The following is a 249,185-nucleotide window of genomic DNA, read 5'->3' on the forward strand; positions in this document are numbered from 1 at the left end:
GGAGCTTTGTCCTTTCTGAAGAAAGATAGAGGTGGGAAGATGATTAATTTTTTGGATCCTGCCAGGTGGCTGACTCCTTGACATTGCAGAAATGTAATAGGAGAATGAGCTTTTATAATGTGCATTTAGAACCTAACATGGGCTTATCACATACATAACTCTGGAAAGAATAGGTGTGTTGGTTAAATGCTGCCTGGGTAAATTTGTGAATTCCCTGCCCAGGCAAGATAGGCTCAGTCTGGTTTCTAGGAGCCTGACCTGGACATGGGGAGGGCAAGGCCACCAGGCGGTAGTGAGGCAGGGTATTGGAAGACATCTGAAAGACAGTGTCAAGGCACAAATTTGGAAGAAGGTACACACAGTCTAACCTAAGCATTGATCTGATGACCCTGGGCAGTAATTTGGAAACAAGGGAAAGAAAATGGAGATACTCCAACTGTGCAGGCCTTCCAACTTCAAGCTGGTACCAAACATTTAAATCAACTTCAGTGATGGGGAGAAGTGCTCAGAAATTAACATTTTAACACATAACAAATAATATTACTTATCATAGCTGGCATTTAAAAGCACTTTTCAAAGCTTTTTTTCTTTTCTTTTTTTTTTTTTCGGTAATGTTATTTAATCTTCAGAATAATGATATGAAGAAGATAGGGTGAATATTGCCATCTTATTTTTAAAGTGAAAGAAACTGGATATAGGAATGAGGTTTGAGTTGTTGATTGTGGTTTACTGGGACAATGATGACTAACTCCCAGCTCACCAGTATAATATTACTTATACTAAGATAAACATTGGGAAGTATTAATAAATAAAAGATTAGTTGTTAGTAAGGAGGCTTGAAAATAGTCTACATATCATAGTTCATATTTTAGGTAGGCAATGGTTGGGAATAAGAAGTAGAGAACAACTCCCAGTAGTTTAAGAAACGGACAAGGCAGACAACCAGACTCTTAAATACAGAGAACAGGAGCGCCTGGGTGGCTTCGTCAGTTAAGCGTCTGGCTTCAGCTCAGATCATGATCGCAGGGTCCTGGGATCGAGCCCTGCATCGGGCTCCCTGCTCCACGGGGAGCCTGCTTCTCCTGCTCCCTCTGCCTGCCGCTACCCTCTTCTTGTGCTCTCTCTGTGTCAAATAAATAAATAAAATCTTAAAAAAAAAAAAAAGAAGTATGGGTAAAGAGGTACACACACTATAAATATGAAAATATATCATATGCCATCAGTATTGTCCTATAATTAAAAACCAAAGACAGTGGAGTGTATATAGGCATTAGAATATTATATTCAAGAGCATTGTTTATTATAGTACAGGGTCTAATTTGGGGCAATTCAACAACAACAAAAAAATACTAATGGATTCAGGAATGATTCAGAGGAGAATTACAAAATTTATTTTGATTGGAAATTAAGACTTTTTAAATAATGATAAATGGAGGCATGAACTCAGCAGGTTAAAAATAATTTTTAAAAAGTAGATATAAAATGTAAAAGACACAGGGGGCCTGGGTGGCACAGTCACTTGAGCATCAGACTCTGGGTTTTGGCTCAGGTCGTGATCTCAGGGTCATGAGATCGAGCCCCACCACAGGCTCCGTGCTCACTGTGGAGTCTACTTGAAACTCTCTTCCTCTCCCTCTGAACTGCCCTCCTGCTCTCTCTCTCTCTCTCAAAATAAATAAAAAAAAAAAATTTTTTTTTTTTTAAATTAAAAGACCCAAAAAGGCAAACAGTGGAAAGTTAGTCTCTCTTTTGCCAGGACCTCTAGCCACCAGTTCCCCTTACTGAGGGGAATCACCATTATCAGTTCTGGTGTATCGGACTGGAAATGTGCTCTCTGTATATAAGCACATAGCTCCACATCTTGCTTTTTTCAGTATACTTTAGAAGTCATTCCATATGGGTACATCGGCTGTGCAGTATTCTAATGGATGGATGTAATGTAATTTTTTGGATCAGTTTCCAGCTGATGACATTTCGTATATTTCCAGCCTCTATTATTATCCTTGCATATACATGTCTTTATATACATAAGTTTATCTGTAGGATGAAATTCCTAGAAATGGAATTTCTGGATTAAAGGGAATATATAGGGGCGCCTGGGTGGCTCAGTCAGTTAAGTGTCTGCCTTGGCTCAGATCATGATCCCAGGGTCCTGGGATCGAGCCCCGAGTTGGGCTCCCTGCTCGGCGGGGAGTCTGTTTCTCCCTCTCCCTCTGCCTGCTCGTGCTGTCTCTCACTCACTCTCTCTCTCAAATAAATAAATAAAATCTTTAAAAAATACAGCTTTAAAAAAAATAAAGGGAATATATATTTTTAATTTTGAAAAAAATTGCCCAACTGCACTCTGTACAAATTTTACCAGCTTCCTACCAATCAACAATTTATAATAGCTCTGGTTTGCCCACACTTTATGATATGGTTAGGTCTAGAGTCTTTTACTTGCTGGGGAATTTTCTCAATTTTGTCTTCCAACCTCCTGCTGACATCTTTATACTGGCTGTTACATTTTTAATTTGTACGACCCTTTTCTCTGTTCTTTGATTGTAACTTTTTTATGGTATCCTAGTCTCTTTTTTTTAAATATTTTATTTATTTATTTGAGAGAGACAGAGATAGCAAGAGAGAGCACAAGGAAGAGGGAGAAGCAGGCTCCCAGCTGAGCAAGGAGCCCGACATGGGGCTCAATTCAGGACCCTGGGATCATGACCTGAGCCAAAGGCAGACGCTCAACCGACTGAGCCACCCGAGTGCCCCATGGTATCCTACTCTTATTTAACAAATGCAATATTGTATCTTACTATAGATATTGCTTCAACTTTTTAAAAGTTTCCCCTTGCTTCCACCTTTCCTGTTAAGAGACTTGCCTAAAATGTGTGGTGGTCCTTGAATGATTGTTCCTACTTAAAAGTCAGATACCTGGGGCGCCTGGGTGGCTCAGTTGTTAAGCGTCTACCTTCGGCTCAGGTCATGATCTCAGAGTCCTGGGATTGAGCCCCGCATCGGGCTCCCTGCTCCATGGGAAGCCTGCTTCTCTCTCTCCAACTCCCCCTGCTTATGTTCCCTCTCTCACTGTGTGTCTCTCTCTGTCAAATAAATAAATAAAATCTTTTAAAAATAAATAAGTAAATAAAAGTCAGATACCTCTCCTCAGTCTCTCTGGTTTAATTCTCTACCGAACAGAAGTCCATTCTCCCTCTGGGGTGGCACGGAGGAGTGGCAGCTTGAGGTGGGATAGGGACTGCCAACTGATCCTTATGCAGACTTTTCTCCAATTCCATTTTTAAAATTTTTTATTTATGTGAAAGAGAGCAGGCACACAAGCAGGGGGAGAGGCAGAAGGAGAGGGAGAAGCAGACTCCCCACTGAGCGGGGAGCCCACACAGGGCTCGATTCCAAAGACCCTGAGATCATGACCTGAGCCAAAGGCAGATGCTTAACTGACTGAGCCACCCAGGAGGCCTCCAATTCCATTATGAAAGGCATTTTTCATCCTCACTTTTCTCAGTCCCTGTTGTTGTCTCTAATTCCTCAACTTTCCAGAGTTCTGATGTGCAAATCAGCTGACTTCTTTCTGCCTTCCCCCTCAACAGTTAATTTCACCTTTCTCTGCTTAGTTAAATCTATTTATCCTTTTTTTTTTTCCCTATCTTCCAAAAATTTGTTATCCTCTCCTCTCCCATTCTTGTCATTCTTTATTGGCATTTTAGGGCAGTTTAGGGAGGTAGCAGATATAAACATATATATTCCATTCACCATGTTTAGAAGGTAGTCATTAAATATGTTTTTAATCTATCAGAAGCCCTGCCCCTCTTGCGGTTAATATTTCAAAATTAATAATGTTGACAGGAAAGAAAAATACTGAAACATAAGTAAGTAAACATAAGCAATATTTATGTTTAGATATAACTCAACCCAAAGCCCATCTGTTTTAAAGTGGTTTTATTTTAGTTTCAGGGTGTGTGCTGGTAATGTTTATATCAGTAAATTTAAAATAATTTTTTTTGAAAATTAACATATCAGGCTGTTTTTATTTTTGAAGTCATGTTTTCTAACTGGAGTCACAGTCTGAAAGTCAATCTGTAACTAATTTTGCCACCACTATACTTTCTCCAGTGAAATACTCTTGAATAATAACTACTGTGTTATAGATACGATGACTTTTTTTTTTTTTTTTAAAGATTTTATTTATTTATTTGAGAGAGAGAGAATGAGAGACAGAGAGCATGAGAGGGAGGAGGGTCAGAGGGAGAAGCAGATTCCCTGCCGAGCAGGGAGCCCGATGCGGGACTCGATCCCGGGACTCCAGGATCATGACCTGAGCCGAAGGCAGACGCTTAACCAACTGAGCCACCCAGGCGCCCTAGATATGATGACTTTTAAAGGCAGATATAATTGCCGGTATTCAACAGTGAGTTTCAAATTTGTGTATGCAGGATTAAGTCATAATGAAGAAAGTCTGTCTTGCTAAATGAAATCTCAATTAAATACAGTAAAAAGCACATAAGATGTATTGGTTGATCTAACTGAAGTACTTTAAAATGCTTATGTTACTAATTTCCAGGAGGAATAAGAATATTTCTTTCTGGAATGTGAAACCAGCGATAGAATTGCATCTCTCCAGGGAAATGGACTCAGTGGTTATGCAGTAAGCTTTTCCCATCTGTAATGTGACAACCAATTTTATTATTGCACTACTATGGTAGAAAATTATCTCCTGCAATATATTTTTTAATACACTTGGGTGGACAAAATGAGGAATTGGATCTAATGCCATTTTTTTCCATTTAACTTTTCCCATTATTCTAAAAGTGTTTAGGTCTTTGAAAGCAGTTTTACTCTGGGACTCTTGAACAAGCTTCTATAACCAAACTAAATTCCAGAGAAGACTATTCTTTTTTTTTTTTTCCTAAAGATTTTATTTATTTATTTGACACAGAGAGAGGGCACAAGCAGGGGGAGCAGCAGACAGAGGGAGAGGAAGAAGAAGGCTCCCTGCTGAGCAGAGAGCCCGAGATGGGGCTCAATCCCAGGACCCCAGGATCATGACCTGAGCCAAAGGCAGATGCTTAACTGACTGAGCCACCCAGGTGCTGCTCTTTTTTTTTTTTTTAAGAGAGAGAGAGCATTCAAGCAGGGGATGGGAGGGGCAGAGGGAGAGAGAGAATCTCAAGCCGACTCCACGCCCAGCCAGCAGCCCAAGGTGGGGCTCAGTCTCACCACCCTGAGATCATGACCTGAGCCGAAATCAAGAGTCAATTGCTTAACGGACTGAGCCACCCAGGTGCCTCTAGAAAACTATTCTTAAATTAAGAATAGTAATGTATGGGGGCTCAGTCCGTTAAGTGGGTGACTCTTGATTTCAGCTCAGGTCACCATCTCAGGGTGGTAAGATTAAGCCCCGAGTCGGGCTCCGTGCTCAGTGCAGACAGAGTCGGCTTGAGATTGTCTCTCTCCTTCTCCCTCTGCCCACCCCACTCAGCTAAAATAAATAAAGTCTTGGGGCGCCTGGGTGGCTCAGTCGTTAAGCGTCTGCCTTCGGCTCGGGTCATGATCCCAGGGTCCTGGGATCGAGCCCCGCATCGGGCTCCCTGCTCGGCGGGAAGCCTGCTTCTCCCTCTCCCACTCCCCCTGCTTGTGTTCCCTCTCTCGCTGTGTCTCTCTCTGTCAAATAAATAAAATCCTAAAAAAAAAAAAAAATAAATAAAATAAAATAAAATAAATAAAATCTTTAAAAAATTAAATATGTATGGGGTATCACATGTCAAATTGTTCATTGTTAGCATAAAGTATATTATATTTAACAAGTATTTTCTATGCTTCATTAATGGACGTGCTATTGTGCTGTCAATTGACAAGAATATATAAGAAGCACAGTTTTATGGGGAGACAGTACAGCCTGGAGACTGAGTCAGACTGCTTGGATTTAATTCCCAACTTTGTCATTGCCTAGCAGCATGACACTGGGCAAGCTGTTGAACTTCTCTAAGCCCCATTTTGAAAATTTAAAATATATACCTTTCAGGGTTGTTGTGAGACAGAATAAAATGACATAGGCTAAGCATTTAATGTGTTGTTTGTCTACTGTAAATGCTCAATAAACATGAATCCAGGGAGAGAGAGAGAGCAAGAGAGTGAGAATGAGAGAAGAGAAGGATTGCATTATGTTCTCCAGGAGCTTCAATCGATTGGAGAATATAAGAAATGCACATACTGGTAAAAGCATAAGTCAGGATATAATAAACTTTCAAAGTGAGAGAGTGATACCAATGATAATCTGAGTAGGGGTTTAGAGAAGGGAGATGTCAGTGTGAAATGGTTGTAAAAGAGGCATATCCTCATGGATGGGGCAGAGGCCAGTCTGAAGTCAGGCCCTAAAGAATTTTAGAATGGACAGATGAGAGGGCAGGGAAAAGGTGTGCTGGACTGGAATGATAGGAGTAGGTCCATAATTGGTGCTTAGGAGAAATACGTGTTTGTTTATTGAATGAATAAATCAAAGGATGGCCTGGCTAGTGTGTGGAGTGGTGATGAGTTGGATTAGTAGGGTAAACTGAGGTATGAAAGTCCCTGGATGTCACCTTGGTAAATCACAAGGAACAACTTGGGGATTTTTGAGTGGGATGGGGAAGATGTGTGACACAATGAAAATGGTGTAGGAATAGGTGTGTAAAAAAAGAAAAAAGGTGTGGAGAGTAGCTAAATCTAAGAGTTCAGGTACGAGTAATTTTTTTTTTTTTTTTTTTTTTAAGATTTTTTATTTATTTATTTCACAGAGAGAGACACAGCGAGAGAGGGAACACAAGCAGGGGGAGTGGGAGAGGGAGAAGCAGGCTTCCCGCCGAGCAGGGAGCCCGATGCGGGGCTCGATCCCAGGACCCCGGGACCATGACCCGAGCCGAAGGCAGACGCTTAACGACTGAGCCACCCAGGCGCCCCCAGGTACGAGTAATTTTTAAGTACATAATTTGGTCTGATATTTGCAAAAAAAAAAACCTGCAAAAAATTATAAGGAACAGAACTAAATGGATAAATAATAAAGGACAGAGAAGAAGAGTCAATGGTGATTCTAAAGCCTGGGAGAGAAAAGGAATGATAAAAGAGTGGTGTTGGCGGAAATGCTGATTAAGGAATTAAAATATTTCAAGTTAAAGAGAAAGCAACACCTTTGTTGTTGTTGTTGCTTTTATAAAGGTATACATACTTCTAATAAAAAACAGCAATAGCAAACCATGGAACTATATAAAGTAGAAAAATGAGAGTCCCCTTTTCTACCCCCCGTTCCATTCTCTTGGGGTAACCACTGTGCTGGTTTGTTTGCATAGCCTTCCAGGCTGATTTCTATGTATGTACCAACCAAGAAGAGGAAATGGAACACTAGTGTACCTAGGTCTCACCAACTTATTTGGGTTTTTTCCATATTGGTTCACAAAGAGCTATCTTTTCACTGTAAGCAAATATAATTGCATTTACCCACTCCCATATGGAGGGACATTTAGTATTGCAACTTTTGCTATTACAGACAATATTTAATGAGCAGTCCTTATATTTCTTTGAACATCGTCACAACATTTTTGTAGGACAAGTATCTATGTGTAAAATTGCTGGGTCAAAGGGTATGTACATATAATTCTTTCCTTGCTTTTGGCAAATTGTTCAGTGAAGAGATACGTTCATTTATACTCCCACCATCAGTGTATGAGAGATCCTATTGCCTACATCTTGGCTAAAACTGAATTTGCCTCCAGTCTTGGAGGCAAAACATATCCTGTTTTAATGTGTCTTTCTTTATCAGTAAGGACGGACTTATTTTCATAGGTTTTACTAGCCATTTTAATTTGTTCTTCTGTGGCTATTTTAGTTTTAAACATGTAGAGGTTGAACGGGTGATAGAATATCCTCATATAGATGTCATGGAGGCAATCAGACAGAAGTCTGGCAAGAATTCCCAGGGGAGCAGTGGTAGCTGAAACGGAAAGACTAAGTCCCTTGTATGATCATAGATAGGAGAGAATATAGGCCCATAGGACACTCAGAGTGAGAAAGGCGAATGAGGGAAAATGATTGAAACTCCGGAGTAGCAGGTTAGCAGCTATAGAAGGAAGTAGAATCAAGATTGTGCCATCCCACTAACTGGTTAAGGGATTTCAGGTAAATCTTGAATCTCTGAGATTCAATTTCCTCACTCATAAAATAAAAAGTTAGATGACTCTTCAATTATAAAATGCATTGTTTCTATAATTTGAACCCATGAAATGAGACAGTTTCAGGGAAGGCGTCATAAAGCCCGTGGGATTTGGCAGTAAGGTGGTCATTTAAAATAATTATAATGTTAGACTCTATGGGTTGCTTTTACTGCTGCTTTTTTGAAATTAAAAAAAAAGCTTTTTATTTGGAAATAATTTTAAATTTATAGACGTTTTCAGGGAACACCTAACCTTGACATCACCTATTGTTAATGCTTTGCTTGTTTTATTATGTTTTCTATTCTCTCTCTATATATATATATTTCTCAACCATGCATACCTCCTAGTCCTTTACTTCTAAATACCACAGCATTTAGAGACACAACCATAGTACAGTTACCCACTTCAGTGATCTTAACATTGATACTTTTATCTAATCAATCTACCATCTGTTTTCCAATTAACCCAATAATGTGCTTTACAGAATTATTTTCCCCTCCAGTAAAGGTTCCAGTCTAATATTTCATATTGCATTTAGTTGTCATGGTTCTTTAGCTGGAATATGTTCATAGTCTTTGTCTTTCGTAGCACCGACATCTTTGAAGAATACAGCCACCACCCCCCATTAAAAAACAAAACAAGATCTAGAATATTCTTCATTTGGAATCTGATATTTCTTTATCAGATTCCTCATTCAACTTCCTCATTTCCTCATTAGGTGCTGTGTCCTCTGGAATCACATCTCAAGGCAAACAATGTGCATCTGTCCCTCATTCATGATGTTAATTTCGATTACCTGGTCAAGATTTTGTCCAATTTCTCTAGCGTATAATTAGTGTTTTTCCTCCTTGCAAGTAATACGAAGTCTATAGGAAGAACTGTAAGATGATGCAAATATCCTGTTTCTCATCAAAATGTCTCCTTACATTTAACATCCATTGATGGTTTTTGTGTTACCCAATCTTTGCCACAATAGTTGCAAAATGGTGATTGTCCAACTCCAGCACTCCCTCCACACTTACCTGTTGGCATTCAATATTCCACTATAAACAAGAGTACCCTCCTCTTCTCCACTCATTTTATCCATTTATTACTGATATGGATTTATGAATTCCTGGGGCTTTTAATTCTAACCTTATTTTGAATGCAGGCTATATAAGGAAACTACTGTGACGAATATTATCAACAAAGATCCTCAGTATGGAGAACAATGCCTAAAATTTATAGAAAGAAAGTAGAATGCAATAATGATTCACTTATCTGGTAAACCCAAATATCCAAAATATTGAGGAAAACATGAAAGTAGGCAAATGGCCTTTCTATTAAGTAAATGTCCCCCACATATTGGAGTAGTTTTAGTATATTCTGAGGTTCTTTCCTCTTATTTTATACATACATTAAAAATATTCATTGTTTGGCTTCCTAGGCTAACGTGATAAGACAATGGGAGGTGTGTTAATATACGTATGCAGGCAGTGCTGTAGAACCATCAGGAAGGTCAATAATGAGCACCATCCAGATCAATTAGACTCAAAGGAATTCAGGAACATAGTAGGCCACGATTATTTATTGTAGGGTGAAGGATACCAAGTACTTCTAAGCTCCCACACACATCTCGGTATTATCGCTTTTGATTATAAAATACCTCTGGGTCATTAGGAATAGGTTAAACTATACTATGTTTTATTAGTTTAAGGCAGAGAAACTGGTGATATTTCAGGAAAAAAATCAATACACGTGGTTTAAATTCAATTGTTTCTAGTGCTTTAAGATAAAAACCTCTGTTATCTAGAATATCTAATTTTGTTCAATCCCTCACTGCCCCTTCTTTGTCCTGTCAGATAAATGAGGCATTACTGAAATCATCTTTAAAGTTAATATTGAATATTATTAGTTCATGCAAACATTTATTTATGTATTAGCTGGTCCCCAAGACTTGTTCCGGGGAAACATTAGTCATCATTAAGTAAATACTTCCCTGCTGACCCATTCCCTGCATAGAGTTGCCCATGTGAGAAACAGCTCAATCTTAAATTAGGCCTTATGCCTCTTGACAGTTGGTACTCATATTTGAATGGACTGTTGATTATCTTTGTTCTTGGTATCTGTGGCATGTCTCACTTGATTGGGAATGGTGGCAGGCTCTCCTCGTACCTTGGTGTCAGATTTCTGGAGAATGTGTGTCTACCTCTTCAAAGTCCTCCCATATATCCTTTCCCTCAGAGTGAATTTTGGGTCTGCTATTTTGCCTAGATTTTAAATCAGAACATTGCAAACGTAACTGATAAATTTTTTCAAAATGTCCGGCCAATATATATATATATTTGAAAAAAGATTAATGGTTAGAGAAATAATAGAGGTCTATGTGATTGCAGAAATTCTGTTGGTTGTAATAGAATTAGGTGTTATTGAAATAATAAGGTTTCTAACTATGCCAGTTTGATTTTGACAGCAGTAATGAGAGGAGTTGTTTGTTGATTTGGTTCTTGCTGTGGTCCGAAACTGCTTGTTCTGTATCTAAATGAGTTCTTTCGCTTACCCCTTGGAAATAATTTTAATGGATAGTAACAAAACTGTTACATAATGGTGATTCCTGTGAAACAATTTTAAGCATATTGAATTCTCATTGATTTCTATTTTATATAATGGCATTTCTCTTTTATACATTCGTACTTTTTGTTATACTAAGACTTTGCATATTTCTTGTCTCCTGGCAAAAGCAAATGGAATACATAAAGCAACTTACAGAATTTAACTGTGATAAAAGATGCTCTGGTAAAGAAAATTTGCTGGTGGTCCTGTTTAAGTATAAAAAGCCATTGTTCCATTTGCATATCAATAAATGGGAAGGGACACTGGCTTTCTAAAATAATTCCCAAGCTATGACAAAAAAAAAAAAGATGTTGAGAATAAACTTTTTTTCTGTATTTTTATTCGTAAATTCTTAATCTCACCAATTTCAGAAGTTTGAACTCAACACAACTCTAAAGGTTAATAAAACTATTATTTTGGAGGTTATCAACACGAGAAATAGATTTTGAGTAATTATTCCAAACTCAGAAATTCAGTAAGTATAAGAATTCAGAATATCCCTGGCCTACCTTCATGAGTCACATGCTTTTTTCTCTTCAAAATCCAAATGAAAACTTCACTGCTCTTACGGTAAACTGTGAAAATTATTGGTAGATGTAGGAACACAGCCTCGTTTGTTTTTATGAAACCCTAATTCAAGTTTAAAGTAATTGCAAGACATTAATACTAGAATTCCCTGTTGTTCCTCAGTTTTATTTCTAAATATTTATTTCTTAAAATGGGATATATATATGTGTGTGTATATGTAATTGTTGTATGTATTATTGTTGGCACACAGCCAACCACCTTTTCCTTAATCTCTTATTAACACTTAAAAAAGAATAAACATTTACCTAACTTGGTAACTAGCAGGGGTTTTCCTCCAAGTGCTAATTCTGTTTGCCTGTTGTTTCTTTGGGACTTGAAGCAATTAGCATCTATGGGAAAACTTCCTGTATACATAATACACTTCCCCCCTTTTAACCAATACTCTGTTTTCTTTTTTCTAAGTCTATTCTCATTTGAAAGTTGTTTTTTTTTTTCCTTCTTTTGGTTTCTCTACTTCTCCCAGTGATTTTTTTATGATTCCTTTCAAGACTTTCTTTGAAAGCAAAATGCAATAAAATTGAAAAACCATAAACTTTGTCTATCCCTGTTTTTGTTTGCCAACTCACCTTTGGGTGTGGAGAGGGGGAGGGAAGGCTTTAAAGAAATAACCCTGTTTGAGGGAAGGGGTTGAAGACATTCTAGCTTCCCTAAGAGTAAAGGGCTAGGATACCAGGCGATCAAAGAAGGAAATAATTAGCATTCTTCAATATACAAGATTAATCATTTCTGCTTAGTGGTTATTAAAGGGAGGAAAGAAACCAAATGGGAACAATTTTGGTCCTTTCATGTTTTATACCCAATGCTAGTACGCAGTATTCCTTCCACAGCCTGCTGCACGTTGCCTAAAGAAGAGCTGCAGATCATCAAATAATCATTTCCAAATGGTCTAATGACGGCGTATATAAAGGTGGCTCACTTAAAACCTTCCATTTATAGTCACTGCATCAAATGGTGCTAATTTTAAGTAGGCCACCCCATACAGTGCACCCTCCGAAACAACACTCTTCCACCATTTATACCGAATCTATTCCTTTTTCATTCACACAAAATATTTGATAATTCAGAATCTTGTTCATGCATTGACGTGAAAATACTTTTCACCTGGAACTCATCAATCTGAGACCCCGGGATGCCAAATTTCTGTCATTTGCTTATTAAGCCAAGGGCAGTCCCCTGCATAACACTTACAAAGGCCTACTTCTAACACTTCCCGAATCTTTATGAGAGTATTGATCACCATAATTTATGGTCCTATGGCAGTGGGGTGGCTCTTCACATTTGGAGCCCTCTCACTTGCCCGCCGCGACTAATTTTAACTAAAACCACCGCTGGCGCGGGCAGAATATTTCATCTGGGAGTCAAGTGTTTCCAGACTTTGTTCCCCGCCCTTAAAGATGACAGCGACAGACACCAGGGTGGATTTCACCGCGGTGGACCCCGTGCCGCGAGGAGGTGGCCGGCTGCCGCGGGTGCCCCACCTGTCGGCCCTCCAACCCTTCCCCGCCCCTCCGTTGGGCGGGCAGCGGCCCCTCCCTCCCGCGAGCGCGGGGCCGAGGGGCTGCGGCAAGCGGCGCGCGCCACGGACACCGGTCCCCCGCGGCAGTTGAGCTTGTGGGGCAGAAGAACGGCTGGCGCGGCGCGCGCGGCGAAGACCCCGCCGGTCGCGGCGCTGGGGGCACGCGCAAGCGCGCTCGCTTGGTGCGCGCGCTCACGCGGCTCCGCCCCGCCCTCCCTGCGCGCGCCCGCCAGGTCCGCTCTCCTCCCCCACCCCCCAGCGCGGACGGGGTGGATCCAGCTCACTCCCCTCCCCCGAGAGGCGGCGGCGGCGGCGGCGGCGGCGGCGGTGGCGGGCGCTGAATGAGAGACGCCGACTGCTCGGGTCGCCGGGCGCTAGCCTAGGCGGCGGCGGCAACGCTGACGAAGCCTGAAGCCGGCGTCGTCTTTCCATCCTTCGAGGCGACGGCCGCAGCTGCACAGGTCGGTGCTCTGGCCGTGGGCCCGGTGCCGAGCCTCGGCGGGCGGTGCGGGGGAGGGAAGGTGGGTGCGCTGCGCCCCTCGGGCGGCGCGGAGCCGCAGCGGCGGCGGCGCGGGGAATGGCGGCGGCTCCGGGGCTGCGGTGTGGAGCTCCTGGCCGCGGGCCCCGGGGCTGCTCGCCCTCGGCACGGAGAGGGAGCTGCGGGGCTCGGGCTGAGGGAGGAGGGCGCTGGGGGCCCGGGGCCGCGTCTCCCTCGGCGGCTCGCTCTCGGAGGCTGGAGGCGGCCGTGCGGTCCCCGCTCCCGGTCTGTGTGCCGAGGCCGGGGGCGCGGCGGCCCCCTGAGGCCGCCTCGCTCTCCCTCCTGGGTGGCGGAAGCCCCCGGCCTCGGCCCGTGCTGCCCTGGCGCCCGGCTGCGCCTCAGCCTCCCTTCAGGTGAGCGGGAGTCCGGACCGCGGCGCGGGGACCGCGGAGCCGGGCCACACCCCCTCCCCTGGCCCTGGCGCTGCGCCCCAGAAGCCGGCAGCAGAGCCGGCCGCCCGCGAACCCGCGCCCGCGGTCAGGGTGACCTGTTGCGGAGCGGCCCGCAGCTCGGGTCTCCCGCCAACCCGGGACAGGGAGAGGCTGGTCCTGAGCTGGCCTCGGGCCGGGCACGCGGCGGGGTGCGGGGCCGGGGGCGCGGCCCGAGGTCTGGTTGCTGTACGGCTAGGACCGGGCGTACTGAGAAAAAGAGAGATTCCGGACGGATCTGATCAAACACTTGCAAAGCCGGGATATCTGTCTGCAAATATCCGGAATTCCATTGCAGAATCGGATGAGGTAGGCTCATAAACACTGTGCTTTGGAGGTGATTTGGCAGAAACCCGAGCCAAGTGTGAGGAGCTAATATTTGGAAAATAGCCGTAAACCGGTGCGGAGCTAAATTATCCTCCCACCTGCCCCCCTCGGAGCTCTTTTCCTGTAGCTGTGTGTTGTGCAGACGCAGGCCAGTTTCAGTGTACGTGGGCGTGTTTGGGAAGAAGCTGCGAGCTGATAGGAGGTACCTTAGTACAAATGTTAATTTGTTTGAACTGGGAGGGGTAAGGGAGGAGGAAGAAAGGGCACTGATGTTAACTGTGGGGGAGGGGCAGTTGAAACGCCAAATTTCTGTTTAAGAGAGCGCTAAAGAGGAGTGTCTAATACCCGGTGTTTAAGACCGTAAAGTGGGGAACACAGGCAGCAATTAATTGTGTTTTATCTTTTATGTTCCCTGGATTCCCCCCCCCCCCCAACGCTGTAGTTGTTACAGAGAGCCCTGTTTTCGTACCGGTGTTTATGAATTGATTTTGTTGTATTTTTGTATTCATTGTCAGATCGACTCTTGTTTAAGTTTCTTTGAAGATGACCATCAGAATCTTGGGAAACTTTTCGACCCATGCACGTATATTATTGCACTCACAGATCATAGCTTGCTAGCCATAAAGCCTGTTCCACCCAGATAATTATGCTTGTGCAAGTTGGGTAGAATCATAAATATATTACTGTACTGTTACTGCTGAATATCTTACTGTAGACTTTAGAATTATGAAGGAACTTATCCAAACAGTATTATTTTAATAAAAATAACTTCTCTAATTCAAGCTTTGTGAGTATAAAGTTTATCATCTAGCTTAAAAATTTTGGAAAATAACTTGTCTTATTAGCTTAAAGATTAAATGTAAGGATGTTAGATGCCTTCTTGCATAAATAATTTCAGTGTAATTAATTTAGTCTAAACTTGACATTTTCCCCTTTTTTAAAATTCAGTATAAAAATTTTTAAATAGTAAGATCTACCTTTTTTTTCCATTTTATTTCACCTTTAGTTAAGGAGTTTGACTTTTCAAAATATTCTGTGTGGGACTCTGGAAATAACTGTTCACTTTGCCTAAATTATTCCATATTGCAACAGAACTTTAAAGATAGTGTTTGGTTTATCAAGATTGCAGCATGCTTTTCTGATATATGTGTATATTTTCATGTCAGAAAGAACACACCAAAATTTCTTGAGAAAAAATACAACTTAAAAACTGGCTTTGTGAATCATTTACTTTGTGTATTACACACCAGTAATAAGAGTTGTGTTTTCAAATACCTAGTATGTGTCTTTTTCAGTTTATTATGTCATTACAATTGAGACTGTGGTTGTTTGTACTGAGTGATGGATGTATAAGTGAAAATGTTCTGTTGCAACTTAAAACCCTTAAGCTTTAGTTCACTCACTCCCTCATTCGTTCATTCCACACATATTTATTGAGTATATATTTGATGCCACTTAGGTGCCTCGGTATTGGGGATACAACAGAAAAACACAGGTCTGTGCTCCGGTGGAGTTTAAAGACTAAGTGGGCAAATAGTCTGCTACTCGTCAGATAATGCTGTTTGTTCAATGTTAGTTTAAAAGTTTAAGAAGTAAAAATTCCTGTGATGAGTTTTGGTTAAGGATATTGTTTGTGTTTTTCCTTCTAAGTATAGTGGGAATTATTACTGAGTGAACAAAGGCATTAAGACAGTTGTTTAAAAAATATGCTGGTGTTTATATACATTGGGTATCTGGTTCCCAACTATAACCAAAAATAAACATTCTACCTGAAGTCAGATGATGCACAGTTTACATGCGGTTAAACAACTTTAGTCTTTTGGTTTGTATGGTTAAATACTTGCTAAAAATATTCTCTCTCTGCACTTACTTGTTTATAAGGGAGTCTAATTTTTTTTTTTAAGTCTAGATTTTTAAAGTATATGCCTTTTCTTGGGATGCCTGGGTGGCTTAGTCGGTTGAGCATCTGCCTTCAGCTCAGGTCATGATCCCAGGGTCCTGGGATGAAGTCCCGCCTTGAGCTTCCTGGGCAGAGAATCTGCTTCTCCGAGAACTCTGCCTGCCACTCCCCCTGCTTGTGCTCTCTCTGATAAATAAATAATAAAATCTTTTAAAAAAATCTTTTCTTTTTCTGGCTGTGTGTGTGTGAGTGGACCAGTGTCCCACTGTTCTTCCATAGAATCTGATAGGCATTATTGCTAAAATCAGAAACATTTGAAAGTGATAGTTTCCCTTTTTGTTTAAAATATGACTATTGGTGTAGTTCTTTGCAGATCACAAAGCTTTTTAATATGTATTACGGATATTGAAATATATGGGTACTTCTTATTGACAGGACTGCTAATTCTGTTTTGTTTTGTTTTTTAAGATTTATTTATCTTAAATAAATTTAAGGGGGGGAGGGGCAGAGGGAGAGGGAGGAGAGAGAATCCCAGGCAGACTTCCGCCAAGTGGAGCCCTCCTGGGGTTCAGTCCCAGGACCCGGCGATCATGACCCCAGCCAAAATCAAGAGTTGGATGCTTAACTGACTGAGCCACCCAGGCGCCCCCAGGACTGCCAACTTTATAGGCATTATTATCTCTATTTTAGATGTTGAAGCACAACGCTAGTGAGCAGTCAACCCAAAGCCGAGTTGTAGCTGTTACTATACTGCAGTGCTCCATCTTGGGAGTGTAGGGCTTGGTGGGGAAAGCATCAACATGTCGTGCTACAGTTAAGTGTACAGTAGTGACTGCTCTTTCCCAGAAATTTTTAAACTTTAAACCCTACTCTTAATTGAAATATAGTTAGTTTAATTTACTTTCTTTTTGTGAGTTAAACTTTAAAATCTATTTAATATCTAAAAGTATCACTGTTACAGGATTTCTTCTCTTGGTGCCCGCAGTTCTTGGTCATGCCACTTGGAAGAATGAAGAGGTAGACCAGAGGAAGGGTGGTGGGCAGCAGAGTTTATTGAGCGATACTACAAAGCTCCGGAAGAGGGAGGGGACCCAAGAGGGTTGCTGATTTGGCTTTTAGATCTAGGGGTTTTTTGTTTTTTGAGCGTGAGAGAGAGATCACGAACAGGGGGGAGGGGTAGAGGGAGAAGCAGACTCCGCTCAAGCAGGGAGCCCGATGCGGGATTCGACGGGGAACTCCATCCCCCTGGGATCATGACCTGAGCCAAAGGCAGATGCTTAACCTACTGAGCCACCCAGGCGCCCCTCGATTAGGGGCTTTTATGGGGTTGTTGGACTGTTTCAATCTAACCCTCCATGCGCTTGTCATCCAATCAGGTGTTTGTCATTACCTATCAGTGGGAGAGGGTGGTGGGCTCCTTATAAAATCCTTTTAAGGGTGGTTTCCTCTTGGGGGGGATTGTTCCTGCCTGCCTTTCTTCTGTCATTATTACTTTTTTTGCTATATAAAAAAGACACAGATAGTTTTGATGTACTTTTAATGGTATAAATGTTTTGAGAATAAGATGTATTAAAATCAGCCTTATTTTTTGAATATGAGGTTTTATTGTGTAACAACCATATTTGAAATAAAATTATCCCATCAGTCTTAATACTACATTTTTTTTACTTAATTTTCAGTGAAAAGATAATTCAAAAGAGGTTGAAACTCTACCTCAGCCTGAGTGAGGTTCCTCGGAGAGGAAAATGAATGTTTTGCATTACTCTGTAAATTGTTTCTTTAAATGCATCTTATTCCCAGTGGTTTAGCGTTCAACCTTAGTGAGAGAATGAAGATCGGATGTGATAAATTTTGGTAACTTGGAATTAATCTGGAATCTTTCTTGATTAATGTGTTGAGCTTCTGATTTGGGAAGACTTTTAACTACATAGTTAAAATATAAACATCTTCATATTCTATGGAAAGAAAAAAGTTTGAGTATAAATTTATGCAATAACTTTAATAAGTAATGGCTAGCTATGGATATAGGAAGAGTATAAGTAGCAGTGTTTCTGTGACTTAGGTTGAGGGTGCCTAGCTATTTATGTGCCACTACTGAGAACTTGTGGTACAGGCTCTTGAATGATACGTTGCTTTGGAGTATGAGAGGCTTAAAATGAAGCTCTCACCTTGAACTTAATTGATACCCTCCTGTAATCATACTTTCATGACTTTTTCTCAAAATACATTTTCATTTTTAGGTTGATTTCCTTTTTGCTGATTCTTGGAAAGAGCCCTTTTCTGAAAACCCTACCTAAATAGCATCCTTACCACACTCTACTCTTACCTTTATTTTTCTTCACAACATTAATTTAGCTGACATTATAGCATACATTAACTTGTTTATTATTTTCTTCCCTCTGGATATAAGCTTCATGAGGGCAAGAACTTAGTTTTCTTCACTGTTGTATTCCTAGCACCTAGAAAAGTACCTAGCACATAGTCAATAATACCTAGGTAATATTTGTGGGGTGAGTGAATTAATTGATCTTAAATGACACAAAAACCATGATTTTTGTTTTGTTTTAAAAAAAAACACATTAATTGTGTTAATTGTACAACTGTGCAGTTAAGAAAATTGTACTATAGGACTTATAATGAAAAACACCATCCCCTGCCTCATCTTGGTATAATTTTTCCTCTTATGTTCTGCTCTCAGAGCAACCATTTTTGATACTTTCAGCTGTTTTTTCTGGTGTTTACTCCCATATTTTGAAATACTATTTGTTTTCCAATTTTAGATATTATCTTCTGGCTTGCTACTGTGGAGGATGAGTCTGTGCTTTAGGATTCTTAGGCCACCTTGAACATTCTCTCCTTTTATCTCCCAGTAGATCATGCTTTTGGTTAAATCAGTATTCATTTTTCACATTATTATGACCTTGTAATATGTTCATCATTGAACTTTGCAGTGTACTATGATTATATTTCTTGTAGTTAAAATTTTTTCTTCTTTTTAAATTTTTGCTTAGGTTCCCATTTGTGTCTCTCTTGCTCACTCGCTCTCTTTTTTTTTTTTCTAGAAGCTGTCCCGGTATGTTTAAGCACATCAGATAATTGATTGTTCGGTTTTTTAAAAATTGGGAAAAACCCTAGGTGTTTCTGTGCTTTTGCTCAAATCTACACTGTGGCTCTCCACTTCTGCCACCCAGGTTTAGCCTGTGATTTGCCTTCAGGATTCTGAGAGTTCTCTTTGTCTTTTGCCTGTGTCAGAGCCTGTGGTCTCCGGATCCATGCCTTCCTCTTTCTCCATTTATACCTCTGTTTTGGTGAAATGCATCCCTCTGTAACTTTCAAGAGAGAGAATGTATGAGGAGGTGAAATTTTTGAGATGTTCGTATTACTGAAGATTGCTTCCATGCTAATACCGGGTTAATAATTTGGCTGGTCTGGATATAGCATTCTAAGGTAGAATAATGTTCCCTCAAGATTTAAGGGATTGCACTCTAATTTCTAGTTTCAAGCAGTTGTTCCAGAGTCTTTTGCCATTCAGTCTTCATCCTTTATAGGTGACCTCTCCCTATTAAGATCCTTTTTTTTGGGGGAGGGGGGATCATGAGTATATCTGATATGTCCCCGATGTTGTATGTGTCTTGTGTGGATCTTACTTTATTTCTTGTGCATGGAACTTAATGGGCCCTTGCAACCAGCTCTGCCCATATTAGATGAGAGGAGAGATGATCTACAGGGGTCAGCAAAGTTTTCTTCAAAGGGCTACATAGTAAGTATTTTAGGCTTTGTGGGCAAAACAGTCTCTGTTACTAATACTCAGCTTTACTTCTATAGCCTGAAAGCAGCCATAGATAGCATTGGCATGGTTTGCTGACTCCTGATCTGTGTGCACAGGTGGAAGGATTAGCCTTTGCTTTAATAGGAGTAGGGAGAGTTTATCTATAGAAACAGGAGAGAAGATGGAATACAGTTGACCCGTGAACCCTTGAACAACCCTTGAACAACACAGGGATTAGGGGCGCCAACTTCTGTGCCGTCAAAAATTCATATAAGACCTTTGACTTCTCCAAAACTTAACTTAATAGCCTACTGTTGACAGGAAGCCTTACTGATAAATATAAACAGCCAGTTAACACATATTTTGTATATTGCTTTGAATTATATATGCCTTCTTACAATAAAGTAAGCTACACAAAAGAAAATGTTACTAAGAAAATGATAAGGAAGAGAAAATACATTTACGGTACTGTACTGTGTTTATTGAAAAAAAATCCACATGTAAGTGGACCCGTGCAGTCAACCTTGTGTTGTTCAAAGGTAGCTGTATATAGACACAGACATGATGGTGGTGGTTTGGGCAAATTTTCACCTAAGGTTTTCTGTTTGCTTTAGTGTATGGGAAGCAAGGTCAGTGGTTGAGAATAAGGAAAAATAGGAGTGTGTATCAGGGGTTTGAGAAGAGGGAAAAATACATGATGTAGTCCTCTATCAAAGAGTGGAAAAGAGAACAGAACAGAATGGGGAAGTACAGTGTGATTGCCGGGCAGCAGCATGAAGGGCTCACTTGAATGTCATGTTCCTGACTTTTGATAGGAATACCTCTAAGATCTCATCATTAAGTATGATTATCTTACTATAGGTTTTTTTTTTTTAATTTAGACAGGGTTATTTTATTAATCTCATCAGAAATATTTTCATATGTAATATGTACATATATGTATATATATTTTAATGCATACAAACTTAGCCTGTATAATGCTTATATCTAGAGAAATGCCAAAAGAAAATACTATCATTTTTTCCCCAAGTGCAAATTTTGATTTAAGAATCATTCATTTATCGGAGCGCCTGGGTGGCTCAGTCGGTTAAGCCGCTGCCTTCGGCTCAGGTCATGATCCCGGGGTCCTGGGATCGAGCCCCGCATCGGGCTCCCTGCTCAGCAGGAAGCCTGCTTCTCCCTCTCCCTCTGCCTGCCTCTCTGCCTACTTGTTCTCTCTCTCTGTCAAATAAATGAATAAAAATCTTAAAAAAAAAAAAAAAAAAGAATCATTCATTTATCTATTCATTTAAAAAAAGTCTTGGGGGCTCCTGGGTGGCTCAGTGGGTTAAGCTGCTGCCTTCACCTCAGGTCCTGGGATCAAGCCTGCTCAGGGGGAATCTGCTTCTCCCTCTCTCTCTGCTGCTCCCCCCTGCTTGTGCTTTCTCTCACTCTCTCTCCCCCGCTCACTGTCAAATAAATAAATAAAATCTTAAAAAAAAAAAACGTCTTGGAGCAGGGCGCTTGGCTGGCACAGTTGGTTGAGCCTCCGACTCTTGGTTTCGGCTCAGGTCATGATCTCAGGGTCGTGGGGCTCCGTGCTTAGCAAGGAGTCTGCTTCAGATTCTCTCTCTCTCTCTCTCAAGTAAATAAATAAATCTTAGAAAATGCTCCACAATGGGGCACCTGGGTGGCTCAGTTGGTTAAGCGTCTGCCTTTCTCTGGGGTCATGACCCCAGGGTCCTGGGATCGAGCCTGCCTCAGGCTCCCTGCTCAGCGGGGAGTCCGCTTCTCCCTGTGTCTCTCCCCCTGCTCACACTCTGTCTCTCACTTTCTCTCAAATAAGTAAAATCTTTAAAAAAAAGAAAGAAGGAAAGAAAATGCTCCATGACTTTTTTTTTTTTAATGTGCAGGAATAATTCTTGGTGCTGGGGATACAGCCATAAACAAAAAGATAAAAAGTTTGCCTTCATATACATTTATATTTTAACCAACTAACATATAATGCAATTAAAATATACACACAAAAACAACAAGTAAGGAACATTTATAATGTGATGTTTTGTGAAAGAATTTCCCCATTCAGTTAATTAACACACCCATCACCTCACATTTACTTTTTTTTTTCTTTTTTTTTTTTTTTTTTGGTGAGAACATTTAAGTTCTACGTTCTTAGCAAATTTCAATTATACAGTACACTGTTATCAGTTGTCATTACCGTGTTATACATTAGATCCTCAGATCTTACTCATTTTATAATTTAAAGTTTGTACTGTTTACCAACCTCTCCTATTTCCTCTACCTTACTATAAATATTTGGTGGATAACTGTAAAAGATTAAGAAATGCCTTGTAGTCTTGGTTTTGCAAGAATTTTTTTCTTTTACTGTCATAAATAAGTATTGAATTTTATGAAGTGTTTTTTTTCTGTGTTGGTAGAGATGATCATGTATATTTTCTCCATTAATCTGCTAAAAGGATGTATTAGATGTATTACATTATTAGATTATCTCCTGTTTGCATTATTGGGTCCAGTCCTACTTAGCTATGTTGCATTTATCTCTCCACACACACACTGCTGAACTTGGTTTGCCATTGTCTTAGAGTTTTTTAAAATCCACATTTATCAGTAAATTTATCAGAGATTTCTATGTATGTATTTTGGCTTCAAAGTTATGCTGACTTCATAAAATGAGTTATGGAGCTTTCCTTTTCTATTCCCTGAAATAGTTTTGTAACAGAGATTATGTGCTTCTTGAAGGGGCTATAGATGTACTATGAAAGGTGAAAAATAAAGTTTCTAGAGAAAACATGGAAAAATACCTATGTGACCCTTTGGTAGGCAAAGATTTTTTTTTTACATGGGACATAGTAAGTGCTAACCAGATAAGACAGATAAATTGTTCTTCATTAAATAAGAACTTCTGTTCATCAAAGGATACTATTAAGAGAGCAAATAGGCAAGTTGACACCCTGGTAAAAGTGTCTGCATTACTTAGACCTGACAGAGGACTTGTATCTAGAGTATATAAAAAATATGTGTCAAAACAAAACAATAAAAATACCAGGAACCCATTTTTGAAACAAATGGGTTCCTGAGCAGAACACTGGAACAGGCATTTATAAAGTGAGTTGTTCAGATGGCTAAGGTGAAAAGGTACTCACACATAATTTTTAGAGAACTACAGATTAAAATATGTGATACCACTGTATACCCACCTGAATGGTGTTAATGGAAAAAGTCTGAAACTACTAGGTGTTGACAAGAATTTAGAGCATTTGGAACTCAGACTGTCTATCAGGTGGGTTTGAAAATTGGTAAAATCACTTTTGAAAATTCTTTAGTATCATCTGCGAATGTTATACACATGTATGCTCTGTGATCCAGCGATTTCACTTCTTGTTTTAGACTCACTAGAAATCAATATATATGCACATCAGAAGACTTTTTTTTTTTTTAAGAAAATATAGGGGTAGATTTTCATGACCTTTGGATAGGCAAAGCATTCCTAGATATGATACCAAAAGCAGGAGCAAAAAAAACAAAAATAAGGTAAATTGGAGTTCATCAAAATTTTAAACTTTTGCTTCAAAGGACACCATCAAGAAAGTAGAAAGACAACCCACAGAATGGGAGAAGATATCTACAAATCATATATCTGATAAAAGACTTGTATTCAGAATATACTCATTAATAAAAAGACAAATAACCTAATTTTAAAATAGAGGATCTGGGGGTACCTGGGTGGCACAGTCGGTTAAGCGTCCAACTCTTGGTGTCGGCTCAGGTCCTGATCTTGGTGTCCTGAGATCAAGCCCTGTGTTGGGCTCCACACTCGGCATGGAGTCTGTTTGAGATTCGTTCTCCCTCTCCTTCTACCCCTCCTGCTTGTGTGTGCGCGCTCTCTCTCTCTCTCTCTCAAATCTTAAAGATAGAGGATCTGAATTGACATTTTTTGAAAGAAGAAATGCAATAAGTACATGAAAAGATGCTTGATATTGTTAGCTATCAGGGAAATGAAACAAAAACCACAATGAGATACCACTTCACACCACTGGAATGACTAGAATCAAAAAGTTACATAATAAGAGGGGAGCCTGGGTGGCTCAGTCAGTTAAGCGTCTGCCTTTGGCTCAGGTCATATCCCAGGGTTCTGGGATCAAGCCCCACTTCGGGCTCTCTGCTTAGCGGGGAGTCTGCTTCTCCCTCCCCTGCCACTCCCCCTGCTTGTATTCGCTCTCTCTCTTTGACAAATAAATAAATAAAATCTTAAAAAAAAAAGTTAGATAATAACAAATATAGGCGAGGATGTTAACAAATTGGAACCTTCGTACACTGATAGGAATGTAAATTGATATAGCTACTTTGGATGACAGTATGACAGTTCTTCATATTATTTAACATAGAATTATCATATGACCAGCAATTTCTCTCCTAGGGATATACCCAAGAGAAGTGAAAACATGTCCCTGAAAAAAATGTACGTGAATGTTTAAAGCAGCATTATTCATTATAGGCAAGAAGTAGAAATAACCCAAATGTCTATAAACCAACAAATGAATAAACAGGATGTGATGTATCCATGCAGTGGATTAGTATTCAGTGGTTAAAAGGAGTAGGTACTGATACATGCTGCAACATCAGTGAACCTTGAAAATATTACGCTAGGTGAAAGCAGCAGTCAGAAAATGCCACATGTAATATGACTCCATTCATATGAAATGTCCAGAAGGGAGAAATCTGTAGAGACCGTAGATTAGTGGTTGCTTAGGGCTGGTGGGGAGGGCAGTGGTGGGAGCTAAAGGACACAGAGTCCTTTCTGAGGTGATGAAAATGTTCTAAAATTGAGTGGTGATGGTTGTACATACCATTAAATTTTACACTTTATTTTTTAAAGTTTTAATTCCAGTATTGTTAACATACAGTGTCATATTAGTTTTGGGTGTACAGTATAGTGATTCAGCAATTCTGTACATTAGTCCATGCTCATCATGATGACTGTACTCTTAATCTCCTGAATTACACACTTGAAATTGGTGAATTGTATGGTATGTGAGTTATATCTTAATAAAGCTGTTAAATAAGGCATGGCAAAAATAATCAGTGATGTGAGGACATGCCATCATATTTGAGAAAAGCAGGATGCAGAGGAATATATAAAGTATCTCATTTTTGGGGCGCCTGGGTGGCTCAGTCATTAAGCAGCTGCCTTCGGCTCAGGTCATGATCCCAGGATCCTGGGATCGAGCCCCGCATTGGGCTCCCTGCTCGGCGGGAAGCCTGCTTCTCCCTCTCCCACTCCGCCTGCTTGTGTTCCTGCTCTTGCTCTCTCTCTCTCTCTGTCAAATAAATACATAAAATCTTTTAAAAAAGTATCTCATTTTTTTTTTTAAAGATTTTATGTATTTATTTGACAGAGAGAGACACAGCGAGAGAGGAAACACAAGCAGGGGGAGTGGGAGAGGGAGAAGCAGGCTTCCTGCAGAGCAGGGAGCCCGATGTGGGACTCGATCCCAGAACCCTGGGATCATGACCTGAGCCGAAGGCAGACGCTTAACGACTGAGCCACCCAGGTGCCCCAAAAAGTATCTCATTTTTATAAAACAACAAAAACCTAGTGTATGTGTGCGCTTGTGTGTAAGTGATCTAGGTGATCTGGTAAGGGTGGAAAAATGTTGCACGCTAGATATAAAGGTTTCTTACTAGTTGGGTTAAGGTAAGGAGGAGAGGGAGAGAAAAAAGGGAAAAAAATAACTGAAAGGAAAAGGGATTGATTTAGAGAAAAAACAGCATATGTACATAATCTCAGGTATGTAAAACATAAATCTTAAAATGAAAATGGTAGTTCTATATGTGGTGAGATACCACATTTTTTTTTTCCATTTTTCTGGGTTGTCTGATCCTTTTGATTTTATTTATTTGAGAGAAAGATCACAAGCAGGTGGGGAGGGGTAGAGGGAGAAGCAAACTCCCTGCTGAGCAGGGAGCCCTATGCGGGACTTGATCCCAGGACCCTGGGATCATGACCTGAGCCGAAGGTAGATGCTTAACTGACTGATCCACCCAGGCTTCCTCCTTTTTATTTTATTAATAGAAATGTCTAAAACTAAATTAGGAGACAGTGCAAATAAAGTAAGTTAGGAAATCTGACAAAACATAGCAGCTTTTTTTCATAACTCCCAATGAGACACAGTCCAAATGTCCCTCCACAACGAAATGCACAAATAATATGTACTATGCTTTACATTGGAATACTACACATCAGTGAACAAGAAGGAACTACTGCTCTTCCTAGGAAGTATGGGTAAGTATTAAACAAAATATTGAGCAAAAGAAGGCAGACACAGAGTATATACTGTATGATTCTTTTATTTTGAAGTTCATGAAAAGGTCAAACTCACCTGTGTTGATAAAGTCTGGGTAGAGTTTAGGGATTGGGACTAGAGGAGCAAGACTTCAAGAGTACTAGAAAAGTCTTAAGTCCATATGTTCATATGATTGGTAGTTACATGGGTGGCTACATAGTAAAAATTTGTTGAACAGTATACCTTACATAAGTGTACATTTCAGTATTTTAAAACTCAATAAAAAAATAAAATCAAACCAGAAAAGATTTTTTTAATCTGGTGCTCATATAAGAAGCTTTTGTGTATTTGTCAATTACACTTCAATTAAAAATAAATAGAAAAAATTTAAAAATTAAAACAAGGGGAAAAAATTGTCTTTGTATACTTCCAGGAATACTTAATGGCTTTCAAAGACATTTTCTCTGTACCATTATATTTAATGGTTGGATACTATCACATTGTGTGGATGTATAATAGTTTATTTAGGCAATCTCTTGATGGACATATAGGTTGTTTCTAACTTTTATATGTTGCAAACAGTGACAGTTAATATCTTTTTTAAATAAGTCTTCCTGTATTTTTCTGATCATTTCCTTTATATGAATTCCTAAAAGAAGGGTTGCTTGTTTGGCAGTTAAGTATATTTGCATTCTTGCCCATGATATATAAGTGTTTCTGTATGCTATCACTGATTTGGTGATAAGATTTAAAAGCATATATATTAGCATATACATATATAAGCATATATATGTAATAAATGCTTCCTGTTTTAATTTGCAGTTTTAAACATTTTCAGTAGAATTTTTATTTTCATGTTTTTGGATATTTGTGCTACATTCTCCAGTTTCCTTTTCATATCTTCTACCCATTTTCTTATGTTCTTTTAAAAGCATAAGTCTTTTGATTTAAAGCCTTTTTTTTTTTTTTTTCCAATTTGACAGAAAGAGGGAGAGAGAGAGCACAAACAGGGAGCAGCAGAGAGAGAGGGAGAAGCAGGCTCTCCGCTGAGCAGGGAGCCTGATGTGGGGATCCATCCCTGGACCCTGGGATCATGACCTGAGCTGAAGGCAGACGCTTAGCAGACTGAGCCACCCAGGCGCCCTTGATTTAAAGTCATTTAATGAAATAAATCAGATACACGAAAAGAAGATAGACTAGTACAGTTAACCCCTAACTTAAGAAATGATACATAACCAGTACAGTGGAAACACCCTGTTAGTTAACATTAATAACCTGTAAGAGCTTTTTATGTGTTAAGAATATTAAGTCATTTGCTATAGATCTTTCCCCTATTTTATCTTTTGTCAATTCAGAGTATCTTATTGAATCTAAGATGGCTTCACTTGTAAGATACACTATTTTATTTAAACTAAGAGTAAATATATGCTATCAGTTAAACCATGATACCCTTGATTTTAAGAGACATCCTGATTTTAGAGATGTTAAAAGGTGAGAATATACTCATCTTAGAATTAATGAAATAATGTTTACTGTGTGTGTCTTACATTTTCATCAGTCAGTTGTATCAGTCTCCTGTGTTGTTTGTTTCCCGTTAGTCCTAGAAAGACTTTCCTATGCCAAGATTTTTTTTTTTAAATCGCGTATGTTTACTTGTAGTAGTTTTATGGATTAGATGTTTTTCATCTTTAATTCATCCAGTTTATTTTAATGTAAGAGCTTGTTCTTATCTTTTTATCCAATTAGATAGCCAACTGTCATAAAGTTGATGCCACTAATGATTTTTTGAACAAGGAATAATATACTTAAATGTGTTTGCTTGAGAAACATTAATATGCCTGTGGATTTGGGTTGGGTCTAGTCTAAAAATTATCATTTGCATTTTCTATTAAATGTGTATCTTACAGTTTAATTTTCATTGAAAGGAATGTGAATGTCAAAACTATGATTTCATGTTGCCTTAAAATTCTAATAATGAATCTGAGTGTTCTTGGAATCAGTCAAATAATTTTATAAGTTAGATTTAAAATAAATTTTTTGCAACATAGACAATGGCTTTAATTCTGTGCTTAAAATTTATATGAATCTAGGCAAGTTACTTAATTTCTTTACACGCAGCTTCCCTATTTATAAATGGGCCTAAGAGTATCTTCTCAGGATCATTGTAAGGATTAAATGAAAGAGCATAAGCAAAGTACTTAGCTGAGTTAGTTCTTCACTCTTCCTCTTTTTTTTTTTTTTTAAAGATTTTATTTATTTATTTGACAGAGACATAGCGAGAGCAGGAATACAAGCAGGGGGAGTGGGAGAGGGAGAAGCAGGCTTCCCGCAGAGCAGGGAGCCCAGTGTGGGACTTGACCCCAGGACCCTGGGATTATTACCTGAGCCGAAGGCAGATGCTTAACGACTGAGCCACCCAGGTGCCCCACTCTTCCTCTTTAAGGACCTTGAAGATGGGAGTGTAATCACAGCCTAGATTCTCTCGTATCTGGGGTTACTCTAGATCTCTAGGATTACTGAAGTAAATTATTTGTTAGACCTCTTCCAATCCTGATTTAGATTCCCAGGATTTGACTAGAACATTTCTCTCCTTCTAGAATTAACTTACATGACAAATCTGTATGTTTTCAGTTGCTGCTCTTAAGCTTCTCTTCTATGAATGTGCTGAAATCTTTATAGATTTTCATAGATTTTAGGATTTTATAGGTGGGGAATTAGTATGTAAGTTTGATCAACATAGCTTTTATTCTGTAAGTTGTCACTAGGATAACCTCTGCTACTGTTCAGTTTTGATTTGTGGATGCAGTTTTTGTAACTATGTGATTTAGATCCTGTCTCTTAAAAGCTGGGGAGACAAGGGAAGTCTACTAAAAGAAATGTTTTGAGGATATCTTACAGATAAGAAATTCCACTTTTGACTTGCTTCTTTTTATCGACAGTACTTTTGACTGTTTTATGTAAGCACAGTACTGTATTATCATAGATGTTTAAAATCTTAGGCCTTGCACTCATTTATATCTTCTTGGTGAAAGATGAAACCTTATATGTGAAATCACAGTAAATAGCATAAGACCAAAAAAAAGAAAATAGCCTAAGACCATATGTAGTTATGTGTCAGATTGAAGAGCCGTTGACAGGAGAGGAGGCTTAGTGAAGGGAGGGCCAGAGTGTTCTTTAATGAATGTGTTTCATCGGGCACCTGGGTAGCTCAGTTGGTTGGGCATCCAACTCTTGATTTCAGCTCAGGTCATGATCTCTCAGAGTTGTGGGATCAAGCCCTGCGTTGGGCTCTGTGCTGGATATGGAGCCTACTTCAGATTCTCTTCCTCTCCTCTTCCTCCTCTCTTTTTCTCTCTCTCTCCCTCTCTTAAAAAAAAAATTTTTTTTTCATTAAGGTATAAAGAGTATAAGGGTGACTGGGTGGCTCAGTCGGTTAAGCGACTGCCTTCAGCTCAGGTCATGATCCCAGGGTCCTGGGATCGAGCCCCGCATCAGGCTCCCTGCTCAGCGGGAAGCCTGCTTCTCCCTCTCCCACTCCCCCTGCTTATGTTCCCTCTCTTGCTGTCTCTCTGTCAAATAAATAAATAAAATCTTTAAAAAAAAAAAGTATGTAAGTATTAGGAAACCAGCATGACTAAAGATACAACAACAAGAATTAGTCTTTTTGGCATGGTTCGGATTGAAGGGTTTATTTGCATTGGGGTGGGAAATAGTTACATTTGATAAGGTGGGACAGTATTATAAGGTGGGATGAGAAAAGAATTAGGCATCTGTGCTGGGAGAAGCACAAAATTTCAAGTGAGAAATCATGAGGTCTGAAAGAGAGATAAGCCCAGAGCAAGAGATTGAATATTCTGATTTCTGGCTCTGTGGATACTCTTCTTCCATTATTCTAGTACTTCTTTGGTTCCTCCCCTTCTTGAGACCACATCCAGTTTTTTCCTAGGAAAGAGTACAGTAGGCTTTGGTGGCAGACGTTTGGTGGTAGAATTCTGGCTGTATTCTTTACTAACTTGTGATCTTGGGCAGGTTGTTTAACTTCTCATGTCTTAGTTCTCATCTATAACATGAGCATCATAAATAATAGCTTTCTTTATATGATATGAAGATTAAATGAGATGACACAGAACTTTTAGAACAATGCTAAGCATATAACAAATGTTCAATAAATAGCACATCTGTATGATGTCATATATACATGTATCACATACATGTCATATGTGTATATATATGTGTGTGTGTGTGTATATATATATATATATATATATATATATATATAAAAAATACTACTTGGGTAACTTGAATTTCTTATAGATTAAAGAATCTAAGAAGTTAATTTGCTTGCACATTCACTTAGAGTAGGACAACCCAGGGTGCAGGCTGGGTAAGAAATAGTATTTTAGGTAGTCTGTGGAGCATTAAAAAAAATACTGTCTTATGTAATTTGAATAATAGAACTTGGTATTTATTTATTAAGGACTTAATAGAGGCTTGGTGCTGTTCTAAGCATTTTACCTTTATTAACTCATTGGATCATCATGATAACCTGGTGAAGTGTACGTCCTGTTGTTTATTTTAAAGAGGTAGAAATAGAAGGCTAGCCATCTTGCCTGAAGTTATATACAATATGTAAGTGGCAGAGCTAGGATTTGAACATAGGTGGTATAGTTGTAGAGTTTTAATTTTTAAACACGTATTTCCTCTTCCTTCCTTCCTTTCTGAGATTTTATTTATTGGGCGTCTGGGTGGCTCAGTCAGTTAAGCATCTGCCTTCGGCTCAGGGCATGATCCTGGAGTCCCAGGATCGATTCCCACTTTGGGCTCCTTGCTCAGCGGGGAGTCTGCTTCTCCCTCTGACCCTCCCCCCTCTTGTGCTTTCTCTCTCTCTTACTCTTTCTCACTCAAATAAATAAAATCTTTCAAAAAATAAAGATTTCATTTATTTATTTGTCAGAGAGAAAGATCAAGAGAGAGTACAAGCAGGGGGAGTGGCAGGCAGAGGGAGAAGCAGGCTCTCTGCTGAGCAAGGAGCCCGATGTGGGACTTGCTGGGATCATGACCTGAGCCAAAGGCAGACGCTTAACTGACTGAGCCACCCAGGTGTCCCTCCTTTTCATTTCTTATTTACCTTTTTAAATGAAACCAAGGAGAAGGTCTCAGTTTCTTACCACTATTTCATTTATACTTTTCTAATGCTTCTCTCCTATTTTTTCAGGTACAGAGACTTAGGTGGGCAAGATACAGTACTAGGTAGTATACTGTTATAAGATTTTTATACTGCAGTTGAAGTGGTATACTATCACTTGAAGGTAGACCATGGTAAGTTAAAGGATGTATACTATAAATCCTAAAGCAATCCTATTTTTTAAAAAGTTATAGGTTAATACAACAAAGGAGATAAAATGGAATCAGAAAATATAGTTCCTTAACTCGAAAGAAGGCATTAAAAGGGGAAAAAGCACATGGAATAAATAGAAACAAATAACAAGATAATAGACTTAAACCTAACCATATCCATAATCACATCAAATATAAATGGTCTGGAAAATACCAGTTAAAAGGCAGAGATTGTCAGATTAGCTAAAAAAGCAAGACCTAACTATATATGCCTATAAGAAACACTTTAAAAGTGCAAATAGGTTAAAAGTAAAGACTGGAAAAAGATATACCATACTTACTATAGTCAAAAGAAAGAGTGGCTATATTAATATTAGACAAAGTAGACTTCATTCAGAGCAAAGAATATTTCCAAGGATAAAGGATATCATTATATAATGATAAAAAAGTTGGTTAATTTAGAGGACATAACAGTTCTAAACATTTTTTTGCTTCTAATAAGCGAATTTCAAAAATACATTAAAAATTGATATAACCCCAAAGAGAAATAGTCAAATTCTCAATTTTAGTTGGAGATTTTAGTACCCTTCTCTGAATATTGAAAATCACAAAGATATAGAGGACTTGAACAATAGTGTCAACCAATTTGACCTAATTAACGTTTATGGAATATTCCAGCTAACAACAGCCAAGTATTCTTCTCAGTTCTTCTTAAGTACATTTTCCGTGATGGACCATATTTTGGGCCATAAAACAAGTCTCAATAATTTAAAAGGATTGAGAACCTATGTTTTGTAATCACAGTGGAATTAAATTAGAAATTATTAGAAAACTGTGGAAAATTTACGAATACTTGTAAACTAAATAATATAATTCTAAATAACCTGTGTGTCAAAGAATAGATCAAAGGGAAATTAAAAAGTATTTTGTACTAAATGAAAACGCAACATACCAGAATTTATGAGCTGCCACTAAAGTAGTACCTAAGAGGGAATTTTCAGCACTGAATGCCTATGTTAGAAAAGAAAAAAGACTTCAAATTAATTACCCCCACTTCCACCTTAAGAAATTAGAAAACAAACAGATTAAACCAGAGTAATTGAAAAGAAATGGTGTAAAGATCAGTATGGGAAAATGTATAGAAAACAGAAGAACAATAGACAAAAATCAGTGAAACTAAAAACTGTTTCTTTGGGAAGTTCCATACAATGAATAAAGCTTTAACCAGACTGGCTAGTATCAGGAATGACAGAAGTGACAGCACTACAGATTCTAGACAATAAAAGGGAATATTATAAACAACATTATGCTTATAAATTTTACAACAGAGATGAAATCGACAAATTCTTTAAAAGACACATACTGCTAAACTTCACTCGAGGGAATAGATGGGGCACCTGGGTGGCTCAGTCACTTGAGAGGTTGAGCATCTTTGGCTCAAGTCATGATCTCAGGGTCCTGGGATTGAGCCCCGTGTTGGGCTCCCGGCTCAGTGCAGAGTCTGCTTCTCCTTCTCCCACTCTCCCTCTCTCTCTGCAGCTCCCCCTGCTTGTATTCTCTCACTTGCTCTTTTGCTCTCTCTCTCAAATAAATAAAATCTTAAAAAAAAAAAAATAGAAGGAATAGATAACCTGAGTGGTCTTGTCTCTATTCAAGAAATCAATTCTGCTAAAATATTCCCACCAAAAAAAACTAGGCCCAGATGGCTTCACAAGTGAATTCTAAATATTTAAGGAATAAACTATACCAGCTATAAACAAGCACTTTCAGAAGATTGCAAAGAAAGGAATACTTCTTCAGTTACTTTATGAGGCTAGCATTACCTTTATATTCAAACTAAAAGACATTAGGAGAAAAGAAACTACACAGAAATATCCCACATGAGCATACATGCACATATTCTAAACAAATTATAGCAAATCGAATGTAACCATTTTTAAAACAACAAAAAATCATGACCAAATAGGGTTTATTCCAGGAATGCAAGGTTAGTTTAGCATTTAAAAAGCAATCAATGTAATTCATTCTGTTAACCAACTAAAAAAAAGCTGTGTGGTTCAATAAATGCAGAAAGAAAAAAGCATTTGATAATCCTACCTCCATTCCAGATAGTAACTCTGAGCAAATTAGGATTAGAAAGGAACTTCTTCAACCCCATAAAGGACATCGCTGAAAAAACTGCAGATAATGTAATTTTAATAGTTGAAGACCAAATGCTTTCTCCTTAAGACCTAACACAAGGCAAGATTGTCTACTCTCACTACTTCTGTTCCACAGTGTACTGGAGGTTCCAGGCAGTGTAGTCAAGCAAGAAAAAAAAAAGCCTTCTAGAATGGAAATAAGGGAGTAAAAGTGTCGTTTTCTGCAGATGACAGGATTGTAGAAAATTGTTGGAATCCACAAACTAACAAGTGAGTTTAGTAAAGTTGCAGGATATGGGATCAATATATAAATATCAATTGCACTTCTTAAGCTAGAGCAAACAGTCAGAAATTGAAATTGAATAAAATCAGTACCGTTGGCAGTAGCAACACGTATGAAATACTGAAAACTACACAGCATTCAACACGTATGAAATACTGAAAACTACACAGCATTGCTGAACAAAATTGAAGAGCACTTAGATAACTGGGGAGGTAGTCCTTGTTCATGGGTTGAAAGACTCATTGTTGGTAAGATGACAGCTCTCCCCAAATTGATCTGTTGACTCAGTGCAATCCCATTCCAAAATCTTAGGCATTTTTGTAGAAATTGACAAGCCAATTATAAAATTCATATAGAAATGAAAAGGACCTAGAATAGCAGAAAAAACTGAAGAACAACAAAGTTGGAGAGTTAATACTACCCGATATCCCAATTCACTAAAGTAATCAAAACAGAATAGTACTGATGTAAAGACAGAGATCAGTGGGATAGAAGAATCCAGAAATAAGCCAGTGCATATATAGACAACTGAATTTTAACCAAGCACAAAGGCAATTCAGTGAAGAAAGGGTAGTCCATCTGACAGATGATGTTGGCACAATTGGATATCCATATACAAGCACATGGTCTTCAATCTGTATCTTGCCTGCAAAAATTAACTCAAAATGAATCATAAACCTGAATGTAAAAACCTAAAATTATAAAACTTTTAGACAAAAATGGGAGAAAATCTTTGTGATCTTGAGTTAGGCAAATATTTTTAAATGTAATACAAAAAGCACAATTCATAAAACAACACATTGATGAACTTTATCAAATTAAAAATGTGTGCTTTTCAAAAAATATTAAGAGAATGAAAAGACAAGCTGTAGAGTGGGAGAAAATATTTGCAAATCAAGTATCTAAAGATTTATATCTAGAATATGTAAAGAACTCTCAAATATTTATATATAACCTATATTAAACATATTAGTCATTAGAGAAGTGTAAGAATCACAATGAGCTACCAATACATACCTATTAGAATTACCAAAAAGGCTAATTACCAAGTGTTGGCAAGGGTGTGAAAGAACTCGAACCCTATACTTTGCTATTGGGACTGTAAATAGTACAACCACTTTAGGAAATAGTTTGATTGTTTCTTAAAATGTTAAATATAGACCTACCAACTGTTCTATACCTAGATACTTACTGAAAAGACTGGCATACTAATATTCACAGCAGCTTTATTTGTAATAACTGCTAAAATCCAGATGCTCATCAGTAGATGAATGGATAAACAAATTGTGATATATCCATTCTACTTAGCAATAAAAAGGCATGGGCTGTTGATACACACAAGAGCACAGATGAATCTCAAAATAATTACCCTGAATGAAACCAGGCACCTTGGGAGCAACTGGGTATGTTCACTATCTTGATTGTAGAGATTTTTTCCATGGGTGTTTACTGTATACTTTGAACGTGTGCAGTTTATTGCATGCCACCTATGTATAAGTAAAGCTGTTTTTAAATTAAAAAGTGATGTGATAAAGAGCCTAATACAGATATGAATTGATAGAAGGTTTACTAAAAACTGCTTATAGAACATGCGTCACTGCTGTATCTTTCACGTAATTATTTGTAATATACACAAAGCAGGAGAAGTCGACTGAAATCTTTTTCTTAGAAATCATCAAGAAATTTAACTCATTTGAAGTAGTGATTCTCACCTGGGGTGATTTGCCCCGCAGGGGACATTTTGCAGAATCAGGAGACATTTGATTGTCAAAACTGTTAATGGCATTTGGTGGATAGAGGCCACAGATGCTACCAAACAGCCTACAATGCACAGCACGGTCCCCTTCAGCAGAGAATTATCTGGTCTCAGATGTCAGTAGTGCTAGGATTGGGGCGCCTGGGTGGCTCAGTTGGTTATGCGTCTGCCTTCTGCTCAGGTCATGATCCCGGGGTCCTGGGATCGAGCCCCATGTCGTCAGGCTCCCTGCTCAGCAGGGAGTCTGCTTCTCCCTCTCCCTCTGTGAGCACTCTCCTCTCTCTTTCTCTCTCTCTTGCTCTCTTGCTCTCTCAAATAAATAAATCTTGAAAGAAATAGTGCTAGGGTTGAGAAACCCTGATTTAGAGTTTCTAAAGTCATTGTAGCCACTTATTATTTGAATCCTGTGTTATTACACATTCCTGTGTTGAACATATTACTGGCAAAACAAGTTGCTAAACAAAAGTCTTTGGAGAAAGTAGTGTCTTATACTTTTGGGAATGTGTGGATGATGTATTTATGAGACTCTCTTATTTTTGAAATATTATTTTTTAAGGATTTATTTATATGAGAGAGAGCGAGAGCACAAGCAGGAAGGGCAGAAGGAGAGGGAGAGAGAATCTCAAGCGGACTCTGCGCTGAGGGTGGAGCCCGATCCAGGGCTCTATCTCACAACCCAGGGCTCGATCTCACAACCCTGAGATCAGATCTGAGCCAAAACTAAGAGTCCTTTAACTGACTGCGCCACTCAGGTGCCCCCAAAGCTACCTGGAGTTAATCTATTTGGATATATTGCAGTATTTGTTTTCATATCATTTGAAAAAAATGTTAAAACATCACCACTACCATGCATATATAATTTCCCAACCAAGCCTATTAGATGCTATCAGTAGAGCCTAATTTTAATCAATGGACTTTGTTTTTCAAATGATTCGTGGCTATTTGAAATATAAAATTTAGATTTAAGAGTCATTAATTTAAAATGCCTATCTGGCCACCTTTTTGCTCATGTTCCACAAATGGACCAAGACCCTTGTTCTCAGATCAGACACTTTAGCAGTTTTACATCATGATATTTGGATCTTAGTATTTTCTTCTTTTTCCATCTTAAAAAAGAACCCAGGGGAGGGAGAAGGCAGATTTGAGTGGAAGAAAGAGGGCTAAGGACAAGGATTTGGATTAGGTTGAGAACTTGGCTCTTAATATAATATGTTGCTTGCGTGGAGTGTCATTTTTCCAATAGAGTCATTCTTGGATGTTTGTATATTCGATTTGTTCAGGAGTAACTTGCTGGTACTACATATGTGTCTGTGGCTGCCTCAGAAGACTGATGTGACGTGGTTGAATTTGGTCTGCATACAGCCTTCCTCTGCTTACCCCATCTGTTGTACTAAAGGAGTGCTTTCTGAAGTAGAATCTGTCCCAGGTTTTGTTCTAGGTCAGGGATCTGCAAACTTTATCTATAAAGGCCCAGATCATAAATACTTTAGGCTTTTTTTGCAGGCCATGCAGTCTCTGTTACATCTATTCAGGCCTGCCTTTGGGAGGGTGAAAGTAACCATAAACAATACGTAAATGAATGAGCGTGGCTGTGTTCTAATAACACAGTTTTAATTTACAGAAATAGGGCTCAATTTAGCTTGTGGTCCGTAGTTTGCCGGCCCCTGTTCTAGACCATGAGCATTTCTTCTTCGGGACATTTGGTGTTGTCCAGTTAGTTCCCAGTGGTAGCTGGTTGCAAATGGAAGAAAGTGGTGCCCTTTCACGTGAGCTGTTTTCATGCACTGAATGGCCTTTACAGATGATGGTGTGGAATGAGTGAATGACATGAGCTATAAAGGAGAAGTAGAATGATAAGGCATGCTTATATCTTTTCTCGCTCACACCCCATACGCAGATGTTCAACAAATTCTAGCAAGTTGACTTTTGAAAAGTCTGTGGAATTAGGTTTTAAAAATGTATTTATAATCTCCTGGCTGAAGTAGGGCAATAACCTCCTTATTGCTGTCTCTGCTTCTAAGGTTCTCTCTAATCCACCAGCCTCCACGCATGTTGCCAGTTTCTTTTCTAAAATAAAAGTGTTATGGCACACATCCCTGCCTGTAATTATACGGTGTAACTCCCAGTCACCCAGAATAGTGGTTCTTAACCACTTTTTATTCCTGAGTCCCTTTGAAAATCATTTGATAGCTGTGGATCCAGGAAAATTAATTTTTGTGAGTGTTCATTACATAATTTTCATACTTTGGGGAAGTTGTACAGTTCATGGCCCTGGGATTTAATTCATGGTCTCCTAGTTAAGAAATTCTGATTTAGAGAGTAAAGTGCATGTTTCTTCTCATGCTGTTGTACATGCTTCATGATCTGTCTTCAGTCTGTCTTTGCAACTATCCGTGTTCTCTCCTTCCCTCTCCCTCCCTTCTCCCCCCTCCTTGCTCTCTGTCTCTGTTTCTCTCTCTCTCTCTCACTCACACACACACGTGCGTGTGTTTTTTTCTGTAAAGAATTAACCAATATTGTCCTTTCATGCCAGTTTCTCCCATTCCTCTGTCTTTGCAAGTATTATTTTCTCTTGCCAGGAATGTCCTGACTACTTCCCCTCCATCTGCCCAGTTTCTACTTGTTAAGACTCATTTCAAATATCAGATTTTTAGTGAAGACTTTCCTGACATTTCCTCTTTGTCAGGCATAAATAAGTATGAAGGAATTGTAGCCAGGGATACTTGTAGGGAAGCCTTCCTTTTTTGGTGTTGGGATGGGGAGGAGAATGAGAGGAGGAAAACTTCTAGGGAAGATTTCTTTGCTCTTAAGAGATAACTCTCTTCTTAACCTCTCTGAGCCTCAGTTTCCTAAGTTGAATATATATTTATCTTGGGCTGTTAAATGAAGAGCAGTGTTCCAATATCTACAGCACCTCAGTATTTATACAGGAAATTCTCTTCTTCTGGTCAGTAGGTGGCCCAGGAACGTATGCAGGAGTAAACATTTTCAGAGACCCACTCGGTCAGTTCTGAATAAACTGTCCTAATGGAAAACTATATTGTAAATTTACTAAAACAAGATTTCTTTTTTTTTAAATATTTTATTTATTTATTTGACAGAGAGTGAGAGCAGGAACACAAGCAGGGGGAGTCGGGAGGGAGAAGCAGGCTTCCTGCTGAGCAAGGAGCCCGATGTGGGGCTTGATCCCAGGGTCCTGGGATCATGACCTGAGCCAAAGGCAGACGCTTAATGACTGAGCCACCTAGGTACCCCTAAAACAAGATTTCTTGAAATCCTTCTGAAGTTATTTTAAGGTGTTTGTGTAAGAAACAAGTCGCCATGCAAATATTTATGTTGTTATAGGCATTGCTACTTTTTAAAAGGCCAGTGGGATTTTTACTATTAGAGTACGTGATGCTTTTTTGGCTGGTGACTGATAGAATGGATCTCTGTCTTTCACACATTAACACTTCTGTTTTTTGCTATTCTGTGAATGACTTGACGAGTGTATGACATACGATGATTTGTAATTTTGCTGAGCACAGATGTGTTACTAGTCCATCACACTGTTGTCGAAAACCGACCTTTGTGCTTCAGAGCCAAAATATAATACGAAGGCAGAGTTTGGGATAAAGAGGAACCATAGCTTTATTGCTTTGCCGGGCAAAGGAGGTTGCAGCAGGCTAAGGCCTTCAAAACTGCAAGCCCACCTGGAGGAAGGGGCTGGGGGGGTTTATAGGGAAATACAGGATCTAGCCGGTTTTGACAGGAACTGTGTACATGCTGCCGGCCTAGTTGTTCATGTTTTCAGGGTAGTACTGGGTTCCGGGAAACAAAAGGCTAAGAAGGGAGGAGGGGAAGTTTTCCAAAGAGAGGAAAAAGATTACTTAGTTTAAAATTGAGCCTCCATGCTGAAGCATGACTGCAGCCATTTTGATTTTTGTTCACCTTTATGCTTTTAAATGGTTTCAAGCAAGTAGGCCCGTCTCTATGGCATTGGTTATGCTCTACTTTTTTGTTTGGTAACTTTTGTTGCCAGTACTGTTTATGCTGCCCAAGCCAACTCCTAGTGCTGGTGACCAAAGGGAAGCAAAAAGCAATAGGTCTAGGAAGAGGAATTTTGGATAGAGTAAAATGTAAGATTCTGTGGTGGCTTAAATTAATGGTGTAAATCAGTCTACTTTGCAATTTGTATGGCAGTGTAATAAGTATAAATTATTTCACTATTTTTAGATTCATTAAAAGGCTTGTAGGAGTAAAAAAAAATTAGTTATACTTAAATGTGTTATATGCCATAGTAGTAGTTTCAAATTTGGGGCTTTTTCAAGATGTTCTGGGACAAATTCCTCATAAACATCGAGGTTCTGTTGTACTTGAAGTCATCACATCGGTATCTGTTTGCTGAGACTTCTGAATTCAGTAGGAATGACTAATATGGTCTCTGTGTGTGTGCAATGTAAATCTTTCCTTCTGAATGAAACTTCTCAGATCATATAAATTAGTAGTCCATTTATAAGGACTCTGCCTTTTTATTGCCTACAGGATAAAGTCCAGGCTTTTCTTTTTGCTGTCACAAACATTGCCCTTTATACCTACTTCTCCAGACTCAGTTCCTGAAGGTTCTCATCTCTTTTACATTTTGCCCTTTTAATTATACTGTGCTTAACGATTGGCAGTTCCCTAAATGCCAGTGACAAAGGATTTCACCATTCCTAGCCTTTGTACATCCTATTTCCTGTGTTTTCTTGCTCACCTAATGAACTTCTTTTAGAAGTGAAGATGGAGAGAAATTAGATGTTTCGCCCTCTGCCACCCCCAGGTTTTCACAGTATTTAGACATTCAATTAGGGGTTGGTTAGGGGGCGGGTAATTTGCTATTGTAGAAAGTGCTGAGGATTAGCAAACAGAAGACTTGCATTTAAGACCTACCTCTGTGATTAACTGATTTTATGTGAGCTTGGCCAGGTCATAGAACCTCCCATGAGATTGTTGTCTTCTGTAAAATCAGGGAATTGGAATAAAACCATGAGTAAGCAGACTTGCTTTTTTCCCCACTCTTCCTTTTCTTTGTCTTTACTTTGATTTTTCTTCCCTCCCCTTCTTTCCTTCTTGCACATTTGAAGAATACAACAGTTTCTATCACTTGATAGTAAATTACCACAGCCATGATTTTTGAAGCGTGGGGGTAGGGCCTGCCCTGGGAGTAAAATAAGGGAAGACCTGAGGATTTGAAATGTACCCTAAGTTGGGATCTCCAAAGTACTTTCTGCCTCTTAAATAATATTCATCTGTATTATTCTTTGTATTAATAACACGAGACAAAAATATTTGTGGATATATGTAGCTTAATTTTAAAAGGCTGTTTATGAGACCATTTTGGCTCTGAAATCAAAAGTGACAACTAACGCCATCTGTTGGTGGGAAGAGTTGTACTTTTTATTGGATGTGTAGCTTAAGTTTCTATGAAATTTTGCCAATTACAGTAGGGTTCCCCCCACCTTCTATTTTGAAATAATTTCAAACTGTCAGTTATAAATGTAGGTAAAAGTCACAAAGTCACCAGTTTTTTTTTCACATTTTTCCCCATTTGCTTTATCATTTACTCATTTCTCTCATATACATATACATACTGTTTTCCCGAAATATTTGAAATTAGTTTGCATACCTCATACCCCTTTACTTCTAAATATTTCAGTTGTATTTCTTAAGAACAAAATTATTCTTTTATGTAACCACAGTTATCAAATTTGGGAAACTGGTACAGTACTTTATAGTTTAAATATTCCAATTTTGTGACTTGTTCGGATATTTTAGAGTATTTACTGCCTTCCAGTACAGGCTCTTTAGTTGTCATGTCTCTTGAGTTTCCTTTAGTTTTTAATGGTTCCTCATCCTTTCTTTGTGCTTCATGAAACACTGAGATTTTTAAAAGAATGAATTCATAGAATGTTCCTCAGTTTATTTTTGTCCATTTCCTCGAGATTAGATTCAGGTTATGCATCCCCGGCTCAACTACTCATAAGTGCTGGGCCTTCCCAGAATATCATGACAGAGCCACATGATGTCATTCTGTTCCTCCGTGGTGATGGTAATTCTGATCCACACACTCAAGGTGTTGTCCTGTTTCTTCACACAGTGTAGCTACTTATTTTCCTCTTGTAACTGATAAGCAATCTGTAGGAAGACACTGTTTTGTTTTTTACTCTTTTGTAATGAAAATAATGTCTCTGTAGAAATTTTAAAATATACAGATAAGCCAAAGTTAGGGAAAAATTGACTTGGAAACCTGGAGATAGCTACATTGTAGTGCCTATTGATGTAATCTCTGATCTACACTAAAATAATGACAACAACAGCCAGAAGGATTATACTTTAAATACTGTTTGGTAAATTGCTTTACTCATTTAGCAGTATGCTGTTAATATTTTCCCATGTGTCAGTGAGTTTTCTTTTGTGATATTTTAGTGACTGCATGGTGTTGCACTGTGTATAATCCTTTGCCTATGGATCATTCTGTGATGTTCAGCTTAGCCTTACATTTCAGGTAGAAGAATCTCTTAGGTGTCCAGGCTATTTAATTTCTCCTCTTTCTAGGCTCTTTCTTTTTTCTTACAGCTTAAGGGAAGCAGTGCTGTACTGTTAGCTCACGTGAAGTTTTCACTCCGACCATGGAGTCCTTGACTGACTGTGCTATCTGTTCCACAGTTTGATGCTACCGCACTCTCAGTTCCTCTCTGACCATTTCTGGGCCTGTAGTGGCAAACTTTTGCCAAATATGTAAAGCTCTTTCTGATTCAGTTGGATTGTTTTCATGCTTTAATTGTTAATATTGTATAGTATGTTGGGTTTTTTGTTTTATTTCAAATATGTGGTATTATGAGTTAAACGGACTTTTATGGGCTAGTCTTCTGAGCAGAGCATCTGGCAAAATGTACACACACCCACCCAAACCAAAAAGATACAAAACAGAAACATTTGGAGCACAGTTTAACTTCTTGCCTGCAACTTTCTTTCTGTTATCTGAATTCTAGTTTACCTATGTTTATATTTTGGGACAGGTTGGGTGGGAGATCTCAGAGCTCTTATGTATTAGAATCACTTGGCAAATCATCTTAAGTGAACTTCTCTGCTGGAGATAGAGCAGAACCTTTAAAGGCATTACTTAAGACTTCCCCTTTTAATGTTCAGTCATTTGAAAATCTCTCATCAAGTATTTAGTTTTGGGCCAGTTAGATACATGGAAATAGAAGCTTTCTGCGTAGATACGGGCCAGTTAGTAAATGGATCATTCCATTACTTCTGCACTTCAGTACAAATGCAACAGAATCACATCTGAAAGGCTTATGTGTAGAGTCTCTTTATTGACTTAAGGTAAAACCATTTTAATCCTAGTGTATTCTTCAAAGTAGCTTCATTATTTTTAAGCCTTTCTTTACATTTTTGGGAAATAATAGCTGCTATTATATAGATGGTGGGGTACATTTTACATGGGTCAGTTACTTTTCATTGCCCATTATTAATGTATGCACTCTACTTCAGGTAGAGTAGTAAAGTGGCATTGTGATAGGTGAAACAATTTTCTGCTATCCTTATCTTTTTCCTTTTAATTTAAGATCTAAGTTTAGTTTGTTTTGAAAATAATCTTTCTTCAGATTCTCATGCACATCTTGAGTATGTACCCAAAATATTTAGAAATAAAATATATGCCTGGAAAAAATATAAAGGTGTTCACTTATCAAATTTAAGTAATCTAGCACGTAGTCTTGCTGGGAAACAATTAATTTAGTTCTTTTGACATGAGACATCTAAATGTGTGGATTAATTTAGACATTATCAATTTTTTTTTCTTTTGCAATGTGGGTGCTGTGAAATTGCTAAACCTGTCATTGTGGTTGGCTTACAGTGATTGAAGTTTCTCCAGAATTTGTCTTTTTTTCTTAACAGTTTGGTGTGTTCTTCTTATCCATATGAATTACTGTCATTTAAAAAAATGCTTGCTACCCTTTGATTAAGAATGAATTGTAGCTTAGAATTTTTTTTACTACTTATTCTATAATACTGGGGATAGATGGAATAATTTCAAGTTGTGTGCTTTTGAATAAATTTATAAAATAATTTAGAACATTTACATTTAATCTACACTTACAAATTAGTCTCTTAAGAGACCCCTCATCGTTAAATTCAGTGGCCTAGTATTGGCAACATATTTGTGTATTTTTTTGTGCTGAGAGATATTATTAGTTAACGTGTTTACACATTTAGAACTTCTTTCTAAGAAATGAATATTTTTTAAGTAAAAATGTTTTTAATCATTTAGTAAATTTCTTTTCCAGTGTCCTTACGTCTTTTAAAATGCTTCATTTAGAGGAACAGTTTACTCTTTCTAATCCATTGATTTATATTGTAATTTTCACATGCTTCTGGAATTTACAAGTAGAAGAATGGCTCTTAAAGGTGTGCCTCCTCCTCTCCATTTTTTTCTTTTTTAAGCCACATCACTGATAGGTGGACTTGGAGCCTCTGCTTAAATATTAGCAAAGTTCCTTGCCCAAGGCCTTACAGCCGGCTGATAGTGCCTAGACCAGAATTTGAACCCAGGGCTTTCTGACTCCAAAGTCTTTGTTCTTTCCATTATACTGTACTATTTCTACATGCATGGAGTTTTTCCTATGATTTCTTTTAATTCTTAGAAAATCTCTCTGGGGTATATTTTGTCATCCCTTATTTATAAATGAAAAAAATAAAATTCAGAGATTAAATAACCCAGCATAATACACCTGGTTAAAGTCCAAGAATTAGTATTCCCTATCTCATGATTTTACCACTGACCTGCTTTCTTTGCTCCTTGGTCTGGAGTGGGGGGAGAGGAGTTATAGGGGGCGTTGTTCATGAATTGACATGAATTCCATTAATTTTTTGTTAATATCTAACTGAGATTGCCATTTCCACAGCACCAGGAATTCTGGTGCTGGTAAGATGGTAAGATGAAGGTGACTGATGTGAAGGGGATACCATGTGACCATGGGAGACTTTGTACAACAGAAGACTAGAAGAGGGTCCTGGAGAGCAGAGATTGGAGAAGCTTGGATAGGAAAGGGGCCTGCACACCCACTTTAGATACTTTGCTGTTTTTGGCAAAAGGTGAAAGAGTGTTGTTTACTACTCACCTTCCCCTAAGACCCAGTGGCATACCTCTGGCATATACAACCTTGAAATAAAGTGGTTTTAGTTTTCTAAGCTCAGTTCCCTACTTAGAAACCTTTCATGATTCCTAGTGTCTGTCCCTTCCAATCAAAATTCCCCCATTTGATAGTTGAGACCCTCCACAGTCTGGTCCTGTCACTTCTTCGAACCTTTCCAGAGTTCAGCACAAAGGTTCCGCTAAGCCAGCAGGCCAACACTCCACACTGTACCTCCTCTCTGGGCCATCTTCACTTTTAAATTTGTGCCCTTGTTTATGGTGTTCTTACTTCTCCTTTCTTCCGCCCCTTCAACTTTTCTTTCTTTATAAACTTAAACATCATTTCATCCTGTAGAAATCATGTGACTCTTGAAGCTGAATAGAAGTATAACAGATAGTAGTATTCTGATTATTTCATTTCCTGCTCTTTCCCCCCTCTAGCCATAATGAACTTGCTCAGAGTTAGGACCAACCTTTTAGTTTCCCTTATCTGTTTCCCTCCTTCCCTCATTTTGTTTCCCTCTTCCTTCTCCCCTCCACCTTTCCTTTCTCTCTTCCACACCCTCCTTCTCTGTCCTGTTTTTTTTTTCTATCAATTTATCAGTTCATCTCTCTTTTCTGTCTTGTTTTTCTCTCCATCTGTCCTCCCTTTTTTCCTCCTTCCAGCTGTCTGTCCCTACAGTGTAAGCTTGGGCAAATTACCTATCCTCTCATCTCTAAAAATGGGGTATAATGTTATTACTTCATAGGGTTGTTTCGATGATTGAGTGAATTTTTAATGAAAAGTACTCAGAGCAGGCCTGTGAGGTAATAAGCAGTCCTGGATGTTATGTTTTGTTTGTGATTATTGTACCGATTTGTGTATTCCAGTATAAAACAAATGATAGTATATGCTGTAAAAGGAGAAATACTTCTCCTTTATATGCATAAAAGTAGATAATCATTTTTAAAAGTAGCTATAGAAATTAGTTTTGAACTTTTAAATACTTTGTGATTTAAATACTCATGATTAAGATAATTATTTCTACTTTGAGACAAATTAGTTTTTCATGTATTACATTTTTAATTGCTTGCCATATGGACTAATTTTGTGGTAAATTCTTTGTCTAAAAGTGTCTTTGCCTACTCTTGAATGAGAATTTAGCTGGGTATGGAATTCTAGGTTGACAGTTATTTTCTTTTAGCACTTTGAAGATATTTTCTTTTCTTCTGTGTGCATTATTTTTGTTGAGAAGCTTTCCATATAATTTTGTTCCTATGTAAGTAAAGTGCCTTATTCCACTTGCTTTTAAAACAGATATTCTCCAATTTAAAGTGATGTATATAGACTATGACTTTTTAAATTTTTCCTGTTCAAGGCTTGTGATTCCTGAATATGAAGAGTTATGTCTTTCACATGTTCTGGGAACTTCCCAGCCTTTATCTCTTTAAATATTGCCTTTCATTATCTCTCTTCCTCTAGAACTTCTCTTAGACTGTGTTAGATCTTATTCTGTTTTCCATTTCTCTTGATCTCTACACATTGTATCAACAACTCTTTGTACAGAATTTTTGCATAATTTCCTTTCTCTCTTCTACTTCACAAATTCTCTTCAGTTGTGTTTAATCTGATGCTTAATTCTCCAGTGACTAAATTTTTCTTTTTTTAAAAAATACTTTTTTTTGGTTTTCTAACAATTGTTTGTCTTGCATTTTTTTTTTTTTTTTTAAGATTTTATTTATTTGCCAGAGAGAGAGGGAGAGAGAGAAAGAGCACAAGCAGGGGGAGTGGCAGGTAGAGGGAGAAGCAGGCTCTGCTGAGCAAGGAGCCTGATGCAGGGATTTGATCCCAGGACCCTGGGATCATGACCTGAGCCAAAGGCAGGTGCTTAACCAGCTGAGCCACTCAGGCGTCCCCATCTTGCATTCTTCATAACAGCTCATTATGTTTTCAGTTTTTTATTTTAATCTTTCCTGTTTTATAGCCTTTATCAGATAGGTGTTCATCTAAAGTTCTCAAAAGGTAATCCTAATAATTGTTGCATTTCCTGCTTTAGTTATAGTATGTTGTTATAGAGTTGGTAAATTTTTATTTTGAGCTTCCTAGTGGGGATTTATTTGTGGGAATCCCATGTTGCCTTTTTGTTCCCTCCATCTGCCTTGGGTTCCAGGAGTCTCTGGCTTGTGAACACATTTTTGTGGATTTCTTGTCTTAAGGGTCTTGAACCATGCTGATAGTATAAATTCACATTCTGTATCTGCTGGAGTATGTCTAGGATTACAGGTTTTCATTTTGTAGACAAATTTGTGGTCACTCTCCTTTAGCCTTAATGTTCAGGCCAAGACAGGTAAGTTTCCTTATCTTATACCAGTATGTATTCATTTTTTCTTTCTTTCCCTTTCTTTCTTTCCCTTTCTTTCTTTCTTTCTTTCTTTCTTTCTTTCCCTTCCTTCCTTTCCTTCCTTCCTCCTTTCTTTCCTCCCCTCCCCTCCCCTCCCCTCCCCTCCTACATTGATGGGGTAGACCATCAATCTGTCTGGCCTTATTCTAGGTAAGGGTGGGGTGGGGAGGAGAGTGTGTGTCTCAATTCTGTTTTCATCTCTTTGTTGCCTGTTCTAGCCAACTGGTATCAAAATTGAACCTACAATTCCTAAATTTTTTTTGTAAAAGATTTTATTTATTTATTTGAGAGAGAGCGAGAGCTCACAAGCAGGGGGGGAGGGGCAGAGGGAAAGGGAGAAGCAGACTCCCTGTGAACAGGGAGCCCCAAGGTGGGGCTCTGAGATCCTGACCTGAGCGGAAGATCCCAGGACCCTGAGACCAAGACCTGAGCCAAAGGCAGACACTTAACCCACTGAGCCACCCAGGCACCCAAGATTTTTATATTATTTATCAGCCGTATTGCTGGAAGCAGAAAAACTCATCATATTCTTTTAAATGTGTGTAGTATTGTATGTATTGATTATTTGATTGCCATTCACCCTATACTTTAATTGGGCATTTATATAATGTTGTCCTGTGTCATTCACTCTTTTAACAGATACTTACTAAGTAGGTAATTGAGATCAAGTATTGTGTTCATGTGCCTGAATGAAAAGATAAAAAATAATGGCTTTTTTGTCATGTTTTGTTTTAAATATGGGTCTTTAATATCAATGAACTCTTAACGCATTAGGGAGAAATACATAAATAAATCAGTGCAAAAAGTTGGCATTAGAATTTTGACAAAAGAGCAGTGGAAGCACAGAGGCGGGAGGCTGATGATCTCTCTCTCCAGGAGGCATTGGGGGACTCATATAACCCTGGGTGTACATCAGAACCTTTTTCTTTTTAATTTCTTTTGTAATAACTTGAACTTTGAAGGGTGGTAAATAGTAAAGATAATCTTGCTTACTGTTACACTAGAAATGGTTTTAAGAGGCAACCATGTTTTTAATAAACTTTTGCTAGAATAGCTCAATATCAGTTATGTCAAAAACAAAATCTTTTTTCTTTGTTACTCCAGAGCATTTTGATGGCTTTAATTATTGAAACAAAGTACTGGGGAATTGGGACTGAGTTCTAATTTTCTTAGATTAAAAAAAATAAAGAAGGCAGTGGAAGTTTAGCTGTCACAAATGCTGAAAGTGAGCTTGCCTTAATGCTATGATACACAGGCTGTTTTTTTTTTTTTTTTGGAGGGAGAGAGCAAGTGGGAAAGCATTAAGGGGGGGGGGGGGGGGCAGAGGGAGAGGGAGCAGCGGACTCCCCGCTGAGCAGGGAGCCTGATGCAGGGCTGGGGCCCAGGACTCCAGGATCATGACCTGAGCTGAAGGCAGCTGCTTAACCGACTGAGCCACCCAGGCGTCCCCAGGCTGTTTAAATCTTTGTGCCTTTCATGAGTGTCATGTAAAATATGTCTGTAATACTTCTTTAAAAATAAATATTAAAGGAGAGCAAGCTCTGTAATAAGTTTTAAATATTGAACTGCAATTACGATGTTTTAATTTTACCCTATTTTTTCTCATGAAAGTTACAAGAACATTATTAATAAGAAAGTGTAGTTTCTGTTGTTGAACCTGTCGCTTCTATTTTCATCTTTCTTATAGTTGTCCATTTGAATTTCTTAATGTGGTTGTATATAAGGGCATTAAAATGGTTCTCACTATTGTAACTAGTGCTTGATTGAATAGCTGTATCTATATAGTTTTTTCTCTTTCTCCAGAGTTTTCATAAGATGAATTTCTAGGACTGAGATTTTAAGCCAAAGTGTATGAGCATGTCAATTCTGTATTGTCTGAATGTTTCCAAAGAAATTGCTCTAATTAATTGCATTTCACTACCATTTACCTTGTGGTTGCTTAACTCTTTTAGAGTATGTTTTATAAAACTATTAAATTTCTTTAGCATAATATTCCTAATGATGATAGCTAACTTATTTTAGAAAAGAATATGTAACTGCTACTGTGAAATGAGATTGAGAAGTTGACACTTTAATCCTTTGTTCATTTGGTTAAAAAGTACTGGTTTCTGGTGTGACTCTCACTGAGAAGGTGAGGTGTTTAGGAGACTGAATATACCTGCAGTTTAATAATCTAGTTCAGTGACCTCAAGCAAGGAACTAAATCTACACGTTTCAGATTTCCTGTTTGGGGATTATATTGCTTGGAAAGAAGCAATATCCTTGTTTTTGGATTATAATTGCTTGGAAAGAAGTAATATGCTTGTTTGGGGTTTAAAACCAAAAGAGATTAACTATCTTTAGAAGTTTTAGAAGAGAATAAGTAGGAAATAATGAATTTAATTAAGAAAAGAGCTGTTGTGATATTGGTAATTGTGAATGATTGTGCCATTCATAACACTAGGAAAAGCGTGTATTTGTCTTGTTTAATTTGAACTTTCCTGTGTGTAAAGCACAGGAAGGTCCTGAAATACATACTAAAAAAATAAACCCATTTTTGTCTCTAAGGACTTAGTGTTTTTATGGTATCATATGAAGTTTTGTTGTTCTTCAGCAGTATTAAATACTATTGACATGTAGTACATTTATAAATAGTTTTGAATATGATTTTCTTTAAGGTATGCTTTGCTGTAATTGTGTTTTTTTTTTTTTACATGTAATGGATTTCAATATAATCTTAATATTTATGGAATATTTGGCATTTTAATTAAAACTAGGCAGAGAAAACTTTATTCTTTACTTAATAGTTTAAAATGTGTAATGTCTTACAGTTTAAAAATGTGTAATTCTTCTTTTTAAAAGATTTTATTTATTTATTTATTTATTTATTTATTTATTTATTTGAGAGAGAGAATGAGAGAGAGAGAGCATGAGAGGGGGGAGGGTCAGAGGGAGAAGCAGACTCCCTGCTGAGCAGGGAGCCCAATGTGGGACTTGATCCCGGGACTCTAGGATCATGACCTGAGCGGAAGGCGGTCGCTTAACCAACTGAGCCACCCACACGCCCCTAAAAATGTGTAATTCTTTTTCCTGGTCTGTGTTATCTCATTTTCAGTAAATAATAGTAAAAAAAAAAAAAACAAAAAAAAAAACAAACATGTTTTTGAAGAGTAGATTAAGAATACATTTCCTTTAACAATTTAATTAAAATCATTTTCTTAACACTAGGGGGCACTCTTGACCTATGGATTCATATCTAAATCAATCACTATGCATAGACTGGAATGAAATGAAATTATTTGAAAACATGTCATTGCTGAGTGTTGACTTCAGAGGGAATTTGGATTATCAAGCTCATTTTATATAGCAATGTAAATATAGGTTGATCCTTAATAGTGTCATAAGGATAATGAAGCTTATAAAATGAAATGCTGTAGATTAGAGGAAATTAAAGTATTTCAGTGCTCTGTTCACTTTTGCATTGATTTTCTAAATGGGTTCTAAATGGTTTTAAAAACCCATTATTTCTAATATCTTTCTCGTTAAAAAAAGAGTATATCACCATGTTTTGCTCTTAGCAGGTACTTAGAGTATATCTGAAGAAATGAAGATTAATTTAAGATGTGACTAAAGGTTGCTATCATTAGTAATAATTTTTAAGCATTTGAAAACCAGCAACATGTTTTGCTACATTCAGGAAACATTTTTGGCATTTTCATTCACTGTATTTGCAATTAGGATTTTCGAGACACCCACCAACATGTATTTTGCCAGATGTGTACTAAGGTTTTTGTCATCTTTAATTCAAAGACTCAATGGAATTTAAGCTTTGTGTGGATTAATTAAGTAGACAAAATCTGCATCATTGTAATTGCACCCTTACCATGTGTCAGCACTGTTTTATGGGCTTTGTATGTATTCATTTCTCCTCACCACAATTCTGTGAGGTAAGTACTTACTCTTACCTTTAAAATAGGTAAGGACACTGAGCCCAGAAAAGTTAACTGTTTGCTGGTTTCAAACTTAGGCAGTCTTGTTCTAGAGTCTGCTTCTAAATCAATGTCTGTATTGCTTCTCCAGAGAGAGGAAACTTAGCATCAAGAGAATTACTATTGCTATTTCAGACTCAGTTTTTAAAGCCGGTATAACTTACCATTTCTCTTATGCACAAGGCTTATTGAAATTAAAAGTTGGAAAGGGGCCCTGAGTCCCTTTGCTGCTGTCATTTTACAGAGAGGAAGAAATTCCATCCTAGAAGGGTGAAGTTACAACATAGCGCATACAACAAGTTATTTGTGGAGCGGGATGGAAAACATAAGTAAATATTCTTACTTACAGTATAGTGGAAAGAAATGTGTTGTTGTGGAAATAATATTTGACTAGAATTTCGGATGGCTTCAGTTTTATTCTTGGCTCTTCATTTACCGGCAGAGGCTCTGTTTCCTTGTGTTATGTGAGTATAAAAAATGTCCTCCTCAATTTAGTCTTATTGGCAGTTGTGAAGATCAGTGACATAATGATTGAAGATATTCAATAAACTTTAACCCTGTACAAATGAACATACTATGGTCTCTGTATGACATATTCCATAATATTTTATTTTCAATTATTTGTGGTATCTTTGTAAACCAGTTTATCAGCAATGGTAAACTTACTCAGTATTGTTGCTTTATAGATCTCTACAAGATTTCTTGAGTTATGCCATGTATTACTTTGCCACATGTTGTTTTACACTATTTACTTAAAACTAAAAAAATGTTTTTGAATTTTTCTTACAATAAGTGAAAAATTATACTTAACGCTTTACTGATGAACATAGCACTAACATGTTTTGAGCAGTAACATGTTTTGAGCCCATTTGGTGTTTCTGACTATTTGAAAAGAGCGTACAAGATCGTCCTCCAGCTGGATTTAGTCACTTAGCTGAAATAAAAAATACAGTTCAGTAGTTTTTTATTTCTTGGCATGGTGATAGGCATGGAATTGTTTTTTAAACTTTCCATAAGACATAGATTTAAAATTTTCTGTGTATTTTTTACAGGACTAATAATGTATTTGTGGCCTTGGACGTGAAGCCGTCAGTCTTCTGTTGCTGTTAACAGCGTCAAGGACTGATGTTGTGGGAAGCATGGACCTAATGAACGGGCAGGCAAGCAGTGTTAATATTGCTGCTCCTGCTTCCGAGGTAAGGTTAGCTGTAGAGTCTCTTAATCTGACATTCTAATTTTTCAAACATTATGGTTGGTCACAAATTTAAATCAGAACTTGAGAAGAAGAGCTACAAATCTTTTAGTTTAAAAAAAGCTTTTAATTGTGCCATTCACATGTTTATTCTACATCTTAGAAACAATCCTTATCCACTTAAGATACTTGACAAATAATGATTACTTAAGAGTTTTTCTTGAGTTTAGTTTTAAAGGGTACATAGAATGTCTTTCTAGGGTATTTTTATATTGCATGAACCTTGAGGACAGTAGTAGAAGTGAGAATAAAAGAATCTTTTATTTAGAATCACATAATTTTGACACCATCTAGATCCCTTGATTCCAGGCCTGTTGAAAGAGTCAAAAATCATTACGCTGAAATGTTGGAAGGGATGTGGCTTAGAGTGTAAAGATGGAGGTGAAGACCAAGCTAGGTGCCCATCTCTCCAAGTTGTGTGCTGTGCTCTTATTTGTGCTTCATGTTTTTTCTTTTTTGCTTTGTCTTTAAATCCAGGGTACTTGCCTGCTTTCCTTAATAACTTTACATCTAGCTCCTATATTTCTCCTTTATTTTTCTCTTACTATAGAGGATGAGAGTAATGTCTATGACCTTTTACCTCCTTGGCCTCAAAGTTCGTTAATAACTTCAACTCCAGCCAGTTACTTAGGCCTTGCTATCAATAAAAATAGTCTAAGTCTGTGGTTTTGATGATTCTTCTTATGCTGATGATTTCTGTATTTCTATCTCTAGCTTCCCTCATACATTTTTATTAAGCATTTCTGATGGACCAGACATTTTATGTATAATATGAACAAAATCAAGTTACTCATTATTATTCTGCTGTGCAACCTGTAAAGAAAATAGCACAACCCCTTTGACTTCTGTTAGTAGCATCACCATTTCCCATCGCTGTCTATCTCAGCACTGTTTCCCTCGCCATCTGAGCTTAATCTCTAGATTTCCCCTTTGTGCACCATAGTCATTTTTCTAATCTCAGCAGGGAGAGTGCACTAGCAGAACAGAAGTTACAGTCTTCTGTAATGTCATCATGGAAGCGACAGCCCATTCTCTTTGCCATGTTCTGTTGGTTAGAAACAGGTCACAATCCTGCCCACACCCAAGTGGAGGGAATCACACAGGTTGTGAGTGCCAGGAGAGGGCGACCGTCGGTCGGTAGACGTCTGAGAGCCTGTCCAGCAAACCTCATCGCTAGGATCCGGTCCTTTTCTCCTTATTTCTACCAGCACCATCAGAGTTTGGTCATTATTTCTTGTTTACATTATTGCAGCAGGCCTTTAGTTTGATCTTGTACTTCTATTCTCTGCTGGCTTTGGTCCGTTTGACTGTAATTCAATTTTAATATTCTTAAAATACAGCTCTTAAGCTTTATTGTATCCCCAAATTGTCCTGGTTCTCCATTGCCTACTAATGAAATACCAATGGCCCTAAACCTTTTATTCAAGACTTTCTCGTCAAAGTGACTTTACATTTTCTTTTTAATAGATTTAACTCCCACTAATTATTGACTTGAAATTGCATTCTAATGAAAGAGTACTGTATCTTGCTGATGTTTGTATAAACCGTTGTTTTCTCCTACTTCTGTTACAGTTTTGTCTGTATCAGTTTTTCCACATGGCATTTCTCTTCCCACTCCAGTGTACCCCTCCCTCTCTACACAAAAAAAGACATTTTTGGCTGTCTTTCAAACCTATTTCAAATGCTATACTTTCAGCAGAGTCTTTTCCTGATCCCCTAAACAGATAGCTTTTGTATTTTGAAACTATCATTTAAAAAAAACCCCACTTTTAGAATAATTTTTTCCATAAATTTATACATCGCTTATTTTTCTCCTTGAGACAACGATTATATTACATGTTTATATATATGTTTATATTATGTTTATGTTTACTTGGTATTTTTATAACCATATTTTTTGGATATGTTAAATGTATGTGTGTGTGTGCGTGTATGTATATATGTGTGTGTGTGTGTGTGTGTGTGTGTGTGTGTGTGTATGATATTTATAACTATATATCCTGAGACATTTGGTCTAGTATTACAGGAAACAGTGTATAATTACTTGTTAAATAAAATAGATCATTTTACTTGTGTAAAAAAATCTGTTGACTCTCCTAAGAAAGTGAATGAACTAACATCAGGCCTCAGAGTAGTGTAATTTAGTATTTGGTAAGTGGAAAAAGGCTATCTTTTAAATTGTTCTACACTGTGGCAAGAAAGTAAAATTAAAAATACATATTTTTCACCTTCTCTTAAAATACGGATCTATTAACATATCAAAATGCAAATGTCCCATAAATCTGATAAGCTTACAAATTGGACAAAATACTTGATCTGGGTGATTGACTTCCCTGTCTTAGTACCTTAATATTTAACCTGTACTAGAAGCTCCTGAGATCAGAAGAGCTGCAGTGAATTTTTTTTTTCAGATATTTAGAAGTGTCAGTGGGTTTTAGTCTCGAATAAAGAATTACTACTATTCCCTTAGTGGACATTATGCTTAAGTACTGTGTAGCTTATCAGTACCAACTTATTTATTGGTATTGGGGAAGCGGATAGAAGCATCTTGCTCATAATTCCTTAAGCCTCTCCTAATGACTTGTAAGAAGGAAAAAAGGAAAGTGATTACTTGTTTTGATAAGTAATAAAATTACCATTATGATTTGCTAATTTGCCTTGAATGAGTTAAAAACTTGGAGAAAGTTATATTTAAAATTAATATCTTTACTTGATAGAATGTATTTAGTTATTTGGTCAGTAACTGATGTCTGTTTGAATGTTTAACATCATGAATAAATTTCTAAATTAGTCTTGGGATATAAAATAATATCGTTGACATAAGCTAGTCATAATTACAGAGAATAACACATGAAATAAAATACTATGTATAAAATCTGATTACGGGACTTTGGTTTCTGCTCAGATATATAAAGAGGTTGGAATTCATCACTCCTGCCTTCATAACATGAAAAAAACTGAAAAACTGAAAATCAGTAACTCTTCTTAGCTCTATCAGAAAATTGATGTCACAGAGCAAACTGACAGTGATGACCCAAAAACTGGAGAGAGAGACAAGTAAAGAATTAGTTTACCACGAGCAGAAATCACTGAAGCCAGAAATGGGTAGCAAAACTTAAGCTATAGTTGAGAAATTGCTGGAGACTATGTGTGGACTCTTGGGAGCCCACTCTTAGGTTCCCCCAACCCCCACTTTTGTGTTTTACCTCTAGAAGCTCTACCAGGTTCTCACAGTGAAGATCAGAGAAAAATCTCTTCCTGCTTCTAGCAGGGGGAGGGGAAAATAACCATTCTGAAATGTGCCCAGTGCAGTCTGTTCTCCCCCTGACCTCAAGGGAGACTACTTTACCAGAGCCTAACCTACTTGGTGGACAAGAAGTACCCAACTCCAGCTTCCTTCAGCCTTTCTTTCTCACTTTCTAAGGTATTGGCAGTGCGGTACTGAGAAGTATTTGAGGTCACAGCCCAAGGGCACAGGCCACTAAAAGACCTGACTGTAGGACTTTCTCCCTGCATACTTTACCACCACATCAACAGGGCCTCTGTATAATAATGAAGGGGTATAGCTGAAAGAACAGCAAGGCACAGATTCTAAGAAGGAGTTTCTAAAGAAACCCAAAGAAGGACACTAGAGGAAATTGAAGACTCAAGACACCTCAAGTACAACAAACAGTAAACACAGCATGACTCTTATTTATTTAGAAGCATATCCTTACACTAAAGGCCTATTTACCTCAGTTCCTATTACCCAATACATTATGTCTGGTTTTCAGCAAATTACAAGGCCTGCTAAAAGGTAAGAAAAATACATAGTCTGGAGAGACAAAGCAGGTAATAGACAAAGCCAGAGTCAGATATGGCAAAGATTTTGGAATAATCAGACTCGTGATTAATAATGCTAAGGGCTATAATGGAAAGAATGGACAACTTGTAAGAACAGATGGGTGATGTAAGCAGGAATATTGAAATGCCAAGAATCAAAAGAAAATACTAGAAATCAAAAACATTGTGACAAAAATGAATGATCGGCTCACCAGTAGACTGGTGGGCAATAGTCAGCCGACAAAAGAATTCATGAGCTTGAAGATATGTCAATAGAAACATCCCAAACTGAAATGCAGAGAGAAAATAGAATGAAAAAAAAAAAAAAATGGAATAGCATATCCAAGGACTGGGACAATGATAGAAAGTGTAGCATACATGTAATGGAACTACCAGAAGGAGAAGAGAAAGGGGCAGAAGAAATATTTGAAATATAATAATGAAATTTCCCAAATTAATGACAGATCCTTTCCTTTGAAATGATTTTGATATTTAGCTGCAAAAGTGAAAGAAAACATAAAAATGAGGCATAATGACAAGTGCTCAAAACTGATACATCACAGCTGGTAGGCTGACATATACATTATACATTGGTAACTGAAACTTGGGTTAATTTTTTGTGCCATTAACCTTAATCTCCTGCCTCTATTTAATAGAGCATGATCTAAGTGTTCTTACAGTGATGATGCTCTGATTTTAGCCAACTGAGGCAGAATACATTTTTATCTTATGGTGCAGATACAGAAATAGAACAGAAATAAGATTTTCAGAGCCAAAAGCCACCTTTTGTTCTACATGCAGTAACAGCAAATTCGAACTTGAAATAGCGACCTTAAAGCAAAAAACCCTGAAGTTTGTAATATAATAGGAAGAATAGTATCAGTTGTACTATCACAGATGGACATCACTTAACAAATATTGGATTATTTAATGAAGTTCTGAATATTTTCTTACGGTTTAAGTTATGAAAACCGTTTGTCTTTTTCTTTAAAAACATTAGTTTATAAATTATAAATAACAGTATTCTTCTCCCTAACTTCCCTTTACCTCATTTGAGAATCATCAAACTTGTTAAAATCTTTAATTTCTATAAGAAATGGTAGAATGTCAGGATGAGGAAACTGAGACAAGAAAATGACTCAAGAACCTAGAAGCTAGGTTAGATTTTCACTTGCCTGACCCTTTATCTAGTGCTTCTTCAGCTAAGCAGCATCTTGTCCCCTATTTTTCTGCAGTGTTTGTTGACCCACTGTTTTCACTTTCCTCAATGTTTAATGCCAGTTGAGTTTCTAGGGCATCAACTGTGAGACAGTATTAAAATGGCTGCATTTTCGGGCGCCTGGGTGGCTCAGTTGGTTAAGCGACTGCCTTCGGCTCAGGTCATGATCCTGGAGTCCCTGGATCGAGTCCCGCATCGGGCTCCCTGCTCGGCGGGGAGCCTGCTTCTCCCTCTGACCCTCCCCCCTCTCATGTGCTCTCTCTCTCTCATTCTCTCTGTCTCAAATAAATAAATAAAATTTTTTTTAAAAAATAAAAATAAAAAAATAAAATGGCTGCATTTTCTATTTAACAGAAAAGTAGCAGTTCCGAATCATTAAGTGACAAAGGTTCTGAACTGAAGAAAAGCTTTGATGCTGTGGTCTTTGATGTTCTTAAGGTTACACCAGAAGAATATGCGGTAAGCTTCCCACCTCCCCTTTCTCCAGTTTCTGCACATAACTTACACGTTGGTGCTGTTGAGCCAAGGCGCAGCAGGAGGAGGTGGTTAAAAACAACTGGGTGTGGGAATTGATGGAGAGAGTAGCAGCACAGCAGTGACGCAAGCAGAGGGGTGAAATGGGGAGGGGAGGAAGAACTGGGGAGCGGTATAGAGCAGCTTCCTTCCTTACACCTTCAATTTGGCGAATAAGAAGTAGGTACTTACCACGTGAAAGGAATGTAACATCGTGTGTCAGCTCTACTCAAAACAAACAAAAAACACCACATTAGGGGGAAAAAAGTATGAGTACTTACCTTTATGGTAATTGCTTTTACCTCCTACCTATATCATCTCTCCAAGCCAACCAACTGTGCTTTATTAACCTATGTAAGAAATATTTTTACATTTTTGTAAATTAAAAAACAGAAAAAAGAAATTTGAGGGCATTATTGCTATATCATGAAAGATACCTAGAAAAACTTTTCTTTCTTAACTGACATAAATGTTCATTTAAGTTCTCTTTCTCCTTTAACGTGTTAACAGCATATTTGATTTCCTGTTGTTGAACCACTCTTGCATTCCCGAAATAAACGGTTCAGCTATAACATATTATTCTTTGGTATATTATTGGGTCTTGTTTTACAGCTATAGCCTTGAGTGAGACTGGGGTAGGTCCACAGCTATGTGCAGTCCCTACAAGACCAGTGCCCTCAACCCTGAGCTGTGGGGCCAATCCATGTGCAGTCCTTAGATATGAGTTACCACTAGTATAAGTGTCACTCTAAATGGGGAAGAAAACTTTTATATTAACATCAGATTTTATATTACTGTTTGGGGAAATAATCACCATAATACTGCTCCATGAACCAGTAGATCTAATTTTTGGTTTTGATTTTGATTTAATGTATGACTGTGTCCAAATTTTTAAAATAATTTTTGTTTTATTTTCTAACTTTACCTCATTTATCTCATAAAAAGGTACGAATCGGCATGAGATAATTTGAAATAATCATATTTAATAATGGTATAAGGGCAAATTTTCATTTTCTGTAATCCATTGTAAAATTGTTACTTTTTCTAGTAAAAATTTGAGTATTCAGTATATTTTAGTATGGAATATAATTTTAATTTGGAGTATATGTCATGTCATAGAATTCCCAAGGAGAAATTCTCATTTTTTACCTTTTATTTCAGGGTCAGATAACACTAATGGATGTTCCAGTATTTAAAGCCATTCAACCAGATGTGAGTAGTTTTAAGAACTTTCCTTTTAAATATACAGAGCGGTCATTAACAGTATGCCAAATTAAGTTTTAGAAATGTAAAATTCATATTAATGTTTAAATGTTTAAAGCTTTTGATGTGACTGTCCTCAGAAACTCATGTGGCAGTCATAGATAAAAATCACTGAGTCATAGGTAGGACTGTTTCAGTCATTTTGGTTGATTAGGCTTCATCACTCTTCTGAGGGGTGAACAGACTTAGGTTGAATGATTTACTCAAGGCTTTGAAGCTTTTTCGAAGGACACTGGGAATAAGAAACTGGGTTTCACAACTCCAGCAGTTTGTTCCCTTGTATCTTTATTTATGACTTTATAATATGACAGTGTGTTAACATTTTGGAGAGAAGAGGGAGGATCATGGAAGGCATTTTTTACTTATTATGCATCTACCTACTGGAAGCCATTTATTATGCTGTGTGTGTGTGAACCCAAGTGTGGTAGTGTCTATTTTACTGATGAGAAAACAGAATGACAGTTGTCTTTGCTGCACAGCTAAGTATGGGAATTGGGTTTCAGACTCTAAAAACTAATACTTTTTCCACTCTTATCAAGTAAGAATATAAGTATGATTTTGTACCCCAAAACTAAGTAAGTGATGGGGCGCCTGGATGGCCCAGTTGGTTAAGCATCCAACTCTTGGTTTCAGCTCAGGTCATGATCTCAGGGTCATGAGATCGAGCCCCACCTTGGGCTCCGCTTTCAGCGCAGAGTCTGCTTCAGATTCTCTCCCTCCCTCTCCCTCTTCCTCTGCCCCTCTGCCCAGTTGCACACATGAGTGCATGCACTCTCTAAAATAAAATCTTTAAAAAGAAATATTTCTATTGATAATACCAATATTCAGTGCCATAAGATAGATAATTTTTTTAGTTCTTTTGGGAACAAAATAATAGTATATTTGTTGTATGTACAAGTATGCAGTGGCCCTGAACACTGTAATTATTGTAAGGAGTTAGAGAAAACATCTGTGTCTTAGGTGATAAAGACAGTATTAGTCTTGTGACTTTCAAGTAATTTACTTAATGTCTTTTTTTTTTTTTTTCTAAGTTACTTAATGTCTTAATATCTCAAGTTTGTCACCTACAAAATGAAGGGGTGGGCCTAAATGATCTCTTGAGTCCCTTCATTTCCACAATTCTGTCTTTTCCTAACATTTACTCCGTACCATGAGGATTCTCTTGGTAGAACCATTAGATTAGGGATAGGAGAAATAATGTATTCTACACATAAAGCAGAAAAAGAAAATGGCATCGGGCTCCCTCTCCCTCTGCCCCTCCCCCCTGCTTGTCACACGCATATGCGTGTGCGCTCTCTCTCTCTCTCTCAAATAAATAAAATCTTTAAAAAAATGACAAAAACTGAAATTTTAATTTCCTCACATCCCTGAACAAAACAAAATTCTTTACAAAAATTATACTTTCTTTGCCCTGAAATTCAGCCATCTTATCCTTTGATATATTTTTTTCCTTTTGAATAAATGACAATGACCATATTGCTATTTCCTATGAGATTAGTGCTGTCCAATGGAAATACACTTAATGTAACTTTGCATTTCCTAGTAGCCACATTATGAAGTAAAAATGAAGCAGATGAAATTAATTTTAAAATCTTATTTAACCTACAACATCTGAAATATTACCACTTCAACTTTTAATCAGTATAAAATTATTGAAGTAGTCTATATTCTTTTTTTCTCTACTAAGACTTTGAAATTCAGTGTGTATCGTACAGTTATGACACATCTTTATTTGAAGTAGCCACATTATAAGTGCTCAATAGCCATGTGTGACTAGGAGCTCTGGACATTGAAGTTCTAGATAATGACATAGAATTCAAATCAATGTGGGAATTTTTTATTTTCCTGGGACATCTAACACTACTTTGTGAAATTTGGAAGCAAACCTTAAAATTCCTATGGCCCCACTCCCTTATCTAACTTAATACCAATCTCATTGATTTTTTTAAATATCCTAAGTATCTTATCTATCCCTTCTCTCTCTACTCCCAACACACCAATCCAAAATACCATTTTATCTCAACTGCGTGCCCTCTTACTGATCTACCTGTATCCACCGACCCTTCTAAACTTCTCTCTGTCCAACACCCATGGTAATGTTTTCAAACATCTAAATCTGCTCATATGATCCCTCTTCTTAAAACACTTCAGTGGCTTTCTGTTGCTCAGAGGATAAAGACAAACTATCCTAATGTGATCTACAGATCTCCTCATAGTTTCTCGTCTAGCTACACTGGACTTGTAGTCCCTGTCACCGCTGAGCCTGTGCACATTGTAATTAACTCCTATTCATCCTTCAGTTCTCAGATCAAGTTTGCTTTCTCAGGCAAGCTTTTCTTGTCTTCCTGCAGGTTCTCCTAGCATTCTCTGCTTCTTCACTGGACTTGTCAGTTGCAAGTTTACATTGATGTTTTGTGATTCAGCAAGTATTTGCGGAGTGTTTATTGAATGCCAGACACTGGTTTAGTTACTGGAGGTACAGCAGTGAACAGACTCAAATTCCTGCCCTGGTGGATCTTATATTTGAGTGAGATGAGCTAGGTAGTGTGTCATGAAAACCATAAAGCAGCCAGAAGAGAACAGAGAGTGAGGGCAGCGGGAGTTTCGATTGCAGATGGGTTGGCTTCAGGAAGCCTTCCCTGGGAAGGGGCCATCTGAGTGAAGACCTGAAGGAAGTGAGAGAACAAATCATGGGTATTTGGGGGAAGAGTGTTCCAGGCAGAGAACAGCTAGGGCAAAGGCCAGTGAGCTATAGTGAGGGAGGGAGGGAGGTAGAGTGAGGGCTAGATGTCATCTAGAGCCTTGCAGATCATGAGTCTGAAAAAGATGGTAGGTTCTTGGAGGGTTTCAAGGAGAGGAGTGGCAGTTTCTGACAGATTTTAAGTAGCTTTTTAAGTCACTTCTGACTGCTAACCTGGGGGTGGGGGTGGTACCAAGGACTGAACTAAGTGTGAGATACAGCGTGGCTTGGGTCAGGATGGGAGTGGAAGAGATGGTGAGTAGTTGTTAGACACTGCGTGCAACAGGAGTCTAGGATGATGCCAGAGATTTGGCCTGACCCCAGAAGCATGTAGTTGATACTCTCTGAGATGGAAAATTATTATTATTGTGTTCACAACTCCTGGGGCTGCCATTCGTTTAGAATATTATGTGCAATGCTGCCTTGTGGAGAAAGACCAGAGCAATAGATGTGGAGGAAAGAGCAGGAGTTTGGCTCTTTGGACATGTTTGGGTTTACATGTTCCTTAGAATGCCGAATTAGGTAATTCGTAACTGTATTATTTGTCCAGGCTTCAAATGTAGTTTGAGAGAGGTCACTCTAGAGGTATTTCACAAGTGTGGGTGAGGTTACCAAGAAAGTGAATATAGACAGGAGAAGGGTCCTAGTTAGTGTTTAGGTGGAACTAGCAAAAGAGATGAAAAAGCAACAGCGAGTGATTTAGGAGGAAAGTCAGGTTATTAGTATGGAATTTGATGAGCCAAGTGAAGGAAGTATTTTTAAGACGGAAGGAGTGATGAGGTGTAAAGTGTTGTTAATCATGTACTATTTGATTAATTGCTGCTTCCACTAGGTTTTAAACTACATGAGGGCAGAGACCAGTAATTTTGCTTCTTTTATTTTATCTGTCTGGCATGTAGTGGGGTTCAGTAGTTAGAATGAGAAAATGAATACAGTGTTCAGTAAGTATTTGTTCAGTGAGAGGATGTTTTCAAAAATTAAAGCAATAACTCTGCTGGAAGATGTGATATAGCACAAAAATGTTCTTGTTATGTGTTAGTGTCATATATTCATCAAGATTACATGAAATCTGGCAGTATAAACAGAATTTTGTCATCTGGCAGAAAAATGTTTTCTAATTTATTATGAAGTATTCAAGACCTACAACAAGGCATAAAGACTAATAAGATGAAAACCCCTGTGGACCTACCTAGTCAGTACTGTTGAAGCCACTGCGTTTTCTCCCATGTTTGCCCTCTTCCCTCCTCCCACCAAGGTGGCCACTATCCCATATTGATCTATGTCATTCCTGTGCATTGAGCTATATTTCTTTAAGTATATGTATCCCTTAGCAATATGTGCTATTGCAGGTTTTAAATTTTTTATGTAAATGGTACCCTGTTTTTTTAGTCGTCTTTAGTTTGCTTTTTATGTTCAGCATTGCTAACCAGCACCGATGATAATATGAGCACTCTAGTGCATTAATAACTGAGTTGTGAAGCATGAATATCTGAGTTTATTAAAGACCGCCAGTTTTCTGAAATGTTTGTGCAGGTATTGTTTATCATGTCAAAACTCTTGCTATTGACAAAAGATTAAGCCATGATGTCAGTCTAGTGTATTAGTTTTATTTATTAGCATAAATGGTGTTTCCCTAATTATGTAGTTATTAGCTTCACTAAAGAATGAATTCTTTTGTTAAATCAAAATTTAACCTCAGATATTATGAAAAGAGAGTGGTTATCCCTGAATCTAATAAATTTATCTTGATGTTTTTGCCCATTATGTCAACGTTCAAGTCTCTCTCTATAACTTTATGTAAAACTTTTTAAAAAGTGTATATATACTTTATGAAATTTTAAAAGCGCTTTAGTTCACGAAAAGTATTAATCAAAACTATTACCTGTATATATCCATATGTACCTTTATTTCAGGTGCTAATTCAAGTTTTCTAAAATGAAATCTATGAAATTTGAACTTTGAAGAATACAGATTCTGAATCCAGCCATGTGGTTTAGTGATTTAGTGTAGGTTGGTGATTACACCACCCAGGTCTCACTCAATTTTCTGTAACAGAGGCAATTTCTGAGTCACCTGGAACTTACTAAAATATATATCTCTCATTAATTCAGTTCCCTAAGTAGACCCTGTAATTCCTACCAGTTTGCGGAATTCTGTATTCCCAAGTCTTTTGTGTTAAGTAGAATTTAACCAAACTGGTTCTACCTAAACTTGTTCTTAACTTGTAGGAAGAAAGGGGCACCTTGCGAAGTGCAGCCGTTTTCTCAGGGTCAGGTCGCTTACCTACAATGTCTGTCACACAGTGCACCTCAGAGTTGCTCAGGGGGAAAAGGAAAAATTCCAAGCCTTTTATTTCACTGTAGAAACCATCTCCCTTATCCTGGAAGTGGCACAAAAATTTTTTATGGTATAGCGACTGTCAGTCATCAATAGAATACTGGCTAAATAAAGTCACTTCTTTAAGAGCAGATCTGAATCAAACAAATGCTAAGTCTGGTTTTTCTCCAACCCCGTCACACACTTTGAGGTTACCTCGGATTGAAAGAAGAAAAAAGAACAGATTTTGGTACTTCGTTTCTTAGGTTTTTTTTTGTTTTATGGTCAGAAGAATGGAAATCATGCTTACCAATGAAAAGAATTTAACGTTACAGGGAAGTTCATCAGTGATATAAAAAAGTATTTAGTAGGAATATAACTACATAGAAAAAAGGTTTGCTCCAGTTTTATTTTTAAAGGTTCCCTGTCTGTGTGATGTACACCACCTGTCCATTATTATTACCGTTCAGAACCCTAGGAGCCATTCTTTTCCCTTCTCTCTCCATCCTATTTCCCCTGTTCTCCAATTGATTTTACTTCCTGAATAACTTTTCTCTCCTTCCCCATGTCTGTCAACTCTGAACAACATTTATTAAGAGTACCGTGTTTTTATAAGGCTGCAGCTCACTAGCTCTAGAAATGTGAGCACTCCTTAAGTCTGTGCACGATTGTTCGGCCTGAGACAGGTCTCAGCACACCCAGTCGTCTCGGTACCGATGGATCCCTCTCCATCTGAACGCTTTGGCCTGACGTTCCCATAGCTGGTGCTACAGAAATCCTGAGAATCTTCACGTCCCCACTGACCCAAGCAGCAGGGCCAAATTGGGACGCTTCTGTGGATGGTGATCCCTCTCACACAAAACCTGGCTTTTCATTGTTCCTCCCTCCTTTCAGTAGGCAGGCATCTCTTAGTGATACAGTTGCCAAAATGGTCATGAGAGTGACCACAAAGAAGGAAAAGGGTTAGCAGTTTTATCATTTATATTCAACCACTGTTAATGTGTCCTTACAATTCTTATTTCCATGGACCTGCTTATCTCTTTTTTTTTCCCTTTGTTTAAACCAGTTTTGGGCACAAATTGCCATGTATTTTGCTGCCTCTTACTTTTTTCTTTTTTAATCAGTGTCTTAACATTCACAGCTCTGAATGGGTGCTCAAAAATTTTTAATTACTTAATTTCACTTATTTTAAAATTTATTTTAAAGCCCTTTGAATCCCAAGAGAATTTGTAGTGGCAAAACATAAAAGCAGGGAGCCAGAAGACTTGTAGTTTTTTCAGCTTTGCCATTTATAGATTGTGCCATTAATGGAATCTATTTCATATCTTGGCCTTTTTAAAAAATTACCGAATCTATGAAGTAAAGGATTTTGGACTACTGGGTCTTTAAAATACCTTCGAGGTCTTCCAGAAATGCCGGGAAGTAGGATTATTTTTATTAGTGACTTCAGAGTAAGAGCTGCAGTTAAGGGTAGTTCTCAATCAGTAATAAATAGAATTTTGATCAAAACTGCAGGAGTCTGAAGGAGGTGCTAGGGTTGAGTGGTGGTCACGAGGCAAGCTCTTATAGATTGGGGGGTATTATCCTCTCACTAGAACATAAATTCTACAGGGGCAGAAACCGTTGTCTGCTTTGTGCACTGATGTATCTCTAGTGCCTAGAATAATACCCGTTCAGTATTTGAGTTTGCTAAGTGGCCATTCCAAAGCTTTAGACTATATAGCCTACAGGCACGTCATCTCCCATCGTTTATCATGTTTGGAATCATTTCTGCAAAAGTCTGTTACTAGTCCAAGAATTTGACTGTATCTTAGCATTCTTTCTTTGGAAACAGGGGTTTTGGTTTTTTTCCCCACCCACAATTAAGAACATTTTCAGGTTTTTTCCCTAGTATGAATTATTTAATGCTTAGTGAGGGCAGATTAAGGATTCTGTACATTGATTAATTTCTAGTGTGAATTTTCTGGTACTTAGTTGAAGCTCAGCTCTTGTTAAGGTTTTTCCGTATTTCTTATACATACAGATTCTCTTGGTGTGATTTCTCTTTTGATCTTGAAGGTTTTTTCTTTTAGAAACCCCTTACACATTTATAGGGCTTCCCTCCAGTGTGAGTTCTTTCATATGGAGGAAGCAGTGACTGTGTTCTGAAGGTGTATTACATTCATGGGTTTTTTGGGTTTTGTCTATTATGAATTCTCTCATGTTCTATAAAGCTTATATTTCTTCTGATGACATTGCCATGTTTATTACATCAGTGGGGTCTCTCTTCAGAATGAGTGTTCTGTTACTCAACACAGGATGTGTTATGACAGAGTTTGCTTGCAATCAGATTTTCTTTCTAATCTCAATTCTCCAGTGCTTTTGAGAATTCTTAAAGGGTGAACTGTGCTTGAAATCTGTACTGTACTCATTACACTGGGTAACTTTTGCCTCTTACGAGGTTCTCAAGTGTTCCTAAGTGTCTGGCTCTGACTGAAGGCCCCTGACACGTATTACGTTCAAAGAAGAAAGTTTCACACCTTATTTTAAGTTTTAGTAGGTCAGGTCATTAAGTCATTTAGATTATATCAATAAGCAGACATTATATACAAAGGACAGATAAGGCCCTCCTGTGTAATTGGGACACACTAGAGATTGAGGAAGAATGCTGGTGAAATGAGGAAGAGCACATAATAGGTAATTCTGACTCTTACTAAAACATTTCTGAAAAACTTAAAAATGAGATATTTTTGACAATATGTTGAAGACCTTTCTGTAACATTTTTGTGTATGCAGAGACTAGAATCTTGGCAACTTCCAAAGTTCCAAAATCAGGAATACCATAATTCTATGTTTGTTTTAATGAAAATTATCATTTGCATTAGAATTAAAATGTAAACAATTCATGAATATGGTGAGAGGTTTGAAGAAAGCAAAGAAGACATGAAAGACTTGGAATTTTCTGTTAGAAGCAAGGTGCAAACTGTTTTTTATGTTATATTATTGCTGCTCATCACCATGAACTTCCTATGTAGCAAGGTTAGGCTTAGAATAAAACCAGAGAAGTAAAGAGGAACGTTGTTGGTTAGAGAGTAGGTGTCTCTCGGCAGAAGACAGCCCCTGCATCTATCTCTGCTCTCATTCTGGGGGCAGCTTCAATGTGTCGGGAGGAGGGTGCGGGGGAACAGGGGATGTGAGTACATTAGAAAAGAGAAGTGATATTTTTGATTTAACATAACACATTGAAGTTTTATAGTTTCAGAACTTCATTCTGTTGATTAAAAATACAGGAATCATAATGAGCACATCATCTGTGGCTGAGACTTCTTTCTAAATAGCCATATAGGCTGAATGCTAATGGACATACCATATCCCTTTAAAGCTTAGCATTTTTTGAGCATAAGAGTACCTTAGCAATAATTATCTTCTTCTGTGTGTCAACTATACTTCAATTAAAAAAAAAAATTGTCTTTTTGTGAGCACTACCCCTCCCCCCCCACCCCCCTGCAGTCTTTAGATTCCATCACTTTATCTTTTCTTCTCTCAGTCTCTGTCTACATGCTGGTCTATATTGGCCTTTTCTCTTCTTCTATCTTTAGGTATCCCTACAACATCACCCTTAGAGCAGTCCTTTTAAGAGTGTTGGAACCTACAAGATGAAATTTAGAGCAAGAATTTGACTTTACAGAACAAACCTACAAGAGACATAAGAGAAGCCGTGGCTCCTGTGAAATTCAGTAATTCTTTCATAGGGTAGGTGGTCATCAGTTGTGGTGTTTGCTCCCCACGTGCTTCCAAAATAAACTCAGTGGAAAATCGGGCTCGACAGTTTCATGGCTCAGAATGAGCCCATGAATATTCTTTCAGATATACTTTCAATGACCATTTAAAAATTGCCTTTATATCTGTGAATTGCTGTTAGATTTCTTTTTACTGCCTGATTTTAAAATTGTAAATCCATTTGAACAAGATTTAAGAGGTATCAAGGCTGTTGTAGTTTAGCCTTTGCTAAAATAGAGGCTTACTTACATAGTGTACTTAAATCCATCCTATTCTTAAATCAGACTCTTAAAAAAACACCCTTTGATCACGAAGCTTACTTTTTGGTGTTCATGGGAGATGTTTTAGTATAGAATAACCCTTGACTAGGCTGATATGCTGTCAAATGCAAGATACCACTGGTGGGGGGCACCTGGGTGGCTCAGTTGGTTAAGCAACTGCCTTGGGCTCTGGTCATGATCCCAGGGTCCTGGGATCGAGCCCCACATCGGGTTCCTTGCTTAGCGGGAAGTCTGCTTCTCCCTCTCTCTCTGCCTGCTGCTCCCCCTGCTTATCCTGTCTATCTCTCTGTCAAATAAATAAATAAAATCTTTAAAAAAAAAAAAAGGTACCATTGGTGGGAGAATTTATTTCTCAGATCGTTTATAGTGTTTCCTGGAGGAAGATCCTGGAGTCTGAGACAAAAAGAGACAGAGACAAGGGGAAAAGCAATTTTTTTTTTTTCCTCATGGAGAAGTTCAGTGGCTGTGGAGAGGTGGAGGTGGGGCAGGGCAAAATTCCTCTTAAGGCTAGCTAATATAAATGCATGTCAGAGTATAAGAAGAAACTAGTGCGTGAGTTCCTGGAGTCCCAATGCAATTTCAGCTCCATAATTCATTAAATGGATTTTTATTGTTGTTGTTTAACTTTTTATTTTGAGGTAATTACAGATTCACTGGAACTTGCAAAAAATAGTACAGGGATAATTATAGATTCATAGGAAGTTGCAAAAATATTGCGGAGAGGTCCCACTTACCCTTCACCCAGTTTCCCCTAGAAGCTACATCTACATAAGTATGGTACAGTAGCCAAACCAGGGAAGGACATTTGTACAACACGTATCTGTATAGTTGTGTAACATTTTTTTCTATGTGTAGTTTTGTCTAACCATCACCTCAGTCAAGATACAGAACTATTGCAATACCACAGAGATCTCTCCCCCTTGTGTTAGCCCTCTGTAGTCAACCAGTCCCACTCCTACCCACTCCCCACCATCCTTAACTCCTAGAACCACTAATCTGCTCTCCATCATTATAGTTTATTGTTGTATTAGATGGGCTAGTAATATGGCATGGTCTCAAAGGGGAAATGTTTTCTGAAGCAGAAGCTACTGTCTTAAGAGGTTTTAAAGAACCTGCTTGTGTCTTCACATTTTCCAGTTACAAATTTCTTTAAAATGGAGGGCTCCAGTGGAATTTTCATCCATTTGCTCCCAACTAATGTGACCATAGATTCATTCATCCCCACCTCCTTTCTGTCAGCTTCCAAGAGAGTTTTGTTAAAGGGACAAAGCATTTTTTCATTAAGTTAATGATGTTGAAATGTTCTAAGAATTGGATGAATTTTTTATTCAAATTTTTATCCATTTTTATCATTTTTTTATTTGAGGAGTCAGAAAAGCATTTGGAAGTTTTTAGTGTAAAAAAAATAAAGCCGTAATTCACTGATACTTTTTTCTGGGTTCTTCGTTTATCCTAATTTATAATAATGATGAAGATAGGTTCAAAGGAGTTGATATGTATAAAGCACTTAGACTAGTGCCTGGCACACAGTAATCTGTGTTAGTGTTAACTCTTACTTTTACTGCTACTGTTAAGACAACGGTTCTCAGGCTGAGAAGGCCTTTTTAAGCATAAAACCAGAAGATTAAATCACACAAAGAGGAAAGTAAAAGTATCGGCTACTTTGAACAAGAAAAACCAGGCCCCCATATGCACATAAAGAAGATTGGGAAGGTGTGTTTTCATAGATTTTCTCTCCGTGGTGGGTTTATAGTTGATTCATGGCCCCACCCTCCCTATTCTCTCCTTTTAACAAACATAATTACTCTTACAGTTGGGGAAATTAAAGCAATGATATATGGAAAGGGAATAAATACACCCAGATTCAGTAAGACTTTTAGGAAAGTGACACTCGGTAGTAGTAGTATAAATGACCCTGTATTTCAGGAGGGCAATTTGACAGGTATCAAAGCCTTGAAAAGGTTCATCCTCTTGACCTAGTGATTTTACTTCTAAGACTGTATTTTTAGGAGATGATCAGAAATGTCAGAAAAGGTGCAAGGATATTCATTAGAGTGTAGCCTTCTAACAGGAAAGTGAAATTCACTTTATGTGTAAAGTTCATTATTGAGTTTGAACTCCATCAAATGGCTACATTGAGTAGTTTGATAAGTATAATATCAGTTTGGCACAGACACTTTGATCATGGCATTAGTATAAATTTGGAAATAATATTAATTGGTTAAAAACGATTTCAATATTTATAGATTTAATCCTAGGAATTTGTCCTAAAATATGCCATCTTTATATAGTTATATTAATATATATTAATAGTATTTATATTTTTAGAACAAAAATATTTTCTAGCAGTTGGATGTTTTTAATATAGTTATGTCATTTTTACATTCATGTAATGTCTATCACTATTTTCTTTTTTCTTTTTTTTTTTTTTCCTATCACTATTTTCTGTCTATACAGGGAGGTAATGTGAAACGAACACGTAGGCTCAGTCACTGTGGCATTGCTTCTGTTGTTTTATACTTTCCTTCAGTAATTTCAAATCTGAAGGTTGTAATCTAGCTTTTGGTTTTAAAAAAGTTAGTAATTGATATCTTCAGAGCATTTAGTGCTTATCCACCGTGTTGAAGCAGTAATTGCTGTTTCCTCCCTCGGTATTCTCCATCTCAATTACTCAGGCCAGAAGAGGGAATCTGAGTACCTCTGGATACCTCATTCTTAGCTTACACTGTGTGGATCCAGTTTTTGACCAAGTCCTGCCTGCCTCCAAAATACCGTGAATCTACCACTTTTTTCGGTATTCACTGACATCACCCCAGTCAAGGGAACAGTACCTGTGTTTTTGGAGTATTGTATCATCATAATAACTGTTTCCTCCTTTTTCCCCTTAGTCTGTTTCTTTTTGTTTATATTTTTAAATTTTATGGAAGATAGGAATACATCCCATTAAAGAAGTCACGTATTTCTACCAGCCCTGCCCTTGAGCCCCACGCCCATCCAGTGTCTTAGCTATTCCTCTTTGGAGGAATTTAAGTCCAGTTTTCAAATAATGCATCTAAATGCCTATTGTTTATAATTTTAAAAATTTTAGATATGATTTATTGACTCTGTACTGTAGAAGATGATTTTACTCTTATATTCTCTTCCCCTGACATTTACACGATTCACTTCGCCTCTTTTTCGCATGTAGTTATGTCGTAATTTTAACATGAATAAGTAATCATGGCTCAACCATGCTTTACAATCGAGCCATGATTACTTACTTAAATTTTGTTTTCCTTGAGCTAATAACTTACTTAAAGTTTCTCTGTACTGGTCACTAATGTTTCTGCTAGTGGTAAATATAGTGAATGCCTTATCAGTGTGTGTGTTCAAACTCTTAGATATTGCTTCATCTTTGAGAGGCACCCCTCTTGGAATTTCTGTCCTCTTGCTAGTTAATATCTGAACTATTGTTCTTAAGCTCTTCTCACAGTTGTGTCCCAGGATGTCCCTTTACTGTTAATCTGGGTATTCATAGTATTTTCTTTCTATGTTGGTTACTCAGTTTCCTGGATCACATGTCTTCCTTTTTCTTAGTTTGCTAGTTTGTTTTGAGGAACCACATATTCTGCTGGCTCTCTGAGAATAGGTGCATAGAGGACAAATTCTCTGAGACTTTCATGTCTGAAAATCTCTGCAATATATTTTCATACTTAATTCATATATTTGTTGGACACAGAATTCTAGGATTTTGAAGACATTATTTCAGTTGTCTTTGACTTTCAGTGTGTTACTCTTGAGGTATCGATGCCTTTGATCCCTTTTTTCTGCCTGAGATCTGTTTTTGTTTTTGAATCTTACAGATTTTTTTTTTTTTTTTAAGATTTTATTTATTTGACAGAGAGAGTCACAGTGAGAGAGGGAACACAAGCAGGGGGAGTGGGAGAGGGAGAAGCAGGCTTCCCATGGAGCAGGGAGCCCGATGTAGGGCTCGATCCCAGGACCTTGGGATATCAGACCTGAGCCAAAGGCAGACGCTTAACGACTGAGCCACCCAGGCGCCCCTGAATCTTACAGGTTTATAATCTCTTAGTCTCTAATGCTCTAAACTTTCTGATGCTGGGCCTTGGTTTTGAGGGGTTTTTTTAATTTACTCCATTATAAAAGGCACGAGGCAGGTCTTTTCTTGTCCTTAAAGTTCTAAGGGCATTTAAAAAATTTTTTTTGGTAAGTTATTTTTCTCAGTACTCCCTTAAAATTCTTGTTATTATGCAGACATTAAGTCTAATGGACTCCAATTAACATAATATTTTGACTCCTATTTTGAGTTTATTTTTTAAAAGATTTTATCACCTTTATCTCACAACTCTTATGTTGGTTTTTTAAATCTCTCTTACTGTGTTTTCCTTTCCAAAAGCTCTGTTTTGTTCTCTAAACATATCCTCCTGTTTTTGCTTAATGGGAGCAATATCCTCATCTATCTGAGAGTAATAATTGTATGAGTTTTTCTTTTCTCAGTTGTTTGTTTGTTTGCTTCTTACCCTAACTCAATTTCCTCAGATAGATTCTGTCTCTTTCTGGTGGTGGTTATTGCATTACAGCAGGGTTCTTAACCTGTTTTGAACCTTGGACCCCTTTGGCACCTGAACAAAGCCTATGGAGCTGAGCCCCTTTAAAATCATAGGAAATCAATTCTGTTAAAATACACTTCTCAACATATTTTTGTAACTGTCACATAGCAATATATATGTGCTTCTTTATTAACACATTAAGATCCAGAGATGATGAGCTCATAATTTCAAACTAGTGATGAGTATAATGATGTTTTTGGGCTATCTGTACCAACTGTAATGTGATATGAAAATTTTTTATCAGTGACAAAGTCACATGTATTGCTAACTCTTCTGTAATCTGTACTCTACATTTATAATTAAAAGGAATGTCGTATCAGAGGTTAGTATAAAATAAAAATTTAAATTTTTGACATCCAAGTTTATTAAGCCCTTTGAATTCTATTGACAGACCTTGCGGGGTATCAAGAACTCTTTTATTAGAAGTTTCATCACATATCTGGGGTGGTTGGCTGTCAGCTCAAAGAGTGAGGTATTGGAAAGCTAATCGGAAGCTCTGAGTAACTGAATGGGGCTTGACAACTACTAGGCTTTACTATACATTGTAGAAAGCTCGACTTTCATTATCTGTGGGTCCTTCCTCTTGGGATTCAAATCTCTTCAAAAAAGAATCCACCAATCTCCTTGTAGAATGTAAGTCTAGTTATCTATATTCTCAGAGACAAGTAATTTTCCCTCTTATATTCTGCTAGTAGAATTTGTTTTTGTGATTTAACTAAATGGTTATAGTATTAGATATGTTCGTGTTAAGTAAAATGGCTCTAGGAAAGGACACAATTGTCTTTTATGTTTTAAAACCCTTACTATAACAAGAAGACTGGGCTATTTCATCAAATTTATTTTTACTCATTTTTTTCAGGAGCTTTCAAGTTGTGGATGGAATAAAAAAGAAAAATATAGTTCTGCACCAAATGCCGTTGCCTTCACAAGAAGATTTAATCATGTGAGTTGCTTATAAAATCTTGATAATTTAGTTTCTGAAATTCAGTTCCTTAATGTATTTTCATTAAGAAGTAGTTTAACTTTTCACATCAATGTTGGAATATTTTAAGCCACTATCTCTTCAAACGTTGTCTCTCTGCATGATCTCTATTTTTTTCCTTCTGTAATTTCTTTTGGAAATTTGTTGGGGCTTGATACTCTTTTCTACTTGTATGTTAACCTTTCATATTTTATATCTATTTCCTTATGCTCCATTCTGCATGGTTTCTTCAGATCTATATTTCAGTTCACTAATTCTCTTATAGATGGGTCACATCTGTTTCAAATCTGTGTGCTTTTACACTAGTGTCATTTTTAATATTTCTTAAATCATTTTCAACATTTTATTTTATAATTTCTGTGTTATTATCCGAAGACCTTGGAGTTCTAATTCTGTGTTATGTCTGCTGATCCTTACACAAAATGGTTTGTTTTCTTAAGCATTTTATAATTTTAGATTGAGAGCTCATATTCATTTAAGCTTTATGTGTGCTTTATCTGTGGGACTTCTGCTGCTGCCTGGATTGAGGGTATATCTCTTCTGAAATGCTTTTGTTTGCTTTTGCTGGTACCAAGGGCTATAATGACTTAGTTCAGTTTTTCATAAGTTTTGGTTAGGAACATCCATACTTTGCTATAGTGAAAATTTAAACTCGAAATCCACTTAAGGGCTCGTTACAAATTCTTATGAAAAACTTATTTTTCTCCATCTCCTGTATTTGTCTTCCCCTGCCAGTAAGTGAATTGTTTTAGCCTCCATTTTCACCAAGATTATAGCACTTTGACAATCCCTTAGATAGACATAGTGGTGGTAGAAGAGAGATGGGCGACTTGTATATATCTTGGGAGGAGTATTAAATCCTGAGCCCCTACATCACTGAGAGAAAATCCTCCATGGGCAGCTGCAGTGCCCTTTCTTTTAACCACTGCTTTGCCTTTGTTTCCTCCTCCTTTTTTTTTTTTTCCGCCTGCCTCTAGGGGAAATCCTTTCTTTCAAGTTAGCCACATGTTTTTTTAAAAAAGAGTTTGTTGTCTTTAACCCAACATTTCTAGGTTTTTATATAAACAGTTTCTCAGGTTATTTGGTTCACTGTATTCCCCAAAATGAAGTAGATGAAAGTTTTTTAAAAATAAGATTAAACCATTAAAATAGGGATATAGGGCAAGCATGTCTTTCGCTGAATTTTATATTCAAGTTATATAGTTATATATTCAAAATTTTTCTGAGTTGGTCAGAATTTTTCATCACAGTAAAATTTTTTTACCATACAAAAACATTGTTATAATATTCACAAATTTGACTTTAGATTTTAAGCATATTATTCTTAAATAAGCCAATAAGTTGTCAGAGTCAGATATGCCACATTGTACCAAAAGCTTTTATCCTTATTCCAGCATATTATTCTTAAATAAGCCAAAAAGTTGTCAGAGTCAAACATGCCACATTGTACCAAAAGCTTTTATCCTTATTCCAGATTACAATTGATCCTATAATCTTACTGAGTTACTCCATTACTCTATTGATTTCTGCTAGTAGGGTCATAGGAGATTTGAAATAGCAGATTATAAAAGAAGTTAGAGTCTATTACAAGAAACCTATCTGCACCATTATTATTTTTTTTTTAAGATTTTATTTATTTGAGAGAGCAGGTACGAGCGTTGGGCGGGGGGGGGACAGAGGGAGAGGGAGAAGCAGACCGCTCGCTGATCAGGGAGCCCTATGCGGGCTTGATGTGCGGCTCGATCCCAGGACCCTGGGACCATGACCTGAGCCAAAGGCAGATGATTGACTGACTGAACCACCCAGGCGCCCCTTGAAATGCTTTTATAAAGAGACATTTTCCCTCATCTGGTATTTGCTTGCCCAGAGGTTCATTTCCTATAAGCAAGGAAGGATGAATGTTTGATCCTTCTCTTTATTTAATAATTTTGAAGATAATGAATTGGTGTTCCTCTAATAGTGACCAAGTAGTTTTTTATTTTTTAATACCATTATGAACTCATAAATTTAGCTGCATATGATGTATTTCAACCCATTGTGGTTATTATCTTTATTGAGACGAATATTGTTCCATCTTTGGCCAGTGGAAGTCTATGCAAGTTGGCATTCATGTCCTTTGTCACAACCCTAGTAGTCTTGAATAGTTCCCTTGCCACCTGGTATACAAAGATGTTTCGGGTTCATTTGGTCCATTACCTGTCCCCCACCTGGAATCAACATTTCTTTAATAAGTCCTGGTTTCTTATGGGGGGAAGTGGACCTGAATGCTAGGAATGCTCATTGCTATCAGAATGACAATTTCTTTGCCTTGTTCAGCAGAGATAGCTAGGATATCTGTGTGTTATGCACATACACGTACAACTATTTAAAGATAAAGCATCTCATGAGTTCATATTGATACTTCTAATTCGAATTCAGGACCAGAGTTTTACTTCCAACTCTTCTGTATTACATCCATATGTTCTTTCTTCCACACCCAGAATTCTGGTTTTCAAGGGACATAGGACATGATACAATACCCTGTCATATACTCATTTGCTTTATCCTACATAACAAAAAACAGACTCAGAATAATAATACTAATACCAATAATGTTATAAACAGATGTTTTGCAGATGTTCTCTTTTTTATAATTGCACTATATATTGTCTGAGCATATCGGCATTATATAATGTACTCTCTTTCTAACCCTCATTAAAGTACCATCCTTATGTTGGTGTTTCTCTAGGCATTTTGGTTGCCTGAAGCTCGTTCTCTGTTACAGTACTCAGGAAGGGCTCATTAAAACAGTAATGCCTGAATTCTTGAATGCTGACAAATTTTCCTCTCCTCTGTATAAGATTTTCCTTCCTTGATATTATATTAATCCATTTTTTTTCCTGACAGTGTTGCTGTTGAAAAGTCTGATGATAATTACATTTTATTTTCCTTAAAAATTACTGTATCTTTTTGTCTCTATGGCCGACAGATTTTTTTTCCCAGTAATTTTATTGAAGTGTATCTTAGTGTCGGTCATTCTGGATCAGTATTCTCAGGTGTGGTTGGCTTTAGCTAGGACTGTCAACTGGGGAGCACCTACACTTAGCCTTTCCAGCATGGTGGTTGGACTTCTTACGTGGTAGTTCAGGAATCTCAGACAGAATGTTCCAGCAATCAAGGCAGGGGCTGCGTGCTCTTTTATGACCTTGTCCTGGAAGTTAGCATCAATTTCGTTCATCTTCTGTTTATCAAAGCAGTAACAAACCTGTCCAGATGACTTTCAATGAAAAGAATGACAAGAACTTTGGGGCCATGTTTTAAAATCTTGATGGTATTTGTCTTAAAATTTGTCTCACATTAAATTTAATAAAGTCAGCGATTATGCAGTTTAGATTGAGTTCATGGGTAATATTGGCTATGATTGTTGATCAAATATCTAAAGTATAGCTTTTGATATATTTTAGAAGTAAACTTTATCAGAATCAGGGATAATAATTGCCATTAGTAGCCCAGATATAGTAACAGATAGGAAGATGGTTTTGTAAAATATATACATTTTATATTTACATATATATCTTTGTAAAATATATACAAAATATGTACATTTTGGCATTTTATTGATGAAATGTTTCTCACTAAAACAGGGAGACGAAATGTGAGGCAGGGCGCTATTTTTTGCACTGTCATTTCTTAACTAATACACTGTTTTTAGATTTAGAAGTTTAAGCCAACTGATAGTGCTTTGATTTTCTTTTCATAGTAAATGAATTAAAAATATGTTACATTATATCATATGGTAAGCAAACTACTTTCATCAGAGTAGATAGAGCATTTTAGTAGTGTGATAGATCTAGTCTGCCTTCTGATGAATGATTTTTAATGTTTTGAAAGAAATTGTGAATATGGTTTATGAATTAGAGAATGCATTACATGATTTTTAAAATACAATCTTAGTTTAATTTTAGAATAACTTACATATTTCTTTATGATATTTCATTTTATTCATACCAAGAAACACTTGGGATTCTTCACACTTACAATTATGCTTAGTGTAAATAAATGGCAATGTGAGATTACACAGCCACAGGAAAAGCATGCTATAAGTAGCATATTTTATAATGTCTGCTCTTAAAGCATATCTAATCTGCCACGGTGTTTCAGAATACAGCAAAATCACACGTATTGGTATAGTGTTCTTGTTGTATCACTCTGGTTTTATTGCATTCTTCTGTTAGCTCTTTTCCTTCAAAACTTCTGTTTGCTTTTACAAATCAAAAATCAGGGCGCCTGGGTGGCTCAGTTGGTTGAGCGACTGCCTTTGGCTCAGGTCATGATCCTGGAGTCCCTGGATCGAGTCCCGCATCGGGCTCCCTGCTCGGCAGGGAGCCTGCTTCTCCCTATGACCCTCACCCCTCTCATGTGCTCTCTCTCTCTCTCATTCTCTCTGTCTCAAATAAATAAATAAAATCTTAAAAAAAAAAAAAAAAAAAAAAAACAAATCAAAAATCATAGTGATGTTTTTGTGTATGTACACACATACATATCTATATCTGTCTCTGTGCATATACATATCGTACATATATGAAGTTTATGCAACATCCAAAGATTGGGTATATATCCAATTGGGGGGTGTGCTGGGAAAGAGAAAGTATGGTTTATTAACCAGCTATAGGTAGTTCATCAAGTAGTTCCTGTCATTAATTGGATCCTAGTGAGTGAAGAATCTTGCCATTCAACTATTTATCGTTTTTATTTGCAGGTAAGCTTTTGGGTTGTTAGAGAAATTCTTCATGCTCAGACATTAAAAATCAGAGCAGAAGTTTTGAGCCACTATATTAAAACTGCTAAGGTAAGAAAACTTTTGTTTTTATTTTTTGAGAGTCCCAACCATTCAGCACTGTTTGTGAGTCAATGTTTGCCTGTGACACCTTATTTACTATTTATTGACCCTGGAAAATAAGGCCTATTGATTAGTATGTCAATTTTTTCAATTGGGTGCCTGTTTTCTTTGCCTTTTCTTTATTCCTCCTATCTTCCTCCCTTTTATATCTTTCCTCCCTCTCTCAGAGTAGCTGGATTATATTATTTATTTGACTGGATAAGTAGGCAGAGATCAGATTATGGTGAAGTATGACAGTTACAAAATATTGGACTCTTGTGCACGTAATTGGGAAAGCCTTACAGGATTAAGTAGAAAAATACATACCAGTTATTTGCTTTTGAAATATATCAGATTATGGTGAAGTATGACAGTTACAAAATATTGGACTCTTGTACACGTAATTGGGAAAGCCTTACAGGATTAAGTAGGAAAATACATATCAGTTATTTGCTTTTGAAATACATCACTGCCAACCATGTGGAGAATGAGAAGACTTTATTTGTAAGAGAATAATATAAAGAGGATATTAACAAAATATGTTAATTGAGTAGTTGTTGTATGGCACGGATAATAAATGCAGCAAGAGAAAAGGAACATGGATTTCAAGGATGGTCAGAATTTAGAGAGGAGGGGGTGAACAGGGCATTTCACAGGAGGATACCAATAATTTATTAAAACTCATAACTCCAAATTTACGTTAAGTTCACTAAAAGGTGGTATAATTGTAGCCACATTCTTCATTATTCTTGTAATAAATACATAACTTACCTCACATCCGAATGAAAGTGGATTAAAATAAGAATACCTTTTTTACAGTTTTAAATTACTGTAATTATTGTAAAATTGTGGTTGCTGTGAGTTGTAACATATTTTCCTTGAGCACCTGGGAACAATTGTATTCTAGCATTCTGTGGCACTAGGTGGCAGAGCTAGCTTTGTAAATATGATATTTTGTGGCAGTGTCATAAAACTTTTAAAACGTTCTCTGTGATATGTTCGATAAATACTGGGTTTTGCTAACAAATACATGTCTTTTCTCCATAAAGTCTGAATTTGTTTTATTTTTTCCTGGTATTTTTGTGCTTTGCACATTCCATTCAAAACCACCAAATTCTAGGGGCGCCTGGGTGGCTCAGTTGTTAAGCGTCTGCCTTTGGCTCAGGTCATGATCCCAGGGTCCTGGGATCGAGCCCCGCATCGGGCTCCCTGCTCAGCGGGAAGCCTGCTTCTCCCTCTCCTACTCCCCCTGCTTGTGTTCCCTCTCTCGCTGTGTCTCTCTGTCAAATAAATAAATAATCTTAAAAAAAGAAAAAAGAAACCAAATTCTGCCTTTCAGGCTTGCTGTTACCCTCCTCATCAAGTAATCATTTAATTCCAGTTCAGACTCTAAGTTATTTTTGACAGTGGTTGCTTTCGTCCCAAGCCCTAGGTTCATAACCTTTTTTGTTGTGTACCGTCTCTTAAATCCCTCTATTCTGCCTCTCTGCCTTCTGTATTCAGTCTGTATAAAACAGGCAGGTCTTTTTCTTCTTTTAGTAGATTGTATGAGTTAGGGTTCTCTAGAGTGAGAGGATAAATACACATATATATAAAATATATAAAGAAAAATTAAGGAATTGGGTCCAGTAGTTGGGGGAAGGGGCTGGCTAGTGTGAAATCGATTGTAGGGCAGGTGGACAATCTAGAAACTCAGGCTGGAATTGGAGGTGCAGTCTTGAGGCAGAATTTCTTCTCTCAGTTTTTTTTGTTGTTTTGTTTTTTTTTTTTTTTTAAAGATTTGTATTTATTTATTTGAGAGAGAGCATGAGAGGGGGGAGGGTCAGAGGGAGAAGCAGACTCCCCGCTGAGCAGGGAGCCCAGTGTGGGACTCGATCGCGGGACTCTGGGATCATGACCTGAGCTGAAGGCAGTCGCTTAACCAACTGAGCCACCCAGGTGCCCCCCTTCTCTCAGTTTTTGTCTCTTAAGCCATTTTAGCTGATTAGATGCAGCCTACCATATTATCAAGTGTAATCTCTTTTAATTAAAATCAACTGATTATAGATGTAAACCATATCTACAAAATGGCTCCACAGCAACACCTAGATTAATGTTTGATTAAATAACTGGGTACCATAGTCTAAATCAAGTTTGATACATAATACTGATCACAGAGACACACAAAAAATTTATAAAGTAGATTTAAGGTATCAAAAGGATGATAAAGTGGATATCCATGTACCCACTGCCCTCTTTGAATTCCCATAGGTCTCCTCATATGCGATCCCCTACCCTCCCACTACAAAAGGAACCATTGCCCAGAATTTTGTTTGCTTTTCTTATATAGTTTTATATATGTGTGTGTGTTTCTGAATCATATACTGTATGTTTTTCAATTTTGTTTAAATCATTTCCTAATTACTTTTATATTTTTAAAACTTGGGTTTTTTTTTACTCAGCACTGTTACTGAATGGTTTCGGGGTATATCTCTGTTTAGAGTGCTCTGTTGTTTGCATATACCACAAATTCTTCAATATACTCTAGCTTGGATAGTTTTGAAATTTTTGTTGTTATAAACACTACTGCTTTGTAGGAGTCTCTAGGTGCTCATGTGGGGGTTGAAGCACTAAAATATAGAGAGAACAGTTAAATTACCTTTAAAGAAATGACAATTAGATAACTTTCATTGAATGTGATGAGAATGAACTTTTTTTTCTGTGTTGGCCATTTAGGTTTTCTCTCCTGAAATGTCTGTTCAGGATCTTTGAACAATTTTCTATTATGGTGTTGGTCTTTTATTGATTTTTGTAAGAGTTTTTTATTTAACTCTAGATGCTAGTTCTCTTTTACATGTTTTCATATGCATCATTCTATTTTTGACTTGCCTTACCACTTTTCATGTTATGTTTTGATATAGTTATTCTTAACTTTAGTAGTCAAACTTATTGATCTTTAATTTTGTCTTATTTAAACATACCTAATTTAAGAAAGTTTTATAGCTTTGATTTTTGTACTTGAGTATTTAATCCATGTGGAATAAATTTTTATGTATGTATGGATTATGGATTACTATTCATATTTTTCATATGAATAATAATTCTGGCACCATTTTTTAATTGAGGTATAATTGACATACAGTATCCTGCTAGTTTCGGGTGTACATCATAGTGATTCAGTGTTTTTATACATTATGAAATTATCTCGATAAGTCTAGTTACCATACAAAATTATTATAATATTTTTTACGTCACATTTCCATGACTTACTTACTTTAGAACTGGAAGTTTGTACCTCTTAATTGCCTTTGCCTGTCTCATCCACTCCCCCAAACCCTTCCCTCTGATAACCAACAGTTTATTTTCTATAAATCTGTTTCTGTTTTGTTTGTTCATTTGTTTTGTTTTTTAGATTCCACATATACGTGAAATCATACCGTATTTGTCTTTCTCTGATTTATTTCACTTAGCATAATACCTTCTATGTCCAACAAGGTTATCACAAATGGCAAGATTTCATTCTTTTTTTATGGCTAAGACTGCATTGTATCATAGATACCACATCTTCTTTGTCTGTTTATCAGTGGGCACTGGGTTGCTTCCATTGTAAATAATGGCTATTGTAAATAATGCTGCAATGAACATAGGGGTGCATATATCTCTTTGAATTGGTGTTTTCATCTTCTTTGGATAAATACCCAAAATAGAATTGCTGGATCATATGGTAGTTCTATTTTTAAATTTTTGAAGAACCTCCACAGTGCTTTCCATAGTGACTGCATCAATTTATAGTCCCACCAGCAGTGTGTGAGCAGTGTTTTCCCCACATACTTGCCAATGCTTGTTATTTTGGGGTTTTTTTGGTGTGTTTTTTTTTTTTTTTGATAGTAGCCAATCTGACCAAATGAGAGGATCTCTCATTGTGGCCTTGATTTGCATTTCCCTAATGATTAGTGATGTTGAGGTCTGACACCATTTTTAAAAATCCTTTGTTAAAGTGATCTTTATTTTATTTAACCTGGAAGTCTCTTTATGTCACCTTGTTCTTATAAAATGCTATTCCAGTGGTGCCTGGGTGGCTCAGTCGGTTAAGCGTCTGCCTTCAGTTCAGGTCGTGATCTCAGGGTCCTGGGATCAAGCCCCACGTCAGGCTCCCTGCTCAGCAGGAAGCCTGCTTCTCCCTCTCCCCCTTGCTCCTGCTCTCTCTCTCAAAAAAAAGAAAATCTTTAGGAAAAAAAAAATGCTATTCCAGACTTAGAGTTTTGTGTGTTTGTTTTTTGTTTTTTACTCTGCTTGGGATTCCTTGAGCTTCCTGACCCTAGGAATTAATGTCTTCTCAGTAATCTAGGAAAATAATCAGCCATCATGTCTCAGATACTGTTTCTACCATTACTTTTTTTCGTCTTCTTCTGCAACTCCAGCTAGATAAATGTTGGCCTTTTTTCTCTATGTTTCATGTCTCTTAACCTTTGTTTCATATTTTTTAAAAACTCTTTTATGTTGCATTCTAGATAATATCTTCATATTTAATCTTCATTTTATTTGAGGCCAATAACTGATATTGTTCTCCATTTGTAAATTCTTGGTTCCTTATGTTTTTTCATTTTCCATTTTTTTAAATTGAGTCTGTTGAGTTCATATTTCTTGAAACTTTATGGGAATTCTTTGAGACCTGAGCTAAGGTGATATATTGGTCAGAGTTCTCCAGAGAAACAGAAACCCTCCTCTTTCCTTAGCTCTAATGTTCAAAACAGGCATTTTTGCCTTGGAGTCTCTTGGTGGTGGGCAAGGACCATTCTAAATGATTTTCAGATAGGACCATTAAGATGTAAGCATCTGGTATTATGAGGAAATCTGGGAAATTAGCAATAAATACATAAATAAATAAATATCAAGTAGATCTCTTGGCAAACTGATGGAGCCTAATGTTAGGTAGGAGTCTTGCAAGGAGACTGTAAAAAGCAAGGTCTAGTATTGGGAAGCGAGTGGCATGAGTGAAGAACAGAGAATCAGAGGATTTGGGTGGGAGGAAGAAGGGAATTAAGGACTGTGGAAAGCAAGTTTGAACCCTAACCCTGGAATTATGAGGGTACTGAGTAGAAAACCAGATCAGGATCCTGGGCACAGACCCTTTCTTAAAACTGGGATCATAAGGCAGGGGGTTGGTATTTCAGTATAAGGAAGGAGACTCCTTACTAGAAAATGGGGTGCATGATCATATTGGGTAAACTTGATACTGAGCCATAACTTTGGTTTTCTTAATATATTCCTGAACTAGAGGTAGATTTGTTCCCAGAGCTTGGGGTCAATGCCAGGTTAGAATGTGGAAGTTCTGTTGTGGGCTAAAATCAACTTATTGTAAACATAATGGGTACACTAAAGACGAATCTTGCTGATGAGGGTGAGAAGTACTAGAACACTACCAATTGCCTAGATTTTACTTGTTAATCGAAAGTTTTCTTATATTTATTCTCATTATTTTTTATCTCTCCTCCCCCTTTTTCTTAAATCTTCAGAAACTGTATGAGCTGAATAACCTTCATGCACTTATGGCAGTGGTTTCTGGCTTACAGAGTGCCCCAATCTTCAGGTTGACTAAAACATGGGCGGTAAGTCATCTTCCTAGTTAGTGAAAGGGTTAGACTTCCTGTTGGAAGTAAAGATGTATTTATTTCTTTTGTAGTTCTTAGTAAGGTTAATATTATAATAGATAAGGACCTTTAAATTAGTTTATACTCTATTTTTTTTTTGAAACCTGCTTTTTCCTCTCTCAAGTGTTACACTAGACTTGTCAGGTAATTTTGGGGTAAATTATAGCTTGGTACTTGGGTTTTGCCATTTAGGAAATCATTTTTGTAGAATCTGTGTAAGCATCTTTGACAACATAGCATTTCATGTTTACTGATGGGGAAGTGTAATTTTTATTTTTGCATTTAATGCAGTTTTTTTGCATTTAATCTTGTAAAGATTAAGCTTTTGCAAAGTTCAAGGAGAACATCTAAATTGCAACTTTCAGAATATTTACTTATTTAGATTTTCATTATCTTTTAGTCAGTAAACTTAGATTTTTTTCCCCTCAGGAATAATGAAAAATTGGGTAGTTGACATGGGATTATGCAGTGTTGCTGCACATTCTGATATATGTTAATTGTATTTGGTTCTATCACTTTGACAAGGTCAGTCAGGGTGTGAATTTTGACTTCTGCAAATCTATGTACTTCCATATTTGAGTGACGTGGTACTGGCCTCAAGCTTTCTAGGTATTTTTCATTTAGATTTTATATAAGTAAAATTTCATATCCGATTAAATCTGTTCTTATTTAATAGTATTCTTTGGTGTTAAGGAGGAATGATTTTAATACATTTTATACAAAGGATTACTATATTCTTGGGATCCTGTGATAAAGAGATGACTAACTTTTAAAAGCTTCTTTTTTTCCTGGCTAAAGTATAACTGTTTTTAATTAGCCTAGTATTGCTTTTACTTTTCATCGTATCTGAAGAGACAGATGTTTCTCATGAAAACCAGGGTGATTTTCTGTATTAGAAGAAAGACATTAATATGGAAGAGCTTATGATCCTCTTTATATTTTATTTGCATTTTAGAAGCACCTGGGTGAAGGGTTTCCTTACTTTAAAAAAATTCCTTTTAATAAGATGGCCTTTCTCTCTTTTCTTAGAATTTGAATTTCACTGGTGAATGGAAATGATTATAAATATACAGTAATGAATTCCATCTTTGAAGTTTTAGGGAAAAGAATTATACTCTGATTTATATTGTGGTTCAGAAATGAGATACATTTTCCTCAAGTTAATTTTTATTTTCTTTGAAGATATTTTTGTTGTCTCCCTCATGTATTTGCATGGAAAAGAATTTTTTATTTAGTAACAGTTTCATTATTAATCTGAATAATATCTTTAGTGTTTATTTATTTATTTTTTTTAAAGATTTTATTTATTTATTTGACAGAGAGACACAGCGAGAGCAGGAACACAAGCAGGGAGAGTGGGAGAGGGAGAAGCAGGCTTCCCGCTGAGCAGGGAGCCCGATGTGGGGCTCGATCCCAGGACCCTGGGATCATGACCTGAGCCGAAGGCAGACGCTTAACAACTGAGCCACCCAGGCGCCCCAAAATCTTTAGTGTTTATATTAAATTTAAAATAGTCTATACTGTGCCAGGCACTAACTGCTTGGCATACAGCAGTAAATGATACAAAGTCCCATTCTTATGCAGCTAACATTCTACTGGGAAAAGATAAGCTGTAAATAAATAAATGATATATCATAAATAGTGATGAATGCTCTGAAGAAAAATAAAGCAGATTAAAGGGGATAGAAGAGAAAACAGGGTAGTATTTTATATAGTACAATCAACCCTTAAACAACACAGAGATTAGGGATGCCAACCCCCCTGCACAGTCAAAAATCCACGTAAAACTTGACTCCCTCCAAACTTAACTACTAATAGCCAACTGCTGACTTGGAAGTCTTACCAATAACATAAAGTTGATTAACATGTATTTTGTATGTTATGTATATCATATACTATATTCTTACAATAAAGTAAGATAGAGAAAAGAAAATGTTATTAAGAAAGTCATAAGGAAGAGACTATGCATTTACAGTACTGTGCTATAAAAACTTCACGTGTAAGTGGACCTGCCTAGTTCAAACCCATATTATTAACTGTATATGGTAAGAGAATCTCTGTTAAGTGACAGTTGGGTAGAGAGCTGGAAGAACTGAGAGAAGCACTTGTGTGGAGATCTGGGAGAAGAGAATTTCAAGCAGAGGTGATAGCCAATACAAAGGCCCTGGTAACCTTCAAAGAATAGCAGGGTGGTCAGTATTGACAGAGTGGAATAAGCTATGGAGTAGTTGATGGTAGGAGATGAGTCCAGAGAGGTCACCTCAAATCAGATAAGGGAGATGCTATTTACTGATATTCTGGGGATACTATAGGGAAGGAGTGTGTTGGTGGTGGGGCAGGGAGGTTCTCTTTTACACATACCAAGTTTGAGTTGGCTGATAAATATCCATGTGCAACTGTAAGGTCAGAGTTAGGTGTACAAGTTTAAGGGAGGAGTTGGAGTAAGGGAGGAGTTGGAGCTAGAGATGTATTTTTTTTTTTTTATCATCAGCATAAATATAGTATTTAAAACATGAGATTGGATAGGATCACCTGAGTCGTAAGTACAGATGAAGAGCCCTGGAAGCCTCCAAGATTTAGAGATTGGAAAAATAAGGGATCAACAGAGGAAATATCACAGTGGGAGTTTTCCACAGTCAGGTAATGAAAATGTTTCAAGAAAGAGTGATCACCTGTGTCAGATGCTGCTAAGAAGTTGAATAAGGTGAGAACTTTGAGATGGCCATTGGATATGGCAGTTGGAGAGGATTGGCAACCTTGCCAAGAGTGGTTTCAGTATAGTGGTGGAGTGAAAACTGATTGGATTTGAGAGAATGTGGAGAAAAAAATGGGACAGCAAGTATAGAGAATGCATTTGAGGAATTTTGTCGTAAAGGGCGAGGTTGAGGTGCTGCAGAGAAATCTGGCAGCTAGAGGGGAATGTAAGACAAAAGATTTGTGGCATTTTGTTTTGTTTTTGGAAATGAGAGCCAGGACAGTATGTTTGTATGCTGGTGCAAAGACCTAATAGAAAGAAAAATGGTAGAGCAAGAAGTTACTCTAGCAATACCCTTGATCAGGCAGGAGGGAATTGATCCAGTACTATAGTGGAGCAGGAACAGTTTATCCATGTTAACAGTAGAGAAGGGGATGCATTTGGTTACAGATGCAGGTAAGTTGGTAGATGTGGTGTTGAGATTCTGTAGAAATTCTTCTGATGTTTGTTTCTTAAGACTTACATAAAGCAGAGTCATTATTTGAAAGTGATGGGGGAGAGGTGTTAGAGGTTTGAAGAAAGAAGAACAGATGAAAGTCATCTTAGAAGAGTGTGAGAATGAATTAACTAGGGAAACAGGGTAGGTTTGGTATGGTAGGCCTTATGATTGAGATTTTTGGTCATGAATTTAAGGTGAAACCAGTCATTGAAGTCATGTATTCTCTAACCAGGTGCAGGTGCTCAGCATAAGCCTGGAGTAATGATGAAAATTGTATTTAATCAGTGTTGGAATTTTTTAAGGCTTGTTTGTACCATAGAGGGGTCAAGGATAGCACAAGAGATAAAGTGGGTAAATGTACAAGTTGTTTTAGTGATAGGTAAGGAATTTAACCCAAGTAAGAGAGAGAGAAGGAAGAGTGAAAAAGTAGTGTTGGTAACTGGATTGGAAATTCTGGTGCAGTCAGTACTTACTGGATTCAGGATAACCAAGGGAGTAGTAGAGGCTGAGAGTGGTAAAAGGTAAGATCATTGAATGGAAGAGAAGTCAAGGAACTGAGATACCAGGGTAGTAAGAGTATCATCTATGTGAAGATAACAGTCACCAAGATAGGAAAATAATGTTGGTTTTTGGACTCTTTCTCCAACTACCAACACCTTTAAGATACAATGGGAAAAATGACTAGTAGCTCTGTTAATGACAGAAACATAAGTGATATAATCTAGTGCTCTCTTGTCCAGTATGGTAACCACTAGCCACATGTGGGTATTAAATTTAAATCATTCAAATTAAACTTAAAATTTAGTTCCTCACTCATACTAGCCATGTTGCCAGTACTCAGTAGTCATGTGTGGCTAGTGGACATTGTATTGGGCAGCACAGACATAGATCATTTTCATCACACAAAATTCAATCAGACAGCATTGATCTAGTGCTTGAACTTAGTAGAAGCTGGAGGATGGTAGAGAGGAAAGAATTGTGAAGAGCAAGGAGCCAGGATTGCACCCAACTCAAATCTAGGCTCATGTTACAAAAAAAGAAAGAGAAGGCTTAAAGGAAAGGTTAAGGATGGGGCTTATGCAGAGGATGGGCCATGAGACCCAGAAGGTACAGTTGGAAAGGTGTAAACGGTCTATGAATGGATATACAAAATGTATACACATAGAGTGGAATATTATTTAGCATTAAAAAGGAATGAAATTCTGACATGTTACACCATGGATGAATCTTGAAGACGTTATACTAGGTGAAATTAGCCAGACATAAAAGGACAGATACTGTATGTTTCTGTTTATATGAGGTACCAAGAGTAATCAAATTCATAGAGACAGAAAATAGAAGATGGTTGCTAGGGGCCAAAAGGAGGGGAGAATAGGAGTTATTGTACAGTGGGTGTGGAGTTTCAGTTTGGGAAAATGAAAAGAGTTCTATCCATGCATGGTTGGTGGTGATGGTTGTTTGAATAAAGTGTACACTTGAAAATGGTTAAATGGTGAATGTTATGTATATTTTACCACAATTAAAAAAAACAGGGTCTATTAAGGTGACTGAATATACAAACAATACACAAAATCAATTGTATTTGAAGCAATTTGAAAATATCACTTGACACCATTTACAATATCAATAAAAGAAATATAATAGCAAATAATAAATGGAATAATACAAGCAAGACCTTTTTTTTTTTCCCAAATAGTGGTCTCAGAATACTTTAATTTGCCTTTGGTTTAAACCCGACCAAGTATAGTCCATGAAACATTGCCCATCCCCAGAGTGAGTGGTCCAGAGTAGGACCATGACAGGTGATTTAACTGATTAGCTTCTTCCTTACAGGTGTTTTGTTTTTTTTTTCAAGGCTAAGGGCTGGGTTCTCTTTTTCTTTGCCGTGTATTTGTAATACCAACCCTTAAGTATATGCAAGACTTACATGCAGAGAACTATAAAACTTTACAGGAAGTCATTAAAGAAGAACTAAATAGATGGAACAATATCCCTTAGTCATGGATAGGAAAGTTTAAAGATGCCAGTTCTCCCCAAATGTATGTAGAGATGATATGCACCTTGAATCAAAGTCCCAGTCTGGGACAAGATTGCTTATAAAATTTACATGGAAATGTAAAGGGTCAGGATAGCCCAAGTTATTTCTGAAGAAGAAAATGGGGTTGGAGACTTGGACACTTGCCCTAACAGATATCAAGATGTATTGTATTATTTAGGTAATGTACAGTTAGTGCAGGTGTAGACATGTCCATGTAGACAATGGAACAGAATAAAGAACCCAAAACTAGATAATTGATTTTATAGAACTCTGATACATGACAGTGTGGCATTGTAAATCAGTGGAGAAATGACGGGCTGTTTATTAATTGGAGCTGGGAAATAAGTTATCAGTTTGGGGAAAAAATGAAGCCTCAGAAGTCATTGTTAGATGAATTAAAGACTTATGTGAAATGAAAAATTGGGAAGCTTTTATAAGAGAAAAATAGCTTAATATCTCTCTGGCTTGGTATGAATAGATTCCAACTTGGAATCTGTAAGGGTATTTCAGATAAGATAGAAAAACCTCAAACAATGAAAGAAAAGATGAAAAAATTTTACCACATTAAAGTAAGAATTTCTGTTCATCAAAAGATATTTTAAAGAAAATTGAAAAGAAACCCCAGAATGATGGGGGAAGATAATGTGAAGCAGTTGTAACTGATCAAGAATTTACATCTAGAATATACATATATATACACATATATACATACATATGTATTTTACAAAGAAAAAAGAAAAAATAAGAAAAATAGAAAAGTAGGCATTATGATAGTACTTCAGAGAAGAAGACATGTATAGGGAAGCAGTGAAAATGAGTGAACTACAGCCACACACAACATTATGGATGAAACTTCAGGGGCGCCTGGGTGGCTCAGTCATTAAGTGTCTGCCTTCGGCTCAGGTCATGATCACAGGGTCCTGGGATCGAGCCCTGCATCGGGCTCCCTGCTCGGCGGGAAGCCTGCTTCTCCCTCTCCCACTCCCCCTGCTTATGTTGCCTCTCTCGCTGTCTCTTTCTCTGTCAAATAAATAAATAAAATTAAAAAAAAAAAAGAAACTTCAGTGTCAGAACATTGAATGAATAAAGCCAAAGATTAAAAATAGTATGATAGGGGCACCTGGGTGGCTCAGTCGTTAAGTGTCTGCCTTCGGTTCAGGTCATGATCTCAGGGTCCTGGGATCGAGCCCCGCATCGGGCTCCCTGCTCAGTGGGGAGCCTGCTTCTCCCTCTCCCACTCCCCCTGCTTGTGTTCCCTCTCTCGCTGTCTCTCTCTGTCAAATAAATAAATAAAATCTTTAAAAAAATAAAAAAATAAAAATAGGATGATATTCTTTAGTCAAAAATGAAAATTTAAGAGAATGATAAACACAAAATTTGGGAGGGAGATTACTGGACACTTAAAGAGAGTCAAGGAGGGTGGGGTGCCTGGTGGCTCAGTTAGTTAAGCATTTGCCTTTGGCTCAGGTTGTGATCTCTGGGTCGTGGGATTGAGCCCCACATCCGGCTTCCCCCCCACCCCCGCTTGTGCTCTCTCTCTCTCAAAAAATAAAATCTTTAAAAAAAAAAAAAGTCAAGGGAATTGGATATGAAAGGAGCGCATATGTAGATGTATTATTGGTGTATGGTTCTTAGGTAGGAAAATTAATGCATGTGTATTTGTCACAAAATTTAAGAATAAATCAATTTAACAAGAAAGCCATATCAGGGACTAATGATAATTGAGTGTCATGAACAAAAGATTATAATTAATCTGCATCCAAGGTTCAAGATAAATAACTTATTTATGCAAATGAACACATTTATACATATTTATGAGGATACAAATCAAGGTGATGAGGGGTGATCTGGGAATCTTGTATTTCATATGGTGACTGACATGAACAGGGATTCATTCAAATTTTCCCAAAGTAGATTGTTATGGTAACATGGTGTAGAGATCTGGCCAGGAACATTTGGAGTTCCCACATTCATGCACCAGTGAACATGTGAAGAGCTTTGCCCCTGGTTGTCATGCTCTTAGCCAGAGGAAGAGTGTGGTGCCTAAAACATGGAGAGTTGGAACTTTGTGAACCACTTTGTTTTCCCCTTTTTTGGAGGGAAGAGTATAGTGAAGTAACATCATAGGGATAACGTTAGGAACATCAGAAAAAGATTTGAAAAGGAGAAAAAGAAAATCAGGACTTCTTAGATAATAGCTTTGGTACATGGGCTTTGGATGAGTTTCTGAGCTATCATTGGAAACACCTTATTTTAACATCTAATTAATTATTTTGTCTATACTCTTCCTGTAAATAGTCTTCCTGAAACAAGTCTCTGCTATCCCACACCAGACTGAATCCTTTTAATCTGGTTATTGATTATTGTGAAAATTCCAAAATGTAAGTTATTTTTATACATAGTATTTTTTTAAGATTTTATTTATTTGAGAAAGAGAAAGAGAGCACAAGAGAGAGGCACAAGCAGGGGGCAGGGGCTGAGGGAGAGGGAGAAGCAGACTCCCCACCGAGCTGGGAGCCCGACGCAGGGCTCGATCCCAGGACCCTGAGATCATGACCTGAGCCAAAGGCAGACGCTTAACCAACTGAGCCACCCAGGCGCCCCTTTTTATACATATTAGACCATGTAGTTCTTTACTACAGTTTTGTGTTTCAGATGTGGTAAAATCAGTTGTGTTTCTCCTGATATTGAACCAAAGTTTTTGAAGGATTAAGAAAAAAAGAACAGGTTTATTGTTACCCCTGCTATGTCACATCACTGTATTTTCCACATCCAAATACTCTGTTAGGTGGGAGAGAAAGGGATAGTTGGACTTACAGGTAGCAGCAGAGATTTGTACCTGATCTTGAAAATGCTAATAAGTATGTTGAAGCTGGGCCAAGCAAAAGATTATGCAACTGCTGTTTTAGACTTCTTAAAATCTTTTGTTTTAAAGAGGGAGGAATACTGATCAGACATTTTTCTGATAAAGATTATCTGAAAATAATCTGCATCTTGGAGCCCATGAAAAAATAAATTCCAACATGAATCCCAGTTGTACTCCTTGTAATACTATATATAAAGAGTAGTGGATTTGGCATCAGAATATTCCTTATCTCCAGAACCAAACTGAGACACTGAAAAACAGGGACCTGTGCCTTTGTGGGTGGATAACTGAGAGAGTATTAGTATGTTCTGCTTCTTGCTAATCCTGTGATCAACTTTGAATCTCTGTCTCCTCATCTCTAAATTAATCTTCAGATTTTCTGTTAACCTCATAGAATTAGATGAGCATATTATAGGTGGGTGTATTTTGTGTGTTAAAAAAATGACATTTTATGACATGAAGTGAAGTTTGTTACATCATAATGAAATAGTAACTATATGTTTAAAGAAAAAAATACGTTTTTCCAGAGTCTTTGAAATACTTAAAAACATATTTTCTGAATTTTTTAATTAATATTTTTAAATATCCTTTTTTAATTCAAGTATAATTAACATACAGTGTTATATTAGTTTCAGATGTACAATATAGTGATTCAACAATTCTTTACATTTCTCAGTGCTCATCAAGATAAGTGTTCTCTTAATTCCCTCTATTTCATCCATTCCCCCCCATCTCCCCTAGCAACCACCAGTTTGTTCTCTATATTTAAGAGTCTGGTTTTGTTTTTTTAGGATTTTTGTTTGTTTGTTTTGGTCTCTTTTTTTCTTTGTTCATTTGTTTCTTAAATTCCACACATGAGTGAAATCATATGATACTTGTCTTTCTTTTATTTGACTTATTTCACTTAGCATTATACACTCTAGGTCCATCCATGCTATTGCAGATGTCAAGATCTCATTCTTTTTTATGACTGAGTAATATGCCATTGTATAGCTATATATACCACATCTTCTTTACCCATTCATCTGTCAGGGTTGTTTCCATACTCAGCTACTGTAAATAATGCTGCAATAAACATGTTTAAGGAGTGCATATATCTTTTCAAATTAGTTTTTTCATTTTCGTTGGTTAAATGCCCAGTAGTGGAATTACTGGATCATATAGTAATTCGATTTTTAATTTTTTGAGGAACTTTCATACCATGTCACAGTGGCTGCACCAATTTCCATTCCCACCAACAGTGCATGAGGACTCCTTCTTCTCCACATCCTTGCCAACACAAAATACCAATAGCATTTTTACCAGAACTAGAACAAATAATCCTAAAATTTGTATGGAACCATAAAAGACCCCAAATAGTCAAAGCATTCTTGAAAAAAGAACAACAAAGCTGGAGGCATCACAATCCCAGATTTCAAGATATACTACAAAGCTGTAGTAATCAAAACATATGTTACTGGCACAAAAATAGGCACATAGATCAATGGAACAGAATAAGGTCCAGAAATAAACCTATGCTTGTATAGCCAATTAATCTAAGACAGAGGAGGCAAGAATATACAATGGGAAAAAGACACTCTCTTCAACAAATGTTGTTGGGAAAACTGGACAGCTGCATGTAAAAGAATGAAATTGTACCGCTTTCTTATACCATACACAAAAATAAACTCAAAATGGATTAAATGTGAGACCTGAAACCATAAAATTCCTAGAAGAAAATATAGGCAGTAATTTCTTTTGCATCAGCTGTAGGAACATTTTTCTAGATATGTCTCCTTGGCAAAGGAAACAAACACAAAATTAAGCTTTTTGGACTATACCAAAATAAAAGGTTTCTGTACAGCAAAGGAAACCATCAACAAAATAAAAAGCCTATTGAATGGAAGAATATATTTATAAATGATAGTTCTGAGAAGGGATTAATATCCAAAATATATAAAGAACTTATACAACTCAACAGCAAAAAAAAATCCAATTTAAAAATGGGCAGAGGACCTGACTAGACCTTTTTCCAAAGAAGACGTGCAGACAGCCAACATGAAAAGTTGCTCAACATCACTGATCACTGGGGAAATGCACATCAAAACCACAATGAGGTATCACACCTGTCAGAATGGCTGAAATCAATAACACAAGAAATAACACGTAGTTAATACCATTTTGGGTAATTGACCTTACTTTTCTTTTATTCCCCTTGATTGTCTTCATTTTCCTCAAAGGACAGTCACTGCAAATCTACCCCTTAATCTTCCTAAAACAATTTCTGTTGATTGTTCAACTGTATGTGATATAGCACTGATGAACAGGATCAAAGAAAAAATGTCTTGTTAAAAATCCAAAAATGTGAATCACAGTTTTATGGTTATTGTTAGGACTAGCCAAGAAAAATTGTTACTGAAACCACAAAATTCAGTATTTATCTCTTAATGATTATGCAAGAATGATCTTTATCTTTGAGGAGGCAGGGGACAGTGTATTAAAATATTTGGACGTTTGAGCTGGATATGAATATGTGATTATTTTAAGTTAGGAAAATGATCAACAAAAATTGTTCAACCATTTAAAATAGTGAAGATGAGGGCGCCTGGGTGGCTCAGTTGGTTAAGCGACTGCCTTCGGCTCAGGTCATGATCCTGGAGTCCCGGGATCGAGTCCCGCGTCGGGCTCCCTGCTCAGCGGGGAGTCTGCTTCTCCCTCTTTCTACTGCTCCCCCTGCTTGTGCTCTCTCTTTCTCTCTCTGACAAATTAATAAATCTTTTAAAAAATTTAAAAATAAAATAGTGAAGATGAGAAATAATGTATTATTATTTACTTCTTAGTTAATGATTTTATGTACAACAAAGGATATTATATTTTATAAAATGTGGATTTATTTATTTTTACAGACAGCACGAGTGGGAGGGGCAGAGGGATAGAAAGAGAAAATCTCAAGCAGACTCTGTGCTGAGCACAGAGCCCGATGCAGGGCTCGATCATGGTGCTGAGATCATGACCTGAGCTAAAACCAAGAGTTGGTCGCTTAACTGACTGTGCCACCCAGGCACCCCTGGGGTTATTATTTTAATAGACATGTCTGATTTTGTTTTATTTATACACTAGTGAAGTATAACTGAAGAAGGTATAACTTTGAAATTTAAATTTGTAGTAAATATAGCTTCAAGTCTTTGCTGTAATAAAATGGAATTTTGGAATAACTTAGACTTTTCTGTTTGTTTTTTAGTTACTAAGTCGAAAAGACAAAACTACCTTTGAAAAATTAGAATATGTAATGAGTAAAGAAGATAATTACAAAAGACTAAGAGACTATATAAGTAGCTTAAAGATGACGCCTTGCATTCCCTATTTAGGTGAGTAATGTCACTGTGTGTTCATTATGCCCAGTTGTTCTGTCTTGATTAATCAGTAATTTACATAAAATCCAAGATATTTTAAAAGTGTGTATATCCTTTAACGAAATTACTGCAAGACTGTTAAGTTTAAAAAATTGAGTAAAGAAATATGTTACCTTGTTACCTGGAATGTATTTTCATATTAAATTAGCCTTTTGCCCTTAAGGTTTTTCATAGGCTATCATTTTTTCTTAAAGATGGACAGTGGAAAAATAATACGTTTTAGCTCTTTTAGTAATGCTTTTAAAGAGTGAAATAGTGTGCAATGAAGTTAAATGCTGCAAAAACATTTAACATTAACTAAAGAAATTGATCGAAAGATTTATTGAATTTATTTTCAATATCATGAGTTCCTATTATTTTATATAGTTGGCAGATCTCTTAGGGTGAGTTATGAAAAGTAGTCTCAATGAATGTTGGTATTGTTTTCGTGGGTGGTGTAAGTTATTCAGCTGTGAAAATTTAGCTAAGTGCTGAGACAACCAAATGTGTACTTTATATATCATTTCACTAAGACTTTATCTCCTTATTATATATTTTACAGTGCTTATAAATTCTAAGAAGTGTTTAACCAAATACAGTATAAGTTTATTTTCAACAAAAAAGGAATAATGCTTTGTTAGGTGTTTGAATGAAGTCTCATATGGCCCATTTTAAAATGTGCATGTAAGTTTAAATACAGAAAGTACTCTATATGATATATGCCTAGCATATATTAAGATAAATTGATTTGATCCTGTGCAGAGAGTAATCAAATGATAGAGTTGTTTCTAATAACCCTTTTTGTCCTCTATCTCCATGGTCTTCATGTAATTACTCACACTGGATTTCACAGTAACTATTTTTGTATGTAATTGAGAAATCTGTTACTTGTTTAAATGTCTCAGTGTTGTCTTTGAGGTCTTTATGATACCAGTGACTAGAAGACAAAGTAGAGACAGAGGCAATTGAGAATACTTTCATTCAGCTGCATTAGAGCATCAGCCTTAGTTTTTCAGAGAAGAACTCACTAGAAGTAGAACATCATAGGATTCCAGTGAAAATAGGGAATGTTGTGCATTCTGGTTGAAGGCAGACTATCCCAAGCACAGCATGGATAATGGCCACTACAAAGCAGAATACTGTGTCGTTTCTTTGATAAACAGTATAGGGCCATAGTACACATGACTCTGATCAGAGAGGCTGTAAGCTAGATGTTAGGAGAAACTTTCTGCATGTGCTCAACTTTTCACCATGGCCTTGGCTGTGCCCATTCTTGAAAATGTCATTGGGGGTGAGGAAGAATAGAGGATTTTTAAAAAAATCATCAATATCTTCATACTCTGTAAGAACATAAACTTTTTATAACTTAAAGAACATTAGACTGAGAATCAGCAACCCTCAATTCCAGAATGGCTCTTCTGTATTAACTTTTCAAGTCATTGAATTGTTTTCTTTGAGCCTTGGTTCTCCTTACCTGGAAATAGCACACAAAGGACCAGAATCATGTTCTTCTTTAGGCTGGATGGAACCATGGTGATTTCTTCTATTCACTTATTTTATAATTTAGAAAATTAAGGTCCAGAAGGTGGAAGGCTTGACTTAATAGTCCTAAGACCAAGTTACTGACCGATCTGCATTCTGAAGTCTTTCCAGTTGTCTCTGTTAAATTCTCTTTCCAAAATTGACTGATTCTGTGATCGTATTTGTTTCTCACAGAAATGTTTTTCTCAAATTCCACAATTATGCATCTTTTAGAAAAGGAGATAAAGGTTCTTTTTTGTTGAAAATGAGCAAATGAATATAAATCTTGGTGCCATGATGTCTAGTTCAGGAGTCTGCTTTACATTTTTCCACAGCAGAGACTTCAGTACAGGATTTGAAGTTGTCTGTGCGTGTGCATACATATTTGCCCTGTCATGTATGTAGAGAAGAAACAGAGAGAAGGGGAGGAAACCACCAGCATGATTGGAATTTAGTGGAATCTGGAAAGGTTGTTGTCTATTAGAGAGTATACCTATTTTCTCCCAGCCTTGGTACCTGAAACAAACACAGTGATATTCCTGTTAGTTAAAGCAAATGAGGCAAATACTGAGGTGCAGAAGTTGATTTGGAGAAAATATTAGAACCATTATCTTTCCTGTATCTTCAGTTTGGTCTCCAATGGTTGACTACTTCTCTCTTCAGTTCACTTTCATTTTATATGTTCTCATGCCCCAGACTCTTCCTTCTCACTATTTACCTAAGCTAATAAAAAAGTACCCTATTCCTTTCTCCTTTTCTTGCTGTTTTCTTTTGCTCAGCATGTGGTTGTCTCCCTCTTCAGTCATAGAAATGTTCCCAATAAGGTCACCATTGATGTCCTAGTTGAAATGTTTGATAGGAGGGTGCCTGGGTGGCTCAGTCGTTAAGAATCTGCCTTCGGCTCAAGTCATGATCCCAGGGTCCTGGGATTGAGCCCCACATCGGGCTCCCTGCTCAGTGGGAAGCCTGCTTCTCCCTCTCCCACTCCCTCTCTTGTGTTCCCTCTCTCGCTGTGTCTCCCTCTGTCAAATAAAGAAAGAAAATCTTAAAAAAAAAAAAAAGTCTGGTAGGTATTTCTGAAACCTCATATTAATTTTGTGAGGTTTATGGTAGTTACTTGTTTCTTGAAATTTTCCAGGAGTAGCACCATTCTCTTGGTTTACCTTTACTTTCTGGCTTTTGTTTTATTGAGTCCTGTTTCTCTGCATTTTTTTTTTACATCTATTCTTCTGAAAGTCTCAGTGCACTGCTTTTACTTATGCTGTACTCTCTGGAGTGGTCTCATTCAGACTTCTTCCATAATTCACCCAGTTCAATCCCAGATCTAGCCTACCAGTTCCGGTACATCCAGCTGTCTAGCAATTCCCAGTGCCTAGTAACATTTTAGATATCAAATACCAATTGGATGAGATGTCTGTAGGTAACTCTAATTCAGCGTGTTTAGAAGTAACTTCGTCATCCTTCCTCCTTCCTCTAAACCTATCATAATCTCCTCACTTAGTCTTCCAGTGAGCATGGTGTAGCATTATCTATGCCATTCCACCACACTGAAAACCTAGGTTTTTTACTGGGATTATCCTCTAATTTTCATGTCGCCTAATGAAATGAGATTCGTGTTTCTGAGAGTTATCCAAGAATTAGAAACCGAAAGGGGAAAAAATGGCAAAGAACTGAAGTTAAAATAGAACATACTTTTTAGCATCTACATAATTTTAATGTTGGTAGTCTTCATGTAATAGTTCATCCCGGTGCTAGTTTGTAAATAAGCATCTGAGATTGTGAGATAATTGTGGAACATTTGGCAATATATACTTTTGGTAGACTGGAGAAAGGAAAACTTAACGTTTGTTAGATAAGTTATTATGACTCCGTTTGTTTCCATCATGAAAATAATCCTTTTAATGTAGTGACAGTTTTGTTGTACAGCAAACCTTGAGATTAAATGCATTCCATCTTCCAAAATATACATGCTTTTTCTAAGAAAATGTGAAGCATATTCAATTTATACAACTTTTTGACTGCTTGATTTAATATCTTACGCAGCTGGTTTGTTTTTTCATTCCTGATCTTTAATACTGAAGTGTTTTAAAGAATGAAGACTAAACAACAGTTTATGTCATGTTAATATTTGCTTTTTTCATATTTTATTCTAATTTAAAATTGATGAGGACTGTGGTTTTTATATTTAAGTTGTCTTGTTTTCGGAATCCTTTCCCACTCTTAGGAAACTAGTGCAGTTGCCACAAATGTCAACATTTACAAGATGCTGTTGGATAGGACAGAACTTGCCCTGAAGATGTCAGAAAGATGGTACTCGTTATGCATACTGGTAGCTTCTATTTAACTATCTCTCCTCAGTATACAAAATTTGCATAATGCCACCTTTTATCCCTTATGGTGCAAAGGTTCTTATGGAAAGAGTGTATCAACAGAAAGAATCTCTAGTACACAGTGAAAAGGTGAAGGCAAATCATCTGTTTGTTAACATGAGAGATGGAATCCAAACTTAGGGTGTTTTTGCTTCTAAGCATTATGACCAAAACCAGCCATTCTTAGAGAAGCTTTAAAAAGGAGGTGGCAGTTTATATGCTGACAGAACTCTTAGTTTGATACTGCCAAATTTATCTACAATTCAATGTGGATTAAATTATAAGAAGTAAAAATGTTTTCTTGGCTTTCAACTCATCGTCCCTTGAAAAATTGTCTCTTCTGTTGGTTTGCATTCAAGGTAAAAATTAGTCAGCCTGGACAATATAGTGAAAAATTCTTAGAATAAGGATGCAGTATTTCTGGAGAGGAATAGTTTGGCAAATCTCAAGGAAAAAATTGTTTTATATGAGAATTGTTGCTTTAAATCTGAAAATTATTAACAGCACTCATTTGTTCTTGTCATTGGAGAAAAATCTTAAGGGGCTTATTGAAGAATTTGGTGTGGGAAGTTTTGCTTTGCTGGAGAGAGAAAAATAGAATGTTGTGCAAAAATAAAAATTTAGTTGTATGAAAAATAAATATTCTTTTGTGTGCATATCCTAGCCTCATTTCTACTTTATTCATGTAGTTTGGGGAAAAAGCAGTAGCTTAACAAGCTTAGGATGTTTTCTGGGAAAGAAAGCATATTTTAAAAACAACAGAAATAAATAATTGTTGTAGTTCTTTTTATTGCTTTTGATCAAGTAGAAGCAAAGAAGTTTCTGTAAAATCTCCTGCCTTTCTGTAGTACATGCGTACATTGTTTTGATGTGTCTAGGTGTGACTCCTCTCACTCTTGTAAGAGACTCCCTCCCCCCCACACACACACTTTAATTTTTGATTTGTTAGATATTCATAATTGGCCTTTTTTTTTTTTTTTTGAGAAAAGAAAAGCTGTCCTTATAATCTTCTGTAATATCGTGTCCCCTCCATTCTTGATTCTGAAAAGCACCATTTTATTTTCACTATGATGTTTCATTCATCTTTCTCTCCCTTGGCAGAGTATAAGCTCTTATCTCTTGGTTCAAGGCTTTATCCTTAGCATCTAGAACAAAAGTAGGCACTTACTATTTATTGGTTGAATTAATTAATGATCCCTTTCTGGCTCTTCTCATTGCTCCAGTAACTTTATTGTTTTAAATACAATAGATTTATTAATGAGGCAGTTTAGTATACATCAGCTTCCTACCCACCCCAGTTTTCTTTTGGTATATGAGCTGGCCAACAAGTATCTGGTCAGCAGTATGGTTGGTGCCACAAAACGGACTTTGTCCCTGCCCTTATGGGAGTTAACATCTCTTTAATACCAGAGGCTCAGATTGACATCATTACCTTGTGAATAATCTCTTCTCTCTCCTATGTCGTGGAAGTAGTACATTTCATTGCCAGGCCTTGTTAGTGGTGTCCTCATCACACCTAATGAAATGTTTAAAGAAAGCATACCTAAACTAACAATGATCTTCTGATTTCATCTGATCCTCTTTTATTTTTCAGTAGTTTTAACCTATCTTGATCTCTTAGTAGGATACAGTTCTCTATTTTACTTTATTTTTTTATTTTCTAAAGATTTTATTTATTTATTTATTTGACAGAGAGAAAGAGAGAAAGTGCACGTGTGCACAAGCAGGGGGAGCACCAGAGGGAGAGGGAGAAGCAGTCTCCCCACTGAGCAGGGATCCTGATGCGGGACTCAATCCCAGGACCCTAGAATCATGACCTGAGCCTAAGGCAGACACTTAACCGACTGAGCCATCCAGGCGTCCCTATTTTACTTTAGTTTTAGAAATTTCTACTAACCCGTGTACAAATACTTTTCAAAAATACTAGGTTTTTATCCATATTTTTATTCAGGTAATTTTGACAAAATCCAAAGCTGTCTGCAGCTCTGTGGAAATTAATGAGTTTTCCTATTCTCCTTTGGTAGAGTTTTACTTGCTTAAACATATAAAAGGTTCCGACACTGGGTCTCAAAAATGTCTAATGGTCCAAAAATATCACTGGCTTTTGATATTTCAAGACTTTTATTCCCTTTTCCTTTCTTTGGTTTGATTTGTAGATAATATACACCATGGAGTACTTTACCTTCTTCTTCTCACTAGATTATATATTGTATTCTAAAACAGCAATAAAGCATGTTCAGTCACTTTCTTTTGAATCCCGAGAATGAGCTCTGACCAAATGGCAGCTAGCCCTAGCTTTTTCTTTAGCCAAAATTACATCTGCATTTTCCGTTACCTCACTTATATCCTTTTTGCCCTCATTCTTTTTTATATATCTAAAATTCCTCGAACATTCTTTAATGGTAATTTTCTGGTTTACTGTAGATCACTTGAGGACTTGTGATATAAAAAGGCTGGGGCTAGGGTTGCATTAATTTCTTTACCCTGTTCATAGTCTTTATTTAAGAGCTTTTACCTTAAAAATAATGTGTAGCAGCTAGACGGATCTGCATTTTAATCATAAACAGAGTCGGACTCCCCCCCCCCCCCCGCCCCATTCCAGCAGCTTTGCCAGTGGCATTTCTGCTTGTTGATGTTTCAGTAAAAACATTTTGTAATTTTTTGAGCAAACCTTAACAGGAAAAGAATAATAAAAATCTTAGTAACTGACATTTATTCAGCACTTAATCCTGTATGCCCAACTCTGTTTTACATAAATTATCTAATTCTTAACAATTTTATAAGGTAAGTGATACTATTATTATTCATATTTTAATAGTGAAGAAACTGAGACAAGGGAGGTTAAATTGACTTGCTATAAAGATATGCATTATAACTATTTCATTTATAGTTCAAAGAAAGCATTAGGGAATGATATTAATATTTTGGGTATCTGTATTGAAATTAAAATTTTGAGTTCATTTGTCAAGTCTTTCCTATAATTATCTATAGAATTACAACTTAATAACTATTACTCCCACTGATAAAATTATTATTATTTTTTTTATTTTTTAAAGATTTTATTTATTCATTTGAGAGAGAGAATGAGATAGAGCATGAGAGGAGGGAGGGTCAGAGGGAGAAGCAGACTCCCTGCCAAGCAGGGAGCCCGATGCGGGACTCGATCCCGGGACTCCAAGATCATGACCTGAGCCGAAGGCAGTCGCCCAACCAACTGAGCCACCCAGGCGCCCTCCCACTGATAAAATTAAAAAGTGAACTTGTTTTTAGATGGCTTTAGGGAAGGAGGGGGAGGGGACTTGGGCATTGTAAGTGGAATCATTCTTTTCTAACTTGGTTATCTTTCATAGACACTAAAAAGACTATAATTTTGTTAGGGTATAATCTTTAACTTACTACTAAGTATATAAAAATCATATTAGTACAGGTTTATAAGTAATTTTGAACATTTTCATAATTTCAGAAGTTTTTATACACTTATTATATTATTACCAGTAGGAGTCCTAAGAAATACAACACTAGAAGAATTAGCATTCTCATATCATGACTCATAGAGTCAAGTGAGCACTAGACTGAAAATTTGCTTGTTATACTCTACCAGGCTTGGAGCCTGAGGATAAGTTTATTTGTAGATACCTACTGAATTTCAAGGCATTGTCTAATACTGGCATTATTCAAAATCTTAAGTTTTTAAAGTCTATGTCAGAGATGCCAAGTTGCCTAGACATAGATGGTATCTCCCACTGAGTACAGAGTAGAGTCTAAATCATTCTTGGGATAAGTTTCATTTCATTTATTAAAAATAACTGAATCCTTTTGTAACCCAGCTCCAAGGTTACAGTTCAGTCTTACTGAAGGTAGGGCAACCATGTCTTTATTCCTAGGTAACCTGTGTCCACAAGTGACCTATTTAATCTCTCAGAAGATCCTCATTTGGCTGAAATTCCTACCATGAATATCCTCACCTTAATTTTTCTTTATTTTGTCTTATGATCTGGTTTCTTAGGGCTGTTGGGTTTGCAAATGAAGATCATAGATCAAAGTAATTTTATGTCTGAAAACTTGGGTAGTATTTCTTGTTAACACATTTGTTGATCACCTACTCTATGCAAGGCGCCACGGCAAGTGTGGCAGAAAGTACAGAGATGAATAGTAATAATCTGATAGCCAGAGTCTACAGAGTCCTTACTTACGTCAAGGATTATTATTCTAAATGTTCTACCACATGTATTTATTTACATAAATTTTCATTTGATTTTCATAGTAACCACGTGAGCTAGGTACTGTTTGTATCCTCATTTTATAGGTAAGAAAACAGAGTATAAAGACCACCCCAGGTAACGCAGCTAGTAAATTGGTAGAGTTAGGCCACAGACCCAAGCAGTACTGACTTTAGAACTTACCCTTAGCCGTCATATAATTCTGCTGCTTATTCCCTGCTCTCTAGGAACTCCAGAACAGAGCTATATCGTGTCTGTAAAGGAGAACAGAGTGGGCCCAGTGGCCAGGACAGTTTAGCATTCAGCCCAGTTTTCTAGTTTGTATGTGGACTTTCACATCATTCTAGTTTTAATAATATAATATTCCTTTTCTGTGAAAATTCTGTAAGACTTGCCTTTGTTAGGGTTTTGGATGTTTAAGTGAAATGCTGTAGTTCTGTCAATAAATGGAATGCCCTAGGAAAATTTTATTCCGGTAAGATTTGATATAACAACTAGATGCCTAATTTGTCCCAGAAATCTATTTTTTTAATAAGATTTTTAAGATTTGTTTATTTGAGAGAGGGGGAGAGCATGAGCAGAGGAGAGGGGCAGAGAGAGAGGGAGAAGCAGGCTCCGGGCTGAGCAGGGAGCCCAATGGGGGACTCAGTGCCAGGACCCTGGGATCATGACTTGAGCCAAAGGCAGATGCTTAACCAACTGACTCACCTGGGTGCCCCATCCCAGAAATCTTACACCAGATTTTTTGTTGTTGTTGTCCTGGGGATGGTAGGAGGGACTTCAAAACCATTTGAAGATGACCGTAAGTAAAAAAAAAGAATAATAATACTATAAGGTTTTGATGTTCTCTTTCCTTCTTTCACCAGAATTTTAATTTTAACATGTGACAGGAAAAACATTGGTTATGTTGGTAGGCATGAGTTGTTCAAATGGTCATCTTCAGTTCTGATTGGGTTTTTCTTTTTGCTTGAAGCAAAAGTCGTGAGATCTCTCTAAAATTTTAGTTCGTGAATGAATTAAGGGAAGGCCATCTGTAACCAATGAACATGTTTCTGGAAGGAAATTATTGCAGAAGGTTGGTAATAAAGTTGTTAGATCCAAAGGTGAGTAAATGACACACACACCATAAGATGGAATAAGCAAATTGGACTAGCCAAACCCCTGTGGATTCTGCTCTGAAGCTATTGAATCTCAGTTCCTTGAAATTGTATTAGTCCCAACCGTCAGTATGTGGTAATGCTTATAAAGCTCTCCAAGCTTTCTGACTTTTGAATAGCAGATTTGGGGGTAGGGTGAGCAGAGAATTAATAAATAAACTTAGTTATAATTCAGATCTGAAAATCTTTGGCTTACTAAATTTTTGTAATAACAGTATTTTGCTGATACAACTAAACATGCATTTCAGGAAATTTTGATGTTCAGCAAATCATATGAAGATGATATTGAAAAAATCATTTGTATATTTCTATTTTTGTAAATTGACTATTTAAATATTGCATACATTATTTTTGTTTTAAAAATACGTATTTTAATACCGTGGGTCCTGTGGGTCACTTAATTCTTTTGGGAAATCGGCATAAAATATGTTGTAAAGAATTCAGATCTAATCATTTCATGTGAAAGGCACAAATTCAATTTGAAATAACTTTTATTCAATGCAAAATATATTTTCTGTTGGCAAAACTAGAGTTTTCTCTAATTTCCTGTCTATATTTTTATAAATAAAATGTGTTACTTGGCTTGAAATCTTAAAATTATTTTTCTGTTGGAAGTTAGAGCAATCTCAAAGTTTTTAAATAAGTTGTTCTTGAACATGTATTCAGTTTTGATTTAAAATAAAGCTAAGATTTGTTATACATTGTGGCAAATATTTACATTTTATAAAACAAACTTTGCCTGTATTTAATCAATATAGTTTTTAAAATAACTAGGGTTGTGGGTACAAATAACCTTCTGCAGTATATTAAGGAAGATGAAACTACATTTATAAATCCCCTTTTACAGTTATGGTAACATTCGTTTTAAAAACTCTATTTGTAGCAATGAGTTGTGCAAAACAATATATATGTAACATTTACATTTTTAGGAACTGAAAAATACAGAGTTCTATGTCATTTAAGTTGGAGACTCTCTCTCTCAGTCAATAGGCTTGATCATCATCTGAACTGCTCTCAAGGAGTATGACCCGCCTCGATACTCAGCCCAAAAGATTCCATCTTGGTACTTGCTTCTGTAATGGCCTCCTCGGTACCATACTCCATTCAGGTTAGAATGTGCGCAGGCGTTGTACCACCATCCTCCTTTATGAAAGTGGGCACAGTTCCCTTTGAGGAAAAAAATAGAGATATCAAAGTAAAGGATTTTTCTAAGTGTGGTACTCTGCAAACCATCAAAAACTTATGCTACCTTTGGAACGGTTTAATTTGAGTTTTTCTTACTGGTTTCAGTTACCTTTATCTTTGTGGATTTGTTTCTTCATTCATTCTGTTACTGTTCCTGAAGTGTCAACTACTTGAAATATCACTTGAATTGCCTTTATCTTGCCCTTTACTTGTTTACTACATGCTTTTTTTAATTAAGTGATTCAGTTTTCTGGGTAGCAGGGTAAATAAAACACAAATGGCATTTGTGAGAAAGAGGGAGAGATTGGAGAGATTGGAAAGGAAAGATACAGAGTTGCTAACAGTAAATTTGGGAAAATTGAATTCTTAAAATAGCACAAAATAATATAAAATAGAATAGCACTCAGGTGGTCAAATGTGTTTCTGTAAATATGGTGAATACTTCGGTTATATCTCTTCCTTTTTTCCTCTTTTGCCATTATAAGATAGGTTAACGTAGAGACCTATGTGCTCCTGGCCAAGATACAGCTGAACAGAAAAATAGATCTGTTTTCAGGAGGGATATCTCTTTATCAGGGCCACAAACCTGGGTTAAAAAGTCGAAAGTAGGGCTTCTAGGTGGCTCAGTTGGTTAAGCATCTGCCTTTGGCTCAGATCTTGATCCCAGGGTCCTGGGATGGAGTCCTGCATCCGGCCCCTTGCTCAGTGAGAAGCCTGCTTCTCCTCCCCCTCTGCCTGCTGCTTTCCCTGCTTGTGCTTTCTCTCTCTCTGACAAATAAATAAAATCTTTTTTTAAAAAAAGGTAGAAGTATATGAAAATTAATGTTGGGTTTTTTTTTTTTAGATTTTATTTATTAGAGACTGCATGCACACGAGCAGGAGGGGAGGAGGTGCAGAGGGGGAAGCAAGCAGGCTCCCTACATGGGGCTCAATCCCAGGACCCCGGGATCATGACCTGAGCCGAAGGCAGATGCTTAACTGACTGAGCCACCCGGGCACCCCAATGTTAAGAGTTATTATATCTGGATTGCCTAACTGATTTTAAAGAGGATATTAATTTCCCCTCTGAATAAAGCTTTTTTGTTCTTCCTACCATATGTTGCAGTCCTACTGTTCCTTCTCATGTGGATACTAAGAAATGCCTTTTTCAAAGCCATGTCCCCAAATGGCTGGCCTCCTTCACTCCCTTCAGGTCTTTATTCAAATGTTACCTTCTCAAAGTAACCTTTCTCAGCCACTCTGTATAAAATAGCACCCATCTAACCCCCAGCTGCTCATCACTCATTTTTCCCTCACTGGTTTTATTTTTATTAGAGTACTTGTCACCACCTGACAAATCATTTTGTCTCCTAGAGAGTAAGCTCTAGAAGGGCAGGAACTTTTTTCGTTGCTGTATACTTAGCACCTACAGCAGTGCCTAGCACGTGGTAGGTGTTTAGTTAGTAGTTGTTATGAATTTTAGGCATTAGAGAGTTTTCTTGCCAGGTGAATGAGTTTTTGCTTTGTTCCCCACCCCCAGGTTAGAATGATAGAACTTTGCTTTTCACAGAGTTCATTCACACTTTGGGATTGCCTTATAGAAGAGATACTGACCTTTCAGCAGCTTATGTAACCTATGACTGAGTCCAAAATTACCTTTATGGAAAGATTTTTAGTAGCATATCCTTTAATAGCAAGGCTCTCTGTAATGCATAGCAGTTAGTGGTTCTACAAAGAATGCACATCAGTTTTTTCTTACTCACCTGCATACATATCTTTATCTCTGTCCAGTGTGGTGAACTGTTTACCATTATGCCACATCATGGAGTCCCCTGCATTTCCCTGGTAAGTTCCCAGACGCAGTCTAAAGAATTCACTTTCAGGTTCCAGGCGAAAGCTGCTGTATTCTGCGTAGACTTTTTTGTCACTCCAGTCTTCTAATTCAATCAACAACTTATAATTATCTTGATTGCTAAGCATATAGATATTTTCCAGTCCAAGCCAATATTCTCCATCAATGTTTCCAAACCCTTTCTGTTAATAAACAAACAGCATGAGGGCATAAATAAGTGTAGAGATAGTAAACTTTTTTACAGATAAGTTTTAAATCTTTGGTAACATAACCGTTCACCATTTAAGTGGTAATGTGAACTTCCCTTTTAATGGGTCACCTGATCTTTATAAGCCCCACATAGTCACTTTGTTTTGTTTTGCTTTCTCTTAGTTTGTCTGTGTTTATTTGCACAGCTAGCTTCAAACTTTATGGATAAGAAAAAGGCAAAAGAGAATGAAAATTATTCCTAGCTACTAAAAACATTAACTAGGAACTACCTAAATCCCTGAAAAGGATTCCTGATCTCTCTCATACACAAAGAGCCAAATTTTTTTTTTCTGAAAGTATTTATGTAACTGTCCCCTCACCCCAATAGTCAGACAAAAAGGGTAGCTAACATTATTATGATCACTCAATAAAAATGATAGTATTCTGTTGTTAAAACAAATTGTCTTCTTTAGCTCTGTTATAATTAAATATGAGAAGATATAACAGTAATCTTCAGAGTTCCACCTTGGAAAAATTGCAGACTGTTTTTAAAACAATCAATGAACTCTCCTATTTCAGTAAGCATTCACCATGGCAGGTATGCAGCACAATGTAAGGCTTGGTAAACCTGATCTTAACACTGTGTTTTCAAGAAGGTTGTGTTGTAGGACTATTTTCCCCCTAGTTATTTGTTTAGAAATTTATATAACTTTTGACATGGATGTATTAATGTCTCATTTTTAACTGCCAGTAAAATGTCACCTAAAAGTGAGTAATCACGTGACTTACACAATTTTGAATGAAGAATTGACCGTCTAGAAAATACAATCTCCCCCATCTGCCATCCTTAAACTGGAGGGTGTATACCACTCATAAAATTAGCATGTAAACATCAAAATTATTAACAAAAACTAGTTGCTTACTTTTCCAACATTACTACAGCATGGCTCTGTATGACAGTCCAGGTGTACGTTACCTCCCAGAAGCACCAGCGTCTGGTGTTAGCAGTTTAAAACACGGGGGATGATTATCAGAGGGAATCAGTCCTAGAGAAAGGGTCATTTTTTGAAGTTCTATAGTTCATATTATTGCTTAAATACAGTTGCTGATGGGTACAAACATGGTCATAAAGAAAAAAGCAGCTGTCTTTTTAGAAAATGGAATCAGCAGTAGTCTTTGCTAAGAATTAAATATATGTAAAAATCATCCAGACTGAAAAGGGGCAGTTTAAAGGATATCTTCGGTTTCCCTTTTACCTTTTAATTTTGACCTTAAAACTAGAGATGAGAATTACCTTTTGACAAAGGTAGATAATGAAAAATATATGGGTAGTTATTTTTAAACTGTGTTACTTATTGCACGGAATGGCTACTCTGAAAGAGCTGTATGTTCCACCTCTGAGGTCTCAATCACTGATTTACCTTATAATTTTCCCAATTTCTGAAGAAGTTGACAGAGCCATCTGTTCTTTTCTGAATAACAGTCCAACCCCCAGGATCCAAACTGTTTTCACACCATAACTGTATTGGTCCATTGCTGTTTTCAGGTTTAATCATATAAATCCCACTGACTGAATGTCCAGCTTCTTTTGCATGCTGACAGTCTTTGAATGGTCCTATAATTAAAATATCATTGATTACCAGGAAACTTAATAGGAACAGGGCCATATTAAAATAGTTTTTAATCAAAAGTCTTACCTTTGTATCTTTCTTTACAGATATCACTTTTTATCTATTACATACACCACACCTTAAAAGTTAAAGAAACTAAATAAAAGGATTACCCTAGTCCTACTATATGGAAAATTAACTTGTTTCATTTTCCACTGTTCTTGTGAGTTTTTGTCCATATACATAGATTTTTATGTTGTCATAATTCTGACATGCATAGAAAATTGGATTCTGTCTTTTAACAGAAATTTCCATGGAACTACAGTCTTCATTCTGGCGCTTTTAGTAGCTGTAATCTAAATTTTTAACATTGATACATCACTGTTTATTCCTTTGTCATTGGATATTGAGGTTTCATCTGATTTTTACTATTATAAAAGTATGCAAAGTGTCGTCTTATTGGCTTCAGGTTTTCAAATAATTAACTTATAAAAATGCTGTGGGATTGATCTACTGGATCAAGAGGGCGTGAACACTTTTATAGCTCTTCATAGTGCCCAGTTTACAGTTTCCAAAATTTGATTTCAGTGGAACACACTAGTCCCTTGAGGTACTTAGTGAAAACGGTCTACCATGGTCAAATAAGTTTTATTATTGCTAAGTATTATATTACCCTTTTGGAAACCCACAGTGTACATGCACGTATGAAAGATTAAGAAGCCCTGAAATAAACCAGAGTTCCCCAAACTTATAGAATCTGTTAGCTTTTTCCCCCATTCAGCAGTCCATAAGAATACACTTCAGGAATGTTGGCAAAATGCCTTTCTAAAGAGTTGTATCAATTTATATGACTAACAGTAATTTTCTTATTTAGTCTACACAATGACCCTGTGATAGTTTACAGATGTTCTATAGATGAAACAGTTAACTAGTCTAAGGTCCTTTATCTTAGAAGGTAATAAACCCTAGACTTAAATCCATTTCTTTCTAATCCCAGGGTCCATGCTCTGAGCTGCTGGCTACATTTGCTCTTACATTGTTTCATAGTTTTATGGATTCCCTCCCTATTTTTTAATACACGAGTAAGTTCTTCATATCTTTTAAAATGATAAAACATTTTATGAAATCTTTTGTAGAGGATCTGACTCTTGAACTTGTGATTTCCACATTTTTTGGATCTAAAGAAAGATTGCTTGTAAGTTTTACTGAACATTCTTTAGTTGCACCATTCTTCAGTGTTTTGATCCTTTAGTTTTTTGTAAGCATGTGAAAGTATTAAGTGATTCAGAAATAAGAATTATCCCGCAGATCTTTTAGAACAACAACAAAAAAAGTGTAGAAATTCCAGTTGTCAAATTTTATATTTTGCTAGAAATATTTAAATTTTGACATGTGCAACTTTTAGAAATTATGTGAAAATAGAGTTTAGTCAAGTAAAGCTCATTCAAGAAAAATCTCACTATATTGATAATAGGATTGTTGAAATTTTGAGAAATGTGTTATCTATACTGTGCCAATATATATACAGGATCCCTTTTGGGGTAATTGGGGAAGGATTCATCTCACTAAATAAATAGTTACACAATTACATCATTAGAAGGGGGTCTTAGAGACTGAACTCTTCCCTCTAGGTTGCTCCTTGAGGATGGAGACTACTTTTGTTTTTCTTCTGACTTCACATTATCAGTGTTTTAACTGTTAGCGGGCTATCAGTCATTTTTTTTTAATTTAAATTTAATTAATTAACATCATATAATGCATTGTTTCCGGGGTACAGGTCTGTGATTCATCAGTCTTACACAACACCCCAGTGTCCATCACCCAGCCATCCCATCCCCCCCACCCGCCTCCCCTCCAGCAACCCTCAGTCTGCTTCCTAAGATTACTAGTCTCTCATGGTCTGTCTCCCTCTCTGGTTTTGTCTTGTTTCATTTTTTCCTCTTTTCCCCTTTGTTCCTTTGCCTTGTTTTTTAAATTCTGCATATCAGTGAAATCATAAGATAATTGTCTTTCTCTGATTGACTAATTTTGCTTAGCATAATACCCTCTAGTTCCATCTACATCATTGCAAATGGCAAGATTTCATTTTTTTCTATCAATCAGTTTTTAAGTAAATGAATTAATTAACTTGCCTTCATATTTTAAATACAAGGAAATTGAAAACCACACACAAAATCAAAAGATGATCTATTTCTCTAGCCCACATTTTAATGTTTTGTTGATATTTCTCTGTTTCAGACTTTTTAAAATTATAATACAATGACTAAACACTACACAATAGTAAAAAATTTGAGAAACTGTAAAGACTTAATGCTGTCTTTCTTGGGTCACATTTATTTTAGGTATTGAATTTTTTAGTTCTAGAGTTTCAATTTGATTTTTTTTTTTTTTTAAGTAGACTCCATGCCCAGCATGGAGCCCAACACAGGGCTTGAATTCACAACCCTGAAATTGAGACCTGAGCTGAAATCAAGTCGGGTGCTTAACTGACTGAGCCACCCAGGCGCCCCTCAGTTTGATTCTTTTTTAATAGTTTTTATTTCTCTTCTGCAGTTTCCAGTCTTGGGTTCGTTATGAACGTATCCTTTAAGCTAAAATAACTACTTTAAAAATTCTTGTCCCTTCTGTTTCTAGTTTTCTAAGAGTTTTTATCATGATGGGCTTTGGATTTTGTCAAAAGCTTTTTATTTATCTACTGAACTAATAGGGTTTTCTTTTTTTGTTTGTTAATAGGTAAATTCTGTTGATTATTTTTTGATGTTAAACCAACCTTGTATTCCTGGGATAACCTTGACTTGGTCATAGTGTATTATTGTTCTTAAGTATTGCTAGATTTGCTAAAATTTTGTTGAGAATTTATAGTTCTGTATTCATGAGGATATTGGTTAGTCTGTGAAAGCTTATAAATAAGCTGTGATAAATATAAAAATAACATTTTGAGCTTATCAGACTGGCCATAAATTAGATCACATTCCATTAAAATTCAACGTGAATTATTTTTTATTAATCTACCTTATCAGTTACTGAATCTAAATTACAAAGTATTCAGAACCTTTAACACAGTACTTGGCAGAGTAGTCATCATCAGTAACTTAGTTGCCTTCTTTTCTCCTTTGTTGCTGTCCCTGACACACAGCAGTAGCTCCTTTAGTAAATATATGCTTATTTAATAAATTTAATATGGCTAATCAAAGATGAATGTACAGTCATTTCTATTGTAGAAAATAGCGTATTCCTGAAAACCTTCATGTTCTGTAAAATCTTGCACCAAAAATAACAGCTGATGTTAGCTGTTAAATACTTTGTATTTGGCTGTTGACCTTTGTGGCACAAAACATTAATGTAGCTTGGAAAAACTCCAAATGAACCAGTATGACCTCTTTGTTTTACTGATACTCTTCTTTTTTACCAATCCCATTATGAGCTACTAAACATTTCAGAAACGTACAGTGTATTCAATTCAGAGAAGGATAGAAAGGTTGTAGTTCAGATAGGATGAAATTTATAGAATTTTAATTTTATGCGTGGGAGTGAAATAGAAGGAAAAGTGAAGTCTAATTTCCAGGTCCATTCTTAGATTACTTTGTGTGATGCATGGTAATGTAGTCATTTGTTTACTCATACAACTCCTCCTGGCAAACACTGTATCTTTTGGTTGTCTATACAGGTGAGGCCCACTTAGACACTCAAATAAATATTTGTTGAACTAAATGATTCCTGGTAGCCACCGTGGTTCCCAGAATTTCCTCAGTTATACATTATTTTTTCCAGATGTGTCTTTTCTGCATCTACTATAGGCTAGAAAATTTTAGGCTCAAGGGGTAAAGAAACAACCATAGAGTCAAGTGGGAAGTGGGGGAAGTGGCAAGTAAAGAGAATTGCATGACAATATGACAGGTATTTTGATGGAGTTCTGCAGGGCACATGGGAACACGGGCCAGAAATAGCTAACCCAGATTGGCAGAAAAGAGATCAAAGTCTACCTATATGTAAGCTGAATCTTGAAGATTGAAGAGGAGTTAGGCTAGTGGGGGTCAGGAGTCTGATCACGGCCACACACGAGTCACCTGAGCTGAGGGAGGGAATCAGAAGAGAGCTTGATGTTACAGAGGAGCTACAAGTCTAGTACATCTGAAATGTAAATGGCTAAGGGCGGTACTTGGAGCCCTTGAGGTTGGCTGTAGAGTTCAAGCTGATTTTCTTCAGTGTAGCCAGACTTTTTCTAAGTTGTCACTTCCAGAATAGTCAAGGGTATCTGAGGCACATTGCTCTTATTTTAAACTCTATTGTAGTTAATGCACACGTGAAGTAGTCTGGTTGGAATCCACATAAATATTTCTCTCATAAATTTGCTTATTCTATAAATGTCACCTTTGTATTGTTTATTTTATGAATGTCACCCTTGTAAATGTTTGCTCTGCACTCATTCGACTATAGTTTTGACAATTTACATTTTATATTTAAGTATATGTTCAGCAGTTGGACTTTCATTAGGTTATTTGAATTGCTGTAAAATGTTTAGAAACATCAAGGTTTTGAATGTTAACAAAGAATTTGTAAAGTAGCATTTGTTTTCTGCTATTTAAAGGCCCTTGGATATTTAAGCAAATTGGAAAGTGCTGGGCTTTCTAAATCCTGCTTTCGTTTGATAAGACTTCATTTTAGGCAAATTTAAAATGATCTTTAATTTTCAACCCACTTGTTTGTGGTGGGCTTCATATTTGCAGTTTGGATGCCTGTTAGACTTAGTTGATCAAAAGGCTTAGGAATATTTAGTTGAAATCCTTTTCCGGAACATGTGTATAAAATTAGTAGTGCTTTTAGCTACTTTTTTCTCCTCAGTAAAGATAATAAATATTAGAATGTAGTATTTGTATTTATTTTTATAAATAAACCATTAACCTGTCTTAGCCAGTGTGTATTGTTGATCTTGGCAGAAATATTTTTTCATTATTACTTGAATATGTTATTTACTTTCTGCTTCAGAGTTAGATTATAAGACATTCTTATATTAAATGTTTTACTACTTTTCTCTACTATAAAAATCATTGCCTAATAGGAATTCTTAAATGAGTAGTAGAAAAGTAACACCTTTGTTTTTGAGAGGTCAAATTTAACTTGCAGGTTTGCATATTATTAGGAATAAATTAATTGACATGTATCAGAAATTTGTTCATAATGGTGCACATAGGGTATAGACTGGAAGTACTTTTCTTTTAAAATAGGAATTTTATTAACCTTTTTCTTGCATTGAGTAATCTTGAAATAGTCTTCATCTTTGTTGACACGCAATTAGACTCTTTTCAATGCAGGAAACTGGAATTCTGTACATTGAATTTGAAGGCCCAGTGTCTCTCTTCCTCAGTTTATTTGATGATTTAAGTTTGTATAGGTATAGGACTAACAAACTCCAGTTAATAGATCTGATTCATAGAAAGAAAAATATTGACCAGTCATGCCACATTATTTCCCAACATGTATTTTTCATTAAGAACCTATATTTTGACCAGAACAGTGGGTTAACAAAATTTCTTTCATACTTTGTACCTTTACTCGGAACCATCTTTAACATACCTGTCTTTTTTCTGTAAAGCAACTGTTTAATTGCTTAAGTTAAAAGGTAAAACCCTCCCTTTTTAAAGTCATTTATTTTCTTACTTTGTCCATCCTGTGCTTTTTGTGACAGGAGAAACAGGACAAAAAAGATAATCAGTTTAGAGCTTTCAAATAATTGGTCAGCAAGTAAAATCTTTCTGAGAGGTAAACTTTTTAATTGGGTTGTGAGCTGGGTATAAGATAAATATATTTGACATTTCAGAATGGGAAGTTTGAGGCAAATACTTTCTGAAGCAATAATAGATTCTTCTAATAATATGGATTACTATGTTTATTTTATTTTATTTATTTTTTTTTTTTAAAGATTTTATTTATTTATTTGAGACAGAGAGAGAGAGCACATGAGAGGGGTGAGGGTCATAGGGAGAAGCAGGCTCCCTGCCAAGCAGGGAGCCCGATGCGGGACTCGATCCAGGGACTCCAGGATCATGACCTGAGCCGAAGGCAGTCGCTTAACCAACTGAGCCACCCAGGCGCCCTGGATTACTATGTTTATTAATCTATAAGTTTCAAATGCAGTTTGCATCCCAAGCTTTAATTTTTAATTACAAGAGTTTATCAATAGTTTCCCATAACTGTAACAAGAGTCCTATTCCAACAGCCCGTTTTTATCTAAGCAGTCTTTAGTTTTTCTTTTTTAAGTGTTAATATAAGTATTCCACCGAAACCAGTTGTGTCTTTAAAATTTACCAATAAGAAGCCTTATAAATACTTGAAAATTAGCTTATCCACTGAAAAGCATATTAAGTTTCTAATGACTGCTTTTCAGGTTTAACTTTTTAAGGTTACAATTTATGTCCCCATACATGGCATAGCAAGGCACATATAGGGAAGGGCACAGAGAAATGGAATAATTGGTGGTCAGACCATACACAAAGCTTGTTTATGTGCGTCACCTCATTTATTCACTACAACAATCTTTCTTACAAAAGAGGCAACAAAAAAGTCTTGCCAAAATCCAAATTTCCTGATACTCAGATCTATGCCCTAACACACTGTGAAGGAACTTTCTCAAGTCCATCCACCTATAAGGAATAAACTTATTTTCATAAATATACCATTTGTAAAAAAGTAATGTTTTGGTTTTTTTTTTATAAAACACTAACCCAAAATGCAGCCACTGAATAACAGTTAAGAATTTTATTGATGGCAATTTGCCAGGCGTGTAGTTACATTCCCATTTTGTTTTTAAGCTAGAAGGGAGGGTAACGTTTCTGGAGGTAATTATTTTTAATCTAACAAAAGTATTGCTTTATTTGCTTTAAGTTCATAATAAGTTCTTTTGAGGTGCATTTTTCTTATAACCATTTTAAAAGAAAATATAAAATTGTCATTAAAACACCCTTTTAGAAAAATGATGGTAAGATATATATAACAAAGTTTACCAACTTTATCATTTTTAAATGTACAGTTCAGTGGCATTAGTACCTTCTCTTTATTGTACAACCAATCTCCAGAACTCCTTTCATCTTGCAGAACTGAAACCGTCACCAGCGGCCATTCAGCTTTCTATCTCTATGAATTTGGCTTCTCTAGATACCTCATATTAGTGGAATCATACAGTATTTGACTTTTTCTCACTGGCTAAATACATTTAGAGACGTTAGACTTCTAGACCACGTCCCCACACGTACAGTAATACAGACTTCTTGGTGCCAGAGCATCTGTAAGCACAGCAGGACCATCCATCTTTGCCCCTTTTGTGCAAGTACCCAAACAGCTCAGACATATTTTCCAGTCTGATAATAATATAAACACAGATTTTCGCACATTATATATAAAGAAAAGAAAGGGCAAGTTTAATTATTACTTATAGTAATTTATATTTGATAGGAATCATAGAATATTAGAACTAGGACATGATGTTAGAATTGTCCAGTCCAACCAGCACTCATTATACACATGAGAGAACAGATCCAGACAGGCAAAGTCGCTTCTCCAAGGTTAATAACAAAGGAAACAGGTTTTCTTAATTCTGTGCACTTTCCCTTTTATGTTCGCTAGTGTTCTAATGACCATTCTTATAATGTAGCTAATTATGTCCTTGAATATCAAAGACCAATATTTATAGAATAAAATAAGTGAAAAGTTAATGTTTACTTATAACAACAAATAAATAGTGAATAACAGAAGTTATGTCTGCCCTTAATTTTTACATTAAGGATTGGTTAATGGGAATATAAACACCATTGTTTTATTAAAACAAAAGTCTGTTTAATGGGACTTTTATATGCTAAATCCCTAGCATGGGATTTAATTCTGAAATACAGGATTATTCCTGCACTACAGCTCAATGTATAATAAAATCTAGAACTGATATAGCTCATTTTGTATAAGCATTTTTTAATGTATCAGTGTATGAGTGTGTGAATAATAATTTCTTCGAGAACTGATGATACCATCCGCTTAAGATTCAGCACCCACAGAAAATACTCCATGGTGGTCATCTCCATACCTACATAATTGTACATTCCATCAGTTAAAAAAAAATTCCACACACTTCAGTTGTTTATTTATGTTATATGAATAAACTACTTTGCTGAGAAGTTGTATACATTAAAAGCTTACACAAAACACATACTTTTTAAAAGATCAATAAAAATACATATTTTTTCTTTCTATACCCAGTGGATCATTGTGTATACATCTTTCCTTTGAAAATCAAAGGGTGTGAGGATGTTAATAGTGATCATCATTTACCTAACATAATGGTATTTTAGCCTGTTGTTACTGAGAGTTAGAACAGTATAAATTGAATTAATCCAGTACAGTAGAATGTATTAAAGTACTTTCATGAAGGTCTGTGGAATGAAAACTTTAGGAAGCTCTATAAAAATGTAATAAGTTAACCAACATTTATTTAGCATCTGCAAATGAGATACAATATCCATCCACCAGGAAGAAGCTTACATTATAGTTGGTTATATTATGGTTTTCTAAACCATAATACTCTTAGATGTGTATTTGAGTGCTGTAAGTACATGTAAAGATAACTGATAATTCAACAGGGAATATAAGGAATGTTGTATATATTTTATGTCCCAGAGAAAAGAAATTCATGGAGAGGAGCAATTACTTTAAGCCTGAGGAAGTCAACAAGGGCTCCAAGGAGGAATTGCTACTTTTATTTTATTTTATTTTATTTTATTTTATTTTATCTGAGCCTTATAATTGATAGGCAGAAAGCATGATAAATATTTCAAAGACAATGAGTTGATTGATTTTATTGAAGCAGATCGTATTTGTGAAGGAAATTAATAGAAGGAAAGTTAAAGAAGTAGGTTTCATTTGAGGAGGATATTGTTCTTACCCAGGCTAAGCAAAATTCACATTTCCTATGTGTAATGGGGAACCGCTGAGCAGAAGTGTGATGTGATCAGAGTAGTAGTTTAAGAAGATAGATCTGTTGGCAATATAGAATATATTTTGATGGAGAGAGAAAATGGAGTTAGACTAGTCAACAAGCTATTATACCATTCCTAATAAGATTTAACATTTTGAGTGCCAGACACTGTTCTAAGCACTCCTCAAGTGTCAAATTCTGTAAGGTAAGTACAATTATTATCCTCTTTTTTACAGATGAGGAAACTGAGGTACAGAGCAGCCCCCCCCCCAAGGTTACAGAGCTATAATAATCCAGAAGTCTCTATCCTCCAGCTGCTGCCATAGATAACTTGGATCTAAGTTAGAGTTCTGGCTCTGAATAGAAATGAGGGACAAGGGGCACCTGGGTGGCTCAGTCGGTTAAGCATCTGCCTTCGGCTCAGGTCATGATCCCAGGGTCCTGGGATTGAGTCCTGCATCAGGCTCCCTGCTCAGTAGGGAGCCTGCTTCTCCCTCTCTCTCTGCCCCTCCCCCTGTGTGTGCTGTCTCTCCCTCTCTCTCTCTCTCTCTCTCTCAAATAAAATTTAAAAAAAAAAAAAAGGAAAGAAATGAGGGACAAGTCCGTGAAAGACAGAAAAGCAACATGGATAGAACTTAGCTGACTACGTGTGGGGGGCAGGAGGGAAGTAACAGAGATGAGCCAAGCAAATTCAGAAATAGGGAGCAGCATAAATCACAATAGAGAAATCAAAATCAGATGACCCATCAGTCTTACTAATGGAGGTTTATCCTAAGGATATAATCACAGAGAAAGAAAAAGAACAAAGTTATCTTTTAAAATTGCAAGAAAAGTGATTATCATGTTAACAAGAATGGAAAAAAAGAAAGACTTGAAGGTTATTACTGAAATGTTAACTTTTGTTTATTTCTATTTGGATATTCAGTGAAGCTTTTTTTTTTTTTTTAAGATTTTTATTTATTTAAAAGAGAGATAGCACAAGTAGGCAGAGAGGCAGGCAGAGGCAGAGGGAGAGGGAGAAGCAGGTTCCCCGCCCGAGTAGGGAGCCCAATGCGGAACTCGATCCCAGGACCCTGGGATCGTGACCTGAGCTGAAGGCAGCCACTTAACCGACTGAGCCACCCCGGTGCCCCTCAGTGAAGTTTTTTAAAAAGCTTGTTAGTATTTTCTAGATTTTCTTCAATAAATATGTATTACCTCTATAATAATTATTTCTAAAAGGAAAATGCTAGATTGGGAAAGAGATTATTTTAGGCTTTAGTTATTCATTCACTCATTCCTCAAATATCTATTGTAGTGCTTAAAATACGCTGAGCACAATGTGCCAAAGCTTGATTCTGGCTAGATGTTTGAGATAGAGAAATGAAAACACAGTTCACTTTCTTCCAGAAGCGTACAGTCTAGCAGGAGAAAGACATGCAAACAACCCTGGTGTAATGTGATATAGAAAATGTGTTCAAGGCATAGGTAGCAGTTTGGGGAAAGAGCCATCGAGATCTGTTTGTTTGAATCTAGGAATGTGTAACATTTAAGATAATATTTTACTTAAGCCTTGAAATCTGCCAGGTTGACAGATAAGCTGGAAGAAGGCATTTCAGGGGAGGAAGCAGCGCCGTGTGAAGTGATGGTAGAATATCCAGATGCGAACATTCAGCATTGGTTAGAATCAGGAGGGAGAGCTCCAGGCAGGAGGCATTTGAGCAGTGGTGATACTTGGAGCCTTGAAGGTGTGTGAGACCTGTAAAATAGAGAATCTTGAGGAAAACTTTTTAAGCTGTAGAAGAGGAAGAAGATGCAAATGAAGGACCTGGAGAAGTGGGAAGAGTCGGAATATTATGATGTGGAGGCCCAAGAAGAGAGATGTGAATGGTCAGTGGTGTCCATTGCTGCAGAGAGATATTTTATGCTATATGCATTTCCAGTCTTTGTTCTGTTTCTTGTTTAAAATTATTCCATAGTCTCTGTGCAGTTTTATGTGCTGCCTTTTCAATAAGTGAATGAACTGTGATTTATTTTTTAATTTTGGGCATTTGGGCTTTTCTTTCCACTCTGAGGAAACAAATCAACCTGTAAAGAATTCAGGAGAATGCCTTATGAGAAAATGGATGCAGGGGTAAAATAAAATTAAAATATTTAGAGAGTTAGCAGTGAGCTTACCAAACAAACAATGGTGGATTATTCATCTTTGTATTCTGGGCACTTAGATCAGTGATCAATAAGGAAGGAAAGAAGGGAGGAAGGAAGGAAGGAATTAAGAAATAGAGCAACGGATATTAAGATCAATTCTAGGGTTTTTTGATACCGTAGTGAAAACTGGGTATATGATACAAATTGTAGTTTGTTTAGCTTTGGAAAATAGAAGGGATACCTTTTCCTCTTTAAGACTGAGGGCAAGAAGCCATGGGTGTTGTGCAGATGTTTTCAAGATAAGAAAGAACAAGGAACCTCGGACCTGAGGAGACATCTCAGTACAACAGTAGATGGTGCATTTCTGAGAGTGGAGGTAAGGAGGAAGTATAATTATAGGCTTAAGGAGAGTGAAAGCAAAATTTTAAATGTTCCTTTGAAAGGAAGAGAATGAGAAGAGCAGCAAGAGGTAAACAAAAGGATTGTTGAGCAGCAAGAGGACCTAGCTGGAGGCGGATAGGATGGTTGTAGAGGTTAGAAGTGGATTGTGGACTCATTCCTGTCTTAATGCTGGTAACTTAGATTGTAAGAATTTGGTTGGAAGGCAGTACTTTCCTCACAGAATACACTGTTTTTAGGAACTCTTAGACTCAGAGCTGAGAGGTGTATTTAAGTTCAATTCTTGATTAATAGAAAACAAAAATGTCCATGTATAATCACATCACCAGGATGAAGAATAAGGGCTTATTATGTGCATTGTTTCATAAACCATAAAACGTATTAACCTCATACTTCCATTTTTAACAGTAAGAGGTAACTTACCTTCATTGATGAAAGTTACTGGTGGTATCTTGAAGGGACTTTTGGTGGGAGAAGTTCCCAGATCAGGTGGTGGCATTAAGTCTCTGGGATAACCTGGGTCTCTCTGTATCTCGTTCCCTCCCAGCAGTCCGGGAGTGTACTGATGACTGTTAGGAATGTGCTGCGGCACTACCTGGACGAGAGGGGGAGCCACATGGGGGTCTTGTCGGGAAAATATCTTCAAGCACTGTTCTTCCAGTGAAGTGATCATCACAGACTGGTTATTGACGAGATCAGTCAAGGAAGCATATTTTACCTCTAGTTCCCTGTACCTTGTTGCCATCTTCAACATTTCTGTAGTGACATTGAGGATTTTGTTTTCCAGCTGGGAAAGTTCAAGTGAATTATCCCTCTTACGGATAATCTCATGTAGTAGTTGCATATAGAGTTGAGTAACACGCGAGTTCATGTTACGGCTTTCTTTTCTCAGCAGCTTTACCTCATTGACAATGTTTCCATCTACATCCACCACCAACTGCAGGACGTCTATCTCCCGCTTCTGCCTGGAGAGCACGTCCTTCAGGTTTTCAAGGTCCATCCTGGTGATCATGTCTTTAATGGTACTTGCATCTTGCCCTTTGGTATTGACACAAATCGGCCCTGTAATTTTTTGTTCAGGTACCAGGAATGTGTATGCACATTTCTTTACTTCCTCTTTACCGTCTGTGGCACGAGGGTATCTCCTCTGGGTTATTTTTTTTATTTTGAACTGGCCGCCTCTGCAGTGTCCAGTGCCCATTAGTAGGAAGAATAGCACACTTAGGATCCAGATAAAAGCCTTCATTTTGAAATGAGGTTGTATGAAGTCTTTTGGAAAACAAACCAATGAAAACATAAATAAATAAGCAAATAAATTTTAAAAAGTAGAATAATAAACATGAGCAAAACCCAGGATGTGTCATCTTGCAGTCAAGATGATATTGTTATTAGCTAGTTGTATTATATTGGTGTTAGGAATAATTGTTTATATTTGAGGTGCTCCATTAAAAAATAAACAAAAACTAATAAAACCAATGTGCTCCAACAGAATTCTCAGCCATGCAGATTACATTGCCTGCACTTTCTAATTTATCGAAAATTGTTAAATATACTATTTCCTTTTAGAATTTTAAAATGTATTACTGGAAAACTACATTCAAGTGCATGTCTTTTCTTAAGTAAAAAAATAAACTGATGAAGGGAAAAAGTAAAAAGAATTAATTTTAACCTACTTTTAAAGTTAATAATATATTTAAAAAAGGGAGGGGGAGAATTGGTTATCTATTGGTGTTACTAAATTGGGCCAGAATTAACATTACTGATTTGTTAAATTCAACACCATGATGCCTTTGCATTTGTTTAAAATTCAGGTTTCAGAGAATAGCTCTCCAACTACCACCTCATTGTAATGCTTTTTGTTCCTCAGCTCAGTGCCCACTGTGTGCAAAGGCAAAGGGTTAGTGTTCTTGGGTGCTTTGAGACCCTAATAAGACACTTTTCTTACCCTTGAAAAGTTTACTCACTGTCTTAAGACTCTGAAAATGATACACAGTGTTTGTAAAGCATTGATTAAAACATTCTTCCCTAACTAGTATTAAATATTCTATTTATATTTTTAAGATTTTATTTATTTATTTGAGAGAAAGAGTGAGAAAGAGAGAGAGCACAAACAGGGGGAGGCAGGCAGAGGGAGAAGCAGGCTCCCCGCTGAGCAAGGAGCCCGATGTGGGACTCGATCCCAGGACCCTGGGCTCATGACCTGAGCCGAAGGCAGACGCTTAACCAACTGAGCCACCCAGGCGCCCCTCTTCCCTAACTAGTATTAAAGTTAATAGGAGGTGACTTTATTAGCTATTATTTTATATTTATATTATCTGTTTTTAATTAAATTGGCCCTCTATAATAAATATCTTTTTTATCTATCAAATTAAAGACACATTCTTAGATCTCAAACCAGAAAGTTTTGGCATCATATTTTTTGTTTTTGTAGTGTGTCCTTTTGGGATTAGTGACAAGTTTAAGAATGAGAGAATGTTTACAGTCATTTTTGTGGGTAATTGTGTTTTCTAAACCATAATCATGTAAATGCTCTAAGCTTATGTATGATTTAGCAGGTTCACTCATTTTTTTTTAGCAGTTTCATTCTTCTAACAGAGATTCTACCGAACTGTATTGTAGTACAATTTCAATAGTTTTCTGTAACCATTACCAAGGAAAGAAACTCTGTAATTAAATATGATTGTTAGAGTTGGAAGGTGCCTTAGAGAACCTCTTTGCACCCAGGTGCCTGTTGAAAGCCAGGGCCACGCAAGTCGGCAGGATTAGAACCAGGTCAGGAATTCAGGTTCCCTGGCTCCTCAGTCAGCGTGGACAGCAGTGGTACGTCTTGCTGGCATGTGTGCTTGGAGTGTTTTTTTGCTGTGACAGAGAGACCCCTGTCCCTCACTGTACAATTTCTGTAGAGACACCAGTACTCGCTCTAAGAACCAAAGCTGCTTCCTTTCTCACAAGTTACCTCCCTCAGGAGTAGTAGCAGTAGAAAACGGGTAAGACGTGCCGCTCGCTCAGCGGCACAAGCAGGCTGCTGGAGCACGTGGCCCACCTTCCCCCTCTGATAAACTGCATGCCTGTTCTGCTGTTTTTGAAGGATGGCAGTGGATACACTAAGAACTCTTCTGTCCCACTCTCCACCCAAGTTCTTGTTTTTTTGGTTTGAGAAGATGGGTTCCAAGTTGTTTATGCCTACAACTAATAATAGCTGTGTAGTAATAACAGTAGTTCATACTTAATGGGTGCTTGGCCTTGTTTTAAGTCCCTTTGCATGTATTAAGTCAATTGCTTGTAACTACAGCCCTTTGAGGTAGATTACTACAGTCCTCATTTTCAGTGAAGGCCTGGCATCCAGAAATTAAGTACCTTACCCAGAGAGTCACACAGCTTCTGAGAGGTGGAGCCAGAATTTGAACCTAGGCAAAAGACTCCAGAGTTGATGTTTTTCTTTTTCATTAACCACTACAGCATATGGCAACATATTCTGTCCTATTTTCTATCACTAATAGCATAACAATCCCTTACATGAATGTAGTGCTTAATGCATGTTAACTATTTGCATTCACAACAACACTGTGAAATAAAACACTCTTTTTACAAAGAAATAAAGCCCCAGAGAAGCCAAAATTAGCACTGAGATTGGATTCAATTCTTCTACTCCTAACTTTTCCAGACCTGTGATTTTTTTTATCCTGGTCATGCTGTAACTATGGAGGAGCCCTAACTTTGTGCTGCTTGTTTTTCAGTCTTCCTGGTTTGTAGGTCTTTACACGGACCCATTACTTATTTTTGAAAAGGTATTTGTGAATCGTTTTTGTTAGGCTCTGCTTCCATCATTTTTCAGTCCCAAACTTTTCTGCTGTCATTCCTTTCCCCCTGTATGTATTATATCAGTTGATAGCTACATATCTAACTTGTGATTAGGAACCCTCCCAAAAAATAAAGGTTCTTATGATCCATGAAATATGGACTCTTTAACAAGTCATAAAGATGACTGCTACTTTTTAAAACCATGTCTCCTTTGGTGTTTTCAAATAAATGGTGTTTTCAAAGTGGAGTGATAATGAAAATAAAGCAAAGAGTTGATGGGGTATGGAAAATTATTTTTCTCTTACTAACATAATCAAGATAGGAGGAATGAGCACAATAGTATTCCATATTTATATCAGAGGCCTTCTGTTCCTTACTGATAAACAAAAGCACACTTGGATGAGTACTTTTAGTTTTTTGTTTTTATATTTTGTCTCTGATGTCAAGAGAAAATTTAGACCTTAAGGTCATCTATTTTGTAAGAAAAGCACTTATTGTACTAGAGTTACCAATAAAAGATTTCTTGTTATATTTGCAGATTCATGGGATTTAGGTATGGTTTATTTTTAAAACTGGGACGGTAAAATGTACAGTATTTCCCCTACCTAGTGAGCTTACTAGTCCTCAGATTCACTCATTTCACTTTAATAATAGAATGGAAATTCTTAGATCATAAAATTATTTAAATCTATGAGATAAGTTACCAAAACAAGGGAAATTCAGCAGCTGTCATGAAACTTCAAAACAAGTAGGATTTCATGAACAATATTCTGATTGGAATAGCTTGTATTCCTACCAGACACAGATTTGTATAGGACAACTAAGAACATATAATCCAAGACTGTTATTGTGACTTTACATCAGTGTTTGTCATGAAAGAACAGAGATGTGAAATTAAAATAGCAATAGCTTCACTTTGGTGTGTTCTGCCTTGGCTGTTTGTGGGCTCCTATACGATTAAATCGTAAGATAAATCATTGTGTACCATAAGAGAATCTGACCTAAATATTCAAAGGAGGCAACTAAACGTTTGTTCTTAATATAATTCCTTTGACCTTATAAAAGTAATGACTTCGTTGTCACCTAAAGAAGAATAAGGAGCCACATTTCTGAAGTAGTAGACTAGCTACGTCATGAGTAAGAACTGGTTTTAAAAATACATTTACTGTTACATTCTCTGAAAACATTCTCTTATTTAATATTTTCCCACCACGTTCTGTTTTAAAAGTGTAAGATCTATAAATCTGTGTTACCTCATAAAACCTTCCTGTATATGTTAAAACTTTCCTAGGTCCCAAGAGAATGTTATAAATTAGTTACAGTATACTTAAGTTTAAATCTGTGCCTTTGCTTGGTTGTTTTTAGAAAAAAAAAGGAAAAAAGAAAAAAAGTTGTCCGTGCTTTGGGTTAATTTTATTGGTACTATTTCTCTTCATAGTTGCTAACACTGCCAGCTAGTAGAGAGAAGAAATAAAAATCAGGAGTTACTTCCTTTCCGATGGTAAATGCATAGAGACATTTAACTGGCTATGTCGTGCACTGAAAACAGCGTGAGGCAATGACCCTAAATTTATGAAGCATTGAAGATGCCTTAGATACTTCTAGATTGTAATTATGCTCTGGGAAAAGACTTGAGAACAGTCTCACCCCCTCTGAAGAAAGGGATAGGAGTTATCTGTGTGTTTGGGGTTTCAGATTCAGGGCTTGCCTAAGGCTTCAGTAAGAACCGAGGTTTAACAAGGTCCTGCTCTTTTCACAGCAAGCAGCAGCGGAAAAGAGAGAAATGGTAGAATTGCTTGGACATTTTATCAGTTTCTTTAAAATATGTTTAACAGAGATCCTCCCAGGATTTAGAGTTTGAATCTTTAAGGAAAAGACATGAATGTAAAGTTGAAGAAATCTGAGCTCTACAATTATTTGCTTGTTGAAGATTCTTACCATTCAGTGTCTTTAGTGTTAAAAAGAACAGAGGATCCCCAAATCATAAAACACTTAAGTGTCTTTGGTGTTTAACTAGTAATTTTATTTTTAAAAGTTTTCATAATAGAGCAGTGAAAGAAACCTCTTGTATGATTACCAAAATTATGTCTGTCTAAAAATATATATTTTTGGTCTTTTAATCATGTATTTAAGTAATTGTATCTCCTGGGTTCTTATTTTCTACTTTACTGCTGACTGCTTACATAATATTTCTGTCACATTTTATTTTTTTCCTTAGCCCTAATCTGTAAAGTTTTAGGGTTTTTTTTTTAATGTATCAATAACTTTGCTTTCTTAAGTAATTCTAGGTATAGCAGTTTTAATTTCTGTTACCCAAGTTAAATAACTTACATGTAAACCTGGAAAGTTATTTAAAATCTTGAGTTTTTGCAAGAAATACCACAGATATAGCTTAAATCTTTACAAAAATTTCTGCCTAACATTTGGTTATACTATAATTGAGGAATTGTTGCAAAGCCATTCAGTTAATTTTATATCTTTTTTAGCTGTGTTTTGTAGCTGTACTTTAAGATCTCGAACAGTATACGTGACCTGCCAACACACACACTGGAATTGTGTGGAGAGAAACTCATGTTTACAGCTCTTTTGTTTGTATCCCTTTGTTTTTAATCACTGCGTTATAAACCTTACACATTTAATCTGTTACTTGTTAAAATTTCTAGGGTCACTAAAGCACTTATTTTCTGAAACCTAACATGTATGTACCAATGTATAAGCATATATACCAAATATTACTAAATTGAACCTCAAATCATGCATTAATCATCACAAAATACATAATGATCAGTTTTTCACATAGAGGTGCAAAAAAAAAAACTTTTTCAACTAAAATAAATTGTAGTATATTTTAAAATTCTTTGTTTAATAAAAGATTTTGAAATTCCTACAAATGTAAAATTTTGAACATACACAGAATTTTAAAGAAAAATAAAAGAAATATTAAAATACCTTTATGCATCTGTTGATAAAGCAGACCCAGAAACTTGCTGCTCTTATTCTTGCTTTTAAAAATCAATGTAGAAGTTTGTTCATCTGTGACTTTAATGGCAATTGCATTTTTGTTTTGGACCGTCAAATCCAAGCAGTAATAAGGACCTTCTTTTTCTTCTTACAACACTAATCAATTGAACTTGACAAGCCACCTATGTAATTTTAAGTAGTATAGTGGAAGTTCTGGTCTGTGGGCTGTCTTTAATCCGGCAGAGAAAGCATTGTGGCTTTGCTCTGACTGCCACATGGAGAAGTGCAGTAACCAGCTGCAGCTGACCCAGATTGTATATACAGCACCCTTGAATAGTGATTCCCTCTTTCTCGGTAAACTCAAGTTCAGCCCACATATTACGTCACCAAAAAATTGCTGGAGACTAGGGGGGAAAATCTCCTCCTTAGGATTTCCTCTCCGTAGCTTTAAATAGGGGTGGGGGTAGTGGGATCAGCAGGAGGCTGAATAGCTCTGAACAAGGAGAGACTGTGTGCAGGTTGAAGGAAGGGCACCATCTGGAAACAAACTATCATAGTTCAGCGGGCAATTATAAAACAAAGATTTTAGTCTGCTGGCCAGAGATCTTTTAACTTGAATACTGAAAAAAATAGTACTCAATTTCTCAGAAATAGTAACAGGCTGATAAGTTTTTTTTTGTTACAAAGAACAAGAGTTAGACTTTGTCAGGAGGCAGCCACCTAAATAATGTAATACTCTTTATAGTGTAGAAGAATTTTTATTTTTTTATTTTTATTTATTTTTTTAAAAAAGATTTTATTTATTTGACAGAGCACAAGCAGAGGGAGAGAGAGGCAGAAGCAGGCTCCCTGCTGAGCGAGGAGCCCGATGCGGGACTCGATCCCAGGGCCCTGGGACCATGACCCAGGCCGAAGGCAGCCGCTTAACCAACTGAGCCCCCCAGGCGTCCCAGTGTAGAAGAATTTTTAAACATTTTACTAAGTTGCCATTTCAGAAGGTTTTAAACAGATGAAACTTGATGTTGTGATATATCTTACTCTGTAATGTCTAAGATAAAACTGTTCATATATATAATTACTAAAAATAAATGGAAATCTATATATAAAATTCAGAAATGTAATACTTTAAAAAATTCTGATGTTATATAATGTCACTTCCTCCTATTCTAAAAACACGACCCCTCTTGTCTGAATAAGGTTATTCTTAGTAGTTGATGTTTTGAGATTTAAAAGCAAACATAACCCTGGCCTGAAAAAAGAGAGTTCTGACTCCCCACTGGCTATGTGGATTTAGAAAAGTCTAGAGAGAGAATTAGTAACTGTTCAGTACTAACTGTGCTATTATATTTCATTAAACCCAGAAATGTTGATTAAGTAACTCAATAGCTAATGAAACAAAAATTGGGGCATCTTAACTGATTTGATACTTCACTACTAAGTAGTAGAGCTAGGGTTTGAATCTAATTCCAAAGCATTGTGCCACTGTCTCTCCTTGGGTTCTGTAATTACTGATTGCTGCTTCTAGGTAAAATGTGGGGAGCTTCTAATTCACGTTGTGCTTTCCCCTCCTTGTTGCCTTAGCTTGAGCTGTTTTTTCTTTCTGATAGATTCTACCATTGTCCCTTTGTCGATCGACATTCTTTATTTAAAGTCAGCCCAGTTTCAGCCTCTTTCACAGAATCATTTTTTTAAATTCTGTGATATATGTAAGTATACCAGGGGTTGCAAACTCAAGGGCTACAACGACAAATGCTCACAAGAATGAGGGAGGTAATGTAAGTAAGTGAAATAAACCTGAAGTAAGATAACAAAGGAAAATGAGAGTTAGGACAAACTGGCATCCTTAAGGTTAATACAGTGGGATCTGCACCCTTCTCAGCTGTACTTCATTGTTGCCAGATCTCCCCATTTTTTAGGAAGAGAAGGTCACTTAGATATTTCCTATGATATTTCCTGGTTTTAAAAACATTGGGACAGGGGCGCCTGGGTGGCTCAGTTGGTTAAGCGGCTGCCTTCGGCTCAGGTCATGATCCCAGGGTTCTGGGATCGAGCCCCACATAGGGCTCCCTGCTCAGCAGGAAGCCTGCTTCTCCCTTTGCCTGCTTTTACCCCTGCTTATGCTTCTTCTCTGTCTCTCTCGTTCTCTCTCTGTGTCAAATGAATAAATAAAATCTTAAAAAAAAAAAACATTGGGACAGATGGAATGCCAGCTTTTGGCCTCTGGTATATGTTATGTAATACATTACTTGATCATTTAGTATTACTTGATCCTCTTGTATTCACTCTTGTATTCACTTGTATTCACTAATAGCTTAATCTGGGGGGAAAATACAAGATAGTAGGTTTCTCCTAAGCTTTTTTACTTGAGTGGTTTTGAACTTTCTAATTTTAACAATTAGTAATATCACTAACCAAGGTAAGAAGTTGGGATGTAAGGTGTTTTGAGACTAATAATGATCAGTTTGGCATGTTAAATTGAAAATTAAAGTTAAGATTTCAGTTCTAAAGAGAGACTTGGAAAGTCATCGGCAATTAGGTGATGGTTGAGGCTACAGAAATAAGATAATCCAGAAAAAGTACATGCAGAGTGAGATTAATGGTAGAATCATGGAGAACACCAACTTCTAGGGAACATGAGGAAAAAGGAGAATGGAGGGGGTGTGGGAAGGTAGGAAGGTTCAAGCCAATAGAGCTAGTAAAGCCCCAAGGAACAAAGGGAATGATAAAAAATACTGCTGAGACACTAATAAGCAGCAGGAGGAGACGAGATGTTCAAAGATTTAATAATGGGACGCCTGGGTGGCTCAGTCATTAAGACATTGGGACGGGGTGCCTGGGTGGCTCAGTCGGTTAAGCACCTGCCTTTGGCTCAGGTCATGATCCCAGGGTACTGGGATAGAGCCCCGCATCAGGCTCCCTGCTTAGTGGAGAGTTTGCTTTTCCCTCTCTCTCTGCCACTCTCCCTGCTCATTCTCTCTCTCTGTTGAATAAATAAATAAAATCTTTAAAAAATAAATAAGATTTAATAATGAACAGGTCCCTCATACCTTTGCTAGAATAAGTTTCAGCAGCAAGATGCAGATTTCAGACTATATATTTTTTTAAAAGATTTTATTCATCTATTTGAGAGAGAGAGTGCACAAGCAGGGGGAGGGGCAGAGGCAGAGGGATAATTTATCGCCTGATGTGGGACTCGATCTCAGGACCCTGGGATCATGAACTGAGCTGAAGGCAGGCGCTCAACCGACTGAGCCACTCAGGCGCCCCAAATTTCAGACTATATAGTGAGTTGAAAAGTGGATAAAATTTAACTGCCAAGTGAATGGGTTTCTGCAATATATTAAGAACTTAGAAATCAATAAGAAAGAGACAACTCAGAGGAAAAAATGGATAAAAGACATTTCATAGAAATATAAATGCATAACCTCATTACCAGTCAAGGAAATGAAACTTAAAACACAATATTATTTTATACCTCAAGATTGGCAAAAGTCAAGAAGACTGATAATATCAAGTGTAGCACAAGTGTGGATCAGGAGAAACTTATATGCTATCAGTGGCAGTGTGAGTTGATAAAGCTTTAAAAAACAATGTAAAGTTGAACATTAATATACCATATAAATGCCATATATATATATATATATCTCCTAGGGAAATTCTTTTATATGTATCCCAGGAGATAATTTGTAAGAATGTCAATAGCAACATGGAGGGAGGGAAGAAGTAACTTAAAAGTCTGTCAAATGAGTAAGTAAATTGTGATACAGTTACATGTTAAGTTATTCTCAATATAAGGAATTACAGCTGATTTAACAATACAAATAACTCCTGGAAACAAAATGGTGAGACACAGCAATCACAGAAGGCCATATTTTTAAAAATTTAACAAACACCTATAAATTACTTATTGTGTACCTATGTTTACTGATGTTATCATTGAATTTAATCACACATGTATAAAATGTGATTTTTTTAAAGCTCAAAAATAAGCAAAAGTAAATATATTGTACATATGTCTTGGAAAAAAAAAAGGAATAATCTTAAGTTTTGGAATAATGGTTAGTTACCTCTGGATGGGAGGCAGGGAGATGATACAGGGGACGAACAGTACTAGTGATGTACTTCTTAACTTACCTGGTCATTCACCAGTATTTATTATATTGTTTGATAACAGCCAATATTACATGGGTTAGAGTATACTTTTTTAAATGGTAAAATCATGATTCTTACACAAATACAAAATGAATACATGTCACGGTTTTATTTAAATCATTAAATTTATAAGGGAGTCAGGAAGATACTGCAACCATTTCAGGAGAGAATTCAAAGTACCACACATACCAGATAGGCACTAAAGAATGCTAAAATGAATTCACACAGAGTTGTAACACTGGTCACCTTCCATAGAGCATTATTAGATTTTACTGGACATAAGGCATTGGCATTTTTATGGACAGGAATTTGTATTATTACTAGTTTTCAAAAACTTACTGAGTTGTCAAATAGCTCAAAAAGTCCAGAAGACAGGACACCTGGTAATTTTTTTTTGCCTATTTCAGAGTCTATCGTAATTTTTCCTGACACATGTAAACTTTTATATGTGTCATATCTCATTAAAAAGAGATGAAGGATAAAATAAGTTAAGTGGACTCGTCTTGTTTCTCTTTCAAGGTGTTTGGGTTTTTTAATTTAATTTAATTTTATTATGTTAGTCACCATACAATATCAAGGTGTTTGTTATAGAGAGAGGGGCAGGGATCCTCTCTGGAGGAGGGATTCAGATTTGAACAGAGGGTTACCTTGATTTTGTTTTCTTCAGAAGAGGTGTAAATGTTTGCATTGGCTCCAGGAGGGGAGCCCCTGGCGGGTGAGTGACAGTGGGGGTAACAGCAGGGGCTCTAAAGGAGGCTGTTAGGATTACATTCAAAGTCACAGTGTGTATTTGGAGAGGAGAAAGGGATTCTTCCTACTCTGAGATTGAAGGAAAAGCAGCTAAGCTAAAGGTTCATTTGAAGTCATTAAAAAAAAGAAGTTGAGAGTCTTTAAAGAAAAGGAAGTATTTATGATAGATGGTTTAGAGAATACCGTTAAGATTTCCTGAATGGAAAAGGAATGAATAAGATGAGTAAAAGGATTTTTAGGTTGTTTTAAGCACCTATTGTCAAAATACTGCACAGATTTTCATTTTCTTAGAGTGCAAAATAGAGCAACTACCTTAAATGAGTTTATAGTCATGAACAGATAAGATATAAATACGAGGGGCGCCTGGGTGGCTCAGTCGTTAAGCGTCTGCCTTCGGCTCAGGTCATGATTCCAGGTCCTGGGATCAAGCCCCGCATCGGGCTCCCTGCTCGGCGGGAAGCCTGCTTCTCCCTCTCCCACTCCCCCTGCTTGTGTTCCCTCTCTCGCTGTGTCTCTCTGTCAAATAAATAAATAAAATCTTTAAAAAAAAAAAGATATAAATACGAGAGTTTAAACATTATAAAGTCATAAAAATTACCAAGTGAATGGTATTATAGATACTGTATGAATTTATAACAGCATGTAGTAGAGAAACGAGGGCACAGGTGTATACTCTGAGCTCCAGCTCTATTACTAACAGTTCACATAGCATTATCCTTTAATATCTGTGGACCTCAGATTCTTCACCTATAAAAAGAGGGGGTTAGACTAGACAGTTTCTAAATTCCTCTCTTGGAATCTATGAGAAAACTAAAGAACAGTTGACACTGACCTGGATATAAAATATAATTGAGATGGACAGATGAGTCTCAGAAACAGTCAAGATGAAAGAAATGGCATGAGAAAAAAAAAACATAGGGCTTTTGCGGAAGGCAGTGTATGTGGTACATCAGTTGTGTTTTGTTTTTTTTTGAGAGTTCATGAATGTGGGGTAATGAGGTAAAAAGTAAGAAAGTGTATTTCTCTTTAACTGTAGTTGTCTTATACACTTCACATGTGTGGCCTTGCATATCTAGAACTGGTAGTACCAAGTTATTTTGGAGGTTATGTTATTTTTGTTGGTACAGAGAAATGGGGCAGTGGGGTCGAGGCGGGGGGAATAGTTAACTTCAATTTGTAGTCACATACACGGTTTCAGAAATTTACCTGTCAATCTTCAAAACAAGACAGTATACAAACACTTCATATCTAATGCCATGTGAACTGTCCTAAAGCTAATCAGAGGTGCCTGGCTGGATCAGTCGGTAGAGCACGTGACTCTTGATCTCGGGGTTGTGAGTTCGAGCCCCCACGTTGGGTGTAGAGATCATAAATAAATAAACTTTAAAATATAAATAAATAAAAACAAAATGGAATCATAAGAGAACATTTACAAAAACATTATTTACATGTCTGAGCCCAGATCCACGGAATTCTAGGCCTCAGTGATTATGATTTAACAAGGCTGTGGTGTATTATATAACAATAAATCCTAAATACAGCATATATTAAAATACAGCTATAAATAAGCTTTTTTTCTTCTTCATTTTATCATACTCTTTCAAACTACAAGTAAGAAAACACTCATTTATCTCATTTTGTTTCAGGTATCTATTTGTCAGATTTAACATACATTGATTCAGCATACCCATCAACTGGCAGCATTCTAGAAAATGAGCAAAGATCAAATTTGATGAATAACATCCTTCGAATAATTTCTGATTTACAGCAGTCCTGTGACTATGGTACGTTTCTGGGGAGTAATACTACACCATTACGCTGTGATTCTCTTTATTCATTTACCTGAATTGATAGCCATTTTTCACACAGCAGGGAACATCATCCTAATATAAAGGAAAATATGATTGTTTAATATTTAGCCTCCTGTTTGAGATCTTGCTTTTAAGGAATTAAAGTATGTCATATTTAAAATTTTAAGTTTTATCTTTTGCTCTTTTTGTAGCCACTTTGCTAACATAATTTATAAAATTATTTTCTGTTATCTTCCATCTCACTTGATATCCCTGATCGGTTATGTAAATAGTTCTTATATTATTCAGTTAGGGAAGGAGCTAAGACCTGTGATCCTTGTAACAACTGACTAGCTTTCTTCGGTTCATTATTGAATAAATAACCAATTTTTTGTTCAAGGGGTATTTTATGGAAACACATATATAGAAAGTGCTTACACAAGCCCAGATGATGAGCAAAGGGGTTGCATTTTTTTTTTTAATGTTTTATAATGTTTGAATGCTTTCAGTTTGAAAGGGAATAAAGATACCCTTATTGGTATATACTTTTAAACAGTGAGTTTACATTATCCAATTTATTTAAAATAGATTTGTCTTGGGGCGCCTGGGTGGCTCAGTCGTTAAGCGTCTGCCTTCGGCTCAGGTTACGATACCAGGGTGCTGGGATCGAGCCCCACATAGGGCTCCCTGCTCTGCGGGAAGCCTGCTTCTCCCTCTCCCTCTGCCCCTGCTTGTGTTCCCTCTCTCGCTGTCTCTCTCTCTGGGTCAAATAAATAAATAAAATATTTTTTAAAAATAGATTTGTCTTAAAGCTATTTTATGTGCGTGTGTACTTTTAAGAAAACCTTAAAAACTTCCTAAAAGTGGGGGGGGGGGGGGGGGGCAGAGACGAAGTTTATCAGATATGTGGGATTTTGTAAATGGAGCTGTTTGATTTTTTTTTTTTTAAATAATCTGAAGAGAAACCAGAGTATGTTTGGTGGTGGTGTTTTTTTTTTTTAATCTATACAAACAACATGCAACTGTAATTTTTTAAATTACCATCAGTTTTACGTTAAATAAAATCTACCTCAATAGTGTCCTTCTAGAGTTAATTTAAATTTTGGTGCCATGCTTTAAAATTCTGGTTAAAGATATACTGTGTCAGATAATTATTTATCACATTTTGCCTAGATATCCCCATGTTGCCTCATGTCCAAAAATATCTGAACTCTGTTCAGTATATAGAAGAACTACAGAAGTTTGTGGAAGATGATAATTACAAGTAGGTTGGATCTTCAAAAGTGGTTTGTTTAACTGTCCTGTCTTCTACCCTTTTGTCCCCATGTGTTTAAACATTTGAATTTTACATCGTGTCATGCAAATGCCTAATCCAGGTATATGTTTACAGTGGTTAAAGTATTTGTATTTCTTTTTATTTTTTTATGTATTTCTTTTTAATCACTTGATATGATTGAGACAATATACAAATACCTCATCTGTTCTTTTGTTTAAAAATATTTCACTTTTCTCAAGTTGTTGAGAGCTGATGTTAGATCTAGTATAAATGTCTTCCTTTCTTTATATTCAAACATTGAATCTTTATGGAAATTTATAATTGAAAAATTAATGAAACTGTCTACAAATAGGAAATTACTCCTTTTGTAATGGTAATTTTGACACATCTTTGAATTTGTTTTTAATTGGTTTTGTGGATTGAGAGAATATTAAACCTTCTTACCTCTAGGGTAGAGACATGTCCAGCACCACACTTACCCTTTTCTCTATTATAGCAAGTCCTTTATTAAAGATTTTAAAAATCACTTTAAATTAAAAAAAAAATTTAAATCACTTTTAAAATACAGCTGCCCATTTCCTTCTCCTTAACATCCACAATTCTGCCCAAGGTGGGAAGGACTTTTAAGTTTTTACCCTTTTTATTTTCAGTGGTATACTGTACATCTTAACTGCAGGGGTGTTTTTTGTTTTTTGTTTTTGTTTTGTTTCTGGTTTTTTTGTTTGTTTGTTTTTTTCAAAAGATGGGAGGATAAAGCTCTTATTTCTCTTGAGGCTTCTGATGCTTCTTGTGACTTCATTTGTTAATTTCCAATAAAAAAATTTTTGCTTAGCTTTATTATGCCAGTTATTCCCAAGCTTTCAAATTTAACTTTGTGTCTTTCACGAATATTTTTTTCTAATAAAAGGAACATACACATACTTAACGTTAAGAACTTTTCAAAGTGAGGGGCGCCTGGGTGGCTCAGTTGGTTGAGCATCTGCCTTTGGCTCTGGTCATGATCCCAGGGTCCTGGGATCGAGTTCCACATCGGGCTCCCTGCTAAACGGGAAGCCTGCTTCTTTCTCTCCCTCTGCCTCTCCCCCTGCTTGTGTTCTCTCTCTCTCTGTCAAATAAATAAATAAAATCTTAAAAAAATAAAGCTTTAAAAAAAACTTAAAGTGAGAGACTAGGTTATTTTTCATTATTAATACAGTATATAAAATTTTTCTTGTATGCTAGTGATCATCAACTTTCTTGTTCCATTTAAGTTTCAACAGTTTTTGAAGAATAAAGTAAGTACGAGTAAAAGGCTAGAAATTCTGGAAAATAACTAGAAATAACTTTTCTTCAAAGATTGAAGCTCTAGATAATATATATTAAATGTATCTAAAATTTTATTAATGTTTAAAAACACCTTTATTGGGGCACCTAGGTGGCTCATTAGGCATCTGCCTTCAGCTTAGGTCATGATCCCAGGGTCCTGGGATTGGGTCCCACATCGGGCTCCCTGCTCAGGGGGGAGTCTGCTTCTCCCTCTACCTCTGCTCCCCCTGCTTGTGTGCACTCTCTCTCTCTTTCTAATAGATAAATAAAAATCTTTTTAAAAATAAAAAAAAACACCTTTATTTCCATCTTTTTTCCCACACCATAATATTGCCACTTTATATTTCTATATCAGTTTTTATTTTATAAAAGGTTGTTACATAGTAGTTCATTTGAAAATGTATGAGCTTTTTAAGGCTGCAGTTTTTTCATAAATCTGTTGTTGCCCTAGGTTATGAGCTTCTTGAGTTTGATGGTCTGTATCTTATATTTACCACTATTTCTTACATCTAAGCTCTAATCACTGACATAGCACAAAACTCTCATGTTTTGTCCAGTGAGATACAGAAGATTATCTTAAAACTTAAAATATGATTGAGTAGTTAAAAATTTCTATATCTGGCTCAAACTTGTTGGATTTAAAAGAAATTAAACTATTCAATAGAAGTGAAGCCTAAGAAATTGTTGCACAGTTATAGAGGATGGTAAATTTTTATTGACTGTGGTGAAAGTAAAAGTGTTTATTTGAGCTAATTTTTACTTTGCTAAAAGGATATAGTAGCCAATTAAACCATTAAGTCGTTTTAACTGTCTGTAAACCGATGTAAGATACCTTCATTTTTGCAGGAAAGCTGATGCTGTTGTACTGATTTTTGTTTTCATGAGTAGCTAGAACCAGAATAGCCTTCCCATTATATTCATTTTAACAAATACTTACTAAGCTTTTGCCATAGGTGAGTTATTGTGCTAGGTGCCAGGATTACAAAAACAAAATCTTGTTCTTGCCCTTAAGAAGCTCAGTCTCATACAAAACACAGCCACAAAACAGATGATGACAAAGCAGTTCAAACATTACTGTGATATATGAGATATGCCCAGGATGCTGTAGGAACGTAGATCTGGGGGGAGACCTAACTCAGCTTTAAGTGGGAAAAATGAGGAAAAAAGAAACATGAATGGCTTCAGGAGACAGTGTCACCTGAGCTTATTAATCTTAACAGGTGAGTCAAGGAGATATCTCCGCATAGAGGGTGAGGAAAAGTGTTCCAGGGGATGGAATGATCAAAGGATTAGGGTGGGAAGCAGTGTTTTTGCTTGGGGGAACATAAGTCATTTGGTGGTGTTGGGACATCAGATGGGAGACTGAAGAAGACAGTTTTTAAAAATGCAGTTGTGTTGCATGAACCTATTAATTCAGTGTGCTGAGAATCATCATTTTAAGATAAAAGCTATTAAAATGATTAGAAAAAATGGTTTTTATGATGAGAGAGATTTAAATAAAAATGACACTGTTTATCCCAAGGTCTCTGTTTTTTTGGCAGCTTCATCTATATAGGCAACCAGTATAGAAACTACAAATGAATGCGTGTTTTTTAATCAGGATGAAAATCTTTCACAGGTCCTTCATTTTAATACTGAACATAATCTTTTTCTCATTGAACCAGCATCACTGTTACTGAATGGTCTTTTGATGATGACATAGGCAACCGACCTCTGACTTCACTGCTGTGCTTTAAGATGCTTCTGCTTTTTATACCACTGACAGCAGTGTGATTCACCCAGAGCTTCCTTTCTGTTCCTTTCTGTTGCAGTTCTGCATTAGGAAATTGTAGTTATTTTGTTTACTTCTGTGTCTTCCACATACTAAACTGTAAGCCTCAGAAGGGCAGGGATACCATGTCTGCCTTAGTCTCTGTTCTATTCCAATGCAAAGAGCACAGTACAAAGAGCACAGTGCCCAACACAACACAGGTATTCAGTAACTCTTTATCAAATGAATGAATTCAGTATGGTCTGTAGCCCAAAGTACTAAAGTAAACTGCTCTGTGGAAAGAAAAAGAGCAGAGTTCTAGTTCATCATATATCCGTTCAGTACTGCATTTTACACTGCCAAATAATTGGAATATAATCGTATATAATCCCCTATGAGGTTATCAAGGAAATACGTTGAGAACCTATAATAGATTTATCATGATGAGTATCACTTGTATTGTGCAATTTCATTAAAAAACTCCAGTTGGTAGAATGCTTTCTTAAAAAGTACTAATATTTAGACAAATACTTAGTAATAATAGGCTTTGTGGACTATACCAAAGTATTTTCTACAACTGCTTTACTATCATATTTCCTGAAATAGTTTCCACTGATAGGAGTCATAATCTCTCTTTGCTGTGGAACTCAAAAGTGGATATATTATCCTAAATGGAACTTAAGTACCAGTTAATAAACTTAGGCTTAGGACAGGGATTTACCAGGAATTTTGCAAACAACTTTTTTATTATTCAAGATCTTTTAAGAAGTTGAATTTGTTGTTTTGGGGGATGTTTTGGAAATTTTCAGTGCTACAGAAGCCATTTATCCATCCAGTAAAGATTCTAGAACTAATTTGTGTAATACATTTAGTAATGTATGTGAAAATTCCTGAATTTGTCAGGTATCAATATAACCTCAAGTTAAATCACTTTTTAGTCCTCCATCAAATATCTTTAAATGTGTTGAACCATTTGACAACATTAGGGTAGTTTAGGGAGATTTTTCTGTTTTTAAATATAACTTTTTAACGTTTTTTCCCTCCCTGATATTTCCTAGAATAACTGTAAGATATGCTTTGTATGAAAGAGATGAGATTTACTATTATTAAAGATTGTTCTTGAAAAAATATATATAACATTATTTTATTAAAATGCTTAATTTTTTCCTGAGGAAATACATAATTTTAATATTGTCAAATATTAATCATTTTATATGTTTTGTTTCTTTTTAAAATTCAGGCTCTCGTTAAAGATAGAACCAGGGACAAGCACACCACGCTCTGCTGCTTCGAGAGAAGATTTAGTAGGTTAGTGCATAGTTTTTTCTGACTACTGAATAATAAATCAGACAACCTAAAAAGAAAGAATATGCTCCAAAGTAAATAAATACTTAGCACATTTTATAATGCATGTAAAAATTTATTTTTGGTATTAAAATATATCACTTCTTTGGGTTTTTTCATTTGTTTTTTAATTAAGAAGTTGTTACTTGGAGTATGCAGTAATGTACAAACTAATTAAGGAAAATAGATACAACAAACGAAGAATAGATAAATGTTTATGAATATCTGTTCTTTTTTTTATTAAGAATACACTGTCCTGGGGCACCTGGGTGGCTCAGTCGGTTAAATGTCTGCCTTCGGTTCAGGTCATGTTCCCAGGGTCTTGGGATAGAGTCCCACATTGGGCTCCCTGCTTAGTGGCGCGTTGCTTCTCCTTCTACCCCCCCCACCCCCACCCCTGCTTGTGATCTCTCTCTCTCTCTCAAATAAATAAAATCTTTAAAAAAAAAAAAAAAAAAGAATACACTGTCCTGGTCAATGAAGATTGATTACATTAAAATTTCTGTGGTCTGAGTGGAAAATTTTACTGATTTGAATATAGAAATCAGTTTTAGTAACATTTTAGAAATTTCACTCTAATACTGGGCCAAGTACTGAAAATAATAAAAAATAGTCACAGTCCCATAATTTACCTGTTACATTATAATGGGGGTAATATATGCATACCACACATAATTAAAAACATAAAATTGGAGAGAATTGTTCATTATTTAAGAAATTATTAATAAGTACCTTTTTTAAAATTTCAAAATCAGACTTTGGCACTAAGCTTCATAATATCACATACCCTGTAAGTATTTGGAGGCCCATCCAATAAGACGTGGAGGAAGCAAGGGAACAAGCCATGATGATATCTAGGGGAAGAGTATTATAAGCAGTGGAAAACATGGCAGTCTGAATCTCTTAAATTTGCTTTTGTTTTCATTGTTAAAGTGCTATTTTGCAAATCTGTGTACTTTTCAAGTTCTGGTTTTTTAACTCCCATAAGTCTGAACAGTGTCAATATAGATTGAAATTTCAATTTGAATGCTTGACCTGCCCTACATGCTCTTTCTCCAAGAAGAAGCTGAAACTAAGAGAGAGAAGCAATGTGTAAAATTAAATGAGCACTGGGATGCCTGGGTGGCTCAGTTGGTTAAGCATCTACCTTCAGCTCAGGTCATGATCCCAGGGTCCTGGGATCGAGCCCCATGTTGGGCTCCCTGCTCAATGGGGAGTCTGCTTCTCCCTCTCCCTCTGCCACTCCCCCTGCTTGTGCACACACTCGTTCTCTCAAATGAATAAATAAAATCTTTTTTAAAAAATTAAAAAAAAAATTAAATGAGCACTGAACTGGGACTCCTCTGAGCGATTAGTCCAGGCTTTATCTGCGAAGTGATATCCTGAGCCCATCTCTTCTATTTTAATGTTCGGTCAGTTAAATAGAATTAACAATATTATTATCTTAAAATTTAAACCATGTTTTCTATTTTTTATCAAGGGATTAAAAAGAAAACAATCTTTTGAAACAATATGAAAATTTCTCTCTCTCTTTTTTGCATTTAACTGCTAGGTCCTGAAGTAGGAGCATCTCCACAAAGTGGAAGAAAAAGCGTGGCAGCTGAAGGAGCCCTGCTACCACAGACACCGCCGTCCCCTCGGAACTTGATTCCACATGGACACAGGAAGTGCCATAGCTTGGGCTATAAGTCAGCATTTTTCATTTTATCTTTCAGATTTTTAAGTTGTTTCCAGTTGGATTTATTTTTTATATATTTTATTGGTTAAACGTAGTTTTCTTTGTATAACAGTAGTTTTTTTCCTGATTCAGTAAAATATTTTGTTTGCCTGGAAGCATTTAGTTTTTCCTTTACCTTAATTTGGAAATAAGCTTCTCCCACTGCTTACCTTTGGGGGAGATAAATGAACTATATTACAGAGTATCATCATAAAGTCAGGAAAGCAATATCCCATTTTCCTTTTAAATTACAACTTTTACAGCAAAACAGTCATTGCTTGTCTTAATCAAAATAAGTCACCATAAATAAAGGTCTATAAAAATTACTCCTTTTAGGGCGCCTGGGTGGCTCGTCATTAAGCATCTGCCTTCAGCTCAGGTCATGATCCCAGGGTGCTGGGATCGAGTCCCTTGTCAGGCTCCCTGCTCATCCGGGAGTCTCCTTCTCCCTCTCCGTCTGCCTGCCGCTCTGCCTACTTGTGCTCGCTCTCTCTGTCAAATAAAATCTTTTGGGGAAAAAGAAAATTACTCCTTTTATTCCTAAATATAATGAAAAGGAAGCTGATTTTTTTGTTTAACATCATTACCTTTGCAAGATCGTTTACTCAAAATGGGGCCCATAGTTCACCTTTGCCATGATTTTTAAAATAGCTATTTTCCAAAAGTAAATGTGAAACAGTTTTTTAATGGACCTGAGACTCAAGATGAAATTAAAATATTATCTCTGGCCTGGTCTGGTTTCCTAAAATACTTTCCCTAAACTGTTAATTTGAGGCTTTTATGGTAAAATCTGTGTGTTTTATTAGTATGAGAATTCAGAAGTCAGTTTAGGATAGCATGGTAAATGTTCTGTATCTTGCATCTTTAAGAGTATCTTTTATATCTTGAATTAAAAACAATAGTAAAAGATATGAAAAATATTTCTCTTTGTTTCCAGTTTCATTCATAAAATGAACACAGCCGAGTTTAAGAGTGCAACGTTCCCAAATGCAGGGCCAAGGCATCTATTAGATGACAGCGTCATGGAGCCCCATGCACCATCTCGAGGCCAAGCTGAAAGTTCTACTCTTTCTAGTGGAATATCAATAGGTGAGAAATACTTCTCTGAGAGGATTCAATTTATGAAAATGAGATTTAAAACTCAGCTGGAAAAAAGTCATTAACCCTAATATACATAGAGAAAATTTGGTAAAAGCAAAGTAGCAATCAGATATAGGATCATCTTACTAGTACCTACTAAAGTTAATAAATCATGATGTTTTAAAAGCTGCTTAATGTTTTTGACTCCAAAAGGGGAGGCATTTGAGGAATGATGGGAAAAGAAGGTGGACCGTTTGAATTGGTTACATCATGCAGTTTGGTTGTAGGAATGAGAAAAGGGGTAGAGTGGGTATACTCCCAGTTTCTGGATGATGGTACTATTGCCATGATAGAAAAGACCAGAAGAGCAAGCATTTGTAGGTGGTGAGGTATTTGTGAAGGATGACTGGGTTTGAGGAGTTAGGAATTCTGTTTTGGACATGTTTGGTCCACATGGAGTTGTCCGATAGGTAACTAAATACATGACACTTGAGCTCAGTGGGGTCAGGTTAGGTCCGTAGATACTAAGCATAGGAGTTCGCATATGTAGCATAGTATTTCAAGCCATGGGACTGGTTGAGGTCACCAAGGAAGAGAATGTAAAGAAATAAGACATGCTAACATTTAGAGCTCTGTTTAATTATTTTTATTTATTTATTTTTTTAAGATTGATTTATTTTAGAGAGAGAGAACATGAGCAGGAGGGGCAGAGGGAGGAGAGAGAATCTCAAGCAAACTCCGTGCTGAGCGCAGAGCCTGACACAGGGCTCGATCTCATGACCATGAGATCACAACCTGACCTGAAACCAAGAGTTGGATGCTTAACCTACTGCACCACCTAGGTGCCCCTGGTATTTTTTTTTAAAGAAGATGAGCCATCAAAGGAAATATGAAGGAGGGATCAGTGAAATAGCAATAAAAATCAGGGTGTGGTATCACAAAAGCCCAGTAGAGGAAGTATCTCCAGGAAGAGGGAAGTATTTAATGTATCACTATCAAATGCAAGAAAAAGAAAAGAAGAGAATGGGAATTGACCAGTGCATTTGGCAAGATAGAAGTCATTGTGACCTTGATAAGAGTTGCTTCGTAGAATAGTGGAGTCAGAGCCCTGATTGGAGTAGATTGGAGAATGAGAGGCCAGGGAATAGAGATGAAGGGGACCAGAAAATTGCAACCATACTGGAAAGGGATGTGAGGTTGTGAGGAAAATTTGTTATTACTTCCTAAACTTCTTTATTTTCTGAATATTTTAAATGAGCATTATTTCTTTTGATTATTAGAAAAACCTTCTTATTTTTAAAAAGGAATAAAGGAAGAAAATATCTTCCTCTCTGGTTAAGTGCCAGGTTGCTCAGGGGCTAAGCCTGTTATTATTAATAGGATCATCTCAATATTGATGCATAGTCAATAGAAAGAAATTCAAGGAGTTCATTTTCTTAAACAAATTGACTTCCTTAACCCTTGAGAGTTCCAAACCCTGTAAACAAAATTGATTTAGAGCTTTCCAGCACCATTCAGCAGTTTTTTAATTCCAAAGTGCAAATGATTATATGATGACAAAATTCACAAAATAGAAGACAAGTTGGCCCCTCAAATACCTCTTCATTAATGCTATAAGCTGTCATTATGCAAATATCACCCTCAACTTGAAAACAATACGCAGAGTAATTTTGCAAAAGAGAAAAAGAACTTTCTTCCCATTAAATTAGTAAATTTGTTACACTATGGAATCTGGCATGCCACTTAAACCAAAAAATAATAATTTTTTAAATTACAGCTCTCAATTAAATATATATAATATTTGATTTTTCCCCATCATGAATTTTATAATGATAATTCTTTATTTGTGGCTTTTACTTTCCACTGATGTTCTTTTGGATATCACAAGATAGTTATTTATCTCGTTATTTCATTCAGTTACAGTTAGTGTCTCAATATGGAGGCCTTTGTTTTAGAACAGGAAAAACTATTTTAGGGACACCTGGCTGACTTAGTTGGTAGAGTATGCAACTCTTGATCTTGGGGTTGCGAGTTCAAGCCCCACATTGGGTGTAGAGATAACTTACGAATAAAAAATCTTTTTAAAAAAAGGAAGAGACTAATTTTTGCCTTTGTATTTATTTTTTATTTTAAGGCTGTTAAGTGGGTAATGTTAAATCCTTGTTTATAAATTAAAACATTAGACATAGACATTACCTTGCATGGTTTATTGTTTTAAAGCTATATATTCTGGAAGGAAAGTATATTTATAACCATAAGTGGTAGATGTTACACACACACACACACACACACACACACACACACAGTTTATAATCACAAAAGGGTTTTTTCCTTAGCTGTAACTTTAATATACACTATCAGTCTATACCATGGAGATTTTGAGAAGGTACTACAGAGAAATTAACCAGTGCTTGGGATGGTGGCCTCTAACATTTTCTAATGTGGTACAAACTCTTATTAGATAAGTCTTGCCTAGCTAAGAGAAGCATACCCACTCTGAGTTTCATGCTTGTAGAAAAACTTTTATTTTCTACAAATAAGTCATACTAATTATGATTGATTTTCAGTCTTTACCACATAATGCTACAAATCAAAAGAGAATCTATAAGACCCTACCACTACCAACAGAATAGTTCCCGTTTCTCATCTGAACCACACAACAAAGAAAATTTTTTCTGTTACTGTTACTCAGTTTTTCCAAGGATAGTATATATATAACTAGTACCACTCTAAATACATAAACAAGGTTTAATCCATCACATACAATGCATACCTTTTAGCATTGGAGTTTGTGTCTCTTATGGAACACTGATATGAAAGGTCTGATAGACAGTTCAACTTGATATATAAGGGACAGATTAATCATCAGTTTTGTTGAGAGCCAGAATTATCTTTAAACTTTTAAATCAGTGTAAGCTGTTTTGGACTTTCCAAATTTATTCCCCTCAGTTTTTTCTTTAGCTAATGTAAAACTTTTTATTTTAACTGCTATTCTGGCTATAAAGAGAAAGTTTTTAGATTGTTACAGCACCATTTTTTTTTTTTTAATTTAGGGATTCCATCCTGTTCTACGTTGCCTCTGAAGGCAAAAATTAAATTTCATTAAGCTTTTTATCCTTAGGGTAGTAAAAGGTTTTAAAAGGAATACAAAAGGGAAAGTATAGCATGAACCTCTAAGAATTTCACAATTATATTGGTCTTAAATTTTGACAAAATTTTGAAATTTTGAAAAATTTTGTGCTTATGGTACATTCTCTGATGGTAGAAAATTGTTTATTAACATAATGAATCTGAGCTAGGAGTAGCTCTACAAAAATGTCTTATGCTATTTTGTTATTTTAGATAGTCTTGTCAACCAGATTCCAACATTACTGCGAATGAGCCTAGCAGCATTAATACTAGAATGAAGAATTAATATGTGGATGTTCACCCACAGATAACATGACTGTCATTTTATAAGTACAATTAAAGAATTTACTTTTAAAATATGAAATTTAAACTGTAATTCTGATGTTTTAAAAATAGAATAACTTTTGATTTTAGGTAGCAGTGATGGTTCTGAACTAAGTGAAGAGACCTCATGGCCTGCTTTTGAAAGGTAAGAAGAATCGTTCATTTGAACTGCTTCAAGTTTAGTTTGTCTTCCTTAAAAGATAGGATCATATGCATTTTAACAGGTAATATTTGTTACATGTCTCTAAGGCACTATTTATAAGCTTCCAACTGGTGGCAGAAATTAGCAGTTGATATTTAAGTCTTAGCTAATAAATACATGTTTATTTGGTGACTTGACACATATTTGAATTTTAATACCTTTAAAATTATAAATTTAAAATCATAATAACCAGTCATAGTCAACTGAAATACTGTAAGTCATGCTCCCTTCTCCTTTCTTTATTACTTTAAGTTTTAAAAGTTGTCATCTGCCTACAGCAGGTATCATGCTATATTGATCTTCGAATGTAAGATCTTCTTAAAAATGTAGCCAAACAGTACAAATAATTTATTTACTTAAATATCCATTAGGACTTTTATATTGTCTTCGACCATTTCAGTTCTTCCATTTTCATATTTACAGGATGCTTGACTCTTGCCAAAATAATTGCTCCCTTTTGTATTTAAACTGAGCAACCTAAATTTCTAAGCAGCAGAGTGTCATTTAGATTGAATTTTGAGTGCCATATTAAAATTGATGGAAATGAAAATAGTTACCTAACTCTGTATCAATCACTTTTTTAGTAGAAAACAGTTTTATTAACTATCTGTAAATGATATTGGAATTGGTTAATTTCATGCTGTTTAATTGGAATATTCTTGTTCTTAATGAAACTTCATGAAGATTTCTCTCTGTTATGTGATTAAGATTTTATTTGTAAACCGAGCATTTCAAAGTACTCTTGAGCCTTTCTACTCTAGTTATCAGAGTTCCCAAGTCTTATTCTTTGTTTTTGGGGGGCCTTAACAACTTGTTTTTGCATACTATTTCTCTTCCAACTTTTATATTCACTCTCTTTATTAGGGTTTGCCTGAAATGGGAAAAACACAAGTTGCCTCTGGCATGCTGTCCGTACAAGTGATTTCAGATCTTTCCTTCCAGGAAGAGCATCATATGTTGATTATAGAGTGTATTGTAATCTTTAGATAAAAAACATGGATGAAAAAAATCGTTTCTCAGTTTGCATGCGTTATAAAGTGAATAACCAGAATGCTGTTGTGTTCAGTAATCTGTCCTCATCCCAGCAGGTTACGTTTGAAGACAGTATTTAATGGTGTTACCTTCACATCTCAAAACGATAGATTTCTTTTACGACAAATGTTTTGCTTTGCAGACATTTGCAGCTAAAAAAAATCTGTACTTGTGCCAAGTTTAAATCTGTGGCTCTGGGAACATTTTGAGAGCAAATTAATGCTTCCCAGCAAGATTCAGACATGGAATAATAAAAAGTAAATAAAGAACTAGGATTTTTAAAATACTGCTTGTAGATAGTGAATTTGAAAATAGTTCTCTGAATGTTAAACATATCACCCTCTGTCCTTATTTTCTACAGAGACATCAAATATGTTGCTGCTTAAGTTGCTAAAATAATGCTTTTTTGCTTTAAATAACATTTATCAACAGTGCTACCTTTGGCTTTTCCCAGGCAAAGAAGTGTTGGTGTTTCTTTGTGTGTGTGTTTATTTCCTTTGTTAAGTATTACATGCCATTTTGGATAAATAGTATCTCAGACCATTTTTATCGTTCATTGGCTTTATCATTTATTTCAGTTGTTGTGGAAATAAAATAATGCTTTTGTTACTCAGCTTCTCTCTTTTACTGGTTTTCTTGGATTTAACGAAAAGGATAGAGAGGAAGATATAGGTGTTTAGGCCACATTAATTTTAAGTTTACAGCCCACATTGCTTTTAGGTGTCTTCATAGGGACATATAATAAAAATGAGTTATTTATATAAATCCAGATATCATTTTTAAACTGGAATCCAAGAACTGGAATAGAAACAAAAGGATTTTTGAAGTATTATCCAGGTTTTGATAGTACTGGTTATAAATAACTAATTATTTTAGCAGATTTGTGAGAGCAAATGTATCTAAAATGTATGGTATATCCTAACACCTGTATTTCTAGAGTCAGTAGTAGAAGAAAACATCTTTTTTTAAATCTGTGCTGCATGCTTAAAAGAAAGAGGAGCAACCACATACTGTCCTTTTGTAGGATTTAGAAAGCTGTATTACAGGAAGAAATTATTACATTGTTCTAGGTATTGATGATTGTGTGAATAAAAGCATATGTAATATATACAATTTATAATGGAATCCAACAGGAACAGATTATACCATTCTCTCGGCCCGGTGACACGAGTGGCACGAAATGGCCATCGAAGCCACGTGAAGGCCAGCAGGTACAATCCCCCTGCATTCAGGGGTCACAGAACTCCCCTCTGGTGTTGGTGATTGGCTAAATGGGTGTGATCTCACAGTATCTCTGTTCTTTCTCAACTAATTGGTTTAAAAACTAAAAAAATGCCCACAAAAGCTTTCTTGCCAAGATTTAATCTAGAGATAAATTTGAACTTCTCTTTCTGATCCACTGAGCTAATTGCAGAATAATTCCAACTTGGTGGCCTTAGAACTGCACAGGCCTCTGTAATGCTGCTGGTTCTTGGATAAGCATTATTCAAAGGCTGCTGTCACAGCATTTACTTTGCTAGTAAGGCTCCATTCAATTTATCTTTGTTAAGAATTTTTCATATAAACTGCAGGACCTGAATGTAGACAAGTCTCAGTAAATAATGTTTGTGCTTTTAAACTCATTTTTGTTCAGTGGTTTATTAGTTAAACCAGGTTTCTTTCTGCACCATACTAGCTGCGGAAGGAAATGAGAATGTTAGATTGATGTGGGGCTGGAGGTTACTGGTAATGGGTAATCAGCCACTTCATAATACAACACATACAGTAGCCAATTTCTGAAGTAAACTTTTTGTCAATTTGGTGTCTAATCTCTTTGTGTATACCCTGAATATAAATAGCAATAGCATGAAATTTCTAGTGGTCTCTAGGTTTTTAAGTCACTTTGAAGACACCTAAATAATCATAAAGGGATAAACTGGCAAACTTCAGTTTTCTTCCCTGTTGTAGGAATTCTGCAGATCATGTCAGATCCCCAAAGAATGGCAGATAATTTTATTAGTGTGTATGTTTTAATTGACTCATAGAAGTTATTGTTGTTTTAAATATAGGACCTTAAGTCAGTTGGGGAAAGATATTTAAATGTTTGGTTATCTTGTGGTGGTTTTCTTAAGATACATGAAAAGGAAATCTTGAGTTTGGGAGTTCTTCCTTCCTTGGAGAGCTGTTAGGTTATAATCAAACACTTATGCATTGATAGCATATTTTTAAATGTTATTAAAATTTATTGCAGTACACTAGTTTTTTAAGTATGTTGTTATTGCCTATATTACTTCCCTCACCTATTTTAGAATTAAATTAAGCATGGGTTTTCTTCTTCTTTTGTTCCTTTTTTTGAGCTTCTGCTCTTTTTATTTTGAGTTTTGTATGCTTAAATACTTTTTAACAAAAAGAATCCTCACCTTTCCTACCAGGACTTAAAGTATCTTAAGGGGAAAAAAGTTTACAGCAGTGATGCAAATGTGGCATGTTAAAAAGAAGGAAAAGTCTTAAATCCTTAATTTAATCTTCACTAAAGTGAATTACTCTATTCTTTCTAAATTATACTTGTTCAAGTATGTAATAAAGTGTGTGTTTTTTAACCATCTGTTGACTTTAATAACTTCCTGATTAAACTTCTATGACAGCTTATAAATTTCAGCTGAGTAAGCCTTTATAATTGTCAGTGTCTTCTAATGCTAAATACATGAACAAAGTTTTAAAACTAAGAGTAATTACATTTCATTTAAGTACCTGCTTTGTAACTGCTATACACGAAAGGTCTTACATGTTCTTTTCTTCATTCCATTATTATAGTTCTGCAGAATCAGAAGATTTGGCAGTACATTTATATCCAGGAGCTGTTACTATTCAAGGTGTTCTCAGGAGAAAAACTTTGTTAAAAGAAGGCAAAAAGCCTACAGTAAGATATTATCGTATTATATTTTAACACACCTCTAAAAATAAGCAAACATATAGGACCCTAAAAAATATGAAAACAATGAAATAAAACCAGATGTATGGTACACTTGAAATAATTGAAAATGCACATTTGCCTCACCGTATTTCTTAATTTAGACTTCAGTTAGATCGTACATTGAGGGTGTGTCCATCAAGGTGCTCCTGTACTCCTCTCTGTCCCCTAATGTAGTTCTTACACAAAACCATTTCTCGGAGAACCTTGAAAGTATATGCCATTATGAAATATTCTAGTAATAAGTTTAGGAAAAATGAAGAATTGAGAGTAATAACCCTAAAAAGTGGAATGCAACCAATTTTGTTTTGTCAGTCCTAAGTTGTTTATTTAAATCTCTGTAATGAAGTTTTGTTTTCCTTGGTGAAATAAAACCCAGATATTCAATGTCCTCCAAACCATTGTTACATTTTTTTAAGTGGTAGAAGTTTAGTAGCACAAAGCCTTTTGTATGTAACATAGAAGTTTCTTGTTCCCCAGCAAGCAGTTTGACTGCTAAAGAAAGAAGACTTTGTTTTTTTCTTTTCTCAAATAATAGTATAATTTATCTAGTTTGGAATAAAAACTTCAGTGTGTATCCAAACTTAACACTTTTGAAGATATGAGAGCTTCTTAAAATGTAAAAATGGTTTACAGCTGAGCAGTCTGATTTTGCCGCTTACGTTCCAGTAAGCCACAGTTGAGAAGCCACACGAGGCCAGCTCGTAAAAACTAGGAGTCGCGTGTCAGTTGAGGCATTATGACACTCTTGTGTGCCAGATGCTGGAAACAGAGCAGCAAACAAGGTGAGGCACAGTGCCTGCCTTGTGCAAATGACATTCCCACGAGACAAATAGAAAGTAAGCCCTTGAAATAAGGTAATGGCATTGCAGGTGAGAGGATGAGGAGAGGTGTCAGCATGGCGAGGCATCTGAGCTGCCGTCCGAACGAGGCAGGTGAGCTAGCCGTGTGAGGATCTGAGTTCAGGCAGCGAGAAGGCCTGTGGAGCTGAGGTGCAGCCGGTGGAGGAGGTGAAGTCAGAGAGAACGGGTAGGGTTGCTTGGTGATGTATTAGGTGCGGTTGTTGAGAGTGCGTGACGTGAAGGTGGTACCTGGGTTGGGGGCTGAGCTGGATGAATGTTGGGAATGTTTACTGAAATAGGGAAAGTTTTTTCAAGAAAGGGCCGGTAAGTCTTAGCTAATTTCACTTTAATGTGCGTTTTAGGCATAGAAGTGGAGATGTCAGTTTAGCTCTAAAAAGTACAGGTCAGAAGTTCAGCAGAGAGGTGGTGGCCAGAGATGGAGATGTGGGTGTCGATTGTATACAGATGGTATTTGAAGTATGGGACCAGGTGAGACATTATCTGTGAAGAAAGTATAGCTGGGGAAGAAAAGAGGGCCGAGGATAGAACTATGTAGCACATCAAGGTCTGCTATGAGAAGCATAGAGGAAAATGAAGGAACTGTTACCAGAGAAGCGCAGCGGTTAAAGTATTTCAAGAAGGAAGGAGTGGCCAGCCGTGTCGGATATTGCTAAGAGGTTGACTGTGGTAAGAAGAGAGGCTTTGGGATATGTCAGTGATCAGTGACCTTTACATCAGCAGCCTAACTGAAAGTAAGTTGAGAAAATGGGCAAGAGAGAAGTAGAGTCAGGGATTAGAGACACCTTGCAAGAAGTTATGCTGTGAACAGGAGCAGAAAAATTGGATGCTCTCTGATGGGGCAGAGGACGGGGCGGTGGAGGGATTTTCAAAGATGAGAGTGCTGTGAAGCCTCATTTATGTAATGATGGGAGAGGGAGAAAAATCAAGACAGTGGAGAGAGGAGTAAATGACAAAAGCAGATTTCTTGAGGGAGTGAGAGATAGTAGGAATCTAGAGCAAAAAGGAGGGTAGTTTCTCCTTTGATAAAAGCAGCATTAACTCTTCTGTTGCAGCAGGAAGAAAGGCCAAGTAGGTGGGTCTACAGATAGTTAGATGGAATTGGTCTGGGAAGATGAGGAAGTCCTCACCAGATTTCACCTGTTTCTCTCTGGGGAGTGTGCAGTGCTATCATAAGGGGATGGAGTACTAGGGTTTTTGAAAAGGAATGAAATGGTTGTCTCCAGAGAGAAAGAGGATAATGACTTCATGGGGTAAAAATGAAGTGCTATTGATTTCTAAATGAGATTGTTGGTTCTAATTTTATCAGTTGGCACAAATGTGTGATTTCTCCAGCAATATTTGGTTATTATAATGTGCCAAGTAATCAGATGGTTAGATTTAAATAGGGCTAGGGTTCTATCAGGAGAGAGGGACAGTGAGATTGAAGGATTTGGAAGGGAATGGCCATAGTGCTGGACCATGTGGTATTGGCTAAATATGAAGAAGGGAGAGGAAGGATACAGGATGGGGAGGCAGCGGCAAGGCTAGATAATGTTAAAAAGGGGTATGGGTTTTGATAAAACCAATAGTTATCTGAATGAAAGTAGTAGTAGAGCATATTCAGTGGAAGTGACAGGAATGTGGGAGATAAAGATTTCAGCAGTGATTCAACTCTAAGATTAGACTAAGGTGGCTGGAGTGGAGCTAAAGGTCATCGGCACTAAGAAAGTAAAGAAACTGAGAAGCCGGTGGTAGTATGTTCCTGTGTTTGTCTTTCCAGGTGGCATCGTGGACAAAGTATTGGGCAGCTCTGTGTGGGACACAGCTTTTTTACTATGCTGCCAAATCTCTAAAAGCTACAGAAAGAAAGCATGTAAGTATTCCTCCTCTGAACTGCTAGCAGAGTTTCAGTGCCTCTTCATGGTTGTAAAGAAAGTAGTCCTGATGGAATGCAGCAATTTGGATCATTTCCATATTCTATTCCAGAAGTTCTTAACATCTATTCCTTGTGTGAGTGTTGTGGTAGAATTATTTTTATTTAGTAAGACCATTCCAGGGAAGGTCTTGGAATAACTTCCATATTTAGAGTTTCTTTTTTTGAATGCTATTTTTCCATCAAAGCTCAAAAATGCTTATTCCCACTCTATTTTGGCATCAAAACCTTCCCAAGCCTGGGTTTCTTGTTCAGAAAGTAGTTGGAAATTACTGCTTTGGAGTCTCAGTTCATAATCTGTAAAATGTGAAAAATTGGGACCATCATCTAAAGTTCTTTGCCACCTCAATCTCAGGAGTGGTTTTTCTCAACAGTGAAGAGGAATAATAGTTACTATGCTTACTCTAGTCCACTTTCTTGTGTTGCATATTACTTAGAAGAAGCCTCTCAATGCACTTTTCTCCAAATGTAGAATCTTCTATAAATCTCTTTTGCATGCTGTTTTGTTTTTATATGCTAGTGATACAGTCTTTGAAAGAAGAAATTTTCCATGTTGCATTAATAAAATCCCCTTGAGAAGAATTTTATTTCTAAGTCATGTATTTTGCCGTGAAATTAAGTGGTTTACCATACCAAGGAAAGGTAATCCACTAAAAAAATTGAGTCCTTTTACTATGTATAAATTATCCAGTGACATTGCATAATTCAGAGAAGCTCTTCTTTATTCTTAAGAAGAGTATGTTGTTGGTTTAAATGAATGTTATAAGTGCCATAAAATAGTATCAACCTTCGTTCCTTGCCATACCTACACCTGTCATTGTCCTGAATTTCACATTAATTATTGCCTTGCTCTTCTCTAATTTAGTTTACCATATATGTTTCCTTAAACAACACATTGCTTCATTTTTTTTTTCTTTTTTAAAGATTTTATTTATTTATTTGACAGAGAGAAACATAGTGAGAGCAGGAACACAAGCAGGGGGAGTAGGAGAGGGAGAAGCAGGCTTCCCGCAGAGCAGGGAGCCCGATATGGGACTCGATCCCAGGACCCTGGGATCATGACCTGAGCCGAAGGCAGACGCTTAACGACTGAGCCACCCAGGCGCCCAACACATTGCTTCATTTTTGAACCGTACCTGAATGGAATCATATAAATTCTCAAATTCTGGCTTTTTTTTTTTTTAAGGGCGGGGGAGGGGCAGAGGAAGAGGGAGAATCAGGGCCCGACCTGGGGCTCAATCCCACGACCCTGAAATCATGATCTGAGCTGAAATGAAGAGTCAGACACTTAACCAGCTGAGCCCTCAGGCGCCCCTGAAGTTCTGGCTTTTTTGCCCACTATTATTTTACAATTGTTCAGATAAAGTCCTCACATTGAGGTAAAGGACTGTTTTTTGTATTCTGGTCAAAGTGACTAATACTCACACACCCAACAGAGTTATACAGACTAGTTCCACCCAAACATTTTGCAGAGTAATTGCCTCTGATTAATACTGCTATCCTCAAAGGGAGGAAAAAAGATTGCTATAGCTGAATTAAATCCTTTGTCTTCAGATACAGTTAACTTTTCACATAGCCACTTTGAGATGCTTGGCTCAATTTCACTTAGTTGACGATTATAAAGAAGTAGATTCAAAATTAAATGTTTTTTATTTTTTCCTAAACTTTAGTTAGAAAGAAGCCAGATGAAACTAGAGCACACTGGGTTGTAAGGAAATCAAATTGAGTGCCAAGGTAATGAACTATATTCCTAATCTTCTTAAATTAAAACTGTTCGGGTTAAAGAAGGAATTACAAGAACAACATAGAGGGTAGAGAGGCAGGCTTGTGTTAATATTATAGAATCAGTTTTGAGATGTGGCACAGAACTAAAAGCAGTGAAGGGAAAACTTTTTTAAATCATTTTCAAACAAAATTATATTATTAGAAGAAAATAATGGCTATATATAAGCAACAGATAAAGGATTAAAATGTGTTCTCTAAACAGAGCACCACCTATGTAGTGTTCTTGCCAAAAGTTTAACCTGACTCTCTAATCATGAAGAAACAATCAAATCCAGATTGTGGGACGTTCTACAAGACAACTGGCTTGGATTCTTAAGACCAAAATTTGGTAGATGGGGCGGGGTGGGGGGTGGGGGTGGACAGGAGGACTGTTATAGATTAAAAGAGACTGAAGAATCTGAGAGGTAAATGCAATATGTGTACTTCAGTTGAATCCTGGAGGTAATTTCTTTTTTTTTTTTTTTTTTTAACTACAAAGGTCATAATTGGGACAATTGAAAAAATTTTAATACGGGTTTTATAAAAAATGTGTCTGTTAAATTTCTTAGATACTTATATTGTGGTTATATAGAAATATATTCTTAGGCTATACATGCTGAAATATTTAGGACTCAGTTTTATGATGTCTGCAGTTCAAAAAGATCAAGCAAATGCATAAAATGTAGATTCGTGGGTAACCACTGTGGTATTCTTTCAACTTTGTAGTTTCAACCTTTCAAAATTGAAAGCTGGAGGGAAAAAAAATTACTAATGAAAATATACCTGTTCATATAGGTCTATAAATTCAGAAGGAAGAAATCTGGAAGCCTACAAACCTATAAGTTTTATTACTCTCCATACATTTTTTTTGCCTGTGAGGAACAGAATAGGCTTGGCAGGGTAGAATAACTGGGGAGAGCGAAGGGGGACTCCTATTATGTCTATATTTTTGGACTTTTTTAAGATTTTATTTATTTATTTGAGAGGGAGAACACAAGCGGGGTGAAGGTGGGGAGGGGCAGCGAGAGAGGGAGAAGCAGACCCCCCGCTGAGCAGGGAGCCAGACATGGGGCTCAATCCTGACCTGAGCCAAAGGCAGACACTTAACCGACTGAGCCACCCAGGAGCCCCTTTTTGGATGTTTTAAAATGAAAACATTCACTGTAAAAATGGTTTTTATTGGAAGTTTACTCATTGTAAAAAAAAATTCTGCAGGTATGTTTGAACCCATCGCTGTATGGTAAAGAGTGAATAAATACTATTCAATTAGTTAAATTTTTAAAGACCAAGACTGTGCCTGAAAAGAAATCTGTACCAAAACTAACAACTTTCCACAGCTCAGAATAAAACAGGACATTAGGAAAAGGGAAAGAGGAGATAAATAGAAGATGAAATATAATTGGCTAGTAAACATGAAAAGATGATCAACCTTATTAGGTATCAAAAATGCAGGTTAAAGAAGATGCCCTTTTTTGCTATTAGGCAAAAATTTTGAAGATTGTTAGTAGAGCATTAGGGAAACATAGACTATTATCCATGATTTGCAGAAATTTAAATTGGTATTGTTTTTGTGGTGGGCAGTCCTAGTCCGTATTTAACCTAATAATTACCAGTGATTCCTTGTCTGAGAATCTGTCCTGTGGAAGTCCTTGAACAAGTGCACAAAAATTCCTGTAGAAGAATATTCCTGTAGTGTTTATAATAGAAATCTATAAAGACTCAAAATACTTATCAATAAGGAAGTACTGATAAGTGAAAACTATAAGAGTACAAATACGCCCCCATTAGTACAGTGAACCCTTGAACAACTAGGTTAGAGGTACCTATGCCACCTCCCTCCCACACCTGTGCAGTTGAAAATCTGTGTATAACTTTCAACTCCCCAAAAACTTAACTACCAATAGCCTACTACTGATCAAAAGCTTTACCAATAACATAAACAGTTGGTTGACACATTTTGTATATGTATAGTATGATATATTATTACAATAAAGTAAGCTAGAAAAAATGTTAAGAAAAGCATAAGAAAAAAAAGACACTGTAATGTATTTATCCAAAAAAATCTGCATTTTAAGTAGACCTGCATAGTTAAAACCCATGTTGTTCAAGGGTCAGCTGTATATGAAAACCAACAGCATCAAAAAAGTCTTTGGTGTAAATGCATAGAGAAAGGTCAGGCATTTGTTTTCTTGATTTTTCTGCGTGGATAACCAATTTTCCTGGCATCATTTATTGAACAGTTCATTCTTCCTTCATCAGTCTGCAGAGTCCACTCTTGTCATACGAATTTGCATCTCTACGCCCAGATGGCTCTCTTGACTTTCATTACCCTGTCTGTTTGTCCCTGTCCTGTAGCCCATGGTCTCAATTACTGTAGCTCTATGAGTCTTGATGTGTATTAGGGCAGGTCCTGACTAACTGTTCCCAGGAGTGTATTGCCTATTTCTGCTCCTTCGCTCTCGTATATAAATTTTAGAATCAGCTTCTCAAGTTCCGTAAAATCCTACTGAAATTTTTATTGAAATGACACTGAATCTATATAAATCAAATTAGAGAGAATTGACATCTTTACAAATCAAACCTTTTTCTTCATCTCATGGTATTTCTTCATTGTTTTATGTCTTGGATGCCTTTTATCGGTTCTACTTCTGTATATCTTTTGTCGCATGTATTGCTAGATACCCCTCTTATAAATGACTTATAGTTCTCGTGGATAGAATTACAGTTGATTTTCATACTGATCTTTTCCAAGTGTCTTTGCTCATCATTCTTATTAATTTGGTAGATGTGAGTGGATTTTCTTTGTCCATGAGTAATGGCAGTTTTATTTCTTCCTTACTCTTATACCTTTTATTTCCTTTTTGTTACCCTATTAAAATAGCTGACTAGTTCTTCAAATTCTGTGTTGAATGGAAGTAGCAATGATAGGCATCCTTGTCTTGATACTGATTTTGAAATGTTTTTAGCATTTTACCCTTGAGTGTGTGTGGCAGGGTTTTGATTTTGGGCTTTTTTTTTTTTTTTGTCATCTTTCCTGCGTTATTTTGGTTTGGTTTTTGTGTAGGTTTTGTTTGCTTGGTGGTTACTCTTTATTGAATTAGGAAGTTCCCTTCTATTCCTAGTCTGTCACAAATATACGTTATATTTTAGCAAAAGCTTGTTGGGTAAACTGAGTTGAATGTATTTTTTTCTTTCTTAATCTGTTAATATGGTGATTTAGTTTAATAATTTTTCTAAAGTTAAAAAAATAATTTTTGAACTTGATTGAACTAATCTTGCTTTCTTGAAATAAGCCCAATTTAGTTGCACTGGTTGATTTCTAACATTAAACCAACCTCACATTCCTCGGATAAATCCAGATTGGTCATCACATATCAACTTTTTTTTTTTTTAAGATTTATTTATTTTAGAGAGCGAGAGAGCATGAGCAGGAGGGGTAGAGGGAGAGAGAGAATCTCGGGCAGACTCCATGCTGAGCGTGGAGCCCAACGTGGGGCTCTGTCTCACGACCATGAGACCACGACCTGAGCAGAAACCAAGAGTCAGACACTCGACCAACTGCACTACCCAGACACCCCTATCAGCTTTTTTATACACCAGTATTTTATTTAATATTTTTCCATTTATGGTCATGAATGAAATTAACCTAATTTTCTGTTCTTTTCTAACAGCCCTTTTTTTCATTGCATTTATTTCAAGTTTAACTTAAAAAAAAAAAAGAATAGAAAAGTAACAAGCATACTAAGAATACCTTTTTTTGAGAAATACAAGTAAGAATATATTATTAAGAATTGTCTGGGTCACCAGGGTGACTCAGTCGGTTGAGCATCCAGCTCTTGATCTCAGCTCACTCATGATCTCAGGGTCATGAGTTCAAGCCCCGTGTTGGGCTCCATGCTGGGCATGGAGCCTACTGAAAAAAAAAAAAAAAATAGCACTGCTGGTTTAGTAAATCATCAGGTTTCAGGTAATACCCCTATTACATTGTATACTTTAAACTTACGCTGTGTTATATGTTAATTATATCTCAATAAAGCTGGGTAAAAAAAGATAACACCTCTATTAAAATGTAGGTGTGTTTCCTAATAAGGGAGGGGTTCGGGGCAGCGTAGTAAGGAACAGAAAAAACCCACAGAGATGAATTTATCAGATCCAACGACAGATCATGCTTTTTTGGGAATTAAGACTTGGACAGGTTTTGATGAAGAGTTGAAGCTAGGAAGGATCTGAAGAGTAGGAGACTGTCTAAAGAGGGCATGCCTAAATGGAATTTAGTAGTAAGTAAAAGGCTGTGAGCAGACTCAACCAACATGAAGTCACAAATATTATCTCTCACGGGAGAAACTGAAAATATGCTTATCCTTAATTTTTGCTTAGGATGAGCCATAAATTTTGTGTTTCCATTAATGATCTTTTTATCTCTCAGTTCAAATCAACATCAAATAAGAACGTATCTGTGGTAGGATGGATGGTGATGATGGCTGATGACCCAGAACACCCAGATCTCTTCTTGCTGACTGACTCTGAGAAAGGTGAATCATTAGCATATCTAGGGTTTAAGGTATTGCGAGTACATAATGTTCAGTTGGTCCACACATAGTTTAACTAGAATACTTGACCAGGAACATGTTTTTGTAGTTTTGTCTCTTGGGAAATAATTCTGTCTCATAATGTAGAGTAATGATATCAATATTTCTGGTATCAATATCTGTTATAAGCATATTTTCTTTGCTGCATGGGCATAAGCTTGAAATTAAAAGCCCAGGTAATCCTTAAGGAGCTAAGAACCAGGCAGAGAGGGAGGGAAGGAGGGAACTGGAGAATCAGTTACTTTAAAGCCTCAGACATCTGCTATATACGTAGTACCCCTTCGTCTATACCCTCAAATAAATTGTTATGCTTAAGTTCTGAATGTGGCAGAGGTTTTCCTCTAAATGATTTTTAGTCCATTATTTTTAATGAGGTTAATATGTTATTTAACTCCTATTGCTTTCCAAATAAGTATAATTCATAATGAATACTTTGCTTACAATATTGAGAGAGACTTATGAAGGAAATGATTGACTCTTGACCAGTGGAGTTTTTTAAGTGGATCAGAGAAGTTGGAGGGTGGGCCGTGTAGAATCAGACCCTGTGCATCTCTAGTGGAGGCCGCAGGTGGCCATCGGAACGCAGCCTGACGTGATTGCTGCTCTTCCTGCATAACAGCTGCTAGCTGTTGATAAGCACCTCAGAGGGAGCCAGACGGGAAATTCTTTCCTCTTTGCCCAGAATCTGCCACTGCAGCAGCTCACCACCGAAATTCTGTTTATTGACTGTACAGTTATATTTTCACCTCTATTCAGAATGTATTTTATAGCAACAGATATTCCACTTTTAGGATATTATAGCATTTTAAGTGAAAACTTAAGCAAATATATTGGATACGGAAAAAAAATAATAGTAGGAAAATGTCTCATTTTGAGATGAACTAGACTGACTTACAGAGTAAGAACTCCCTGCTCAGCATTCTGAATTCAGAGTCCCTGTCCCAACCCCAAATCCCAAAGGCATTATTCATAAAATTACATTTTAAGGAGATCATTTTCATTGGGCTTAGTTAACAAATTCTTTATTTTCTTTCAGTTTCCCTAGTGTAGCTTGATGGGACTCTTTCCAAGTAACCAAGGTTTTTGTAACATTTGTACTAATGGTCTTTTGGAGGGGGAGGAGAAAGTAGATAAATGGCAGCTATGGCCAGCTTAATTGTAGATACGCCTTCGATTCAGATTGCTCTAATGTCCACATCTGAGTTCAGCAAGTAAAACAGTATTATTTAACATGAAACATTGGTGAAGAAACTGTTGCTTCTGAAAGTAAAAAAGTTCTCTGAGTGTTCCAGTCTCAAAGGAAAGCTCTGTCATGCCTAAAGAAAGGTCAGACTCTTGGGCCGTTGAATGCAGTTATAAAGGAGAGAGTAGAATTCGATACAAATTGGGAAATAAAAACTTAGGTCAATGAAAAAAGGGAATAAAGCTCAACTTAGGGCAGCCTTCAGTACATGAATCCTTTGTTTTTTCAGTTTATCACCTTAATACATACAACCATATAAGATTTATCTATTATGTGTCAATCTTGAATTAGTCAACATAAGTTGTAAATATACACAACACGGATGAATTTCTAATTTTCTAAAAGAGGAATCAGTGACTCTTTAGATTTTCCCAGAAATCCCTCAGTAGACCCAGAAATCTGTGATGATTTCAGCAAACGTAACTAACACCTGAAAGCATGGTTGATATTGATCCTTAATCATATTACATACCTAATGTTTAAATGTTAAACGTGTTAAAGCATTTTGCCTGTAAAAACTTAATATTAACGTATTCTGTACTCTCAGTCCCACATACAAATCTAGGGGAGCCAAACGATTCTTTTATTTAGGTATACTTTCCTCTAAAGAATATTTAAGGAGACAAGAATACTCTTCCAATTCATAAGCAGCAAAACGGTGACTTTCTGAATAAATGATAGCATGTGAGCATAGCATTGAGAACTCTTCTTTTTATTTGTATTAGAAAATCAGGTGCTAGAGACCGAGAATTCTGAAACTGAGAATTCTAGTCATGTTTCATTTTGCTCTTTGATATATGACTGAATTATTATATGTCAGAGTCCTTAAAATTTTATCATTTTCCCCTTGTTTTTAATAACTTTAGGAAACTCATACAAGTTTCAAGCTGGCAACAGAATGAACGCGATGCTGTGGTTCAAGCATTTGAGCGCAGCTTGCCAAAGCAACAAGCAGCAGGTGAGCAGTGTCTCTCGGTCCTCAGGATGGTCCGTCGCTTGGGACCGTATTTAAAAGAGTTCCAAGGGAAGTGAACAGACTAATTTTATGAATGAAGAAGGAAAATGATACTGTTTTTATTCTTTTTCTTACAGCGGTCGGCAAGTATGAAGTCCACATTTTAGTGAGGAGATAGTCAATAAAATAATGAACAAATAAAATTTCAAATGCTGAAAACTATATACAGAACTATATATACATACATATATATATGGAAAACAAAATAGAATTATGTGATACAGAGTGATGAGAGTAGACACAACTTTAAATAAATAAGAGTGGGCAGCAGAGATCTCCCCAAAGACATTGACGTGAGTGACAAGAAGGAACAGCCATGTGAAGATTAAGGTCTGCTGGAGGGCACAGCAAGTTCAAAGGTCCTGAAGCTGGAAGGAGCTTAAGGTGTTCAAAAGAGGCAAATGTTGCCCATGTCGGTAGAAAACAGTGAGAGGCAAAGAAATAGAGCTCCAGGGGCGTAAAACTTAGATGGCACTTTAATAAACATTATTCTGATTCATCTTTATTCTGTTAATAACCTGAGTAGGTTCCTGTGGTTGCAGCAAAACCCAAAGCCATTTGGATCTGTTTGTTTTTATTTCACTGAAACAAAGATGGTCTAATTCAAAGGCTTTCAGCTGCAGAGGAGAAATGAAGCCATGGTATTGTTTTCCCCAAACCCTGTTGCAGATCTAAAGTTGAGCCACGGATTGGTAGAACAGACGTAAAATAAACATAACTGCAGTTATGGAAATATGTGTAGACTTTTTGTAGGCCAGTTTTTAGTTGAATATATTTGAAGACCATTGATTTCAGGTACTGAAATTCAGAAGTGTACAGTTAAGTGTTATCCGTAGCTAATTGTGAATAATACAATACACCATATAAGTTTATATCACTTACTAAAAGTATTTTTCACCCTGTGCTGTCAGGACCAGAGTTTTACCCCTTTTTTGATAAAGGAAGAAACTAGTCTCAGAAATGCTAAATGACCTACACAGGGTCAAACAAGCAAATGTCTTTATCTTTGGGTCCATTCTTTTTAAATATTGTTAGAATAGGCTTTGTTCTCTTAGAATTTTTATTTCAAATATATATATGAAAGACTGATAGCAGTATTTGGTATCATTTTTAGCACCCTCCACTAAGGGCATGAAACGCCATTGAACAGACTACTGTCTTGCCTTTGTCAAGTTAGGGCCTGGGACAGAGTGAATAGACTAAGCTTATGTGCAACTCAACTTACATTCTTTAAGTGTGCTTAAAGTATTGTCATTTTTTTTTTTTTAATCTCAGATTTCAAGATTAATCTAGACAGTGTATACATACCAACATAAAGGTGAACAAGTCAACCAAATGTGTATAAGTGGGTTTATTTGTTTGTTTCTTTCCATACTGGGAGAATCAGAGTAGTAGCAAATATATAAATAGAAGCTGTGAAATGTGAAAATTTTTGGTAGAAGCCTCTGATTCACTCAAGTATAATACCTTAAATCATATTCAAGGAACTTAGGAGGAAATGAACTTATACTTTATTTAAACATGGGTTTCTTATAACCAGACCTGAGAATTTATACTTTAAGCACTTGAGCATTTGTATTGTATTTGATTTATGATTCAATTATGATTGTATTATTAAAGATCTTTTCATTCAGAGGGTGACACGTGTAAGAGACTCCCCCTCCCCTTTTTCTTGAATATTCTAGGTTTTCAGAAAAAGATTACTAAAGTGATAGCTGTTAAGCTGTTTTAAAGGACAGAGAAATGACCACTGAAGTGAGAATATCTCTCCCAGCACAACTTCAGAAAACAGTAAGGGTTAAGAGTTTTTTTTTAACATAGTGAAACCCTCTTTAGTCCTTGTCTAGAGGACTCATCAGCTGATTTTCAAAAACAAAATATACTTATATTTCAAAGAATTCTTGTGGAATTTTCCTCACTACAATGTGGACTTCATGTCTTATTGTTGATTTCTATAAGGAATCAAATTAAACTCGAACCAGTCTATAAGCCTCAAACTGTTATATAACCTGTTGATTTTTCAGTCACCCAAGTGTCAGATCAGAATTTATCTAACGATGAGTTTTATTCTTTCATACTTACTTTCATGATGATTTCACAAAGAAATTCTTAGTAATGTTCATTATAAAATTATCCATGCTGGATTTAAAAATGTGCATGTAGGAATTCCTGGTAAAACAGAGACTGAGAAAATAGACGATAAGTATGTTTGTCAGAGTGTCACCCTAACTAGAGACACACTTCTTTTCTTGTTCATTTGCTCACTCAGCGGACATCTGCTGAGCACCCTGTGTTGGACAAGAAAGATACCGTCTCCGCCCTTTCTCCCATTCCAATTTCAGTTTTCTGGAAAGAGAGTATTAACTGTGATTTTCTCAAAAATGTTCTAGCATATTTTATTCATTATTCATAAATGATTGCAGTACCTTCTGTCAAATTACTTCTTTAAAAAGTATCTGGGCTTAAAATGATGAAGAAAGATAAGAAATAGTACTTTGAAAAGCAACTTTTAAATACTATCAGTTTTGTACTGCTTATATTTTTAAGGTTCCTACAAACTTGATGACTTTTGAGTAGAAGCCTAAGAAAGAAGCGAGGTGAACTATCACCCCTAAGTGAGAGTGAGGAGGTGACGCGAGCGCCAGCTATGAGCCAGTTCTGGGCCAGGAGGAGCCCAGAGGCTGCGTCTCAAGACTTTGGAGTTCTGAACCAAAAAAAGCACTAATTTCAGGGAATGAAGTGAGATATTCCCAGAGAACACATTGGAGTCACTAAACAAACTGCCATGGACCGCGCTGCTTTTCTCTGAACTGACCTGCGGAAACCACTGCCTTAAACGAACGAAAGGAAAACCAACATGAAGCACCAAATAGTGTGTGTGCATCTTCTGGCGGTGCTGTGCTTGGAATAGATCGTAGCCTATTTGCGTTTCTTTTAACTTTGTACTAATTTTGGAGGGGGGAATCTCCTTTTTTTAGACACACTTTAAAAAGGAAAACATCTTTCTTATGAGTTATGTGAGGGGCTGGTGTAGAAAGGAGGTGTGAAGATGCTCCACCTGCCCCGGGGGGCTTCTCCGCTCCCGGTCATCTGCAGCCTCCCCAGCTCTCCCACGGCAAGAGTTTCGGGATTAGACATGTTCATGATGTGAGTTGTTGGGGTTCGTTTGGGATTGGGGGCGGGGGTTGTTTCGAATGAGGGGAGATTTTTCTTAAACACTAAACTTGGGAAATTGAGTTCTGGGTGGGGAGCATCATTTTCTGCGGGAGGCATGAAGGCTGAGCGCTCCTATTCCAGACACTTTTCAAGTGGGCTCCAGAAAGCATGGTTGTTTTTAACTGGGTTTAAAATTTAGCCTTCTATATGAATTCATTGTTGGACCACAGATCTGCTTAGGAAAGAACCAAAATCCCAACCTAAACTTTTCTGAGATTTTACAGTAATTACATTTTTTTTCAAGTGAATTGAATTATCCCTTCTACCAGTCTCTGGTGACTTTTGTCGTCAAGATGATATACTGATATTTCATCAGGATATTTTCTCTTACAGTGTTTCATGTACACAATGCCAGTTATTTTTTTTATTATTCATTTTTGTTATTTTTGTTAAGTATGAGAGTCAGGATTACATTTGTTTAAAAGAGCTTCCGCATATGTATGTGTGTATGTATTTTATTATAAGTCACAGAAAATAATTTTAAAAGGGAAAAGGGTGAAAGATTGAGATTCTCGGAATCTTAAGTATCAAAACTTCCCTTCTTACGTAACTTTCCTTTATTACAAAACACTTTTCTGAAAACGTACTGTAGGTCCTGGCCATGAAACCATATTCTGTCAGTGGTAGACCAAGCTGTTTTGGGAGAGCTCTTCCATGCAACAGTGCGTTTAATTTCCAGAATAAATGCTGAATTGCAAGAAGGAAAAAAAAAAAAAGGTTTAAAGGTGAGCTGCCTTAGAGTTTTAACAAAAAATGGCACTTGAACAAAGGCTGTGTTAGATGTTAGAAACTCATGGGGCATCCTATATTTTAGCAGTGGCCCAGAGGAAGAAACCCTTTTTGACTGATCTCTTCCAATAAACTTGTAATACTTTGGGCCTCACATAAAATTTCTTACATTTGCATTCTTAGAGAATTTCATACTTTTTTTTTAATCATCTTGAAGTCTTGAAACTTAAATAGAAAATATTGCTCACAGAATCATTAGCTAAAAGTCTATCCAAAGGAAAATAGAAGAGCTTTTGGAAAGGATGTTCAGAGTTCAGGTATTTTTCTTATATAGCACAGTTAGAAATACCATTATTTCTGGTTTTGTGGAAAGTGACATGGGCTGGAGAGGGCCAAATGCTGCCTGTGCTGAGTGATTTTTCAATTAATGATCTCCCAAGCTTAACCCACGTTGGGTACATAGACACCACCTGCGTCGCCAGCAGTATTACTGTATAGACCTTGCACATCTTTCTTTTGTTTTACATTTTTTAAAATTCCTTAATTTGTGTATTTCTCTTCAGAAATAAGTGTTTTTAACAGTGTATGTGCTTTTTAAAAAATTCTGTGGATGAGAACCCTGTGGATTTTTTATTATTGTTTTGTTTGTCATAAATAAGCTAAAGTAGATACATTGTACCATATTTGAGGAGATTTGCAACTGGAAGTCAGAGCCTGACATCACAGTTTTGCCAAAGAGAGAGCTAAACTGGAAGATGTGTTTGATACTTCAGCTCTAACATTACGGGATACATGCACAGGGAAAGAATAGTGTTCAAATTTGGTGAATAGTCCCTATATAGAATTGTGGCCTCTGACTGAGCGAAACTCTGAACACAACTGTACAGTAGAAGTAGACATTGTTCTCTCTTCAAATCTGTCTATTCAAAAGATTAGACGTTGCTTTTGAAGATGATTTTAGCATTTGAAACAAATGGAAACCAGTGAGAGAAGTGAATTGAAATAGCATAGGTGAATATTTGATCTATAATTCACCAAATGATGTAATAATTCAAGCAAAGAAAATAGGTCACCAAAATATATTAAATATTTAGGTAATCTTCCTCTTATTAAGCTTATGCTTAATAAATTAGTAAATGAGTGACTCAAAAGCTTGAAATTTCTATCAATATTAAGCTCATTTGTTTCTCTCCTAGCCAAGAACAACTCATTAGCAATGCCATTATAATTTAAATTTAAGCTAGTTTATGAGAAGCATAAATACTGGCATTTATACGGCCTGGTGTAGTAGTATATAATACTAGCCAAAATACAGTTTGAGACACATCTCATTTATTTCAGTTTATTTGAACCTGGATGCTTATTTTTCATACAGAAGTAACATCAGTTTTTAAAATACACCTATAAAAAGAACTGCATAATAATGACCTTCAGAGCACTAGTTTTGGTTTCATGCCCCCTCTGTGTTTGGCCTTTGCTTTATTTTTGTCAAAGGTACTGTTTTTACTGTGATCTCCAGACTATAAGAATTGAAAGAGAACTGATCAAACACACCTTTCTATAGCGTTTTCTTCACTATGTAAATATTATTTGTATAAACATTACAAAAAGGGATCCAAACAATTTGATTATTTTTTTTTTCTCCCTGGGTATGTGCTTCAAGGACAATTTGTTTTTCTGTGTAGAAAATGGCATATATCAAGAGTTAGGGGATTCATTGCTCCCAGGTTTTTATAAGTGGCTTTATTCCTTTTCTAGAAATGCCTTCCAGAAGAGCCCAAGGAGCACTGTGGTTACAGAGGGGCAAATGGTCGCAGTCTGTGGTGTACGTGCTCCACGGATTAGCTGAACCTGGAGGCCCTGGGATTACTAGAATATACCTGGCCACATGAGCTCAGAAGTCTTCTGAGCTTAAACCCGTAAGCTATACACCTTTCCAACTGAAAACAAAACTATAAGGCATTCATTGGAAATCCATAATAATAGTAGACTTCATCCATTAACTTTTCAAAAGAATATATCCACTGTTGATTTCTTTCTTGTTTTCTGAGGCACATTCCGAATTTTCCACCCAGTCTTTAAACCACCATATTACCTTCTTCTGCCAACAAGGGGGAGCAGTGTTGCTTCCAAGAGATAATCTTTAATAAAAGAAATCCTCTGCTTCAGAGGCTTTTGAAATCCTTGGATCCCTTTTTGAAAGTGAAGATGAGCTCGCCCGGGGCCCCAGTGGAACCGTGGTGCTGTTGTTGCACAAGCAGACAGTACAGAGCACGTGGTGAGGTTTGCCTGGTCTTTTCGGTGACCTTCTAGGGCTTGCTTTCATTTTCTCTCTCCTTTTGTACTACTTTTTTCAAACATAGTAAATTTATGATTTTACAGCCAGAGTGGTATTCTGTTTTTTTCTAAGCTTTGAGATACACTGTTACTTAATCACATTGATGAGCATTATTTTCACGTGAAGTCAGCCTTTTCAAAATGATCTAAGTAAGTCCTTTTTGGTCTTGCTCCCCTAAAAATGGCTTGTAACTAAAGTGATTATTTTTTTTTTCCATTTAGAGGATTCTGATGAAAGATCTGTGCGTGCAGACTCTTACAGTTATTGAAAGGAATTTCATTACACCAGTATCTCAAGTTGTAGTGTGGGGAAAATTTGGTCAGTGCCTTAACAATTTGAAGACCAATTTTAGGGCATTGAGTATGATGATAATCATTTGCCCTCTTACTTCTCTTACGTCAGGAGTGTGTGCTATCCTCCTCTCCACCAGCTTAGTCTTTCTTACTCTTTGTCCCAGCGAGTGTAAGAGAGCAGAGTCTGTACAGATAGCCTCCAGGCCATTGTTACAGCCCTCCCAGGTCATGAGTCTTTTCAGACAAGCTCCCTCCCTGCTCCTCTCCTGCCGGGGTAGGAGATTAAAAATAAACCCACCCAAATCAACCTTTAGATGAGCATTTTTAAGAACAGTTTTGAAGAGCGTCCATCCAGCTGCGTTTGTTTTTATGTTGTGTTGTTGATGTTGTTGTTTTGAGCATCGATTTAATTATAAGGCCTTTCAGAAAATCCCTAAAAGAATACATTACAGCCAGAAAGATTTGTTGGGGTCTTATCAAAGCTGCTGAAATCTTGTAATGAGACTTGACCAAAAATGAGATTTAGATTGGTTCATTCTTATATTTAAGTAAGACTCAGAACAAAGAGGCGGTCACTTAACCTGCCAGATACTGTTTCCTTGGAAATATTATGGAAGGAAAGTGAAAACAACTCCAATATATAAATTTTGAGGGAAGCTAAGAGACTACACTAGCTTTCTTAGTCAAAACAAAACTTGGAAACATTTTGCTTCTCTGAGACCCTTGCAAGATCTGAAACTATTGTTCAACTGAGTCAAGATGCTATTTTCACATTTTTAAAGGGCCAGTATGTTCCAGAATAGGGAAGTAGACGTAGTCTTTAAAGCCAAATGAAGGGTTGACTGATCCTTGAGGGTTATTAGCAGAATTTAAATATTGCTTCTAGTCATTTGGCCTGCAAAATGGTGATGGAATTAAAGGAATGGAATGCATAGAGTGCTTTGAAAGGATTGAACTTTTTTTTTTAATAGACCAGCTGAAAATTTCATAAGTATTACCTGCGCTTTTTAGATATGAGGTAACAAGTATTCAGTTTCCCCTAAAGATAACATCACCTATTAGGACTATTCACAAATATAGTCCAATAACTATTGACTTATCAGGTCTGACACAGTAGCTGATTTATTATGTCACCAGACTCAAGAGTTTCTATATCTTAATCACTGACAAATTTACTGTTTTACAGCCCACTGAAGTGTGTATGTGTGGGGAGGGGGTGGGGAACTCGTTCACAAGGTAATCTAAAGGAGATAAACATCTGTGGGGGTAAATACCCAATGATGATAATATACAGGAAAACACAAGCCATTTTTCTTCTTCTTTATCCCAGTTGACTTGAGGTACTCTAGTGATGAAGCACTCAATTGCACTATGACCTCCCAGAGTGATGTGCAGCTTGGTTCCTCTCTCACTTATTATTTCTGTGTAATATGCAAATGTGAGTGTGAGATCTTCAGTGTGTTTGCATAAGCTAACTTAAAATGAATTTAAGTACAGTTTTCTGAAATATTTCTATTGAAATAAATTACTTAACAATACAGATTGCGTGGGGATGATTTGTTGCCATATTTACGTTTTTATCATTAACTTTTAAATAAGTGCTCTAACTTGATCTTTTTCTCATTCTAAACTAGTGGACAAGGTTTTTGTTGGCACAGGAAGCTTCTTTCTGGGTACACTTCAGTTGCTCTTCCCTGTCCTGGATCGAGGATGTGCTCTGGCATGGTGACTGATGGTGTCTGGAGGAATAGGGGTCATGGGCCCAATATTTCCAACTTCATCTCCCCACTCCCAAGTATATGGTGTGATAAGAGCAGTCCCCAAAGAGGCCTTCTTTGCTAATATGTACTGTATTTCGTAGATTCTAAGACATGACATTAAATTGTAAGAAGTACAGAAATAGCTGTGTTGAGTCTGCTCCTATAAGTCGTTGGCTGAGGTGTTGGTTATGCCCTAAGAATTCCACATGAGCTTGCCTCTAAGAACTGGTTTTGAACAGTTTTCTCACCTCTCTAACGGCCTTTGAAAATTTTCAGTGTCCCTATATTGGAACCAAAAGAGAGTGACAATTCTCCGATGGGGTCAACCTGTCTTTACTTCACACAGCACCACCTTTGTCTGGCGGGAGCTTTCCATAGGTGCATGCTCAGTTTCTGGGTTCCCTTTTCTCTTTCATTAGTAGTTTGTCTTTGAGCCAGGACAAGCATATTTGCACTTCAAAGGTACCGTATTTTTTACAAACCAAAGGTTTGTGGCAACCCTGCTTCGCACACGTCCGTCGGCGCCATTTTTGCAACAGTACTTGCTCACTTTGTGTGTGTGTCACATTTTGGTAATTCAGTATTTCAGATTTTTTCATTATTACTATGTTTGTTGTAGTGATACGTGATCAGTGATCTTTGCTATTACTGTAATGTTAGAGGGCGCCACAAGCTGCGCCCATATATAAGATGACAGACAGTTCAGCAAATGTGTGTGTGTTCTGAACGCTCCACCAACTGGCCATTCCTCCATCTCTCCCTCTCCTTGGGCCTCCCTGTCCCTGAGACACAAATATTGAAATTAAGCCAGTTAATAACCCTACAGTGGCCTCTCTCTGTTCAAGTGAAGGGAAGAGTTGTAAGTCTCTCACTTTAAATTAAAAGCTAGAAATGAGCTTAGTCAAAAAGCCAAGATAGGCTAAAAGGTAGGCCTGTTTCACCAAACAGTTGGCCAAGTTGTGAATGCGAAAGGGAAGTTCTCAAAATTAAAAATGCTACTTCAGTGAACGCACAAATGATAAAAAAGCAGAACAGCCTTATGGCTGAGATGGAGAAAAGAAGACAAAACAATCACAGCATTCCCTTAAACCAAAGCCTGTTGAGCAAGGCCCTAACTCTCTTCAATTCTATGAAGACAGAGAGGTGGGGAAGCCTCAGAAGAAAAGTTGGAAGCTAGCAGAGGTTCATTTATGAGGTTTAAGGAAAGAAGCTGTCTCCATAACACAAAAGTGCAAGGTGAGGCAGCAAGTTATCCAGAAGATCGAGCTAAGACACAATGTAGGTAAGACAGCCTTATATTGGAAGAGGATGTCATCTGGGACTTCAATAGCTAGAGGAGTCAATGCCTGACTTCTGAGGAAGGCTGGCTCTCTGGCCAAGGGCTCACGCAGCTGGTGACTAAGTTGGAGCCAGTGCTCATTTCCCATTCCGAAAACCCTAATGCTCTAGAAATGGGACAAAACCTGGATGACAGCACCTCTGTTTACTGAATATTTTAAGCCCACTGTTGAGACCTACTGCTCAGAAAAATATATATATAGATAGATACTGCTCACTGACAATGCACCTGCTCACCCAAGAGCTCTGATGGAGGTGGACAACAAGATTCATGTTGCTTTCATGCCTGCTGACACCACACTCATTCTGTAGTCGGTGGATCAAGGAGTAATTTTGGCTTCTAAGTCTTATTTTTTAAGAAATACATTTTGTGGGGCACCTGGCTGGTTCTGACTCTTGATCCCAGGGTTGTGAGTTCGAGCCCCACACTGGGCCTAGAGATTACTTAAACATAAAATCTTTTAAAAAAATGAAAAAAATCCATTTCGTAAGGCTATAGCAGAACACATAGTGGTTCTTCAGATGGATCTGGGCAAAGTAAATTGAAAACCTTCTGGAAAAGATTCACCATTCTAGAAGTCATTGAGAATACTCAGGGTTCGTGGGAAGAAGTCCAAATAGCAACATGAATAGGAGTTTGGAAGAAGTTGATTCTGACCCTCATGGATGCCTTTGAAGGGTTCAGGACTTCAGGGGAGGAAGTGACTGCTGAGCTGGTGGAAATACCAAAAGAACTAGAAGTGAAGAAAGTGGTTTCTTGAGATGGGATCTACTTCTGGTGAAGATGCCATGATGATTATTGAAATGACTACAAAGAATTTAGAATATGACATAAACTTAATTGACAAAGCAATGGCAAGGTTTGAGAGGATTGACTCTAATTTTGAAAGAAGTCCTATGGATAAAACACTACCAAACAGCATTGCGTGCTACCGAGTAATTGAAAGAGTCCATTGATGTGGCAAACTTCATTGTCCTATCTTAAAAATTGCCAGAGTCGCCCCAGCCTTCAGCAAACCACCACCGTGATCAGTCATCAGCCATCAACATTGAGGCAAAAATCTCCACCAGCAAAAAAAAAAAAAAAAAAAAAAACTCACTGAAAGCTCAGATGATGGTTAGCATTTTTTAGCCATGAAGTATTTTTTAATTAAGATATGTACATTGGTTTTTTAGACATAATGCTGTTGCACACTTAATATGTTACAATATCGTAGACAATTTCTATATGCACTGGGAAACCAAAAAAGTCATTTGACTCTGTTTATTGCGGGGGTCTGGAATCAAACCCACAGTATCTCCAACGTGTGCCTATGCCATATTGTTCTCCAAATTTGCCTTAGCTGTCCTAACTCGTCTTCTCTATGAATTCTAGGATCAGTATGTCAAGATCAGTGAAAACACTGTTGGTATTCTTACTGAAATTGCTTTGAATTTATAGAATTAATTTGAGAATTAACAGTTTTTAAACATTTATTCGCCTTACGAAATAGCTCTGCATTCATTTTTAAGACTTATATCCATTACCTTATTGAACTCCCTTATCTTGTTCTAATGGTTTGTCCAGTATGATCCTGTTGTCATATTAGCTGTAAATAAGGTGACAGATTGGGAGAAAATATTTGGAGCTTATAAAACAAAGGATTCATATCAAGAACGTGCAAGGAATTTTTGCGAGTCGGTAAGAAAATGTATTTGGTAGAAAAATGTGCTAAAGGATATGAATAGTTTATAGAAGGAAGCCCATGTGACTAACCTATGAAAAGATGTTCAACCTCACTAATAGAGAAATGCAAAGTAAATCACCAGGGAGGTGTCACATTATATCTGTCAAACTGGTGAAAAATAGGCAGATAATGCCAGTTACGGTGAGGCCAGGAAAAATCAGAATGGGCAGGCATGTGGGTAAGAGTATAAGCTGGTGGAACCATGCCAGCCATCTTCTGGACAATATTAGGGAACTTGTGTTTATATAGAGCAATCCAACTCTGCATGACCTTGAGCAAGCGACTCAACCTTCTTAAGTTCTTCACGTGTAAAATGGACGCAATAGCAGAACCCACTCATAGAGTTGTGAGGCTAAGCTTCACTGGTGCACCTCAGGCCCCTGGAGCAGGGCTACCTGGCCCGTAGGCAGCACGGGCAGTGTTGGGAGTTGGTGTCCCTGTCACGCAGTCTGTAACCTGCCCGCTCTGCTCCTCGAGTCAGGTGCAAGGAGTGGGATTAGGGAGGAAGGGGACGTTTTAAATAGAACAAGAGAGGGGTCTTTGCTTAGTTAAGTCATAGTGAACTGAGAAGTATCTTCTTGTAAACCTGAAACCCAATAAATAAGCCAGGTGTATTCATCACAGACAAACTGGCAAGTAGAGAAAAACATGAAGAAAAGCCACCCATAAAAGAACCCCGTTGATTATTGTTGATTACTAAGACCAGTATTGTACCCACCTCAGCGCTTATTTAAAACAGTGACAAAATTTAATTTAAATTAAAACCATGACTTGTGAATACCACCCCAGATGGGTTAAGTCAGAATCTGAGGCAGGCACCTGGTACACACTACAGCTTGAACTTGAAGTGGGTTCATCTGCCCACGGCCCAGTCGCTGAATCTGCCGTGTTACTGCCTAATTGTCAGGGTTTTTGTCCCGTTTAGGTTCAGAAACTATTAGCATCTATATATTAAGCTATTGTAGAAGAAAGACAAGCAAGCTGCTGTTTTTATTTCCAGAAACTCTTCTGAGATTTTAAAATAAAAACAGAACCCTGTGCCTTTAGTTGTGGCAGAAAAACCTGGAGACTCACTGTGAATCCTTGGATGAACCTCCGCCAGCCAGTAAGTCCTGGAGCAGCCATGTTTCATGATCTTATATAACATAAATCATTAACAAATCTTAACCACACAAATACAGGATTAGAACGTCTATTTTAAGTGACTATATTTTGAGTGTGGTCGTATCTCACTGGATGTTGGGGATAGATGACCTAAGAAACAGTTCAGGGTGTGGCCTGGCGCAGTTTGCATGGAGACCTTTGATTCTAGCCTAACTTGCTATGATACAGCTAATGAAGTTCTAGGGCTCTTTGCAAATCAAGGTAATTTACTGCACTTGAGTTACAGCAATTGTAGCGATTCCTTAGTTTTACTAAATTAAAACTGATTCCCCTCTTACAGGAATACTCGTTTCTAGTTTCATGGTTTTCCTTCTTTAAGAACAGGCTTATTTTCTATTTTCATATTGGTTAAAATAGTCCATGGATGCCCTTTGTTCTCTGAGCTGACTGGGGGCAGGAGGGCCTTCTGCATTAAAGGGACTTTCGTAGGGACCTTTCCTGTTCCTGAAGGGGACTTGAGGCTCTCTGTTCCAGTTTAAGCTTATTTTATCTGCTCTGTCTATCTGAACTCACGGAAGAGGGAAAAGGACAGTTAAGGGAACATATCAAATGTTGAGTGTTTCATAACATAGTGAGCTGTGTGTTTTGAAGCCATGAAAGGGACTTTTCAAGTAACACTAACCCACAGTATTTAAAAACCATTAATACATACTTGTTGCCAAAGGAGATAATGAGCTTTCCAGCCTCATTTAAATCCTAGGCGTGGATGGGGAACCTGGATGGCTCGGTCAGTTAAGCGTTTGACTCTCGGTTTTGGCTCAAGTCATGATCTCAGGGTTGTGAGATCGAGCCCCACGTCGGGCTCCAGGCCGGGTGTGAAGCCTGCTTGGGATTCTCTCCCTCTACCTACCCCCTCTGCTTGCAGGTGCGCTCATGCTCTGTGTGTCTCTCTCAATAAATAAATCCTAGAGTGGAGTATCTCCCAACAGTGTGTAACCCAAATCATCTCTCCTCCCTTATACTTCTATTTTTACAGTTTAACCTGTCTGTTAGGTTTGGTGTTTTGTTTTGGTTTTGGTTTTTTTTTTTTCATTTTATTTCAGTGTAAGTATCTCACTTTTGGATTTCTATGTAATCATTTATAGTATAATTGTTTCCCTTCATATTTAGATCAGTTCTCAACCTCGGCTACAATTTAGAACCATCCAGGGAACTTTTAAAAATCCCAAAGCCCAGGCTGCACACCAGACCAATTAGTATATAAGAATGGGGATGGGGGGGAGGTAGGATAGGATCCATGCATTAATAATTTTTTTAAAGCTCCCCAGATGACACGAATGGGTTAGCCAGGCTTGAAAACCAATATTGTGGTTGTTGGTCTCTAAACATTCCAGAGACTTATTTAGAACAGTAGCTTTCAAGCTTTAGAGGGCACCAGAATCCCCCCGGAGGACTTGTTAAGACAGATTTCTGGGTCCCGCCCCCCCAAGTTTCTGCATCAGCAGGTGTAGGGTAAGGCCTAGCAATGCGCATTTCTAACAGGGTCCCAGGTGGTGCTGACGCTGGGTCGCACAGTCCACACTTCGGGAACCACTGGGACTTAGAAATTGGGTTAGAAGGGAGCCTTGGAGTGTCCATCCTAAACTGTGAGTTCACAGCTCCATCTGTGAGTGTGATGGGGCCCCATCCGGAGCATGACCGGCAGCCTGTGATGGGGGAGCCAAGGGAGAAGAAGTGGCCCCCACTCTGTGGAAGCTTGGGATTTTGCCCGGGAGGCAGAGCTCGTGACTGAGCCGCAGCCCTACCCCCAGCCCCTGGGGAGCCGTGGGGTGAAGCTGAGGCAACCTTCACCTGCATCTGATCTCAGGAAGGTCAGGTCCTCTGCTGCTTGGGGCTGATTTCTGTAGGAGTGGATTGGTGACGTGCAGCCGCTCGCAACAGTGTATTTACTCTCAAAGGAATTATTGCAGAACATCCATGATCCCCTTTTTGCCCTCTGACTACAACAAAATAGTCTGAAGCAACGGGAAAAAAATTCTTTTGTATTTGAATGCCTTCGGCAGGGCCATTCACTCCAGACCGCTGCAGACCCCATCGCTTCCTATAGTCCCGTGACCAATTTTCTGCATTTTCTTTACCGACCTAGGTGTTGTAACGTGATCCCTGGAACTAGGCTCCCACTTTAGGACCAGGAGGGAAGCTGGCCAGAAAGCAAAGCTGTCCTCAAAGAGAAGGGAAGATGGAAAGAACCTCAGTCCTTAATGATTTCCTTGTGCTGCTAGATTGATCCAAGCTTACAAGAGCCTCACTTTGAGACTCCTGTGTAGTAATAATCTTTTTTTTGAAGAGAAAAAAAGGAAGTGAAAGAAAAAGGCAATCAAGGAGGAAAGGGAGAGAAGAGAAGGGATAGGAAGAGGAGGAAAAACGAAGAAGAAAACGGGGAAAGGCAGGCCACCTCTAAGACTTTTACGCCTGCTGGAAAAAATATTAGAGAACCGTCTCACGATTTCTGCTTGTGTTCCCCATCTATTACATTTTTAGAAGTGCAACCAGGTGGTATTCACGATCTCAAAACAAGGGAGAGAAACACCTATTCCTTGTGGGGTTTTTCACTCAAGTGGGGAGGAAGTGCAACCTCCGCAGGCTGTGAGGACATGAACCCCAAAGCGGGGCTGGGTGCCCTGGGAAGCCCCCCGAGCCCTGGCCCGGTCCGCGGCCGGCCTGCCCCAACGGGAGCGTTTGTGTCCCTGGGCAGCCCCCTGCTGCCTCTGGGTCCCCTTCTCCCTTGCTCAGCGAAAGCACCAGCTTCTTCCGAGATGCCGAATCCTCACAAACTGCTAAAGCCAGATTGTTTCCCTCATTGCCTTTGTTTTGATGTGCCTTAAAATAATTAGGCTTTTACTCTCAAATATTTCCCTGCCCCCTACGGGCTGAGGCGGCCTCTGTCACACCACCCCGGGGCGAGGCGTGCTACTATGGTAGCCGGTAAACAGTGGCTAAACAAAGCCAAAGGCTTGCTTCCACTGCCTTCTCTTTTGTCCTTGTTCTTCCATCTGCCCCGAGCTCCGTACTTGCTGTCAAAACAGTGTAAACTGCGGCACCTCTGTGCAGAGCTTTAAGAAAAGCAGCTTCTTGAACCTTTACCGATGACTTTCTTGCGACATCTTAATTATCCGTTTGTTGGTTCGCGAGTCGGTCTAGGAAGAAGTCTTTCTTTTATTCTTGGAAAGGGTGTACTTGGGAATGGCCAACAAAAAGCAGTAGGCGCTAAGGGCGCACTATGTGCCGGGTTCGGGGGGCATGGGAGGCTGCCTGTGACCGGGCTTCCTCGCAGTCAGGGTGGGACCCCGAGCGCTGAGAAGAAGGAGCCGGGAATGACCACGTGCCCGGTGAGCCACCACCTACACGAGGCCCGCAGCTGAGGTCAGACACGGGAGGTCACTGGGAAGAAGGGACACTTCCCCGTCTGGGGGCAGCGACCGCCCCGTCACCCAGTCCCTGCACTGCGCACCCAACCCCTCCCCAGCAGCTATCTCCCTGTCGGCCTCCTGGGGTGCTGCCCTGCGTGGCCTCGCCGCACCCCTGCAGTCACCAGGCAAAGTCCCCAATGTAGTCCACAAACACTGCACAGTGGGATTCGTCGTATAATCATTGATGTCTCGGGTATAATCTTAGACGCGAGACCTCATTTATTCCTCATAACCCGGGAAGGCAGGGCTAATTCTGCCCAAATCACAACAGAGGTCAGAGGCTAAGGGATTTGTGGAGCCAGGATTCAGACTCTGATGGGTCTGGTTCTCAGCCCTGCTAGCAGCACAGACACTCGGCAGATAATGTTGTGATTTACGACGGGGCTCAAAGAAAGAAGAACCCAGCAGCTTCCTGTTTTAATTATCCTTGCTAATAACATTTCTGAAGAAATTCGTATGGTGTCAACACGCAGCTGTAACTTTTCTTCTTCCCCAGTGGCTGTGCAGGGCCTGAGCCTCGCCGTGGGCCTTGCACTGTGGGTCCCTGGAGTTTTGCAGCCTCCCTACAGATGCAAAACCGAGAAGTTAGCACGAATGATCCTGAATTGCTTAAATGCCACATGTGCATACGAGACCGGGGTAACTCTGCTTGTGCAGAGGAGGGCCCTGCCCTGTGACAGGGGAAGTCAGGGGAGGGTGCGAGGAAGGGGCAAGATCTACCTGTGGGCAGGAGTTAGGGCAGAGGAGAAGTGAAAGCAAGAACTGAAGTACCCAGCTCAGGCTGGGAAGAGTTCACACTGCCAAGTTAGAGCTTTAACTGCCGGCACGAGGAGTTGGACGGTGGTGCTAGGAGAACAGGCAGGAAGCAGTTACGCTCCGAGAGAGGGACAAAGAGGGTCTGTCCCCAAGTGGGAGCACAGGGGAAAAAAGACTGCGAACCATTTTGAAGGAAGCGTGCCCCCCTGTCCCATGCCCCCAGGAGCCCTGCACTCTGCCGAGCGGTACAGCTGGTAATGATGACTCCCTGAGCTGTCGGCAGGCGACGCTGCACCTCGAGGACCACACGATGCCCTTTCTAGGGCCGACATGGGACCTCCGCTCCCAGTAGCCTCCCTGTTCAAATGCCCACCTCACTTGACTCCTTCTGTCGACTGTGCTTAACCTCCCAAGCCTTAAAACCAGCACGAAACAGTTCCTCGTTCCTGAGGTTATTGCGTGGCTGAATCAGAGAATGCATGGAAAATGCAAAGCACAGGGCCTGGCGCTAGTGAACAGTGAGCAGATGGGGGCCACCGGTAGGATGGCTCTGCTCCCTTGGTCAGCAGAAACGAATGCCTCCTGAGTGACGAGCATGCTGTTTGAGGACTAGTCTGCTGTGGAAGGTGGCCGTGTCACCCTTTCTCTGGGAAATGTGAGACACGGGCAGGCAGCGGCAGGTGCCATCAAGCAGATTTAAAGTATGATCCTTTTCTAGGGCTTCCGGGAAGATAAGCTGGACTGAGGCAACCGTCTCACACAAGGGGCAGAACCGTTCCGTTCTGACAGCGAAGCATGACTTCATAGTTCCTTATTTTACACTATTGTTGTACAGACAGACTTGGTTTCCCCTTTGTGTTTATACTCTGATGCCCTGGAGCCAAGCTGCGACAGATCCTTGGGTGGGAATCCAGGATGCTTTTGGACCCCAAGCAAAGAGGTCAAGTCCCAGCAACACTAGACGGACCTTTCACGTAAGACTTGACTCATCCTATTCTCCAATGCCCTATGTGCAGGAAGAGCAAAGAAACTAACATTTATCCATCTCCGTATGTCCGGACGTGCTGTGCATTTGACAGATGTTACGTTATGCAATCCTCACATCAGTCCTGTGAGATTGGAGTTGTGATCCGCATTGTTATAAGGGAGAAAATAGAGTATTGGTTGAAAGGTCTTGCCAAACTCACACATCTAGCCACTGTTTCAACCGAACTCCTGCCTCTCGTAGATCTGGCTCAAGCCCCTTCCTTCCTGCAGGTGCTCCTTCCCCCAAGTTGTCCTCGGGCCTCACTGTAAGCCCAGTAATGCTATTTCTATGATCCAAGTTCAGCAACTTTTTGTTGCAGGAGTCGTAAGAGGTTTGTAGCTTCATAATGGTGATTTGCTGTAAGAATGACCTATAACTGTATAATTGGGAATGAATGTAAACCCTGCAAGCTCTAATCAGCCCCAGATAGCATCGTAGTTCATGACAAGTAAATGGTAGGTTGAACGAAAACAAAAGCCATAGGACAAAATATGGAAGGAAAGGTGCGGTAAAAGGGATTTCTTGCTCATCACTCGAGAGGAGAGTGGCATGAGAGTTGATTCAAACACACGGAAGATCCAACAACAGAACGTGTTAGCTTGTTTTAATTATGCTGTTTATAGTTGGATTCCAAGAGGATATATTTGCACTTGCCTTTTCAGATGTCTTTGCTGAAAAAGCTAGTCAATATATCAAGTATCCCTATGGTGGAGATACCATACATTTCTTTTTTTTTTTTTAAAGATTTTATTTATTTATTTGACAGAGAGAGGGAACACAAGCAGGGGGAGCAGGAGAGGGAGAAGCAGGCTCCCCACGGAGCAGAGAGCCCGGTGTGGGGCTCCATCCCAGACCCTGGGATCATGACCTGAGCCAAAGGCAGTCGCTTAACCAACTGAGCCACCCAGGCACCCCGATACCATACATTTCATAAACGTTGGAGGAGGAGGGACCCTGCCCCTGCTACAGAAAACGTGGCACTATAAGGAAGAAGTGGAGAGGAAGGAGTTACATAAGACAAAATATGTACAAAGTAACTTACCAGCAAGTGAGAACCAGGACAGCTGCGGGTGTGGAGTTGCCAGGTTATGATATTCCATGGCCGGCTGCCTGCTCAAGCCGAGCCTCAAAGGGCATCTGTGTCCTGGGGCAGGGCTGGGTCTAGATCTGGCTCTTCGCTTTCAGATTTCAGAAACCTCATGTAATGGGTCCCCCCAAGACTGACCAGTCCCCGAGAGGTGAAATCCTGGCAACCAAACTCACAGCGGACTGATAGAGAAACCAGAATGCCAGTTGAACCAACTTACAATGGAGGACATACCTTTCCAATTGCTTCTCCAGAGCACCCCTGTCTGCTGTGTACCGGAAAAACAGAATTAACATTTTTAAAATTGTTTTTTTATTTCTAGTTCAGCATGCAAGGGGCTTGGAAATCACTTCAATCCTAACGATAAATAAAATTGAAGAACCTGAAAAAGCAACAATTCCTTTAGGATCTGTAAGAGAAGAAGGAGGACCTAGGACACAGCACTGCCCTCAAGACAGGAGAGACAGGTGGATACAGGGAGTCAGGGCTCACCAGACAGATGCAGGCAACCAGCCCGGAAAGAGTGGAAAGAGCACCAGGTAGGAAAACCTGAACTGTAATTGATGATCTGCTGGAGGCTCAGGGTGGACAACTGAGAGGTAAGAACCCCAGGAGGAACCTCATCACAGGGGAGAGGAAAGGGGCGCCCTGCTGCGAAGAAATTTACCTGCATCAGTTTCCCACAGTAAATACTTGGAGGAAAATGCCCCCTCATGCTGCCAGCATGGGGAGAGGAAAAGGAACCATTTTGAAATATGACCGAGCACTCTTTTTTTTTAAGGCCTGCCCTCAGGGAAAACTAGTTAACCAGAGCGTGGCCTGCTGGGGTGTTACCAGGGCCCAACTGACTTGGGAGGAGGGTAATACCCCACTCCGGCCGATTCTCGCTGTCTTGCCCCAGCTGAGGGGAAGGGAAAAAGAAAATTCAAAACACTTGTGTAGTTCACGGGCCAGAGGCATAGGCTCACTAAAAGGCTGAGACCTAATCATAGGACTGTAGAATGCCTTCCCTCCCCTGAGACCTCACCGCCTCAACACTAAAGGACTATTTGGAGAAATTTCTCTTACCCAGTGTGTTGGGTTCAGCTTTCCAGAAAAAAACTGCAAGACACACAGAAGTCAGTGAATACAATTTGAAGAGACAGAGCAAGCATTAGAACCAGATACGGCAGGGACGTTGGAATTTAAAGCAACTGTGATTAATATGCTAAGGGATCCAACGGATAAAGTAGACAGTGTGTAAGAACAGATGGGCAATGTAAGCAGAGAGATGGAAATCCTAAAGAAAGAACCAAAAAGAAATGGTAGAGATGAAAAACACTGTAACAGACAGGAAGAATGCCTTTGATGGGCTTAGCAGGATCCTGGACACAGCTGAGGAGAGAATCTTGGAGCTTGAGGATATCTCAGTAAAAACCTCCAAAACCGAAGAGCAAAGACAACAGAGACCAAAAAAAAAAACAAAAACAAAAACAAAAACCAGAACATCCAACTTTTGTGGGACAACTGCAAAAAGTGTAACATACTTGTAACAGGAGTACCAGAAGGAGAAAAAAGAAAAAATGGACCAGAAGAAATATTTGAAACAATAATGACTGAGAATTTTGCCCAAATTAATGCTAGACACCAAACCACAGATCCAGGAAGCTCGGAGGACACCAAGCAAGATAAATGCAAAAACAAACACAACAATAAGAATCTATGCCTAAACAACATTTTCGAATTACTGAAAATCAAAAAGAAGCAATCCTGAGAGGAACCAGAGGAAAAATACACCTTACCTATAAGAGGAGCAAAAGTAAGAATCACATCTGGCTTCTCCATAGAAACCATGCAAGCAAGAAGAGAAAAGTGTTGAAAGATCAAAACCACCAACCTAGAATTCTGTATCCTGAGAAATTATTGTTCAAAAGTGAACAAGAGAGAAAAGTGTTCTCAAACAAACAAAAATTGAGAGAATTTGTTGCCAATACACCTGCCTCGAAAGAAAAGTTAAAAGGAATTGTTTAGAGAGAAGAAAAATAGATCAGAAACTCAGATCTACATAGAGAAAGGAACAGCATTGAAGAAAGGATAAGTGAAGGTAAAATTAAAACTTTATTTTTCTTATTCTTAATCTAGCAGATAACAGTTTGTTCAAAATAATAATAGCAACAGCGTATTAGCTTATGTATGTATCTGTGTATATATACACTTACATATGCTTATATATAAGTGAGATGAGCAACAGCAGTGATACAGGGACAGAAGGGAAGAATTTGGATCATTTTGCTCCTATAAATTAGGATCATTTTGTTCACGACCTGTGAAGTTGTATAGTGTTATTTGAAAGTAAACTTGTATTCGTTGTAAATGTATTTTGCAAACACTAGGGCAACCACCAGAAAAAAAGTGAAAAAAAAAGTATTATTGATATGCTAAGAAAGGAGAGAAAATGGAATTATATAAAATGCAAAAGAGAGTGGAAGACAAAAATAGGACCAAACAAGGGCAACATACTAAAAAGCAGTAACAACTATGGCTGACGTTAATCCAACCTAGATCCAAAATTACTTTGAATGTCAATGGCCTAAATGCATCAAGACACTAAAAGAGATCACCAGAGTAGATTAAAAAAAAAAAAAAAGACCCAACTATACATTGCCTACAAGAAACCCACTTTAAATATAATGACACATATAGATTAAAAATAAATGGATGGAGAAAAATATACCATGCTAATATTAATCAGAAGAAAGCAGGAAGAGTTACATCGATTTCAGACAGAAAAGACTTCAAAGCAAAGAAAGCTATCAAGGATAAAGAAAGGCATTCTGTATTGATAAAGGGGTCAGCCTCCAAGAAGACCTAACAGTCCTCAACATGATGCACCAAACAACAGAGCAGCAAGCTACACAATAATTGCTTGTGAAGCAGGAATCAGGGAAAAGGTGGTGAAGGGTGTGGGGCTCAGACTGCGGACTGCGGTAGAGTCTGGAATGCCTTCTCTACCATTCCCTTGATACCCCTGGATAAACACTAACTACATTCTTACTCGTCAGCTCTCTTTTTCCAGGCTCTATATGGGATGTTTCATACCTACTCTTTTAATTCTCCTCAAATCAACTATCGCAACCTACTTGGTCATTACTTTATGTAATGTAAGCTTCCAATAAATGTTGGGTTAATCTAATCTTAATGTAGCAAACCGTGAAATCCTCAGCAGCGCATGTGCAAAACTTCCTTTAGGGCAGGTTTCGTCTGCAGATGATATTGTGAAGATTCTGTTAGTTTCTCCCTTCAACAGCTGACACCTTCTGATCGTGTCTCCAGATTCTGGAGATTCTCTCTACTGCCCACACAGACAACCGATGTGTTACGGATTCTAAAAGTGCTAGAGGATTCTGGAGGGAAGGAGGAACTGAATTCATATTGGCCTGAAACAGAGGTCTGATATCACAGGGTTTTCCTTCCACGTCTAATGCAGCTCAAGTGTTTGGATAGTACATCCCCTAGAGTTCATGGTAACAGCACCTCCTCACTTACCAGAATACTGTCTTAGTCTGCTTGGGCTGCTGGAACAAAGTACCGTAGACTGAGTGACTTAACAGACATTTACTTCTCACAGTTCTAAAGGCTGGGAAGTCCAAGATGGAGGTGCTAGCAAATTCTGTTCCTGGTGAGAACTCTATTCCTGCCTCACAGGCAGCTGTATTCTTGCCGTGTGCCCACAAGAAAGAGTTCTGGTCTCTCTGCCTCTTCTTAAAAAGGGCGCCTGGATGGCTCAGTCAGTTAAGCGTTGGACTCTTGGTTTCAGTTCAGGTCATGATCTCAGGGTTGTGAGATCAGGCCCTGCATCAGGCTCCCCACTTAGCAAGGAGTCTGCTTGAGATTCTCTCCCTCTGCCCCTCCCCGCCCTTTAAAATAAATAAATCTTATTTTTTTAAAGGCACTAATCCCACTAAGGGGCCCCACCTTCATGACCTCATCTAAATCGAGTTACCTCCCAAAGGGGGTTCCTCCAACTACCATCACATTGGGAGTTAGGGTTTCAAAATATGAATTTGGGAAGGACACAAACATATAATCCATACAGACACCCACCAGTCCCTTTGTACCAGGCATTGTCTATGAAGTGGGGAAACGGTGAAGAGTTTTCAGTGCTCATGCAACTATTGGTATGGAGCCAATGAACAGTGGAACAGAGAGGTTTGTCTTCTAACCAGCTTATTAAATGAGCTTCAAGTAAAGGGTAAAGGAAATTAATGTGCCTAGGTTTTGGAACATGATTTTGCTGAGGATTGTCCAGGGTCTTTTAAGGCCATAATTAGAGACCAGACCAGACCTTTCCATTCCTCATCTGCTCTTCTGGACTCCAAAGCGTTGCCTTTCTCCAAAAAGGAAAATTAAAAACACAAATTCTCAAGTGGTTTGATAGTAAGTCAGCCCAGCAAATTTTACTTTCCATTAAAAGTCACCAGCTGTCATGTGCTTAGCTTTAAATGGAAATAACTTGCTCTCAAAGAACATTTTTCAGTTGATGTCACTTGTGAGTTTTATTTTCTCCTAATGAAAAATGTATTCGCATTCGTGTGGCTTTGGTGACAGGAAAGCCCTGGACGGAAGTGATTGCCCGGAGGAAGCGAATTGCTCTGCCGGCCAGAGCAGAGGATTCCCAGTGCCGTCGGGAGAGGGCTTTGGGGAGCAGAGGGGAGCAGAGGTTATGGTAATGGTCTGTCTTCTTGCCATGAGGGTCTCACAGCGCTCCTCCCCTTAAAAAAAAAAACCGAACACTGCAACAAAAAAGTGCTTTTGAGTGTTGAGGAGGTTTGGAGAGAGGAGTGACTATTTTAACGTGATGAATGGTTTTAGGAAGGCAGCCCTTCTGATGCGTGTTTGCTCAGAGCCTGTTGCAGCTGAGGCCGAAGCCGTCCCCAGGCTCTTCTCAAAGGAAGCATCCTCTGGGCTGAATGCAAGTGCCTAGACTCTCTGGTCTAGTGGCGGTTGGATTCATCTCTCCAGGACTCTCAAGAACAAAACAAAACAAAAAGAACCTCTAGATGGAAGGGCTCTGAGGCCCCAACCCTGTCATACATGACGGAGGAACCTCGTCCCTCAGGGGCTGCTTGCAGTGGGTCCTGTGACCAGCATCGGGGCCCAGCAGATGGACAAGGCAGGAGGGTGATACCCAGGACCCCCAGCTTTTCCTACTGGGCGGTCCCTGCGGTGGGGGAGGGGAGGACAGAGCCGCAGGGTCGCCACCTACGCAGAATGTCCGGTGGGGACCAGAGACATGGGGAGCTGGTTAACCCTATGAAACCAGGCACCAGAGAAGGGGAGACAGCAACACTTGCAGCATTGAGCCACCCCCACGCTGAGGGCTGGAGACGCCCCTCCCCTGCACCCTCAGCAGGGGCTCTCTCACCTCACCGGCCCCGACGTGAGCACACGTGCTTGCACACACGTGCCCACACCACGGGCAAACCACAGCCTTCAGACGTGGGGCTGCCGCAGGGGCCGTCCCGGCTGAGGCCGCGCCCCCGAGCCCCTGCCCCCACGTGCCCAGGACAGCGCCCCGCAGTGCACAGTTTTCTCCGCAGACACCGAAGCTCCCTCCCCCTCGAGCTTGGCGCCCGGGGGCTGCCCCCAGGGAGGACTCCCCTGGCAGCTCCCATCTCAGCAGCTGGGGCCAGCTCCAGGAACGCTAGATTCTGGCTGCCCTTCCAGCCAAGGTCCCCTCTGCTCCCCCCTTGTCTTCTCGAGCCGGAGCCAGCCAAGGGATTCGTCATGTTTCCGAGCTCTACCCTGCTGCTTGATTTATGCCCAGAAAGGCCAGGAGCGCAGACTCCAGAGGAGGGTGAGGGTTCGCTCGAGGGGTGGGCGGGTCGAGAGCCGCTGGAGGTCCGTCACCCCGGGGGGCACTGACAGCGTCCCCGGCTTGGAGACTGACCGCTCAGCTCCGTGAGGGCGGAGAACCACAGGCTCCGCGCATGTCAGGCGGGACAGAGATGAGCTCGCGCGCTCTCTCTCTCTCTCTGTCTCTCTGTCTCTGTCTCTTGTGCAATATGGCCATAAAAGGAGTAAAGCTCCAATTGCCCTCTCAGTGGGCTTCACCTAAAAGGGCTTTCGGAAAAGTTTCCAGCCTTCTCCTTTGGGACATTGGATGTGGTCTCTTTGGCCAAAGAGAAAACGAGTAACAGATGAAGTCCATGCAGATGAAGAGGCCAAACCGAAATGTTAATCACCTCCAAATATGCACTGAGGCCTCCAAAGCCTCTCTTGGCTCTCCTCAGAGGATCTTTGATTGGGGACGCTTCCCCATGGGGTGGGGGGCTCGCCGCCGCTCTCTGGGAATACATTTGAGGGCCCAGCTTGCACGAAGATAAATAACTGTCCCTCGGTGCCTTTACTGTGCCCGTGGTGGTGACTTTCAATGGTCGAAATACTGACTGCAGCGCTTGCTTAAACTAATACTTCTACGACGCTCTCATAAAAGCTCAAGACGCTGTCATCCAAGATGAATAAAAATGCCTCTTTTTATTGCGCTGCATATGAAAACATGAGATCATTGGAATATATTTAGAGTGAGGTTTGGCAGCCTATACATGTTTACAATTCTTGGACTCGACGCTCTTATGTGAATCGGAGGCTCTCTTTTCCCTCTTCACCTTCTTTTCTAAGATGGTGAATGCCTGCTCCCGGAGTTCATAATCCCTTTTCTTGCTAGGACCCGACGTCACCCTCACTCTGTGGCTAGCAGCATCCTTGGCACTAATGACTAGCTATAGAGCCCGCGTCTGGAGATGTTAAGGTGTTAATGCCATCACCGAAGTGGCTCCCCATCATCCATCGGCCAGAGGGAAGCACCCAGGGGGGTTGAGCAGAGTACCTGAGAATACTGGCTTTTCCTCGGTGCTTTGAATCATGATTTGGTCTGACTCTCTTGGGTAGAAGGCTAAAGTGCCTTGCGGTCACTGATGCCACGTAGATTTCCAGATTCTCTCTGGGGCCTTCAGGAACAGCACCGACTCGGCGGGGGGCGGCTTTCGCTGTGCTATCTTGTACTAATTTGCCTCTGGGGTGCTGGTTCTCACACTGCCTTCGCACCAGAATCCTCCGGAAGCTTTAAACAACACCGATGCCTGGCCTCCCGCCCTCGGAGATTCCAACTGGACAGATCTGGGGTACAGCTAAGCATCTAAAGTCTTAAAAACAGTATTATACTCTACTCCCAATTATGGTTTTTGAAATTATATATCACAGGAAAGAGATTTGGAAGAACATTCACCCATATGTTGACTATCTCTGAGTAGCAGAATTAAGAGGAATCTTTATTCACTTCGATACCTTTCTGTGTGTCCTGATTTTTTTTTTTTTTTTTTTTTTTTTTTTTGGCAACAAAACAAATGTCAATGAAACAAATTGGTGTAAAGGAGGGAAAAGCGATTTCCCTGCTTGAAAGGAAAGAAACTCGGGATACACACAGCAGAACTCCCCTTCTTTCCCCCTGCCTGGATTTCCTCCTGCGTCCCCATTTCTGAAAATGGCACCGGGTCCTCACCTGCTGCCCTTAGCCAGTGACCATCCAGGCGTCCTGCCCTCCCTAACTCCATTCATCCAGTGACTTACTAAGTCTCTACACTCAGCTTCCTTCACACTGCTTCAATTTCTCTGCTTCCATCCACACAGGCTCCCTTCCTCTGCCACCTTCCTTTGAGCCTCCCGTTATCTTGCTTCCATACTGATGGAGCTGGCTGCTCAGCAGGCTCCCCCCGCCCCCACCCCTGCCCTGGAGGCTGTGATGCTCACTTCAGACACAGCCGTCTACCCGACACCCACACCTGCTCCTGTCCCTACCTGCTCACAACTTCAGCGACCTCCTCCTTCCAGAGCACAGTCCCAGGTCCTGGTGTGGCTCACAGGCCCCTCCCTGCCCTGACCTGCCCACCTTCCCAGCCCTCACCTGCGCCCTTCCCACTCACCATGGACACCTGAGTTCCTGACTCAGAGCCCTTGTGGTGCTGCTCTCTTGTCTGGAAAGCCCTTGCCTCCCCATCCTAACCTTTCCGCGATGGTAAATTCCTGCTACGCAAGATTCCGTGGGGACCTCCTTCTCCAAGGAGCCCCCGCTTTACGGGCTCCTCGACCCCCAGTCTCTTTCACACTCCTGTTTGCCTGGTTGCACTGGTTATTCTTTCTGTCTGTCTGTCTGTCTCCCCCACCGCTGTCTGACTGATGCAGAACTCTCAGTTTGTGCCCCAGCACCACTCACCTTGCCTAACAGTTTCCAGGCTGTCGATAAATGAATTAAGGAAGGAATAGATAACATTAAGCCCTTACATTTATACAGCTCTTTATGATTTTTCAAAGTACTTTCATAGGTGTTTGGGGTTGGACTGTGTGCCCCAAAATTGTCCCCAAAAGTATCACCTGCGTGGTCTGCATTCTAGTTTATCCCCTGGGCAAGGTTGGGAGAAAGGAGGGGTGTATCCCTCCTCCGTTGTGGGTGGGTGGGGGCTCGAGGGGCAGGTACTGCCTCCCCCCTGCTCCCAAATCAGATGCTCCTACAGGCTGTAGTGCGGGGCCCTGGGACAGACACTGTCCCCGCAAGGAGCAGGAAGGCATATAACTGACTTCCATAAACTATGAAAAAGCGCCTACAAAGTGCCGGATATTATGCTAAAGAGCCAGTCAGATGGGCACAAATTAGACATGGTACCTTCATCAGAAAAAAAGCATGTACACCTGTAGACAGCCACCATGCCGGGAAAATTGTGACAAGGGATGCAAGTAAGGTGCCATGGGCGTTTAGGAAAGATGATTTCCAGATGGGAATTCAGCAAAGACTTCTTGGTGGAGGTGGCATTATTTCAGCTGAACCCTGAAGTGAGGGCACAGTTCGGACAAGAGGCATTGATGCGGGGTTGGAGGGAGACGGAGCCGTAGACACGTGAAGGCTCTTCAAGTTGCAGTGTCTACTGCTAGCTTGCACCACATGAAAGTGCTGATATTTTACTGGTTTTACCTATAATAACATCAATTTCGGGCGATGCGACATAATACTTACCAGGGAAGTGGCAGTGGGAAAACAGGGCGTAGAGAGAAAACAAGGCAGAAGTTCAGTGTTTTTGTCAGTAGCTGGTACACTTTACACTGAATTTAACCTTTAGATAATGAGTTGACAGCAATGTTCTAGGGATGGCATTTTCCTGCTTTCTCAAAAGGAGACGGACACTGTAAGCTTTGTGTGTTGTCCAGAGACTAGTCCAAGCTGGACTTGAACTTTAGACTCCGCCTGAATTTGCAAAGCAGTATTGCACCCCCGAATCCGAATGCGGGAGTTTGAATCCTGGCTCTACCATAACTTTCGGAGCCTGGCTTTTCTCACCTGGGAAATGGGGATAATGAGAGAACTCCGCTTCGTCCCAAGATGGCGGACACGTTACATGAGACGGTGGCTCAACAAGGCTTGGCACGGTCACTGGCCCACAGCCAGTGCCCGGTGGCTGTTTGCCGGTCAGGGGGCACAGGAGCATGGAGGGAGGCACCGGGTCCACCAGTCATAAAGGGAATTCCGTCATTTGCCTTGGGGCCATGGCTTGTTCAGGAGGCGACGGCGGGACTGTGACCTATTTTAGCACCTATTCTAGTGATCCGTAGATGAGGGAAGGAAGGCACAAGGAGACATATGAGGCTTGAGTTGCTCAGGCCGGAATGACAAGAATGACGAGGCCTCCACAGGATCCTACAAAACCATGGGGTTGCTTCCAGCCCTCAGAGCCAACCTGCTGAGAAATTCCACATTCCCAGCTCTCTCCGGCAGGCACACCCGCCTCAGACATGGGTTCTTTTGAGCAACAGGGTTTCTGCAAGCTACCAAGTCTCACACACACACACACACACGCACGCACGCACACACACGCACGCACCCCGGCCCCGGCGCAGCGGTGATATCCTCGAGGGCAGGCCTGCGTGGGCACCAGAGGTTCAGGAAAAACAGGCTCCTGGCTTTCCAGGAAAAGCCACCTTGGCCACTCTGAGGAAACGCCAAGTCCAGGGAGGTGAGGCAGCTTGAGTGTACATCCCAACCCGGAGGCCCAGGCGGGGGCGGCACCTGGGCGGGACTCCTGGCGGTCCCCGGCGTGGGGTGACTTGCCGGTCCTGGCTCCCAGCCTTCTACTTCATTCTAAGCCATCTCCCGCTGGGATGGAGACGGTGTCCTACCACCACCAGGAAGACTGGCTTGTGTATCTTACCAAAAATGTCAATAAAATTTCTAGGCGATGTTTAAAATTCTGAAGTAAATAGTGGTTCTGCTGGGGCACTGCCCTGAGAGAGTAGGAAAGAGCGTCAGGGAAGGTTCTCTGCCTGCCCCTCCCCCTCACGGCTGCTATCCTCCGGGACCCCCATCTCCCTGACCAGAGGGGAGGCAAAGCCGTGCAGGGGGCATCCAGTGAGGCCCCACTCCCTGCAGTTCCTGAGGCCGGTTCAGCTGGCACCTCTCCATTTTCCTGTTCATCTTCTACCACCTTTCCCCCCAACGAGAATCGCTGGAGCTTGAGGGCAGGAGTGAGTTCTGAGCACCCTTGAGGCAGGATCGTTTCGGAGAAGAGAGACCCTTGTAAAGGCCCCAAGAGTAGCTCTTCTCTCTACAGCCCCGACAAATTCCCCTGCAGCTTACATTTTTCATTCAAGTCACCATTTCCAGCCCTGCTGACAAGTCCACGGGGTCGGAAAGTGACTCTGGCTGGAAGCAACACGGTCAGCAGGCGGCCAAGGCCTGGGCCTGGTGCGCCGACGCCTTGGAGCCGTCCCAGAGGCCTGGGGCCCAGGGTACGGCGGGATGGGTGGGACCAGGCCGCTGCTGCCCTCTGGAGAAGCCCCAGGCCTCAGCACTTGTCAGGGGGCCTCGTCTGTCATCCCCTGTCATCGTCAGCAGGCCCTGCTCTTGCTGTCCCTCAGCTCACTTCCTCCAAGACGCCCTGGAGAATTTTCCTCTAAATTCAAAGATGGCCTCATCTTCCACTTGGTCCCGCAGTGACTGTCCTTCACGACTAACCTACCCTGGGAGATCAGTCTGTAGAAGAAGTTCGGAGAGGTTCTGGCCCCACACAGGCTCTCCTGACTCAGAAATGTGGACGAGTCCACAGGCCCATCTCAAGGGCCTTGAGCTGGAGGGGATGGGATGGGAGGGCGGACCCCACAGGGTCAAGACACTTCTTCCTTGTGGACTCACACAGCAGCCCTGGAGTGGAGCCTTTCCCCAGGAGGTGACACGAGAGCTGAATCTTGAAAAATGGAGCGCGGTCGGGGGAAGGGGGACAGCATTTGCTGAAAGCCAGGAGGCAGGAGTTGTGAGGCCTCGGGCATTTCTGGTGTGTGAAAAGCAGGATGTGACAGGAGCTGAGCCTGGAGCGAGGCCAGGAGCCTGATCACAAATGACCTCGCCTTCCGTGGTGCGCCCGTCACTGTTTAACCAGTAGCTGTGAGCGGAGTTGGGGAAGTTGCTGATTTGTAATGTTTGTGCCAACTTCCGGGACGTAAATGCCTCCGGGCAGATTTCTATCTACTGAGAGTTTAATAATCAACTCGCAAAAATTCCTGAAAATGGAACAATCAGCTTGTGAGCTGATAAAGGCCGGTTCCAACACACTTCGGCCTCCCGGGTCACATAGAGACCCCTCCCCCTTCCCTATGTCCCTGGGGGGAGGGACCGCCATTAGTTAGTTAGCCTGCAGGTTTCTGCCACAGGCTGTGGGTGTCCTCACCTCCCCCTGCCCATAGCTGGTCCTTCTCTACCCCTCAGGGACACAGGTATGGAGCTCGGTCACTACTCCTGGAGTTCCACACAAAACACCCCACACTCACGCAGGGCAGCCCACTTGTGGAAACTGAGCCCATTACAACAACACTAAATCTGCCAAAAAAAATACTAAGTTGCCCATTCTTAAAATTTTTCTTAGTCATTCCCACCGTCCTGAGTTTTGTTCTCCCACCATATTTCTTTGTCCCCCTCTCTCCATCCTTGACTAACTCCCTTTGCACTTGACACTCCTCCTCCCTAAGTCTTCTATCTACAACCAGGAATAACTCGGCCCTTCCTCACCTGCTTCACTCAGGCACGCTTTCTGGTGCATATTCAGAACACTGATGGCTCATCAAGTCTGGAGAGCCTCTGGGCAATGGAGAGGAATGTTGACTACTATTTACACATGGTTTGATGCCCATTTTAAAAAATTTTTAATTGAAGTGTAGTTAACCTATAATATTAAATCAGTTTCAGGCATACAACATAGTGATTCGACAGTTTTATACATTTGGAAATGCTCACCACGGTAAGTGTATTACAATATTATTGACTATATTCCCTATGCTGTACTTTTCATCCCCATGACTTGTTTATTTTACTACTGGAAATTTACTTCTTAATCCCCTTCACCCATTCTCCCCAACCTTGGCAACCACCAGTTTGTTCTCTATATTTATGAGTCTTGTTTCTCTCCCTTTTTTGTTATTATTGTGTGTTTGTTGTGTTTTTTTCCACATATGAGCTCATGTGGTATTTGTCTTTGTCTGGCTTATTTCACTTAGTATAACACCCTCTAGGTCCATTCATATTGTTGTGAATGGCAAAATTTTATTCCTTTTTATGGCTGAGTAATATTCCATTGTGTATATACACCACCTCTTCTTTATCCATTCATCTATCGATGGGCACTTTGGCTTCCATATCTTGGCTACTGTAAATAATGGAGCAATGAACATGAGGGTGTATATATCTTTTCCAATTAGTGGTTTTGTTTTCTTCGGGTAAATACCCCAAAGTGGAATTACTAGATTGTATGGTACTTCTGTTTTCAGTTTTTTGAGTAACCTCCATACTGTTTCCCACAGTGGCTGCACCAATTTACATTCCCACAGAGCACAAGGGCTCCCTTTTCTCCACACTGTCACCAACACTTGTTATTTCTTGTGTTTTTTTATGCAACTGGTGTGAGGTGATATCTCATTGTGGCTTCTTCATTTCCTCATCAAATTCATTGTAAGCAACAATGAGATATCACTACCCACCTCTTAGAATGGCCAACCCCCCAAACAGTAATAGCAACAAATGCTGGTCAGGATGTGGAGCCACAGGAACTTTCATTCATCGCTGGGGGGCATTGCTGGGGGGATTGGGTGGGCATGCAAAACGGTATCACCACTTTGGAAGGTAGATGGCAGTTTCTTACAAAATTGAACACACTCTCATACCATCCAGCAATTGTGCTCCTTGGCATTTTACCCAATGGAGTTGAAAACTTCTGTCCACACAAAAACCAATACACAGATATTTATAGCAGCTTTATTCATAATTTGCAAAACCTGCAAGCAAACGCAATGTCCCTTTTTTTTTTTAAAGATTTTATTTATTTATTTGACAGAGAGAGACACAGCGAGAGAGGGAACACAAGCAGGGGGAGTGGGAGAGGGAGAAGCAGGCTTCCCGCGGAGCAGGGAGCCCCATGCGGGGCTCGATCCCAGGACCCCAGGATCACAACCTGAGCCGAAGGCAGATGCTTAACGACTGAGCCACCCAGGCACCCCGCGCAATGTCCTTTTGTAAGTGAATAGATGAACAAACCGTGGCACACCTAGACCATGGAATATTATTCAGCCCTAAAGGGGGAAAAATGAGCTAGCAAGCCATGAAGACATGCAGGAAACGTAAGCACATGTTACAGAGTGAAAGAAGCCAAGCTGTAAAGGCTACATACTATATGACTCTAAGTATAGGACAGCCTGGAAAAGGCAAAACTGGAGAGGCAGTAAAAAGATCAGAGGTTGCCAGGGACTAGTGGGAAGGAAAGGATGAGTAGACAGAGCACAGAGGACGTTTAGGACAGTGAAACTATTCTGTAGGACACTATAATGGTGGACACATGTCAGTATACATTTGTCAAGACCCATAGACTATACACCACCAAGGGTGAACCCTACTGTCAGCTGTGGACTTTGGTTGATGATGTGTCAGTGTAGGTTCACTGATTGTAATAAATGTTCCACTCTTCTGGGGAATGTTGGGAGTGTTGGGAGGCTGTGTGTCGTTGGGGGCAGGCGAGTATATGGGAACTCTCCACTTTCTGCTCAGTTTTGCTATAAACCTAAAGCTGTTCTAAAAAAATAAGAACTTTTTTTTAAAAATTCATGCATTTAGCACATTGGATTTTCACAAACATTTAACATTGATTGCCAGCTTAAAGAAACACCTCCAAGCATTTAATTAAATTTACAAATTTAATACAGCAGACCCTTTTAAAAGCTCTAAATGTATTAAATATACAAAACATCGCAATTCCAAAGTGGCTTAATACCTTTATTATCAAAACCCGTTATAAAAGTGCTAATAATGTGGATTTCACTCTGTTTCTCATCCTAAATTCCACACCTTCTTGGGGTGCCAATTTTGACACCTTCCTAGGATTTCGGTGATTTTACCAAATACTATTTTTACCTTCCTAGGGATTTTAACAATCTTACCAGACCAAAAGGAAGAGAACCATCCCAAACCACTGGAGTCTGTGAAAATCTGAGTGGTTGAAGAATCGATTCTGGGTCAGGCTGTGAGCCTGGGCTGCAAAGTCTGATGAGAAGAGGTCAAATATGGAGAGCTTCCCTTGTATAATCAAATTTTGTTACTTCACTAAGACTTGTCAAGTCCACACCTTTCAGGAAGGTTTTCGGTTTTGCAGCATTACATTTTCCCCCTGAAATGAGATGAATCGGCATCTTGCTTGGCCAGCCTTATGTCATGGTATATTGCCCTGGTCTGTTAGCGTTATTAAAAATGTGCGTCTCCTTGCTGAATGGTGTATTTTCACCTAGAGGGGCCATCTCGAACTTTCATCCCCTAAGGAAGGAGGCGCCAAATCTCTGCAGTTCTGTTCCCCCCTGGGCCCACTATGAACACAGGGGGACCTTGCTTTGCTCAGTTGTCCTGCGTGACCTCAGGATTGAGAAGCCCTGTCCTGGGACAGTACCCACTTCTTCCAAAAAAAAAAAAAAAAAATTGGTTGCCTCAGAGTTCCCTGCATTTATTCTTTCTTCCTTTCACAGTTAGAAACAAGCACACATCTATCTTTTATAAACAGATTTATAATTAAGAGAAGAAACAAAAGACCTGTTTCTATGAAATGCCCCACTTACTAAAGTCAATACAAATTAACATAGCCCATTATATTCACCCTCTTTGTGATCTCCAACCACTTCTCTGTACACTTTAAAGGTTTTTTTTTTAGTATTATAATGAATCCACATTCCTTCTCTGGCTCAACTTGTTCTAATTAATGCCCTAATGGTCAAGGCTGGGTTCAGGAACCCCTTGGTTTGGCTTCTTGGTCCTCGCAGCACTGCCCTTGACATTCTTGAAAGCATTCTTGCTTTCTGGCAACAACAAGACATTCCAGACCCCATCCTGATTTTTTCCCTGCCTCTTAAAGACATGGAATCAGCTGTCCTCTATGGAATCCTCATTCCTGTTAGTGGAGAATGATATTAGAGACCACAGTCTGGGAGCTTGGGGTGCACGTGAGCATGGGGGTCGGGGGAGGTGAGGGACGGGGGCAAGGGTGCTGCCTTGGTGGTAAGAGACACTGAAAAATATTTATTTTTAAGATAAGGTGTTCATAGCCGTCTTTCCAACTTAACACAATGTGCCTTGTAGCTTTCACCTACTTTTTTTTTTTTTTTAAAGATTTTATTTATTTATTTGACAGAGAGTGACACAGCGAGAGAGGGAACACAAGCAGGGGGAGTGGGAGAGGGAGAAGCAGGCTTCCCGTGGAGCAGGGAGCCCGATGCGGGGCTCGATCCCAGGACCCTGGGATCATGACCTGAGCCAAAGGCAGACGCTTAACGACTGAGCTACCCAGGCGACCCTTTCACCTACTTTTTTTACAACATGAACCTTCAGTGACCACTAAGTCTTTCTCTGTGCTGCCCTGAACAGTAAGTCACAAATTCAGCCATTCTCACCTGTTCTCCCCACTCCTTGCTGCAAGGGGAAGGAAGCTGGACGGAGATCTATATCCCCACTCACAGAGACTGGACTACCACCTCGCCCTTAGAAGGATGCTGCCCTGCAATGAATGGTTTTCATTACATTTCAAGGGAGTGGGGGCAGGGCACTCGATCGGCTTCATATTTTGGGTGGATTCCCCTGGTAGCTGGGTCAAGGAAGATTTTGAGAACGGACAGGACAGAGGTAGGATGATCATCAAAGAGTCGGTTGTGACAGTTCAGAATGAGACCCTTAAACCAAGGAAGCAGCAGAAATGGGAAGGAAGATGGGGAGCTGGGGACTGCCTGCTGTCTGGATAGAAGAGCCAAGGGTGTGTCCCACATGCCTGGTTCTGGTCTCTGGGAGGATGGTGGAACCCACCGCTGAGTGAGAGAGAGACAGAGAGAACGAAGTGGACATATAGGGCTGTCAAGGGTGGGGGGAGACTTTGGCTTTGACCTGTTGAGTTTGAGGTGTTTCCATTCAGATGGAAATATCCAAGAGTCAGTTGGACATATGGGTCAGAATTTCTAACCTGAACCACAGGCGGAGAAAAGCTCCCCAGTTAAAGGCAGGTGGTGTGGAGCTGGCTGTTGCCAAGGGGTATTCTCCAGGGGCCGTCAACAGCTTGGGCTGTTGTTTGCTTACACTGCTTGGGAAGACTTGGAGACTCTTCTGTTTTTCTAAGTCTGAGTCCTTGCCAGGGATCCCTGATGTTTTTACTTAACACCGGAGTTCCAACCAAAATTAGCGAACAACCCAAGAGGCTGGGACCCAGAGAAGGGGCTGACCACCTCCCCCATTGCCAACCCTAGAGAACAAGGTGAAGGTGGTGGAGCCCCAGAGTCGAGGTGTAGAGGCTTTTGGAGCAAGCCCCGGCCATTCCAGAAGATGGTCTCTGCCTCCCCCGGTTTTCCTGGTAGGTCTGGAGCCTCTGGAGGAACCACAGAGGTGAGGAACAGAGGGGGCGTTGCAGAGAAAGGATCCTCTCCCACCCTCCAGGGAGCCATCCTGGTGGTGGTGTGCAGCGGGTCTGGCCTGAGCGTCACCGGCCCCCAGAACTCAGCCGTTGGCCAAGGCCGTGGCTAGGCCTCACCCTCAGAGTCACCGCCGCTCTTTCCTGGGACCATCTGCAGGACTGCACTCATCAGAGAGTGTTGTTTGAATTGAGACAGGCACTAGATAGCCTGTTTTCACTCAGGGTCTGGACTTGGCAGCGTGGATCTTGGTTGTTTACCTAATCTAGTGTTGGGTTATGTTTTTCCCCTCGACTGATTACAAGAAGGTGCCAAATGTAATCAACCCCCTCGCCCTCATCACTGTTCTCCACTCTGAGCCAGAGAAAGTCAGAGCTCTCTCCAGGCTAACGGCTTGTGCAGGGGCCCTGCTTCCAACCTGATTTCTTTTCCCAACACAGACCCAACCTAGTGAGTGCTGTTTCCTCACTGGTCCCCCACTCACCCCACACACTCCCTGCCCATTCCCATCTCCCAGCCTGGCTTGCCCTTCCCATGTCTTTATACCAACTGGGATCACACCCATCCTTCCCAGCCAAGCTCAGGAGGCTGGCCCCACCGTGGTGGGGACTCATCAATTCTCAAGGTCAAAGTAGAGTGTAACCCAGACCCTGCCTTCCAGAAGCTTCTCACACAGATGGAGGCACAGCGCGTACCTTAAAAATGACAACCACAATGGAGAGGGATAGGAACTTCCTCTCGGGTATTTGCAGGACTTAGACCTTTGCCTTCTTCGGCTCTCCCGGGAGCTTCTGCCTGTCACCTCATTGTCACCCCCCCACCGCCCCAACACCCCAGCCCCTCTTCCTGCCCAGTGGGGTGTGGCTCCAAAGTTCCAGCTGCTTCCTGAGGTCGTTGGAAATGACAACTTTTGCTGTGTTGAGACTTCCTGACTCGCTAGGGCTTGGGAGTGATGGGAAGCCGCCACGCTGGGACTCGAGCCCGTGATCAGCACCTACCCGCTCCTAGAGACAGGTGGGTCCTTCCGGCCCCGGGCCGCCTCCGTCAGACACCTACCGCAGCGTGTGGGACGATGCGGGAAGCTCACTGGCACGAAGCCGTAGTGTCGGGGCTCGCGGCACTCACGCGGGGACCCCAGCGGCACGACTGCGAGGTGCACTCTCCCTCCGCGCCCCCTCCCATCCTGTGGACCGCGCACTGTTATGCCTCCAGCCGCTCTAGTCACTCGCCTTCCGACGTGGGTCAGGTCTTGCAAAACCGTAAGCAGGGAGAGCGCCGCAGGTCCCCGAGCCTGAGACAGCGCAGAAGTTGCCGGGGGTGCGCGGGGCGGTGGCCGCAGCCCGGCCTCGGGAGCCTGGCTGGGGCAGACACAGCCCAGGCGACAGAGGGTCTGCCCGCCGCCTCACCCCACGGCCCCACACAGCAGTCCCGGCCTCCCTGCCCCACCGAGGGGAGCGTGTGGACAGAGGCGTCCATCCCGCGGGTACGTGCAAAACGAACCGTCGTTTTCGGCTCTCGGGGAGCGATTTGACCACGGCTCACGCTGGGCGACAGAAGACTCCGCAGATGCTAGATCGGGTCCGCGTGAGGGTGAGCCTACGAAAACATGTTTATAAGCTGGTTCGAAGTAAAATAAGCAGAGCACAAAATTGTTTAAAAGTGCTGCGATTAGAACGAAGTTTGAAAAAATGTGCATGTCTCCGACTAAAGATTAGAAAGTAGCTCGAAAGAAAACAACTGTGGAAGAGGAGTCGTTAAGATTATACATTGCACGGTTTTCTCTTTAAATTCCTTTAATGTTATTGTAAGGTTATGTTAATAATAAAAATGTCATATAAAATTAAAGTGCCAGCCCACTGTCCCAGGCTGAGTACGTCCATGTCATGGCGGTGGTGGCCAGTGTGGGTGTATTTGGAGCTGAAAGAAGGCTCTTGGGATGGGGGGGAGCCTCCTGAGCTGAAGAGGAGTCTCTAGGAGGTGAGGCCATGGGTGGGATGGAGAGCAGCCAGGGCTCTGCCGCCCCAACAGGTGGGCTGTCTCCTCGTGGGGCTGGAGAGTTCCAGGACCCTGGTGGCCACAGAGACCCCCCAGCATGCCTCTGGGCTCCTCCCATGGGCCGGGTCCGCAGGGGTCAAGAGGTACCATGCAGGAGACAGACCGACCAGGCTATGGTGTGGGTTATTAGGGCAGGAAGCAAGTCACTGAGGTCTCCAAAGATGAGGAGGACCTTGCCAGGTGAAGAAGAGCTCTCAGCTGACTGCAGTGAACAGGGTGAGGCCCGTGCTGGGAGGCATGGTGCTCCAGGTGAGTAAGCAGGGACTTTGCAACCTGAGTTTGGACCCCAGTGCCATTGCTTCCTACCCAGGTGACGTGGAGTGAGTGATTAACCTCCCTGAGGCTTAGTTTTCTCATCTGCGAAATGGGCATTAATGATCCCCACCTGAGTACGAAGAGGCCAAGGATGAGAAGGTACCATTCCAGCTCATGGCAGGCGCTCAACAAATGTTGGTTTCCAACACGTATTGGTGGAGCTGGAGGGGAAGCAGAGCAGTCTGTCTCCAAACCCCTGATGCTCCCACCGAACCGCATGCTTGGAGGGACAGAAAGAGCACTGGGAATCAGGGCCGGGAGCACAGAGACCCCAGACAGCTTCCCAGAGAGTGTGGGGTGTGTGCGGCCCCAAACACCCCACTGGGTGTGGTTCTTTCTTCCAGATTTTTACCCCCGGCGAGTTTATGTTTAACCTTCACCATCCCCATCAACCTCAGTACCAAGACACTCTACACCTGTTCTCAGAAACTGGGCGATGTCTCCCTGAAGGACTTTGCCCTTTGGGTTTGCTAAAAGTCAGGGGAGGGGAGCGGTTGCCCCATGCAAGTTCTCTGATCAAAGTCAAGCGGGATCTCACAATCTCTTTTGACAAAATCAGCCAACCCAAACCCTTGAGTTGTGACATGCCTGGCTGGAGGGAGTCTCCCCGTGACAGGATGAGCACTGGCCTGGGGTTCAGGACCCTGGAGCTGGATTCATATCCTGCTCCCACCGTGTATGACAAGTCCTCATGGAGGTAATTTGACCCCTCTGGCTGCAGGTGCCTCATGGGCAAGATGGGGACTTTGAGCTTGTTCAGACCTCACCCCTGATGCAAATTAGGATCACCTGGAGACCTAACAAAACCACATAGACCAAAGGATGCCCAGGCACCCAGAGAGCCTATTTTCATTGGTTTGGGATGAGGCTAGGGCACAGGGATTTCTTTAAAGCTCCCTACATCACCTTCTTTCAAACCTGCCTGTACCCTGGAGTCACCTAGGGCATTTTAAAGGGGACAGATGCTTGGGTCCCACCCCAGCGTTGCCGTGGCGTGAAGCCTGGATGGTGGCATGCTCAGTGTGATCCTAATGTGCAGCAGAAACACACCTCACCTGGAGGCGGCTCCACAGGAGGCTTGCATTTCATTCGTGCTCAGACAGGTGCCTGAAGAGAGAGTCTGGAGGGCCCAGAGGCCAGCAATGCCCGGCGCAGCTTGCAAAGCTGAGGCCCCAGTGATGGGCCCACGGCCCTGGCTACAGAGATGCACATTGGGTGCCTGCGCCCTCCCCACCCCGGGCAAGGTGAGTGTGCTGGCTGGACACGGGCTTCATGGGGCCGTGTGCCTGTGGCCCTCACCCCCCCGCCCCGGGCAGCGCCTACAGACCCCCGGGACAGACCAGGGCAGGGGAACCCAATGCAGCTGACGCTGGACGGGTTTGGGACTTGGTTTGAATACTGGGGGGGAGGAAGGGGTCCTGGGTGGGCCCTCACTTCTCCATTTCTTCATACATGTTTTCCACCAACATTTATCCAACGCTCTGCTGGACCCGGATGAGAAGGATGAAGTGGTGTAGGTGATCGCCGGGCAGAAAGGCGCGGGAGGAGACAATGCAGGCAGAGGAGCGGACCCAGCAGAGGCGGGGGGCTGTCCACGGCGGGATGAGGGTGGTGCAGCCTGAGGGACAGGCAGGGGCCCACGAAGGAGCTCGGGCCTTCTCCTGTTGGCCTCCACTTCTCATGCACAGGAGTCTCAGTTGAGTCAAATAGCATCAGACAAAGAGTGTTGCTCTCTCTACCGCCACCTGCCATCGTGGGACCCCTGCTTCAAGGGGCCATAGTTCTGGGAGGCCCCTGGGGGTGTCTCAGTGCGTGCAAGACAGCCCTGCAGCGCCCGCCCCACTCTGCCGTGCCTTCCTCCCAGCCCCTGGAAAGGTTTCCACTGCCCAGTGCTCCCCAGAGCCCAAGAAGGGCCCCTGGGCCCCTGGATTCGCCGCTGAGCACCCCTGCATGCTACCTCGTCGTGTGGGCCCCTGACGGCACTTAGCGGAATCCCTCCACCCCTTATGTCTATTGACCTTCCTGCTAGAGCTCCCCAGAGGTACTTGAAGCCACTCCTCTCCTTCAGACAGCCACCCCAAGGCCTGCCCCCGACCCTTCCTTCCCTGAGGACGAGTTCTCCCCTAGGAGGCTCTGTGGTCCATCCGAGAAGTGCTCCCCAGCCTCCAGGATCCTGGGACCCGCACGTGCTGTTGGCCATGCAGAGCACCCAAGATGGGAAGGTAAGCCAGGTGACAACATCTGCTTTCTTTTGTACAAAAAAAATATATAGAAAACTGCAAATGTGTGTGTCATCCTCGGGGCAGGGCAGGCTCTTGAGCATCGAGACCTGAGCACCAAGCGAGATGAGGTATCCACTCACGACAGCCAGCTCTGTTAGAGCTTCACAACTTAAAAGTGGGTTCACTGCCATTTTCTCACAGCTTCCCAACTAGCCTGGGAGGTGGGAGTTGTTCTTGGCTTCATTTCACGAATAATGTAAATCGAGGCTCAGAGAGGTTAGGTGATTTACCCAGGGTTGCACAGCTAGGACCAAGAAACAGAATCTAAGTGTTTTGGCTCCAAAAAACTGGCTAGATCAGACTGCTGACAGAATTTTTGAAACTATGAAGTGTTACACGAAGGTCAGGCATTAATAATTATTATCACTTGCACCACATGGCGCTTGGCCTGACGTCCCCGTAGAGCCTGCATTTCAGGCCCCCTGCACTGTACGTGCTCCCTCCCCACGGCCTGTCCCTAACGGGTTCGTTAGGAATGGGTAGAGCTATCCTGAGACTCTCATGGCCCAGGCTCCAGGCTCCCCCACAGAAATCTGGATCCCTGTCTGGTTTCACGAAAGCCTTTGTACTGTCTGGTTGTCCCGACTCCAAGGGTGTAAAGAGACTCTGAGCTCCCCGAAGCTGCCTCCACTGTTTCCAAACTAGTGCTCAGGGAGCAGGACACACATGGAGCGGCTGAGCACAGCCAGTGTGACTCAGTGTGAGGCTCGGAGGTGACAGCCCTGGGGGGAGGGCCCTGTGGGCATCTCAGTGGCCCAGAGCCATTAGGCCTTCTCAGAGTATAGGCTTACGGTTTCCCCCCAGGTTCGCTTTTGCTGGAATGTGAATTCCTGTTTCTAAAGTGTTGGGGTTGCAGGAGAGAAGGAGAGGAAGGTGGGGAAAGTCTGAGGTTTTTGCAAGTCAAATACTCCCTAGGAAACGTTTCAGCGTATTAAAGGTTGAGAAACATATGGATTGAATTTTCCCGGAAAATACATATATATTTAAAAATTAAAGGGCAGGGATAGGGTTTGGATTTTTTTTTTGGATGATTGGGTGTTTTTCCTCTGAAAAGCACAATTGGAGAATTTTACTGGCAGCCAAACCACTTAAAACATCCTGAGATGTTAACCAGACATAGAATCATCCAGGTGACCCATCACCCAGCTCAGCAGGTTAGCAAGCTCTTTGCCACCCCCCTCCTCCCTCCCCCCCCCGTTTTGGAGCACACATTCCTGCCTTGCTCCGTGTCCAGAGACTGCATGTATGTAAGGAAATGCTGAGTGCACGTCTTCCCATTAGCAGCTCACACACTCTGACCGCGGCCTGGGGGCTGGTTGCCTGGGTTCATCCACAGTGAATGTGGGCGAGCTCCACAGTGTGACTAAAAGTCCAGCAGAGACCAGCGGGTCTGGCCTCCACCTCTCTGTCCTGCGTTTTCCTCCTCTGACAAGTGGGAATAACCATAGCCCTTGCCTCCCATTTAAAATGAGTTAAGTACGTGTGAAATGCTGAGATCTGAGCCTCGCAAACTTCTAGGTGCTTGGCACTCAAAAAAATTACAACTATCATTATATGTGATATGTATCAAGTGGGGTTTTTAAATTCAGGACTTTAAAGGAGACGACAAAGAGATTCATTGACATTTCATTAATTTAATCGGTATTTAGGGAGGGCCTACTGTATCCGTCTGCAGTAACAAATCTCCCCAATATCCTAGTGACTCAGGACAGGGCTACTGTCACCTCAGGCTGCAGGGGCTCAGCTGAGCCTGGTTCCGACCAAGGGACAAGGGCAAACAAAGCCACCACCAGCGCCTGGGGAGGCACCGCCGATCCCTGCACCAGGATGACCCGGGAATTGCAACCAGTCCCATACCAGCTCTTAAAGGTCCCTTCTGGGAGGAGCACACGTTCCTTTTACTCACCTTTCAGAGCCCAAACAAATGACAAGGCCATCCCAGGGGCTGGCGGAGTGTAGTCGCACGCATGGCACAAGGGCCAGAACCGGAAGGGGCAGAAAGAGCAGACCGGAAGTGGCTGCAGAGACTGCTAAGGCGACCTGTGGTCCAGCAACTACCCTGGAGGCTGGAGATCTAGCAGTTAACAAAATAGACCAAACGCCTGCCCCCGGGGAGCTTAGTGAAGGGAGAAGGACAAGCAGCATAGTAAGCTAAGGGCTGCATTTTAAATAGGATGGTCGGGGTGGGCCTCATTAGGAAGGTGAACTTTGAGCGAAGACTTGAAGGAGGTGAGGGGGCGAGCCACCCTGACATCTGGAGGAAGAGTGTTCTAGATGGAGGGAACAGCCCATGCAGAGCTCAGAGCCTGGCGTGTTTCAGGGAGAGCAGAAGGCCGTGGGGCCAGGATGGGGTGAGCGGTGAGCAAGGGGAGGGCATTGGGGTGAGGAACTGCTGGAGAGGTCAGACTAAAAATTTAACAGGGTAGTTAAGAGTGGTGTTTGGTCTCCTTTTTTTCCTTTGTTCAGTTGTGTTTCTTAAATTCCACATGTGAGTGAAATCATATGGTATTTGTCTTTCTCCGACTTATTTCACTTAGCATGATACGCTCTAGATCCATCCATGTTGTTGCAAATGGTATGATCTCATTCCTGTGGTTGAGTAATATTCCAATATATATATTATACCACATCTTCATCCATTCATCTATAGAATTGTTGAATCACTATCTTGGACACCTGAAACTAATATAACACTGTATGTTAATTATACTGGAATTTAAAACATTTTTTAAAAAAAGAAAGAAACTGGCAAGTGAAGAAACCGTGATTTAACAGGATACAGAGCCGCTCTTTGGAGGGTAGACCATGGGGAAGCTGGGAGACCAATCCGGAGAGAAATGGCAGCTCAGCCGCCCTCCATGACAAGAATGCATATGACCTGCTGCTCCGGGACACATCTGCTTGTTACCTCCTGACAAGACGGACACTTCCTCAGCCCTGTTGGTCTCTTCAAACTGGGCTCACAGTCCTGGGCAAGTGGGGGTCAGAGTTTCTTCTGCGCTTCTCACGTGCAAGGGTGGGGAAGTTCAGGGCAGAGAGCATTGTTAGTTTAAAGCGTTGTTAAAAAAAGGATATCCTCTTGCTCTTATTTCCCACATGGATTTAAATTAGGCACCACCTCTGCCCCCTCCCCAAACCCCTGCAAACATCCTCCCTGGCAGCCCTACCCTCTCCCCTCAGCAACAGACGCACAGGACCTAACTACTTAGTCACACAATGGCAGTAGTATGACCTGCGTCTTATTTAGGATGAGACAGGGTTCCTAAGCAGATGGGTGGCCAGTGTTCACTGGCCCTCGGGAAATGTGTGGTCACTGAGTCTGCCCCAGGGCTGTGCAGGCCGCTGGGAAGGGCTGTGGGCGGCCACCTGGCCTGGGTGTCACTTTTGGCTCTGCCGCTGGTCACACCTGGGTCTGTGAAGCTGTGTGGAGCACTTTCAAACACGTGAGCTCATTTGAAACCCACCCTAACCCTCCATTATCCTCTGAGCCATTTTACAGATAGAGGAACCAGCCCAGAGAGGCTAAGTCACATGAGACCTACGTACGACAGAGGTAAAATCTGAACCCAGGTCCCCACACCAAGCGTATGATTGTTTGACTACATCACATGGCTGCTGGGAGCACAGCGCACCCCTTTCTGCCACTCCCGTTGAGGCCTCCCTATGAATCTGGCCTGGCCCTATGACCTGTTTTAACCACTAAAATGTGGCAGAAATGAGACTGCATAATTTCTGAGGCTGGGCCTCCCAAGATCCACAGCTTCTGTGAGTCTTCACTGTTTGGAACTCCCCCTCTTGAAAATCTGGTGCCATGTCGGAAGTCCAACTAGTCTGTGGCCACCATTCTCTGAGCAAGTTCAAGCCTCATGGAGGGAGAGAGGCTGCACAGTGGAGTGTGGGAATGCCAGATGTATGAATGAAGTTTTCTTGACCTTCCAAGCCACCTGTCAAATACAGCCAAGTGGATGGCTTCTGCCAGCATGCGTGGAGGAGAAGAGCCCCCCCCCCCCCCCAGCAGAGCCCTACCTGGATTCCTGACCCACAGAATCAGGGGCAAATAAAATAGTTACTGTTTTAAGACACTAAGTGTGGGAGTGGTTTGGGGTGCAGCGATAGATCATCGAAACACCTTCCTATGGCAAGAAAAGAGCAACAGTCAACTTGATTCCTCTCTCCTTCTCTTCCTTCTCCCCTCCTTCCATCCCTCCCTCCTTCCCTCTGCAAATGTTTATCAAGTACCTACTACATGCAAGGCATTATGCTAGGTGCTGATACAGAAATGAGCAAGGCAGTCACGGCCCTTCAGGAGCCTAGGAGATAGTAGGAGAGACCATGTGTAGAAAGACATATATGTTAAAGCACAAAATACAAAGCAAAGAAAGGGCACAGACTCAGGCTCAACTTCCCAGGAACACACGTCCATGAAGACTTCACCAAGATGACATGGGAATGAAATCTAAAGAAATTGTTATGGAACCTGGACTAGATCACCCGATGGAAGAACCAAGCAGCACTCAGAGATCTTGGAGGACAAGAGGTTTATTTAATGCCGCGGGCTCAGAGGAGAGTGGTCTCCAAAGATCTGAGCCCTGAGCACAAACAAAGGGGGCCATTTATACACTTCTACTTCCGCATACTTGGCACTTTGGGCACGTGTGAAGCGGGGTAAGGAAAAGAACCTGGATTGGTGTGCACGGGAAGCAGAGCAGGGAGAAGAACCCGGAAGAGCCCCGGGGCAAGGACTGGGACTCTCTCGCTGACTCGGTCGGCCATTTAGGACACAGACTTTCCTTATCAAAATGATTGCACGTTTCTTGACTAGACGAAGGCAGAAGGCCATTGTAGGCAGAAGAAAGAGTTCAGAGACACAAGACACAAGAGCAGGACACAAAGGGAGGGTGAGCGGTCTGCACATTGCGTTCCTCCTAGAAGCCAGGCTCTGTCCTGAGGTTTGGTTATCTGACCTGTAAGCTATCCGTCCCCCCACCCCCAGCTCGGCGGGGCAGACTTCACTTGCGTTAACTGCTTTATCTGTCACCGTGCAAATGATGAAGATGTTGAATGGCATAGGCCCAGGGAAGACGCACCCTGTATAGGCCAATTTAGGTCTGCCCTCATGCCTGCCACCCCCCACCTTGATAGAATTTCATTAAGAAACACTTTTTAAGAACTTTCGTTGAGCCAGCTACAAACCCATCTGTGCTCGTCTGCTCAGGCTTCCATAATTGAATAGCACAGACTGGGGGGCTAAACCAACAGAGATTTATCGTCTTGCAGTTCTAGAGACTGCATGTGCGAGGCCAGGGTGCTGGCATGGTTGGGTTCTGGCGAGAGCCGTGCTCCCGGCTGGCCGCCTTCTTGCTGTGTCCTCACGCGGCAGAAAGAGAGCTTGGATGTCTCTTCCTTTTCTTACGAGGGCACTAACCCCATCACGAGGGCCCCATTCTCAGGACCTCATCGGAGCCTAAGTATGTCCCAAAGTCTCCACCTTCAAATGCCATGACCTTGGGGGTTAGGGCTTCAACATGCGAATTTGGGAGGGACGCGAGCATTCAGTCCATAACACCATCTCACCAGGTTATCATCCAGATGGCAGTTCTTCATCCTGGCCTCGAGAGGTCTCAATGGGAGTCTTTGTTAAGGTTCATGTTTCAACCCAGAGCATGACATCCCAGTGGTCCTCCAGTCTGGAGAACCCCATTATTAAAGGAAACAAGACCATTTCCTCTGTTAATGGCTTACAAACTATGTGTTTAATAATCTTTTCAGGCGGTTTTGCCAACATTCGGATCTGTCGGTTTTGGAATCTACCTCTTTTTCCATTTTTAAAAAACCAGTTTAAAAATCTGCTAGTCTCCTGGCACCTTCTGCCTTCCCAAGAGACTCCTCCAAGAAGCCCAAGCAGGGGGCGTGGATATTCTTTTCAGGTTCTCACCATGCTCTGGGATGTAAAGGAACTAGCTCAAAGATGCTGGGCACTCCCTTCCTTGTGTGATGGGATAATTTCTTGAAGTCTTAATGGGGGCATTTTCATCTTTAAATGTCCTGGTCCCCAGATCGGTGAAGGTAGCTGGATCTGTGTGTATTTCCACCCCCCCTTCTATTTTGAGGCCCAAAACAGAAGTATTCGCTTGGCTGTGTATACCTGGTATTGGCTGAAGAGAAGATGATAAATATTTTTAATGGCAACTGATTCCTTGAGACAAAAAAAAAGTCATTAATCAGGGTAGAGGAGGGAGCAGGTCTGGGCAGTGCAGAGCATGTGGTAGGACCTGGGTGGCCGCTGCACGGCGCCCCTGGGGAGGGCACAGGTGCCAGGGTGCCCCATCTTAGCAGTGGTTACCCCACACGTGGCACTGAGACAGCGAGGACCTGCAAGGAGCCACTGCCTGGAAGGACAGGGAGGATGCCGACACAACCATAATGCCTGGGGCTGCGTGGCCTCAGGCGAGGTACTGAACCTCTCTGGGTCTCCGTTTCTTCACACGTCAAGTAGGGATATTAGGAGTACTCGTCTCAGGATTGTAATGAGTTCATACGTGTAAGTACTCAGAACAGTGCCAGGCACAGAGTGGTGTGATGAGGAGGAGGAGTAACTGTTCAGAGGGGCGGCCTCTGTATTCTGGGGTAAAGAGAAGCTTTGGTAATAATTTGTGTTCCCTGCCAAACTGGCAGGATGGAAACTTGGAGTCAGGTTGAAGTCAATTTGAAGAAATTAGCTAAATGTGGCCTTTCTTGCACATTTGAATTCGTGAGCCAAGATTCTCATCTGCTCCACTATCTCACTCCCGTGTGGGATCGCAGTGCCCTCTTAACACTGCTCGTGCTCCCTTTGGGGGGCAGGCAGCATCTGCACGGGCTCTGACAGCCACTACCCCCTACCACCTGCCCCACGCTGGGGCTCTGCCCCTTTCTTATCCATCTTTCGTATTAACCCTCTTCCCCCCAAAAACTCCCAAACTTCCCATAAAACAGAATGGTCCCCAAAGATGTCCACACCCTCAACCTCAGAATCTGTGAATGTTATGCTCCATGGCTAAGACAATAGAGGGGGGTTAAGGAATGTAAGGTTGCAGGTGGAATTAAGGCTGTTAGTCAGCGGCTCTTAAAATAGGGAGATTATCCTGGGGGGCCCGAGGTCATCACAGGGAGGCAGGAAAGGGAGAAGCAGAGAGACGGCAGTGTGAGGCAGACAGGGCTGAACATCCCTGGCCTTAGAGATGGAAGAAGGCACCACTAGGCAAGGAATGCGGGCCACCTCCAGAAGCCACGGTGAGGACAAGGAAACCGATTCTCCCCTAGAGCTTCCAGAAGGGAATGCAGACCTGTGACACCTCCATTTTAGTCCAGTGAGACCGGTGTCAGACTTCGGACCTCCAGAATTGTCAAATTATGAGTTTGTGTGGTTTTAGGTCGCTGTATCAAATATACAAACAACAACAGTAACGATGAACAAAAAATTAAACACTTGTTTTGGGCTCCTGGGTGGCTCAGTTGGTTAAGCATCTGCCTTCGGCTTGGGTCATGATCCCAGCCAGGCTCCTGGGATGGAGCCCCACATTGGGCTCCCTGCTTGGCGGGGAGCCTGCTTCTCCCTCTCCCTCTGCTCCCCCCCCTGCTCATGCTCTCTCTCTCTCTCTGTGTCAAATAAATAAATAAAATCTTTAAAAAAAAAACAACTTGTTTTTTGCAAAGCTTTAGCTTTCCTGACACTACTCAGGAAATGTTCTTGAGTTTGTCCTTGTCTCTCTGCCCCTCACGCCAGAACTGATGGGTGTTTCTTTACGTTAAGTGCTTTTTAAGGAGCACCTGTTTCTGTTTATTTCGACACGTCCCCTTCTTCACTGAGGTTATCCCTGGTTACGCTCTCAGAACTTTCTTGTCCAGAGCCTCCTGTCCCTCTTGCATATTTCTTTTTCATGCCTCTGGAGTCACACCTGCCCTTCCTCCGGACTTTCTGAAATTCTTTCCTAAAGCCAATGTATGTACGTGTGACCGACTAGTTAAAATCCCGTACCAGGTGCCGAGGACACCAAGACACAAAGCCACTTGCTTACAAGGAGGTCATGATCTATTGGGTCGGACCCTATGAAATTGCCATTTTTTTTTTTTTTAGATCTTAAAAAAGTCAAGTATCAGTAATAATTCCATACAGTTCAACCTAAGGAGAGAGAAGAACGTAAAGAACTCTAAGTGTGAGAAATACAGAACAGGGAGCAGAAACAAGAAGAGGAATCATGGCAGAGGGGACCAAAAAATAAGAAAATAGTGAGTAAGGAGAAGTGCTGTGGAGGAAATAAAACTGAGCCCCTTCATGGAGAGCACCTGGGAGCCACTTTGGATCGGGTGGTCGGGGAAAGCGACTGGTGTGCCCCCACGCTCCCCACGCAGGAGCCATGCCCTGGGAAGACTCAGGGAGTGGGGAAGGCTTCAGACAGGGAGGACAGGCCCCCACTTTGTGGCTTGCTCACTCTGGGAGGAAGTGAGGGTGTGCGGGGGGCCGCGGGAGAGGGCTAGTCCAGGAGACTAGTCAGTTGGAGGGGTGCTCACGGTAGCCCATGTGTGAGACAGCGGTGGCCTAGAGGAAGGCTATGACGGGGGGTTGGGGAAGAGTGGAGGTATTTAGGATGTGGAACACGCAGGACTTCATGGTGACAGAGTGGGGGGGAGGGGCAGGGAAAGAAGAGGAAAATGTCAGGGAAGTGTCTGGGTTCAGTGTTAGGGACCTGGATGGTTGTGCCGCTCCTCAAGATGGGGAACACACAAGGAGAGGCAGACTGAGTAGCCAGAGACATGAGTAGAGGACAATGGAGGAGGTAATTAACCCCAGTTCTGGAAATGCTTGGTATGGCCCAAAATGGCCCCCAACAACCCATACCTCCCAGCCTTCGCAGCCTGCTGTAGTGCTCCTCCCCTTGAATCCAGGCTGGGGCTGTAGCTGTTTTTAACCAAGAGTCTGTGGTAGAAATGATGCTGTGCCAGGTCTGGGTCTGAGTCATCTGAGAGCCTGGAAGCTCCTGGTTTGGGCGCCTCTGGGAGCCCTGAACCACCATGAGTGCGCTAGGCACCACTCAGTCTCCCCACTCCTGAGTATACGGTAGATTTCCTCACACGTTCACATATATATATCTGGCTTTTCACTCTCTTCCACATTCATATGCTCAAGTACAAGTCAGCCCCTGCTAACACCAGTTATAATGAAGCACAACCAAGGTGAGCCAAAGACAATCCTATCTAGCTGCCCTGGGGCCCTCAGCAAGCCTGAGAGCCGGAAGGAGGAGGTGGCCGGCCAGGTGGAAATGCGAGGGAAGGTCCTGGACTGCTGGGATCACTTGGGGGAGCTTCCACAAATCTCGACCTTCGGGCCACTGCTCGTGCCAATGAAATCAGAATCTCTGGGTGCGGGGCCCCAGGCCTCAGTATTGGCTGGTGACTCCTACAGGCAGCCCAGTCTGAGAACCAAAGATCTCCAGCCATCATCGAACACAGGCCTGCAGGAAGGATGTAGACATTTTTTAATTGTAAGATTCATAGAACATAAAATCAGCTAATTTAAAGTGTACAGTACAGTGGCATCTCGTGCATTCGCAATGTTGAGCAACCAACACCCCTAGCTTGAAAACCTTTTCATCACCCCAAAAGGAAACCCCGTACACAGCAAGCAGCCCCTGGCAACCACGAATCTGCCTGGGATCTGTAGATTTACCCACTCCGGGTATTTCACATAAATGGAAGCACACAAACTATACGACCTTTTGTTTCCGGCTGCTTTCGCTCACCGTGGGTCCGTCCCACTGTAGCAGTCATCAGAACCTCCTCCCCTCTCACGGCTGAGTCCCCTGTACGGACACACCAGCTGATTGACAGTCGGGTTGTTTCTACCCTCTGGCTATTGTGAGGAGTGCTGCTGTGAGCATTCATGTACAAGTCTTTGTTTGCATATGTGGTTTTGATTCTTTGGGGGTATAGATCCAGAAGTGGAATTGCTGGGTCATATGGTAATTCTGTGTCTAACCTTTTTTTTTTTATTAAGATTTTATTTATTTGAGAGAGAGAGCAGGAGAGAGCACAAGCAGGAGGAGTGAGAGAGGGAGAAGCAGGCTCCCCGCGGAGCAGGGAACCTGATGCAGGATTCGATCCCAGGACTCCGGGATCATGACCTGAGCCACCCAGGTGCCCCCCTGTTTAACCTTTTGAGAAACTGCTCACCTGTCTCTCATAGCAGCCGCACTGTTTCATGTTCCCCCCAGCAATGCATGAGGGCTCCGGTTTCTCCCCAGGCTCACCAACACTGGTTATTTTTTCATTTTTCTGTTCTTACTGTAGCCATCCTAGTGGGTGTGGACTGCCATCTTGCCAAGGTTTTAATGTGCATTGCCCTCATGACTAACGATGTGGAGCAGCTTTCATTGCTTATTGACCGTGTGTACATCTCCTCTGGAGAAATGCCCATTCAAGACCCAGATATTTTGGACCCCCAAATCCTCACTCCACCACTGAAAAGAGAGGATCGTCCATGTTTTTATAGATGAAGAAACCGAGGCTCAGAGAGGCTAGGTTCCCTGAAATCTAGGTTGCCCTGGTGGAAAGCAAGGTCGGTCTGATCCTGAAATTCACAGCACACACATGCCCCAAACTTTTAAGTTCATAGATGCTAGTGCCAAATGGGAATTGCAGTCAAAGAGATTCGGGCTGTGGAGGGAGGTGAGCTCACAGACATGGAGCCCCCCCTCCGGGGGGGGTCTTCAGGTGAGAAGTTGGGAAGGGGTGGCACATGGGTTCCCAGGGACAAAGTTCTCAGTGACAGAGGCCCCAGCAGGGCCCCGTGAAGGGGACCCCTTTGGCCAGGCCTGTGTCCGCAGCAGAGAAGGACACGGCCGGGGTGTGAAGCTGGGAGCCACTCGGGTTTCGAGCTCTGGGCTCACGTCCCAGGAACTGTCCCGGCGTGGTCATCCTCGGCTCCAGCTACAGATTGTAGGACAGGCGCAGACAGACCCAGCCTGACCCCGGGTCATTCACATGGAAGCAGTAAGTCAGTGCCCGGTGCCGGGGGCCGCCGCAGCTGCAGGAAATGGGGAGGTGTGAGATGGTATTTCTGTTAAACTGTCAGCTTCATCAGGAATCCGAGCCAGAAAATGGCTTTGCAGCTCTGTGTGCATGCGTGTGTGTGTGTGTGTGTGTGTATACATGGACTCCAACACCCTTTAAGAAGCGACTCTACCCCAAGAGGTGAGAGAGAGGTGGGGTGCGCTGCAAGGGGGTGAGAGGGCTCGGATGATCTGAGGTTGAGGAGAAATAAGGACCAGAGCAGCTCTCGGGCCTTGGCAAGGAGCCTTCCTCTCTGGAAATGAGGCTGAAATATTTCAGACTCTCCCCTGGGGCTTCCTGTTTCCTATTTGGCCTCTGGTTTCCAGGCAACACACAAGCACCCCCAAAGTCCTGACATGTGCAGGTCTCCAGTGCCCCCTCTGACTCTGGGGCTCACATCTGTAACAAGTTTCCCGCCTGCGGGCCTCCCCGGGCAGCCCAGCCCTTCTGCTCTCTCGGGAGGACAAGAGCCATTGAAGATGCTTTGTGGCTCGATGGGGGGCTGGGGGGGTGGGGGGGGCTGTTTTCCTCCTCTGTAGGTTCCTCCAGCTTAAATCCTCCTGCAAAGTCAGTTTGGCTGGATCTGGTGTGGGGGTGGGGCAGGAGATTTAGGGTTTGCAGCTTTGATTTAGTAAAGCATGGAGTCGTGGCGGGAGGCCAGCAGCCTGGAAGGAAGGTGGGGGGAGAAGGGCAGAGCTTGACCCGCTGGGGCGCTGTTGGCTGCCTTCCTGTCTTCCAAGCTGCTGCTTTAGGTAACCCTGGTGGGCTTTGGGGGCTCTGAGCCCTTCCTTAGATGAACAGTGAGCCGGCTTCCCAGGGCAGAGGGCCTGGTGGGGAGCAGTGTCTCATGACGGCAGGCAGCGTTTTGGGGACCTGTCATTTTTGTGCTTAGCATCATAATCCAGGGTGCATGTTTTTCAAAGGGAAATAGTACTTCAAGGCTCCCGTCCTCCTCTGAGCCCCAACCCCAGGGGCAACCACCTTTATTTCCTTGAGCTGTTTTTTTAAAATTTACCTCCATATTGATGAGACGATTTGTCACCATCATGTTAGGCATTCTTTACAGACTTCCACCATGAGAGATAAGGATTGGTCTCTCTTGCACATGCCCCCCCACACACACACACATACATACAACCCCCTCTCCCACCTCACGGTAAGCCGTGCGGCCATATTTAAAACACAATGTTCAGTATTTGCATCATGACGAGGTACATGCTGTTCCCAGGGAGACACCAGATAATATTTCCTTCCCTGTACAGTTTCCTCACCTCTGCTCCACTCCCACATTAAGAACTGCCTTGTTTTGTGGGTTCTGTTCTCTACGTACCTATCACTAATTTTTCTCCAAAACCCCTCTCTCTGTGTGTGATCCAGGTAATGGGCCATTTTTGTTTTTCCTCTGAGACATCGGTCCCCCAGCCCTCAGCCTCCCGCTCTTATCTGGGCCTGGGAGAGCTCAGAGCCCTCATCCAGGCCTTCCTGCACCCTTAGCCCAGAGATTCCTGTCCCCTCTCTCCTGGGTCCCTTACATCCCCCATCTTTCTCTCTCTCTCCGTTCACTCCCTCATTTTGGTGGGGAGCTCCCGCTCCAGTAGCTTCCTAGGAAAATGGAGCGTGAAAGATAAATCATTTTGAAGTCATGCATGCCTGTGAAAATGCCTTTTGGTCTGTCCTCCCAAGATGAAGAGTTTGGCTGGAAACAGAATTTGATATTGGAAGTCATTAAGGTACCCTTAATTTGGAGGTATGATTCCTGTCTTCGAGTTCCCAGTGGTGCTGGTGAGAAACCTCATCCCCTTCTCATTACTGATCTTCGTATGTGACTTTATTCCTCAGCTGCACACACTGGTAATATCATCTCTTTATTCTTGACATTTTGACAATCCAAGATTAAGTACCTTGGTGTAGGTTTATTTTCATTCTTCTTTCTGATACACTGTGGGTCCTTTCAAACTGGTAATTTATGGCCTCAGGGCTGAAAATTACTGTGTTCGTTTATAGATAATATCCTCTCAATTTTCTCTTGTCTCTCCCACTGAAACTTCTTCAGTATATTTGACCTTCTTATTTTCCATCTCTCTTTTTGTTCTCCTTTCCGAGAGATTTTCGTGAGTTTATGCTCCATCCCTCCTACTAAATTTATTTTGACCATTGTATTTTAAATTTCCAAGAGCTGTTTCTTGTTTTCTGGGTGTTCCTTTGTATTTATATATCTATCTATCTATATCTATATCTATCTATCTATCTTTGGCTTGTTTTGGCTCAGTCTTTAATGTTGGGGGTTGTCTGGTATAGATGATAAATACATAAGCAAAAAAAAAAAACAGAAATAAACCTCCCTTTAGAAATAAAATATAATAAAAAATATGTAAGCTCCCCTCTTAAGAAAAAAAAATTGGGTTTCTTTTCAACAAAATGCTTTGCTAGGTAGTCACTAGTATAAAATTTACAATCCCAAATCAGATTGCATTTTGCTATATGTTGTATTTTCTGTTCTTAAAAGCTCCTGACATCCACGGAATAAAAAATAAGAAAATGTATTTGCATTAAAACTTGTTTTTAATATAAGAAATGCATAGAAAACACTTCCTAATCTTGAATCAGTCACCAGATTTGTGAAACTTTAAATAATTACATTAATCATAAATCTATGGCTATGTGAATAATATTAATGATTCTGTTAAACTTAAAAACTGTCAGTTTTTTAACACCAAAATGGGTCTCTACAGGAATAGCAGAGAATTGCTATTCGGGACAAGCAAGCTACAGCTAAGACATAGGCAAGTCCGGAGAACAAAGGAGACAAATGCTCTTTCTTGGAGGAAAGAGTGAAGTTGGCAGGCCTGTTGTAAACAAAAGACCCATTGGTGTAACTTGGGAGTTTGAAGTATACTAGTTTCTCATTGGCTGGGCTGTTGCTAGGGTGGAGGAAAGCCTTCCTTACTCCTCCTGGGGCAGTCAAGTAGTATCTTAAGTAGTTATCTTAAGGCACCTCTCTTCCTGTTGGATCTGTAATTGATGACAAGTGGTAGGGTGTGAGAGCTCCCCCTTCTGGCCTCCTGACTCCATTTTATTTTATTTTATTTGCTTAAAGATTATTTATTTATTTGAGAGAGAGCAAGAGAGAGAAACAGTGAGGGAGTGGGGGAAGGGGCAGAGGGAGAGACAGAGAATCTCAAACAGGCTGCACACCCAGCAGAGCCCAACGCAGGACTCAATCCCAGGACCCTGAGATCATGACCTGAGCTGAAATCAAGAGTCAGATGCTCAACCAACTGAGCCACTCAGGCGCCCCATTAAATGAGGTTCCCTTTCATTAATTCTCAAAAGAAAGATCTTGATCAAAAGGGGGAAATATGAATTTCCTTGAAAACATCACTATCAAGAGAGTGTTTTCCATATTTACTGGCTTTGTCCCTCAGTCCCAGGACTTTCCTGGTTGTCATGGCCCACATGGGCGGGCGAGTGCATGGCAGTTAGAAATCACTTAAGGCCACGTTTGAGTGACAAAGAAGGTTAGGAGGGAACACTCTCAGGTACTTCCCATTTGTAGTCCATATTTATCAAGATGGTAAGCACTGGAGATCATCTCCTTACTGGGTACAACATTTTTATAAAAGTTTTTTTTTTTTTAAGATTTTTTTTTTTAATTTTTATTTATTTGACAGAGAGACAGCGAGAGAGGGAACACAAGCAGGGGGAGTGGGAGAGAGAGAAGCAGGCTTCTCGTGGAGCATGGAGCCTGATGCAGGGCTCGATCCCAGGACCCTGGCATCATGACCTGAGCCAAAGGCAGATGCTTAACCTCCTGAGCCACCCAGGCGCCCCCATTTTTATAAAAGTTTAACAGGAGCCATGCCTGGGTGGCTCAGGAGGTTAAGCGTCTGCCTTTGGCTCGGGTCATGATCCCAGGGTCCTGGGTTCAAGCCCTGTATCGGCTCCCTGCTCAGTGGGGAGTCTGCTTCTCCCTCTCCCTCTGCCTGCAGCTCCCCCTGCTTGTGCTCTCTCTCTCTTTCTCTGTCAAATAAATAAAATATTATAAATAAATAAATAAAATAAAAGTTTGACAGGTAAAAAAATGCAAAACTTAAAATAATTATACAAGACAAAAGAAATCACCTGACAATTCCAAATTGAATGATGGTCTAAACCAGGACCCTAGGTCTAAAGGAACCAACTGAAATATTTCCTGGCATGTAGTCTGACTTCTGGGAGGAAAATTCTCCTTATGGGGACAAATCCAGAGACACACACGCCTCCTGGAAGTCCCCACTGAGAGGGGCCGTGAAGCAGAATAGTGACTACTGCAGGAGCACGCTGAGAGAATGAATCAGCTGCATTTGGGAAGACACAGTGCAGTTATAAACACGAAGCAACAGCTGAGGAACTTTTTGCAAAACAGCAAAACTTCAAAGATGTTCTAAAACAGTATTGTCACCTCGAAAGAACTGCTTAGAACCAAATGTGTTAGCAAGAATACCGCCTCTCGGGTTGCAAATTCAGAAACCATGAATGTGGATAAGAATCCAAAGTCAGTTCAGAGTTCAGATGAAGGAAAGGTTTTTGTGAGTTCTGAACCTTCTAATCCCTCCAAAAAGCGTACAGGATCCAGATGATGCTGATTTCAAAAGGCCATAATCCAAATAAGGGTTTCCCTCCCTTTTGCAAGGGTTTGGGAAGTACAGACAAGGTCATTTTCTTTTCATAAAAGGGATCAAAGAAGCAAAGAGTGAGAGAAATTTAGACAGGCCTCAGCCAGACATCTTGGGAAAGTTGTCTTGTCGCATGTCACCTGCTTCAAGTCCAGGAAATCTTTCAGGTCACCAGATGGGTGTGCAAGTCCAGTCTGGTTTTGGTGCTGGCTTTAGATGGGTCACGTGAGGCCAGGAGCCTCTTTCCTGGAGCTTGGCTGCCCACGGGTTGGTTTATAGTCCTTGAAAAGGGCCTTTCCAGCGAGGTTGAAAGGAGTCTTTCTGGAGGTGTCTTTTTTTTTTAAGATTTTATTTATTTATTTGACAGAGAGAGACACAGCGAGAGAGGGAACACAAGTAGGGGGACTGCAGGCAGAGGGAGAGGGAGAAGCAGGCTCCTTGCTGATCAGGGAGCCTGATGACATGGGACTCGATCCCAGGACCCCGGGATCATGACCTGAGCCGAAGGCAGACGCTTAACAACTGAGCCACCCAGGCACCCTGGAGGTGTCTTTTGCAATAGAAAATATCTCCAGGGTGCAAAGTGTGATGCGTGGGGTCTCTGTCTCCCAGGAGTGCGATATGAGGAGACTGCCCTACCGAAGCATGGTTATTTCTGATCGAAGCAATTAGGCCTTTACAGTATTAAGTAGATCTCCTTTTATCAACTATGGATCAAAGGAGGCAGAGGCCAAGTGCATTGAATGTCCTGTGACTATCTCAAAGCTTGACAGTCTAGAAGTTCCAAAGGGGGTAGATCTGAGATTCAGAAGCACTGAGGGCAATGTTTTCGGCCAAGGGCCTTGGCGGATCTCTACAAAATTTTGCCATTTTAAGTCCTGATGCTGCCATTAGTGCGTTCAACTAACCCTGAAGATTGAGGATGATGTGCACAATGAAAATGTTGTAAAGTCAGCCAGACGACACAGACTTGTTGAAGCACCTGACTGGTAAAGTAGGCTCCCCACTCACTCAAGAGGGGTCCCCAGGTGAAGATAATCTTTTCTAATGGAATTTTAACCACAGAAGAAGCCTTGGCCTATCTACAGAAAGTTTTGGTCCAATGAGAAAATAGACAAGCCATGACTAAAATATATGTATATTCATGAGACGGGGCAGCTATAGGAAAATCCATCTGTGTAAACAGGTTTCTCTGGATTATAGTTTGGACAAGCGGGACAAGCGGGACAAGCAAGTTCGGCGATTTTGCAGCCTATTATTACTTCCCCACCCATGCTGGTTCATGAACACTTACATTTTGTCAGTAGACCAATGCTTTATGGCATATACGGTGGTAAGTAGTGGGAGTTTTAGAATTTCTGGTAGGGCCAGGTTGTTACGGGTCTAAACCAGGCTAAAACCAGATAACCAGAGTTCTCTCTTTTTATTAAACCGACAATTATTAGACTTCCAATATTGTCTTTCATTTTATGGGGCCAGTTGTTGGGTGTCTCTGTTCAATTTTCCCACGTTATCTTCTGGGAGAACATCCATTTGGAACATGACGAGAGGTTTAACTACTGGTTTCCTTGAGAGCAGTTTGTTTTTTGGTTTTTTTTTTTGGCAGAAGTATCAGGAAGGTGGGTCCCTTTGGCCTGCAGCGAGTCAAGTCTTGAATGCCCAGGAATCTTAATAATAGCCAGAGCCACTGGCAAAAGTATGGCATCTCATAAATTTTGAACATAGGAGCCATTTTAAATTTTGTCCCCATTGGAGGTAAGGATATCTTGTTGTTTCCATAATATTCCAAAGTCATGAGCTACCCCAAAGGCATACTGCCTATCAGTATAAATGTTTGTGGTTTTACACTTGGCTAAGGTACGAGCTTAGGTAAGGGCATATAACTCGGCCTGTTAGGCTGAAGTAGCTAACGGTTAAGGTGCTGTCTCAATGACTTCAAAAGACATGCAGTAGCATCCAGCACAATAATTATCATTTTTGTACCATCAGTAGGGGCACCCAGGTGGCTCAGTTGGTTGGGTGTCCGATTCTTGATTTCAGCTCAGATCATGACCTCAGGGTCATGAGATCGAGCCCCAAGTCGGGCTCCGTGCTCAGTGGGGAGTCTGCTTGAGGATTTATCTCCCTCTCCCTCTGTCCCACCCCCCATTTGTGTGCTCTCTCTCTCTCTCTCAAAAAAATACAAAAAATAAAAAAAAAAAAAAAAAACGTCAGTAAACCACAAAAAATCTGCATCGGTTAGAGAGCTTCCTATAAATTGCCACAGGGTCAAATGCTGATCTATCTGCATTAAGCAGTCGTGAGGGGTTTCATCTGAATCCAAATGTAATCCTTGGTCCCAGATCAGATGCCCTAAGTATTGAAGCTGCATTTGAGCAAACTTCAATTTTTCTTTGGAGACTTTATGTCCCTTTAGAGCCAAAAGTTTTAACAGGTGGATGCTGTCACCTGTGAAGAGGTTTGAGAAAGGGAGCAGAGAAGCAAGTCATCTACATATTCTAACAAAGTAGAACCTACAGAAAGCTTTCTATCACCCATTTCAGCTTTTAAGGTTTGTGAAAAATGAGAAGGACTCTGGGTAATCCTGGGGCATGACTGTCCAGGTGTGTTTCCGTTCTTCCCAGGTGAAGGGGAGACTCACCATCCTTATCAGCTGGAATACTAAAAACGCAGCGTGTAGATCAGTTACAGTGAACAATTTGCTTCCGGTGAGAATGGATGTCAGTAGCACATGGGGGGTTAGGGACCACAGGGTGTACGGCAATAACAGCATTATTTGTTGCTCAGAGGTCCCGGACAAGCCTCCATCCTTGGCCATTGGGTAGAATAGAGGTATTACAGGGACTGATGGGGGGTTCATGAGGCCCTGAGCCTTATTATCTTCCATTATGGGCTTGGTGCCTTGAAGGGCTTCTTTATTTATAGGGTATTGATTAGTTCCAGGGAGAGGTTTTGGGGGATCTATTTGAATCTTGATGAGCGATGCCCCGTGGATTCTGCCAATATCAGTTGGAGATTCTGCTCGTAAAGAGAATGGTAGCTGGTCCCACAGGAACAAATCAGTGTCCTCAGGACCAGCCACAGTGCTGTCAGAGATAGAGCAAATGAAAGATGTCAGTCACTTAATTCACCTGCTTGGCTAGTTTGATTACTGTCACATTCTAGATTCCTTCTCCCTTTTGGGAGAAAAATTCCAGCATGCCACTTTTCTAAGAAATCTCAGCCCAGGGGTGCCTGGGTGGCTCAGTCATTAAGCATCTACCTTCGGCTCAGGTCGTGATCCCAGGGTCCTGGGATCGAGCCCCGCATCACGCTCCCTGCTCAGTGGGAAGCCTGCTTCTCCCTCTCCCACTCCCCCTGCTTGTGTTCCCTCTCTCGCTGTGTCTCTCTCTGTCAAATAAATAAATAAAATCTTTAAAAAAAAGAGAAAAAAAAAAGAAATCTCAGCCCAATAAATGAATAGGGGTGGAGGAACCAAGGAGAAAAGAGTGTGTATCTCTCAAGGGGCCTAGACAAAAGGGAACAGGTTCAGAAACAGGAATATGTTGAGGCTTGTGGGAGACCCCCATTTCTTGAACTGGTGTCGTACTTCAGCACCGGGGCTACCTTATAGCAAAAGGGCTGAGCACCGAGAGTGTAGCTCTGGTGTCAATGAGAGGAGAGAGAGAGATTCATTCCTAGCTGGGGAGTGGTTTCTCTGAGCCAAATAAGAGGGAAAATTGGGAGGAGCCCCTGTAGTTCCTCAGAGCCCCGTCAGTGGGGATTAGGAGGACATTGGTAAGGCTGGCTAGAAGGTTGAAGGTGCCTCAATGCTTAAATTTATAATGCTATTTCCTCCAATGTCCTGGCTCTTTGCAATAATAGCAGAAACTTTTGGTTTTGTTTAGGGACATTTATTTGCCGAGTTGAAAGTTGAGAATTTTAGCAGTCTTTCTTTTAGGTGACTCATCTAGGGTGCAAAAGAGCTGGCTTGCCAAATTAATTAAATCTGGAGTGGACATAGTTTCCTAGTGGTTTCTTTTCAACTAAAAGAAAGATCTCGGTTCAGTCATTTAGTAAACAGAATTAAATGCTACCCAGCTGAAGTCAATATCTAAAGGAAGACCAGAATTTTCTTTGAAGACAATTTGGAGTCAATAATATTAGTCATGAACAGGTTTATCAGGACTTTGTGTGCAAGCCTAAATTCTGTTCCAATCAACAGGCTTAGGAAAAGCTACTGCAATTGCTTGGTGGAGGTTTCCAGTGAGTGTTCTAGCATCTTGCCAAAAGTTAGAGGTCTGTTTCTCTACACCCTTTCAGGATGTTCCCATCAGGCTATTTTCATTCAGTGTTTGGCTTGCCCCTCACCAACAGTCATGTGGATTAACTGATATAAATCTGAGAAACCAGGCTGTTAAGTTTGAGTAACTAAGTTAAATTCTTCAGCAAATCTATGGGGGTCCTCAGTTACTTCAGGAAACTATGGCTCAAAATTCATCCTTAATCTAGGGAACATAAGAAATTTGGGGTTTATCTGGATCCTCAGAACACTTTTAAAAAAAATTTTTTTTTAAAGATTTTATTTATTTATTTGAGAGAGCGAGAATGAGAGAGAGAGAGAGAGAGAGAGAGAGCACATGAGAGGGGGAAAGGTCAGAGGGAGAAGCAGACTCCCTGCTGAGCAGGGAGCCCGATGTGGGACTCGATCCCGGGACTCCAGGATCATGACCTGAGCTGAAGGCAATCGCTTAACCAACTGAGCCACCCAGGTGCCCCCTTTTTTTAAATTATTTAAGAAGGCTCCACATCCAGCCTGGAGCCCAACATGGGGCTTGAACTCCGGACCCTGAGATTAAGACCTGAGCTGGGATCAAGAGTCGGGGGCTTAACCAGTCGAGCCACCAAGGACCCTGAGAACTTAACTTTAAAGAGACAGGTTTTAATGGGTTCAAGAGAAGAGGGAATGGGGAGAAGTTCAGAGGAAAAGGGAAATTGGGTGAAAAGATGAGAATGAGGGAGCAGGTGGTACCGAGGGGGCGGGGAAGGTGCAGAGGGAATAGAGGAAAACAGTGTGCTCAGGGTCTGAGCACAAGGCAGCTTCGAGCCTACAGACAAACATGGGGGGGGGGGGCCTCAGAAGCCATTTTGACTTATTTCACTGTTTATTTGCCTCAGTCAAGTTAGAAAGAGTATTTTGCAGAGAAGCAAACTTGGAATCCTGAAAATGTTTGGAAGCCTCAAGGTACCAATTAAAATAAACATCCCATTCAATTTTTTGTTTTTGCTTTTTTCAGAGCTGTGGCTTTCTAATTTAATTTTGAGTAAAACAAAATTTGGGGAGATCAAAAGTTCCCCATAATGGTCACTGAAATTCTAAATGACTCTTGGTTAAGTTGGTCCACTTAGAAATGTGCTTGAGGAGGGACCACAGTTTTTACCCATAAAACCAGGCGGGAACCCAGAAGGGGCGGGGGGAGGGTAGACCCTCTTAAAGCATTTTGATGACTGGTATCCCATTTTTTAGAGATTTTTCTCTAGAGTAAAAAGGAAAAATTCCTAAACAATACAGTTTCAACAGGAACGGCCTGGCTCCAAAAGGAGTCCGACCAAAGGCCAAACAAGTTCTCTCAGAAAGGACAAGACCTGAGACCCATTCTGAATAAAACCTGGAGAGCTCAAAATAGAAAGAAAGTGCAGCTTAAAAGCCCAGAGCAAACTTACCCTCAGACTCCAGGGTTGGCAAGACGCACTGAGCTCAACTGGTTGTATGGCTACAAGCACCTGTTTGTTCATCAGCCTTGGAGTTGTTGGGGGGATCTTCACTGGATCCCACTTCTGATCACCAAGTGCTGTTAATCTTAAATCTGTCCATTATTTGGGGCTCCTGGGTGGCTCAGTTGGTTGAGCGTCTGCCTTCGGCTCAAGTCATGATCCTGGAGTCACAGGACTGAGTCTGCTGCTCCCCCTGACCCTCCCCACTCTCATGCTCTCTCTCTCTCTCTCAAATAAATAAATAAAATCTTAAAAAAAAAACCTGTCCATTATTTTAACAGCAAAAATGGGCCTATTCAGGATTGGCAGAGAGTTGCAATTTGGGACAAGCAAGCTACAGCCAAACCATAGGCAAGTCCAGAGAACAGAAGAAGAACGCTCTTTGATAGAGGAAAGAGGGAAGGTGGGAGGGCTGTTGTAAAGGGAAAGTCCACTGAAGGTCCGAGGATACTGGCCTCTGACTGGCTGGGTTATGAGTCTCTCATTGGCTGGGCTGTTGCCAGGGGAGGAGAAAAACCTTCCTCCTGTTGGGGTTGCAAAGTAGCAGCTTAAGTGGTATCAATTTATAAGGCACCTCTCTTTCCGTTGGGTCTGCAATTGATGAGAAGTTGTAGGGTGTGAGAGCTCCCCCTTCTGGCCTCCTGCCTCCATTATAAATGAGGTTCCCTTTTATTAATTTTCACAATTCAAAGTTGATGTAAGCCTTTTTTTCATAAAAAACAAGGCTTTCAACCCTCAGCACAGACTCCTAGCAGATAAGAATAATTCTACTTGTTCTCTTTTGCAGTAGAGGGGTGGTGGTTTTTAAATATAGTGTTCTCTCAGCATTTCCCCTGCAGGTTGAACACAGGCCAAGTTTGTGTTTGTTTGGCTTACCCACAATTTTCTCCCACCTTGACGACCCCGGACTGTCCGTGGGTGGTTGTATGGGGGCATCTCTGAGCATGGGGACAGGGTGTGGGGACTGCATGCAGAGTTTCTGTACAGAGTGACCAGTTTGAGACTTGCATATTTTGATGGGAGGACCCAAATTTCAGTCACTGTAGGTCTCTTCTCTCAAGCTGGTCAGTTTTTCCAGAGAAGAATCCTCCAGTTGCCCACCTGGAAGGTAGCAGCCAGCCTTGCTCAGATCAGAGTGGAAAAGCGTCTCTGGGGCCCCAGGGCCCAGGCTGGGGACTCGCACTCTATTGCCCTGAACTCAGTGTGAGCCTTTCTCCCCAACGCGCTGGGCCTGGTGACCTGGAATCTGGGTGTGACTGGTCTGTCTCTGCAGAGGGTGAACTTCCTGTCTCCTACCAGGGTGAGGGGAAGAAAGAAAGATGGGTTCTTGGTGTCCCTGTGTCCTCTGTGCCACCTCTTCCCTGACCTTCTGAGGAAGCCGATGCCCACGGCGGCCTCGTTGGCCCTGACAGGCCAGTTCCAATTATTCAGTCTACCAAGCAGCTGTTGACATCTCTTATCTTTGTCCTTGGGAGTGTACATCAGTTGTGTTTCTTAATAAAACTTCTTAAATGCCGTGTGGGGAAGGAAGAGAGATGTACGATGTTTTCAATCCATTTGGTTTAACCAAAAGTTTTCATTTTTCTTTTGTGACATCCAGAAATTGTGCCTGGTAGCTGGCAGCCCCTTCCCAAATGCCTTCTCGACTACCCATTCCTTTGCTTATCTAGTTGTTTAACCAGGTTGGCTGGTTGGTTGGTTTCAGTGCCCCGCCCCAGCCTCAGAGCCTGGTGGAATACTCCTGTAAACAGACCAGTTAGAGGCCAATGTGATAAAGCTTGTTGCTGACAGATGCGGGACTCAAATCTGGGTTTTTGGATCAGACCCAGAGCTCTTGCCACACAGGAAGCCAAGTTAAAGATTCCTGTATGGACTTCCGAAGCTCTGACCTGCATAGGACACAAGAAACTTTATTTCCCTCAGGGAGAAGATGAGCCTTGCCCTCCACAGGGCTGGGAACAGTGGGGAACATGGGGGTCACGGGTGAGGAGACACGGGGTGAATGGTTGCCCATCATGGGTGCTCCACCAGTTCGAGGTCACTGGAGAACTCCTCAGATGCTTTCCGATTCCCAATTCCGTGCCACCCACCAACCCAAACACAAATAATGTACTCAGGGCTGAGATCTCCCCAGGAGTGATATGAACCAAAGAGACATCGACACTCCGCCCACCAGTGGCCTGGCCCCCAAAACTCTCTCAGTCCTCCAGCTTGGAATCAGATCCTCACTGAGGCTGGGATAGTGTTTCCAAGTTTTTGAACAGATGTTTAATGTCAGAATTCAGGAATAAGAAATTGGAATCCCTGGGAATTCTTGGAAATTCCCCAAATCCTAAGTTATTCTTAAAACACCTCCAACATTCTTCATCTGCTTTACTCATATGTATATCTTAACATTTTTGTTTAACATCTAAGAATTGCTAAGGTTGGTAGTATTCACAAAGCACCACTGCCCACGGTGGATATTCAAACACTGGAAAAAAAACAGCGCACACTGTTGGGTGGTGTTTGGATATGCAACATTCAGATCTTTTAGCAAAGCGAATAGCACTACACACAATCATGTGTTAAAATCTGCCAATTTGGGGATCTATTTTTGCTTTCAAGTCTTGTTTTTTTTTTTTCTTGGAACACCACTCATAAGATTTGTGAAAGGTATACTAAGTGTATAAACCTATTAATATTTATTTTGTTTGCAACACAACTCAGCACCAGAGCAAGGCCACACACACACACACACACACACACACACACACACACACAAATATTAAAACAGCTACAAGCAAGACTGATTATATAATGAGCACATCTCTCCCATGTGTTCCTGTTCCTGTCCTCCAAAACATCAACCTTAACCTTCAACTTGGCATTGTTAGCACTTTCCACTCCTGGTTTCACTTGACGTCAATGGAATCCTTCAAACCTGTCATGTCTCTATGTTGATTGTTAAACTTCGGTTCTCACAGGAGATTTATAGTATTTTTCCTATTTTCCCAATTGATTTTTCTCAGGATTCGTGGTTTGGAAAAACGTGCTAATTTCCCCCAAGAAATGCTCAGAAGAAATCCCTGCATAAAAACGCCAGGCTGCGAGTTGGTCTTTGCCTGATTTCTAAAGGACGAACCTTGTTAAACAAAATAGCATCACAAATGAGAGTGTGCACCAAAGGAGGGGATGCAAAGGGTTTGGCCTGCTTACCTAGTTGCTGCCCGTCATGGGCAGTCCGCTTGCCTTCACAGGCCCGTGGCCACTCACACCCAACGCAGTCTTTCTTATTCCCTGTGGGGCCACCTGGGTGCAGTCAGATCCCCCAGCCCCGTTCCACCCTTCAAATTCAGCATTCATTGAGCACCAACTGTGCACCAAGAACTATGCTAGGTGCAGGAGAGACAGCCTCTTCCCGCCCTCGGGCAGCCTGGTGTCATCCGGGGAACAGCTCAGGATGGGGTCTGGTGGAGCCAGGTGGGGAGGTGCCAGTGACCCCAGCCTTGGCCACCAGTTGCCCCGGCCTCTATCCCATTTGTCTACCCAGAGCTTCAACCTTAACTCCAGGGATAAAAGCCCCAATAGATCCTAAATCTGTTCTCCTTAGAAATATTGCTACTGACTTTAGGCCTCCGATCATAGCTGGGGCTGCATCATAACACCTGTATGTGACTTGGTCTCTCAGGGGCACCCAGTGGAAAGAAGGGGATGGCACATTCAAGGAATCTGCTTTATTCTCTATGTCTGTGGTCTCTAGCTGTCACATCAGTGGAGAGCTTAGAAGGGCTATATGTTTACTGGAAGGAAGGACAAGGCCCCGGAGAGGCTGGGGACTGAGGCCTGCTCTGCCTTCCACCTGGAAGGGAAAAAATTCCTCCACCAGAAGCAACGTGAGTTGGGTGGGGAGAGCAAAGAAGACAAGGAGGAAGGAAAGAGTGATGGGTTCCAGACAAGGGTGAGTTTAGCTAATGAAGCTTAAGCTTTAGGACCCCTCACTTGCAAGGACCTCCTCCAAGTTCCTGGGAGAGGCCCTTAGCAATTGCTTACAGTTTGGAAAACTGTAGTATATATAAACCATAGTCAATTAAGACTCCAGTGTTTTCCCACTCTGACGTTCTTTGCTCACACTTCCTTTCATGTTGGGTAGTGTTTCGAGTGGCTGTGGCATTATTAAGTGTCCAGCTAATGAGAAGCTGAGTTAAGAGTGCATTTATATATATGATCTTCAGTCACTTCCTAGTACAGCTCAATGATTTCTAGCGTCCTTCCCCCAGGATAAGAATGGCTTCTAGAATATTCCTACTGGCCACTGTACTGACTCATGACCCATGGTCACACGGCAGCAGGAATGTGACCTGGGGGCCCCTGGCACGCGAAGCAGGTGGGAGGTGTAAGAGAAACAAGGCTCTGGATGCAGAGTCAGAAGCGCGTTTGTGTGAAAGCGAGTTTTCTTTCAGTCATCATAAATGTAGAAGCAGGGTTTGTGCTCACTGAGGTCTTGTCAAAGTTGTCTTCTGCCAGGAGGTTCTCCTCTCAGGAACAGACTTCATAATGTGGCATTTACAATTATGAACACATTGTATTTTTTTCTCTTTGTTGGGATTGACAAAACAGACTGGACCAACGTCCTAAGTTTGTAAGCACAAACCTGCAGCGCTATTACGCTACATTTTGATCAAGCACACTAGAGGGAGAGCTAGACGGTCTTTCTATTCTCCCTGTAGAGAATGATGTTACCAAATCATTGGCAAGTGAAGTGGTTGTTAAAGAGCGTGCCGCCAGGCACACCCGGGAAAATATTCTAGAGGTCTCTCAGCCAGTTAATAAAAATGTGATTTTTCTGGATTTTGTGGTATCTGTACTACTTGTCCCCTTTTAAACATTTATAATTTGATGTCATCTATTTTCTCATTCTATCTAAATATTTGCTTTTAGGCTAAATTTTACATTTGTAATGTTATATTATTTTTCTTGAAAAGATCCTCAAATGGTATAAGCTTCAGGCCACGTAAAGCCTAGCTCTGGGCCTGGGCCTAGGTTTGGGGCTCAGGGGTTATTACCAGCCAGTCCTGGCCCTCGAACTTTCTTGGGGGCCCTAGCCCCCTCTGCCCTGCCTCCAAGTCTCCACCCTGACCTTCATGTCTTAGGCCCGGGGAGGCATCAACAGCCTGAGGCCAAGGAACCCCTCGTCTGACTGGCGAGTGGGAGGCTACATGAGCCGGTGAGACACGCATGTGCGGGTTTCCATCTCTGGGGGCTTTCCCCCAGCAAAGCCCTGCGCCGCAAGCTGATTGGCCACCCTCCTGGTGTAGGGTGAGCCTCCTGGGTCCTGTGGCCTGGCCCGAGGGTCCTGTAGTTATTAAAAACAGGACCAGCAGAGGTGGTCTGCAGCTGATTGGAACCACCAGATCTTCCTGAGGGGTGTGACACCCTATCTTTGCAAGGTCACATAATTCAGCCGTCGTCCCTGCTCTGGCAGATCTTCCTGGCCACCCCACATCAGTCCACACGAGCGCTTACCGTTGGTAAATCAGAGAGCACCGAGCCAGCGTGTGCAGGCATGGGGGCAGGGCCCCACGTTGCCTCTCAGGGAAACGACGTGACCGTGGAACCATCTGCTGTTCTTCCTCCTCCCCAGACCTTGGGGTCCCTCTCCCCTAAGGGGCCACGTTGCTTGCAGTCTCAGCGAAGTTTTCTCAATTAGAGAATTCTGCAGAAAGACTGCAGAGCTAGCTGTGGGGTTCGGCGCCGGCCCAGGCCCGCCGCGCCAGCCCAAGCATGAAAGCACAGTGACCCCGTGCGGCCACTTGTGGAGGTGCAGCTCCAGGGGAGAACCCATGGAGAGAGTTGGCACCCTGGCCCTTTGACCTCAGCAAGGACCCCTTCACTCCCTCCCTGACCAGCCCGACTCTGTCCCTACTCACAGCACAGGACCCCCAAGGAGGGATCTGTCCCCCCCAGGACCTACTAACTGTTCTCCTCTGGTGACATGTCCCCGTGAAGCACTCTCAACTTCATGCTATTTTGGGCTGTGGCTGCCGACCACCTGAGCTCAGCATGGGGGAGGGAGGGTGTGCCACGGAGGGGGCGGGCTTAACCCCAAGAACAGGGAGGATTTTGACAGGGGGCCGGGAGCAGAGTCCTCTATCTCACTCATCCTCAGGCCCAAAGCGCAGAGCACAACGTCCCAAACATAGCGAGTGCTCACTTAGTAATGTGGAATCCACAGTGGCAAGCATGCCCACCTCCTCGGCGAGGGAAATGGCCTCAGCAGAGTCAGGCAGGTATGGAGGGCTGGCCAGTGAGCTGCCGCTCAGTGAAGGTCCCAGGTGGCCAAGGGCCTGGGCTAGGGGGATGCATGGAACCCCGCAGTTTGGAGCATTTCTAGATATTCCTTCTTCATGGACACTGCGATCAAGGGCCCCTAAAAAGAAAGTGTCACACTTGGGACAGCCGAGGAAGAGGCTCAGAAAAGTTAAATACTGTGTCTCAAGTCAAAGCCAATCTGTCTGTAAGCAGCCAAGCTGCGGTTTGAACAACACAATAAAAATACAACACAGGCAAGGCTGTGGGGCTCCTGGGTCCATGCCCAGCCCCCTTGCACCCTGTAGCTTCTAAGAGAACAAAAGCCTAGCTAGTTAGTGTCCAGGGCTTCTATCTCCCCACCCTCAATCCACTTTCTCCAGCCATAAAAAAGAATGAAATCTCGCCATTTGCAATGACATGGATGGAACGAGGGACTATAACACTAAGCAAAATAAGTCCATCAGAGAAAGACAAATACATATAATTTCACACACTCACATGTGGAATTTAAGAAACAAAACAGGAGCATCCGGGTGGCTCAGTTGGTTCGGCGTCCAACTCTTGATTTCAACTCAGGTCATGATCTCAGGATCGTGGGACTGAGCCCCACGTCAGGATCCACACCCGGTGGGGTGTCTCCTTGTCCCTCTCTCTCTCTGCTCCACCCCCTACAGGCTCGCTCATGATTTCTCTCTCTCAAATAAAATTTTTTTAAAAAGAAACAAAACAAACAAGCGAAGGGAGAAAAAGAGAGAGGCACACCAAGAAACAGACTCTTAACTACAGAGAACAAACCCATGGTCACCAGAGGAGAGGTGGGGGGGATGGGTGAAACAGGTAATGGGGATGAAGGAGTGCACTTGTTGTGATGAGGGCTGGGTGATGTATGGAAGTGTTGAATCACTATATTGTACACCTGAAACTCATAGAAGACTGTTTGCTCACTTACAGGAATTAAAATTAAAACTTAAAAAAAAAATCCTCTCTCCCCATTGCATCAGGGTTGCTATCTAAAAGGCACATCTGATCGTACCACTGCATGCTCAAAGGGGTTGGCAGTTCTTCCCCGGGGCATTTGTCTTCATTCCTCACCTTGCCCCAACTCTGGCCACAGCACTCCATCCTTCTCTCCCGCTGCGGGAGCCCTTAGGCAGCCCTGTAACTCAGCGCCTCTCAGACCTGCATGTGCAAACCAGTCACCTGGAGATTTTGATTACAATGCAGATTCTGATTCCTAGGCCTGAGGTGGAGCTCTGGCTCCTAAGTTCTAACAAGCACCCAGGACGACAGACCATAGGTGAGTGACAAGGGGCTAAACACACCCTATCCCCCTTACCTTTGACCTCTTACCTTTGACCTCTGCATAAACTGTTGTTTTGGTCTCAAACCTTTCCCCCTTGCCCCATCTCCTCCCCACTCTCACTTTGACTTGGCTGCTACTCTTCTTCCTTCTCCAAGCCTCAGTTTGGATGCCCCCCACCTCCAGGAAGCTCTCCAGCCCCGTTTGAGACTGGTTAGGGCATGCCTCATCCTTTCAAGCAACAAACAGAAATCTGAAATAAGTGAAATGACAGGGTATCTGGGATTGGTTTTAAAATACTCAAGAAAAAAAGCAGGGGCAGGAAATGAAATAAGAATGACAGAATATTGACAATTGTTGAAACCAGGTGATGGACATGTGAGGATTCATTGTACTGTTCTCTCAACATTTACATTTGTTTGGAAGTTTCCAAAAGAAAAAGTTAAAAAAAAAAAAAAAAGGCCTGGGTCAGGAGTCTGCTATGTGCCTCCTTAGCCCCTGCCCCTGCCTGTCCCCATCCCTGGGCCAGCGTGTACCCCACTGCGTGGCGGGTTGCATACTGTGTTCAAGGGCTGAGACTGGGCTGTGTTTTGTTCGCTTTTATACACTGGCCTCTAGCACACGAACTGGCACAGAGTCAATTTTCAACATCTTTCTGTTGAATGAATGAAAATCCTGCCAGTTTGGGTTCATTGGCACAAAAGAAGCAAATCCTTAAAAATGTATGTTGAAACAAAACAATGCATATTGTTCTGCCTACTTAGATCTATGTTGCATCTGCTCCTTCAATCCTCTGTGAAGACCAAGAAAGATTTAATAGCACTTGAGGGAATCAGTTTAAATGGTGACGAAGAGGGGCGCCTGGGTGGCTCAGTTGGTTAAGCGACTGCCTTCGGCTCGGGTCATGATCCCGGAGTCCCAGGATCGAGTCCCACATCGGGCTCCCTGTTCGGCGGGGAGTCTGCTTCTCCCTCTGACCCTACCCCCTCTTGCGCTCTCTCTCTCTCTCACTCTCCCTCTCTCTCAAATAAATAAATAAAATCTTTAATAAATAAATAAGTAAATAAATGGTGACGAAGAAAGCGAATGTGGACACTGGACCCCTTCAGTGTGGATGTGTGTTTCAGAGCTGTTGGAACACGAATAGTATAGATTCATTCATTCAGTCCCCGAGACTAGTTCGTTGTCAGCGTGTCGCAGGTTGGAGGCACCTCTTCTCCAAAGTACCTACTTTGCATGAGTTTACGTGAACGGAAGTGTGAAAAACTTTTTTTCAACTGAGTAATTTTTAAAGATCTTCTTGGCATTATTCAATGGTTCATGAGTCAGGCAGCATCTAATCTAGCAGACAGAAAGGAACTCCAAGGAGCTATACAACAGGAAAGGCTTTTAAAGGCAGGAGGGAGCAGGAATAAGTGACACTGGACAAAAAACGGGGGTCAGTTACTATAAAGTTACTTTCCTCTCTGAATGACAGGAGTCTATCAGGCAGATAGACTGCCTGATACACTACCCAAGTAGTGCTGATCAGGTGAGTCCTGGTTGTTTAAGATTCCATTTCTGGGAGAGCTAAAAGTGTAGTTAAGTCTCAGTTCGGTGACATAGGGCTTGGCATAAGCAACTCCATTTTGAGCCTGTTGTCTTGTTTTTAACAGAAGCTTGTGTTTTGGCCAAATGAACGAGGCAGAAGGTGGGGGGCATGAAATGGGGAGGGATGTTTTGTGCAGGGGAACTTAAAAAGAAAGAAAAGGGAATGGGGCAATGTGGGATGGTGAGATCTCTGGGCCGCTTTCCAGTTGAACAAAAGGAGTAAGTTACGGCCGGAGGTTAAAGACCTATCTTTGTAGGACCCTGAGTATCAGCATAGCTGATAAACCACTCTCCTCCACTCCATTTTCTATACCCATCTGCTCAGACCCAATGCTGCTTTAATGCTCAGTGATCTCATGGTGGCCATTAGAAGCAGGAGACAAGAGAGGAGCCTTACCTCAGTTTTTGGGCTTGAACAACGGGGTGAATGGTGATGCCATTCAAAAGCACAAGGAACACAGTGGGAAGAGCAAGCTTGAAGGAAACATGGCAAGTTCACACATGGAGACTGTTCTCTAGATGATCCCCCTTACTGTGGGTGAGGGCAAACCCAAAGAGGAGTTCGCCCAGTTCCCTAACAGGGAGCAAGCTTCCATGACTTATCACCCTAAGCGGCAGGATCAAAGGCTGGAGCTACACACAGATTCACAAAAGGTGGGTGAGTCCAAGAGTCAGGAGAGACAGAGATTAGGGGAATTAGGATGTATCATGGCAAGCTTCAAACTTCTGAAGCAGACAGTAAGAAAGGTACCAGAAAAGAAGATATCCAGTTGGCCAACAGATATATGACAAGATGCTCCACATCACTCATCGTCAGGGAAATACAAATCAAAACCACAATGAGATACCACTTCACACCTGCAGAATGACTAGAATCAAAAAGACAAGAAATAACCACTGTTGATGAAGATGTGGAGAAAAGGGGGAACCCTCGTGCATTGTTGGTGGGAATGTAAATTGGTACAGCCACTGTGGGAAAAAGTATACAAGTTCCTTAAAAAATTAAAGATAGAAATACCATATGACCCAGTAATTCCACTATTGGGTATTTACCCAAGGAAAATGAAAAACATTAATTCAAAAAGATATATGCACCCCCTATATTTATTGCCAAGACATGGAAACAGCCTAACTGTCCATTGAAAGATGAGTGGACAAAGATGTTGTATACACACACACACACACACACACACACACACACACACACTGGAATATTACTCAGCCATAAAAAAGATGAGATCTTGCCATTTGTGACAACATGGATGTAACTAGAAGGTATTATGCTAAATGAAATAAGTCAGAGAACGACAAACACCATATGATTTCATGTATGTGTAGAATCTAAGAAACGAAACAAATGAATAAACAAATAAACAAAAAGCAGAAACAGACCCATGAACGCAGAGACAAATTGATGGTTGCCAGAGGGGGAGCAAGGTGGGGGTTGGGCAAAATGGGTGAAGAGGAGTGGGAGGTACAGGCTTCCCGTTATGGAATGAAAAAGTCACAGGGAATATAGTCAATGGTAATGTGACAGTGTTGTGTGGTGACAGATGGTATCTACCCTTGTGGTGAGCACAGCATCATGTATAGACTTGTCAAGTCACTACACTGTACACCTGAAACTAATGTACATTCTATATCAACTATAATTCATTTTAAAAATGTATGTGTTACATAAGTCCTACGAAAAGAAGAAAGTCAACAGAGTCCTTTGACAGCTCGTCTTTGTCCTGGAGTGGCAGAACTTACACACTTGCCGATCTTGTGTTCAGAAGCTGGCTGGCTTCCACGAAACCATGCAATTTTTGCAGACGGTCCCAACGTCTTAGCCATTTCTGTACAACAAGCCCTCACACAATGTCTACCTCAAAGGGGGTGCTGAGTCAACGTTTGAAAAATTAGTCAATGACATGAATGCGCTTGGAATGGTGTTGACTTTAGCTCCGGCCCCAAGCTGGAATGATTCCTCAAGCTCACACCTATTCCTCGTTCTTATTATTATCTTGGTGACTGTGTTTATATAGCATTTAACAACTCCCTTGGTCTCCCAAACTTGAGGGAAGTTGAAGCGTGGGTAATGAGGGAAATCTTCACTTGATTGTTTTCTGTGGGAAGTCAGCCTCGGCTCACATCTGGTGGTCTGCGTGAAGTCCTCACTGCTAGTGGGATTTTTGTCTTTCTCCTGCTGCCTGCTAGATCCAAACCTTAAAGAAACAGACCGTCTTTCCATTAAGAGGAAGTTCTGTCTCGTCTGGGCTCTGTCTTGGTTAGGGCCTGATTTTAGGTAGGCAGAGCAGACTTGAGCAAAAAAAGCAGGGCAGAGAGAGGCTCCCGCTGTTTGGGTCAGGTGTTTCATGGTGAGGGGAGGCCTGGAGGCTAAAAGGAGGAGTAGCCTTCACCTTGGAGACCCCACCTGTCTGGGTGGGCCTATCAGATGTGGGCCTGGTATGCGCCTCACCAGCTACTCCATTTTCTCTTTGTGCTCCCTCCTAGTCCTGATTTGCCCCCCGTTCTTCTCTGGACTTCCCTGGCTCACCTAGCTCCCAGCCACATTCCTTCACTCCACATCCGGGTCTATGGACTTTAGGATGCAGTGAGTCTGGTGCCCTTTGAACAATGTTCATTCATTCAACAACTATGTATTGAGCCCCCAAAATGTACAAGCGCTGTTCTATCAAGCATCCAGAATATAGAGTAAACAAGACAGATACATTCCTGACCTCATACAGTTTACATTCCAGTGGCGGAATGCTATATTATTGCAGAACGAATGAACATGCTGCAAACTTCCTGAAACAGGATGCACCGAGAGGTGCCTCCCTGAAAGGTCATCATTTACTCCAGCACCCCCCTCACCAACCACATTAAACAGGTAAAGCCTGATCCATGTGAACCACTATGACAATGACCAGCACAGCCATGGCTCACGTTTGGCAGAGCTGGGATTTTAACCCAAGCAGTCTGGAGGCGGCACTCGTGTATTTGCCTTTCTGCTATACCTCCCAGGGATAGGAAAGGAAAATGATCTCATCAAGAGACAATGTGCAATGCTGAAATGGCGGAAGAAAGGCTTTGGGGTCAGAGGGAAGTGAGAGGGTACAGATGACCTGATTCCCCTCCATCCTAAACCACTGGTGTGTATGTGTATGTGTGTGTGTTCGTGTGTGTGTGTGTGTGTGCACACAGAAGCACAGATGCACACACATATTCCTCGAGCCTTATGCCCAGAACTCATGGTCAGCACCATCTCCTTCTCCACGGCCTTGGCTAATCCTTCTTCCTAAAGCTGGGAAGAAAGCAGGGCACTCACGTGACTGGTTGATGGACATGTCATTGAAACTAGTCTGCTTAGTGACATTTGTAGGGCTAGTGTTAGTTACTTGAAGCAACTATCATATCCCTTCTGGAGTAATTAAAGATGCTATTTTTAATAATGGAAAACAACACTGAGCATTTATAATGTCCAAATCACTGTGTTGGGACGCTTTAAATATGAATTACGTATTGCTTTTGGAAAAGGCCAACCTGACTTGAAAAGGTTCAAGAGAGCCTGCCAAGTCCTGAATCCAACTTCTTCAGCTGTGTTACTTGTAGTTGTGCTCAATTTATAAATTAAATTACAATTTCAAGGCCACTGCCCACTGGCGGGTGGAACTGCTAGATGATATTTAATACAGGTGAGGTTGACCACGCCACAACTTCTGCATGGCAGAGAGAAGAGAACCAGTAAGATGAGGACCATGGGAGTGGCTTCTGAAACAGCTCCAGCTACCTTCCCCTGAGCCCCACCCCCACCTTCAGGAACCCTGTGTAGATGGAACGGGGTTGGTGTTCTGACACCCCCCCCCACCAGCTGTCACAACTGAAATGTTTAAAAACCATGATTCCCACCAGAATGGCTAAAGACTGGAAATTGACCGTAGCAAGAGGAGCAATAGGAACTCTCATGAACTGCTGCCGATCCGAGTGGAAATGAGGATGGCTGCTTTGACAACTCTCTGGCAATATTCACTTGGAACGGTATTGGTGAACACATGTACACTTTATGAGCCAGCCATCCACACCTAGGTATAGATCCACATGAAGTGCATGAAATATGTGCATCAAAAGACATGTGCAAGAAGGTTCATAGTAGCACTTTTTGTAAGAACCCAACTGGAAATAACCCACATGTCCATCCAGCCACAGGAGGAGAACAACTGTGTAGTGCAGTCACTCCATGGAGTGCTCAATAGCAAGAAGAAGAAATGGTCTACAACCACACGCAATTATGTGGATGACTTAGTCAATATGATGCTGTGTGGAAAGGTCAGACAGAAGAGAAATACAACTGCATGGTTCCAATTATATATCCCTGCATATAAAGTTCAAAAACAGGCAAAATTCATCTATGCTGCTAAAAGCCAGGATAGTGGTTACTTTTGAGAAAGACCAAGTAGAGATTGGGAGACGCAGGTGGGGGCTCCTGGGATGCTGGAAATGTTCTATGTCTTGACCTGAGTGGTTGTTACCTGCGTGTGTTCGCTTTGTGCTCATTTATTTATCTGTAAGCTTATGATTTTTAAACTTTTCTGGAAACATACTTCATTTTAATAAAAAAAAGTTTTCATGATTAGACTGTACTCCTAAAAAGATAGATGATGTACATATAACTTATACAGTAGGATAGGGTCACAAGCCCAAGGGCATAAGCAAATGAAGTCTTCTGGCTGCCCCATCAGCCCCTTTGGACACAGGGCTGGAGGCCCCGGGTGTGACAACTCCCTCAGGGGTGTCTCACTTCATTAGAGAGGCAATTATATCACTGGACAGCAACCTGTCTCATTCTCCCCGCCAGAAAGGTCCTTACTCAATACAGGGCCTGGCCGGTTGTGAAGAGTAGTCAGCACTGTGATCCGGGAGGAAAGGCCAGTCCCCCCCAAATCCCAATCTCCCAGGATTTACCAAAGGGGTTTGTGGGAAAGGCACTCTGAGGAACTTTGAGGTGGGTAGCCCAACGATACAGAAACTCCCAGGCCATGCAAGTTTTCAGAAAGGACAGCCGCCCCCCCTTCTTCCCACTCACACCACAAAAAGCACCATTTGTCCCTGGACCAGTGTCCGTTTTCTCTCTGAGGAGATCACTAGCCAAGTTTACATACTTCATACAGCTACCATTCTCCTGCAAAGAAAGGTCAACACAGATAACTTTTATTTTTATTTTTTTAAGATTTTATTTATTTATTTGAGATAGAGTGAGAGAGAGAGTGAGGGGGCAGAGGGAGAGAGAGAGGCAGACTCCCCACTGAGCAGGGAGGCTGATGCGGGGCTCGATCCCAGGACCCCAGGATCATGACCTGAGCCAAAGGTAGATGCTTAACCGACTGAGCAGGCACCCCCAGATAACTTAATTTTTAAAAGAGACAAAAGATTTAAACAGGCCCTCGCAAAAGAGGATATCCAAATGGCCAATAAACATACCGAGATGCTCGGCATCATTAGGCATCAGGGTAATGAGAATTAAAACCACAATGAGATTCCGCTATCCTTCCCCTGGAATGTCTAAAATGAAGACCTAACAATGCCTAGTGTCGAGACGCAGACCACTCTTCCACATTCCCTCTGAGACCACAAATAGGTCCACCCTTTGGAAGACAGTCTGGCATTTTCTCCCCATACTACACATACCCAGTCATTTTATTCCTGGGTATTTACCCAACGAAAATGGGTGCTTGTGTCTACCAGAAACACAGAAATGTACAGACAAGAATATTCAGAGCGGCCAAAAACTGGATTTGACCCAAATGTCCGTCATAGGAGAGTGAATAAATGTGTTGAGGCATATTCCTATAATGCAACATTACTCAGCTATATAAAAAAGCCCAAGATGCTGCACCACACGTGGACCCAGGCGAATTTCACATAATGTTCAGTGAAGAGAAGGCAGACACCAGATTACATACTGTATGATCTCACGTAAATGCGGTTCTCACAAAAGCAGCACTCATCTGTGGGGTGCTCAAGAGAGGGGGAAGTCAAGAGAGAAATTCCTTTGTGGGACTGGAGGGTATTTACAGGGAGGAGGTGCTGGAAATGTTCCCTATCTTCACCTGGGTAGCAGTTACATGGGTGTAACTATATATCTAGTTTTACACTGAAGATGGCACGTAAGTTCTACTCCAATGAAAATGTGAAAGAAAGAAAAAACAAAGGAAGAAAAGAAGGTGAGTAGGAAAGAAGGGATGAATGAAGGAAGGATCATCTGAACTCTGGCCTTTCAACTGCAAAATGGTACAGACATCCTGGAACACAGGCACATTCTTAAGAAGGTAAACCTTCGCCTCTCATGGGACCCAACAACCCACTTTTAGGTATTTATCCTAGAGAAATGAGAATTTATTTCACATCAAGCCCTATATGTGAATGTTTATAGCAGCATTATTCACGATGGCCAAAAACTGGGGACAACAGAATATCTTTCAGTGATGAGCGGGCAAACTGTTAGATCCATACAATGAAATACTTGTCAGCGCTGCAGAGGAACGGGCTGCTGATGCACGCAGCAACATGGGTGACTCTCCAGTGTGTTATGCTGCGTGAAAACCCAGCCTCAAAGGTTCCATACTACACGATTCCATTCACGGGACATTGTAGAAAAGATAAAAATGTAGGAACAGAGAACAGATCAGTAGTTGTCAGAGTTTAGGGATGGGGAAAGGTGTGACTAAAAAGGGGCAGCTTGAGAGAAATCTCTGGGGTATTGGAAGTGATCTGTATCCTGTCTGAGGTAGCGGTTATGAGAATCTGTATGTGGGTAAAAATGCAAGACTGTACACCCCCCCCCCCAAAAAGTGACTTTGATTATAAGCAAAAAAAAAAAAAAAAAAGACATGTTGGGAAAAGCCAAAACAAACAGGAAAAGCCCACAAAAAAACTCTGCCCTCTCCTCATGGCCTTCACTACCAGCTCAAAGTAGAAGATGATAGAGGCCTTCAGGGACCACGACAGGGCCTGACTCAGAGCAGACATGCACGAGCTTCATTTCCTCTCCTACCATTCATGCGGCTTAGGAATTGTCACTGTCCTTTGAAATGCCATTAGCTTACCACCCATCCCTACGTGTTTGCTTTTTAATCCTTAGACCTGACCACTCAGAAGCAGCTAAGCTGCCATGACTCCCTCAGGGGGAATTTCTTGTCTGAGATCTTGGCGAAAGCAGAGTCCTTTTGGAGACACAGAGGAAAACGCATCGCCCACTAGACCCATCTTACTCACAACGCAGGCCTCCTCTCAGCTGTTGGGGCCGGGCCGTGAGCTGTTACTGCTCCACACGGAGAGAACTGAGGGCACTTAGCCTTGGTCATACAGCCTGCCCGCCATTCCCCCGAGGGCGTGTCCTGTCACCCCCCCCCCCAGCGCCTGCACATCCGTAAGACCCCGCCGCAACGCCACCTCCCCTGCGAGGCCTCCCCTGACCACCCTGCCCTCCTTCCATCTCCAAGGAACATTTCCTTGATTCGACAAGGAGTGGCCACACACCCACTTCCTGGGCATTAGGCCAGTGAACGGGCTGGATAAGGACCTTGCCCCTGGAGGAGTTGCCACTCCCCTGGGCGAGACTGATGATGACTACAGACACGCACACTGTAGTTTGAGAGTAACTGAGGAGCGGGGCTGGAAGGTTCGAGGATGGCGTGGAGGCCTCACTGGGAGATGCCTCGGAAGCAGGGGCCCCCTCCGTGCTCCTGAGCACTTTGCCTTCTTTATGACCTCCCCTTGGACGGCTGCCAGACTTAGCAAATCAAATTATTGCATGGGACATACTTACACCAAAAGCGTGTAATTTGTTCATCAAATGTAACTGGCTGCCATGTATTTTATCAGGCAACCCAAGCCCTAGGGTCTCGTACCCTCAGGACCCAGCACTGGGGCTGGCTCACAGCGAGGACTCAAACAATGAAAGAATGATCCAGCAAACGTTGCATTTTTTATTTGAATAATGACTTCCCAGGACAAGGTAACCTCCTCCGTGGGGGGGGGGGGGGGGGGGTGGGGAACAGTGTCAGATGACATTCTTTGTATCTAATACAGGACCTGGAGACAGGCAGCCCAAGGGGTGACTTGGGGGGGGGGTTTAACTGCCTCCTCTACTTCCCCACATAATAATAAGGAAAACATTTTTAAATGTGGTGACCTATGTAATATGGAAAACCAACATTTTTTTCAATCTTAGGCACATGAAAGCACCTTTGGAAATCTTTGCTATATTTATTAGCGTATGATCTAAGAAGACACTGTTCCATCCAGTTCCCTGGCTACCTGCTTCCAATCCCAGGGGCTCCCCTGAGCGCCTCCGCTGTGTAGAGTAGGCCACTCGCACAAATAGCTTGCGGGTAGGTGTTTGTTAAATGAGTGGGCAGCATGAACAGCATGAACGTCTTGTGATTCTGGGTGTCGAGGTCTGTCTCCCCACTAACCTGGTGCCCTCTGTCATTCCCGGACCCAGCATGTGGCAGCAGGTCAGGAAATGTGGGTTGAAAGGCTGACTCTCAAGAGCAACCGACGAGAGATGACATTAAAGCTCCCACCTTGGTGTGCTTGTCCAGAGGAAGGTTACTTCACAAACAAACCCCATATTGCCCTCTGGAGGTCAGCAATCCCATCAAGGCCCCGCCTAAGCCCCGGGGCAAGCAGCGGCCCACAAGGGTGTGGTCTAACTGCCCAGCAAGTTCTATGAATAAGCCCAGTCTTCACTCACACTTCATGAAAGGAGCACTGTCCCAGAGCAGCCTCAGCCCCGTTGGTTTCAACTCAGGAGAATGTTGTTGCTTGAGCCTCTTTTGGGTTTTAAAAAGGACAAGGAGAGGCACTGTATAAAATGTTTTACTTCTGACTTTTTTCTTCACTACTCCAAACTGTTGGACGTTGAAAACCGTGCATTTACTTGTGAATCGCTGGTCTGTGTTTGTGTATGGAGGAGGGTAAAGACTGGAAGGGACAAACTTAGTTTCATTTTCCTTGTAAGTTTCTCCATAACTTGGCTTTTCACTGAGCATTCTATATTTCTGTGTAATTGTGTCATTATTTGGTGCATTTTATAACTGGAGGTGCTGAGAGGGGCTCTCCCCCACATGATGTGCTCAAGTCCGATGGGCCAAGATGGCGGCACAGAGCCCACCAGAAGTTAGAAGGGCCCGATTTCTCCGTGGAAGACCATCCTGGATAAGCACACTGATTTAGCTAGGAGAATGAGCACAGAAACATTGCACGTTATGGTGTCAAAGACTAACTCAAAGACATTAAATTAATTATTAGCACACTGTTTACTTGTGTGCAGCAGAAGCCAGTAATAGATTTATTTCATATATTGAAGGCAAAATTAGGAGTTAAATGAGAAATAGAGGAGAAAGAGAAGAAGGAAAACCTGAAAACAAGTTGAAAATAAGGAACTTTGCCTTTTCTCAGGTACAGGCAGCTGACTAAGAAGGCATTCCGGATGTTCTGCCCTTGGTAGCTGGATGGGCCATCAAAGAAAATTCTAGTTGTTTATGGATTCTCTAGAGCCCTGGGGAGTGTAACTGTGCTGTGTACGTGCCAAGCTGCTCTGTGTTGTGTGTCAGGGTCCTGGGTGAGCACCTCCATCTCTGTTATGCTCCATGACCCTCATAAAAATGTCTAGGTAACAAATGCAAACAGCCTAAATATCCAACAAATGGAAATCTGCTACTATCCTCAGCAGGAAATACCAAAGATCTTTTAAAATATTGTAATAATTTAAGGAAATGTTGTAGTAAAAGAATATGTAATAATGTGGGAAGCAGTTCATGATACACGGTTAAGTTAAAAATTAAAAAATAGACTTCAAAAAAATATATACAAGGAATTCTGGGTAAGGACGGCTTTTTTGGTTCTTCCCCAAACCCTACTAAAACAACAATAAAAGGATTTTCCCCCTAGATATAATAAGCTCTTTATTAGAATCTTAGCAGTGAGATTAATAAACATAGATCCTGTACAAAGGATAACAAGTAAATGAAAATTTGCTTTAAAGCAAGGCCAAAGAAGCATAAACATGGGCCTGTAAGGAAAGCCCCAAAAGGTATTTTGAAAGACATACACCTGCAAACACAGGGAGGAAGAAACAGACGAATATCATTACTCAAAAAAAAAAAAAAAAAAAAAAAACCACAAAACCCCAAAAACAAAACCAGAAGCACAATCAGAAGAGGGCTATATCCATCAGGGTCCAACCACGGAGTAGAAACTTAGTAATTTGAACAAAGAAAGTTGAAGACGAAGAATTATTCACTGTAACCGTGGGTTGGAGTAAGGAGGGACTGGCTTGTGAAAAGTGAACAGAACTCTACAGAATCCAAAAGAAGCAGCTACAAGGGGCAGTCACCACCCTGCCCTGTCCGGCTGAGCCAGAGCGCCGGGACAGCCCCTCCCCTCCCGAGGCTGAGATCCAGACTCTGCGGCAGAGGGCGTAGCGGGGGCTCACTGAGTAGCGGCAGACGGATCATGGTGGTGCTGCAATACAGGACTGGCTAGAAATCTCTAAACTTGCTCAAAACCCACCCTCTAGGATGCTAACGAAAGTCACTTATGCAGGCACCTGCAGGCACCAGGTACTGGGTGAAAGAGCTCTTCAGGCGTCTGGCCACCTGAGCGGGTCACACCAGAACCACGGAGGAGCCCTCCCCGCTTGACGTGCCTCACCAGCGCCCTCTACTGACAAAGCTCAACAGGGTGCCAACAGCAAAAGGAAAGTGTTTACAAGGTCCGATCGGCTCTTCCCGGAGCAGGCAATGAAGGGTGTGGCTTGGAGCTCTGAGGCCATACATTGATAACTGGCACAAAGATCTTCTCGAGATTGTTGTGGGGACAAAATGAGATAACATAAGTGCTGCTCTTAGCACTGGGCTTGGCAAACAAAATGAGTTCTCAGTTAATGATAGTTACTATACTGGGTGATTCGTTGGCTGTTGACAAAGAAGCCATTCAGTATACTCTTGGGCAGCCAAATGGATTGTCAAAGAAATAATTTCAGTTGTTTTGGGATTATCCAGAAGACTTCAGAAGTTCAACTGAGAGGTATCGATGGCAGTTAATACTGCGAGTGTATGAGGGATAGACTGGAGTGGGAGAGCCCCAAAGGAGAACACCCACGAGCAAAGTAAGCAGTCGTCTAGGAAAGAAATGAGGAAGGCCTGGACAAGGGGTGGCAGGGGTAATGACAAGGAGGGAACCTACGCACCACTCCCTAAGGAGACACGAATGCGGGCGCCTGGGTGGCTCAGTTGGTTGAGCACCTGCCTTTGGCTCAGGTCATGATCCTGGAGTCCCAGGATCGAGTCCCACATCGGGCTCCCTGCTCAGCAGGGAGTCTGCTTCTCCCTCTGACCCTCCCCCCTTTCATGCTCTCTCTCTCAAATAAATAAAATCTTAAAAAAGAGAGAGAGAGACACTAATGCTCTGCCCCGGTGGCGATGGGTGACCCACATGTCAGAAAATGGTTGGTCTTTAAAGGGAAGATGCCTTTCAGGGTAAGGCCCTTGACTTGCCCTTGTTGAGTGCCTTAGCCAGCAAGCTCCGGGCTGCATGTAACAGAAACTCTGACTAGCCATTGCTTAAACACTCATGTTGGAAGTAGACCGTTCCCGGTTCGGTTAATTCCGTGGCTCAGAAAGCATACAGATGGCAAGAATGTGGGGCTACTGCCACTCGTACGCTGCTGATGTGGATATAAATTGGTTCCACTTTTTGGAAAACTGGCACTTTCTACTAATGCTGAACATAAGCTTACTCAGTGATCTAGCCCCTCCGCTCCTAAGTAAACCCAAACATTCTTCATGGCAGAAAGAATGCTCAGGGCAACACTATTTGTAACAGCCAAAATCTGGAAACTACCCACATCTCCATCGAGAGTAAAAATAGATAAATAAATTGTAACATAGTCTCCCGATGGAACTTTCTTCAGCAATAAGAATGAATGATCTATAGGGCGCCTGGGTGGCTCAGTTGGTTAAGCGACTGCCTTCGGCTCAGGTCATGATCCCGGAGTCCTAGGATTGAGTCCCGCATCGGGCTCCCGGCTCGGCGGGGAGCCTGCTTCTCCCTCTGACCCTATCCCCTCTCATGCTGTTTCTCCCTCTCTCTCTCTCTCAAATAAATAAATAAAATCTTAAAAAAAAAAAAGAATGAATGATCTATAACTTTACAATATGGATGGCAGTGAGGTGTTGACTTCTTTCTCCCTGGGCTCAAAGTCCTACTGTGTCAGATACCTTGTCCTCCCCTGTTCTGAGCCACCTCTCTGTGCCATGAACAGCCATCTTCTAGGACAGGGTCACAAGCTGCAGGCCTGAGCACCAGACTTCCTCCATCCATGTGATTCATTTGGCCTGCCCTATATTTTAGATTTATATATTCTTAAATGTGAATGCCTATGAAGAAGGGACCAGATTCTCTTTGTCATGTTCCCTCAACACCTCTGGTTGTCTCACCCTTGGCCTGCTCCTCCCATTTCCCTCCCTGCATGGCAGCCACAGGCTTCTGAATGTTTAAGCTCCACTGCAAGGAGAGATGCGGGGGGTCTGGTCCATCGAGGTGAAGCATCTTGACCACCCAGGTCATTGGCTTCCCAGTCCCATCTTTCTCACCCTCACGGGCTGCAGAGCAGGGTTTTGGAGAGAAATGACTGGTTTCCTATGGAATACCTTCCGAAAGACCAATCTTTCCTCCCGCTCAAAAATAAAAACCAATTGCCTGAATAGTAGATTGAATCACATGAAACTGCCAATATTCAACCAGTTTCGCCCTACAAAGATGGCAATTTCACAGGGTTCAACATGATCTTGGCTTAGTCTCAGGTAGGACAGTGGTCCTCAGCCTGGATTGCAAATGAGAATAAGCTGGGAGCTTTGTAAAAAAAATACCCTTGCCAGGCCCTCCCCCTAAGACAATTAAACTCAAATCTTGGGGGGGGGGGAGTATAGGCATAGGAATCCAGACTGAAGACTGCAGCTTTAGCCTATCCCCAGCTCAGTCATAAGAGAGGCTCAAAGAGCCCTCAGCTAACTCTTCGCACATCACTTGTGGGTGAGGGGAGCTGAATTTGAGGAACCCAGAACTTACAGGTGGCTGTAATCACCTCATGCAGTCATTAATGCAATTACTTCATGCATTAAATTGGGCTAATAAAAATTAAAGAGCTTCCATCACAGCAAAAAGAAAAAAGAAGTGTATTAAATACCCATGTGCATGTGGTACCATCCTAAGCACATTACAAAATGATCGCCTTGTGGGAATTAGCAATCTGGAGTGGGCAATATTCTCTCTGTCAAACCCACTGAAGAGCCCATTGGCATTAGAGGAAGGCACAACAGCCTGGAAAATGTTCCAAGACGTGGCCCCCGGATGTTTACTCAGGAGCATTGACCGCAACAAAGTGTACATCTTGGAGTGGTTAATTAAATGACTACAGCCAGACAACGGCAGTGAAGTGAAACAGCTTCAAGCTAGGATTCCTTTGCGTTCTTCGTCATTCTAGGAGTTTCACTGTCCCCTTGAGGTATTTTTCTTCTTGGCTTTAATAAGCAAATTAAAAAAAACAAAAACAAAAACAAAAAACGCTAAATGAACAAATATATTTTCAGAGGAAAAGAAAATAGCCCAAATTATTTTTGGGGAGATGAACATGTTCTAGACTATGGTGATAATTGCTCAACTCCATACATATACTAAAAACCATTGGATTGTCCAATTTAAACAGGTGAGTTTTATGGTATGTAAATTATATTTCAATAAAGCTGCTTTAAAAAAAAATACTAGGATGGAAAGAAACAACTGAAGGATTTGCACCACTTTTAGATATAGGCATCCTGAACAATTCCTTGGCAGAGAGGCCGGGACGTGGGGGGGGGGTCCCTGGGGCTTGAGAGGCTCACTCAGATGACAGACACGCCCCATGAAGGGTTAAGTGGACAGTCCCAGTTCTGTAAGCAAGGGGTGGACTAGGAGTGGCTCTTTAGAGCCGGTGGCAAAGGGAGGGAAAGGAGTTTGCCCAGCTGGGAAAGAAATGCAGAAGCAGCAGTCCACAGAGAGCCCCATGCAGAGAACAATCCTGCCCCGAGGCAGCGGGCCAGGACTCCAGCTCCCATTCCTGGGAGGGACACCTGTGCTCCTTCACTCAGTAATCCTCCTGTTTCCCTCTCCCCGGCTCCTAGCACCGCGCACCAGGAGAGCTCGCCTCCAGCTCCCTTCCAGCTTTCTTTCTTTTTCTCTTAATTTCTTTATTTTTATTTACATATAATGTTTGTGTCAGGGGTACAGGTCTGTGATTCATCGGTCTTACACAATTCACAGCGCTCACCGTAGCACATACCCTCCCCAATGTCCATCACCCAGCCACCCCATCCCTCCCACCTGCCTCCACTCCAGCAACCCTCAGTTTGTGTCCTGAGATTAAGAGTCTCTTCCCTTCAACTTTCTTGATGTAGTATTAACTTAATTAGTTTTAGTAGGATCCATCATTGTGGGTGTATTTTCTTAAAAGGAGTGTGTGTGTGTTCTATTGGTGCTGGTGTATATGGGCACCTTCAGACACTACTCCCCTTATACCTTGGGATTGCTGGACTGCTATTTGGGTCCTGGGGCTTGACAAATCGGCAGGGACCTGGAAATTCTGAAACAGGTTAAGGAAAACACAATGATGAAGAGGCCAAGAAAGAAACCTCTGGTGCTTCTGATTCCCCATGTCTACAGGACCTGTTCTAAAACTTATTTTTCAAGTGTTGAGTGTTCACCATGGGCCACGGACAGTGTTAGTGCTAAGGAAGATACAGATGTGAATAAAACACTCTCCTTGGCCCTGAAGGGTTTACAATCCAGGGGAAGGGATCAGAGATATCCCCAAAGATATCACTACAAACCATACTGCAAAAGAGGCACAAAGGACTGAGTCTTAGAAGCCCAGGAGTACATGGACAGTTGCAAAGGCCAGGAAAGGCTTCATGAACAAATGGTATTTAAAAGATATATAACATTTTCACAGGAGGAGATGGGGTTGGGGTGAGGTGGGAGCCCCAGAGGAAGAATCTGGATGATTACAACCATGGGTGCAGAAAAGGGGATGTTCTCAGAGCAAGTGAGTCCTTTAGGGTGGAAGGTAAGAGATTAGCAGAACGTGGGCCTGGAAAGGTGCACTGGGCCTGGAAATGCCAAGCAGAGAACTTGCTATTGAATTCTGTAGGCCGCAGACAAGCCACTGGAGGATTCTGCACTGGGCTACAAACCAAGATTCCTCTACTGAGGACAGAGCTAGAACTACATCACAAGTTCTGAAAGAAGCATCCCAGAAGCTTCAGCAAAGTCTCAGACCTTCCTAATGGGGGTTCTGCCTGACCTTCTGTTCAATTTCCCAAGACTAGGCTGTCAGCTTCTCAAGGATGAGAACCAGGCTTTCTTTGGCTTTTCCATGGGCTGGGTCCAGCTCAGTGTCTGGCACTTGGTAGACATTCATTGAAGGATGGAAGGAAGGAAGAAAATTCTCCCATTCTCTATCATCGGCTGAGGATGTCTGCCTTTAAGTTCACATAGCATGACCTAACTTCGGTTCATATTGTCCCTCTCTTCTCCCACCCATATT

At 40.2% G+C, this 249,185-nt stretch overlaps 2 protein-coding genes across 4 annotated transcripts; one reads left to right on the top strand and one right to left on the bottom strand.

Annotated features, from left to right (window-relative positions):
• Nucleotides 1-13,195: 13,195 nt before the first annotated feature.
• On the top strand, nt 13,196-166,027 carry RALGPS2 (Ral GEF with PH domain and SH3 binding motif 2). Of its 2 annotated transcripts, XM_032393481.1 has the most exons (20): nt 13,196-13,340; nt 52,207-52,350; nt 57,802-57,906; nt 59,122-59,172; nt 73,789-73,872; nt 78,650-78,739; nt 84,265-84,357; nt 95,718-95,844; nt 134,746-134,883; nt 136,063-136,153; nt 140,461-140,528; nt 142,117-142,252; nt 143,219-143,370; nt 146,905-146,959; nt 149,182-149,259; nt 150,842-150,947; nt 153,621-153,713; nt 159,964-160,069; nt 162,236-162,327; nt 164,932-166,027. In XM_032393481.1, exons 2-20 carry the CDS (start codon nt 52,294-52,296, stop codon nt 164,959-164,961), a joined length of 1,752 nt encoding a protein of 583 aa, XP_032249372.1. In that variant the 5' UTR covers nt 13,196-13,340; nt 52,207-52,293; the 3' UTR covers nt 164,962-166,027. The 2 variants fall into 2 exon arrangements, with proteins under 2 accessions (XP_032249372.1, XP_032249373.1); XM_032393482.1 differs by lacking the exon at nt 149,182-149,259.
• Nucleotides 105,306-128,909, bottom strand: ANGPTL1 (angiopoietin like 1). 2 transcript variants are annotated; one of them, XM_032393484.1, is made up of 5 exons: nt 128,186-128,909; nt 121,859-122,704; nt 109,762-109,955; nt 108,063-108,333; nt 105,966-106,302 (listed from the first exon to the last, which is right to left on the bottom strand). In XM_032393484.1, the coding sequence occupies exons 1-5, from the start codon at nt 128,193-128,195 to the stop codon at nt 106,115-106,117; spliced, it is 1,509 nt and encodes a 502-aa protein (XP_032249375.1). In that variant the 5' UTR covers nt 128,196-128,909; the 3' UTR covers nt 105,966-106,114. The 2 variants fall into 2 exon arrangements, with proteins under 2 accessions (XP_032249374.1, XP_032249375.1); XM_032393483.1 differs by lacking the exon at nt 128,186-128,909 and having other exon boundaries at nt 105,306-106,302; nt 121,859-123,525.
• Nucleotides 166,028-249,185: the final 83,158 nt, after the last annotated feature.

The sequence above is a fragment of the Phoca vitulina genome, unplaced genomic scaffold (assembly GCF_004348235.1).
Source record: "Phoca vitulina isolate PV1807 unplaced genomic scaffold, GSC_HSeal_1.0 scaffold73, whole genome shotgun sequence".
Classification (NCBI taxonomy): domain Eukaryota; kingdom Metazoa; phylum Chordata; class Mammalia; order Carnivora; family Phocidae; genus Phoca; species Phoca vitulina.

Bases quoted from the DNA above. Each gene is read 5' to 3' on its own strand.
- RALGPS2 (XM_032393481.1), top strand. From the start codon at position 52,294: ATGGACCTAATGAACGGGCAGGCAAGCAGTGTTAATATTGCTGCTCCT. The intron at 134,884-136,062 runs GTACGTTTCTGG...CATTTTGCCTAG, and splicing joins ACAGCAGTCCTGTGACTATG to ATATCCCCATGTTGCCTCAT. The intron at 143,371-146,904 runs GTGAGAAATACT...TTTTGATTTTAG, and splicing joins TTCTAGTGGAATATCAATAG to GTAGCAGTGATGGTTCTGAA.
- ANGPTL1 (XM_032393483.1), bottom strand. From the start codon at position 122,732: ATGTTTTCATTGGTTTGTTTTCCAAAAGACTTCATACAACCTCATTTC. The intron at 109,956-121,858 runs GTAAGTTACCTC...TTTTAATTATAG, and splicing joins AGTAACTTTCATCAATGAAG to GACCATTCAAAGACTGTCAG. The intron at 106,303-108,062 runs GTGAGTAAGAAA...TTTTCCTCAAAG, and splicing joins AGATAAAGATATGTATGCAG to GGAACTGTGCCCACTTTCAT.